The sequence below is a fragment of the Vulpes vulpes genome, chromosome 8 (genome assembly GCF_048418805.1).
Source record: "Vulpes vulpes isolate BD-2025 chromosome 8, VulVul3, whole genome shotgun sequence".
NCBI lineage: Eukaryota > Metazoa > Chordata > Mammalia > Carnivora > Canidae > Vulpes > Vulpes vulpes.
In genome coordinates, this window is record NC_132787.1 from 31,475,488 (window position 1) to 31,763,845 (window position 288,358).

The 288,358-nt window shown below is 37.6% G+C and overlaps 2 protein-coding genes, 1 long non-coding RNA gene and 1 other non-coding gene across 32 annotated transcripts; 3 read left to right on the forward strand and 1 right to left on the reverse strand.

Moving 5' to 3' along the window:
- Positions 1-36,311: 36,311 nt before the first annotated feature.
- Positions 36,312-88,199, forward strand: PLBD1 (phospholipase B domain containing 1). The gene is made up of 11 exons (XM_072765988.1): positions 36,312-36,538; positions 45,538-45,757; positions 56,836-56,919; positions 58,274-58,412; positions 63,933-64,073; positions 64,498-64,642; positions 80,231-80,431; positions 80,538-80,678; positions 84,888-85,073; positions 85,690-85,796; positions 87,912-88,199. The coding sequence occupies exons 1-11, from the start codon at positions 36,433-36,435 to the stop codon at positions 88,092-88,094; spliced, it is 1,653 nt and encodes a 550-aa protein (XP_072622089.1). The 5' UTR covers positions 36,312-36,432; the 3' UTR covers positions 88,095-88,199.
- Positions 88,200-88,911: 712 nt separating this feature from the next.
- On the reverse strand, positions 88,912-199,773 carry ATF7IP (activating transcription factor 7 interacting protein). Of its 26 annotated transcripts, none has more exons than XM_072765972.1 (17): positions 182,060-182,399; positions 181,109-181,168; positions 149,923-150,021; positions 144,077-145,605; positions 135,859-135,942; positions 134,145-134,290; positions 132,376-132,513; positions 123,353-123,418; positions 115,190-115,266; positions 114,581-114,669; positions 112,284-112,919; positions 104,502-104,566; positions 102,719-102,797; positions 100,460-100,615; positions 98,363-98,545; positions 96,472-96,584; positions 88,912-93,513 (listed from the first exon to the last, which is right to left on the reverse strand). In XM_072765972.1, exons 4-17 carry the CDS (start codon positions 145,596-145,598, stop codon positions 93,094-93,096), a joined length of 3,774 nt encoding a protein of 1,257 aa, XP_072622073.1. In that variant the 5' UTR covers positions 145,599-145,605; positions 149,923-150,021; positions 181,109-181,168; positions 182,060-182,399; the 3' UTR covers positions 88,912-93,093. The 26 variants fall into 26 exon arrangements, with proteins under 26 accessions (XP_072622073.1, XP_072622082.1, XP_072622079.1 ...); XM_072765981.1 differs by having other exon boundaries at positions 135,859-135,939; positions 182,060-182,382; XM_072765978.1 differs by lacking the exons at positions 181,109-181,168; positions 182,060-182,399 and adding an exon at positions 199,386-199,572 and having other exon boundaries at positions 135,859-135,939.
- LOC112917638 (small nucleolar RNA SNORA40) lies at positions 166,654-166,775 on the forward strand. The gene has a single exon (XR_003234500.1). It is a non-coding gene; the product is annotated as a small nucleolar RNA SNORA40 (small nucleolar RNA).
- Positions 199,774-263,700: 63,927 nt separating the features above from the next.
- LOC140599907 (uncharacterized) lies at positions 263,701-277,777 on the forward strand. Of its 4 annotated transcripts, none has more exons than XR_012002953.1 (4): positions 263,701-263,948; positions 269,923-270,010; positions 270,913-271,102; positions 272,382-272,562. It is a non-coding gene; the product is annotated as an uncharacterized lncRNA (long non-coding RNA). The 4 variants fall into 4 exon arrangements; XR_012002955.1 differs by lacking the exon at positions 263,701-263,948 and adding an exon at positions 269,296-269,412; XR_012002956.1 differs by lacking the exon at positions 270,913-271,102.
- Positions 277,778-288,358: the final 10,581 nt, after the last annotated feature.

Here is a 288,358-nt window from a genome sequence, read left to right on the forward strand (position 1 = left end):
GAGATAACACTACATACTATTAAAGTGGCTAAAACTAAAAATCTGGCAATATCAAGTGTAGACAAGGATGCAGAACAAATGAAACTCTCGCACATCATTGGCAACAACGTAAAATGGTACAGAAACTTTGGAAAATAGTTTGGCAGGTTTTATAAAGTTAAACATTTACCACAGGTCCACAGGTCCAACAGTCCACTCCTAATTTGTAATTATACAAATGAAATGAAACTACCTTCACACAAATACATGTTTATGAATGTTTATATTAGCTTTATTCATAAGTACCAAAACTGGAAATAACCGAGAATTTTTCAATAGGTGGATTGATAAAGGAACTATGGAAAAGCCACTTGATGAAATACTACGCAGCAATAAAAGATAATGAACTACTGTTTCACATGACAATATGGATGAATCTTACATGCAACTTCCTTAATTGAAAGAAGCCAGACCCAAAAGACTCTGTATTGTATGATTTCATTCATATGACACATTAACATCATCTCTACCCCCTGATAAGATGCACTGAGTGGGTCTCATCACACACATGATATTCTCCCCTAAAACATAACCTCAACCTGATCATGAGAAAACATCAGACATTCAAATCGAGGGACATTCTACAAAATGTATAATCTGTTCTAGAGAGAAAGAGGGAAGGGTGAAGCCCTAAGAAAATTAGCTTATAAGAAATTCTTTCTTAGGTTGAAGGACTCAGAAATGGCATTTATTGGAAGTGATAGTGGTGACCGTGACAGGCACTGATACATTAGTAATAGGAGGAAGCAAGAGAACAAGGCGATGTTGTAGGTGAGCTGACTTTCCATCTGCCTTCCTAGGAAGTCAGATAATAATTGAGTTGCTAAGGAACAAGAGTACAGGTATCCCCATTTTCCGAAAGTTTAATTCCACTTGCTTTTACAAAAGACTTCCTATATTCACACCTGTTTTCACCAACCAAAGGAAATTCAAAAAGGATTTTCACTCTTAAGAAAAAAGCTGTTATTGTACTAAAACATTCCTGTCCGAGAGTACATATCGCTTTAGATTTGTGACTGAAAAAAAGAACAATAACAAAAGTAGTGTGGGAAATTGCTCCTTTTGTGCTGGAGTGCCACGAATTTTTGTTCAGCCAGCAGATAATCCAGATGTTAGAACATGTGTTCTGAAAATAACCCTGTCCCATTATATGATGGTAAGTTAGCCATTCCAGAAAGATAAGAATGTCCAGTCTAGAATTCATGAAAAATGATTTTGTATCTGCAGTCACAGCACACTGTTTTTACGTTTGCTAAAAATGCCATTATCTTTCTTCCCTACTTTTAAAGAATATAAGGCTTTATGCATGTGCTTATTTATATCATCCAATGCAATCCCAGTTAAAATACATTTTATCCTGTACCTTTAAATAGTAGCAATTTAACCTTGTGGAGATCATTCCAATATTAAATTGTTTGGGGACGCCTAGTGTCTCCTTTCAGCTCAGGACGTGATCCCGGGGTCCAGGGATCAAGTCCCAAAACGGGGTCCCTGTAAGGAGCCTGCTTCTCCCTCTACCTATGTCTCTGCCTCTGTCTCTGTGTCTCTCATGAATAAATAAATAAAATCTTTAAAAAAATCAAATTGTTTGATGTATTAACCCAACCCCAGGATAGATAGAGTTCATGGCCGAGAAACCAGTGACATGCTCCTATCTTGCTGTTTGGCAGACACATGGCTCACAATTTACATGTGTTACCAAAAACATGAGTTATCACTTTTAGTTCTATATTTCTTTGAAAATGAATAAATCAGATCTCGTGATTTGTGAGAAAATGGATGTTCTTTGAGAGTAGGAATTGTGCAAAAGCCTTCTGCGGCTTCTAAAGAGACCCTAGACTACCCAGTCACCTGTTCACCTCAGGAATGAAAGCCGTGTAGAGCAGAGTTTCTCATGTAATGGACTCTTTGGTTTTTTCATTTCAAATCGATCTCAGAATGATACTTCTATAGAACAGAAAAATCACACACTTGAATATTGGGGCAATGTCCTGCTGCCATCAAAGTTTCTAAACACTCTCAATCTTGTACTTTATGGGAACTGGTGACAGAGTTTGCAGACCAGAATCAGTGTGCAGAGCCTCTGAGCATTAGTACACAGGATCACACACCCAGAAATGCACATCTCTGTCTCTGCTTTGCTACAAGTGAAGCAAAGAGCCAAGCTTGGGCCAGTTGCTTAACCTCACTGGGTTGCTGTGAGGACCAAAGAAGTTTTTAGAGATAAGACCTTTGTAAACAGAGGAGAACTATATTCAGAGTAGTTATTGTTCTTAACCTCTTCAACCCTCAGTTTCAATCTGACTTAGAGAAAGTTGAATGAGGCGATCATTAGAGGGTTATTGGAAAGAGAACTGGTTCCAGACTCCGGTTCAGCTGCTCATTGCTTGAAAAACAACAGTTGAGAGACAAGTGAGGGTAGGAAAGGAATGATTGCTTCATTCAGGAAGCTGGGAACCTGGGGACGTGGTGGACAAATGTCTCAGAGACCATCTTCCTTCCCTGTCCAGGTGAAGCCAGAGAGTTTTAAAGGAGAAGGTGTGGGGGGAAAAAGAGGTGAGGAGGTGCCCAGGTGATTAATCCCATGACAGCATGACCCTGAACAGACTTGCTAGCATCATTTTCTAGTGTCATCAGGCCTTGATTTCTGGGAAAGTTTGGCCCCTCACTCAAGGCCAGCCTTCTATAAACTTCAAGGATAGTAAGTTCATCTAGAATTAGGTCAGCAAGCAAGGGGCTTGAAGCAAGTTAGCCCCTGAGAGTGCTTGGAGTGCTATTACAGCAGTACTTTAAACTTTAATGATTCTGTATATTGACACACTTGTTCAAATAAAGAAAGAGAGTGGACCATGGGTCCCTACAGCGTAGCACTAATAGGCTTCCGAGGAACTGGGCACAGAGGGGATGGTGCCTGGCCCGGCCTGTCTCATCATCTGTGGCTGCTCTCCCTGAGGCCTGTGGTGACTGACAGGAAGACAGCAGAACAAAGGATACTATTGGACATGTACAGGTCCCAGTTGGAGGAGAAAGTGAGTACCAACCAGCAAGTTGGGCACATGACTCACCCTTTCCATGGGAGCAAGGAGCCTCACATCTCCCCACCCAAGCTTCTGAGTGATGCCTTTCAGCTCCCACCCCAGGAGAAATTTCCTGCCTTGTTGCTTGTAAACCTCTTCCCCACTTAGAAGAGCCTCTTGACCAGTCACGTTCTCAGTTACAGGGAAGAAAATCTACTCAAGCTAGTGAAAAAGAAAGGAGCTTATCAGGAGGCTTCCTCAGTCTCTGGAAAAGCACGAGAAATGGGTTTACAGGCCACAAAACCAGGAGACTACAGGAATGATACACCTGGATTGTCACAACAGACACCTGTTTCAGCAAAACACCACAGTGCCCTGTTGTCCGGCACCTAAGCCACTAAGGACTGTTTGTCCAGTTGCCCTGACAGACCAGATGCCCCTGCCACATGCACATCAAAACGATGTCTCTCCAAACACGGCTGCGTCTTCACTTTTCACAAGTTCTCCAAGATTATCTGCTTCATTTTCCTGTGTATGTGCCAGAGGCCACCACCAACTGGTCTGGGAGCATCCCAGTGAGAAGGGAGCTGTAGCGTTTCTAAGAAAAATGAGCAAAAACAAAAAACTAAACCCAAACAGAAAACCCATTCCGTGGCTGATATATAGGAGGCAACCAATAGCACAGGTCGATGACTTCACTGCTGATAATGATCTTGACTTTGCTTGTGCTGATTCCACTGCACAGGAATCTGTCAGCAAAAATTCCTGAAATGCTAATTTGGTCAGAAGTAAGGGAGGGCTCTATTGCCACACAAGTTTGCCAATGTGGGGAGATGCAACCTTTGGCTACAAACCAAAGAGTAGTACTCTCCAGAGGGGAAGGTTTAGGCTCAGGGTTAAATAGGCAAAACCCACAAATTCTGCGCCCTCTCTCCAGATTGTCGGACTCAGGTGCCAAACTTCAGGGCACAGTGACAGGCAGGATACAGTCTGCTATTTCTGGTCCCAGTTTCAGGATGTGGCAGTCCCTGAGGAGCGTGATAAGACATGCTGCAGGGGTCTTTACGGGGATTTTGCTGAATTTTGTGAAATCTGTCACCATAGGCTGTGCCGACTGGTTTCGTTCCTCACCGTCATTCAGTCTGATTAAAATTCTAGTTTTTCTCTCTTGACATGAGGGAACCCCTCTTGTCTGTTAGCTGTTGCTATCTAATTAGTGGGGTCTTCTGCTCTCACATCTCTCCCACATGCTTCACTTACACTTTGAGATTCACCCTCAGACACTACCTCCTCTCGTAGGACCCCTTGACCTTCCCCTTCGCTTCCATGTTTTGGGGTTCAGGGCAGTCCAGGCCAGAATATGTCACGTGGGCATATTATTTTGAATGAAAATTACTTAAGAAATAGCCAGTGCAAGAAGAAAATTACTTGAGAAATAGCCAGTGCAAGAAGGAAAATTACTTGAGAAATAGCCAGTGCAAGAAGGAAAATTACTTGAGAAATAGCCAGTGCAAGAAGGACTCCCCCTTCTCTGTCCCCCTGAAAATAGGAAATAAATTTCTCCTGAGAAAGGCATCCTCCCTGCCCCAGGAGGTAGAAAGAGAGACATTTTTATCATCAGAGATAGGGAATTCAGGGTGGAGAAGTCTCCCTAAACACTCTGCTTAGTTTCCCTATGGGCACTGGAAGAGGACTTCTGGCCAAGGCCTAGGTAAGAAGCCTGGGAATGAAGGCCCCAGGGCTGGACTGATAGTAGGCAGAGAGCAGGACCTCCCTCCAGAGACTGCGGCACGGGGGCCGGGCACCGAGGCTGGCATGGAGAGGGCAGCTTTCTGTGGGAGCCGGTGCCACGGTCTCCGGTCAGGCCTGAAAAAGGTCACACCTGTGTGTTTCACCAAGACCCGACCTCCTCAATATTAAAAGCCAAAATGCAGAAAGAATGCACTAGAAAGGGCAGCAATGTTACCTGCCTGGTTTTCCGAGGGAGGCACGGAGAGCTGACATCCCTCCAGGGGCAGATTCCTAAGAGTCCAAACCTTGGGATCAGCTAATGTGAAGCAGGAATGCACACTCTTCTAGTAAATCAGTAAACTGTGATCTAGTAGTTATCTATACCCTGAAAACATTGGTGCAGTTCTTTTGTTAAAAGCAATAAAACAAAAATCAACATGGGAGTTTTGTCTTCCCCACATGTGATGTGTATATGATGTCTTTTCTGACACCAACAGCCAATCCTCTGACACCAACTAGGTAACCAACAATTCAATTCAGGGGGCACCTGGGGGGCTTGGTGTTGAGCACCTGCCTTCGGCTCAGGTCATGATCCTGAGGTCCTGGGATCGAGTTCCACATCAAGCTCCCCATATGAAGCCTGCTTCTCCCTCTGCCTGTTCTCTGCCTCTGTGTGTGTGTGTGTGTGTGTGTGTGTGTCTCATGAATAAATAAATAAAATCTTAAAAAAAAAATTTAATTCAGTTTTGACTCCAGCTACCCAAGGTTAGCACTGACCCAATAGGTTAAGGGCTCAGTCTCACGGGACTGTCACCACTCCAGCCACCAGTCACGTGTACCAGAGACCCACCCATATTTCTGACAGACAGGGCTCCCACAACCCCTTTCTTCAGTTTCCATAATTTGCTAGAATAACCCACGGAACTCAGGAAGATGCTTCACTTAATGATTATCAGTTTATTATACAGGATACACCTCAGGAACAGCCCGATGGAAGATGTGGGGGCCAAGGTGGTGGTATGTGTAGAGCTTCCATGATGTGCCATCCTCACAGCATGTTGATGGCTTCACCAACTCAGAAATTCTCAAAAACCACCTTGGTTAGAGATTTTTGTGGAGGTTCTATTATGTAAACATGGTTGATTAAATCATTAGCTATTGGACTAATCTCTCAGCAGTGAGAGGGTGGGTGGCAGGTCAAAAGTTCTAAGCCTCTAATCCCATGGTCAGTTTTTCTGGCATTCAGGCCCTCATCCTGACACTATCTAGGGATCATCTCATTAGCATACAAAAAACACTCTTACCACTCGGGAAATTCTCAGGGTTTCTCAGGAAATTCTCAAGCCAGTAACAGGACCAAAAACAAAATACATTTTTATCATAACACAATCAGGCTTGCTGAAGATGGACAGGTTGGGAATAACATGAGGAGCCAGCTCCTCTCTTTCTCTTGCAGCTTCCAGAGACTGCTATCTTCCATTCATGCTCAATACAGAGCAGCTATTAGTAGTAGTAGTGCATATACTCATTATGCTTGGTGTTGATTGGATACTGCATTGATTCCTGGAGCTGCCTGTAACAGATATCCACAAACTCTGTGGTTTAAAACAATAGAAATCTGTTCTTTCACAGTTCTCGAGTCCAGAAGTGTGAAATCAAGGTGGTGTCAGGTTGTGTGCCTTCTAAATCCTTCCTTATCTCTTCTAGCTTCTGGTGGATTCCAGGGTTCCAATTCCTGCCTCCATATGTACATGGCCCTCTCTTCTCTCCATGACTATCCCTACTGTGTGTCTTATGAAGACACTCGTTATTAGATATAGGGCCCACCCAGAGTATCTAGAATGATCTCATTTGGAGATCTTTAATTTAAGTACATCTGCAAAGATTTCATTTGCCAAATAAGGTCACATTCGCAGACCATGTAGATATCTGGGGCGGGCTGGGGGGCACTATTCAACCTGCTAGAGACACATTTTACTCAACTCATATACTTCCTGAAGGGAGGCACAAAGCTTCCTCTTTTGCTTTCTTCTTTCCCAAGGCAGAGAAATTTAAACCAGGTCTGGATAAAAGCCAATGAGGAACTAGAACTTTCCTGCAGAAGTGAACACAGATTCTTGTTCTTTTCTTCCCCTCTCAATTCTCTCGCTGAGACTTCTGTGACCAGGAAGGCCCAGGGAACAAGGGTGAAACCCACAGAAAAGAACCACAGCTGACTGCTGGAGATGGGAACTGCTTAAGCTTTAGGGAAGAAGGGCAAAAGAAATGATTCCTAAATCCAGCTCAACTGAAAAAGTAAAAAAGAGTGGCAGATTAGGTAGAAATTTGAGCATTTCTTTGGCACACTATTGACATTTTCTCATAAATCCTTACAGTGACACTGCTTTTGTAACAAGAAACTAGCTCAAAGGACTTAAGACAACTTGCCACTACTCATTGGTGGAGACAGGATTTGTAACCATGTCTGCCTGCCTGTAGTCTCTATCCTTTCTGTCAAGCCCAGCAGGAAAATCAAATAGCATTCTCTGAAAAATGGCTATATTCTTCAGAAGTAGCCATCTATGATGGCTTTAGAGAAAACTTCCTAACCACCAGAGCTCTAAAACTGTAGAACAAACATTTCCCCTTTCCCAGAAATCCATAGAACTAGAAAGACCTTTTCCCAACTCATCTATTTCCGTCTGTGATCCCAGCTTTCTTCTATTGTCCAACATTTATTGAACACCCACTGGTGGCTAGGGACATCCTTTAATTTAACCCACAACATCCTCTGAAATAATTATCTGTGCTTTACAGACTCCAGCAATAAAAATGAGCAATTTTCCTATCATTACACAACTACCAAAAGTCAAAGCCAGTACTGGGGCAGAGGTTGGCCAGACCCCAAAGCCAATGATGTAGTTGAAACCCTGGGGTTATTACTTACTTTCTCTTCTCAGTACTACTTATTTGATATTTGTGTTTGTTCTTTAATCATATTGGAAATGTGCCTATACTTAATCACTATTGACTAATACTTAAGTGTCTTATACCTTCTTCACCCTCTGTCACTCAGACATAGAAGGTCATAGAGATAAATATTTTCTACACTTATCTGGGCTGGATATCTTTTTTCTGCTCCCCAGATCCAAACTTCATCCTTTTTGCTCAGTTCTGTGTCCCCAGGAATCAGGCATTCAGCAAATAAGCTTCTTTGAGTTCTGGTTACCAGTTGGATTTAGCCAATGGAAGATTGGAAAGAGGGAAGAGATTAGATGCAACTTCATGGCCATGTGACTTGTGTTATCACACACAGGGTCCCATGTTAGCAGGGCCTCATGCTTGGTTTAATGTTCTGCTGTGGCTGTCTTGAAATCTTTAATAATTTTGAACAAGGAGCCATGTTTTTTCACTTTGTATTGGGTCTTGAAATTATGTAGCCAATCCTAGAGGAGAAAACTTTGGAGTGCAAGACTGCAGCTTCTGTGTCCTTTCCACACAGTTTTTTCCTCTCACTCCTTCAGGTCTGGGATGATCATGGAGTCTTTGCTATTACTAACACTGGGGTACTTTATCTTGCCTTACACCATGCATACATCTTCAATAATCTCTTTGATTTGTGTGTATCTTACTTTCCTTCCAGACCCCTGACAATAAAGAGAGAAAATACATTATTTTATATATTCAAGAAGTATTTGCTGAGTGCTTATTATAAGTCAAGCATTGTTACAGGCTCTGGAGATACAGAAGAAGAAATAAAACACAAAACAAACAAATGAACAAGACCATTTTCCTGCTCTGTAGGAATTTATATTCTGCAGAGAAAGATAAAGGAGACAAAAAATACATACATGCCTACACAAATGATAGATCAGATGGTGGTAAGTACTGTTGAGAAAATAAAGCAGGGAGGGCACCTGAGTGGCTCAGTCAGTGAATTGCCCAGCTCTTGGTTTTGGCTCAGGTCGTGATGGAAGATCCTGAGATGGAACCCCACATCTTGCTCCATGGAGTGGGCTTGAGATTCTCTCTCTCCCTCAGGCCCTCCCCTGTGCTCAAGCACTCTCTCTCTCTCTCTCTCTCTCTCTCTCTCTCAAATAAGCCTTGAAATAAATAAAGAAAGAAACAAAGAAACAAAAAAACATAACAGGGAAAAGGGCTGACATGTCCTGGAGGAGTGTCATTTTGGAGAAGGTGGCCAGGCACAGCCTCCTTGATGAGATCTGAGTAAAGTGAGGTTGCCTGCCTGTAGGACACAGAAAGCAGAAGAAAAATCAATGAAAACGAGTGAAAGAACACAAGGGTGGCATCATAAATACAAAAAAAAAAAAAGGTGGGAAAATGGGAAACTGCCCAACTGAGCCAAATACTACAGAGGACAAAAAGAATCCAGACTTAAGTGAAAAATTCAATGGTATGGCAATTAGGAGTAGACTTAGGAACTCTGAGAATTTTCTAGAGAGTGAGAGATTGAAAGAATCAGATCAGAGGAAATTCCTGCCTGCCCTGAGATCTTATGAATCCTTACAATCACTAAATTCAATTTTAGCAAATAATTCTTCCTGCAAAATGCAAAGCCACCCAGAGAGCTACAAAGTCATGCTGAGATGCTGGGACTGTTGGCCATCAGCTGACCTCACACCACTTGATTTATACTTAGCACCTCAGAGAAGCCCCCAATGGCTATATGTCATGGGTATTTGGAACCTCACTCTGACGATTTAAATTATGGTTACTGAGTCCACACATGGCAGAGATCGTATGTGTATCAAAGGAGACATGTGGATCCTCATAATTAAGATGTAACATGGGTTGGGTAAAGGCTTTCACCACTTGCCCACAAATCTGCCTAAGCCAGCAGTTCTTTAACTTGAATTAGACTTCTAAGCCCCACTGACTCAAAAAGGAATCTCCATTTTAAATGAGGACTCTGGGTAATTCTGATGCAGGGGGTTGTTAGAACTGTTTATCATGTCTCTGTTTTCTTACTCTAGTTTCAATCTTAGTCCAGCGATCACACTTTACTGTGTCCTGTACAGCCATCCTCTTCTATACAGAAGAACTGAATTGTTTTCACTTGGCTCCAAAGTCAAGAAGAGGACTTGGAGGGAGAATAGGGTAGCCCTAAGGCCAACGGAAAATCTTCAGCATGAGCTCAAGGATATCTCAAGCATGCACTCCATCAGTCTAGGGTCTGGGCCTTTCATACAGCTCTACTTGATCACTGGTCACCTACTTCTTCCCCAAGACTAGGATTCCCTGAGCTGAGGCCAAGTATGAGAGCCCAGGGCCCAGGGGGCCAGCACAGGATTTACTTCATTGTCAGGGCAGGGTCTCGCAGCCTTTTCCAACCAAGGTTCCTCATCTGAACCATGGAATGCGGAAAGTTATTTAAGTGACTCCTTCCTTAATTCTCCCCAAATGGTACATAACTAAAATCCATCCCAGATGTATAAGAGAGGTTAACTCATTACATACAAAGAATGTCTTTGGCCTTTAGGGCTCAGATTTCTCAAGAAGTCTAATTAAGAAAGGCTGGAAACTGTCTAGATACAACCCTATTCACTGGTACTTCTCCTTCAAAGTGAGTCCTAAATCAGCACTCCTCCAACCTCAACTCCAAGTGGTAAACTACAACAGTCATACATTGTCGCACAACTTCTAGCTGAACTGGCCCTTCAAAATTCATTTTTGACTTGACAAAGTAATAGCTACTAGATTTTATTTCATAAAGGAACACACATAGGCTAGAAAATAGATAAGATATGGCCTAAGTAAAATGCCTCATGCCCACTGGAAGCCCCAACCCCCCAGCTTCCCTGAGGGAAACATACATATAAACAATCAATGGCTGAATCCCATGAGCCATGAGATGTAGTATTTTCAGTATCATTGAGTTCTGAGTATTTTCAGTTTGCTTATTATTTCTTCTGTCATCCATCAGTTATTTAAATGTGTATTTTAGGATTTTTTAATGTTTGGGGGAGGTTGTCATTACCTTTTTTGTCACTGATTCTCATTTAATTCCATTCTATCGCTATAGAATGGAATTCTCTGGAAGATGTTGGCAGAGGTCATCAAGAAGATGTGACCACAGGTTGACTTATGAGCTGGACCAGGCAATCAGCAATTGGAGTTTCCTCACCTCCAATCCTGTCCCTGAAACATGCATTCCGCTCGCCTTCCCCACTTCCAGAGGCTGCCCAAGGACATGGCCTTGAGATACTGATACGGTGATGAGAACACCTGCATGGTGTACAGGACTGAACCAAGATAAGGCCTTCATATAAACTTTTAAGATTTGGTGGGTAGGTGCTAGGATTCATTTGCCCCTCATGACAAGCCTCATATGTAAGCTCCCTTGCTTATTAAACCTGCATGCCTAAAATAGCTCATTAAAAACCTTTATATAGATTAAAAGAATAATAATAAAAAAAAAATAAACCTGCATGCCACCTACCAGCCTGCCTCTTTCTTCCATCTCTCTCTGCTTTCTGCTAGCAGGGCCAGTTTCAGATTTCACCTGAAAAGCTCCCCAGGGGTTTGTGAACTGGCGATTGCTGGACCAGCCAGGAGACTGAAGAAACTGGCCTCAGAAAAGAGGCATTTGTGGGGGCGGGGGGAGGTTCCCTTCTTTGTGGGAAAGGGGTCCCTTAGGTTAGATAATGGCCTGTAGACTGAATGTGAGTAGGGGAACACCCTGAAAACACTGGCTGCTTTAACACACTTGTTTAAGAAACTGCACATGGCATCCTGGGCAGAGCATCCCTGGGCAGGTAAGCAGAGTGAAGAGGAGGTGTTGTGCCAAGTGACAGTGCAGCCAATGGAGCGCCCCTGCCATCCGACACCAAACACAAAAGAAAGTGCCAGCCCGGCAACTGCAACCCCAGCTAGTGGGGAGCCCCCAGTTCAGGAAATGTTCATGACCAGAGAATATACTCCCACTGAGCTTATTGATAGAACTGCCAAATTCCCGCAAAGGGCCCAGAAAGGGATCCAAGTGTGGTTAGTGCAGCTAGGAGATGCAGGGGCCCCGGCATTTCTCTGACCAGGCAAGAGGCAGAGAAAATGAGCAACATCAACCACAGTCACTGCCCTCAGGCAGCACCTGCTTAGCACTCAGAGGTTTGAGGTCCTCACTCCTTTATACACTGGATTATTCTAGCCTGCAGGGAGGCTCAGCCCCATGAGGAGGACCTCTCTGGGTATCTGGTACCCTGGACATCTTTAGAGGAGATATAAGAAATTCTTGGAGCTTCCTCCTCCTCTTCCAGTCCCTGGTGATTTAGGAGTCAGGGACTTCAGTGCAGACATTACCTGATCCAAGAACCACACTGCCTACAACCAGCCACGAAAATGGCACAGAAATGACATCAAGAAACTGCATCACAAAGATATGAATCTCTTAGGAGGGTGGACCCCAAGTTCCTGAGAAACATGCGCTTTGCCAAGAAGCACAGCAAGAAGGGCCTAAAGGAGATGGAAGCCAACAACACCAAGATCATGAGTGTATGTGCCGAGGCTGTCAAGGCCCTGGTAAAGTCCAAGACCCCAAAGGGCAGCAGTCACAAGCTCAATCAACTTGAGCTTACATCACTTGCCCCACGCTCTAGAAATGTGCTTATGCCCATATTGTCAAGGGTCTCAGGCTCTGTTGGCCAAATTCCAAGGCCAAGGCTCAAACCAAGGCCCAGAACAAGTTGTGGCTCTGGCTCTAGCTGCAGCTGCAGCTCATTCTCTCAAAGGTGGCCCAGGCCCCAAAAAAGAAGGCTCCAATGTAAAGGCTTCTATCTGCCGATGTAGGACAGGAGGACGGCTGTGGCCCCTGGGCTTCTTTCTGCAGAGACTGGCGTCCTCCTGTGCTAACTGTATAAATAAACCTAAGGCAGGATTTGTCAAAAAAGAAAAAAAAGGAAAAGAAAATTCTTAGAGGGTTGGAAATGAGAGGGACCACCTGCATCCCTGTCTTTGAAGGCCCTGATCAGGCCACATTCACTGCAGGAGTGAAGACTAAGATGCTCCAGTCCACCCCAGCATCTCCAGTCCACCCCAGTGTGGGACACTGATATTCCTGCTGAACCTGTTGTGAGACAGACATTTATGATGTTGGCTAATCCATTGCTGATCTGGGGGAGACTGACAAATCCCAGAGACCAGTGTGGGCTGTGGAAAAGATCCAAAATGGAAAGGGAGCGGGAAAAGCCAAAAGGCTATAAAGGGTCCAATGAAAATAAGCCAGAAACAAGTGTGGTTTGACCTTATGGCTGAGGGGATCCCATCTGAACACATGGGCCAACAATCCAAAACCGCGTTGGTTGTCCTGTGGAAAGCCTTAAAGCCAGAACAGTTCAGACCAGCCCCGTTTGCCTCTGCCAGCCCTGAGGGATACAGTCTCCTGCACTGCTCCTGCAGAGGCCTCAGGGATACAGTCTTATTTAGGGATGGGTGCCTCCCATGCTCCAGGTATAGGACGCAAGCCAAGATTACCTCCATGTGAAGGTCATTAGAGGCGACCAGAAGCCTCATGCAGAGCTCACCATTCACTGGTCCTCCAGAAATAAACACAGGGTGACAGCTCTGGTGGACACTGGAGCCAAATGTCCTCTAATACATGGTAATCCTCTGAAGTTTCCAGGCCCCCCTCAGTGTCATCAATGATTATGGAGGGCCAATAGTTAGGGTCAGAAAGCTCCTTTTGACACTTCAAATTCAGTGTTCCCCACCCCTGCCCAAGAACATGATATTTTTATCTCTCCAATACCAGAGAACGTATTGGGCATTGAAATCCTCCAAAATCAGACTCTGCCAACCTGTATCGGTGAATTCCACCTCTAGGCTAGAGTAATCAAGCCAGTGCTGAGAGGAAATGCCAACTGGTAAGTCTGCTGCCCCCATGAGGGGTGGTCACTGTCAAACAATATAAATTCCCTGGGGCATAAGGAGATAGGAGAAACTATGCAGGAACTGCCCTGTGGGCACTGTACTTCCTGCTCAGAGTGCTTCCATAGCCCAGTGTGACCTGTAAATAAGCTTCATGGCAGACGACCGTGGACACCTGAGAAGTGAACACGGTATTCCCCTCCCCATCCATGCAGCTGTGTCCAACATGGCCACCATCTTAGATACCTTGCCCAGGGTCCTAGGAGTGCACCATGCTGTGCTGGACTCAGTAAATGCCTTTTTCAGAAAACCCTTGGCACCCAAGTCACAAGAGCAATTTGCCTTCACAAGGGAGGAGCAACAGTAGGTTTCCCCAAGGTTACCTGCACAGCCCCATCATATGTCATGTGATGACAGCCCAAGATCTGTCCCTGTCCTCCGTCCTCACATTAGTACAATGGGCCCAGTACATCGATGGCCTACTGCTAACGTGAGGATTTGCTTCTGTTGCAGGACACCTCACAGGCTTTGCTGGGACATTTGTGAGGGAGAGGATGGGCAGTGAACCCACAGAAAATTCAAGGCCCTGGCACCACCATAAGGTGTTGGGAGTCATCTAATTAGGTAAGACACAAGTTATATCAGAAGCTATGGTGAATATGTTGCAAGCCTATTCAGCCCCTCTGAGTGTGAAAGAGGTGCAAGTCTTTGCAGGGATTTGGGGGTTTTTGAGGACTTTTGTTCTCCACCTGGCACAGTGTCTCCATCCCTTATACTGCCAAGTAAAGAAAGAGCATGTAAGGGACTGGGAATCAAAGCAGCAAGCACCTTTGAGGAAGCAAAAATACTAGTGAAGCAAATGAAAGCTCTGAGCATCTCCCCAGCAGGGCTAGCATTTGAATTAGATGGGTCAGGCACCATGACAGAGACAACAGAAGGTGAGAGTGCCCCTAGGGTTTTGGTCCTAGCTCTGGAGGTGGGTAGAAACCCAATTTACCCCCATAGAGCCCTAGCAATTTACCCTTCAGGAGATACAGCAGATTGAGCACACAGAGTGGCCACCATTGCATCTGGGTGGGATGGAATATTGCCAAAGATACTAGACTGCCCTTGAAATGCAGCGAGTTGGTTAATGCAGTAACAGCATGTCCCATGTGTTCTAAATAGTGCCCCCAGGCAACTGCCAAAGGAGTCTAGGACCATCCACGGGAGTTCCCAATCGGTGATAGGCAAACTCATTATACTGGCAAATTGATTATATTGGCACTTGCTGCTCTGACCATGCATACCCACATTGTTATTATCCTATGCAAGATGAGTATTTTTGGTTCCAGCTGTGCCAATGGGAGGAGCATTTCAAATTCCTCTACTAAAAATAGTCCCTTCCAGTTTTTAGTCCAGACTGAAAAGAAATCTCTTTCTCTGTAGCACCACTGCCCTTCCTACACTCTTTTGAACCATCTCCCTTTCCACTCTCTTCTAGAGTGTTTCTCATGGTCTTAACTTGTTTGTGTCTAATGTCATCCATGCCACATTATAGTAGTTTCAGTGAGTGTGGAAGACATTCTGTCTTTTTCCTCTTATGCTAATTTTTTCTAACTTTATGATTCTTTATTGCATAAATAGCACATCTTTCTTTTAGAATATTGTGAAATCACAGATAAAAAAAGAAAATGAAGGCCACTCAAGCTTCCATATGTGTTTCTTTATATAGGAAAACCACCCATTATATTTTATGTATACTTCCATACCTTTTTTCCATGCACAGTATCTAATTATTATACACAAATTTTACATAAATGGATAATATGAATAATACTTTGAAATTATGTTAATTTATGTTAATTTATTATGTGTTAATATAAGATAATAATAGATTATGTTAATATAATGTTAATATAATGTATCTAGCTCTCACAGATTCAAAGATACTCCACTCTCATAGCCAATATTGTACTAATTATATGGCAGGTATATGCTCCCATGCAAATTTCTTTCTCCTGAAGTCTTAACATGATTTTAGTTCATGATACCTCCTGAGCATATGCTCATTATGCCTGTTCCAAAATGCATTCTCGTTAGATGCTCATCAGCCTAAGACCTGCCCCTGTCTCCAGATTTCATCTGTTAAATAACACTCAACAATGAGAATTTGTGACTAGGAAATCAAATAGATTAAGTTTTTGAAGAATCAGGACAGGAAATTCAGCCCATGTTGCTCAGACCCTTGTGTGAACCAGGCAGCCCACTCTAGCTAATTCCATTTGTTCTGATTTGAGGATCAAATACTTGAGACAAGTATTTACCATGCCTGTATGGAGCAAATGTACCAGTCATAACAAGCTGAGAATTTCAGTTTGTGCAAATTTCTTTTTTTTTTAATTTTTATTTATTTATGATAGTCACACACAGAGAGAGAGAGAGAGGCAGAGACACAACACAGGCAGAGGGAAAAGCAGGCTCCACGCACCGGGAGCCCGATGTGGGATTCGATCTCGGGTCCCCAGGATCGCGCCCTGGGCCAAAGGCAGGCGGCTAAACCGCTGCACCACCCAGGGATCCCAGTTTGTGCAAATTTCATATTGCTGATTATTTGTGAATGCATTATTGCTTCTAAATTTATCTCTTATTTTTAAATTGAACCAGTCCTCAAGAGGCCAGTCACCTCCTATTAGCTGTCTATCAGCTTCCTGCACCATTAAAGCTGAGACCTCGTTGGCATCACCTAGGCAATTTCATGTGGTAGTAGCTTCTCTGGGCTCCCAGCCACCAGGTTCCTTAAAATATATTGTGTCACTCTGCCTACAGCAATCCTGGTATGTTCCACTCCCAATGCAACAAAGTCTTGACTCATCCTCCTATTATCATGTAATACACCTTGTTCTTTGCATATCATTCAAATAGGCTGATGAGTTTCAAACAATTTTTTAGTAGTACAATTCTTAAAAATTAAACAAAGTATGAGATTCCAGAGTCTTTGAGTTGAACTGCATGAACAGAGGGACTTTAAAATCTTTTCCCTGCCTGCCTCCTCTCTTTCTTCTGCTAACATCTATCAACTCACATTAAGAACCAGTTCCAGGATGTACTTCACCCTAAGCTGGATGCTTCCTTCTTTGAACTCCCAAAATATCCTGGGTTGATCAATTACTGTGCTTACTACACTACATTATAATGACATGCTTATGCCTTGACTGCCCTAAAACTAAGAGATCGTTGAGAGCAGATTTTGTCTTCCTCTTCCTAATCCCAAATGCCTAGCAGAGTTTCTGATATATGTCTCTTGATGAATGAATGAGGAATGAATGAACATCTAAAGCACTAGTCAACATGTAGTTCAAAGGCAACTGTATTACTTTATATTTATTTCGTATTGAATATGTAAGCTTTCATACTTGGTTAGGCAGATCTGCCCATCTGACAACGTAATTACAATTGCAAAAATAAGAATAGGTCAAATTTATTGGGCATGTACCATGCATGATAAGTAGCTTTACACCCATTAGGTCATTTAATCCCCAAAACAATGCTGCAAAGTAAGTGTTGTCATTTAAATTTTTCAGACAAAGAAACTGACTCCAAGCCCACACTTAACAACATATTGCTCATATTATCCAGTTCACCACAGGCAAGCAGATCTCATGTGTCACCTATGGCCCCTGCCCTCGGATTAAATCTAGCCACAAAGCAAGGTATACTGTGGTGGTCTATAGCTGTCTCCATATTTTCTTCAAGCTCCTCCACTTCTCAGTGACTATATACTTCTGCATCCATGAGGAGCATCTCCAGTTAGGCTTACAAAATCATATGACTTAATATATTAGGCTACAAAGGCAGTAGGAGACAATGGCCATTGCTAGAAGGGGAAATGAAGAAATTTGTTTGGCTTGTTTTTAATGATAGGTTTCAGCAGGTTTATATGTTTTGCAAAATGGAAGAATAAAGAGAGAGGATAGAGAAGAGAGAATAAAGAGTTGATAGCATTAGGTTGAATTAGGAATGAAAAGGGGAAAGACAACAGGAGGATCAGACAAGTCAGAGAGATGGATCTTAAATAATGAGAGGAAGTGCTCCTCCATTACCATAGCGACTGGAATGGAGATGGCTGGAAATCCAGATACTTAGGTATTGTTGCTGGAGGGAAGACGAGAGAGTTCCTTAGGATTTTGACTTTCTCTTTGCAGTAGATGGGTCATCTTCTCAGAACAAGGAAAATTATAGGAGAAATTTGAAGAGAGTGAAGAGAGTTTGAAGTAGTCTTTGTGGAAGAGAGAAAGCAAAGTGACCAAAGAAACAATAGCATGCCTAGGCAGAGTTGGAAGGCCGTTCCAGGTTGAGATTTCTGAGTGCCTAATGGCAATTTTCCTGCTGATTAGTTTTATCCATCAGAACTCAGCTAGTGGAGTGGAGGCACAGACAAAACAGACAGTTGGTTTCGTGAAGATATTTAGTCAACTAGGTTGAACTGGTAACTGTGATGCCATTAAGAATGCCTAAGTAGGCCCACCATGATGCAAGATGGTCCTCTTAAAGCTTCAGTAACCCAATGATGCCAGTTCAGTCCTTTTCATTTCAAAGCAAAGAGGTTGGCTTAGAAATGTATGATATAAAGTAGAACCATAGGAAACCCTCACCAGATTAAACATCACAGACCTAAAGACTTAGCTACTTTGACATGTGTAGTTTAACTCTAATGGAGACTCATGTATGCTTTAATTTATGTATTTATGTGAAATCTAAAACTATTTTCCTCACCACATCTCCAATGCCCAGCACAGTACCTGACACATGTCAATGTACAATAAGTGTTTAACGAATGTTAGTTTCAGTATGACTTGCTACAGAGATGGTAAAAAGTATTCTTGGAAACCATAGTCTTGGATAAGGTGACTCACCAAGGATATTAGTTCTCCCAAAACTAACATAAGACTAACACAATTTCAATAAAATATCAACAAAAGTTTTGTGGAATTAGGTAAGTTTTTACTAAAGTTCCTATAAAAAATAAGCATGCAAGAATAGATAGGAAAATACAAAAAGAAAAACAAAGGGGACTAGCTCAACCAAATATTTTTTTAAAGATTGTATTTATTTATTTATGAGAGACACAGAGAGAAGCAGAGACACAGGCAGAGGGAGAAGCAGGCTACATGCAGGGAGCCCAACATGGGACTCGATCCTGGGTCTCCCAGCATCAGGCCCTGGGCTGAAGGCTCCTGGGCTGAAGGCGGTGCTAAACAGCTAAGCGACCAGGGCTGCCCAGCTCAACCAAGTATTAAAATATATTGTAAAGCCTCTATAATTAAAACAATGTGGCAATGGGAACATAAATAGATAGATGAACCAATGAAATAGAATAAACCTTAGGTAGACATGGAAATTAGTGTATGATAAAGACGGCATCTCGATAATTTGGGATGAAGACGGACTTTGGTAATAAATGATGTTGAGACAACTGCTTGGCCATTTGGGAGAAAATATATCCATGACTAACATTGTATGTAAGAGTAAACTTCAAGTGCATCAGGAAAGTAAAAGTGAAAAAGGAAGCTATATGAGGATTAGAATAAAACACAAGTGAACTCTTCTTAAACATTAGTATAAGGAAAAGTATAAGGAAAAGTTTTGAAATTATAAAAATTACTAAATTATCTAAATCCTGAGGAAATAAATCGAATATTTATAAATGTGACTATGCAAAGATACAAAATTTTGTGTGGCAAAAAAAAATGCTATCAGACTGGCACATACTCTGTTGAGAAGATTTTGTGGAAACAGGCATTCTCTTATTTGGTGGTGGAAATACAAACTAGTACACCCTTGTGGAGGAGGACTCAGCAAACAAGTCAGTATAACAAAAGTACATATGTCAATACTTTTTGACCCAGCAATCCCACTTCTAGGAATTTACCATGAAGATACACCTTCCAACAGTATGAAAATATATATGTACATTGCAGGGTTGTTTGTAACTGCAGAATATTGGGAACAATGTAAATGCCCATACATTCATAACTGTTCAATAAACTGGTAATCCAAAAAAATGCTGTAGGAAATAATGGTCTCCATGAACTGCTGTGTTATATTTTTTTAAGTGAAAAGAGCAACGTGTAAAAGAGTATTTAGTATGATACCTTTCAACTAAAAAGGGAAAATAAAATATACATGTATCATTTGTGAAAAAAAAATGAGGAAGGATAAACCAAAACCCTACAAAATTGGTTCTCTATAGGAAGTGTATGGGAATGGGGTATAAAAAATGTGAGAATTGGAGCAAGGTAGAAGGGATGGGAAGGAAGTTGTGATACTTCCCTGGGTGTAACTTTCTGTGTTATGAATTTTAGAACCATGCTAGTGGTTCATCTACTCAGATTATAAATAATCTAAATCAACCAGGATTGAGAAGGAAGGACACACTAAAACTGGAATAACAACAATAATAAAACCGCTTAAATGTATTATAAATGAAAGCCATAAGTACACTGAAGGGATTGGGAAAGAAAAAAAATGAACAAATGAGGGAGGGGTAAATGGCAGGGCAGGGAAGCAAAAATATTCACCATATTCAACTAATATGTTGTATAATGTACAAAAATTAATTCAAAAAGGATCATAGACCGAAATGTATAGCATTTCTAGATGAAAACATTGGAATTCATAAAAATTAAGTTTCTGCTCTTTTTTTTTTAAGATTTTATGTATTTATTCATGAGAGACACAGAGAGAGAGGCAGAGACACAGGCAGAGAGAGAAGCAGGCTCCCTGCAGGGAGCCCGATGCGGAACTCGATCCCAGACCCTGGGATCACCAGCTGAGCCAAAAGCAGATGCTCAACCACTGAGCCACCCAGGTGCCCCCTTTTTTTTCTCTTTTTATTGAGTTTCTGCTCCTTCAAGACACTGTTAAGAGAATGGAAAGATAAACAATGGACTGCAAGATAATATCTGCAGATATCTAGTAAAAGTCTTATATCTATAATATATAAAGAACCCTTAAAACTCATTAAGAAGGATCAATACCTGAGAGACATCAGCAAGATGGCAGAATAGAAAGCTTGGCACCCTCCTTCCTCCCACAGACCCATCAATTCAACAGTAATACACAAACCAATTCCATTTGTGAGAAATCCAGAAACCAGATAAGAGGTTCCCACACTGTGTGCAAGTGCAAAAACATCCATATGAAAGCCAGTAAGAGAACTCAAGGACCCTCTCATCATAATCCCTCCCCTCTGGCACAGCACCACCTAACTGAGAGGAAACCCTCAGTCCCTAGCTTGTTCCTAGGGAGGGAAGAAAAGGACTGAATGATGTACCCAACATTATCACCTTTCTGAGGACTGCCCAAGGGACTGGTTTCTGTCTTGCTTGAGTTCGAGCACTGAGAACAGAGGCCCCGCATTGGGAACCACTGAGAACAGAGGTAGCAGTCAGGACTACATATACACATCTCCCACAGATCCTCTTCCGGGTTCAGTGTACAGTGAAAAAATAGAAACCCTCATAGCCTTGCTTCTCTCCCTGGGGAGGGAAGGAAGTGGACCTTGCATCCCACAATCCAACTATTGGGAAACTGAGGGACTGGCTTGTATCTTAACCTGAACGCTTCTTAGAATGTTGATAAGATACCAAGCATACTCTAGATGCCTGGAGGCTTATGAGAATAAAGGCAAACATTTGGACCAGCATTTACTCACCCACCAGAGTCCCCTACACTTGACTCAGCACAGCCCAATCAGGAAGATTCCCAGCTCCTAGGTAATCCCTGAAGAGGAAGACAAGAGACTGAAACATACATACAACATTCAGATTTTGAGGTGGCTGCCTGAGAAGTGGTTCCAGTCTTGCCTGTCTCAGAGCACAGATGGGACCTGACATACTCTAGACATCTGGTGATCTCTGAGAACAAAAAAGATCAGAGCTGCTGCTCTGGAAGATCTATGATATAGCAGACAGATACCAGAGGGAGGAAGGGATTATAAAATCCTGAAATAAGAAACCAGCAGATCCTTCTGATTGGGAATTTATACAAATAAGACCAGGGAAAACATACAGATAAAGAAAATTTGAGAGCCCCACCCCCCACATTTCTCTGGCAGGGCTGATTGGTAAGAGTCTCCTTCTGTATGAAGCCAGTCCAGGAATATTGGGAGAGGAGGTGTTTTTTCCAATGCACAGATCCCAATACAAAGAGTCAAGAAAAACAAAGAAACAGGGAAACATAGCCCCAGAAAAGGAACAAGCTAAATGTCCAGAAACTGACCCTAATGAAATGTAGGTTTAAGAATTATCACACAGAGAATTCCAAATAACTATCATAAAAATATTCAGTGAGTTCATGGTAACAATGCATAACAAAATGAGAATCTCAACAAAGAGAGGTATAGAAAATAACTAAACTAAAAACTTGGAGCTGAAACTTCAATACAACAGCTGAACTGAAAAACTGACTAGAGGGGTTTAACAGCAGATTAGCAAGCATAAGAAAAAAAATGAGTGAACTCAGAGAAATGTCATTTGAAATTATCCAACTGGAAGAACAAAAAGAAGAATGAAAAGTTTGAGGCACTTAAGGTAGGCCATCAAATAGACCAATAGTATGGGAATCTCAGGAGGGGGGTTGCAGAAGGAGAAGAAAGCTATTTTAAAAACTAATGGTCAAAAACCTTCAAATTTCGGGAAAGAAATGGACATCCAGCTCCAAGAATGCCAACAGTCTCCAAAGAAAGGATGAATCTAAAGAAGTCCACACTGACCACAATATAATAATCAAACTGTCAAAAGCTAAAGACAAGGAGAAAATTTCTTTAAAAAGAAGATTTTAGGGACACCTGAATGGCTTAGTGGTTAAGCATCTGCCTTCGGCTCAGGGCGTGATCTGGAGTCCTGGAATCAAGTCCCACATCAGGCTCCCTGCATGGAGCCTGCTTCTCCCTCTACCTGTGTCTCTGCCTCTTAAAAATTTTTTAAAAAAAGATTTTATTTATTCATTCATGAGAGACACAGAGAGGCAAAGACGTAGGAAGACAGAGAAGCAGGCTCTCTGCAAGAAGCCTGATGCAGCACTGGATCCCGGAACCCCAGGATCACAACCTGAGCCAAAGGCAGATGCTCAACCACTGAGCCACCCAGGTGCCTCAAAGAGAAAATTTCTATAGCAGACTTACAAGAAATGCTAAAGGCAGTTCTTCAACTTGAAACAAAAGGATTCTAAAAAACAATAGAAAAGCATACAAACCATAAAACTTGCTGGTAAAGGTAAATATAGAGAGAAATGCAGAATACTGTAATACTCCAACAGTAATGTGTAAATCACTTTTAGTTCAAGTGTAGAAGTTAAAATACAAAAGTACAAAAAAAAAACTATAACTAAAAACTATAAAAATCTTACATGAAGTGGATACACAATAAAAAAGTTGTAAAATTTGGGCAGCTCAGTGGTTTAGTGCTGCCTTCAGCCCAGGACATGATCCTGGAGACCCGGAATTGAGTCCCACATCGGGCTCCCTACATGGAGTCTGCTTCTCCCTCTGCCTGTGTTTCTGCCTCTCTCTCTCTCTCATGAATAAATAAATAAAATCTTAAAAAAAAAAAAGATGTAAAATTTGGCATCAATAAAGTGTTTGTGGGGGAGACATAAAAGTAAAGAGTCTTTTGACTAAAGAGTTTTTGTCAACTTAAAACAGGGTGTTAAAAATATAAGAAGTTTTATGTAAGACCCATGATAATTACAAAGAAAATACCTATAGAAATGCACAAAAGAAGGGGTGCCTGAGTGACTCAGTCAACTGAGGGTCCAATTCTTGATTTTGGCTTAGGTCATGATCTTGGGGTGGTGGGATTGAGCTCCATGTCAGTCTCCATGCTGGATGTGGAGCCTACTTAAGATTCTTTCTCTCTCTCTCTCTCTCTGCCCTTCCTCCTCCTTGTGCACACTCTAAAAAGAAAGGACACAAGAGAAAGTGAGGAAATGAGAAAACAATCAAAGCATGCTACTCAAAAAGATGATAATTTTTTTTAAAAAAAATCAATAAACCACAAAGGAAGACAGTAAGAGAGAAAAGGGACAAAAGAGCTACAAAAGAGATATCAAACAATTAATAAAATGGCAATAGGAAGACCTTCTCTCTCAATAATTACTTTAAATGTAAATGCATTAAACTCCCCAATCAAAATACATACAGTGGTTGAAAGGACAAAAAATTTTTTTTAAGATCCAACTATATGCTTAAAAAAAATTTAAGAGCCAACTATATTTATGGGCCTACTCTAGATTTAAGGGCACACAGAGACTGAAAGGAAGGGATGGCAAAAATACAGAGCAAAATAGGAGCAAATAAAATTCAACAGCATATTGTAAGGATCTTATACATGACCAAGTGGGAATTTTCGCTAGGATGCAAGGTCAGTTGAATGTAAGTAAATCAATCAGTGTAATATATTACAGTACAGAATAAAGGGGAAAAAATCTGATCGTCTCAAAATATGCAGAAAAGGCCTTTGACAACATTCAATATACTCCCATGATTAAAAACTTGCAACAGAGTAGGGGCACCTAGGTGGCTCAGTAGGTTAAGCATCTACCTTCAGCTCTGGTCATGATCCCAGGGTCCTGGGATTGAGCCCTCATTGGCTACCCTGCTCAGTGGGGAGCCTGTTTCCCCCTCTTCCTGCTGCTCCCCCTGCTTGTACTCTCTCTCAAGTAAATGAATAAATAAAATCTTTAAAAGAAAAAACTTGCAACAAAGTGGAAATAAAAGGAAATTACATCAACATAACAAAGGCTCTATATGAAAAACTCCCAGCTAACTTCATACTCAAAAATGAAAAACTGAAACTCCCTCTAAGGTCAGGAATAAGACAAGGATATTCACTCTTGCCTTTTTTTTTTTTTAAAGATTTTATTTATTTAAGAGAGAGAAAGAGCATGAGCAGGAGGAGGGGGCAGAGGGAGAGGGAGAGAGAAAAACTCAAACAGACTCTGCTCAGCACGGAACCTAATGCAGGGCTTGATCTCATAACCCTGAGATGATGACCTGAGCCAAAACCAGCAGTTGGTTGCTGACCTGACTGAGCCACACAGGCGCCTCTAAGCTGCATTTCAAATGTATAAATTGTATTTTCCCGTGGTGATACTGTAGAGGAGGAAAAACTTTTCTTTGACCTGTGATCCCTGTGTGGATCTGAGAATGAAAGTGACAAAGACACATTAACAGGAGCAAAGCATACAAATTTTATTGAATTATGTACACGGAATTCTTCACAAGAGAATGAAAATGGAAACAAGTGACCAGAACAGGAAGTTTTTATATCTTTTGGGCAAAGAAACAATACATTTGTGAAGAGGTGACAAGACAAAGGGGTTTAGAACTAGGACTAGGAAAGATAAGGAAAGATCCTTATCTTTCTTAAATAAAAGTTCATTTAACAAGGTTTGTTTGCAGATTCTTCTGGTGTTCTCTCTGGGCTGATAAAAGTCTGTCTCCAGTAAATGAATCTATTTCCTGCTTTCATGCAGAAAAAGCCACTTTGCTGTGTTTATTGCTTCTTAATTGCCTTCAGTTCAAACAACTTTTATTTCAAAGAGGCCTATATGAGGGCAGCATTCTGGTTTCCTTCAGTATATTTCAGTTTGTATATTGGAATACCATAGATTTTAAAAAATAAATTAAAACTGAAAAGATGGAACACCTGAGTGTCTGCCTTTGGCTCAGGGCCTGATCCCAGGATCCTGGGATCGAGTCCTGTATCAGACTCCCCACAGGGAGCCTGCTTCTCCCTTTGCCTATGTCTCTGCCTCTCTCTGTGTCTCTCATGAATAAATAAATAAATCTTTTAAAAAATAAAATAAAACTGAAAAGATATTTTTCTACTGAGATTAGCTCCAATCTAAAGGTTAAATAGTTTAAAACTTTTAAAAGTTTAATAGTTTAAAAGTTTTAAATTCTTAAAAGGAACAGTCTGGCAAGATTTTGTGTACATAGATTTTGCAGAAATAGGGAATAGAAAGCTCCTTTTTATTAAAAAAAGGTAATGTTTATTAAGTGCTTAACAAATGTACCAATTAATTTCATAATTATATGATATTAGGAATGATGATATGTTCTTTGGATGATAGACATAGCATGGTGACATTTGGACAAAAGGCAGAACTTTTGTTACTTTCAACTCCAAACTAGAGCCAGTTGCCATGCAAGGCAGTACAGCTTGTGCCCGGGACAGGTCAGGAAGCAGAGCTGAAAGGGCCGGGTGGTGTCAGCTCGGTTATGCACCTTCCTAGGGATTGGGTATTTTGATTGATTCCAAGGACCCAAAGAAGAACAGGCCATCCCTGGACATGAGGTATCTGGGGGCCTCTGATGGTTGGGTACTGGATACCACAACCCAAGGGTGCTAGAGCCTGATGTGGAAAGTAATCGGGACTAGGGTTTAGCAAACCACCTGCAAGGCGAATGGAAAGTTTGTAGCTCTCACTTCAAAACTGAACCAGGAGAGCACATGTGTGTGCTCATACATATTTGTATGTTATGCAAATATTGTCAAATCTCTTTACCCCTTGAACTCATAAAACATCTATGAGGTAGGTAGTAGCATTATTATTCCCATTACACTTATGAGAAAACAAAGGCACAGAGATGAAGTTCAAAGAGAAGTTAGTTAGTGACAAAGTGAAGATTTGAAGCCATATGATTTGGCTCTAGAAGCCACATATGTCAATCACTATGTTTCACTGACCAGAATAAGGGAGATCAGGTGGGAAGTAAACATAAGTGATGTCCTCAGCTACCAATTCCTGAGTCAAAGAGGTGTTTTGTGGAAAGCATAATGGATAGAAAAGCAAACTCATTCTCTTAAGAGCATCAGAGTTTTTGCATGTAAAGCTAGTGAAGCAATTTGGTTGAAAGGAAGACCCAGGGACCAGATTTGGAGATAAAAGAGCGATCTTTCTACTTGTACTCAACTTCCTGTTTATCTGGAAAGGCTTAGTGGAGTCTCTTTTTTAGAGTGAAGGGCATTTAAAGTCACTCTCCTGTTGGAGCCATCAAATTCCCATAATTCATACTGTTAGATAATCCATCTACACTGGAATTCAATTCCATGCAACCCAGTATTTGGGGCTACTCTGAAGGAAAGCAAAATTCATTTAAGATTTGCTTTTGGTTTCAAGGTTATTTAAGGAGAGTAAACATATATAAAATAGAAAATAAGGGCCAAACTGTGTGCTATAAAGAATAATTTCAGGGTTTGCCTGGGTGGTTCAGTCAGTTAAGCATCCACCTTCAGCTCGGGTCATGATCCTGGAGTTCCAGGGTCAAGCCCCATATCAGGCTCACTGCTGAGTGAGGAGTCTCCTTCTTCCTCTGATGGGTTCTCCCATCCTCTCACTCACTGTCTTTCAAATAAATAAATAAAGTCTTAAAAAAACAAAAAGAATAATTTCAAGAAGGAAAAGGTCAACATGGCTCAAAGCAGCTTCAGGATTAGAGCACACTCTTCCCTCTTTGAACTCCTACAAATGCTGTGTACCTGTGTGGCACTTGGTATTGTTCTGACTTGTTCATTGCAGTAATCTGTGTACTTATGCAAATCCCACTACCAGATAGTGAGTTCTTCTTCCAGGGAAGTAGCTACAAGCCTTCTAATAGAGATTCTGGCAGTATCTGGCATAGTGACTTATTTTTTGCTAAGCTCTCCAAAGTGTTTGTTGAACATAGCTGATATGGGCATGGGGCTGAGCCTTAAATGACAGATTGGTTTGGAAAGTAAGGGAGGAAAGGAATAAGCTAAGAGAACAAGCTCATCAAAAATGGAAAGAACGAGCAAGATATTTCAGACTCATGGCAGACCAGAAGAAGGTTCACACAGGAGAGATGAGATGAGACAGAAAGGCATGGAGTCATATTGTAAAGATCAAACAATGAAATTGGAACTTCCTAACATATGCTGGTGGCTTTCAACAACACAGTCTAGGGGGAATTTGAATCTTCTGGGAAGTTTATAAAATACCAGTCCAGAGAAGATCAGATTGATAGGAGGGGTGTTAAGCAACCATGAGCATTTGAAAATGCTTCCTAGATGATTTATACACCCAACTGGTGTTTTTGGCATGGAAGAGGCTTTGAAAAAAAGTGTAACAATAGGTCCGAAAATAACATGAATGGAACTGTTAATCAATATGTTCATTTAAAGTGAGAAAGCTTGATCTAAAATATGCTTTATGTCTTGAAGTATACAATAGCCAATTTAAAACTCTGGATTCTGATTACAAGATTGTCATAAAAATTTTCGAAAGTACCGACATGGAAGAAAAAAGTCACTCCAAATCCTACAATACAGAAACATCCATTATAATACACTCATATAATTCTTTCCTTTGCTTAGCCTGCTTCCCCTTCCCTCATTAAAAAATGCATCCATTTGGACATATAACAACTTCATATGTATATGCATGTAGTGAAACAAATTCAGTTTGGATACAATGGGCAATTGAGGCCCATCCTTCTTCCAGCCACACTGCCCTTTCATTAAACTTGCAAAAGCATGTCCTTTGTATTAAACCATTTCGTTTTTGGGCTCTGCTCATAGCATGATGGTGGGATTTTACCATATGATGCATTTTATCTTAACAGTATCAATGCAACTTGGCCCTCCCTGCAGTGTTTACCTAGGGGAAGCCATGCTGACCAAGAAAGTATTCTCTCCCATTCTCCATGGTTCCTGCTGTCATCTGGACATCAAAACAATGATTGAATGGCCCCAAGTCTCACAAATACCTTCTGAAATTAGCTTCTTCTGCCTCGGTCTAAAGCCCTTTCTCTTCCAAGAGCTCAAATCAAGTTAACGAGGTAGGCAAGTTATGGCAGAGATACCACGCTTTTCTCCCTCTTCCTTCTTCCACCACCTTGCTTTCTCCCAAGTGCCCACACACGAACCTGTAAACCTACTACTCCTCTTGGTTTCCTTCCTCAGTACAAACCAACTCAGGTAGATGGCTACATACAGGCTCGTGCATGCATCAGACACATCCAAACATGAATTCTGGTTTAGCCCAGCCCAAGATCCTACACTACCTAAGCATAGTTAGGAAGATCATTCCCTAACAGATAAACAATAAGAGGATGGGCTCTGGGACTGTTAATAGATTACCCCTGAGTCATTTGTTTTCATAGCCGATTTTTAAAAGTATGACTCGTTATTCAAGAGGAGTTATCAGGATGTAGAAAACCATTGCTCAATGTATTTGGCAATGAATATGCCCATTATGGTTTTTTACACAACTTTACTTCTGTTGTGTAATTCCTGTTGACATAGTGTACCAACCAAGTTGCTGGGTAACAGGTGCTGAACAGAAAAGCACCTACAAGTGCTTTAAATGGTTGTCAACCACAGCAAGGAATCCATCTGCCCTGTATTATGAAGCATGCAGCTTGAAAAATACATTTGTGTCACAGGGCAAGGAGATGAAGCAGGAAGAAAACGATGTGAAATGTTGGGGTTCAGGAGCCAATAATTAAGAATTCTTGAGACATCTTCAGTGCAAAAAAGTGGTTTTATTAAAGCACAGGGGTAGGACCTATGGGCAGAAAGAACTATCCTGGGGTTGTGAGGAATGACTGATTATAGAATTTCAAGTTGGGAGGGGGTTAGGGATAACTTAAATCTCTCAGAAATTTGGAAGCCAGGTTTCCAGGACCTTGAGGGGCTAGCTGTCATCAGGTTAAGGTCACTTACAACTGTCTAGTAAGCCATGAGTCATGAGACCCTTTAGAGGTCTATCAGTGGGCCATATGCTTGCAGGATGATTGCTAACATACATCTTGGCATTGGCGGGGGCAGACAGGTAGAGACAAAGGAAGTTTCCAAAGGGATTTTTATATGTTAAAGAAGATGTACAGGATCCTGGATGTCTTGCTAATGTCAAGCTAAGGTTGCATTTGCTGCACTTAGTGAAGTATTAGCAATCCAGGCAGTTGAGTTCCTGGAGGTAGTTACCTGCCTGTCTTAAGTACTTATCAATGGGCTGCAAAGGAAATTTAATTTTTTTTTCTCTTGCCTTTGTTCTCCACCTCAGAAAATAGAGTCCTGCCAGTGAAAGCACTGAGGCCAAGCCACCCCTGGGTTACACAACCCAACTGAGAACACAGCAATTTGATCCCTGAATTTGGGGTCTTGAGTTACCAAACTGTGTGAAAGATTCTCCTCTCAATTATTACATTATGTCTTCCCCATTCTTCAGGCCTTAGTTTTGACTTGCCTGTCAGTTTAAGTATATCAAAATAATTTTTCAAAAATGATTCCTAAAAGTTCTATTGTCTGAGTCCTTGAAAATTTGTTACCATAATACCTGAACTAAAATTAATACAGTGTAAAACTTCATAGCCATAACCTTTTCTCTTTTCAAAAGCATGTAGATGATTCTTCAGTGGCAAAATTAATCTGATTTTTAATGCTCAGTAAGTAACATTTACCCTCCCCAATCATAGAATGTCCACGGTTTTGTTTTTGCTTTTGCTTATGTGCAAATTCGGAAGCTACTATTTTCCTAGTAGGTGGTGTGTAGTTACACCCAGGGAGAGAACCACCTTTTTTAAGAGAAAGCTTTTATAAGCCTGATATATGGTCCAGCCTCAGGAGCAGTAGACTGATGGATTAAGGCTGGAGAGAATCTGTTTTAAGAGAAGGAATCTGAGGGCTGCTGAGAGAGGGCAGGGAAGGGGTACCCAGAGTTTAGGTATTGGTGGTAACATGGAAAAGGAGATTCTGTACATATAAACCAGCTAGGAAGGGTTTAAAAAAGATAAAGGGAGATAACAACCTCCAAATGGAGTCACTTATGCTAAACCCCACATCGGTGAACCTTAGCTTAATATCTAACATAACTGTGGCTCTTACCTTTCCAGAGATGGTGGTTTTTAACCAGTTAACCTGGAATTACTAGGTCAGTACTAGTGAGGCAATCCCACTTCTCCTTCCCTTAGGAAGGCAACCTTTCCCAAAACAATGCACTCTGTGCAGAATAATTTCCTTTTTCCATTCCCTTTTTGCCTTTAAGAACCTCTCTTTTTCTACAGCTCAGTGGAGCTCTTTTCTGTTTGCTAGATGGGATGCTGTTTGATTCATGAATTGTTGCATAAAGCCAGTTTGATCTTTATATTTACTCAATTGAATTTTTATTATTTAACAGAAGTCAGTGAAGAGCAGACAGTATGTGTTTCTCAACAGAGAGAGTATTCAAATTTCTCTTGGCACCCCTCCCTCAGAACTCCCTTCCCAGCCCACAGTTGTCTGGAAAATTAATATGCACAATTTATAACTCAATTTCCTGCATCCAGGAGATGCTCATCTAATTTACTCAACTGAACTGAAATAGGATCTTTCCATAGTTACATTTTCTGGAGTTTCTGGAGTTTTGACCTGGGTTAATAATGTTAATTCCTAGCCATTTTAACTGCCTAAAATCTTCTTATTATCTTTGTTTAAAAATATCAATAGTAGCCAGATTTATCAAGTATTTTTCATTTATGTATTGTTACATATCCATCAGGTTTAAATTCTTTCTTATAACCTGAAAGAAAAGCAGGGACACTTATCACAGGAATAGTTCATATCTACAGCCAAGGTTAGATGCCACTAAGAAATAGTTCTGTTTGAAATGGTTTTTATTTGGCATTTGTACTTCTGTCTGTAGAATGAAGAGATGATGCTAAAATATCAACAGTAGAGAAAAAAATAAATAGAGGAAGCCTGTGATAGCTACTCCAGGATGTAGCAACTTAATTTAGGAAAGAGAAAAAGAGGTTTAGAAACATTTTGAAAAAAGACCTGTCAGGCACCAAATAGCATCTTTATACAATGCAGAAAATGCTCTGTGTCCTGAAAGTATTTAGAAGTGACTTTCTTAGCCTCTTTGGAGGGAAAGGTAGAGGATAAAATGCCTATCAGCAGAGTAAAAAGTTCATGTTTGTCATCTGTAGAAAAAATAATAATATACCACTGAATCACTATTCAACTTGTACAGAAACTTCTCTTTTAATTTCTCATCTCTGCTGCAGTAAACTATTCCTGATGTACATCTCACCCCTATGCCATGACCCTAAAGCCAAAATATGCCAGTGACCTTACAATTACTGATGTGTGACAGCCCCTCTTCTTTTTGTACCCAATTTACAAGATACCTGCAGTCTGGAAATTACAATGGGTGGCAGTTTATAGAAAGGGCAAGCAAGTAAGTAGAAGAAAGGATGGGCAAACAATACAGAACTGTGTTATAAGCAATCAAAATGAGCTCTACAAGCATCAATACCAAGCCCAGGATTTCTGGGCAATGTCCACCCTGTCTTTGGTTCTGTAGCAATTTAAACTCTGTATTTTGACACCTATAGATCAATGGTAAATTTAACCACCAAAACAACCCACACATAATGATGGAGAGAAAGAATATAAAAGAAAAGAAAAATTAGTTACAGACAATAATATAGAATTGTTGGATTGTGGTCTAAAACATTACCCTACACATTTTTCTTCTGAGAAACTGTTTAATCTAGCAAATCTTCCATCACTCTATTTATTCCAAGAATCTAAGGCAAGGCTCAAGGGAGGAAAAATGAAAAAAAAAACTGAAAGATCAAAGAGTAAAATTTGTGGCTTTTGAGGTCTTGAGTAGACATAGACCACAGTCTTCAAAGTTATAAAGTTGTAAGATCTATGTGTCTGGGAGAGGAAAATAATTTAAAATATTCAAAAACTTGGTTTGGAAAGTTGAAAGACATAGATTGAAATAAATGGTCATACAGCATATTCAAGAACCACGTATTGGACTAAGAATTATAATAATGTTGAATTAGTTCCTATCCAAAGAAGTAAAAAGTTCGAAGAGCTAATAAGAGAAATGCATAGTGGGTTGATGGCCAGGACCTCCCTTCCTCCAGGGGGTGAGTCGCCTATTTGATGGGTGGGGCAGCATGTGGAAATATTTGGTAATAGAAACTCAAGAGAGGTCTAGAATTACCAGAGGAGAGGAAATTATGTTTAAACTTTCCAGAATATAGTTCATGAACTTGCAAACCTTATAATGGAGCTACGTGTCCTACTCGGCATCTGAGTTGTAGAGTAGCAATGACTGGGGGAAAGGTCTGGGGAAGTGACCCTCTGGATAGGCTTGCTGATTGACACACTAGACTATTTTTGAGTCCCTACTACCACACCCCAGGGATCAGAGAGACCCAACAGAATCCAAGTCTGGATGGAAAGGTTGCCAATGGTATCAGAAACAGCTAGCTGCCTACTAAAAATCTTGTTTCTTTACTGAGAGGTAATGTTCCAGCTGCAGGCTGCATTTCTCAGCATTTTTGACATGTAAGTATGGCAATATGTCTAATATTGCCAATGGAATATGAGCAAAAGTGATTAAAAAGCAGGAGTGCATTCCCCATACTCTTTCCTCTTCTTCTAGCTAGAAGAAAAGGATCCAAGGCCCTAGGGTTATGGTTTCTGCACCCAGTTTGCCAACCATAATGAATTCACAAGGCATACCTAGAATATATTAAATATTCACAGGAAATAGTACTATCAGTAGAACACACCATAATGAACTTTGAAGGTGTATATGGGATATCATAGATTTTTAAAGAAAACATAGTACTGTCCCAGGACATTGAGCAAACTACTATTATTAAATTGTTTGGTGCTCACTACTATATAAAAGGACCATTATAAAGTTCTTTTGGTCTGCAGCCCTAAGAATATGTTACTGAGACTCTAAGGACACTGTGAACCAAGAAAGTTTGGGAACTTTCTAAGTCTGCCTTAGGGAATGATGGTACCACAAGAAGAAAGGAGGCTGGGTTTCTAAATTTCTAAATGAGGGAAAGCCACATACATATTAAGAACTCCCACATAAAAAAAAAAAATTCCCACATCAAATGGGGATATGAGCCAGACATTAACTTCTGATGTATTAGCCCACTGAACTTTTAGAGTTTATTTGTCACAGTGGCTAGTATTACCCTAAATAATACACAGAATATTTAAGAATCTAGATACAAGGCCAAGAACTGCAGATAAAGGATCAGAAGAGAGAAACCACATGTCAATGGAGACCAAGCCAAGAGGATGACTCACAGAGTAGATGCCTCTTATTGAGGTCAATACATAAGCCCCCTGAAACTAAGATCAATGACAAGGAAATAAGGAAAAGGTGAAGGATACTAAAGACCTTAGCCCAAGTGAGACCAAGCAACCTGAAATTTGACGAGTGGGTGTTTGAATGTTAAGTATACGTTGAAAAAGAAATAAATTCACATTATGTACATTTCATTCTGGAACTGTAAAATTTTGAATCCATCGTATATATGTCGTACCAAGGAAAGAAATACAGAGGTCACTGTCTCTGTTTCTATAACTGGGTCACCCAGCTACAGACTGGGGCCACCATCTCAGCTGGTTGTGGTTGTGTGTCCATTGGGGTAAAGAGCCTTAGTCCCTGGTGGTGCTGCCTAGGTGAGGTCACAGTACATTCATTAGTCCTTTGGTAGGACATGACAAGTCCAGGAACTCCCCTGAACACCTTCTACCACTCCCTCCTACTATTATGTAGCCATATTTCCACTCCACTGTCAGGCTTAATCACTCTAACCAACACTATAATCCTATTTGTGCCCCTCCTTTTTTTTTTCCAGAGAAGTCCAATGAAGACCAGGCAGCCACTTTGAATTCCACTTCGATATAACTATTACTGTGTCTCTTGGTGGAAACATGCCTCCTTCCTTGCTCACTGAAACTTCTAAATCAGTGGAGTCCAGACCCATGAAAAAGTAGTACCAGGAATAAGATAATGGATAGCAACCCAACCCAAACCACACATGTCTACTAGAAAAGTGATGAAAACACCTCATAGTCAAACATCTTCCGTGGTCGTCCCCCCTCAGCTTTGGTGTGTTTTGCTGCTCATTTCTCTCCTAGATATGTAAACACGGCCAATTTATCATCATCCAATCCAGTGATTCTCAACTGATGACAATTTTGCCCCTTAAGGGAACATTTGGCAGTGTCTGAAGTCATTTGGAATAGTCACAACTCGGAGACAGGATATTGGCATTTAGTGGATACAGGCCAGGGGGTGCACAGGACAACCCCCTCAACAAATAATTATATGATCCAGAATGTCACCATGCTGAGGTTGAGAAATCCTGATGGAATTAATTTATTTGCATAATCTGCTTCCCCCACTAGAATGCAAGCTTTGTGAGAGCAGGGGCTTTGTCCATCGGATTTGTTATTCTATGTGTGGAACAAGGAAGTCAACAAATATTTGATAACTTCCTAAGTGATGAGTGAGTGCCTCATAGGGCACATTAAGTATTTTTATACACATGATCACATCCAAACACTTGGCTCCTTGGATTGGAAAGCTTAGTAAGGTGAAGGAGGGTGGTAGAAGGTAGCATGACTAAACTATCTGGGGTGGCACAACTTCTTTGAATGTCCTAATGTAACTCACTTCCCACGATGGCTAACTAAAATGCTCATAATTTTCCTTCACATTAATTTTGGAATTTGAAGAAATACGGGCAGTTTTTACAACGTCCTCAATTCTTCCATTTGTTGAGTGATATTTTCATCCAGGCACCATCGTAGGTGCTGTCACAGAACCACACGATGACTTAGGACTTGTGTTCAACCAAGTGCACAGAGATGTGATGTAATTGTTCCAGATCTTTCCTATCAATTATAAATGTATTTCCCCCTCTAGGACAAGTGCTTCTTGTCCTCCCTTCTCCCCTCGACAGCTCAGTGAAGTTTGGAAGAAAGGCCACAGGGGAAGGCCAGCTCTGTAGTAGTAGGGAGTCCATCCTGGGGTCCCACAACCATACCCCAACCCTAGGTCTATTGCAGCACTAATGGCCACTTCCGAGCACCTGTTATTTATTCAGTTTGTCCCTCCTCGCCTGTGGCAGGTCATGCTCCTGACGGTCTTTATATCCCTGGCACCTGGCACACAAGATGGGTTCAATAAATACTTCTTGAAAAAAAAAAATAATAAAACGCCTTTCACCTACTTCACAATGTCACCTAGGGCACCCTTTGCCAACTTCACAATGTCACCCAAGGCATGGTGTCGCCTACTTCACAATGTCAAACCTGCCCAGCACAGAAATGGGGACTTCACGGGGGGCTCAGAAATAGATCGCGTTTCAGCCTGGTGGGATCCACATTCTAGCGGTGGCTCCAGCCAATGAAGAGAAAAGCAGAGGACCCAAAGTCTTGGGCTGCGGCAGGTGGATTGGGGCGAAACAGCCGGAGACGGAGGAGCAGGAGCGCTGGGCACTGAGGCCGCGGGCCCGGGACCAGCGCTTGCGGGATGGCCCAGCCCCGGAGCCGCGGGTAGGCAGGGGCATGCAGGTCACCGCTGCGCAGGGCGCCTGGTCCCCGCCGCCGCAGACGCGTGGCCGACCCTGGCGACACAGGTGAACCGCCTCGCCCAAGCCCGGGCCGCAGGGAAAGCGGCAGGTGGCCTCGCCAGGGCCAGGAGAGCGGCGGGGGAACTTTCTCGGCGCGGCCCACAGGGGGCCAGCGGGTCACGAAGGACCGGCCTTGCCCAGTGGGGCGAAGGTCCTTCCCAAGGCCACGTGAGGCTGCCTCGCCCCTAAAAGCCCCAAACCGGCAGGGCCAATGGAAGAGTAAGGACGCCCGGGCTCGGAGACGCCGGCTCAGGAGCCGCTCCCGCTGCACCGCCCCGTGCGCCCCGTGCGCCCCGTGCGCCCCGGGGAGGTCGCGGCCGCCCCGCGATGCCCCGCCGCGCCCGGGACGCGCGCCTGGGGCCCAGCCCGCCGCTGCCGCCGCTGCTGCCGCTGCTGCTCCTGCTGGCCGCCGCCGTGCCGCCGGGCCGGGCAGGTGAGCCGCGCGCCCCAGGACCCCCGGACCCCCAGGACCGCGGGAGGGGCGCGGGGGCGCGGAGGGGGGCCCGGGCGGCTGGGGGGCCTGCCCCGGGGAAGGGCAGGGGCTGTGCGAACTTGGGAAGTGTGGGCCAGGGTCCTTGGCGGGCAGGTCCGCTCGCTCCCTCCCGCGCGGCTCTTGGCTGGCTGAGCCTCCACGGCCCGAAAGCGCAGCCCAAGGACGCCCAAACATGTGTACTCACAGCACAGAGGCAGGACTCCGGCCGCCGGTTTTGGTTTCTTTTCTTAACTGCCAGTGACTTTGGTTTCAAGTTGAGCGCAGCCTGGTACTGTCAGCCTGCTCTGTGCCGGGCGGGCACCGTGCTAAAGGGCTTTTGGCGCAGTGCTTACCGTAAACCCCAAAGGGGACTGTGATCCCCATTCTACAGAACATTTGGAATTGAGGAAAATTCAGTAGCTTCGGTAAAGAGACACAGCAAGTGAAAGCAGAGCTGAAATGCCAAGCGGTATCTACTTAACTACTCCTTTCGTAGTGAAACAGGTTTTATCTCTGCAGGTATTGACAGCAATCTGTACCCTTTGCCAAAAACAAACAAACAAACAAACTGGATTTGTCAGTTTTCTTCCTAATGGATAAGAAGACCAAGATTAACTGTAGAAACTTGAAAGGCTTCAACAAAAGTATTAAGAGAGGATTACATTTGTTTTCTTTCTTAGGCCCTTTTCTGTGCTGACCTAGTGCAAGAATAAGGTGGGGTTCGGGAGAGTGGATTCCTTCCCAAATGAATGTACTGATTCTTATTACACCACCTCCTATCAACAAGTGACCGCAGTTAGCAGATTTCAAGGCCTTTGCTTTCGCAACTTGCTCCCTTACCTCTCATAAATCTTTCCAGTCTTTTAAACTGTAGGGGGCTTTAGGATCAGAAGCCATGCACCCCTAGGCTCCTGACTCTTGACTTACCTGCACATCCTGTGCCTTGCCTGCGCTGCGGACCTGGCATTCATGCCACCCTTTCAGCCCCAGGAAACTGCTCCTTTCAGACATAGCTGGGACAGGCTAGAAAGGGCTCCAGAAATGGAAATGGCTTTTTGTGTCTGGAATGTTGAGGGAAACCCTTCTAACTTTTCTGTTCTTTTGGATCATTTGGATTGTTTGAAATGTTTGTTGGATGGCAGGGACAGCCTGAGGAGTGAGGTGGAGATACTGGTTTTCTACAGATGAGACACAATGATGAAACCTGGCCAGAAACAGCTGCTTAAATTGAGTCCCCCAGATAATCAGCTGACGCTGTGCCAGTTTGGTCGAAGACTGAGGGCATTTCTGGGGCCAGTGATGTTTGACAGCCCTGTGCCTGGCAATCCAGAAAAGACTTCTTATCATGCCCTTGAGGAACAACTGGTGAAGCCTACTCCAACTGTTAGAAACAGATGTGGTCTGTTTCCTTTGTCCAACCCATAGTAACCTGTTTTCCAGTACAGCTTTTGGCGGTTTGTCTCACCTTTCTAGTAAGTCTAGTAGCGACTTGCAGGCAGAGAATGGAGCCTTTGCTACCTCTTGTTTGTCATGTTTTCTCTGAAGTGCCCAGCACAGTACTCTGAATTTAACGGGTACCAACACACACTAAGAGGATTGCATTTTCATCTCCCTGGAATAATTATATCTACCAATGTGCACCTATTAATCTAAAAACAACTTAAGTTGTAAAAGTTACTTTGTAGTTTCATTGTTCCAGAAATACTGGCCAACGATCGCACATTCATCCTAGCCTGCCTTTCAAACTAGCATAGGCTTCAAATAGCATAGCATTCATTGCCTTTATCCTTCCGGACTGAAAAGCCTATTTGTTTTTAGGATGTCTTCTATAATTTTTCTTAGTGATGTGTGTAGTGAAGTCACATCACTAGGGAAAGACATGGGTTGGTTACCAAGAGACTTATAAGGTGGCATGTGCCTTGGTAAAACTGGTTCCAAATCTGGCCCCTGGACTTGCAGGGCTAGACTCTAGAAATGCATTCTTTCCCCTGCTCCAGAGCCAATCAGATACAAAGAAGCTGATTCACCCTGATAGACACAGAAGTCTAGTCACCAAAACACCAATAATTACTTTTTAGCAGACTGGACATTTGTGTAACCTGCCCGGCCACTTTCTTGTAATCAAATTACACAAAATAGAGAATATCAGGGGTTCTCAGTCTGGAGGCCTGATTCATTTGCTTCCCAGGAGTACTGATGCTTCAGGTGGCCTCTGGGTGCTCATTGACTGGACAGTGCTCCCCTGGCACAGCTGGCCATTGACTCCAGGACACCACTTTTACCCAGCTCTCTCTTTCTCTGTGTATGTCTCTCATGAATAAATAGATAAAATCTTTTTAAAAAAATGCACTTGAAGATGTGGCTAGAGAATTTATCAATGTTCTTATTTGTTTCTTCGCATTACTGCAAAACAGGAACTTACTCAATGGGGTAAAAGATGAAACTAAGGTAGTGAAAATATGAGGAAATTTTAATCTAAAACTTGCAACTCTGTGTCTGCACAAACAACAAATATCATGTTATAATCTTCCAGTGGGAAATTGTGAAAGGCCCCTCATCCAGAGCTTGCTCTGAAATGAGTGTTAGCCTTGCAAATGGTACAGTCTCAACACACCAGGTAGTGGGGGAGTTATTCACACGCCAGCATTAGCAAACCCCCAATACCAAAATTCAAATCCACAACTAGAGATCAAGAACAAATACACAGACCCAATACCAATCTGTCTCGTTCCCAGCTGGTGGGGAAGTGTAGGATGGAGACAGCCACACAACCAAGAAAATGGTGTGTTAGGCCCAATGGAATCAGTACAATGAAAGATCAGATTTCTGATTCTCAAAGAGCCTGTAAGCAAATTCTTAAACCCAATACATACAAGTACGTGTAACTAAAGAGTGATCTGGATGAATGGTGAGCTGAGAGTGCCGAGTCAGAAGGGAACAAAGCTGACTTTCTGTTGAGAGGACTTTTAGCAAGAACTCTGATTGAAGCTAGCAGTTCAGACTAGGTACGTTCCAAAGGGATGAAGGAAAAGAATTGTTCCAGATCCAAGCAAATCTTCAGCATTTTTTTGGATTAGTGTTTTGTTTCTTTGACACCTTTTTTTCTTTTTTTAAGTAGTATCCCTTTCTACTTACCTTCTACAGTATGCCTTCCACTTCACATCCTCTCCCTGCCTTTGATCCTTACTTCAGCAGCTGAAATGTGAGGTGCCTCACCCTTGCCACCCTGCACGGATGCCTTGCTCTCTGTGGCTTCTCTGGCACCATAACCATTTAGCACTGGAGCACTTGCAAACCTGAGAAGAGGGATTTAATGCCTCCATAGGGTAACTTTTGATCAGCACAGGATGGGCACAGGTAGTTAAATGCTCATCCTTCCATCCCTGGATGGGGTCTCCAGGGGCTTACCTACACCCTTCTTTGGGCCATCTCAGATTACACCTTTTTTTTTTTTGTAAATTTATTTTTTATTGGTGTTCAATTTGCCAACATATAGAATAACACCCAGTGCTCATCCCATCAAGTGCGCCCCCTCAGTGCCCGTTACCCAGTCACCTGCACCCCCCCCCCGCCCTCCTCCCCTTCCCCCACCCCTAGTCCGTTTTCCAGAGTTAGGAGTCTCTCATGTTCTATCTCCCTTTCAGATTACACCTTTGAATTAGCTTTCCCTCCTTCCCTGTCTCACTCTCCCCATTCCCCAACCCTGTTCCTGGGAGCACTTCCCAGAATAATTCCCCTTTCAGCAAGAGTCCTAGGCTCTGATTTCCATTGGGAGTGAGAGCTGAAACACTTAGAATTTTGCTGCCTGGAGATTGTTTATCATGAATCAGTTATTTTCCTAGTGACTCTGAAGAAGAGTCAAAGCAAATCTAAAAACCAGCTATCAATTTACTGAGCCCTTTCAAAGAAGGGATGTGGAATGCCAAGGTACACTGAGAGATACAAAGAGATTATGTTCCATGGACATAAATGAGAAAAGCCATTCAAGGATCAGAATCAGAACTGTCAGCTAAACTCAATCTAAATAGATTAAATCGCCGTCTTAATTTTTTAAATATTTCCTCTCACATATTCTGCATCTGCTCTCTTATGCTTGTTCCTCTTTTTCTCTACCTAACTTACTGAATAAATTAGGTAAAATTGCATTGCTCCAGCTTAAAAACCACTCACTCTATCATTAACGAAGTGCCTGGAAAAATAGATTCCAAATATGGGAAAGAGTGATGTAGGCCACTTATGACTATTTTACAAATTCTAAGACAGGATTAGGATTTTTTTTTTTCCAAATGGAAACAACTCCTAGAAAAAACTAGAATATGCAAGTAAATATATTTACTTTGGGTGTTTGGATTTTTATGTAGAGAGTAATATAAATATAAGTATAAAAATGAGGCTTCTTCCATCTGTTTTTATAAAGTAACATTCCCATTGATTCAACAGATATTTACCAAGTATGTTGATTTTGAAGATGTTGCTGTTGAAGATCTTAAATCTCATTTCCCCTTGGGGGAAATACCAACACATGGCATTTGCCCTTGGGCGTCTGAAGGGGCGTCATTCCGTAAGCCCCTTCCTTGAGTTTGAGGACATAATGACTTGAGTTTTTTTATATTAACTTCTGTGGATGTTCTGATATATTTTGTTTTCATTAGAACACACACAACTAAATAGACTCATCACAGAAACAGTATTGTGCCGGGTACAGCACTCCAAGGATACCCAGCAGTAAGCAGGACCCGGCTCTGCCTTCAGAGTGTGTATAGAGTCTAGACTGGGATTTGAAGTATGCGATACTGTTCTACCTTTTTTGCTGTTCATCTTTTCATGACATCTGTCTCCGAACATGGAGATGTTGTAAATAAATAAATAAATAAATAAATAAATAAATAAATAAATAAAAATAGAGAAGTGGAGCACCTGGGTGGCTCAGGCAGTTGATGTCTGCCTTTGGCTCAGGTCATGATCCCGGGGCCCTGGGATGGAGCCTCACATAGGCTCCCTGCTCAGCAGGAATCTCTGCCTCTCTGTCTGCCTCTCCCCCAGCTCATGTTCTTTCTCACACTTTCTTTCTCTCTATCTCTCAAATAAATAAATAAAATCTAAAAGAGAGAGAGAGAGAGAGAGAAGTAAAATGGTTTAAACTATTAAAGGATTTAAGAAAATCAGAAAGTAGCATGGTACCATGGTACCAGGAAAACCAAAAGATTCAATGCATAGAGAAAACATTGAGGAAGGGAGGACATGAGTTAGGGATGGGGTAAGAAATCTCTTCAGATTTTGGCTTACTTCACCAAGCACTTACTAAATTGGCCAGTTTGTTAACAGTACATTCTTATCATTGAATTCCCTTAAGGGAAAAGGTGTTTTTAATGCTTGGAGGTGCACTACTGTCAAAAAAGCACTGATTTGCAGAAGTGTATTATTTGTGGTGAGGAAATTAGGTAGTGTCAGCAGCAGTGAAAACACAGTTCTTGATTGCTTGGATGGAGAGCAAGTCAAGGTTTATGGCAAAAGGGGCCATTGGAATGGAAGGTGAAGTTAGGGAAGACCATGGTGTTCAATGAGAAATGCCAAGAATTTGGAGAAGGGAACAGAGCTAAAATCGTGCTATGTGGATAGAACTGAAAGGGAAGAGGCCAAGGCTGGTTCACCTTCCTTCTTCCCTTTACAGTTTCTGTTTATGACTCTGCCCCTGCTGTAGCAGCTGTGGCTGCTACGTTTCTGGTCAGACATGCTTTTTTCATTTCCCTGCGAGACTCCTTGGAGGTGTGGGTGGAAGAGAAAGTGTGCAGAAAGCTAGGGAAAGGTTGAGGCTATGGCACTGTGATCCCAAATCAATTTGGAAAACACACTTATTGTATTTGGAAGAAGGAAAGTTTCTTTGAGTGCCACCCACAATTGTCAAATTGTGGCCAGTTGACTTTATTATCAATTAGACTGTTACTTGTCCCCAGAAGTCTGTTAAAGTTTTGTGAACCTATTTCTGTTTATGAATGTCATTATTTCCACTTAGCCCTTTTTAGAGAAAGTCCACCATTATGGTCATGACTTTACTCAGAAGTAAATTAACTTTGCTACTCAGGATCATTCTTTAAGGGCCATAACGTTAGCATTAGCATGAATGTAATTAGCATTAGTTTTTAAGCTTGACCAAGACCCAGCCAATTACCCAGGCCCCTTGGGACAAGGTGCTATGCTACTCTAGCATTCAATAGACAATGTTGGCACCAAAAAAAAAAAAAAAAAAGTTGAGTCAACTTTTAATGTTGACCATAGATAACCCTACATAAAATTTAGTCTGAACTTTCTGTTATTTTAACTATTGAAAACACCATATGTCCAAAACACATTCATATTCCCTCCCAGACCTATATCCCATCTGCTCCCTCTCTCAATGAGGGAATGAATGATACACTAACATCCATTCACTGAGTCTGAATCTAGAACCTGAGAGTCATTCTGACCTCTTCCCATCTCTTTGATGACCTGAATGTAAATTTAGTCTTTAACCTAAGCAACTGTGCAATAGTTTCTTAGGCCAAGAAACAAATGTATCACATACCATTTTCTTTCACCATTTCTTTTTTCCCGTCTCCCTTCCTTTCACAGATACTTAACAAGTATCTATTATAGACTCAGCACTAGTACAGTGGTATGTTACTAGTATAGTGCTATACTAGTATAGTGCTGAGTCTATGGCTTCCAGGAGTTCATAGGGTAGGAGCAGCTGTGTGAGTTACAGTACAGTGTTATAGGCCCAAAGAAATCCTAAAAGCAAGTTACATTGAGCTCATAGCAAGTCAGCCCCCACAAAGCGGGTCCTGCTTCCCAAGTCTTATTTTTTTTAACATTTTATTTATTTATTCATGAGAGACACACAGAGAGAGGCAGAGAAATAGAGGGAGAAGTAGGCTCCCCATGTGGAGCCCAATGCGGGACTCAATCCCAGGACTCCTTCTGAGTAAAGTCATGACCATAATGGTATGGTGGACTTTCTCTAAAAAGGGCTAAGTGGAAATAATGACATTCATAAACAGAAATAGGTTCACGACATGAGTCAAAGGCAGATGCTCAACCACTGAGCCACCCAGGCATCCCTGCTTCCCTAGTCTTAAGTAGCAATTTTGAGATTGCCATGCAGTTAACAAGAGAGAAACTCTTGGGCAGAGGAAATAGCATACGCAAAGTCAGAGGTGTTGAAAGAGCTCATGGCAGGTGGAAGAGTGGTATATAATGGCTTCCAGATCGCCAGATACATGGGGTAGTGGATAAAAGCTGCATTGGTAGGCAGAACGCAGATAGTAAAGGCCAAGGGTGTAAGCTAAAGAATTTTATTTCTAGGAAATGGAAGTCATTAAAGATTTGGTAGGGAGGTAAACAAATCAGCTTGGCATTTTAGAAAGGTCACCACTCTGGCAGATTATGAAGAGTGAATTACAGGTCAGAGGAACCTTGAAAAAGGACTTTATCATAGTTAAGGCTTGTGATACCTCAAGTAGCTAGAAAGGTGGAGCTACAGAGGTAGAGCCTGGAGGGAGAGATACATAGGAGGCTTTGATTCAATGTGAGTTTGCAGGAGAGAGAGGAGGCCTCGATGGCCTTGGGTCTCAGGTGGAAAGGTCACAGAGATAGAAAGCAGGAGGAGGAGGAAGGGTGGGAGAGAGAATATGAGTTCTCTTTTGGATATTTTGAATTTCTTTTGCTTATGGAATCATCCAGGTGGTATTAACAAGTGTGCTGTTGAGTGGACAAGATAAAGAAGAACCCATGGGTAGAGTGAGGAGAAAAGCAGGCAGGGGAAGAGGAGATTCAGGAGATTCATGTTGTTCCAGATGCACAAGAAGCAAGAGTTTTAAGAATCAGTGGTCATCAGGGTCAAATGCTTTCGGCATAGAAAGCATTCATGTGGCATTAGGATTCAAGGGTGTTATCAGTGACCCAAGCCAGAGCAGTGCCAATAGCATGGATGCTAGCTGCAGCAGGCTGATGGAAGGAACATGAGGAAGTGGTGTGTGTGTGTGTGTGTGTGTGTGTGTGTGTGTGTGTGTGTTCCTCTTTCTAAAAGATGAGGTCTGGAAATGGGCCAGCCACATTCACAACTCTCTCACCAGTACTTCGCATAGCCCCTGACATAGTGTCCCCTGTAATATTCGTAATAATTTCAAGAAAGGCATGAGATGTTCTGGCAATGGCCACATCTGGTCTCAGGATCCAGAGAGAGCTTCCGTGATTGGTTTGCCCTTAGCCATGAGACAATGGAGCATGTCAGGACACTAAAGCAGGAGGAGCCACTGCAGGAAGAAAGCATTAGGGTATAGGAACAAGAAGACACGGGATGAACAAAGTTCCCAAAGAAAGTGAGAGGAGCCGATCCATAGAATGGGTAGAGGGATTGAGGTGAACCAAGAGAGAGAGATGGCTATAGCATTTGTAAGGCTAAATTCACAAAATTATTGCAAACTTGAGAGGCTCGCGGTTGATGGGGTTTTTTCCCTGCAAAACGGAAATCAATGTCACGTGTGAAGAATTAGGCAAGAGAGGATAAGAAGCCTAAGAATATGGATGCTTTGGTCCAACTGCCTTGGGGATCAAAAATGTTGCAAAGTGGGTACCTGAACCCTATCTTTGGCTGAAGTAGGGGCTGAACAAGGGCTCCAGCTCTGGCCTTTCCAGAATTCCATCTCTAAGGATGAAGCATTTAGACCAACCTCTATGATGCTCTAATTACTTCCTCTCTATATTTGACCTAGTTCACTGTGCTCTGAGCTCATCCTCCTTTGATCAGGCTCTGGTTTTTCTCCCACTTCTAACAAGGACAAACTACAGTGGCAGATTTCCCGATTCTAATAGAACGGAATTCTTTAAAAGCAAATGTGTTGGAATTGTTGGTTACATGGGGGAAAAATGCATTGGCAAAGCAGTTGAACAGCATCCGATTATTATTGCTTCTTTTCTTCCAGAAGTCTACTATGCAACCGCATACTGGATACCTGATGAAAAGACAATACAAGTCAAAAACGTACTGGACAGAAATGGGGATGCCTATGGCTTTTACAATGACTCTGTGAAAACCACAGGCTGGGGCATCCTGGAGATCAGAGCGGGATATGGTTCTCAGATCCTGAGCAATGAGATCACCATGTTTGTGGCTGGCTTTTTGGAGGGTTACCTCACTGCCCCGTAAGTACTTCAGTCATGGTGGAGAACTACCTGGCAACTTCTGTTCCTTTCTTTGTCCACCAGTGGATCTTGTCTTCCTGACTGACATTGGACATTAGAAATGTAGCTGAGGTCCTCCTCTTGTGATAGAACCATGATCAGAACCACATTTGCACGTGTCATCAGTACCTGCCTTGGAAGGAACAAAGCCCCCAACTGTGGCATTCTTCCATTCTCATGGCCCATAAAATCTTTCCTTTTTGTGAAACTGTTTTCAAATACCAGCTAAGCCATTTTATCCCATGAGTCATTTATTGTCTGGTAGAAAGACTATGATAGGTGGAGTGATCAGGAAACACAAAACTCAGAGGATTCATTAAGTTTAAAAATGTAAGAGCATTTTTTTCCAATGGTCTTAAAACAATATTTTCAAGAGGGCAAAGATTTTAAATTGAAATTCTGATGTCTAATATAAATATTCCTTCTAGTTCTGTTGTTACTTAATTCGTCAGCCTTTCCCTTGTCTTCTGAAAATAACAAGGATGTAGTTAATAATAATGCAATCAGGATACATCCTTTTCAGGGAGAAGCTCTTTAAGGAAAAGAAGGTTGCAACTCATTTAATCAAGTCTCATCCTTTCTTTAATATAAAAACTGTCTTGATGATTTGGCTCTCTTCTTTTCTTCTCTGTGATCTAGACTATTGAGGGCAGCTTAACCAAACCCTATTTTGTGCTGTTACCACCTTAGTAAGGCACCTTAGTAGGTGCATTGCTGATCTTGTTTCTGTGTACTGGTGATTAAATCAAATGTTGAATAACTAATTATTGCACTCCGATAGCTCTTTTTTAATGAACTAGAAATTCCTGGTTTTCTTTCTATACCAAATTTTTGTTACTCTACCATACAAGTCCCCTTAATGGTATACTACTCAGGGATGTATAAAACTTTATAAATTGATTAAGATTTTTAAAACATGTGTAGGGATGCCTGGGTGGCTCAGTTGATTAAACATCTAATTCTTGATTTTGGCTCAGATCATGATCTCAGGTTTCTGAGATCAAGCGTCACATAGGGCTCCGCTCTGGGCATGGAGCCTGCTTAAGATTCTCTCTTCCTCTCCCTCTACCCCTCCTCACCCTAAAAAAGTAAAATAAAATAAAAACATATTCAAAACTATACACTATAAATCTGTTTGTATATAGATATAACTATACATGATGTATCTGTATATATATATATGTATATATTATATATCTTAACTTTTCATCCTTCTCTCCAAATCTGTATTTACTATGTATCCTCTAGTTCTGATTGCATTATTTAAATTGAGTTGCAAGTTTAGAGAAGTAGTCTGAGCTGAAGTTGTGTGATTGTAAATGCATTAAGTTGTCATGAGTACTATACATAATGGGCCTTTATGGGAAACTGATTTGAGCGAGCAGCTCTAATCTGAGACTGCTGTAAGGATGAGCACACCTTCCTTAGGTACGGGTACTAAAGCAGGAACTTTGGGGAGTTTGCCAGAGGCTTTTGACAAAAGTGGAATTCTTATGTCTCAGGAAAACATAAATTTTAACATCTCACTTCTAGGGGTGACTTTATCATTTTACCCTTATTACTAATATAAAGCATTGACCTATCCTTAAGTACCTCTATCCATTGATGAAGAAGATCCATAGAAATATGGGTTAATATAGATTCTATTAGTAACCTTTTAAATACTTCTGTATTAGAGTAAAAATTTTATTTCTTAAAAGAAAAACATTTAGCTATTACTCAGTAACTGGGGCTTTTTTTTGTTTATTCTGCATTTTTGCCATGTCCTTTCAAGGAAAATTTGACATGTGTGAGTCTTTTAAGATGAAAACAACTTCCTGAGGCACCTGGGTGGCTCAGTCGGTTGAATGTCCAACTCTTGGTTTTGGCTCAGGTCATGATCTCAAGGTTGTGAGATCAAGTCCTCTGTTGGGCTCTGTGCTGGGTGTGGGGCCTGCTTAAGATTCTCTCTCTCACTCTCTCCCCCTCCCTCCACCCCTCCCCCATGGCACACCTGTGCATCTCTCTCTTTTTTTAAAAAAATAATAATAAATTTGAAAAACCTATACTCCTGGGGACTGTTAATTGGGGGTGTTTGCAAGGTATGAGTCCACTTACCAAAACACAGCCTTGGAGCAAGAGCATCTGAGCCTGGACTGAGAAAGTGAATTTATGCCAAAGGCCAAAAGAAAGAGCCACCTTTTCTTGTTTTTATTTTATTTTTTAAGATTTATTTATTTATCTGAGAAAGAGGGAGTGTGTGTGGATATGCACATGAGCAAGCGGGGAGGAGCAGAGGGAAAGAATCTCAAGCAGACTCCGTATTGAGTGCAGAGCCCCACATAGGACTCCATCTCATGACCCTGAGATCATGAGCTGAGCTGAAACCAAGAGTCCCATGCTTCACCAACTGAGCCACTTAGGTGCCCCCCGGGTTTTCCTTCCAGCTTTCAGAGTTGCTCGGGCAGCAGCCAAGAACAATGGGAAGTTTAGGGCCGCTATGTTCTTCCCACATCACCACATTTAAAATGGAGCAACATACCTTATAGTCTCCAGAACCTTGAGGGGAAGAAGTATGTGAGAGGTTGAGCATTGGGGGATGAACAGTGGAACACTGATAAAGAGCTTGATTTAAGTACTCAGGAGGAAATAATTTGCTCTTTCCAACTTGACATACTTGACAGGCCAAATGAAAACCTACAAAGAAATATCCTCAAATCCTCCATCATTTCATTTGATGTGTTCAAAAATTTGTTGCTTCTGTGAACTCTCACAACACTCTCCAGAGAATAGTCCAGCCCTCTGCACTTTATCGCGAAGCTCCAAGCTTATTGTGTTGCTGCCACACAATCATCCCACCACGTACAGTGGTAGCAGCAGATCTAGCAAACATTTCCAGGGGCTTCTCTCACTGTCTTGCCACTCCTCACACTCTCCCACATACCCCCATCTCCTGAGGAGTCACTCCCCGCGGAATATTGCCTTTACCACGCAATATTCACCATTCACCATTCACCATTCATTCATTCACCATGGGATTCCTGAGCTGTCCCATGCTGCCCCATCAGCCTGTCACACATCCCTTTCCAGCAACTCTTAGCACTGTGTTCTCTGAGAACCAGATGGTGCCTCTCCCATCTCCACCAATTGAAATATTGCTTAAGACTCCCAGGACCCATCTCACGTGCTATCTTCTCAAAGTGTTTTCTGATTCCATTCCCACTGGTATGAGTTCCATCTCTCCCCTCCACCATCTGCTCGTGATTTAGGGGCAGGTCCCACAGTGCTTCTGCCCCCAGCAGTTGCTTAACAACATGCTGATTAGGTTTAATTGAATCCTGTATTGTTCCAGTTCTTTAGAGATGAACCAGAAGTGTGAGGTACGTATTTCCATGTAATGCAGTGTCTAGCAGCCAAATGGAGTTTCTTCCTTCATTTTTTAACTTGATGGGGTGGCTCCCTAATCAGAGTGTCGCATGTCTCATTAATGATGTAAAAGCTGATAAATAGTCCTAGATTGGTTTTAATAAAATGAGTCATGAAACCTTTCTGGAAAGAATGATGATGAGGGTGTGGGTATCAGGTCTGCTCCAGTTTATAATAAAGTGGCTGAGACCGTGTGTGTGTGTGTGTGTGTGTGTGTGTGTGTGTGTGTGTGTATGGCTGAGGCAACAGCTGAAGTATCTCCAATGGAATTATCTAGTTGGAGTGAGCCAATTCGCTGCAACAAACATGTTATACTGCCTTGTGCCAGGCTCTGAGAGGGGGAAAAGAGATAGGGGCAAGTTAGCTCCTGAGCACATTCTTCAAAGAGAACTCTATTTAAGTTAATATGTTGACACAAGGTTGCTAAAACTATGATGAAAAGAGGTTTTAGTAAGATTATGGCACAAGTAGGGGCATCTGGGTGGCTTAGTGATTGTCTGCCTTTGGCCCAGGGTGTGATCCTGGAATCCTGGGATCGAGTCCCACATCGGGCTCCTGCATGGAGCCTGCTTCTCTCTCTGCCTGTGTCTCTGCCTCTGTGTGTGTGTGTGTGTGTGTGTGTCTCATGAATAAATAAATAAAATATTTTTAAAAAAAAAGATTATGGCACAAGCAAAGAAAGTAGTCACAAGTGGTCCCTTTTTTGTTTCTGGCCTACTACCAAGAAACACCTCAGAAATCTCCATGTCCCCAATTCGGTTCCTGGATGTTAGCAACTTAATACACTTCCCATCCCAGACTGTAGACAAAGCAAAGATAAGTGAGACACATTCCCACCCTCAGAAATATAGAATGGACCATCAACTAGTAATTATTGGGAACTTAACATGAAGCATAAAGTACTGCTGCTTCTGATGACGGCAGTAAAGATGATGACTAGCCCTTATATAGCATGTAAAATGTGCAGACACTGTTCAAAACATTTTACAAGCTAAATTGCTTAAGCCACAACGCTATGATGGACATATTATTATTCCCATTATTATTGACCTGAAAATTTGAGCACAGAGCAGTTAAGTAACGAGCTGAAAGTCAGAGAGCTAATAAGCAGGGACCAGGTTGTCCAGCTACAGAGTTTGAGCATGCATATGCATGCACACATGCAAATGGATTAATTGCTCTAGGAAATACTAAAGGAGCTTTTTATGGCCTCAGACCCAGAAAATTGAAGCAAATAGAAAAGAGTAGAAGACAGTACCTGATAAGTGCAAAATGATATGGTATTTATGTAATGCAAAGATACTCAGGGTAGGGTGCAAGTGGGGGTACTTATGTCTTTATGATTCTCACATAAGCATGCATGTGAGACATGGAAAGGTAAGCAAAGTCTCGGCTTAGGAGTAAAGTTGCTGACTTTGCACACCACAGAGCTGAAATTAATATAACACATCCATGAGGTAGATACTAGTGTTAGCTCTGCTTGATGAGAATTTAGAAGCCTGGAGAAATTGGGAAGCTTGTTTACAGTCATATAGCTTAGAAGTAGTGAAGTCAGCCTTCAAACTCAGAATTCAAAGTCTCTGCCCTCAACAGCTATACTTTATTATTGCTCTAGCACACAAAAGTGTAGGATCCCAGACCCAGGATCAGAGAAGGACCTCAACACGAGGAAATTGCAAGTGGACTGTATTCCTCTGGGCTCCAGAATCAGTTGGGTTCTCCTCTTCTGATCTCAAGGTGGAGGTTCCTCTTCCCCTGCTCTGAATGTCAGAATTGGAATATCTGGTCCCATCACTCCCAACAAAAAAGGAGGATTGTTCCACAATTCTAGCCCAGTTAACCATCTGTACCTCCATCTGTCCTATCTACTGTTATGTGGACGTCTTCAGCAACCACCCCCAAGTCAATATTCATGTTCCTCTGTTTCAAAGTTTCTTAACCTTGGCACCATTGGCATTTTGGGTTGAATAATTCTTTGTTTGTGGGGGCTGTCCTGTGAACTGTAGTATGTTTAATAGCATTATCTGCTAGATAACAGTAGCACCTTCTCTCCCACCCCCTAAAGTGACAACCAGAAATATCTATAGACATAGTCAAGTGCCCTGTGGAGGGAAAAATCACGCCAGTTAGGAAACCTAGCACTATTTTGAAACAGACTGAAAAATGAGAGAGGATCTAGAACTCAAGAGGGAGAGTAAGTGGGGTGTAGTGATGAAGACTCAGGGTAAAAAGTATGAATTTTTTGCTTCTTTACCTGAGTGAGCCTTGTAGGTCAATGGCCCCCAAATTATTTTTTCCAAAATAGCACTTTATTTTCATATGAATCATTTTAGTTTTAATTTTAAGAACTCATTCCTTCTGATGGCAGAAAATGTTACCATAGCCATTTCTGTACAAACAAAATAACATTTTTTAAACCAAGTCCATTCAGAATGTTTCACTCCTCTTCCAAACACTTTATGTCAGCATGGGTGAGTATTATTGATCCATCTTGGAGTAATTAGTATTACTGATCCATTGGTATTACTGAGGCATCTTGGAGGAAGGGGAGATGTTCAATCAATGGTCGTCCTTTGTCTTTCTCCAGCATCCACCGAATTGGAACAATCTTGTTTAGTCTTTAGCTTGGATGTTTCCCTATGTGACATCTGATGAGGTTTCTATGTTGTCCCTGGTCTCCAGCTGTATAATCAGTGACACCTGAGTTTGCAGTAGTCACCACAAATGTCAGTAGTCTTCTGCTCCCATATGGTCCAATGTCCACTTATTCCATCTCAGGCCATAGAAAAAAAGGTTTGCTCCCCAGAGCTCACTGAGGTATGCAAGGATCATGAGCCCAGACAGCCCAGGCAGCCATCTCCACTTCCTCATGAAGTCCTGGGGTAGCAAACTATGAGGTTGTTTCTTCACCAAGCAACTAGATCAAGCCATCAAACTCAAAGAGAGTTTCTGTATTCCAGTCACCTGGAGTATGAGCCAATGCAGAGGGTCCTTTTCTTGTCACCCACATACCTATCTAGCTTTATCACTGTTTCCTCCCTCAGTTTTAGAGGCAGTGGATAGAGAAAAGTGATGAACTTAATAATATAAATGTGGAACCATAAAAATGGGGAACAAAAGTTAAATGTGATAACTCAGTTTTTTAAAAAAAAATTTAGAAGTAATTTGAAGAAAAAGCGCCCATGAAGTGAACATATTGAATTCAAGGATCACAAAATAAAAGATTTCAAAGTATTTTAATGTTGTTTAGCTAAATGGCAATAGAACAGATCTCATTTTATCAGTTTCGGTTCTGGAAATTACTAAATAAAGGAAATCTAAAGTTTCAAAGCATAACCAGCCAAATTCCTATTTGCAGAATCTGAGTCACCTCCTGTTTACAATGCCAACCTTCCTCGGTCAGTAAAAAGCATTAAATGAAAACCAGGACCTTAGATAAATTTCCAGTCCAGAGAGCACAAGGGAGTCACAAGTTACCCACTTTGCGCCATAGCAAAAGGTAGATAATGTAGAAAGCATTATAGTAATGCAGTAGGCCCCCAAACAAGATAAAACATCTTCTTAGCCAGAAATAGAAAAGAAAACAATGATGAAGCTTGGATCCGCTGGGTACTTAGCATGAAACAAGCAGAGACAGCTGTCCCTGCTGATGGGTGAAGGCCTCTGGGTTTGAGTGGGCTGAGTCGAGGCTGAAACAAAGTAACCTTACTGCTTTTGACTGATAAAATTAAGAGACCACAGACTAATTTATACTGATGTGCATCCTAGTGTACAGGTATAAGAAACCATGAGTTTGGGATTGGGGGGTAAGGGAGCAAGGCAACAGACACCAAATCATCCACAGGCTGGCTCAATTACATATGCATCAGCAATATTCCATAGGAAAGAAGTCCCCACAAAGCCACCGTAAGACCTGGTTTTCACAGAGCCAGATGGAGGCACTTAGGGAAAAGGGAGAGGGAGGTGGTGGAGGTGGGGAGAAAGAGAATATGAGCATATAAGCAAACAACTTGAAATGCTTGCACCCTAAAGTTCCAAAATATACAAAGAAATTGAGTGCTAAGAAAAACAGTCAACAAAATCAACAATAGTATCATGAACACACTTCAGATTAATTTTATAGAATGGTTTAATAGAGGCTTTAAATATGCCTGAGGCACTCTTAGTTATAAACAATGTAAAGCTTGAATAATTTTTGAAACAAAAAAAAAGGAATAAATAAGAGGATGAATGGATATTTTTAATGAAACTTCATTTTTAATGAAATGTATACATTAAAGTTACAAAAATTTTAAAAAATGATAAGTGGGCAAACTCTGAACTGGACACAATCAGAGAAAAAAAATCTGAATCAAATTAGTATTGAGGCGTTTACATAGACCATTTCCCAAAGAGATAAAGGGTAAATATAATGAGAGACCTGCTATTAGAGCGGTTTGATTAAGAAACTCCAACATACATCTGTGAGGAGCCCAAAAAAAAAAGAGACTGGAGGGAATTACAGATAAATAGTTGGCAGGTTAATAGCTGAGGATTTATCAAAATTTTAAAAGATAAAAGAGCCCTCAGTTGGAAGACACATCTATTAAATTGCTATAGCACACTGGGTGAAACTACAGAAAACTGGAAATAAGTAATTTAAAAAATATATTTTTAGGGACACCTGGTGGCTCAGTGGTTGAGCATCTGCCTTCGGCTCAGGTCATGATCCTGGAGTCCTGGGATCAAGTCCCACATCAGGCTCCCTGTAGGGAGCCTGCTTCTCTCTGCCTATGTCTCTGCCTCTCTCTCTCTCTGTCTCTCATGAATAAATAAATAAATAATCTTAAATTTAAAAAAAAAATTTTTAGAGAAGGGGGGCAAGGGCAGAGAGAGACAGAGACAGAGAGATAGAATCTCAAGCAGGCTTCACACCCAGTATGGAGCCCAACACGGGGCTCAATCCCACAACCCTGGGATCATGACCTGGGCTGAAATCAAGAATCAGATACTTAACCAATTGAGCCACCCAGGCACCCCAGGGATAAATAATCTTAAAAGCTATCAGAAAGAAAAGACATTGATTACAAAGGAATCTCAGCTAGATTGATAGCATTTTTCTCATCAGCAACAATAAAACCAGATGATATGAAAACAAGATCTTAAAAGTACTACAGGAAAATAACTAAACTCAAATCTTAAAACCATTTAAGTTCATCCAAGAGCAAGGGCAAAATAAGGATATTTTCAGATACATAAACTGTTTTACCACCCGCAGACTTCTGTTAAACTATAATAAGTTATACACTAACAAGAATAACAGGAGGGAACGTCTGGGATATAAGGATTGTTAATACAAGAAACAAAGAATTTAATAAAATGTGATTGCAAAAGTTAAAAAAATATTTTCATAGAAATTTTTTCATTAAAAAATTAAAACTAAATCTTTGGACAATAACATGATAGGGATGTCCATGGGCAGTTAAAACTTGCTAAAATATGAATCATGTTTGGAGGACAAGAGAAAGACAAAATTCATTGAGAGTACAAGGAAATTCAGTTATGAATGTTTCTAAAAATTTTAATGATCTATTTCTAAAAGAATAGAAATAGATTTTATAGCTTTTAAATTAGGAGAAGTAAAAAGAAGGATAATGAAAATGTTATCTAAACAAGGAACACATAAAAAGGGACGATAGAAAACAACGGTAAATGGAAAACAGAAAAGATTGTACAAATACTTCCAAGTATATTAAATGAAAATAAATATAAATGGATTATTTTCATCAATTAATTGGGGAGATGTTGTTTAAAAGTACAAACTTTTAACTAGTAGATAAATAAGCACTGGAGCTCTATTGCACAACATAGTGATTATAGTCAACAATACTGTATTACAAGGGTCAAAGTTATTAGAAGACTAGATATTATTTTCACCACAAAACAGAAATAATTTTGTGATGTGATTGAAGTGTGAACTAATGCTACCATGGTAATCACATTGCAGTCTGTAAATGTATCAAATCAACACACTGTACACCTTAAATTTACACAATGTTATGTTAATTATATCGATTAAAATGTTTATAGCATATGAGATGCATTTACTTATTTATCTACTTATTTTATTATTTTTTTGAGAGAGAGACAGTGCACGTGAGTCAGGAGAGGGGTAGGAGGAGAGAGAGAGAATCTTAAGCAGGCTCCATGCTCAGCAAAGAGCTTGTTGTGGGGCTTGACCTCATGACAACCCTGAGATCATGATCTGAGCCAAAATCAAGAGTTAGATACCCAACCTAATGAGCCACCCAGGTGCCTGGACATTTAATTTTTTTAAGTACATTTTATTTATTAATTTGTAATTTATTTTTAATTTTCTAAACTAAGTTTTAAAATAAAGAATCCCAAATAGCCAATAATCCTGAGGGGGAGGGAGAATGAAAATTAAAACAATGAGAAACCATGTAAATCCCATCTAAACTGTCAAAAATTAAGAGTTCTGACTACACCAAGTGTTGGTGAAACTGTGGAGCAAGGGAGAAGTCTAATCCATAACTAGTGGGAATGTAAATGGGTGCAATCAGTATGGAGAACAACTTGGCAATACCTAGTAACTATAATTATATAGAGCATTCACCCCAGCAATTGCAATTTTATATATGCTATAAATATTCTAGAAGAACATGCAAATATGTAAGAAGAGACATTTACAACAGTGTTTGAGGTTGCATTAGGACAGTGAAAAGCTGGTTGCATACATGAATTCTTATACAGTGATACTATGGAATACTATCAGCAGATGAAAATAATAAATTTAAACTTCAGATAATACATTTCTTTAAAAATGTCATGTCAAGAGAATTAAATTGTAGCATGATAATGTGATCTTGTTTATATTTTGTCCATAAGCTTAAGTAGTACTGTATAGTATGTATCATTAAATCTATATCCAGTGGTGGCATAGAAACATGCATAAAGGTAATAAATCAGCCATTCAACATTGGAGTTACCACTGTGGAGAAGGGTGTGGAATTAGTGTCAGAGAACTGCACACAGGGGCTTCAGCTCTATCTAATATATTTTTTAAAAGATTTATTTTTAAGTACTGTCTACACTCCGCATGGAACTCGAACTCACAACCCCAAGATCAAGAGTCACAGGCTTGATTGACTGAATCAGCCAGGCACATCTCTGATGTTTTATTTCTATTTAAAACTATATGCTCAGGGTGCATGGGTGGCTCAGTGACTGACTGTCTGCCTTTGACTCAGGTAATGATCCTAGAGTCCTGGGATCAAGTCCTGAACCAGGCTCCCTTCAGGGAGCCTGCTTCTCCCTCTGCCTTGTCTCTGCCTCTCTCTCTGTGTCTCTCATGAATAAATAAAATCTTTTAGAAATATAAATAATAAACTATATGCACGAACATGGCAAAATATGACTTTAATAAAGTTGGGTAGAGATACTTGGGGTGTTTGTTTTATCATATGCTTTTCAATATTTTGGAAATATTTCTCAATTTTAAATTGTGCATTTGATTTTTTTAAAAAGCTGGGGAAGGTTTGCAAAAGGGGAACCTTTTAGTCACTCAAAAAATTGTCATTTGCCTACTCTAAGAAGAAAAATAGAAATGTAACCATTTTCTTCTGTTGTTTCAGACACATGTATGACCACTTTGTTAACCTCTACCCACAACTGATTAAGAAACCTTCCATCGTGGATAAAGTGCAAGATTTTATGGAGTATGTATAATAGCTTTCCTCTGTCCTCTTTTCCTCTTGGAGACTGCAGGGCCTGAATTGGGACTGCAGGGCAATTTTTCCTTCACCAATTTGTTTTTCTATCTGTTCGGCAGGACTCCAGAGCTGGTCTTGTAGTGAGGTATAGCACTTTTTGGTAATGACATGAAAACTGCTTACAGACATGTCCTCTAAGTTGGACTTTTTAAAAAGTCAGGTTGTATGTCATTATTGATTGCTTGTGACACATCTGGAGGAAGACACCATCAATGTACAGAAGGCAAAGTGAAATGCCTGGGCGGCTTCCACCTGAGGGCCCCTCTACTCCAGAGATCCCTCCTCATCCTCTCTCTGAGGTGCCTCTGTGTCACAGGCCTGGTTGCTCACCCTAGCTGGAGTGCTAGCTGTTATCCAGTCCTTATCCTTAGCTTCCTCGGAGAACACTGCCAATGTAATCAAGTTTTCTGAGGACTAATAATTCTCAATATTCAGAAGAGTTGTTTTCTATTTGTTTCATATGTATGATTTGTTTTATATTTGTGGTTGTGATCAATTTGAGGACAAAAGGGTTCCTGGCTTGGCCCTCCAGATCATACACAGAGCAATCTCTCCATCGAATGCTAATGTCCTACAAAGCATCATTAAAAATTATTGGGCTAGATCCCACGAAACAATGACCTTGTATTCTAAGAAATACATCTGGAAATAGCATGAAAAAATCAGAAATAGCTTTCAGTATACAAAGTTTTGTCAAATCATTCCCTACAAAGTGCAGAGAACTAAAAGAGGAGAAGCAGAATGGAAGGACTATAAAAAATAAGAGACTCTTGCTAAGCATGCTAGGACAGAGGTGTTGAGGGAGTTACCAGCAACAACAGAAGTAGAATGAACCATAAGCCATGAAAATGATTGGAGAGAAATATAAATATATATAAACCACCCTGTGCTTAAGGAGGTTTTGTTGTTGTTGATGAAATTTACCACTTCCACATAACCAAAAAAAAGTTAATAACTTATCCTTACTGATTTAATAAGATATTATGGTTTTATATGAAATGCATTCAGATGGCCTATCCTTGACTTTCATAGATTTCAATATCACAAGAGGCTAAATGGTTACACCTAGGTAGAGCATGCAGAAAGCTATCAAGGAAGAACCATAGTCCCAGAAAGAAATTAAAAATCATTTAGGATTTTCCCTGATAGCCTTTCAAGGTGATTGGAACATTACAAGATCCAGAATGTAAATTACACTAGCATAAATATCTGAATATATAATCTCTAAATGCTTGGGTATGATTTAGCTTCGGATGAGCAACCATGGAGATCTCTAGGGAAAATCTGATTTCTGTTGCAGGAAGCAAGATGAGTGGACCCGGAAAAACATGAAAGAATACAAGGATGACCCATTTTGGAGACATGTGGGCTATGTTATGACACAAATGGACGGGCTGTATGTAGGAGCAATGAGGAGGGCTATGTTAGAAAAGACAAAGGTAAGATTTTTAAAAGGCTGCTTGGAATTCATTTGGTATGGCAAGAATATTGGAAATTGTCTTTAAAATAACATTGCAACCTAGAAGCAGATCAAATTAGGACTAGCTTATAAATTTCTTGCATACAAACACTGTCTTGTTATATTGCTAGCACCTGACTCAGCATCTGACACAAAATTCAAGGGTAACGCACAATCTCTTTATCTCTTAATCTCTTTCATAATACTATGCTGTGGAGTAGGTTAAGGAATGTACTGAATGAATGTACCAGCTATTTAACTAACCTAATAAAGCTAGTATTTTAGGTGATATAATTGTTAAGGCAAAATGTATAAATGTACAAGTTCTATACTTCCCACCACCCATAACACGTACACACATACACACACACATGCCCTCATCATAATATTTTCAAAAGCTTTACTAAATCACTGAAGATCCAAAGGTACCATTTAATATACTTCCAAGGATGCCTGGGTGGCTCAGCGGATGGGTGTCTGCTTTGCCTCAGGTCGTGATCCCGGGGTCCTGGGATTGAGTCCCACATTGAGCGCCCTGCACAGAGCCTGCTTCTCCCTCTGCCTATGTCTCTGCCCCTCTCTCTCTGTGTCTCTCATGAATAAAAAATAAAATCTTTAAAATAATAATAATAATATACTTCCAAAAATTATGAAGATTTTGTTGCCTAGGGGTAATTCACACACAAGCGCACACACACACACACACACACACACACACATACTATATGTATATATATGTGTGTATAGAAAAGTGTTGCAAAACATTCTTAAATCATATAAACCAAGCCTTAAGTTTAGAAATACAAAATTAAAACCATACCGAGACATACTTTCTCACTTGTCAATTTGGCAGAAATTCCAAAATATGAAAGGCTAGTCTGCTGGGAAGGCTAAGGGGGGAAAAAGCACTCTCCCAAAATACTGATAGTAATACAAAATGGTATATTTGCTATGGACAGAAAACTTGGCATTCAGTTCCCAAATCACCTACTCATTTATTCTTTGTTCAAGGAATCTCACTTCTAGGATTATCACAAAGTTTCACATGCAAAAATTCAATATGGTTTATGTGCTGGCCTCCTCATTGAGGATAATTTATAATAGCAAAAGACTGAAAAATAGCCAAATACATAAAAGACTCACCGCATAAATGATGTACGACAGGAATGAGGTAGATAGCCAAATATGCCATTACATACCAAATACTGTTATGGAGAGATGTTCAGGATCTGTTATGAAGTATAAAAAACTAAGGTGAAGACCAGTGGGAATTGTTTACTGCCTTTTATATAAGAAATGGAAATAAGATGGATGCATGGATGGATGGATAGACAGATTTGCTTAACTTTCCAAGAATAAACAACAATGAAAGAATAAACTATAAAAAAAACTATTAAAAAAAGATTACATACCAAAAAAGGAATAAAAGAAAAGGGAGAAGACAGGAATGAAAGCTACGTTTCTCTGAATGTGTCTTTATATACATTTGACTTTGGAACTTTGTAAATGCTGTTCATAATTATAAAACAAAATGGAATTATATAGAAGAAAAACAGTTCCTAAAACCTTAAAATGAATTAGTATGAATATATCTAACTATATATCAGGTTCATGGCATAACCACATGGAGAGCAGTTATTTCCAGTGACCTTAACACAGTTACCACTGTACATTCTTCATGGGATAGATCCTAAGGACAAGAAAAACCACAACCACCATAAAAATAAAAACAAAATTACCTTAAACTGTAATTCAGTAATCTCACCTTAGCAATAATATTAGTGTTGTTATTTTAAAATTTAATAGATATGGTGAGGGGATCCTCAGGTGGCTCAGTAGTTTAGTGCCTGCCTTTGGCCCAGGGCATGATCCTGGAGTCCCAGGATCGAATCCCACATCAGGCTCCCTGCGTGGAGCCTGTTTCTCCCTCTGCCTGTGTCTCTGCCTCTCTCTCTCTCTCTGTCTCTCTCTCTGTCTCTCATGAATAAATAAATCTTTAAAAAAAATAGATGTGTTGAGATAAAGCAAATAAATAAATTGAATGTCCAGATTTTCAGCATAAGAAAAATCAGTGAAGTAAAGACAGTGTAGTTTATAAAGTTGTTATCTAGGTAGGAAGTCACTATTTGACTTCCTTTAAAAAAAAGTCATATTTTCTTGCTTTGCCCCTTGAGAAGGCTTAGAAATAATGAGAATAGCATTGATCCAGTAGCACTGAGCATCTCCTAGGAAACTATGATTTAAGGTAAGCATCAATATCTCAAATAAGACCAAAAAAAGTACTAGCCATGAAGAAAAATATAAAATCTGCTAATTTAAATAATTTTTTTTCATCAGAAGACACTATATATACAGAAAGTGAAAAGATATGCTGCAAATCAAGAGAAAATATTTGCAATAATTTAACAAAGGGTTTATATTGGAAATACATAAAAAACAACAAATAAATTTAAAGAAAGAAAATACCCAATGTAAAAAAGGGCAGTAGGCAAAAATATCAATAGGAATTTCACAGAAAAGGAAACAAAAATGACCCGTAAACCTGGAGAAATGCTTAATTTCAAAGACATACAGATTAAAAGGTCAACAAGGGGATGCCTGGGTGGCTCAGTCAGTTAAGCATCTGCCTTCAGCTCAGGTCATGATCTTGGGGTCCTGAGATCTAGCCCTGGGTGGAACTCCTCAATGGGTGGGGAGTCAGCTTCTCCCTATCCTTCTGCTGCTGTCCCGTTCATGCTCTCTCTCGCTTGCTTGCTCGCTTGCTTTCAAATAAATAAACAAATAAATAAATAAATAAAATAGTCTTTTTAAAAAAAATGCCTCAATGAGATTATATTACACACCAGAAGTGGGAAATCTTAACCACTGCTGAATTGAGTAAATTGTTCCAACTGCTTTGGAAAGGGGTTAGATGTTACTTGAAACATTTAAAGATAACACATGTTCTACAACCTAGTAAATATATCAGAGGTTAAAAACATTCTTGGATGTAGAAGGTCCCTATACAAAAAATCAGAGTACCGTTGTTTTGCTGCAAACTGGAAATACTCCAAATGTTCATCATATCATGATACTATATATTCAGGTAATTGAATACTTTATAGCAATGAAAATGAATAAGCTATTTCTACACTATCAAGATTGATAAATGTCAAAAAAATAATTTTAGGAGAATGTACATAATATAATTATATGTGAATAAAGTCAAAAGCAGGCAGATTTAAAAATACATTGTATAGGGATGTATACACAGATGAAAATGTAATAGAAAAGCGGGTAAACAGCCACACAGAATTTAGCAGAGTGCTTACTCTTGGTAAGGAGGAAGATGAGATTGGAGGCTTCCAAAGCACAGCTAATGTTCTATTTCCTAATCTGTGAGGTGGGTTTATAAGTGGTATTTTTTTTTCTATTTCTTCTTAAATTGTGCATATGCATTTTATTCTTTCACATGTATGGTACCATTCTTAATTTTAAAATTAAAGGCAAATTACAAACTGAAAAATAATGTTTTCACTTTATATCAGACAATGAACTAATTTCCTTAATATTTAAAGAACTCTTAAAAGTTGATAAGAGAAAGAATAAGAAAAATAAATAAGGCTTATGAACAGTTTACAAAAAAACAAATCCGAAGGTTTTTAAACATGCTCAGCCTTACTCAGGATAAAATAATTACCAATATAAACTACAATGAGATACTGTTTTTCACCTATCCAAATGGAAATAAACTCAGTGTTTAATATGTTGTTGAGGCTGAAAGAGTGTCTATTAAAATAAACTCAATGAAGACAATTTGGCAATATTTATTAAAATCTAAATCACTTCTATGTATCTATCCTACTGGTAGACTCACCACATACAAAGTAATGTGTCCAAGATTGATTATTGTAACATGTTGTAACAGCAAAAGACTAGAAAGCACCTAAAAGTCTATCAGTACAATACTGGTTAAAATATAATGTATCTAGTAACAGGATGATGGGATTTAAGGAGGGCAACATGAAGTATGAGCACTGGGTGTCATATGCAACTGATGATAACTGAACTCTGCATTTGAAACTAATGATGACTATATGTTGGCTAATTGAATTTAAAGTTATATATATATAGTATATATATAGTGTTTAAGAGAATGAGGGACATTTTTACATCTAATATGGAAAGGTCACCAAAACAAGTGAAAAATATTAAGGGAAAAGGAATCAAGGTGAAGAGTAGTGCTTACAGGGGCACCTGGATGGCTTAGTGGTTGAGCATACGCCTTTGGCTCAGGTCATGATCCCGGGGTCCTGGGATTGAGATCAGGCTCCTCGCAGAGAGCCTGCTTCTCCCTCTACCCATGTCTCTACCTTTCTCTCTGTGTCTCTCATGAATAAATACATAAAATCTTTTTTAAAAAGAAAAAGGAGTCATGTGTATAATCACTACCATTTGTTTTAAAAATGTGTTTATAAGACACATTGAAACGTCTAAAGATAGACACAGAAACCAATAAAAGTGGCAAACTGGAAACAAAGTGGCACCTGAGCAAATGGAGGATAGGAGTAAGGAGAATTTGTACTGTAGATCTTATCATAATTTTTTTTAAGATTTATTTATTGAGGGGGAAGGCTAGAGGGAGAAGGGAGAGAATCTCAAGCAGACTTCCTGCCCCACGCCCACCACACTGAGATCATGACCTAAGCCGAAATCAAGAGTCTGATGCTCAACCGACTGAGCCACCCAGGTGCCCCAACCCCATCATAATTTTTAAAATCTTGAGTAATGACAGTATTACTTATTCAAAAAACAACACAAAGAGAATACTTATATAAAAAATCAGGTTCTGGTTTTTGCTTTTTTGCTTTTTTGCTTTTGTTTTCTAGGTTACAATGCCATTTGTGTTTGTCTTTTCACCAACTCTGCCCAAAGACCAATTTGTAGATCTCAGCCCCAGGCTACTCTGGTGGATTGACTCTTGTCAAGCTGTGCTCTCTAGTTAGCTCAAATTACATATTCAGGTCTGACCATTGCTTTGGGGTAAATGCTGTCAAGCTAGTAACTCCTACATTAAACACACAATAATTTTTTTTAAAAATCTTAGTTGAATATTTTGCTATAAATCAGTGATTCTCAACTATGGGCAATCTTCCTCCAGACAGGGCTGGCAATGCCTTGGAAGACACTGTTGGTAATCAAAACCAGGAGGGTGTTTCTGATACTAATGGGGAGAGGCTGCGGATGCTGCTAAATATTTTATAGTGCACAACCCCCACAAGAAAGAATTATTTGGCCCAAAATAATCACTAGTGTTTTGGGTATCAAAATCTGTTAACACATCTCTTACAAACCATAAGGTAATAATTATTTTATAAGCCACAGTAGAATCTAGTGCATTTGTTCCATTAGGGACCCTGCCAAAGGAATAACTGAATGGATCTCTGACAACAGGAAAACTAGAAAAATGACGTCCAACTGCCACAAATCACCTTTAAGACCATTCTTTGTCTTTTTCCAGCCCATGACCCTGTTCCAGATTCAGTTCCTGAATGCCGTTGGAGATCTGTTGGATCTAATTCCCTCGTTTTCTCCCTCAAAAAATTCCAGCCTGAAGGTTTTTAAGAGATGGGACATGGGACATTGCTCTGCTCTTATTAAGGTGAGACACATAGCAGCCTCTCTCTTTTTTCCTTGCTCTGGTCCACACAGGCTTTTTCTATATGTCTCCCCAAGTGTGTATCCACACTCCACGTCTCTGGCTCGAGCCATCTATCAGCTCCTGGTTCCTCTATCTAGAAGTTAAGAACTGGAAGGAGCTGATAGAGGGAGTTGTAAGTACAGGATGTTACCTATGTTTCTTCCACCATTCTTCCCATGCGTTTTGAATCTCCTGCTCCCACCTCCCACAGTCTTCCATTTTAGATACTTAAAGGACACATTACAGGTTAATGTTTTGTCCCTTGGCCATATTTTCAGATAATATAGCAATGAAAACCCAAATTGACACAATCCCTGGATACTTCCTACACTTGTAGTCAGTGATCTATATACATCTGCGTCATTCACTATGATTCTGGCTATAGGTTCTTCCTGGATTTGAGAACATCTTTTTTGCTCACTCAAGCTGGTATACATACGCAGCCATGCTCAGGATATATAAACACTGGGACTTCAACATCAAAGATAAAGACACCAGCAGTAATCGCCTCTCTTTCAGCAGTTACCCAGGTAAATAAATTTAGAGGGACACCCAAGTACTCTGAGTATTATTTCAGAATGCAACCTTGGTGATTCAAAGTAACTGGAATGGGAGAAGAAATCTTTAAGAGGTCAGTATGCATGAATGAAAATTGATTTTCAGAATGCCTCTTGATGGAATACAGCACTAGTGCTTTTATTTAATGGGATGGTGTGGACAAAGTTAATAGCTGCCAAAAATTCACTTCAACAAATTCCGAGTGAGGTACAAGGCACTTTACTGGGCTCGGCGGTGGAAGCCAGGATCGGCGACAGAGAACCTGCTCTCAGTATCTCCTCAAGGGCCTGTTTCTCTTATTCATCACAGTATCCACAGAACTTAACCTTGTGTGTGGCACCTTGTACTTAATCCATTTTTGCTGGATGAATGGATGAGTGAATATGTAAGCTTATAAATCTCACACTAGCAAGATAAGTACAATACAGATAAAAATAGTATTATTGCCGGGTACTTTGTGTGCTACAGCAGGAACGTAAGGAATGTTATGAGTATTCAAAAGAGGGTCAGCTCACATCGGATTGTCAAGGAAAGGAAAGAGAGATTGACACTTGAGATGAATCATAAATGATGACTAGAATTGGAACAGGTAGAAATGGGTGGGAAGGACAGACTCTGTGGAATAGGAGTTGCAATCCCCTATTCTTAGAGGAGCCAGGCAGATGATGTAAAACGGATCAAGGGGGGCTGGTATAAGAAAATAAAAGTTCAAACAGTTATAGCAAACACATGACCCACTGAAAGGGCTCCAGGTGCTCAGCTCCCACTGTCTGTTGGCACTCAGCAGTATGGAAATCAGTGTTGCTAGATCCTCCAACTGCTGAAGATAGAAATATGGATTTAACAAAACCCACTGGGTGAACCCAACAAAACATATCTGCTAGCTGGAATCACCCCCTCAATTGTAGGTTTGCAACCTCTTCAGGGAACATCATGGGTAAAGAGAAGGAAAAAAATTCTTACTAAATATCTAATAAGAGTCCAACATGGATACAAGGTGGACACTTCTGACCTTTAATTACATATGTGTACCTTACAGGGTGGTTGTAACAACCATCTGTTGTATCTATGGACCTTTGTCAGAGTATTATCCCCCACTCCTGGTATTATTGTTCCTAATAGAATTAATACCATTGCATTAGGAATTCTGACCAGTGGCATAACTTGATATTTTTCTGTGTTTGTGACCTGACCCTTCCTTTCAAAACACTTTGATTTCATCTTTCTTGTTTCTTGCTTAACTGTTTTAGTATTGAGGGGGACTGGGCACTCGTCTCTCAGAGTTAGAGCGTGTTTTGATTCTTTGTATTCCTTTAGAATGAAATTTAAGAACTACAGGAGACTGAGGCGAGTCTAATAGTCATATTCTTCCCCTTATTTGTAATAAAATGCAATGTTCAGATGTTACCTGTACTGCTTTGAAATCTCTGCAGAATGATGTTCTTCCATAGTCTTAACAAACCTGGATCCCAAAGGTAGTGATGGGGAAGGACACGGAGGAAGTTCCTATGAAAGGTATAACACTGTTAACATTTGCACATATGTATATATATTTTCAGAATACATAGACACATAGATAATAGAGATTTTTTGAGCATTTAAACTGAGAGAAAACACTTTTTCTAACCCCAAAGTGTTTTTATAGGAACTTGTATAGCAATGTGATTCATATTTTAATTGGACAGTTTTGTTCTCAGTAGCAAACATGAAAAACATGTAGGATCTTATTTCTATTACAAAGAATTGTTTGATTAAAGGATCAGCCACTTTGGATTCATCCAATACATGTGGGGCTGAACTTTGCCAAGAACTTAATTCCATGTGTGCTGTTCATTCCAGAACAAAGCTGGATGGCTTGTTTGTGTGGTGGTGATGGGGGGGGGGGTGGAGGAGGAGGAGTGCCATCATAGATGGAGTGGATTAGGAGTGTGGTATCAGGACCCAGAGGCTGTTCGTGATATGAGCAAGGGTATTAAGAATTACTGAGTCAGAACAGAAGCTATAACAAGTCATGAAATATTTGCGACTTGGCTGAGGTACGTGTTTAAGTTGACAATAACTGGGCTGATACAGAAACCATTATACTAAAGATAAAAATAACTTTGACTATTTCAAATGCGCCTGTCCATACATTTACATTACATCATGAAACCCCACCCCACCCGATTCTGTGGAAGTGACCATCAAGATGATTGCCATGAAAAACACAAAGGCTTCAAGACACAAAGACATTTTTTTGTTCTGAGGTTGTCAAAAAGGAGAATGGTAGAGCTTGGACAGCTATAAACTGTTCCTCCATGGACAAAATCCAATGATTTTATTTTGGCAAGCCTCAGTTTTCTCATCTTTGGAATGAAACTAATATAAAGGCTTACTTCACAAAGCTGTAAACACTATGCAATTTACTTATTCATCTACAATTTTCTATGAAGTTGTTGTGTTAGGCAAAGTATTTATGATGGGAAATAGGACAGACATATTCACTATTCTAATAAAATTTGTATTCTGGTGAAAGAGACAAAAAAGCAATGATTAAAGCATAATTTGTGTAATAATAGGGAAAGACTACTTTGGGGATGTTGAGATAGTTTCCAAGAGAAAGTAAAATTCAAGTTGAGACACAAAAACAAACATAAATTGGCCCACAAATGGGAACAATGGGATGATAAAATGTTCTACGTGGGCCAAACAATGAGTGTAAAGGCCTGTAGGCAAGAAAAAAAAATGTGGAGAAGGCCCGAAGAGGAAATGGAGGATAATGCAAGACCACGAAAGTGGCAAGTGATAGAAGAGACATTAATAGATTTGCATTTTAGAATTACCTGGCCCATGAAAGGAGGAGGACAAAAGAAGCTGGCAAGAGAAGCCTGAGGCAATAATCCAGGTGCATCAAGCCACGTAAGGTTTTGTAGATGGTCAGTCAGTACGTGGATGGAAGATTGTGATCCATCATCAAGAAGAAAAAAATATCAACAATGACTGCTGAATTACTCTAACAATTCATGAATTTCATACTCCCGCATAAGAGAATAGAAGAAACAGTAGTAATCTAGCACACCCAGACTTATCTAAATCTCATGCTCTGTGTTCACCAGAGCCCTAGGTGACTCCATAATAAAAATGGAGGTGGTTCTGTCAAGGAAACTAATGTAATAACCCCTCTCTTAATCTAGATGAGGTAAGGTGACTTGGTAGCTTAATAGTCTCCATCCTTTCCAGACTGTTTTTTTAAAAACTGGGAAAGAATTTCCTTTATCCTTGGGGAAATTATTTCACCTGAAGATACTAACATGGTATGTCCTGAGAAAGTCAAAAGTAGATTACAAGTAGGCCAGGGGTTGATAAACCTCAGGACTACCCTCAGGCCCAGGTGAGTGATGGTTCTTCTTTGAAGTGCATTCCTCAAAATTTCCTAAGTGCCCCCTCCAGGACCTCAAGACCAGCCAGATTGGCAGTACTAGGGCATCCTGGCACTGGCCTGTGTCCCATGTGTGCCTTATTTAGGGGGTGCCTGGGGAGCTTAGGCAGTTAAGTGTCCAATTCTTGATCTCAGCTCAGGTCTTGATCTCAGGGTTGGAGCCCTCTTTAAAAAAAAAAAAAAAAAAAAAAAAGTTCCCAGCCCATGTGTGTCTTATGTAGGGAAGCACTTTTACAGAAATTTTCAAAATGCCCTCCTAGTGCCCAGGACCAAGAAGGATAGCAGAGCCATCAAGGTGAGGCTAAGCTGAGACAGGAACCCATGTGAGCTCTTCCCCTCCATCCCTACCCAAGCAACAAGATATTGCTCATCAACATAAGGGGCTCTGGGACTCCAGCCTCCAGGATGGCCCTGGTGAGCAGATCCTTTCTGCTGCCATCACAGTGTATTTTCTGCATGATTGTGCTGACAATGTTGGTGACATGATGATTTGAGTGGCCCTCATATCAGACACAACCTGTGTTCAGAGCTCTAGGCTACAGAGATTGCTCTTACCCTTGGGCTTAAGCATGTATGCGGACCTGGTTGTCACTGAAGTACCACGTCCTTTCAGCAGCACTGGAGGGTGGCAGAGGAGGCAATGAGTGAAAGTTACCCTGTGCTCCAGTGCGGGTCTCTCGGGACGGTCACCCCCCCCCCCCCCGCCCCACTGTCTCTGTAGCATGTGTTCAGTGGTCCTCTGGGGAGCGTTAGGCCTGACCCTTTTAAAGGCTCTTGAGAATTTTGCTCCACGACACAAACAGACCTTTGCAGCAGATGTCATGCCCCACAAGGCAATTTCCTATTCTCTCAGGTCAGTCTTCAGCTGGATGGACATTCCTTGTGGGATTGGGACTGCTCTTCTGGCTCCGCCCACAGGCTTCTCACCTATCCTGCCCATTGGTGGGGGTGTGTGGAAGGTAGGGTTTAGTCAGTATGGAAAGAAAGCACACTCTAGGAATGCAATGATTACAGCATAAGAAGTCCAAGAGAAGACAGACACAGACGGAAAATCTGTTATGTACGTTTATGCTATAAAATTCTGAATGGCGCTTTAATGACCAGAAAGGGAGTTCTCATTCACTCTTTTCTGGGCATTCTTGGTAAGATTTGCATCTGTGGTCATCATTAATAAGTACAGTAATGCTTTTTGAGAGAGTCCTTAGAAGCAAGTGTTCACAGGTGGCGTGATAGACTGCAGACTTGCAGAGTCATTAAGTAAATAGTGTTAGGGAACTGCAGAGGCAAAGAAATCTATGTTGTTTCAGTACAGACAGGTTACAAAGAGTCTTGGCTTTATTAATAATAACAATATTGCTACCTTTTTCCATAGTGGGCAATATAAAATTATTCAGGAACAATGCACCTAATAATAAAGAATGTAGAGAGTTAGTACCTGGACACCTTAAAAAATCTTTATGTGTGCTGATCAGACAATAGACAAGTATATTGGTATCTTTCTCTACCCATTATTCCAAATCTTCATTTATAAGTCTCTAATACCTCATATGGGCCTATGAATTTTGCAATCTGCCTTTTCATCAAATTGAGCCCTGCAAAAAATAATTCACCTGGGGCTCTGGAAGCTCTGGAAGGTAGCCCTGGATAACCTTGTTCTAGAAGCATCCCATCCGGTTTTGAATTGCCATGGTCTGTTTTACCTGACAACTGAGGAAGATAAAAGCCCTGTGCTAGCCCCCCTCCAGGATAAACCAACTATTGATTTTGGTTATGCAGTCAAGAGCCAAAGAAGTAAGACATAGAAATCCCATAGGGAATGGCAGCACTAAAAAGGTAGCTGATACTACTGTATGAAGACTTCACTGCCAAAAGGACTACTGATTTTGACATTGAATCTTTGAATAAATTCAAAGTAAATCAACATATCAGTAATACTAAGTCTTTCAATCCACAAATATTGTATCTGCATTTATTTAGGTCTTCTTTAATTTAAACAATACATTATAAAGGGTCTTGCATGCTTTTAGTTATTTTTATATCTAAATAATTTCTGATGCTACTATAATCAAAAATGATATTTTATTCCTTTTCCAGTTGTTCATTGCTTTTATAGTTTATCTATTGCTTCATAACAAGCCTCTTCAAAAATTAGAGGCTCAAAATAACAATAATCCGTATCTCATGGTTTCTATGGACCAGGAATTTAGATTAGGACACAGTGAGGATGGCTTGTCTGTACTTCTCTGTATCTGGGTATTTAGCTGCAGATGCAAAGACTGAGGGGCTGAAATCTACAAGAGCTTAACTGAAGCCAGAGGACATACTCCCGAGGTGACTCACTTACATGGTTGACAAGATGGTGCTGGCGAATCTGTTCCCCTCTATGTGGGCCTCTCCACAGGACAGCTCGAGTAACCTCATGGCAAGGTGTCTGGCTTCACCCAGACCAAGTGATCCAAAAGAACAAGGCAGAAGCAGCAATGCCTATTATGACCTAGTCTCAGAAGTCATACATGGTCACTTCCACCACATTCTATTCATTAGAAGCACATTATTATGACCAGCCCACATACAAGGAAAGGAAATTAGAATCTATTTTTTCAAGGGAAGAATGTCAAAGAATATATGAAAAATTTTAAACCATCACAATATAGAAATATGATTTTTTTGTGTATTTACTGTGTACCTTGAGACTTTTCTAAGTGCACTTGGTTCTAACAACCATTTTGTAGATTTCTTGGAATTTTTCTGTATACATAACCATGCCATCTCTGTGTAAAGACAGTTTTACTTCTTCCTTCCCTAATATGTCTGTTTTCTTGCACAATTGCATTGGTAGGACCTCCAGGACAATGTAGACTAGAAGTGGCATAAAAATCCTTTCCTGATTCCTGATCTTAGGGGAGAAGTATTCAATCTTTCACCATAAAGAATAATGTTAGTTGTAGGTTTATGGAAAATACCCTTTGTGAGTTTAAAGAAGAACACCCCTCCATTTTGTTTAATGTGGTTTTGTGAAATTCTCAGCATCTATTAAAATGACCATATATTTCTCCTTTACTAACATGGTGAGTTCCATTGGTTGACTTTCAGATGTGAAACCAACTGGACATTCCTGGGATTAACCCCATTTAGCCATAGTATTCTTTTTATTTATTCTTTAATCAACTTACTAATATTTTGTTAAGAATTTTTTCACTTGTATTTGTGAGAGATATTGGTCTGTGGTTTCTTGTAATAGTTTTGGTTTCCTGGTAGGCCTGTCCTTATAATCTGAGTTTGGATTTTTTTTTTCTTCTGTGTTTTCTGAAAGAGTTTGTGTAGGACTGCTCATTTTTTTTTTCTTAAATGTTTAATAGAAATCAATTAAGCTATCTAGACATGGGGTTTTTTGTTGGAAAGTTTTTAACTATGAATACAATTTCTTTTATTGATACAGCACTATTCTAATTCTTCTTGTGCCACTGTTAAAAATTCTTCAAGGAATTTGTTCATTTCTTCAAAGTTATCATGTTTGTGAAATGAGTAAAGTAAAATGACCTAAAGCTATTTATAGTATTTTCTATGAGCCCTTTAATGTCTGTATCTGTAATTAGGTCCTTTTAATCATTCATGGTACTATATCTTCTTTTTTGTTATTTAGTCTAGCTTGAGATGTGTCAGTTTTACTGTATTTTCAGTAAATACCCAAATTTTATTTTCATTGATTTCTTTCCTATTGTTTGTTCATTCATCCTCCTTGTTGATTTCCATTCTTATCTTTATCATTTTCTCTCTTGTACTTTGTGCTTAATCAACTTTTTTTCCAACAAGGTAGAATCCTACATAATTATCTTTCTTGCTTTCTACTAGAAGAAAATAAAGCTATAAATTTCCTTCTAAGCACTCCTTTCAGTGCATCTGACAAATTTTGATATGTTCTATTTTCATTTTCATTCCATTTAGAATATTTTATAATTTCTCACATGATTTCTTTGATCTGTGACTCACTTGGAAGTGTACAGTTTAATTTCCAAAAATTTGGAGACTTTCCAGATATCTTTGCCTTTTCCTTCTTATTTAATTTTGTTATAAGTAGGCTGGCTTTCCTTTGAGCTTCCTGATACCCAATGCATAATTTCTTCAGAGCCCATATTCATATTCCATATTCATTTAGTCCACATTTAACCTGCACCCCCAGAGCCAGCACATAGCTTTGCCCTTTGTAATCATTGAATAAATATTTATGGAAGCAAAGAAAGAAGAAAGAAGGAAAAAAGGGGAATGGAAAGAAAAAAGAAAAGAAGGGAGACAGATAATGGATGATGCACTCCAGTGTGAACAAGGGGGATAGAAGGGTAAACAAAGGAAAAGGTGGAGGTGAGGGCTGCCAGAGACATGATCTTTTCTCTACGTACTGCTCTCTCTTACAACTTTCATTTAAAACCAGGAGTCCAAGATGTGCAGGAATTGTTGTCAAGGCATTTCAGATGCAATCCTGTATGTTCAGCCTAGAGGTTGGACCTTGAAGCTACTTCTTGGTAGCTACCTTGGTTACAAATGACTGGAGTAGGACCTAACTAGTTTTATGGGATTTAGGTAGTCCTCAAGTTTTAAGTAAATTGATATAAACTTGTGTGTACTCAACTTGTTATTGAAATAAAAAGAAAAAACAGTATTTGTTTATTTCCTACTTATGTGCCTGCCACTGTGACTGGTGCTATGCTAAATATTTGGTGTGTGTGATGTCATTTAGTTTTCATGAAAACCTAACAAGGAGGATATTGTATCTGCATTTTCAGAAAAAAAAAAAAAACAGGTTCAGAAAAAAATAACATGCTCAAAATCACTAGATTCAGTGGTTGGGGACTGAGTTCAAACACAATATATCTGACTATAAAATATCCATTGTTTGTTGGTGTTGTTCTTTCAGAAACGATTCATTTTGCTTTTAAGTTAAAGGGTTAAAACTAAAAAAGAGCCATGAGCTCAAGACCTCCCAGGCACGCCATGGGGTGGAGCTTTTGCACAGGGAACAAAGCTGGAATATATTCAAAGTGTTTTAATTGAGGATTCCAGTAATAATGATTCCTAAGAGGCTGGGTCTTCAGGCTTAATTATCTGTAAGTGAGGTTCTCTGGAATGCACTTAGTGTGTCTCATCAAGACTGCAAGCATTGCTACTTTGCATAACATCCAGGCATCCCATCACCTCCCTCACACACATACACACACCCCTTGGACTTAAAATTCTCGGGGGAGATCGCTAAAAATGCAAATTCCAAAGAGCCATCCATAGAAATTCTTATTGAGTTGGTCTGGGCTGGAGCATTTGCAACAAACATACCAGGTGATTCTACAACACTGGATCCAAGCCCATCCACTGAGACTCTGGCAATTCTATTGGTCTGTAGCAAAGACTTTGCTCAGTCTTTTCTTGTATTAAGTTCAAATACTTTAAAGTGAGTGCACAGGAAGAAGAAAGAAGAGTCTCAAACCTCCAAGAAAATGTAGCTGCCTCTCTCATAATCCATAATGTTATTACCTGCCTAAATTACAAAATTGCCTTAGTATACAATAGTTACTTTTACTGATTTCATGTTACCTCTTTTATCTCAGATACTTTCATCCTAAAGCTGAAATATATACACTTTGAAAGTTCATACACACCAAGATTTATGTCTTCTGCTTTTTAAAAAGTAGAACCAAGGGAGGAAAAGAAATAAAAGTAGAACAAGGGTACCTCTTTCAAAGAATTGCAGATAGATTTTATAGCACTTCATTTCTGTTTTCTTAAGTGCCATTCTTTCATTCTCTGGCACCACCCAGGGAACTGAGGCCTTCCTTTGCCCAGGCCATACCTATCTCTCCCCACTCTACCCTGTTTAAACATGCAGCTCCCCATGACTCACTCTCTTTTTCATTGTTTCTACTGTATTTCCTCCATTGTGTGTGTTAAGAGCTGTTGCCATCTGCAAGACTACATATTTGTTCCCATCATGTCTGTCAAGTATTCAGTATAGTGGAAAAGGCATGTGTTGACAGTTAAGTCTTTGATTTATTCCTGAAAATGCTGTTTATTAGCTTTAAATGGCTGAGTATTTTAAAAAGTGGCTCATTGAAGTGCCATTTTGGTGACGATCAGATGGTGTTCTTCCTTCTAAAGCAAGGTGTTTGGTGTATGGTAGGTACACAGTCAATGTTAGTCACCACTATCTCCTCTTTCTTCCTTAGATTTAACAGTTATTTATTGAGCACCTACTCTGTGTCAAATCCTCTTTTTGGTGCTGGAGTGAACAAGACAGAAAAAGTCTGATGGAGCTTACATGCTATGGTATAGATGGAAAAGAAAACAGTAAACAAATTAACATAAAGTAAATAAGATAATTCATTATTGAAGAAAAACAGATTTCGTTTTGATGTGAATTATAACAGACTATGGATTAAATATAAAGCTGACTTCTTTATAGTCACTCTAAGTAATTTTTAAGAGACCTACTAATTCCTTTATGTGGACCACTGCAGGATATTCAGACTTTACAGTACAGGCTTTGTGTGCTTGAATGCACAATAGTATGAATCCTTCATTGATCACATTCCTACTGCAAGATTAGGCAGAAATGTGCTTAATAAATACTTCCTTAATTGAAGAATAATCACTGGAAGGAGAAGTGGAGATTGCTACCAGTTAGGAATCTTAGCAGGAAGACAAGCAAATAAATGCCATTCGGGAAGGTGGGAAGACTGAGTCCTTTGTTAAGCAGGCAAAATAAATGGCTGTAGGATTTTATGTCCTGGGATAATAGGGCTTCCCTTCCTAAGAGTGAGGAAGCAGAAGAGCCTCCAGCTGCTGCTGTAAAGCAGAGGTTCTGGTAGAGCTTGGAGGGGAGCCAAGAGAAGCCCGGAGGGTGGTCTGGGCATGAGCCTTCTGGAAAAATCTCCTGAAGGAATTCTGATATAGTCTCTGAATTGGGGATTACTGTGTAGTGCTGGGGACATACTCTGTGTGTCATACATGCTTATTCACTGGTTATCATGCTGGCTTAGAGACTCAGGCAGACAGCCTAGCACAGGTTGATGCTCTCCATAGGGCAGAGAAATGATACTGTCCCTCTTCAGTAGTGGGATGAAGTTAAGTGGAAAGACTGAGAGCATGGTACAAAATTATTTTGTTTTCCCTTAAAAGAGGAAAGAAAAGAGAGTCCCCAAAGGTCAGATGTGTTAAATCAAATGGCAGTAAGACCTTTTAAAACAAAATGTGTTATATAATTGGATTATTAATAAATTGTATCACTGCTTTTCCCACATAAAAAAACAATCTCCAAACCTTTGTGGCTTGAAACAATATGTGACTATTAATGCTTTTGAGTCCACAGGTCAGCTAAGTGGCTCTTTCTAGACACCTCAGCTGCTCGTGTTCATGCATCTGTGGTTGTCTGTGGAGTGGGTGTGCAGCCTTGCTGATTTTGGAAGAACTCCCTTGCATGTTTGGAGGTTGGTGGGCTAGAATTTGACCTTGGCTAAAATGGTTGGTCCTCCTCCACACAGTCTCTCACATAGAGACCAGACTCGACTGGACTTGTCTACAAGACAATAACAAGGTTCCAGGAGAGTAAGCAGCAATGTGCAAGATTTCTTGAGGCCTAGCCTCAGAATTCGCACATTCTATTAGCCGAAGCCAGATCCAAATCCAGCCCAGATTTAGGAGATACAGAAACAGACATCTTTGGATGGGAGATGCTGCAAAGTCACACTGCAGAGAATATGGAGGGTGTGTGTGTGTGTGTGTGTGTGTGTGTGTGTGAAGAAATGCAGCATAGCTATTTTTATAATCACAATCCATACTACTGACACTGAGTTGCATGTTACTTATGTTCTTGGTCAACACTGATTCTACTCTTTAGGGAAAAAATGAGTGTGTTTGGTCTTTGGAGCTTTAGAGAAGCTAATTAATGCAATATGGGAAATTGCACATTTTAAATGCCCCTGATAGGATACCAAAGGTACATTATTGTGCGAAACAATGGGTCTAAATAGCATCAGAGGGTGGTGATCACTTTATTGTTATGATTCAAGTGTTTTAAGTCTTGAAATTTATTAACCGTCAGTGTTCCCTTTTATTTCTTAATAAATTCAGCAATGAACTTAACATGAAATGTTATTTGCAGGCTGGCTTTCATTCTTGACTGTTTCACTTTCTCCTGATCTAAAACAGTCTGCCTTTCAAAACTGCTAATGATAGATAGAAGCAAGATGCTACCAAAGAGTATTTTTTTCTATGTAATGTTTCAGGACTTTGTCCTCCCACTCAGCCTTTTCCTTTTTTCATCTTAAACTCTAAACTATAGAATTAACCTTCTTGACTTGTTTTGCAGGCCAATTCACTGTCATTGTTCCAGAGTTCTGGGTGGCCTACGTTTTTCCATCTTTAGTAAATAATCTTGCTCTTGAAGGAACCACTGTGCCTTCCATGTTAGTATTATTCACACATATCAAAGAACGCCTGCCCTCTGGTGTTCATAGAGGTTGCTACAAGGAGTGAATTAGCAAGTTTATTATGCCAGAAATACGACATTCCACTTTATGGAGATTTTCTATCAGAGAGCTTGCCCAAGGTTGCCAAGTATGGTTGTGCAGTTTGAACACTGCAAAACAACCACAGCCTGAGAGGTGAATGGTCATTGAAATCCAACCCACACTTTGCTTGTGAAGCCATGTATCCAGTGTCCTGGCTGTATCTTCCAAGAGGAGTTGCCTATTAAAATTTCATTCAAGGGAGCCATCCACTCATCAAGCCTTATCCCACGTAGAGTGTGCAACTTTCTGTCATTTATGCAAACTTCTGATGGGCCGGTGACAGCCTTGTGGAGGTTCATTATGAGCTGGTTGGACACTGCCTTCATCATGTAACCTTCCGACTCAGAAATCTCTAGAAATTAAAATTACTCCATTAGCACTGAATGACATCACTTAGTCCCAGGTTATCAGAGGAAGGGAATAAGGAACAGAAGTGAAATATGAAGTGCCAAAGTTATTAGTTGCAATGCAGGGAACTGAAATGCAGGCTTTCTGACTCCCATTGCAGCTCTGAGTGCTTATCTTTAGCTTCAGGTGTTCCTATTATTTGATTGCACCCTACCTATCCCTACCAGGCCTAGAAGAGATGCAGAATGAATAAATGAATGAATGAATGAATGAATGAATTTTCAAATGTATTTTCTTTTTTTTATTTTAATTCCAGTGTAGTTAGCATGAAGTGTTATAGTTTCAGGTATATAATATAGTGATTCAACACTTCCATACATCCTCTTATGCTCATCACAAGCACCCTTCTTAATTTTTTTAAATTTTTTTTAAATTTTTTTTAATTTATTTATTTATTTATGATAGTCACAGAGAGATAGAGAGAGAGGCAGAGACACAGGCAGAGGGAGAAGCAGGCTCCATGCACCGGGAGCCTGACGTGGGATTTGATCCCGAGTCTCCAGGATCGCACCCTGGGCCAAAGGCAGGCGCCAAACCTCTGCGCCACCCAGGGATCCCCCACAAGCACCCTTCTTAATCCTCATCACCTATTTCATCCATCTCCCCACCCAGCTACCTCCCCTCTGGTAACCATCTGTTTGTTTTCTGTCATTAAGAGTCTGGTTTTTTGGTTTATCTATCTTTTCCCTTTGTTCATTTGTTTTGTTTCTTAAATTTCACATGAGTGAAATCATATGGTATTTGTCTTTGACTTATTTCACTTAGCATAATGCTCTCTAGTTCCATGTAGGTCATTGCAAATGGCAATTTCGTTCTTTTTGATGGCTGAGTAATATTCCATTCTATGTATATACCACTTCTTCTTTGCCCATTCTTCTATCAATGGACACTTGGGCTGCTTCCATAATTTGATTATTGTAGATAATGCTGCAGTAAACATAGAGATGCATGTATCCCTTAGCATTAGTGTTTTCATATTCTTTGGGTAAATAGTCTGTGCAATTCCTGGATCATAAGGTAATTCTATTTTTAATTTTTTGAGGAACCATGATGTCTTCCATAGGAACTACACCAGCATGCATTCCCACCTACAGTGCACAAGGAAGGGCTACTTTTTCTCTACATCTTTGCTAACACTTGTTCCTTGAGTTTTATTTTAGCCATTCTGACTGGTGTGAGGTGATATTTCCTTGTAGTTTTGATTTGCATTTCCCTGGTGATGAGTGATGTTGAGCATCTTTTCATGTGTCTGTTGGCCATCTGTATGTATTCTTTGGCCAACTATATTTTCTAATGATTCTTGGCCTCAACCTCCCAAACTTCCAATCTCCTAGGCCATATCTATTCCTGCTGTACATCTTTGTTCATACCTGTGATGGCCACTGCTCTCTACCTAGTTGACTCCCTTTTTTAAAGATTTTATTTATGTATTTATTTATGTATTTATTTATTTTTAAATATTTTATTTACTTTTATTCATGAGAGACACAGAGAGGCAGAGGCACAGGCAGAGGGAGAAGCAGGCTCCCTGCAGGGAGCCTGATGTGGGACTGGATCCCAGGACCCCGGGATCACACCCTGAGCCAAAGGCAGATGCTCAACCACTGAGCCACCTAGGCATCCTATTTATTTATTTTAGAGACAGAGAGCATGAGTTTGGGGAGGAGCAGATGGGGAGGGAGAGAGAGGGAAAGAACCTCCTGCAGAGTCTGCATGAGCACAGAGCTCCATGCAGGCTTGACCTCACAACCATGAGATCATGACCTGAGCCAAATCCAAGAGTCAGATTCTTAAAGGACTGAGGCTCTCGGTGCCCCATAGTCAAGCCCCATAGTCAACTCTTATACAAGCTTCAAGACTCAGTTCCAGATCTACTTCCTCCATGAAGCTTTCCTCCTCTAGCCTTCACTAAGCTAGAAGAAGGAGAGCCATAAAGGCTGAGTGTAGGTGTTCACACTTGTTGGAAAGAGCACTGGACTGGTTCAAGGACCTGCATTCTAAGCCCAGGTCTGTCAGGAGCTGGCTGTCTGGTCCTCGAAGATGCCCTCACCTCTCTGAGCCTCATCTTATTTTTCCCGATTGCAAAAGCATCAGATACATTGGTGTTCCTCCATGTGTGGCCTAAATAGTGCTGGTGAGGTGGTAGTAGGTGGTTCATGGATAAGTAATTTTGCATGTTAGTAGAAACGTATTTATTTTAATGTGTTTTCTGAGGAGAAAAAAAGCAAAAACATTAATTCCACAGTCCCTCAAATATTATTGTATGTGGCAAGTTAAGTATTTTAAGTTTGAAAAGAGAGTTAATTTAAGGAAAAATAGGAAGTAAATAATAGTACAAGTAATCAGATATGGCAGAAATGATAAGCTGTATTAATTAAAATGGTGGCAGTTTGGGAAGCTCCAAAGGAGGTTTTTACCTTGGTCATTTCTAACTCTCTCACTGGGCCCTTCTCTGATGCTTGTTCACCACTGACAATTCATCCATCACAACTCGTTGTTGGTGTCAGTGTATCCTCTCTCATTGGTATAGCTGTATCTGATGTACTTTGCTTTCCACCACAGTCATCACACATAAAGCACAAAATAGGCCTTTAAAAAAGACTTGTGGCTTTACTGATATTCCTGTATTGCTACCAACATGTATAAAAAGCATTGAATGACCCAGAGTGTCAAGATCCTAGTTTTAAAACCATGTTTACTTATGTAAGTATAGATGGTTTTCTTATTTATAAAAACCATGTAGACTCACTATGTAAAATTTGCAAAGTACAGAAAAATAGAGAAGACATCCATAATCTTATATCCAACAATGAACTCTGTTAATACCCCTCCCTAATTATAAGTTCTCCTGCAAAATCCTAGCTAGTGGGGATCTGTTGCTGTTTATCATTTTGAAAAATTAGAATAATCCTGATTTAATATATTTTTATTGTCCAAATTATAAAATCAAAAAATATCAATAGAGAATATAGGGTCAGAAGTCCACTGGCATCTTTATAAGTAGCTTTTAAGTAACCACCACAGAGGTGAGCCCGAACTAGGAGAGGCTACTGCAGATCAAGGATCATAATAACCCATACTCTGCAAAATGCATTGTGTATGCAAAGCTCTATACCAATAATGTCGGTTGAATATACCAGCTAAATGTATGCTGATTTGTATATTTGTCTCTCCCATAGGATTTTTGGAGTCTCTGGATGACTTTTACATTCTTAGCAGTGGTTTGATATTGCTACAGACCACAAACAGCGTGTATAATAAAACCCTACTAAAGCTTGTGGTACCCCAGTCTCTCCTCGCATGGCAAAGAGTCCGTGTGGCCAATATGATGGCAAATGATGGCAGGCAGTGGGCAGAGATCTTTTCAAGCCACAACTCTGGTAAGTGGCCGGCAGAAGTAGCTTTTCGGCGTGTACATATGTTTGGATTACGAGTTAACCAGCAGAGCCATACCCATAACCTGCTTCATGTCCCCCAATGTTTCAGGCACGTATAACAATCAGTACATGGTCCTGGACCTGAAGAAGGTAAAGCCAAAGTACAGCCTTGACACAGGCACTCTGTACATTGTGGAGCAAATTCCTACATATGTAGAATATTCTGACCAAACTGAAGTTCTACGGAAAGGTACTTTCTTCATGCTAGAAGTCTAGAAAGTCTGATGAGTATGTGAGTGTGCATGTGTATATGGTGGGGAATGTGTGGTATGGGACTGTATGATGGGGGTGTGGGTGTGGTGGGGAAGGAAGGATGGGAATGCCATTGCTAGTTACACTGGGAAATAATTAACCAGCGTCAGCACAACATGTAAAATCTGCACCTCAAGCTCTTATATGCCACTGTATAATTTGGGACAAAGCCAGGCATTTATAGTCTTACAACTTCTCATAGCTCTAATATTACCTTCTCTCCTTGGTTCCTGAGTAAAGCTTTTAGTCAAATTTAGCAGATATTTATAGAAGTGCTACCTTGGCCCAGGCTCCTGGAAAAGTATGGCTGCACACACAAAATCCCTGACCTTTAGAAGCTCAGTCTAATGAGGAAGCACGCAAAACAGCCGTTAGAGCACACAAAGGGAAGACCAGTCATAATGTGGGCTGCACCACGCCCAGTGGGAGCCACTGTCAGGGGATCAGAGAAGGCAGGTCTGGAGGGCAAGACCAGAGCCTAGACGTTTTGAAGCATGGGTCTTAGAGTGATACCACCTTGATTTGAATGAATCTCTGCTCCTCAAAATCTCAGGCAAATTATCTACTCTCTCCAAGCCTCACTTTCTCCATCTGTAACAGTGGTACAGGTCCACAATCACTTATCTGTAATTTTGAAAGCTCAAAATTTGTTTTGTTCTATTTTTAACTAGCAAACTTAGTAGCAATATGACCTGAACTGACCTCATTTTGGTACAAAAACTACCTGTTTGGGAGTTTGGTAGACTTGATCTATTTAGACCTTATTTCCTCTCCTCCAGGGAGCCTATACATTAGGCTACAGAAATCTCAATGCCTTTGATTATGAGATGTTGCCCAGGGAAACTGCCATGTCATATATAATATGAACACTCCGTTGCTGTTCTAAAATCTGCAAAGACCCTGAACCCTGAATTATCTGGCCCCCAACAGTATTTGAATGTGGGAGTGTGGACCTTTGTAATCTCACAAAGTTGTCATGAGAATGAATTGAGATAATTCTTGTAAATTCTCGAGCACAATACCAAGCAAGCACTCTTATCTTGCATCAAACATAGAGTTTGGCGCACACAACATGCATGCATAGTTGTTGAAGGAATGAGAGTGAAGATGATGTCTGAGTGACCGTTAAAGGTCAAGAAAGAGTCCACCAATTTAACAAGGGGACAAGGTCAAACAAATGGTGTCATGAAAACTGTGTGATTTGGAGATGGTTAGCTCGAGAGAGCTAGAGGAGGGGCTATGAAGGGGAAGGATGGTGGTGATGGAAAATATCAGTGTGTTTGAAAAGGGAGAATAGCCTGGAAGTCAAAGAGAAGGCAGGAGACCAAGTAAGAAGCTATTGCAATAATAGATCAGCTGATAGATGAGGACTAGAACCCAGGGAAGGTATGGACCCTGGGAGACAGGGCCTGGTCCTCAGACTCCCAGGTCCCCAAGAGATTTTATATAGTGACACCAACCAAATGCTCATAGTCTACATAAAATAGTTAAGGTGGAGACTTCGATTGCAAAGCAGATCAGTTATACCACCAAGTCTACAGAGATGTCATATCATCAGGGGTCACTTGGTTAGGATGGCAATTCAAAACTGAGAAGTCAGTTGTCTGACCTTGAAGCCTCATCCATCCAGCTCATAAGAGCCTGATAAAACCAGCATGCCTCAAGAGGGAGATGTGTGCTTAAGAGAACAGATGATTCAAGGCCTTTTCTTCCTTGGACTGCTGCTGATTTTTAGAAGGGCAGATTCAGGGCAGCTCGGGTGGCTGAGCAGTTCAGTGCCGCCTTAGGCCCAGGGCCTGATCCTGGAGACCTGGGATCGAGTCCCACGTTAGGCTCCCTGCATGGAGCCTGCTTCTCCCTCTGCCTGTGTCTCTCATGAATAAATAAATAAAATCTTTTTTAAAAAAAAAAGGGCAGATTCAGGTTCTTTGCAATCTTGTTCCTAGGTCCCATGGAGAAATCTACCCTGAGACCAAACAAAACAAAACAAAACAAAACAAAACAAAACAAAACAAAACAAAAAATCTAATGTTGATCTGTCTGTAGTCATTTTGCCAGAGGTGGGAAGAAAAGAGTTAAATTCATTGTCTAACTATATGCCAGGCACTCTTTTGGGCCTTTTACTTATGTTCTGTTGGTTGATCTTCATTAGCATTCTTCCAGATAAGTAGCATCATTACCATTTTAGGAAAGAAAGGAAAGAAACGTGATTTGCCAAAATACTTAAGTGATATTATCTAGCAGTCATAATAAAAGACAAAAAGTTCCATAAACCTCCTAGAATTTGGAAGCAACTCTGGTATATTGCTGGAAGGCTGTGGTCAGAAGGGAGGCATTGGACATCTCTGAACCTCCATCTCTTTCTTTATAAAGAGGGATGGTAATGCTTATGCATCATTAGGTTGTTCTGAGAGTATACAAGATACTCTATTTTAAATATCTTTGTAAATCATAAAGCTTGATGAAAAGGTGAAGTGTAAAGCAGCCATTTGGATTATTCATTTGTTCACATAAAGAGAAATATATTAGTTACTATCCATCTAATCTTTACCCAGTATCAGACACTATTATAAGCATTCCATCTGTTTGAACTCATTTCATGCGCATCATAATCCTTATAAGGTAAGTACTTTCATCGTTCACATTTTATAGATGAAGAAACTGAAGCATAGACAAGTTGAATGATTTGTCTAAGGTCACGTACCTAATGATGGCAGAACCAGGCTTCAGATCCAGGTAGTCTGACCCCTAAGCCTATATATAACCTAAATAAACTATAGTAATAAACATTATTTTAGCCTGTCAGTTTAATGTGATCCTTCTCTCAGTTCTTCCTGATGCTGGTATGTGTCTCAGAATCAGCAAGATCGAGTATCTTATGGTTTTATTTTTTTTTAAAGATTTTATTTATTTATTCATGAGAGACAGAGAGAGAGAGAGGCAGAGACACAGGCAGAGGGAGAAGCAGGCTCCATGCAGAGAGCCCGATGTGGGACTCGATCCAGGGTCTCCAGGATCACGCCCTAGGCTGCAGGCGGCGCTAAGCCGCTGCGCCACTGGGGCTGCCCTCTTATGGCTTTAAATCTCTGTATCTTCACCCCTGAGTAGGAGATCCTATAAAACAGTAAAAAAGGAGAGAGGCAGACAAAGGCCAAGACAATATGGAGTTGGGAAATCAACCCCAGAATGGTTGAGGAGCCCCTGTGATGACTAACTGTCCTATAGACAATAGCCCAGGCCACTGTAATCTGGGATGTTCTTGAAATATTGATCATACTAGAGCTGTGTCACACATTTGATGCTTAGTGATGAATGGGCTCTATGACCCTGGCACACAATGAAGCTTGGGATGAAGCTAAGCCTTACGGAATGCTTACAAAGAAGTTAAAGCCTAAAAAAAAAAAAAAAAAAAAAAAGTTAAAGCCTGCTGGAACCTTAAAGATCATCTCCAATCTCTTCAAATTATGGATTCTTCCTTCCCTCTCCTGTCAAAACAAGATAATAAAATGAGGCTAACTGCCTAAGGCTTGATGATTCAGCCCTGAGCCCAGAATTCAGGTTTTCTGAACGTTAGGTATTGTGTTCTTCTGCTATCCCATGATTAGCACCTGGTCCATTCCCTGTTAGGGCCACATTGTGAAACTATCTTTTGGCATTTCAATAACTAAGTTCACTTAAACCAGCTCCACAGACTACTCTGTGTTATGCTTCATTTTGCTGTACAGATAATAAGGTTATTTTCTGCTTAATAGATTGTTTTAAGAATTTTGGGTGAAAACCAAAGAAGTCTGATGCTCTTCTTTCCCCAATGGAATAATCTAGAGATATACTGATTCTGTAAATTTAAAAGGATCAGTTTGCAGGCCAGTGTTTATTTTTTTCTGTTTCTAGAATTTTTTTTTAATAATAAACTTATTTTTTATTGGTGTTCAATTTGCCAACATACAGAATAACACCCAGTGCTCATCCTGTCAAGTGCCCCTCTCAGTCAGGCCAGTGTTCAAAGCTTTATTTCCTTCAATAATATCATTTTGCAATCACATTGTGCCAATTTTCAAAAGAAACTATCATGAATAACATTTCTTTCATTCCGTCTCTCTTTTCCATCTCCCTGTCAATGTCACCCTTCCTTCCCATCCCATATCAGGATATTGGCCCTCCTACAACATTCCTTTCCATGAAAAAATCTACAGCTGGAGTGGCTATCCAATGCTAGTTCAGAAGCTGGGTTTGGAGTATTCCTATGATATGGCTTCACGAGCCAAAATCTTCCGGCGTGACCAAGGGAAAGTGATTGATATGGCATCCATGAAATATATCATGCGATACAACAGTACGTAGCACATTTCTCAAGAATCATTCTTCAAAACTCCTTTTCTTCCCCATGGATAAAGAATCTATGTAAGTTTCCCCAAGTGAAGAATCCATCTCTGTACTAGAAGGAATTATACGAAGTTACTGAATTAAATATTTAGTATTCAATCAATACTAGAAATATTTTATACTCAACAGATAGAATTTTGTCTTCTTTTATAAAATGACAGGGAAGATTCTACAGGTTTAACTGGAAAAAAAAATGTAAAACACAGAAGAAATAATAACCCAGAGTACTTTCTTTTTACCACTCCTCCTCAACCCTAACACAGGATTTCTTCCAAGGACAAAAGCAGCTAATAAAACAAAAATTATTCCTAAATACTTCATAAATTATGAACAGTATCAAATTTGTACTTATCTGTTGAAAAACAGTGATGCACATTTATCCTTTATTATCTTTCTTCATCCAACTCCTCAGTGTGCGAAGTTCTTGAGAGCGGCTGGGTCAGTGAGGCTGCTGGGGTGGACTCTCTGATTATCTAGACTCCAAGAGGTCCAAAAAGCTTACTGTGGGCAGGTATATCTCAGAACAGCCCATACTCACCCTCTTCCCCATTACTGTTTCTTCCTAGATTATAAGAAGGATCCTTACACTAAGGGCGATCCCTGTAATACCATCTGCTGCCGTGAAGACCTGAACTCACTTAACCCAAGTCCTGGAGGTTGCTATGACACGAAGGTAACATGCAAATTGGCTTTTGAATTTAATTTTCACCTGCACGTAGACCCATTCAGAGGCAAAGCTGAGAGCTTTTCGTGGCATAAAGTACAATATTGTCTCTGACCATAAATTCAATTCAGGAACCAGCTTTTGTAGATTCTGGTGGTAGGTCCCACTGCCTAACTTCAACGCCCTGCTCTGCCACTTAATAGTAAATTCCATAATCTTGTGATGTTTGTTTCCTTATCTGTAAGATGGACATAACAGTACTTGCCTTATAGGATTGTTATGAAGAATAAACATTTAATATCGATGTTTAGAGTACTTATTTGTAAATGTACACCATGATGATGATGATGATAATGTTGTCTTAAGTTATCAATTAAGAACCTATTATTGGGAGCGGTTTGATTTCCCATTAAACAGGAATTGAATTTAGCTGAAAGAACAAGTTTATTGGACAAGCACTAAAGGGTTTTCACCATATAAGAATTAAGTGCTGTAATGTATCTCATAATACAGGTAATAAATAGGTATTATTTATTTGCAGTGGTGGGCTGAAGTCAGCTCATAAGGGCTTGTGAGAACCAACTGTTAAAATCAGTTGACATCAATGACAGCCTGAAATCAGCCATGGGGGACTGAGTATTTACACAATGGAAATCAGCAAGCACTTCAAGTCAAGGTCTTTTTCCTCAGAGAGCTGGTCGTTAAAAACTTTCCTGCACACTACTGATTTGGGGTGTCCAAGGTTATAAGCCACGTGGTTGGTGTAAAAGAATCATTCTACCATGTTCTTTTTGCATTCCTGGTTGGGCATGTCTTTCTGTTTGCACTTCCAGTCTAAATTCTAGAAGAAATGTTAGAAGTGGAATTAACTGTTAAGAATGCTGGTCCTCCTACCCATCATTTTTTCTATCAGCCTAATGCCTAAACAGAAGATGCTTTAAAGTAATCTAGTCCCTACTCAAGTTACTTTTTAGCTATAGGAAGAGAACAAAGTGCTAGCTTTACAGACTCCCACCCAATATGCTGTATTAAAAAAAAAAAATAGTGGATGTAGACAGCTTGGTACACATGAAACCCCAATGAGTGCGTGTTTCTTTTTATTTTTTTTTAATTTTTTTTTTATTATTTATTTATGTAGTCATACAGAGAGAGAGAGAGAGAGAGAGAGGCAGAGACATAGGCAGAGGGAGAAGCAGGCTCCGTGCACCGGGAGCCTGACGTGGGATTCGATCCCGGTCTCCAGGATCGCGCCCTGGGCCAAAGGCAGGCGCCAAACCGCTGCGCCACCCAGGGATCCTGCGTGTTTCTTTTTAATAGGATTTGCAAACATTCAGTGAAGTATGCAAGAAGTGTTATAGCCATTCCCAAATACACAGAGAATTACCTCTGCTGTCTTGCCTGAGAGAACCCAAGCAAACCTTCCCCCTGCCATTTTACTTTCTTCTGGAGAGAGGAGTCTGCCAATTTTTCATCAGAAGAGTCTCTGTTGAAGGATATACTTAATTTATTTTCATTTTCCTTGAGCCATTTTGAATATGTGGAAAATCAGAAGTCATGAGACACTTTCTTTGTTCGTCTAAGGCTAAGATCTGCTGCTCTCCAGTATTTAGGTGCTTTGGAGAACCATGGACCTCGTTTTTGGATACTGAGTTCCTTCTACTTTAAAATTCTGTTACTACCTTGATAATAACAACTTTTACTGAAGAATATATTCTAGATGCTGCTCCAAGTATTTGCTCTCATTAATCCTCATGACAACTCTTCTATGAAGTAGGGTTATTAAAGCCCTTTTAGAAATGAGAACATGGAGTCAGAGGGGTTATTTTTTAAACAAGTTTTGAAGCTAGAATTCTGCATGTGAGCATTCTGACTCCAGACCTCACCCTTTTGGCTACATTAATGCACTTCTATTCAATTCACATGTGAATGCTAAATGGCTATGGAAGAGCATGTTGTGGAAGCTTGAAAGATTTTATTTTAAAAGAGGACTAATACTGTGACTTTGGAAAAAGAGCAGGACCAAAAAAAAAAAAAAAAAACCAAAAAACAAACCCAGAAGGAAAAACAGGAATTTAGTTTTTTCCAAATGGCTTTCTAAAACGTCCCTCTCCTCTCTCTTCCCAGGTGGCAGATATCTACCTCGCATTGGAGTACACAGCCTATGCCATTAGTGGTCCCACCACACAAGGTGGACTTCCTGTTTTTCACTGGAACCGTTTCAACAAAACTCTCCACAAGGGCATGCCAGAGATCTACAACTTTGATTTTATGACCATGAAACCAATTTTGAAACGCGACAGAAAATGAAGGAGGGAGTTGAGGGAATAGAAGGTTGCAGAGAAGATTCCAAAGGCGCTATTTTAGCTATGTTTTTCCATTCAGAATTAATCTTAATAAAATATATTAAATTCAGTCTGTCACTTTCATTTTCTGATTTTATAGTTTTTTACAACAAACATTCACTACATAGGGTGACACTCTCTGGAAGATACATTCTAGAAGACAAAAAACAATACCTGGCTTTAGAATACAAGGGTGTGTACAAGAGAGTATGGCAGAAACTGCTCTTCCAGATCCACATTCTCCTTTCATGCCTGGCCATATAGCCCACATCTCCCAGGTTTTCCTAGATGGTTGTGCCATGATAGGGTTCTTGCCAAAGGACTCTGAGATTAGTGTCACTTCCAGGCCTGGCCCCTAAGAACTTGTACTCTTCCAACGCTTTTTCTCCTTCCTTTGGCTGAATATGTGTAATGACAAAGCCCTGGGGAATGCCGGAGCTTCTTTTTCAAAGGAACTTCTAACAGAAATACAGTTAGTGATTCTTCTGGTCATTAACAAGCACCAAATCTTTTTGTGGTGCAGACTCGGCACAATAAAACCTTAGGTTTCCCATTAGTTAAAGGCAGCATATCTAATCTGGGAGCACCTCTACCTAACAGCTTCTCTTCCAAAGCTAGAGAACTGTATGTGGTTTGAGGGCTCGTTAGCCATATTAACTACTTAATATGGTTAAATAAACCATATTATACAGTATGATGGGTGATTCTTAACAAGGTGAGAGACGTTCCAAAAGCAACACAAGAGCTGAGAATAACTAGAATGAATCCAAATACTCAGAATGTTAAAAACCCAGTAGTTTATTTCAAAGTATAAATTTCAGGCTTGCTGGACAAAATCCCACTACAGTTAACACTTATACAGACACCACTCTACTGTACATTTAAAAAAGAAAAAAAAAAAAACACAAAAACCTTCAAAAACCTAATAAAAATTGGGCAACTTGATATAGCCCAGTTTATATTAGACATTAGGAAGGTCTTACATTGTCTTATTATTTACATTTTCAACTGCAATAAAGAAAAATCAGGATGCAAGTTTACTACAAAGGATTTATTTTTATATTTAATTTTGAAATGGCTGAGAAAATAATAAAGCCAGGATCCCCAAAAGGTGTTTGATTGCCCAGTTACCTTATTTACAAACAAAACTAAAAAAAGAAAACAAAAACCCCTAGCATTTAAATATAAATGATGGGTACTTAGCTGATTCTACAAATAAAAATAAACTTATGTAGCATGATAAAACTATTTGAAGAAGAGAAGACAAAACATGTGTTCCTCCCCATTGGATGGTCCAAGGGGAATGCGTTTTAGGAATTAGATCTAAGTCTGTCACACTAACAAAAACACCTCATTCTTTTTGTTTGTCCAAAAATTTTAAGAAGTGGGAGAGGGTCATCACTCAGTAAAGAGTAAGGAATGCAGAATCCTACATTGTTCTTAGATAATTATTTCCAATAGTACAATACTGGGGCATGGCTTTTCTGGAAATTTTATAAAACAGGCCAATGTCTAGTCAATGACGAAATTAAAATAACAAATCATACTACACTGAAATAGCCCAAGGAGGAAAGCTGGGGAGAACACTTGGAAGGTCTTTTCAGTACTCCAATGTGCTAAAATCACAGTGTATCAAAGAGAGAGAAGAGGATACCACAGGTATTATTTTGTTAATCTTGTACAGTACTGGAAAATTCTTGGAACAAGATAAATGCCTATCATGCAATATTAACATTCACCTTGCTGCATAAATAATTTGGAAAATGTAAGCAAAAGAGCAAACGACAAAAACTAAGTTAACACTTGCTCAATACAGTGAGAGAACTGTACAGTGCAGCCTGCGTAAGGAATTTTGCAGACAGATGTACCAAAAATTCTAAGCTCCTTCCTTTAGGTCATGTTTCCCAATTAAATCTTTTATCTAGCAATGGGGGTGGGACGAGTGGGGAACACTCTCTATGAGGCAAATGGCATCCCAATAAATATTCACTTCTCAGGGAAGAAAGCTGTACTCTTCCCTTCTCTCATGAGCATCTATTGTATTAAACAGTACACACAATATTCTGCATATTTCAAAGTGAGTCTAGAGAAATAGGGATGTAATTACCTCATAAAGTTAACAACAGATGTTGTCTTTGTAATTTATAAATTTACTGGCAAGAACATAATTTTAAAAAGAGGCTTACTCACACTTAAAACAGGGTGAAAATTACTGACAAAGTGCAAAACAGAGAGTAACAAACATCACCATTACCTTCAAATGCCATATGAACATCCTATATTTCAGGTCAAAATATGAGAAGTTGTCAGGATTTCCAATAAGGCAATACTTACACAAGTACTGTCAGGCTAAAACTGTGGCAAACTTGCATTCCCAAAATGGGATAATCAAACTTATTTGTAATACTTTGTGAAAAAGTACCATGGAGTGTGAACTGCTACAATATAGTCTGTAATCAGTAGCTATTTCTAGTTGAGTCCTCCATTCTCTCTCCCAAAAGAAACAATACAAACCGAAAGTCAGAGCTTATCAACATTAAAACCTGCCCAAAATAAAAGCCTATAGTTCTAGCCTAGCACTTTTCAGTAAATTCAATACAGCTGTTGCCTATAAATCCCTTGGCATGCTAATTTGAGGAAAGTATCTCATAATATACGCTTTCCTCAAATAATTACAGTCTCTCTTTGTACCTTCCTTCCACCATCTGGAATAAAAAGTTTAATTTTGCTGTAGTAAATGTATTTTTAGGGTTACTATTTGAGAATTTATTATATTTTTCTTTGACAGAAGACATACAATACAGGCTAAAATAATATTTTCATTCTACTGGGCTTTCTTTACCTGATTATATAATGCTATGAAAGCTTTAAAAAAAAAAAGATTAGTGAATATAAATAAAAATATTCACCAAGAGAAGCTTTTCTAGGCTAGGTAAGCAAATTGTCATCACAGGACCATAAAACCGGCCAATAAAGAACAATTTTGAACATGGGTTTTCCATTCTGTAGACAGGAATGATCTTGAACACATAATCAACAATGCAACCACTGCAGGTAAAAACATACACACATGCAGATACAGATAGGTGTTCATACACATCTAGAAGATCATCAATTTTCTCCCTTTTACAATTTTCATTGGCATGACATCTACAACTTCTTTTATCATCATTAGTCCTAGAATGAGTAACATCTACATAGCTGGTTGGCAAATTTGATTCGTGAAAACTTTACTTCTCATTGTCTCATTTTCTGAAAGTGAAAGGAAGGTTTTAGAGCACTTACATTTTGGCAATCTGTAGGCTTTCTTCTGCATCAAACTTCACACCTAATGTGGCAGTACACTGGCCAGTGAAGTCTCTAATGAGAGTTTCTTTACAACTAGAATGCTTCCCATTACAAGCTATCAAAGTTGCAAACAAAGCAGCATTAATAGAAGGGATAGCTCCCTCCTATAATTCTAAGAAAAATTAAAAATGAATTCACTTTGAGAAAGTGGAGATACGGATTCAAATATGGTAAGGGAAGATGACTTGAAAAATTGTTTCACAAACTCCATGAATTTCTTTCAAACTAGTCCCAACCATACTCTTCGTCCCCAAACTCACCCCATGTCTCCTGCCCTAAACTACCTACACTTGAATACCTATCTGATACCAGTAAAGCTGGCACTCATACTCCATGACTGAAATGGAATTTGATCAACTCTGAAGAGGACCAGAGATGCAGAGAAAGTTGTATCTAATGTTACATAAGATAACCCCAAAGGATATACTTTAAATTCTGTCCAAAGCTGACAGAGGGTAAATCAGACAAAACTTGGCACCATCAAAACAAAGTTAAAAGGTTAAAACAGAAAAAATGATATGAGATTAATAAGGAAATAAAGCTGTCCCCCTTGATATTTTAGCTTACTATATTTTCTGAATTTTATTATTTACTACCTATGACAGGATACTATGCTTTGGGTAATAAAAGAACTAGCACTGCTTTCATAATCTCTAACACAATATGCAACGTAAGTCTTAAAATATGTTTGAAGGACAATTTTCTTAGACAATATGGTCTTTCTTCTCTTGGTCCATTTTACACAGTTAATTTAAACAGTGACCACAGACAAAAGCACTTACGTTCTTAGAGAAGAGTATGTCAAATTTTTGGGAGTTCAATGTAGTGATGCCATCGATAAGAATATATCTAAAAGCCTTGGTTTAAAATTGACTTGAGGGGAACATTCTATATTTAGTGGAGAAGAAGGAGGAATGAAGGGCGAAAGGCTGAAAGAGAAGATCAAACAATGGACAAATGGTCACGTTTATTTTTGCAGTTAATCTTTAAGGCACAAAATAAATGTAAGAGCCAGATTAGTAAAGAGGGGCCAATGCAAATCTTTTTCACCTAATTAACAATGAAAAAAAAAAACAAAAAAGATTAATAGATCCTTTCCTGTGTTCAAATTAACCTATTTTCAACTATTTAACGATTTTGCTTTTTATTTCTTTCTTTGGGTTTTGTTTAGACTCAGCTTAAATCATTTAACTATGAACCTACAGATCCCTTAGAAGCAGAATCATGCCAGTTACATACCATACCTCGGATCCCTTGATCTACTTACTTTATACCTTGAAGAGAGGTAAATTTGAGAATGGAAATGGGAGATTCCACTGCAGTAAACATATAAATAGGGAAAAACATACATAAACACCCACACATATTCCCCAGCCTTAAAACTAAAGCAAGGTGCACATTTACATTTCAAAACCTTGAAGTTTCAATTGTCCAGGAAAAGACTCTTGCTTTATGGGCTGTTTATTTTACTTCTGATTATAAACAAATGTAGTGTATATACACATCTGTCGAAGAAATCTTGCACAATGTGGATTTTACAATGAATATCATGCACAAGATTAAAACAAGACCAAAAAGTGGAACTTGGAAAGAGGAAGAGATAAAGGCTCCAAGGTTTAACTGCTCTGGGAAGAAGAGATCACATCTGTTGACTGAGGATCACAGAAAGGTCCAAAACGTCCATAAATATCCTTGGCTCGTACTGCAAAGTAGTATTTGCTGCCAGATACAAACTGGGTGAGAGTGCATGCCATGGGCAAGGGAAGTGCCTTTACTTCTCCAATCTTTTTCCACTGTGAGGGCACAGTGGCACTGGGTTCCTCATGGTAAGCATAGAGATGGTAGCTGTCAACAGTGGCACAGCTTCGATCTACCTCCAGGACACTCCATGATAGTACAATGCCATTTTGACTCTGAACTCGTGCTAACTTCAAGTGTGGCTTCTGAGGCAGAGATGTGCTGGCAGCTTCTGGGGGCAGACGCTGTGGCTGTGGGGCTTCTGGTAAGGGGGCTGGGTGCACAGGGCGTGGGGGCTCCTAACAAAACAAGAGTCATGTTGATTTAATAATGATCACAGAGAAGATTATTTCTGAATGCTAGAACTAAAACATCTAAGAGATCATTTAGAGAGAGATCATTTTACATCAAGAATACCAAGAAATACCAAATACTATACCACATTTGGCTAGTCCTATTTGATTTGTGATCAATCGTGCCATAAATAACAGTGCTGAAGTTATTCCTATAGACTTTGGACTTCCAAAATATTGAGCTTTCCTCAGGAAATAAAAGCCTTTGCTGATGGAACATAATTTTGATAGAAACTAAAATAATCATCTATTTCTAATAATTAATTAATTATTTATGCCACAGATTCTCATTTTAGAATAATGTAACATTTTTAAATATCATGTGTGGCAGTCTCCTATATGTATTTAATTTGAGTATTCAACTCTACTTTCATTTTTAAGCCATTTTTCCCACCTAAGGACAGAAGCATATCATAAATAAGCACACTTAATACTGAATGTATATTATGTTCTTGGTCAGTCTGCACAAAAATTGTGGCATTTAGACTATGAAAGGTGAGATTTAGAAATAGAGAAATAGTGTGTACCTTTCTGTCAATAGGTGAAGCATGAATAAGGGCATGGGTATAAGAAAGTAAGGGGATTTATGGGCAAAATCAAGCATTTACAATTACTTAGACATAGGACATATGAATAAGAAATTTGGAAAGGTAGGTTAAGGCCATATGATGAAAAAGCATGAATAAGTGTATGAATTAAAACTGACTTGTTTCTAACACTGGACTATTATTATATCTAGGTTTTAATAATGATTATAGTGATAATTAAAAAAAAAAATTCACGTGTGAGCCAGGAAAAAGGGATATGACTGACGTTTTTTTTTCCAAGTGAAAGATACCATTTGCTCACTGACTTCAGACTGAAAGTCATTAAATAAATAAGATTTCCTTAACTAAAATTCATTTAACAAAAACTATGTTTTAAATATGCATTTCCTAAAAAGGATAATTTACATACACTAAAAAATGAACTCTGTAAAGGTCTCATGATATCATTTTAATCTCCATGCCTTGTCAAAACTTAGTAGCAGTAATGTGTATAGAAAAAATCATAAATATGTATCTGGAAAAACTTTTGTTTTTTCATTTTTGCCATTGCAATGGAGGCTTTTATTCAGATTTTACAAATAAAATAATAGGGATCTCCTTTAAAATAACCCTATGTAGGGGATCCCTGGGTGGCTCAGCAGTGTAGCGCCTGCCTTCGGCTCAGGGCATGATCCTGGAGTCCCGGGATCGAGTCCCATGTCGGGCTCCCTGCATGGAGCCTGCTTCTCCCTCTGCCTATATCTCTGCCTCTCTCTCTCTCTGTGTGTGTGTGTGTGTGTGTGTGTGTGTCTCATGAATAAATAAATAAAATCTTTAAAAAAATAAAATAAAATAACCTTATGTATACATGGGTTGTCAGAATAAGTGGGTGGCATTAGATATGAAAAAGATTAGCCATATACTGATTAAGTACTGGAAGGTTAGTGATAGGTAAGTGGGAATCATGATTGCATACTTTCTATTTTTTATAGATTTTGAAATTCTTATTAAAAACATGTTTTAAATCAATTAAAATTTTTAAAATGTTCCTCCTGAGATACATAGTTTCTTCTAAGACAATACACATGGGCTCTGGTTTTTAAAATAAAGCTCGATAGGTCATCAAATTTGTAAAACTATGGTATTAGAGATTTTTACTCTATATTTTTTTAAAGAATAGGGAATGAAAGAAATTATCTGTAGCTGCAAACAACAGTAATGGCACATTCACCACATATTCTAACAGGGTCAGTTTTGAAACAATAAAAACACTAAGGATGCTGGGATCAGACCACCTAAGTTAAAATGGCTTTGATATTAGCTTGGGTAATGACAGTGAGTAACCTGAGTAACCACTTAACGTCTCCGTGACACAGTATCTTTTTTCTATCAAAAGGAGAATAATCCTCATAGGGTTGTAAGAATTAAATTAAATAACACATGTACTTGATAGAGTGCCTGGTATACAATTAATGCTCCAGTAACATTAATTTTTTTCATTGTAGTGGAGTAATAAAAATAACAGCTGTTAAGAGGATAGACTAGAAAGGTGGAATGTATGGGTTTTTATGAGATATGATCTTGGGCTGGTTACTCAACCTCTCTGTGCATCAGCTGCTATATCTATAATAAAGAATAAAAAAGGAAAGCAAGAGTCCTAAAGGATTCCTGAGTGAGGACCAAGTATTAACAGCGCCTGGCACACAATAAGTGCTCAAGAAATGCTAGCAATTATCATGCATACTTTAAAAGGGGGACATTTTGCTTGATGAAAAGTGATATGAAATTTCAATTCCTCCCTTCTCAAAAAGCCAGTATTTCCATATACATGGTATAGCATACCAAACACTGTTAAAATCATGTCACAGAATACTGGGACATTGTTTTGGAGCCTAAATCTAAGGGGAAATCTTTGATCTTCTCTGTTATCTCTTAACAAATGAATTCCCAATGCCAGTGAATTATTAAAAAAAAATAAAGTGATGGCAATGCACCAATTAGAACTGCTATATAAGGCTTTGAGGAAAAGAGTAAAGCTAGAACATGAAAAAATACTTCTTAAAATACTCTTTTTAATACTCAAAAAACACATCTTTTTAATGTAACCACAAATTAAAAATGGTCTATTTCACTTTACATGCCCCAGCTGTGGACTCTTCTTGAACACTGTATACCACCCACAAACATGTTCTTAGGGATGATGGTCATCAAGGATGTTTATAACAGTTAAGATATATTCTCCTGAATAAACTTCTGTCAGAAAAACAGAAGACGTGTCTTTTCCTCTTGATACAACCAGCTTGAAGGATAAATGCTAACTATAATAATATTTGACAGCCCTACAGCTGAGAATTTTGGAAATCCAAACAATACTTACAGTATGCACTTGTGGTGGTCGGTGATGCACTGTGAGCTGAGGTCCTGTTGATCCCAGGGCTAGTCCATTATTTACAACATATGTAGTTGTTTGAGGCACTCGAACTGTGACACCTACAAAAGAAAGTTAAGGCATAAAACTAGAATTCTAGGGACACCTGGGTGGTTCAGTCAGTTAAGCATCTGACTCTTGATTTCGGCTCATGTCATGGTCTCAGGGTTGAGAGATCAAGCCCTACATCTCGATGCTTAAGTGTCCCTCTCTTCCTCTGCCCCTCCCCCATCTCTTTCCCCCTCTTAAAAAAACACAAACAAAATCCCCTAGATTTCTATTGTAAATTTGGTAGAACACCGATTAAACACTTGAAGCCAACAAAGTGATGTTTTTAAAATTCGGAAGGAAAACCATTTCTAACCTGGAAGACTACACTCAACCAAATAATTGAGCCTGAGAAAAAAGAAATTTTCCTGTATGCATGCAACCAAAATGCAAGCAATAAAAAAAAAATCTTATTTCCATGAACCCTTTCCAAGAAGCCCTTGGAGGATGTGTGCCACCAACTATGAGACAGAAAATCAATAAAGAGGAAAATATGAGATACAAGAAACAGGAGATCCAGCCCTGGAGAGAAATAAATGGAATCCCTATCAAAAGAACTCTAAGCAAAAATCCTACAACAGAACACAGTGGTATACCATATGTAGAAGGCAAACAGACCAGAACAGAGCAGTATAACTCTAAAGGTAGACAAACTGAAGTCGTCCTCAAAAATATCTCTGCTGTCTCATCCTTTCAACTAGAACAGAAATCTTGACTATAAGTTATCCTTGGTTTGTGTTAATGAGGCTCCTCACTTTCTCTCCATGCCGTGCTGAACAACTAACGATACTCATTTCACTGAACAGAAAACTATTTTGACATATATTAGGGCAACATAAGCAGACAGTTTAAAGTCATCTACTGCCTGGACCATATTCCTGCCATAAATTCAGTTCCTGGCCCATACAATAGTGTGTACCTGACTATGGTGAGACCTTACTGACTGATTTCCCAGAAAACATTCTTATAAACTTGAGAAAAACTAAGTCAGATTGTGAACCAGAAACTCTGCTTAGTTTATTTTCTTCTTGAAATCATCACCTAACAATGGCAGTTTCTTTAAATAGCTAGATTTGCCTTTGCTATTAAATTTGGCAAAACTGAATATTTTTAGTGATATTTACTTAGGTGGCAAAATCAGACAGTAAAGCAGAAAGTAAAGATGGTGGTTACCTCTGATGAAAAGGGAGAGGGAAACAATTAAGGGTGGACATACTATAGTAAGTTTGTAGGATACTGATAAAGCTCTATTTTTTAGAATGGTGAAGATTTCATAGGTGGTTCATTTTGTTAGTTGTCTTTAAACTTTCATATGCTTTTTATACAAACTATATTTTACTACTGAATATAATATATACATAAAATTGTGTGTGTGTGTGTGTGTGCACGTGATGCACGTGTATGTGTGTAGAAACAAAAGATTTCCTTTAATATTTTCCTGTCTTCTATTTCTCAGCTTAACCATTATTGCCATCATTTGGGCTATGCCACAATTGATCATTCGTACTTTAATTAGGCAAGGTATCTCTTAAAGAGTGCAGATCACTATCAAACAGAGCATTGTGAGAATACAGGCCATAAATAAAATTAAATTGAAGACAATACATGGAAAAGAAATCATATATTACACATGTCCAATTTTTCTGGTTAACTCTTTAGGGAAGAAAAAAATTAATAATAGTTTTAAAGATATTATAAGCATTTTTTGCTAAATCTAATGTCAATATAAGCCCACTAAATGTTGAAGAACTACATGTAACTTGAGGCCACACACAAGAAAAGAGTCTCTTACTATTTTGGGGATTGACCTGCCGAACAGCAGGAGCCTGCATAACCGTTCCTCGTAGGGGAGCCTGAGCTGGTGGTGCTGGGAGAGTTGTATAAACTACTTGGTGGTTTGCAGGAGCTCTTGGTACAGGGAGTCTTGTGGTCACCTGAGTTACTGGACGATGTGTTACATTCACGGTGGTTGGAGCTAACAAAAAGCAGAAAAACATATTGAAATGCAGTTTTAAGTAAACAGTTATTAATGGTAAGTAATTTTGCACAAAATCTAACTACAATAAAGAGAGAAATACAGACAACAGTCTCCTTTTGTAATCTTGAAAGAGAAGACTGATATGGCTAACCAAAACTAACAATACTATTATTACAAACCAAACTTCAAAAAAAAAAAAAAAAACACTTCAATCATGTCCAATGCCCTTCCCACTCTTTAGTTTTGACTTAAACCTGTGAAGATAAAGACTTGAGAGTATGATCTTAAGGGAGTGACTTAAAACAGCAAATTTTCACTCCTCACTTCTCAATGTTTAATTATTCTTAATACAGAAGGATTTGGGGTCTTCTAGGCCTTCTACTAATGGCAAATCCAAGAATAACTATATTCCCACAGTTCAACAAACTGGCTAGCTAATGTAACTGGTATTTTCTTTAGGTGACCCAAACCATCTCCTAATTCAAAACAATAAAACATTAATTAAAATACAGAATTCTTCCTTCTCTACTCCAGCATTCTTCCTAATCTATATTCTAGAGAACATTCATGCCTTGAGTGATGTTAACATCATATATATTATGATTATATTAACATATATTTCTCAAAAAAAGTCCTAAATGTTCACTGGCAGCATGGAACTACAATAATTATTTTAGGGGTTAACACATTCTTGTTAATAACTCTCTGAATTATCATCACATTTCACAAGTAACCACATATTAAATAAAAAAATAATAAATCTACTTTCACATGGAAAAACAGATTTCATCATAAAACAAATTTGGAGGTAAATACTGACTATGACATAAATAAAAAGGTTTCTTTACTAATGGCTTACTTACTAACATCTTTACTTAATCTTTACATATCCAAACTTTCAATGTGAGCCTTTAGAAAGGGAAAAAAAGTATACAAGGAGGAATCCTTACACCTCCTTCATCTCTTTATTACCCATTTTCTTATTTATACTGTACATGGTTTGCTTAATGATATTTCCTTCTAAATTATCTAAATTGGTGACTTAAACTTTGATTTCACTAGATACAATTCCATGTGAATTCAACGTTTTCCTTAATGAGAAAAATCCATATATACTTTGCAGATAAATCTCTAATGATGGGCTATTTTATAAAAAAGACAAATGGTCTTGGGGCACCTGGGTGGCTCAGTCAGTTTTGTCTGACTCTCGGTTCTGGGGTTGTGTGAGTGAGCCCCATGTGGGGCTCCACATCCAACACAGAGTCAGATTGAGATTCTATCCCTCTCCCTTCCCCTCTACCATACACCCCACCATCTGTCCCTCTGCTAGTGCATGCGTGCACTTTCCCTCTCAAATAAATACATAAATTCAATCTTAAAAAGAAAAAAAAAAAAGGAAAAGAAAAGACAAATTGTCTAGATTGGCTTCCCAACAGTTTAGGAGATCTATACTACATTTTGAAAATGTAGGTAGGATTTAAGAACTTCTTGAGAGGCAGTGAGTCAAAATATCAGTACATATCTCCAAATGGTAGGGTTAGGCCAGTTAAAACTAGTTCACATTAAGAATCATTTACGATTTATTTCTTCGTCAGTCAATTATTACTTTGTGGTCATAATCAGAGTGAATCATTCCACTCATCCCCTTAAGAGAAACCATATTCATTTCTGCTGCTTATAGTGACACATGACAGAGACCTATATAATTTCTCTTCTTTATAACCACTCTGTATCTGTGCTGCTATTGAAGATGGTCAGCAAATCTAAGCTATATTACATTCAAAAAGTTGTATTGTCCCAAAATAAAAGAATTATCCCTTAATTTTCAATCTAATTTTTCCACTTACTTCCATAGTCCTATTTCATTTTAGGCAAAACTAAAAGCTTCAATTCAATGATTCGGCAAGTTACCTGTAGGTAGTAAATGTATGGTTGTCTGAGATGGTCCACTTGTTGGCACCCCAGATGGCTGAAGAGGTGGAGCTGGCTGGATAGGTTGCAATGGTCGAGACACAGGTTGAGAAGAACCCATGGTTGACACAGGAGTATGGTTTAGCTTTTTAGGTTCTATTAATTAAAAGACAGACATTGTGATTATTGATAGACAAAAATTAGAAATACAGGTTTTCCTTTTATTTGTGAATTTTACATTTGCTTGCCACTCAATCACATTTACCACTATGAGAACAATTTATTTCTATTTTAATCGTGCACATTTGCCAGGTTAAAACATTACATCATGGCCTTAAACAATTCACCATTAGTTCTAATACATATTCTAATTCACATTTATAGATATCTAGTTTTACATTGTTTTTTATGAAAGAATCCTATTTCTGAACTCAATACAATATCATATCAATCAGAATTATTTCATTTCCTATATTCATACATGTATGTATCTATATCAAGGACATCCATCTAAACAAATATCTATAAATTGATGAGTTTTTTACGAGTTATCTTGAACTCTAATTACTCTACAAATGTTTAGGTTCTTTTGTTTGATAATATAGGTGGTTGCTTATTTACACTACCCAGTCTTTAAAATAGAATAGAGTGTCTGATTTCAAAAAAGGTGTTGGACAGCCTATGGAATAAATGTTCACATCTCAGAAGAAGCCCTTAAAAAAAGGTAACCACTATATGGCATAATGTAAAGACTATAACAAAAGCCCTTCTATCCAAAATGATCCCCACTGATTTCTGAATTCTAAGGAATTCTTCACTACACTGTAAAAAAATTAAAGCGTTAGCTGCTTTAACTGGGTGCTGATGGAAAACAATGAACTTTGGAATAGAAAATTTAAGGTATACTCAAAGGTGGGGCCATGGGAAAAGGCCCCACAAAGCAGGGATGCTAGAAAAGGAATGGTAAGGGCACTGATAACTTTGCTTACTTGACTTTTTTTATTCACAATCAGCCCTACCTGTGTCCTCTCAAAAATAACCTGTATTTATTTTTATCTTCTAGGGATTCATTATATTTGGACTTGTCTATAAAAAAAAAAAAAGAAAGAAAAATCAATGCAGATGATTTTAAACTGTTTAATAATAATATACTGGCATGAATTAAATTCGGACAAATGATTGGATAAATCTTCCAATTTTACATCAGATTTATACCAAAAAACTTGAGTTTACTGTCACATAATCAATTGTATAGCTACTTGTTTCCCTAAAACCAATTAACGATCCTATTCTCTAAAATATGTTTTTAAATCTATAGGTTATTTTTAAATTTAATGTTAAGGTAATAATTAACCTAGTAACTTATCTTACTAAATTTTCCACATACATTATGTAATTATCACCACAGTTTCACACATATATCTGTAAATAGTTGTGTAGCCAAGTTTGAGAAATATTTTATGTATCTTGAATCATTCTTAGAGAAATTACATTATTAATTAGCATAGTAAAGGTTCAGAGAAGTCTACTAAAGGGGGGGGGGGAACCCATATAATTTTTATTGAATTCAGCATTTCCCCAGCATATTTAACCATGGGACTTTTTATTCACACTATCTATTAACACTGCAGAAGAATTATTGAGAATATTAGTTAACATCTATCCAATTTAATTTATAAATATTGTAATTAACTCAGAATAATACTGAGCATTTTGGATGTGCAGGCTTTTTAACATCACCTTCATTTTTGTTTATATAATCTTAAATAAAGAAAATTAATTCAAATAACCAAAATTAAATGTATACACACTTCAAAGTACCTACATTAAAGGGCATGGGTGCACACAGACACATGAACACACACAGAAAGAACATTTAATTTAGAGTCAAAAGACCTGGGTTTGATTCCCAGCTCCTTTACTGACTCTGACTTGCACTCTCTGAATCAATTATCAACTCTAAAATGGGCATTACAAGGCTATTACAAAGATCAAGTGAAATAAAAGATTTAAAAAGAGGGATGCTCCATAAGTTAAATAGTCTCCTAACTGCTGTTTTCCTCTATGCTTTGTTCATATTCATTCAAAATTAGATTTCAATTTTTTAATTCTAATATAAAAAATTCTCATTCTAAAATAGATACAAATACATCAAGCATAATACTGTAGGGATCTGTCTTCACCGATTACTCTGCTCGGTTAAACGGGAAAAATGTTATCAAAGCATTCCTTTGTAGTAGTACTATTACTTATGAGTACCTTGTGAAGCTCCATTCTCTTCATCATCCATTGTGAGATCAATGACACCGCCCGAATCACTGCCTGTGGCTTTTCCACTCTGAAAAACAAAACTTCTGCATTTTGCAAAGGAAACTCTGGCAGACATAAAGAAGAATGAAATAATACTTAGGGGCAACAAGGATAATGAGTAGCCTGTATCAATCTGGACCACTAAATGGCTTTACCTGAAAACACAGAATTTGTCTGACAAATGATCCCGAATACTCATGAGCTATACATCTGTCATAGAGAAAGTAATTTTGAATATTTTTTACAATTATAGAAATTTTTTAATTTGTCAATTGCATAGGGTTATTAAGTGATTTAGTCTTTTAACTGATAAGTATATAAACACCATTCATTTTCCCGCACCTAAAACATTGACCAATCCTACACTACATTAATATTAATTCACCAAAAGCAATTTCAAAGCTAGAATTAAGTTGTATAAAATACTTATATAAATAGTTATATAAAATAATCTAAATCTATGTTTTTCCCCCAAAAGAAGGTATGGTATGATAAGATATGATGTGCTATGCTGTTAACTGACATCCAATTTGACCTAAGTCAACTTATTGTCCCAAATCATTAGAAATGTTCATTTTTAAAAATTAGAAATATAATTTTAACTACATACAGCAACAAAGAAGGAAAGTAGTACAATATAGATGTAAGGAACCAGTAATCTGAGTCAAAAAGACTGAGGGCATCTTTTAGTTCCAGCACATATCAGCAATGTGAATTTATATTAAAAGATAATATCCTCGGGATCCCTGGGTGGCGCAGCGGTTTGGCGCCTGCCTTTGGCCCAGGGCGCGATCCTGGAGACCCGGGATCGAATCCCACGTCAGGCTCCCGGTGCATGGAGCCTGCTTCTCCCTCTGCCTGTGTCTCTGCCTCTCTCTCTCTCTCTCTGTATGACTATCATAAATAAATAATAAAATAAAAAATTAAAAAAAAAAAAAAAGATAATATCCTCAATTTCCAAACTCTGCATATAGGATCTGTTATGAGCAATAATCCAAATATGCATACAAAGAGCCTAACACCAGGCATGACATGTGCTGTGTAAAAAATGCTAATCATAATTAATATGTTATACTGAGATCAGCTCCAAATGACTAAAGTTTTTAACTGCAAAATTCAGACTTTACAAATTTAAGAATATAATTCCTTGACATTAAAAAACTCAGGCCAAATCCAAAGATAATGATTTAATTCTAAATCTTACAACTATAAATCTTTCTCTAATAATGACTTCATAGAAAATGATTTGTTAACTAACACACACAATAATCTTAAAATCCAAAACTAGAAGTTCTTAACAAATCCTTAAGGAATGTAACAAAATCCACCTGCTACAACATATTTACAAGGTCCAATTTTCAAAATTTACTAAACTTTACATTTATCAAAAATTACCAGACAAATATGCAAAACCCAATAAAATAGAACCCAACTAAAGACAAAAGACAGTCAAGAGAAAATGACTCCAAGTAGAACTAGAAGTTGAATTCAGCAAAGACTCCAAAGCAGCTTTTAAGAATATATTAAAAAATATAAAGGAAAGTATTATATTAATGAATGTACAGGCAAGAAATCTCAGTAGTAGAAACTGAAAAACAAAAACAGAAACTCTAGGTCTGAAAAGTTTGATTACTAATTTAATTTTCATTGTATTAAGGAATACTGATCGAAATCCATTACCCTGTGCATTGTAATTAGAATTTTACTTTGAAACAGAAGGAAAAACTCTTACCTGTGATGTGCTATCAGCTGCTTTCTTATTAACGGAAGCATCTATTGTTTTGTTTGTCTGGTTTTCTGAGGAGTCAAAAAAGAGAGCCATTTCTAAAAGCACCAACAAAATGTGAAAGGTTTGGTTGTTTTATATACAACAATTGATGTAATTTTCTGTTTTTCTGTCAACATGTCACATATGTAAATGAACTTTCTCATACACCATTGCTATTTTAACTTTCAGATGGGTAAATTCATAAAAGAAAAAATTTTCATTTACCCATTGCTCAGATTAACTATATCCTAAGAAATATCTTCAGGGAAATACAGAATGTGCGTAACTTAAATGTCCTAACATATAATTGCTCCATATTATATGCCTTTGGAGAAAAAGATGTAATGACATGGCAAAGATATAATGAATTCATTAGCAAACTACACAGTGATTCTGAGAAAATATACATGCATAATCTCAGTACTTCAATCACAGATGATTTTTCTTTATTCATTTTTCAATTAACTTGTATTGAGTTTGTGATACACATAGACACACAAAAGTTACTTCCAGAACAGCAAAGAAAATAAATCAAGTAGGTTTTTCTGCCTCAACTTCCATAGAGAAGGTATTAAATTTTATCAAATGTCTTTAACATCTACTGAGGTGATTATGTAACTGTTCCTCTTTGGTAATGTAGTGAATTTCCAATGTCGAAACATCCTATCCCTGTTTTCTGTAGATAAGAACATTCTTGGTCAAAATATGGCATTTCTTTCATTTCAAATCTTCAGAACACATATAGATTAAATTATTTATGCTTAAAAAGAGGTAGAACTATGCATTTCATTATATATAAAATACACACACACACAATTGCCTGCACATCAAGAAAATTTGGATAAATATCCACCTACTAAAACAGGTTTTCGTAAGCTAGCAAAGTAAAAAAGGCGGCCCTTGTAATGTCTCCCTTTTTTAATTATCTTAAGTTTTCTTGCAGGAAGAATATATTAATGTAATCTTTGCTTTTTAAAAAGTATCTTAAAATTACTTTATTTATAATGAATCAACATCTGTTCTGGACTGTGAAGCTTCTGAAATACCACTTAATAAAAAGCACAAACACCATTCATTCTCCAGCATTTAAAATGTTGACCAATTCTACATTAAATTATCAATATTAATTCACCAAAACACCAAAGGCAACTTCAAAGCTAGAATTAAGTTATATAAAATAATCTAAATCTATGTTTCCCCCCAAAAAAGATGGTATAGTAAGATAAGATATAGTGTGCTATACTATTAACTGACATCCAATCTGACCTAAGTCAACTCATTGTCCCAAATCCTTAGAAAGTGTGTCTTTGATTTGCATTTCCCTGATGATGGGTGAAGCTGAACATTATTTCATGTGCATGTTAGCCATCCTCCTCATGTCTTCTTTGGAAAAATATCTATTCATGTCTTCTGCCCATTTCTTAATTGGATTACTTGTTTCTTGAGCACTGAATTTGATGTTATATTTTCGATAATACTGCTTTATCAAATATCATTTGTCAGTATCATATGTCTTATCTTCTCCCATTTCATAGTCTGCCTTTTTGTTTTATTATTTCCTTCACTGTGTAGAAGCTTTTTATCTTCATGAAGTGCCAATAGTTCATTTCTGCTTTTGTTTCCTTTGCCTCCAGCAATGTGTCCAGTAAGAAGTTGCTACAGCTGAGGTGAACAAAGTTACTGCCTGTGTTCTCTGGAATTTTGGTGATTTCCTGTCCCACATTGAGGTCTTTCATCCATTTTTAATTTATTTTTGCGTACAGTGTAAGAAAGTGGTCCAGTTTCATTCTTCTGCAATGTGGCTGTCCAGTTTTCTCAACACCATTTGTGAAGAGAATGTCTTTTGTCCATTGGATATTTTCTTTCCTGCTTTTAGTTGTGGATCCATTTCTAGATTCTCTATTCTGTTCCATTGATCTATGTGTCTGCTTTTGTGCCAGTACCATACTGTCTTGATGATTACAGCTTTGTAATACAGCTTGGTGACTGGAATTGTGATGCCTCCATCTTTCGTTTTGTTTTTCAGGACTGCTTTGGCTACTCAGCATCTTTTGTGGTTTCACACAAATTTCAGGATTGTTTGTTCTAGCTCTGTGAAAAATTCTGGTGGTATTTTGATATGGATGGCATTAAATGTGTAGATGCTTTGGGTAGAATGGACATTTTAACAATGTTTGTGCTTCCAATCCATGAGCATGGAATGTTTTTCCATTTCCTTGTGTCCTCTTCAATTTTTTTCTTCAAGTGTTCTATAGTTTTCAGAGTACAGATCTTTTACCTCTTTGGTAAGGTTTCTTCCTACACATCTTATGGTTTTTGTTGCAACTGTAAATGGGACGGATACCTTTCTTTCTCTGCTGTTTCACTACTGGTGTACAGAAAAACAACAGATTTCTGTAAATTGATTTTATAGCTTGCAACTTTGCTGAACCGATGTGTTAGTTCCAGCAAATTTTTGGTGGAGTCTTTCAGGTTTTCTACATACTGTGGTGTCAGTTGTGATCTTTCCTCTATCATTTGCGATTTTATTCCAGTCCTTTCACTTTTCTTTGTGATACGTCTGGCTAGGGGTAAATCAATTTTATTAATTCTTTCAAAGAACCAACTCTTGGTTCCACTGATCTATTCTACTGGGTTTTTTTTTTGTTTCTATATCATCTATTTCTGCTCTAATCTTTATTATTTTCCTTCTGCTGGCCTAAGGCTTTATTTGCTGTTCTTTTACTAGCTCCTTTACATGATAAGTTGGTTTGTATATTTGAGCCTTTTCTTGCTTCTTGAGGTAGGCCCGCAATACACTTCCCTCTTAGGACTGCCTTTGCTGGATTCCAAAGACTTTGGAATGCTGTATTTTCATTTGCATACATGTATTTTTTTTTATTCTTCTTTAATTTCCTGGCTAAGTCATTCATTCTTTAGAATGTTCTTTAACCTCAGGACGCCTGGGTGGCTCAGCAGTTGAGCATATGCCTTCGGCTCAGGTCCTGATCCGGGATCTGGGGATCAAGTCCCACATCAGGCTTCCTGCAAGGAGCCTGCTTCTCCCTTTGCCTATGTCTCTGCCTCTCTCTGTGTGTCTCTCATGAATAAATAAATGAAATCTTAAAAAAAAAATGTTCTTTAACCTCCATGTATTTGTGGCCTTCCTATTTCTTGTGGTTGAGTTCAAATTTCATAGCACTGTGGTCTGAAAATATTCATGGTTATGATTTTTTTAAAAAGATTTTATTTATTTATTCATGAAAGACCTGGGGAGAGAGAGAGAGAGAGAGAGAGAGAGAGAGAGAGAGAGAGAGGCAGAGACACAGGCAGAGGGAGAAGCAGGCTCCACAAAAGGAGCCTGATGTGGGACTCGATCCCGGGATTCCAGGACCATGCCCTGGACCAAAGGCAGGTGCTAAACCACTGAGACACCCAGGGATCCCTGATTTCAATCTTGATGTACATGTTGAGGGCTGATTTGTGATCCACTATGTGATCTATTCTGTAAAATGTTCCATGAGCACTCAAAAAGAATGTGTATTCTGGGCACCTGAGTGGCTCAACTGGTTAAGCATCTGCCTTCACCTCAGGTCATGATCCCAGAGTCCTGGGATCAAGTCCCTTGTCAGACTCCCTGCTGACCAGGGAATCTGCTTCTCCCTCTGTCCTTCCCCCCACTCATGCTCATTCTTTCTCTTTCTTGCTCTCTCTCACAAATATAAATAAAATCTTAAAAAGAATGTGCATTCTGCTGCTTTAGGATGAAATATTCTGAATATATGTTAAGTCTATCTGATCCAGTGTATCATTCAAAGTCATTGTTTCCTTACTGATTTTATGTTTAAATGATCTGTCCATTGCTGTAAGTGGTAATGGTGTTAGTGCTTTGTTGGATTTAATGGGAGTTTTCTGTTTCTTGGATTTTGAGGTCTGTTTCCTTCCCCAGATTAGGGAAGTTTTCAGCTATAATGTGCTCAAATAAGCCTTCTGTCCCTTTTTCTCACTCTTCTTTTGGGACTTTTATGATACAAATGTTACTATGCTTTAAAGAGTTGATGAGTTCCTTAAGTCTACATTTGGGATCTAGTATCTTTCATTCCCTCTTCTTTTTATATCACTGTTTCTTTGTGATTGTTAGTAAAGCCCTGTTATATTCCTGATCCTGAGAAGAACGTCTATATTAAGAGGAGGTCCCCACCTTCCCCACAAAAAAAGCCAGATCCTATTTCCCCTAGAGCTGAAGCTTTAAAGCACTCTATGAACACCTAGAGGGTGCATAAGGCGGGGCTTGAGGTAAGCAGCTCTGGTCTCCACTGGGTGGTGCTGATTTGCTCACTCTAGTCAGTCAGGACTGAAAGGGGATGGGAATGGCATCACTGTTCTCCTGGACCTGGAGTAGGGATGGGGGGGATGGGGTGGGGAGTTCACCCCTGCCACTCTTCAGGAAACCCTCACAGAGAGCAAACAATCACCCTTCTTGCCTCCCCGGTTCTCTGTCAGATCCTTGCCTTCACCCTGTGTTCGAGCTGTATGCCTGCCAGGCAGCACAGCACTCCTGTATTTCGTCGCAGGCATGCAGCTGGGTTTCAAAACTCCAAGTTTTAGGGACCCAGGCTGATCCTCTGGGGGAGGGTCTCACCACACTTTTGCTGTTTCATCCCAGAAAAGCAGTTGCATGACAGGGCAGCAATTCAGAGTTTATGGTAAAATGAAGCAAAAAGCCAGCACCAAGGTCTGCTTCTTTCAGCCACTGTCTTTTATTCCTTGCCAGGGAACAAGGCAGCACATTAGTGCCACCAGTTCTTTTGTCCCAGAGAGGCCACGCCACCCACTACCAAATGCACTCTAAAAAGAGAACGGTTTCTCCATTCTCCAGGGAATCCTCAGACCACACTGCCCACTCCCAGGTTTCTCTGTCCTCTTTCCCCACAGGAATACGACTAAGCCTGCCAGGCAAAACCATGGTGATGGCAAGGCCTTTTAAAACGTCAGACTTTGCAATCCACCGCTTATAGTAACTTGTAGTAATCAGTCCCTCTCCTTTACCCAGTCGATGGTTTTGGGGAAAAGTTTCTCTTGTGCAATCTGCTGTGCACTGCTTTTCTTCTCTCTTTCTCTCGCCCCCTCCCTCCTTTCTCTGTAATCAGGGGTCCCTCTCCTCCTGCAGTTCTTTTCTCAAACAAATCAACTCTCTGCAGCTTCTAAGTGGTTCCGAGATGTAGCTGTTTCTCTACCCTAGTTGTGTAGCTTGCTCTCAGACCTTAAACTGATTTCTTAGGTGTTTAAAATTATTTGATATTTACCCAGCTGTATGATACTACTAATACACTTGAGAGATGAGGCAAACTTAGGGTCCCTCTACTCCTCTAGTGTCTTAACTCCACCTTATAAATGAATAAAATTAATTATAATTTAAGCCCTAAATCTCCTAGCAGTCTCTAGAAGGATTCTTACTTTTATTATAAAGAGAAAATGCCGACTTACTGTATGAGGACACATGAACTATAAAAAAATACATACAAAACACATGCATTCTAGTTAGTTAGGCTATGTTCTCGTTAAGTCAATAATATCTACATTAAGTATAAGACTTGAAAAGTTTTAATTACACAACTAATTGATATATCATATTATGAATGTATTAACAGTTGGCTTTAACCTTCATTTTCAGCCCAAATTTGCCATATGGCTTCAGCTTAGGTTTTGGGAAGCCTAAATAACTAAATGCCTACTTTAATGTCATTTATGGTTCCTCTAAAATTATGCATGAGTACCGAATACATCATTTCATCAGATCTCATTCTAATTAACATGATGAACAATATACAAAAAAGTTTATCAGTCACATTTATGGTTAGTATCCAATAATTTACTTTCAAATATAGGTAAGCAATCTAAATAGAACTTGAAATATAGATCTCCTTAATTTATACAATAGAGTACATAGAATATATTAAGTAAATATATGGTAAAATACAAAAGTTTAAGTATATATCATCACAAAAGTATAATGATATACAGATGAAGAATGATTGTGAAAACTATTAGTTTTACATACAAAAACAATTAAGAACAGTCAGATAAATAAATACAAAACAGACTGACACTATGACTAATAGAGTACATTAGAGCTAATTAATTTTGGGGGAAAATATACCCTCTGTGTCAACAAATGGTCATAAAAATTTTAAGAAAACAGAATAATTGATATATAACTCTGATATCCATAGAAGTGTTTAGGGTATGAGCATTCACAAAACTTAGCAAAATCTTTTAAGTTATTTATTTCTTTTCAAGCCATGGTCTTTCAGGCCAAGTTTTATGCTTAAGGATATATCTTATCTTGTGACCATGAATTAAAAATTGTTTCAACTTAGACTCAATATTACATAAGGATAAAAAACTCCAAAATCACATGTCTATGAGAAATCAATTTCTACCTGACATTTTAAAAAATACTAAGGATTAGAAGAAAAAGAAATTAGATAAAAATGAAGTAACCCCCCAAAATCTTGCTCATTCATTGACCTCTGTTAAAAGTAACCATCTTCACTGCTGCAAACATGAATAGGAGTGTCTACTATAGAGTAATGTGGTAGCAGATAGGACTAACAAATATTGTTGTTATACCATGAAAGTATTTACATTTTAAATATTAATAATTTCATTTTTATATAAAATTTCAGATTTCCTCTTATATCCCAGATGTAAATTTGTATGAGGTTAATATTTAGCTCCTGTCTGATATTAATTTTGATCATCCACTCATTTACTATCAACAACCTTATGAAACACTATAATCACTGTTTTATATAAGAAAATATACTCAGAGGGCAAGTATACTACTAATGCCTACATGAGAAATTTAAAACACCAAAATACTTGTAAATCTCACTTATCAAATTTTGTACTTTAGAATGTTTCTTATTTGAATGTTTCTTGTATTTCATAGTTACTATGTCAGTAAAAGAGATACTAGCAGCAATTTCACTATTACACATTACACATTTTTGCCGATCTTTCAATTGGGAGTTAAGTGTGAAGCCAGAAATGAAGAATAAAAAAATTCAAGAATGCATACAAAATGTATGCTTCTTAAGAACAAGGAAGACAGAATTTTACAGATTTTAAATACAGGTACAATCAATTTCTCCTTTTTGCAATACTGGAAAATATACAGACATATGCAAACATAAATCATGTAATATGTCACGGGGGAAATATTTTATATTTTTCTTTTATAGAGAAAACAAAAAGCAATCACTTTATAGGAAATTAGAGAGGGAAGAACCTATTTTTAAATTGTTCAAATTTGTAAGATGTGAGTGATGAATGCACAAAGGATTTTAACAAATGGTAGGGAAGATATGTGGTTTGTCATTTGCCCATGTAAGCATATATTATGTAAATTATATACTTTAAAATAAATGTGTTCTATTCAGATAATTCTGCCAAACATATTATAAAAGTAATTCATAATGTTTGCCTGAAAGCCTGAATGAAAAATTTCACCTAGATTACGAAAAATTACTAAAAGCTAAATTAAAATTCTAACTTTTCATTCAAAATAAATTTTCAAATATCATCTTAATATTATTTCTTAGGTAACTAAAAATATACTAAAATTAATTTCTAGGATATTCTACTTACTCTCTTCTTCAAATAAAGATAGCCACTTCCACAAATACACACAAATGTTCAATTATCTAAAATAGGCCATTAACATGCCTGCATTTCTATTCTTAAGCCTACACAGTGACTTACCAATTCTTGGGGTAGTAGTGCTCTGTTCTGCAGGAGATGAAGTACTAAAAGCAGAAATTGGAATTTTCATCTGTATGGGACCTCGATTATTTGATGGACTATAGAGTCCTGATGGGCCTACTGTAGGTAAAGAAGTCCTTGTGGCTTGTACAATAGAGTGTGCTGTTGGAACAGCCTGTACAGCAAGCGTTGTCCCTAATGGTGCAGCACTGGCAGGAGAGTTCCTTTGAATACTGGGACTGGCCACGGAAGGAACATTGTTTGGTTTAGTGGGGTTTGGCAAGGCTGGCAAGGATACCGGATTTTTGGTAAGACCACTCACTGTAGGTGGGCTTTGTACAGAAATGAATTCAACGTTGCCAGATGGTTGATTAGTCACTAAAGTCCCTGGATGGCTCTGTAGGAGTTGAGGCTGGGAGGATACCGCAACAGGTACATGCAAAATCACTGGTAAAGGTTGTAAAGAGATTGTAGGTTGGGGATTTCCACTAGGCACCTGAGTAGTAGCAACTACTGTAGCTGTGTTGGGTGCAGGAAGAACTGATGTTGCTGTCAAAGAACCAGAAGTCACTGGAGTCTGCAATTTAGGTTGACTACTGACAACAGTTGGAGGAGTGACAAGACTGGTTGAAGAAACTACAAAAAGAAAAAAGAAGTATCAGTTTAAATGACTGTCTTCATTTATCAGCAAGCATAATTCAACAAGATAAAATTTAATGACTACATCTACTACAGTAGATATAGCCAAATCTTTCATAATAAAATTTCTTCCAGATTTAAGTTTTGGAAATTCCTGGAATTAAATTGATAGAAGTATTTTTGCACCTATGTTTGGCACATGGCTTATGATTATTATGGAAGACTGCTATCTCAGTGTCAAAACAGTATCTGAAAATTACTATCGTCACTTCAGATTAACTGGAAAAATGACTGAAAACTTGGTAAAACTGTACAAACATTTTTGAAACTACCCTAAAAACACAAATGCCTTAGGACACTGACAAAATATAAACTCAAACAGATAATCTAGCAAGAGTCATCACTATTAATGAATGAAGTAAGCTTTGATGTGGTATTTTATCACTTGAACCATGTGTGAAACCTCTGTGAATCAAGTTTTACTAAATTACCTGACAGGAGCTAGTATGGAGAAGCTGCTTCGACTGACACTCTAGTGACATTATATGATTTGGGTAAAGAGGGGTGATGAATTAAGAAATAAGGGAATTAATACCTAACACCAGAGAAACAAAAATGCTAGCCACTAGAAATTTTTTGTTTTGTTTTTTTGGGTTTTTTTTTTTTAGATTTTTTTTTTTATTTATTTGTGAGAGACACGGGGGGGGGGGGGGGGGGCCGGGGCGGGGTACAGAGAGAGAGAAAGAGAGAGAGAGAGAGAGACAGAGACAGAGACAGAGACACAAGCAGAGGGAGAAGCAGGCTCCATGCAGGGAGCCTGACGTGGGACTCATCCCGGGTCTCCAGGTTCACGCCCTGGGCTGAAGGCATCGCTAAACCACTGAGCCACCCAGGCTGCCCTGGAAGTTTTATAGTAATTTTGGTTCCACTATTTGTTTATTCTCATTTGAACAGGTTTCAAATTGATGAACAAATTTCTTTCTTATTGTTCTGTCCTCTTTCCAAAATCATAGGCACACTAGAACAGCAATCTTCAGGGTTATCCAGGGGGACACCTGGGATTACTGTGACCCTTTCAGGGAGGTGGCAATGTCAAAATTATTTTATAAAAATAATAAGATATTACTTGATTTTTCTCAATGTGTAAATATTTGCACTGATGGTGAGTAAAACTTCTGATGCCTCAGTACAAAACTCAAGGTAGCTCACTACTACTCAAGGTAATACCGCTCACTACCTAAATAACTCTTCTAATTGTTTTAAGCTTGAAAAAGTTATTTTTAATTCAAATAGGTTATTTGTGTTACATGATACAGGTCTGTTATTTTTAAGTAAACATTTAAAAACTTGCTTTAATTTCTACTACAGTAAATATCAACATAAGCCACAAAAACAAAAGCTCTTTGGGATTCTTTATATTATTTTAAGATTACACAGGGATACAGAAATTAGAAAATTTGAGAAACACTAGAGATTTGAATTTCTGTATTTTCATGTATATCTGTATTCCTGGCTTTTTGATAAAATTTTGTAATTATTTAATTTTAGATAAATACGCTCATTTCCTTAGATCATATCAATCTCAAAAAGATGTAAGAAAAGACAACCAAAACCTTCAATTACTAAGAAAATGTCATTTTTGTATTAAAAAATATTACCTGTATTCACAGGGGTTGAAAAGGATGGTGGTGCACTCTCACTTACATTCCTTTTGGACTCCAGCATCTGTCTCACTGTGCCTGCATTTCTACAACATATATACACACAAATAGTCATAAAAATGCCATTCAGGAGCATCTCAATTTATAAATACTGAAAGCAGTGGCTGATAGGGGAAAGGCTGGCAAGACTTGAGTATGGTGGCATGAAAGTGCCAATGAATACAAAGGTAAAGACAGCACATAGACTTCAGCATGCTGGGGTCTATGGAATTAAGGAAGAGTCTGTCTCTTATATTCTAATGTTCTCAACACTTTTACTTTTTATGTAGATCTGCAGACATTAGCTTTTATCACCCTTGATCAAAGCATTTCTCAATTACTATGAAAGAATACTATTTAGTATAAGTGGTTAAAGAAATCTTCAACGACCAAAGAAAGCCTTATAATAAATTAGCAAAGCCAGTAACAACAAATGAACAATATAACAAAAAAGAAGAAAATCTAAATCCAGTATACTCCAAATACATATCTCTACAAAAATAAATAAGAATACATTCTAAAATTTTCCTATAATTATAAATTTGACAGACTGTTTACAATTCTCACCTGTACGGCACATTGTTATTATTGCTGTTGATGTCAACTACAGACTTTCCTGGTGACACCGGTGGGTTTGGTGGATTCTGGGGAAGAAAAATACCCAGGTAAAATAAAACCCAATACACCAGGAATCTTTAAGAATAAGATCTTATCTTGACTTAATGTGATTTCATAACATATATGAATGTTGAATTATTATGTTGTGCACCTGAAACCAATATTAAAAAAAAAAAAACCTTATATGCTTTCTCAATATATTATCTGTTACTTCCAGAAAATATTACTAGATGAGACAAGAATTTGAATCTTGGCATTGCCACTTAAATTACTTAATCCACTGAAACAACTGCTTATTTTATGAAAGATTAATATAATAATTCCTATGCCTCGTTTTTTAAGATAAGCAAATAAAGAATGTGAAAATGCTTCACATGCTGTAAGGGTTCAGTAAATATTAATAATTTGAATCTAAAGAATAACTAGACATAGTCATTCAATATCTAGTGAATGCCTCCTACATACTACGCATTACTGACACCAAATTACCAAAAGAAACTCAACAAAGTACATATTTATTCTTACCCAGAAATAGTTGATTACCAATTAAGTGGTGCCTAGGGTCACAAATCAAATTTCTCAAATTAAAATAATTTTTACAACTATTACTTATAAAAACTACTTGCCACTATGTGTTATAACTTCAAAAAAAGGTATCTCAATACTAAACTTAAGTATCAACTAATTTCAGCCTTTTCCTCCAAAACACAAGGAATATAGAAATGGAATTCTTATACACATTAATTACCATTACTTGGGCCTCCATCAGTAATTACACTATCATCATATATTTCTTAAATTAAGAAATATAAATAACTGCTCAAGACTTGATTAAGTGTAATAACATTAATAAATATTAAAACAAATGTGATAAGTGCTGATCATATCAGCAGATGCCACTAATTATTCTTTTCAATCAACAAATCCTGATGCTTTTTATAGGATAAAAGAATAATTTTAACCAGCAGCTATAGCATTATAGTTATATGTGTAGAGAAAATAAGAGATAAAATTACAATGAATTGCTCTACAGGTGCTTAAAATCTTCCTGTGGACAAAAACATATTAAGCAAATAGAAAAGCAAATTAAAGTTAACAGTGCAGTACCAATGGAAAAAGTTTTAAAAAAAAAGTTTTTGAGGAAAATGCATCTTCAAATAGGTCTTTGAATAATCATTACATCCAAAATAGTTAAAATGAAGATAAAGAACATTTCAGAGAGAAAAATAGAAAAAGGAGTTAAAAAGCATAATAAATAAACTAAATACAACTGACTTAGGATACTGTATGGTCACTGGATGGAAGACCTTAAGTTCTACACTGTAGTGACATCAGCAGATGGCAAAATAGGAAGACCAACACCCTCTTTCCACATGGGATAGACCAAATTTCCTTTGTCAGAATTCAAGAAACTAGTCTAAGAGGTTATAGGACCTCCAAGAAATAGCAAGGCAAAGACAAGGTGCATTGTAGTGTGCAGGAATGTCTGTTTCATTTACCCATCATACCCCAAACCCCCCAGATACAGTGCAGCACGATCAAAATTCCTCACTGTGGCTTCTCCTTTAAAAAGGAGAGAAGAATGAAACTTTCATGCAATATTCTTGCTTTTCAGTAGACTTTCCAAGGCACTGGTTTCTGTTCTACCTGACTTGGAGGAAGAGTCATATGTTGAATGATTGGGGGCTACATGAGAAATAAAGTGAGCCTATTAGTTTGGTACAACATCAGAAAAATCAAACTAGCACAAACAGACAGTAGAGAGATGTCCAAAATTATGCCTTACAAAACCAAAACTGTAATATAGAAGACCGAAGTCAGTGGAGAGCTTCTGAGTAGAAAGAGCCAGGACTCTTCAGATAAGAAATTATACATATATAATATCTTACATAATACAAAAGAGAGCTAAAGTAAGAAATTGTCACAAGAGACAAAAAGGACATTATATAATGGTAAAAGCATCAGTTGACCAAATACAATATTTATACACATTTGTGCACATAACATCAAAACCTCCAAATAATATATACATTGACAGAATTGAAAAGGAAACAGACAGCAACACAATAATAGTAGGAATCTTTAGTATATCATTCTATATAATGGGTAGATGATCCAGAGAAAGATTCAATAAGCAAACAGCAAAACTGAACCAATACCAAAGACCAAATGGACCAGACATTTGCAGAAATTTTCACCCAACAGTTGAAAAACAAATTTTTCTCAAGTGCACACACAACATTCTCTAGTACAGATCATATATTAGGTCATAAAATGACCTTACCAAATTTATAAAGATAAAAATCATATCAAATATCTTTTCTAACCACAATGGAACAAAAGAAAACTATAGCAGAATGAAAAATGGAAAAGTCACAAATATGTAGAAATTAAAATACACTTAAAAATCTAATGAATTAAAGAAGAAATCATAAGAAGTATTAGAAAATATCTTAAGACAAAAATACAACATACCAAATTTATGGAACAATTTATGCAGCAAATGTACTAAGAGGAAAACTGATAGTGGTAAACGTTTCCACCAAAAAGGAAGAAAGATCTCAAATCAACAACCTAACTTAACACTTCAAAAAACTAGAAAAACAAACTAAACTCAGGAGAAGGAAGGAAATGATAAAGCTTATAGCAGAAATAAAACAGAGAACACAAAGTCAATAGGAAAAAAAAATCAACTAAGAGTTGGCATTTTAAAGTATCAATCAACAAATTGGCAAAACTTTACCTACATTACCTCTGAAAAAAAGAAAGAAGACATAAACAAACAAAATCATAAATGAAAGACAAGGCAACAACTGATCCACAGAATAAAAACGGATCACAAAAAACTACGATGAACAATTATACAGCAACAAATTGGGTAACCTAGAAGAAACTGGCAGCTTTCTGGAAATACACAACCAAGACTCAATCAAAAAGAAATTAAAATTTTGAACAAGATCTATATAAGTAGTGAGACTGAATCAGTAATCAAAAACATTCTAATAACAAAAAATACCAAGGACCAGATGACTTCAGTGCAGAATTCTACCAGACACTTAAAGACTTAACAGCAGTCTTCCAAAGAACTGATGAGAAAACTTCCAAACCCATTTTATGAAGCCAGTATAGCCAGATAACCAAAACCAGACACCACAATAAAAAAAAAAAAAAACTATAGCCTAATATCCCTGATGAACATAGATGTAAAAATCCTCAACAAAATACTAGCAAACCAAATTCACCAGCGTATTAACATGACCAGGTTAAGATTTATCACTGGAATGCAAGGAGAAATTGACATGAAAAATCAATCAATGTATAAATCAATCAACTGAACACCACATTAACAAAATGAAGGGGAAAAAACTACATGATCTTCTCAACTGTTGTAGAAAAAGCATTTCATATAATTCAACACCCTTTCATCATAAAATAAAAACATTCAAGAAATTAGGAATGGAAGGAGACTACTCCAATATCAAAAGACTGTATGTCAAAAGTCCATAGCTAACATCATACTCAACAGTGAATCAATTAAAGCTCTCCCTCCTAAGATCAAGAACAAGGGCAGGTTGCCCATGCTCACCAACTTCTATTCAACATGATATTGGAAAGATCTCACCAGAGCAGTTAAACAAGAAAAAAATATAAAAGGCAACCATACTAGAAAGGAAGAAGTAAAGTTTTCTCTGCTTCAGATTACATGATCTTATAGCAGAAAACACTAACGAATCCATTAAATAAAGTTCAAATGAATTCAGTAATGGTGCAGGATAATAATAGGAATAATAATAGTAATAAATATTAAACTATGTGCTATATAATTATTATAATTACATAATAACTACTACTGTTAATTTACATAATTAAGTTATAAACAATTATAGTCGAGCAAAAAATCTATTTCTATATATTAACAATGAAAAATCTGAGAAAGAAATTAAGAAAATAACATATCATGAAAGAGAATAAAGTATTTAGTAGTAAACTTAACCAAGAAAGCAAAAGACCTTTAAAATGAAAACTACAAACACTGTGTAATGAAATAAAAGATACAAATAAATGGAGATATCCCATGTTCATGGACTTGACCACTTAATATTGTTCAAATGTCCATACTATCCAAAGTGATTAAAAGTTTCCATGTAACCTCTATCAAAATTCAACATTTTTTGCAGAAATAGAAAAAAAGCATTCTAAAATCCGTATGGAATCTCCAGGGATTTGAATTGCCAAAACAATCCTGGAACAGAACAAAGTTGGAGGCTTCATACTTCCTGATTTCAAAACATGTTACAAAGCTACAGTAATCAAAACACAGTGGTGCTGGCATAAAGACAGGCACACCAGAACAAAATAAATATCCCAGGAATAAACTCTCACTTACATGGTCAACTGGTCTTCAACAAGGATGTCAAGGTTACACAATGAGGAAAAGACAGTCTTTCAACTAAAGGTATGAAAACTAGACATCCAAACACAAGAGAATGAAGCTGGATCATTATACCATATACAAAAATTAATTCAAAATAAATCAAAAGCCTAAATATACAACCAAAACTAAAAATTCCAAGAAAATATAGGGGAAAAGTTTCATGATGTTGAATTTTGCAATGATTTCTTGGATATGACATCAAAAGCACAGGCTATTAAAGCAAAACAAAGGAAGTTACAACAAACTTAGAACCTTCTACACATCAAAGGAAACAATGAACAGAGTGAAAAGGAAACCAATGAACAGGAGAAATTAATTGCAAATCATGTATCTGGTAAGAGGTTAATATCCATCCAGAATATATAAAGAAGTCCTACAACTTAACAATTAAAAACAAGTAACCTGATTTAAAAATGGGCAAAGGACCAGGGCACCTGGATGGCTCAGCAGCTGAGCATCTGCCTTTGGCTCAGGTTGTGATCCTGGGGTCCTGGTATCCAGTCCCACATCAGGCTTCCTGAGTCCCACATGAGGCTCCCCGTAGGGAGCCTGCTTCTCCCTCTGCCTATGTCTCTGCCTCTGTGTCTCGCATTAATAAATAAATAAAATCTTTTTTAAAAAAGGTGGGGCCAAAGGACCTAAACAGACACTTGACCAAAGATATGCAAAATGCCCAACAAGCATCTGAAAAGATGCTCAACATCACTAATCATTAGAGAAATTCAAATCAAAACTCAAATGAAATGCCACTTCACATCCATTAGCAGGGCCACTATTACAAAACAGAAAATAACTGTCAGCAACAATGTGGAGAAATTGGAACCCTGTGCCTTGTTAGTAAGAATGTAAAATGGTGTGACCTCTTTGGAAAACAGTATGGAAGCTGCTCAAAAAACTAAAACCAGAATTACCACATGATCCAGCAATTTCACTTTTGGGTAGATTTTCAAAAGATTTGAAACTAGGATCTCAAAGAGTTACCTGCACACAAATGTTCACGGTAGCATTATTCACAAAAACCAAGAGATGAGAGCAGCCCAAATATCCATCATTAAATGCATGAATAAAGAAAACGTGGTATCTATTATATACATAAAGTGGAGTATTATTCAGCCTTTAAAAAGGAAATCTTGGGAAAAAAAAAAAAAAAGGAAATCTTGGGGATCCCTGGGTGGCGCAGCGGTTTGGCGCCTGCATTTGGCCCGGGGCGCAATCCTGGAGACCCGGGATCGAATCCCACATCGGGCTCCCGGTGCATGGAGCCTGCTTCTCCCTCTGCCTGTGTCTCTGCCTCTCTCTCTCTCTCTGTGACTATCATAAATAAATAAATAAAAAATTTTTTAAAAAATCAAAATAAAAATAAAAAGGAAATCTTATTACATGCTATTATACAGATGAAACACTCACCAAAAAAACAAACCAAAAAACAAACAAATAAACCCCAAATACTATATGATTTCACTTATGAGACATCTAGAGCAGTCAAATCATGGAAATAAAAAGTATCAAGTGCTGAGGGGAAAGGAAATGGGAGATGTTCTATAGTATGGAGTTTCAATTTTGCAAGATGAAAAATATCTAAAGATCTTTACACAATGTTAATATAGTTAATACTTCTGAACTGTGAAGTTAAAAATGATACATTTTAGGTTATGTGTTTATAGCACAATTAAAACAATTTCTAAAATTCAGTAAAAAATTAAAATATAGAATTTAGATTTAATCTAAAACTTTAATCAATTACATCATTGATTTTTCATAAAAGATGAGAATATCTCTACTTTTTTTTAAAGATTTTTATTTATTTATTTATTATTATTTATTCATTCATTCATTCATTCATTCATGAAAGACACATGAAAGAGGGTGGGGGACAGAGACACGGCAGAGGGAGAAACAGGCTCCACGCAGGGAGCCGAACGCGGAACTTGATCCCAGGACCCCAGGACCATGCCCCGGGCCAAACGCAGGTGCCAAACTGTTGAGCCACCTAGGGATCCCTTTACATTTCTTTTATAGTAAGAACTAGAAAGCATATAAGTTAGAGATATCAGTCATAAGACAGTAACAGATTAGATTATAAATGTGGACTTAATAGCAAACTGCGTTGAGGATTTTCTGCTCTTTTAAAAATTAAAATAGAATATATTTCAATACAAACCTGCATGGTGGGGTTTGTTTTTAACTGGTTAATAAGACAGGACCAAAGAGCAAATCTAAATAGAAGAAAAGCACTTAAAGTACTGTTTCTTTACTTATTTTAATATGGGAGAGAACTAAAGTTTTAAATTTTCATTCTTATCTCTGTTTTTAAAACCTAGCATGACACAGATGTAAAAGTATAATGGATACCATAATTAAAGAGAATTAGGACAGGAAAGAACAAATTCTTGAGATTTCTAGAAATGTCTCTCACAAAAAGAAAATATTAACAAGAATGAGTAGATAGATTTGGGCATGTAAAACTGGCCTTACTCAAAAGCTAATTAAGAAAGGAAAAGAATTTGAAAGACTGAAGACCACCTCAATACTTTTCTTCAAGCATCACACACCCTAATTATTCAAATTAATATTTCTAATCTTTAGGAATTATACAGTACTTGTTGTTTCCATAATACTTAGAGCTCTCCATGACAAACCTTTCAGGGACTGTAATATGGAACAGTTGTAGATCTTGACTGTGGTAAAGATTACATAAACCTATATATATATGATAAAATTGCACAGAATTATGCATGCATGTGTGCGTGCACACACACACACACATCATGAATCCATGTAAAAACTGGTGAGAAATGATAAGGTCCATAGACTACTTAATAGAATTGATATCAATATTTTGGTTTTGATATTATACTGCAGTTATGTAAGATTTCACTACTGGGGGAAGTTAGGTGAAAAGTTCACAGGAGTGTACTGTTGCAACTTTCTGTACATCTATAATTATTTCAAAATAACTTTAAAGTTAAGTAAAGAAGATGTCAAAATGAATGAAGACAGAAAAATCCTACAGTAATAATGATTACTACTGAAATAATTGTTATTGGCAATTAGTAAGTGCCAGGCAATGGAGCTCTTAACATAAAGAAATGTAATTTGCCCAAAGAGAAAAAAAAGTCCAGAGGAAAAGAAAGAAATTAAACTAAAAACTATAATGCAATACATTAGCAATATATTAAAGATACGTATTACAGAATAACTGAGGAAATAACCAAAAGCTAAAGGTAGACTATATATTGGAGTTTATGTTATGCCATGATGTTTGAACCTAACTGTGTGGAGGAAGAAAGAAGAGAAGAGGGCTACTCCAGGTAATGGAACACTAACATACTTCGGAGGAAGTAAGAGACTAGACTAGGACGCTAGCAAGAATGTAAAAAGAAAAAAATATGGTAAGACGGATCCCAAAAAGATAATTTTAAAAATGAAATGAAAATTTAACTTCTAGAATGCCAAAAATAGATTAATATAAGTGTTGATATATGAAAACAGTAACTCAGGATTAGAAAAGAGTTAAAGTGCTAGAGCTATAGCTCCAGAAAGAACATACAGGAAGTGCACAGTATGAAAGCAAATTTCAGACCTATAATAAAGAAAGACTTTCCTAAGACTTTCACCATTTCCTAAGATTACCACTTAGAGCTAATTATTAATTAGGCAAAAATAGAAATTCTTACTTCTTGTCTTTTCTTAAGATCTTCTTTGGCTGCTCCAAAGCGTTTGGTTAACCTGGCTATCTTGGCCTAAAAAGAAAAAGCAAAAATGAAATAGAAATCAAGTAATATCATGGTACTAAAAAGGAACTCATGCATATATTACAAGAAACCCACAAAAAGCCTTATTTCAGCCAACTACGCAAACTAGGGATTTCCTTGCTTTACATACCAAGGAACTTCTTAGGAAATAGTCACCTGAGAAAAAAAGTTAATCATCAAAAAAAAGTTAATCATCAACTCAAAAAAAGCTAACGAATAAATGGACACATATATCCATTACTCAAAACTGTTTCTTGAATTCAGCAGCTACAGATTTACTTATTGCAGGGAGGGGGCAGGGGTTCAAAAAGTTATTTTCAGTTAAAACTATTTAAAATAGCATTTTATAAATCATAACCAATGAAATATTGTATCCCAGGGTATGCTAACAGCTTTCCCACTTCCATTAAAAAAAAAAAAAAAGTCCACCCAAAATTTTGAGTATTCTGAATCTGTACAATAATTTAAGAGGAATCTAGTCTTCCTATCTGGGAACATAGTACATTACTATCAACTCAAATTTTCTTTTTCTGTCTTATGGTGTTGAAATTTTCTTTTTGGTTTATTCTTAACTACTTATTCATTTTAAATATCTACCATATATGAAACCTTTTTCTCAAATGTTCTCATTGTTCTTTGTTGATGTATAGAAAACCTACTGTAACGTTTTTCTTCAATCAGGTAGTTTCTAAATCTTTTTCATCAGTTTGCCAAGATAATTCTATTGCATTCCCATCATTACTCTTAATTTCTTTATCCTGTCATTATTTTATTGTGCAGACTGCCAACAAAACTCTAAATAGCAGCACAGATAACAGGCGTCTTTGCCCTGGTCTCAATTTCAATGTAAATACTTCTACAACTACTAAATATGATTTGAGTTATAATTTGAACAGAGTTCCATATAACTTCGGCTTTCTACTTCCTTACTAAATAAAATGGACTTCATTGGTATAAAGTTATAAATAATAAAGTTCTCTTACTTAAAGAATCTCCTCTGGACCGTTGTCTCCTTTTTGAATCCTTATGTAGTTTATTTGTACTAATTATTTATATTTCAAAAATTAATCTACTTTTAAATCTTCATGAAAAAATAAAGTTTTATCCTCATTGCTCAACATTCAAAAAGGGCTGGGCTTTTTGCTATTTAACTCTTTCTTCCTTGTGGGGGCTTAGCTTATAATTGTATTTTCCTAGTACTGGAGATGAACATATAATATTCTTCTAATTTCCTATTTAGTAGTAATGAATTTAAAATTGTAAATTTCCATTAATTAATTAATTAATTAATTTGTGAATTTCCCTTTGAATATTGCTGTGGCTTTAACTTACAGTTTTGATATGCAGTACTTTAATTACACTTTTTATCTAAAAAGTGGAGAATTTCCATTTTTACTTCCTGTCTCAAATTACCCAGAAATATGTTTTAGGGGAGCTACGGTCTCAGAGGGGTAGAAGAGCTAAATATTTGTTGATAACTTCGATTTTTATTACACATTTGCAACTGACTCCACAGCAAATGACAACTTTCTGCATTTTAAGACTTTCTTAGAAGTTACTATAATTCTCATCTTGACAATGCATCAGAAATATACAATCTAAAAATTATACAACCTTTTACTTAAAAAATAATTAAAATCATGGAAATAACTGTTGAGATTTACTTAACGATTTAACATCTCTGAAAAAGTAAAAATTCACAAAACTTTTTCATGATTCAGGAAGCAACCAATCCAATCCCTACAGTAATATGTAAGATATTCCAATGCTGAAAATTATTTTCAGCTCTTGTAAAATGTTTAGTACACATAAAAGAAGCCAATAATTTAAAATAGGCCTTAATAAAAGGATATGGATAAAAGTCATATCACAATTATTAAAACCTTAAAATTGATTTTCAATAATTCCAAACTAGCCCATTTTGAAAAAGAATAACTATGAAAATCAATAAAAATCTACTTTCCTGTATCTAGAGAAATTTATACTTTAAAAATTTTATCAGGAAAGAGAACTTCTGAACTTTCCTCTAAATTCTACCTAACACAATTCTACTCTCACCAAATTTTTCAAGATATAGTAAATTTTTACAGTATTGCAAAAGGATCATGAGTCTCTTAAAAATGTATTCTTTTAATAAATGCTGTCTTTAAAAAAAAGAACACTAATACTAAAATTAGTAATTATATTATTCCTGACAGCAAAATATCTAAACCCAATTTGTTTATTTTCAAATGTGTTTTAATTCTGAATTTTATAAAACTCATACTAGATTTTGCCAAAGTCAGTCAAATATAATAAATGAATATATATATGCAAATCAGGAAGATGTATTCATCAACTGCTGTGGAATGATACAGAATATATATAAAGTTGGATTTTCAAAACGTTTGTTGTCAAGTGTAACCAAGAAACAGTAAATAATTAAGCAAACTATATAATTACTTGGTGGAGTATGTGATATATAAGCTTTAGACACTGGAGAACTCAGAAGCAATAATAATAAAAATACTGGAACAGAGCGGCATCACCAAAAATGACTGAGTACCTCAGGGTTCAGTCCCTTCCTAAAAGCAACTAACGAGTTGACAAACATTGTTAGAATCAATTTTTGCACAACTCTAGAATCTACTCAAAATCTCAGAACAGTGGAGCACTTGCGTGGCTCAGTTGCTTAATTTCAGCTCAGGTCTTGATCTCAAGGTCGTGAGTTAAAGCCCCATGATGGGCTCTACACTGGGCATGGAAGTGGGATCTACTTCAAAACACTCAGAATAGCCAAGGAAAGACTTGGGGGAAAATAAAGCTGCTACTTTGCAGTAAGAGAACAGTGTTGTCTTTTAGATTGTGGATTCATTATTCCCCACACCCAGAGCAGGAGCAGTTGTGAAGATAACAGAATGCCTGCTTCAGGCTCTAGTGCCACAGGAAGCATATGGACCTTATTTTCACTGGCAACTCCCTTAAGGACCAAGCACAAAGGACAGCCTTTGTTTCACCCAATTGGAATAATTCTAAAGGCTGGAGCAGCATCTCAGACAGCTCTTCCTAAAAAGATTTAAAGGCAAAGGTATTGGCAGAGCAGCCTGGGGCAAAGGACAACAATTTGGATAAGCAATAGATAGAAAAGCCTGAGGAAAAAAGGTTGGTAAAGGTGACACATGGCATAAAACTACTCTAAAAGCTCTTAAATCGGGATCCCTGGGTGGCGCAGTGGTTTCACGCCTGCCTTTGGCCCAGGGTGCAATCCTGGAGACCCGGGATCGAATCCCACCTCGGGCTCCCGGTGCATGGAGCCTGCTTCTCCCTCTGCCTGTGTCTCTGCCTCTCTCTCTATCATAAACAAACAAACAAACAAACAAACAAATAAATAAATAAATAAATAAAAGCTCTTAAATCAAGAAGACTATGCAAATGCCCAGGAAAGAAAAGCCTAAAATGGCCTGAAAAGACCCTAAACTTTCACTTACACAAGCAGGAAGTGAGGATAAGGCAAGTTGAATAGGGTAAATTGTACTGAAGGAGTAAATCTGCAAAGATTGGGAAAGCATTCTTTTTCTTCTTTCTTTTTTCTTTATTCTACTCCAAGCATTTAAGGTAACTGTCAAAACATCACCTGAACACTCAGCTAATGAAATACAAACTTCAGTGTCCACATAAAACAAAAAATCTATACTTACCAAAAATAGTCTAGAAAAGTCATCAAAACAACAAACAACAAACTCTGGCTAATGGGGGAAAAAACCTGATTCCCAGAACTGCCACATCACAATAATTCAAAATATGCAATTTTCAACAACAAAAAATTAGGAGGCATACAAAGAAACAAAAAATAAGAAAGTATTGGCCATTGGCAGAAAAAATAATGAAAAGAAAGACAGTTCAGGTATTAGACTCACTAGACAAAGGCTTTAAATGAATTGAAGATCTGTTCAAAGAGCTAAACTTAAAACACACACACACACACACACACACACACACACACACGAAAACCAGGAAAACAATGTCTCACCAAACAGAGTATCAAAGAGCCAGAAAGAAAACATACAGAATTCTAGAGCAGAAAGTATAATAAGTGAAATAAAAAATTCAGCAGTAGGGTGCCTGGGTGGCTCAGTCAGTTAAAATGTCTGACCTCTTGGGCAGCCCTGGTGGCGCAGCGGTTTAGCACCGCCTGCAGCTGGGTGTGATCCTGGAGACCTGGGATCGAGACCCACATTGGACTTCCTGTATGGAGCCTGCTTCTCCCTCTGCCTGTGTCTCTGCCCTTATCTCCGTCTCTATGAATAAATAAAATCTTAAAAAAAAAAAAAATCCGACTCTTGATTTTGGCTCAGGTCATAATCTGAGGATAGTGAAATCCAGCCCTGCATCAGGCTCCGTGCTGGGTGTGGAGCCTGCTTGAGATTCTCTCTGCTTCTCCCTCTGACCCTCCCCTTGTATACATGGTCTCTCTCTCTCTCTCTCTCTCTCTATATATATATATATATACGCGCGCACACACACACACATATATCTTTTGTTTGTTATATATATATAATATATATATATAATATACATACAGATATATATACATACAGATATATATATATATCAAAAAACAAACAAACAAACAATCCAGCAGTGAGAGTTAACAGCAAATATGAGCAGGACCGAGCTGTAGAGAAAAAAGAGTTTTGTATACTTAGTGAAAATAAGTAGGTATTAATTTAGGAAGTTAAGTGCAGGTCAGCCTGGGTGGCTCAGCGGTTTAGTGCCGCCTTCAGCCCAGGGCCTGATCCTAGAGACCCAGGACTGAGTCCCATGTCGGGCTCCCTGCAAGGAGCCTGCTTCTCCCTCTGCCTGTGTCTCTGCCTCCCTCTCCCTCTCCCTCTCTCTCTCTCTCTCTGTGCCTCTCATGAATAAATAAAAATAAAATCTTTAAAAAAAAAAAAAAAAGGAAGTGCAATCTCCAGAGTAATCACTAAGGAAAAAATTAAGTAAATACACAAAAAGAAAACATGTAAGGAAACAAAATGGTACACTAGAGGAAAAAAATATATATCAATGACAAAAGATGGCAGTAATGAGGAATTAAAAAACAAAAAGAGGGATCCCCTGGGTGGCGCAGCGGTTTAGCGCCTGCCTTTGGCCCAGGGCGCGATCCTGGAGACCCGGGATCGAATCCCACGTCGGGCTCCCAGTGCATGGAGCCTGCTTCTCCCTCTGCCTATGTCTCTGCCTCTCTCTCTCTCTCTCTGTGACTATCATAAATAAATAAAAGTTAAAAAAAAAAAGATTAAAAAAAAAAAGACTAGAAGAAAAAACAGAAGTCTTTCCTTATCAATAGCTACTTTGAATAAAAGTAAATAGATGAAACCTTCCAATCCAAAGCCAGACTTCAGCAGGAATGGATAATAAACCGTGATCCAACTATATGCTGTCTATAGGCTTCATCAAAATTTAAAACTTTTATGCATTAAGGTACATTACGTTATCAATAAAGCGAAAAGAAAACTTATAGAATAGGAGAACATATTTATAAATCATATATCTTAAGTGTTCAATACCTGAAATATGTAAAGAATTCTTATAACTCAACAACAAAGAGGCAAAAAACCCAAATTAAAAATGGGTAAAGGAATGTTTATAGCAGCAATGTTCACAAGAGCCAAACTGTGGAAGGAGGCTCGGTGTCCATCGACAGATGAATGGATAAAGAAGATGTGGTGCATGTATACAATGGAATATACTCAGCCATTAGAAACAACAAATACCCACCATTTACTTCAACGTGGATGAAACTGGAGGGTATTATAAGTCAGTTGGAGAAGGACAAACACTATATGGTCTCATACATTTGGGGAATATAAAAAATAGTGAAAGGAAATAAAAGGGAAAGGAGAGAAAATGAGTGGGAAATATCAGTGAGGGTCACAGAACATGAGAAACACCTAACTCTGGGAAACGAACAAGTGGTAGTGGAAAGGGAGGTGGGCGGGGGGTTGGGGTAACTGGGTGATGGGCACTGAGGGGGGCACTTGATGGAATGAGCACTGGGTGTTATGCTAGATGTTGGCAAATCAAACTCCAATAAAAAATATATATACAAAATAAATAAGAGCATTAGAAAAAAATGGGCAAAGGACAAATAAATATTTCTTTAAAGAAGATACACAAATGTTCTACAGACACGTGAAAAGATGTTCAACATTAATAATCATTAGGAAAATCCAATCCAAAACCACAATGAAATACCACCTTCAGGGATCCCTGGGTGGCGCAGTGGTTTGGCGCTTGCCTTTGGCCCAGGGCGCGATCCTGGAGACCCGGGATCGAATCCCACATCGGGCTCCCGGTGCATGGAGCCTGCTTCTCCCTCTGCCTGTGTCTCTGCCTCTCTCTCTCTCTCTGTGACTATCATAAATAAATAAAAATTAAAAAAAAAAAAAGAAATACCACCTTCACACTCAGTGAAATACTATAATAAAAACAGTAACAAAGAGAAAACAACAAGTGTTAGCAAGGAACCCTGACACATTGCTATTGGAAATGTAAAATGATGTAGCTACTCCAGAAGATAGCTGATTAGTTAGTTCCTGAAAAAGTGAAACAAATTACCACATGACCCACAAAGCCACCCACATCTACGTATATGCCTGAAAGATTTGAAAACTGGTCTTCAAAAATTACTTGTACACAAATGATCATAGCAGGGCTATTCACATTAAAAGTTAGAAACAATTCAAATGCCCATCAATAAAGAATGCATTAAAAATTGGGTATTAGTAGCTGAGTTTTGGAGGAGTCAAAAGTTATACATGGACAGGGCATGTGGGTGGCTCAGCAGGTTAAACATTCAACTCTTGATTTCAGCTCAGGTCATGATCTCAAGGTTGTGAGATGATCTCCTGAGCATGGAGCCTGCTTAAGATTCTCTCTAGCTCCCCGCTACTGCATCTCTCCTACTTCTCTTTTAAAAAACCAAAAAGAGAGAAAGAGTTACAAATAGACTTTCAACTATACCAGGGGAGGGGATCAGCACCACAATCCCTGTATTATTTGAGTCAACTATTTATATAATACATACCCATAATATTACACAGCTATATATATTTTAGTTCTTCCTTAGTGATTACTCTGGAGATTACACTTAACATCTTGAATACCTACTTATTTTCGATAGCACACAAATATTTTCAATAGCATACAGATATAATTAAATATTACTTAACCATAAAAAGAAATGCAGTACTAATACATGCTACATTGTATATGAACCTTGAAAACATTATGCTAAGAGAAAGAGGCCAGACACAAAAAGTCACATATTGTAGGACTCTGTTCATAAGAAATGTGTAGAACAGGTAAATCAGCGGAGACAGAAAGTCAATTAGTGGTTGCCAAGGACTAGGGGAAAGAAAAACAGGGAGTAACATAAGGTTTTCTTTTGGCTTGATGAAAATGTTTTATACTAGATAGAGATGACAATCACACAACAACGTGAATGAACTGAATGCCACTGAATTGTAAACTCAAATGGTTATTTTGTTATCGGAATTTTACTTCCATAAAATACTAAATATTTAGAACAACACAAAAAGAGAGGACTAAATTGAGCTCAGTAAAATATAAGTAAATGGCACAGTAAGGGCAGATCCTTATAGCTAAGTAATGGGAGAAACAATATGAAACTGAAAGCCTAAAATAAAAATACTATGAACATTGATATTCTGTAGAGTAGTGTAGCAACTGGTAGGTATTAGGAAAAGTGGATCCAAAAAAGGAGATCCAAAAAAATTAAAAATACAAAAATAAATAACATTTGAGGAATCTGGACTGTATGGAGAAGAATGAAACAGTGTTTTAAAAGGTGAACACAATGGTTGGGAAGGACCAGCAAGGCCTGGAGAACCAGAGTAATCATGCAAAAGGCTGTTGCTATAATCAAGGAATTGGAAAAAGGAAATATATTTACAGTACTATACTTAATCTTTACAGAAAAAATCCACACGTAAGTGGACCTGGGCCTTGTGAAAAGTGAAAGCAAGCAAAAGATAGACTTTAGTAAGAAATTTAAAAAGTTAATTTGGCATCCCACTGTATATGTAAAATGATCGAGAGAAATCAATTTCCAAGAACTCAAAAATTATCAATGAGAAGAAAAATGGGAAGATATTCCTTGAAGATTGTTCTAAGAATTCAAGAATTACAAGTAAGAGGAACAATGGCATGGGGATTTATTTGTGGAGAAAAGACTGGTTTAGGATTTAAAGGATTCAGATTCTGCCATGGCAGAAAAAGGGTTAATATAAAAATAATCACTTACAATAAATATTTTTGCTACTTATGCTAAAAAATATCAGCCTTTCTTCAGTGACGAAGGCTCTCTTATGGGTTGAATCAGATATCTGAAAAGTTCATATATTGAAGTTTGAATCCCAAGTATCTCAAAATATTACTCAATTTGGAAGAGGGGTCTTTACAAAGATAATTAGTAAAGATGAGGTTATACTGGAGTAGAGTGGGCCCAATACAATATAACTCATATCCTCGTATAAAGGGAAAATTTAGGCACAAACACAAGTACAGTGCCATATGAAGACAACCAGTCATGAGGGTGATGCTTCTATAAGGCAAGGAATGCCCAAAACCATCAGTAAACCATCGGAAGCTAGGAGACACACGGAAGAGATTCTTTCTTACAACCTTCAAATAGAACCAATCCTTCTAACACCTTGATCTTAGACTTTTAGCCTCCAGAACTATGAGACAGTACTTCTCTGTTGTTTAAGCAGCCAATTTATGGTACTGTTTTTATGGCAGTCCCAGCAAACTAGTGGTGACTCCTTTTACTTCTAATATTTAGCAGTTAAATGTAATTTATTATTAACTTTGAAAATGTACCTCCAAAAATAAGTTATAAAAATAATGACACATGGGTATACAATTCAAATCAGTATACAAACCTGTAGTTCAGTAATAACTGTTTTATGCCTCTTGTTACATTCAATCTTTTCAACTCGTGTTTTTAATTCCGCCAAAGTCTTATCAAATACAGCACACTGTAGCGCACACAATTTTTCTTCCAGCAACCACTGTACAACCTAAAGAGAAATATTTTTCTTTTTTACAGCAAGGAAGACATTTTAGCAAGCAGTAAACAGTAAACATTCTTAAGGACTAATAAGACAGTACTAATGTATTGATTAGCTTAATGTGAAAACATGCCAGCATTCAGAACACAATGTTATCTGCTGAAAGCCTCTACTTCTACATATATATCTACTATGATAGAATTACATAAAAACAAAATTTCCAGGGACCTGGGTGGCTCAGTATCAGTTAAGCGTCTGCCTTACGGCAAGATCCTGATCCCAGGGTCCTAGGATCAAGCCCCCATCAGGTTCCCTGATCAGCAGGGAGCCTGCTTCTTCCTTGCCCTCTGCCTGCTGCTCCCCCTGCTTATACTCTCTCACTCTCTGTCAAATAAATAAATAAAATCTTTTTATTTCCAGAGGGTGAGATTATAATTTCCAGAAGGTGAAATTTTATAAATAATTTTAAATTGAAGTTTTAATATTTATTTCTAACACCTTCTACTGTGATTCAAAGGAGGTCAGTTAAAGGACCAGTTTTTAAAATTTCTAATCTGTTGCAGATATTTTGGTGAGACACTAAGAATATCACTGCACTATGAAATTTCTATAAAATATTTTTAAATACCTTACAATTTACATTATCTTATGGATCTATAACAAATAAATAAAATTAAAATCTTTTTAAAAAAGGACTAAATAAGCACTGTTACTTCCACATGACAAACTTTAAAAGCAAACTTTTAAAGAAAAACAGCACCTTTTTATTGCCTCACAAATTAATTGCCTTTTTCTCATGTGAGTATACTGTATGTTAGTGGAAGAAAGACACTGGTCTAAAACCTGTTATTTATAATTTTATCATTAAATCTGTAAGACTGTAAAAAATTAATTTCACTCAACTTTCATATTCCTCTTAAAGAGCATTTGTCATAAACACCTGTTAACACATTCTGGAAAAAAAATATATATGTATATATATTTTTTTAATTTCTATCTAACTCTAGTCTAATAGATATAGGCAGATGTTTTCAAAGTCTGTATTTTAAATTCTTCCTTTCCCTAGTCATTCTAAAGCCCTGTCTCTACTTTTTTTTAACAGTGAGCCTAAAGAACATAACAAAGATTTACAAAGTAGGAGCTTACAACCATGAAATCAGCTTATAATAAAGATTAAGTAAAAAAAGATTATGAAGAAGGTTAAAATATAAGACTCTAATATTTCCACTAAAGTTCAATATAGGGGATCCCTGGGTGGCTCAGCGGTTTAGCACCTGCCTTCGGCCCGGGGCGTGATCCTGGAGACCTGGGATCAAGTCCCATGTCAGGCTCTCTGTATGAAGCCTGCTTCTCCCTCTGCCTGTGTCTCTGCCTGTCTCTGTCTCTGTGTGTCTCTCACGAATAAATAAATAAAATCTTTTTAAAAAATAAAGGCCAATATAAAAGAAAAAAATATGAACTCTTTAAGAATCAGAAAGTTTTTAAAATTAAATTAAGAATAATAAGATCAACCACTTTGTTCAAGTTCTATGAAAAACCTAAATATGTCAGTAAAATACAGAATAATGTCAAAAACCTAAAAGAATAAAAACAGTCATGCTTTTTATTTAATATGGTTTTTAACTTATAACCTGTAATACCTTTTGTAGCTTCTGATTAATATCTCCTTTAGCTGTAATCTTCACTTGAAATTCTGCTTCATACTCTTCTTCCATATATCGACGACGTTTAGACTGTACATTGTCCATGTCCTCTGATTTAGAACGTTTTCTTCTAGAAAATTCACCTCAGAACAAAAAGTATAATGATTAGTCAGGTTTGCATTATAGACCCTAATGCCTCTTTTCTGTTCTCAACAAAATATTATTTCTATCTATCATAATACTATTTCAATCAGTTATTTTATGAATTATTTTTGAAATTAGAAAAGTGGATAGGTAACTTTTAAACTCTGAACTTGAAATGATTTTCAATATGCTACACAAGAACTCCCTCATGACTAAGCAATGTATAACATAAACATAAAACATTCTTTCCTTGGAAGTATATGAAGATGGAGAATCACCTAAAATATCAATATGAGATTAGAAGAAATAATCTCGTATTCATTCCCTTAGCTAAATAGTGAACATGAGTCCTCTGATAAAATGTAATACTCATTCTCATGTCATAGATTTCTAACTGTACAAAGATTTAATTATTTAATTCTTCCTCTTCAATACATTTTTTTCTCAGTAAATTTAGAAAAAAAATTCTTAATTATTAGCCTTAGGAAAATAACATAAGACTAGTTATTCTTTTTTCTTTTTGAAGATTTATTTATTTGAGAGAGAGAAAAAAACTCATATACTTGCAAAGGGGGAGGGGCAGAGGGAGAGAAGAGAATTTCAAGCCGACTCCCTGCTGAGCAGGGAGCCAACACAGGGCTGAATCCCAGGACCCTCAAATTAAGACTCTCAGAATTTGACTAGAGCCAAAATCACAAGTCAAACACTTAACTGAGCCACCCAGGCACTCAAGGCTAGTTATTTTTAACATATCATAATGAATTCCAAGTAAATAAAAATAATAAAATTTCTATCATTATAAAAGTAAATTTGGTAAAGATATTCAAAGATCTTCACTTAGAAAATTTATATTTCAAATACTGATAACATTCAAGAGATCATAAGTAAATTTCATCTGTTTTTTTTCAATATATAAAAAGTAAAAATACTAAAATCTCTACTTATTAAAGGGAAACATCCTTATGTGACCATAAGTATCCCTCTTTGCTTTTCTCTATATCCATGTATCTATATGCTTACTTTTAAATCCAGTTCTACTCTAGAACTTCTCTTACAATCATAACTTATATAGTCAGACATGGAAACCAGAATGACAAGGAGACACAGAACCTAGGTTTACTGACTTCTAGTCCAATGATAATCTTATAAACATAACGACACCCAGTCCCATCAAGTCCTCCTTCCTGTGAAACTTAGGAAACTTAAGGAGACAGACACGGATTGTAATTGACTTCTATCACCCCCGACAAAATTTTTATAGTCTCACACTCTAAACATAAATCTAAAACAATCTACCTCAATACATTAAGGTAGTACCTTATTAAATATTAAACATCTTTCTTATAGAATAATGAAAAGTATAAAAAAATAAAATACTAAAGTATATGAAATAATACTTTTAAAAATCCTTGGGTTAGCAATCAACAAAATTATTTAATTATGTTTACTAAAACCACAAACTTTTTAAATCATCTCATAGAAAGGAAATATATTCCACAGCCTTAAAAAAAGAAACAATGAATTACTATTTTTCTAAACTAGTTCAGGTTTTTTTGTACATGCTTACTTTTCTCAGAAGGTCTTTCATCTTCATTTATTACTTGCTCTTCTTCCTCAGGTTTGCTGTCCTTTTCATTAGTTTCTACTTCTGCTATAACAAAAAATGGAAAAGGAAATCTTACTTCCATTAGAATTCACAGCAGCTCATTCTAATTTATAATTTTAGTGTTATCTATCCAGTCAATAAACTTCTACAAAATCAGTCTCAAAATATGAAATTTTAGGACTAAAAAGGGAGCATGGCATGGATTGGCAGAAATGAATGACCAAGTCCACTTTCAAATGACATTACAGGGACATCTGGGTGGCTCAGGCAGTTAACTATCTGCCTTCAATTCAGGTCATGATCCCAGTGTTCTGGGATCAAGCCCTGTGTTATTGGACTTCCTTCTCAGTGAGGAGCCTGTTTCTCCCTCTCCCTCTGCCATTCTCCCAGCTTGTGCTCTCTGGCTCTCTGTCAAATACGTAAATAAAATCTTTTTTAAAAAATGCTTACAAATTCATAAAAAGCTCTTAAACATGGAAAAACTAACAGTATAAATTTTAAAAGAAAGAATCTTACTTAGTAGTTTACTGTCAATAATAGATAACTAAAATCTATTGTAAAACATTTAGATTCCATTATATTGAACTATTAAAACTGCAATACTACAGTGATAATTTCAAAAAAAATTACAAAGTACTGCCAAATTCAAAACATCTAACATTTCAACCAGGCACATTAAATCACTAAGTTACTTTAATAGTTGTAAGATAGTTTATAAAATAGAAATGGATAAGCTATTATAAAGATAACAAAAGTTCAACTTCCCCACTGCAACTGGCTCGCTCCCCAGGGCTTTCAATAAAGCATGCTGTTTCATCATATTCTGCAACCAAAATTAAATACATCATCACAAGGAATATAACATTATACAAAGATTCTGAAATGGCATTTCTTCTCTAAAAGCCAGGCACCCCTACTAAAACTATTTTTAAACTTTAAAATAAAGTATTAAAAATAAATGGAAATAAATAAAATAAATATTATAAAATTAACTTTCCATTTAACTATACTCATTAGAAATATTTTAGGATCTCATCCCTCCAACTCCAGTTTCAATGAAATGAAAATTTCTTTTGCTTCCTTGTGGAGTCCAAACAAATTATAAAGCAATTTTTTCTATATAGTTTTCCAAATCTTCTTGATTGGAATACTGAGGATGGTGACTCCTGAGCTTCCTAGTCCCCAGAGTATCCAGAGACATAGAATTACTGGGTTGCTTTTTATTTGAAAAATTATTGCTCCACTCAAAAAACATAATTAGTTATGGCTCCAATCAGAGTAACTACAAGCTAGATCAGCCATAACAAAGCAGAGCAACTGGCCTGCCAATTTGGTCTCTTTTATGTGTATGTTAGCTCCCTCTCCTCTTATAAATAGATCAAACTTAGCTTGAACTTCTTCCATTTTCTCAGCAACCTCGTATCACCCAATTCCCATTTTCCAGATATGCTTGGAAGAAATGGCTAGATTTTCAACACTTTAAAACAGTTATTGGAATTTTAAAATAGAATTAAAATTTATACGTGAGTTTTATTTAGTGGAAAGAACTTGGGATAAGAAAAATGGTTCTACAGAAAGGAACAAGGCCTCTATGTTTAATTTTTTGTTCACAAAACCTCTATAAAATCTGAGAGTGGATCTGCTTTAACCCAGAATAATAATCAAAAGCCCATGTACATAGACATCTTTACATAATCTCAAGTACTTCAAGAGATGTCTGAAACTCATCCAAATACGTAGGTTAAGACTGTCTTTTTTTAGAATCTGTCCTCATTCATAGTTTCTGCTATAATTCCTATAGTACTAGGTACAGATTTATTGCAAATTAGACCATTTTCATATATAGTTCTACATGTGGCATTCTTTCCTTTCAGCTAGACTAGACAACAGTAAGCTCACTAAGAGCAGGTACTGTATCTTTTATTTTTGGTAACCCTATAAACTTTGGGAAAGAGCTGAGACAAAGCAGATGTTTAATACCTATATGATAATCATTATCTTAAATAAGACTTCATAAAATAAAGGTGGAAAAAATGTACTTTTTCCATTCTTCCACTGAAAAAATAAATATTTTCAGTCTTGTGAACCGACCATATGGTCTCTGATGCAACTACTTAACTCTGTCCATGTAGCAGGAAGCAGTGATAAACAATATGTAATATGTAAACACATGAGCATGGTTTTATTGCAAAAATAATTTATTGACAGAAACAGAGCCTATAGGCTATGGTTTGTCAATCTGTCTGAAACTGACTCTTTGAGAATATTTAAAACAAAACAAAAAATCCCTATGGATTAATTAAAGATAATATATACTTTAGCAAAATGGACAAAGTACATGAACAGGCAATTTATAGATAAGGAAATAAAAATGGTCAATAAACATATAAAAATTTTCAACCTTACAAGACATATCAGAAAAATGTGGCATTAAAAATTTTTGAGTTGGCACGCCTGGGTGACTCGGTGGTTTAGCACCTGCTTTTGGCCCAGGGCGTGATCCTGGAGTCCTGGGATCAAGTCCCACATCGGGCTCCCTGCATGGAGCCTAGTTCTGCCTCTGTCTCTCTCTCTCTCTGTCTCTCATGAATAAATAAATAAAATCTTTTTATAAAAAATGTTTTTAAGTTTTATTTAACCAATACAAACTTCCAAATAATATCTCCTACAGTGAATTTTTGTGAACCCTTTTAAAGCACAACTTGGGGGGAAAAGTTATATTTTACTAATTCCAATTTTCTTCCCATCCTCTCTGAAACCCAATCTCAATTAGGTTTTCAATTCCACCACCTCGTGTCAAGGTCACAAATGGATCTTCAGGTTATTAAATATTTGTCTTCCATCCTACTGGAACAAACAGTAGCATTTAATACATAAACAGAGTTGGGTTGATTATTCCTTCCTCCTTGCAACTTCCTCTTTATTTGACATCTAAGATATCAGAATTTCTTGTTTTTCTTTCTACCAGAAAAGCTGTTCTTCCTTTTCTTTTTGGTTAACATACTCATTTTTTTTTATTATTATTGAAGTATAGTTGATATAAGAGCTACTCTTTCTTGGTCTCCTTTGCTGGTTCTTCTTCTTCATCTCCCAACCTCTAAACACTGGAATTTCAAAAGCTCAGTTCTTGTACCTATTCTTATCTCCATTTATACTCCCTGAGGTGATCTCATCTAGTCATTCAACTTCAACTAAGGTCTATATGCTATCTACTCCTAAATTTTTCTAGATAGTCCAAGTCTCTGTCCTGAAATACCCATATCTAACTTGGGCAGCAATAGTCATTCGTAACTGATGTTCTTCCTATACTTCCCTTTCCAAAATCTGCTTCTTTGATCTTCCTCAACTCTGAAAAGAAAAACCTGCAATTTCTACACCAATATACAGGAATATGAGGTTCCCACAGAAAAGTTAAATACAATAAGAAACAAATGAATGTAAGTGGATTGAGATAATAAAGAACTTCAGCTGAACACAATGAACATTGGCAATAAATTATCAATAAATTTTAATTAACTAAACCACAGTAATTCTATCACTACTAACCTAAACTAAAAACAGACAAACCCCATGAAATTCTATTCCTGTGCAATTACCCTCATAAGCACTTATATTTATCTTAAAGAGCCAATGAATAGGGAAAAACAAATCAACCAGATACATTTTTCATTTGAAATAAAATTTGGAGGGAAACTGTAATCAAAATTTAGTGTAAAGTATAGCTTAATCTAAAACAGATTTTCAATGTTAAGGAATAGCAATGTTTATGCAATTAAAAAGTAGTTGGGGAAGAGCTCTCTCTCCTATTTCTCTATTAAGAAATAGAATGAGAGGGAAGCCTGGATGGTTCAGTGGTTGAGCATCTGCCTTTGGCTCATGTTGTGATCCCGGGCTTCTGGAATCGAGTACCACATCAGGCTCCCAAGGGGGAGCCTGCTTCTCCCTCTGCCTATGTCTCTACGTCTCTCTGGGCCTCTCATGAATAAATAAAATCTGAAGAAAGAAGAAAAGGAAAGAAAGAAAGAAAAGAAAGAAAAAGAAAAAGAAAAGAAAGAAAAGAAGAAAGAAAAAGAAAGAAAGAAAGAAAGAAAGAAAAAGAGAAAGAAAGAAAGAAAAAAAGAAAGAAAGAAAGAAAGAAAGAAAGAAAGAAAGAAAGAAATAGAATGAGAAAGGCCAAGAAGGATGAAAAAATGGAGAATGCTGTAGCCCAAAAGCTAAAGAAGTGTCTCAAGAGGGAGGGACTATTAAAAGAGACTATCCAAGTGTGAGACAATAGACAAAATTTTGGATTTAAATCCCTGGATTTAACAATATGAACATCAATGTCACTTCACTGAGAATAAGGATGGGGGACTGGCAAGATGAAAATCAAAATTCAATTAAATTGAAGAATAAGTAGGAGGAAAAAAACACTGCTAGCCTATTAACAGACCTTGAAGAATGACTATGAAAGAGAGGAATGAGATGGAACAGAAGCTAGAGAAAGAATACACGGCATGGAAAGTGAATGGAAGATAAACTAAGGCATGTACCTCTTGTACTGCTGTTTAAACTTGTCCAGAGGTATCTTTATTTTCCTGGCCTTCTTAATAAACGTATTATCATCTTAATCCTCTAATGAGTATCAGTTATCATACAGTACTATGTAACAACATGACAGTATCTTTAGGCCTACTTAGTTTATCTGCAATTCTTTCTTAGGTCTTTCTTTTAGTACTATAAAATTAAAATGGCTTTTTTATTTGCTGTTATCTTTATTTCTTATTGCTGCTCGAAGCTATCATAACTGTTATATTTAAAACAAATTGGCTAAAGAAGTACCTGAAATGACAGAGGCTTATGTTTTCCTATTAGTACAGCACATAAATGTTAGTAGCTATAGGGAAGAGGTAGTCCCCAGTACTTCAGTTTATAATTCCGTGCTCTGAAAACATTAAAAATTAGTCCAAGAATACTAGGGGTCCTGGGATAAGGCCCCGCATTGGACTCTGCTCAGCAGGAAGTCTGTTTCTTCTCCCTCTGTCCCTTCAGCCCCTTTGAGCTCTCTCAAATACATAAATAAAACCCCCGCCAAAAAATTATGAAAGTAATAACTCAGAAGGTACGCATGTACTATAGTCCTCCCTTATCTGCAGGGACTATGTTCCAAGAACCCTAGTGGATGCCTGAAACCATGGATAGTACTGAAGCCTCTGTTTTTTCCTATACATATATACTTACGATATAGTTTAATTTATAAATTAGGCACAGATGAATAATTCAATAATTATAAAAAGTATACTGTGATAAGTTATATAAATACGGTCTCTCAAAATTTTACTGTACTACATTCATAGATCTTATGATGATGTGAAGTGTTAAAATGCGCATGTGATGAAATGAAGTAAGATGAATGACATAGGCATTGTGATGCACCATTAGGCTACTACTGACCTAGAAAGTTACTACTACTAAGAAAAAGTCAGAGAAGAATAACCTGCTTTCAAACCAGGGTTGACTGTGGATAACAAACTGCAGAAACTGAAATCACTGATAAAAAGGGACTAGTGTAACACATTCCACTCCCATGTAAAGAGAACAGAGTACACTTTTAAGACCCATGAAGAAACTACACCACAATGCATTATACACAAAACTTCCTTGGGAGGGGGCGGGGTAGGGCAGGAAATAAAAGTTTAGTTACCAGCTAAGAAATTAAATCTATCACTACACTTACTCTGCTACTAGCATACAATCAAGATAAAAGTCTAAAAGTAACCGGGGCACCTGGGTGGCTCAGTTGCTTAAGCATCTGTCTTCAGCTCAGGTCATGATTGTGGAGTCCTGAGATTCAGCCTTGTGCCTGGGGCTCCTTGCTCAGCAGAGTCTGCTGCTCCCTTTCCCACTACCCCTCCACCACACCCCACTTGTAATCTCTTTCTCTCTCACGTTATTCTCTCTCTCTCAAATAATCTTTTAAATTAAAAAAAAAAGTAACCAAAAATAAATGCAAGTTTGAATTTTCAAAGTATGCAACATGGATGGGTGGCTTAATAGTCATCTCTTGGCATTTAACAGCATTGAGTGGGAAGGATGGTCTCTAATATCAAAACCCTGGCATAAAGGTAAAATGTATAAACTCATTAAATAACAATCTGCAATTTGCTATGAGTATTAAAAGGTTTTCTAAGTACTTATCCCAATACCACTCTCTCTATAAATACTTATTAAATGAATGAGTTAAGGTCATCTTACATATGGTTACTTATTATCTTTCCAAAATCTATCTTCATTATGTCATTCTCCTCTGCCTAGAATCATCTAATGGCTCCCAAGTACTATCAGAACGCTTTAGCATTGTAACCAAGGTTCTCCATGATACACTTCTCTCACATTATTGATTATTCACTTACTCCACAAATATTTACTGAGCACTGATTATAAGACAAGCATTATTTTAGCCTTAAGATGGTGGCTCAGAGCAAGTGTGATGATAGTAGATGATAAAATAGACTGAATTCTAAATCTACTCTGAAGGCAGAGCCAATGAGATTTCCTGATAGACTGATGAGATATGAAACACAAGAAAAAAATAATGCTTCCAAGAGTTTTGGCCTAAGCAAGTAGGATGAAGCTACAATTAAGAGGGATTATCTTCACTAAAACTCTGTATTATACATATAGTGAAAAGAAAGTGCTTTCCTAAATGCATCTATGTTTTTATAAAGTTACCCTTTTCTAAACTCCCAGAATACCAATTTACCATTATTACTGTATTCACAGCCTTGTATTTAATGTTCTGCGATTGAATTCTTGTCTGCATTCTAAGGGCAAGTACTAAATTTTATCTTTAAACCCCCAAAACCAAGAACAGCCTGGTTTGTCTCTCTATAAAGCTTTAATAAATGAATAAATGATCTTTGGAAATGAAGACATCTTTTAAGAAGAAAAAATCTTTACTTCCAAAAACTGGTAATGATATATTGGGGGGAAAAACATCCCTGAGTCTCCTAGGCCTGTCTCTTATTTCTTCTGAACAAACTAGAAATCAAATGCTGTGTTTCATGCTACAAGTTCACTCTTCTCACAGAGTTCTAAGGCTAAGAGTCTGGTGATACAATAAAAACATAAAGGTATTAATGCCACTCTCAAAAGAGTTGAGGAAATTTCAAATAGATTTCATGTTTGAGTTTGATCACAAAAGCAAAACACAATTTTTCTCATTCCTTGGAAAGATAGGCTTTTGAACCAACTATGAAGTTTATATACCTTTTATATAAAAGGGTTTGGAATTAAATCAAAGTAATAGGGATCCAACAAAAGAGAAGAACACAATCGAATAAAACAGAACTAAGTTACAGAGAAATCATTCAGAAGATGCGGAGGAAGAGAGTAGATTGGGTAGAATCTGAGTAGAATCAAGAAGACTGAGGAAGCAAATGGATGAAGTCTTTATGAAATAGATTATCAGTCATCAAGGTTTCTGATTCTAGCAATGGTTCTGTCATTCTGTAGACAAGGAATATTAGAGGAATCATATTTCACGAGAAAAATTAATTGTAAAATGTGATGTTACACTTGAAGCAAATAATTTAAACCAGTAGGCTTTTACACTGTAAATTGCTTGGTTGCTAAGTAATAGCAAGAACAACTGTTAGAACTTTGATCAATTATGTACTGACTTGAAATTGTTATCTCATGTGTTATGCTGGTCCATCTTATCTCTATCCTAGACTATAAGCCCCTTAAGGTCAAGGGCCATATTTTCCTATTATTTTACCTCCCTTCTTATCCATTCACATAATATTGCTCACAGAGTGGGTATAAATCTAAATTCTGTTAAGAATCTATGATGTTGGGGATCCCTGGGTAGCTCAGCAGCTTAGTGCCTGCCTTTGGCCCAGGGCCTGATCCTGGAGTCCTGGGATCAAGTCCCATGTCAGGCTCCCTGCATGGAGCCTGCTTCTCCCTCTGCCTGTGTCTCTGCACCCCCCCTCTCTCTATATATATATATGTATATCATGAATAAATAAAATCTAAAAAAAAGAATCTATGAAGTTTAGAGATCAAGAGATCATTCTAGTCACCATCGTTCTCAACTTTCTCTGCAGCTAAAAAAATTTAAAAATTCATAAGAATGCTATATTAAGCAATTTATTAAACCTAATCAAAATATTTAAAACTTAAGTAATATGCTAACCTGGAGAGCATGTTTCATTTTGTGATATAACTTCAGACTCATCTTTTTCACCAGAAAGATCCTCTTCATCAGAGAGGACCAAAAAGGCTTCTTTTGGCAAACTCTCACTGCTTTCTTGTTTAGATGGTGAACCAAAAGAACCTTCCATCTTCTCTTCCAAATCTGGATTTGTCTCATCAATTGGAAGGAGAGAAGTTTTAGAAAAGCAAGTAAGTTCATCTTCAGCAGGTGCAAGCTTTTCCAAAATAGGAATAATTTCATCTGTCTCCATAGAATCTGTATTTTCCAAGATAATTTCATTTTTGTCATCTTTTATAATATTTTCACTAATGGTTTCTACAAGGTCTGCAGAATTTTCTTCTTCATTCTTCTCACTTTGGTCAATTTCCATACTGCTGGAGATAGCCTCCTCTCTAAGAGCAGGTTCTGTGACAGCATCTTCCTTTACCTTCTTTTCATTTTCAGGAGGTAGATCTGAACAAATAACTGTATCATCTGTTTCCAGGGTTTCTTCATCAGCATCAATATTACTATCAGCTTTATTTTTCTCATCCAATGAGAAAATTTGGTCTAACTTTTCATCATCCCCATTTTTTTCAAGAAAATCATCACCTTTATTGCTACTAAGCTCTGTACTGTCAGTTTCAGGAACAGGTTCACAAACTGGTACAGAAGCTGGTTCAAAGGTGGGATCAGAGGTCAGTTCATCTGAAGTGGGTTCATCAGAGGCCAGATCACCAGAGGTTGGATCACCAGAGGCTAGATCACCAGAAGCCAGATCACTAGAGGGTGGATCATCAGAGGCCAATGCTCCAGAGGACAGATCACCAGAGGCTGAATCACCAGAGGCTGGATCACTGGAGATCGGTTCACCAGAGACTGATTCATCAGGGACTGATTCACCAGACACCAATTCACCAGAGAATGGCTCACTGGAAACTGTTTCACCAGAGACTATTTCACCAGAGGTGATATCACCAGAGGTGGGATCGCCAGAGGTGGGATCACCAGAGGCAAGATCACTAGAGGTGGGATCACCAAAGGTTAATACTTCAGAAGCCAGATCTTCAGGGGTTGAATCTCCAGACACTGGATCTCCCATAGCCAGATCAACAGAGGCTGGCTCATCAGAAGCTGGTTCAGCAGTCAGTTTACAAACTAGTTCAGGAGCTATATTATTAGTAGACAAAGGTTCATGCTTTAAATCATCATCCTGCTTGTTTTTTACATTAACATTTAAGGTACAGGACGTTTCTTTCCATTCTGATTTACTTTTTTCAGGGTCAAAACAAAGCTCTTCAATGCCATTCACCTCTTCTTTGTCATTAATATAATCCATATTTTCCAAAGGTGAGGTTGGGTCCAAATCTCCATTTTCATGGTTGCCATTTAACAGCTTAACATCAGCTTTCAACAGTTCTTCTTTGACCTTGTACACTGCTTCCAGTTGCTGACGATCACTCACTCTCATTGTTTTTCGAGCCTTAAAGACTTTTTTCTGAGGTTCTTCTATACTATCCATTTTGAATCTTTAAAAAGAGAAAGAGAGAGAGTTTAATAATTGAAACAGAAGCCACCTAATCATAGATGAACTGCAAACTGATCTTAACAAGCAAGTAGCCCTTAATGTAATTTTGAAATAATGACATATAGAAAGCATAATAATCCTTGCTATGTGTTAATTTTCTTATTAACTGGACTTATGTAATGTAAAATTGATGACAGGTATGAACCATACATAGAAGATCAATCATCATGAAGTACTAAAAAAATAAATAAATAAAAATAACTAGCTTTTTTGGGAGGACAGCAAGAGTCAGTCTTTAGAGCCATTCTTGGAGCCGGAACTATAACGTCCCCTCTTCCTCCACTTCCCATTTTGCAAACAATTAGGGCCATTCATCCCATTAAAAAAGAAAGAAGAAAGAAAAGAAAGAAAAGAAAGAAAGAAAGAAAGAAAGAAAGAAAGAAAGGGAAAAAGTGACTAGTTTCTAGTTTTCTCAGTAAGCTAATGAATTCAGAATCTAGAGGATATAGAAGCATAAAAAAAGTAAACGCAGTAAAAAAGTAGATGGAGAAAGAAAAAAGTATGAGAGACCAAAAGCAGTAGAGGAATGGGAAAGAGATATACATATAAGGAAAAAAAGAAAGGAAAATTAAGGAAAGATGGCATTTGCAATCAGGCATGTCTAAATTAACAGTACTATAAATATATTTACAAAAGATTACCATCCAAAAATTGCTAAGACAATTCTCAACAGGAAACATTCACATATCATATATTTGCAAATAATGCAAAGAGACTTGCATCTAAAAAATATAAAATACTATTACAACTGAATAACAACAAAAATAACCCAACTTCTAAATGGACAAAGTAACTGGGGTGCCTGGGTGGCTCAGTCATTAAGCATCTGACTCTTAATTTCAACTCAGGTCATATCAGGGTTGTGGAATCAAGCAGGGAGTCTACATGAAAAGTCTGCTTGAGGTTCTCTCCCTTTCCCTTTCCTCTGCTTCTCCCCACCCACCTCTGCTCAAGGGAACACAGACCCGTGCACGTGTGTGCATGCTCTCTCAATTTTTTTTAAATAGACAAAGTAATTAAATAGACATTTCTCTAAAAGATATACCAATTGCCAATAAACCAATGCTAATAAAACAGTAAAAAATGAAAAGATGCTCAACATTACTAGTCATCAGAGAAATATAAATCAAACTGCAATGAAATAACACTTCTTATACACCAGAATGGCTATAATCAAATAGAATAATGAGTATTGGTAAAGACACGGACAAACTGGAACCCTCACACAATGCTTGTGGGATTATAAAATGGTATAGCTGCTCTGGAAAAGTCTGGGAGTTCTGCATCATGCTAAACGTTAACGATTAATTTTCTACATTTCCTCTTTTGCAATACACATAAAGCTATAAATTTCCCTTTTAATGTTGCTTTAGCTGCAGTGCATATTTTGATGTGTTACATCTTCATTGTTGCTCTGCTAAAATATTTTCTAATTTCTCTTGTGATTTATTCTTTCACATGTTACTTAAAAGTTCCTTTAAAAAGGCATATATTATGACTATGTGAAGCTCATTAAAAAAAAATACAAGGTTGGTTTCAGTTTTTAAAAAATGAAGCAATGTAGATTATAAGTGAGTCATGAAGCATTATGGCTTTCTTTCAGGCCCAACCAAGGTGTCCATCTGATAAAACATATTATTTTCATATTACAATGTCTCAGAATGTAATCTTATTTAGACAGAGTCTTTGCAAAGGTAAACAAGATAAAGTAATGTCATTAGGGTAGGCCCTAATCCACTATGATTGGTATCCTTATAAAAAGGGGGAAATCTGGATATAGATATGCACACAGAGAGCCATGAAAAAACTGGAGTTTGGCTATCGCCAAGTCACAGCTAAGAGACAGGTCTGAAATAGGTCCTTCCTTAATCCCTGCATGGCCCTGGATTGCCTTCATTTCAAACTTTTAGCATCTAGAACTATGAGACAGTAAATTCCCTACTTAAGTAAAATAAGTAAGTAAGTAAATAAGTAAATAAATAAATAAATAAATAAATTTCAAGCAATGAATTCAAAATTCATTGCATAAACAGAACAGAGGATGAAAATAAACACAAGATCATATCTAAAGATACAGTACATTCATTTGACGAAATTCAACACTGACTCATAATTAAAACTCTCAGGAAACTAATAGAAGAAAACAAATGTAATAAAGTTATCTACAAAAAGAAAACTACAGATATAATACTTAATGGTAAATCAAGATCAGAACCAAGACAAGGATATTCCCTAATACCATTTCTATGTTAATATCTAGCCAGTGCAGTAAGGCAAGCAAAAGATGCAAGGGTTTCATCCTGGAGAAAACAACGTCACTAGTCTATAATGGAATAAAACGGAAGTCTTTTATGCACTCAGATATACAGGAAGCAAGGATATTGCTTTCACACTGGATATTTACCTGTAGGAATGATGGTTGCATACACTTGCTCTGGCTGCGGGGGGTGGGGGGGTGCTCGGAGAAGCAGCCTCTGACATCTGGGAACTTAATCTAAGGCTCACAGCTAGACCTCATTGTTACAAAATTGACTTGAAGCCATGTTGTTCTCCTTTTGAACATAACATCACCTCAATGTTCACATTAGACAAGTTCAATGTGCAACCTATAAAATATCAAACCTCTCTCTCTCTGACTAAATAAGCATGGCTACTTTGTTTTTAGTCAGTACAGCTTTATTTCTGTCCTCCCTTACAGATAAGATTTATTGAGATAACCAAGCATAGAATCGCTCCTACTTTCTGATAGCCCCCAATCCAAAGTAAAGCTCTATTTCTTCAAACTCTCCCCCAAATAACCCGATCTCTACTATATTAAACCCATAGCCTTGTTTCTAATATCCTCTTATTGACTGATGTGCCTCAGTTTCCCCCATGATAAGCATTCTTCCTCACTGCAACAAATAATAAATCCAACACATTCAATTACACATCTGATTCTGGTGTTCCATTGTTCTTTTTGGCTGAAAGGCATAAAACAAAGCCTAGCCTATTTGTTAGAGGCCAATACAGCTTAAGAACCTATCACTTTGTTACAGTACTTCTAGAATGTGGTACAATCTGCATTCATTTGCTCACTTTAAGCTAATTACTTACAATATATTTCTTAGTCTTCCTAGTATTTTAATTATGGAACTCAGTAAAACTATTCAGAAAAATTATCTTTCAATTGAACAGAAACTTCAATGCAAAATTATCATAGGCACTATTTTAAGGGCTATTCATTATAGTATACCATTTAAACTTCAAGTTTTTTCCCACCCACCATCCATTCCAAACTCATACTCACTGAAAATTTTTCTACAAAGAAGATGCAATGCAAATTTTGTAGTCACTTTTTCTTGCTGACTCCAAAGATAGAAATAATTAAATTTATAGCATAAGGAGTATGACTACCTTTTAAATATTTTAAATACTGAACTGCAATTCTTTTGGCCTCTGATCTCATAATAGTCCCATTGCTCAGCTGTTATATGGAAGTTGACAGTTACTGACAGGTACATTAATAGAAAGCATTTCCTCTTTAAAAAAAAAAAGTCTATTTTCATAATTTTTAGCAACTCCTTTAAGAACATAAATTCTGCAGAAAGAAATATGGATTTCAATTCCAGCTCTCCCATGTATTTACTATATGGCACCAGGCAAGTTTCCTAATTTTAGTTCAGCTATCTTAGAGAGGGAATATTGCTAACAGTACCTGCCACAGAAGTTGTAGTCATGATTAAATGAGATTCTATACATTAAGCACTTAGAAACTAGTGAACACTCAATAATATTATCATGATTGTCTATGTATAAGAATATTTTCAGACATAAATTAGAGAATCTGTGACAAATTTCTCTTAAATATTTCTGGTATTTTGTAGATAAGTTAGATAATTTAACATGCAAACATGACTTTAAAAAATTGTCACCACGAAATAACATTTAATAAAAATAAATATCATTCAAGCAAGCTGGTTTTACGAATTAAATCAAATCGCCATTCAATTCAGTAATAACAAAGTACTGTACAAAGAATTACAAAATAACTACCATCTATACCCACAAGGGAGCACACTACAGCCATTTACCACATCTTTTATGGGTTCTAAGTATAATGAAAAACAGACAAAGCATAAGGAAGTAGCATGAACAACCAGTTCAAACTAGTTCAGCCATATCTGTACAAACCAATCAGCAGTAACTTTTTTAAAAATCTATTTTGCATAAAGACAGTATATTTAGGAAAGATACACATTAGAAAAGGGTATGTTACCTGCAAACAAGTCTCCATGGCTGTACTACTGGAACAATACATTTCTAAGGATCATTTTAATACGTCATCTGGAACTGAGATGCCATTCACAAAACTATTCTACAAAAGAAAAACTACTTTTTTAGGTTGCAACACTAAAATGATGAAGCTTTCATATGACTATAATTCATATAATCATATAGTTCATATAGAAAATGTCTGCCATATCTAGAAGTAAATGTGTAAAACATAAGCTTTCTCTAGAAAATATTTTTTCATGAAGAAGATAATCAAAAAACTGTTTTTAGGTCCCTATTCTGTGTATTCAGATTCAAGAACTCTGAGATAATATCATCACTAATAAAATCTTTTTCTACAGCACTATAAAGGGTTTTTCACCTTTACCAAAGGAATTTATATTGAAATACCCAAGAAGGGTATGTTACCTGTAAATAAGTACCTATAGCTTGGAATTTTTTTCAAATTTTGGGTAAATTAGTTTTTAAGGAAAGCCCAATGAGCCTCTTCTTTTTTTAAGTGAAAACATTTTCTTCTCTGCTTCATCCCTCTTCCACCTATAACTTTTATTCTTTTTTTCTAGCAAAGAGATCATAGCTATGAAACAACAAAGGGAAGTATTACCAAAAGCTGTAATGTCTTAGCCTACAATCTGCCTGCTCAAAAAGCTCAAGAATTTAAGTGGCTGTTCAAGAGCTGCTCACAAACTCAGCCAATCAGTAGCCAGCATCCTGATTCCTGCCCAGCAACAGGAGACAGACAATAAGGTCAGAGAAACATAGTTAAAACCTGGATCCGCAATACGTTAGTGAGGTTCTTTGTCTAATATAAGTAATCTAGAACATATAAGCATAAAATCTAAATCCATATGATACACATTTAATATATCACATAAATAAATAAATAAAAATTTACAACTTTTATGCTATTTCAATTTATCTTCCTTTAAATATCCATGAGTGTTTCCAGAAATATGAATCAACTCCCTAACTGGAGAAATAAGTCAAACATGGACAATACATAATAAGAATACACTTCTCACCCCATGGATAAGAATCTGCAAAATTCCAATGTAAATTTCTTTTTCAAAAAATCCACACTGTTTAACATTTATAAAACATTTGTAACTAAAAATTCAGCAATACCTTAAATGCAAATAATAAGATTATTTTCATACCCACCTATCACTGTTGTTACAGGTTTCTGATTCCAAAAATTAATAGTATTCTGGACCCAAAGGTTTACTACATACAGCATCATAAAGTGTTTTGTTGTCTACTGCACCGAACTGACTTCGTTTGATTCATCTAATGAGATTAAAATGTCTGACTCTTGACAATTTATATTAAGTGTTGTAAGTACAGCTACTATATCTTTTTCTCCTTAACTGCCTTGCCTTTCACAGCAGGTTATGAGCTCTCCCCTTTTGAAGCAATAAAGCAAATGTGTGGATTACAACAGTAAATACTCATGTAAATTGAATGGAAATTTTTCCTACACTACATATTCTACAGTCCTTTAAACATAAAATTATAAAATAAAAATAGGAAATCTGTCATCTGAGTATATTTTTTTCTCAAATTCACTACCTATCAGATTTTCTTAGTAAACAAGTTTTAAAAATAAACCTCATTTTTTTCTCCTTCAGTTACAGATGAACCCTGTAATTTTTCAAACATACCCAAGAGGGAGCTTGCTGCAGCCATACTCTTAGTTTATATAATCTCCCCATAGGAAAAATAAATCAGCAGCTGCTTCAGTACTTCGTCCTGTGAGAGAACTGAAATTCACCGTCTGATTGGCTCAAAGCCGTAGTTGTCTAAAGCCAATCAGACATCAGCATCACAAACCTTGCCCAGCAACAAGGGAAGCAGATGAGGGCAAGTACTCTACTGAGAATCCAAACGGTATGAAAATAAAGGTGAACGTTTATATTGAAACTTTTTGATGAAACTGAAACATATTCATAAGATACTCCAAGATTTACAGGTTAAGTAATAAGTCTACAGGAGAGTTTCTTTGATGAATAAACAAGGATCTGTACTACCGCTTTCCAAGAACAGTTAACAAAACAATAGGAAGTACCTGGATTGTTAAATCAAAACACACGCAGTCACACACAAACACTATCCTAATTCAAAGTTATGGATACCTGATGAAGTGTACTTAAAAATAAAACTTAGCACAAACTTGCAAAACGTGAAGCAAAGCCATTTAAGTGGACTTGACATTTTTAGCTTTGACATAAGCACTCCAAGTACACTCTGGCTGTTAAATGGCATTAGTGTAACATTATTCCAAATAATGGGATGCTGGAAATAATTTTCATTCAAATTGAAGTTTTCATTAAATGGCTTAAATAAATATTGGTCAACAGGACTAATAATAGCTTACTCTTAATCACTTTATGCTCACGATTCCTAGCCTCTTTAGAAACATAGCTCTGCTACTTGATTCTTTAAGAACCCATTCTCCATTGAGAAGTGTGTGATTTTATTTCACACACTCGTATTTTACTTGAGAATTCTGTAACAGTCCTGAAAATAAAATCATGAAGAATATGCAGTATGTTGCAAAATAAGTACTTAACTCTGCTTTACTGTTTACTACCCCTTAATGAGACCAGTAAACCTGATAATGCAATGATCCATCCACTTTGATACATATCTGCACAAATTTAGTATAAAGACTTCCTACATTTTTATCTTAAAAACTGGATAACATCTCTGTTAATAATTTTCCTAAAACTTTAAACATAAGCACTACTCTCCCTACTTCCATTTAAAATCCTATAAAGATTTTCATCATGTTTCCACATTCCCTTGCTTTCTATAGGTTTTCTCCCCCAGTCACTCACAAAGCACTGGCAATATTTACTTAAGGACCCAGAATCCTCTGTGGTTCACAATTCTTCAGTTCTATTAATGCTATTGTTCTTCTCTCGATTGCATAAAAACATCTTCATTAGCTATCTTACCATCTTTAAAAAAATATCGATCGGTGAAATCTGTTATCTAACACTTATTCAGTACAGTGTTAAGTGATCATAATATTTGACACCTCAACAAAGAATCCCTTCTGCCTGTCATCAACCCTACAAATATCAGCTGGAGTATCAAAATGTGGAATGAAATATCCCCACACTAAATTTTTAGAAGATGACCAACAACAAAGGAAACAGGGAATTTCTGTACCATCAATTTCTTGGACAAAATAAGATCAAATCATGCTCTTGCAATTTTGGTTACAACAAAACCAGAATGGTCACTGGAGTCTAACTTGTTACATTCACTGCCATGTTTTGAGAAATTCTACGGTAGTCTACATGAAAAAATGCAAGATGCCCTAAAATCACTCCTCCAAGTATATTTCTGGGACCATTCTGTTATATCGGCAAATTAAAACTAATCGACCTGATCTAACAAATCCAATTTTGGAATACATTTATCAAATTACACCCCCTTAGAAAATTAGCCAGTTACCCATCAGGTCCCTATCCACCAGCTTGGCCCACTCCCAAACTCTACCACCTATGCAGGTAACAGTGAAGTTACAGAAGTAACTTCAGTTAAAATTCAGGAATTTAAACAAGTTGTCCAAATGTAATTTTCACAGTTTGCTTGGGTGAATTAAAAAACTCCCAGAATGATTTATGAGAAGTTTAAAGATGTATAATCCTTCAAATGCCAGGAAACAGCTCTAACTTTTCTTATCAACCTAACCTAAGGAGAAAGAATAAAAGCTTACTTTGTTTATTAGCCAGCTTCCAGGAAATAATCTTGGGGCAACAATCCCCGCCCTGAAAATCTTACTGGCTAAGAAGATTCTTCTTTCTAGATAATAGGCTGAAAGAGCAGCACCCTCACACACTAGGTCTTGTGGCAAAGGGAAAAGACCCCAATGATAGACTCATACAATATACCAGGGTTTTAAAGCTATCTCTTAGACACAGTATATGCCACTTTCATTCATAGTCTGTTGGTTAAAACCACAGTAGACATTAAGGGGGTGGAGAAGTAAAAAGCAACCACTGGAAAACACTTCATGTCTCATGGCAAAAGGCATAAATATATAATCCAAGATCTTACAGGAAGAAATAATAATAGTGAAATATCATATAATCTACCACGTTTTAAAAATACGTAATTATACAAAGCTTGGCCTACCAAGGATTTCTAAACTAACAAAACTGGATCTACTCAATGTCTGTTCTAACATTAGCATAACAGTTGAAGTTGAAATAGGATAAATCACCCTAACAGTCTAGATTTCAGGTTGCTCAAGTGCAAAACTGAGATCAGACCAAATGCTTGCTAAATTCCATTCTAGTTCAAAGTTTATATTACTTTACAAATGTCTAGTTATACTGATGCTCTTTTGTAATTAATTTTTCATTGTAAAATACTGTGAACATGCAAAATTCTGATATAACATGTACCCATCACCCAGGTAAGACACAAAACAATTAGGGAAAAAAAAACAAAGCCCTCTATATAACACTACCAGACAGCATGCTCCTCCTTCTCCATCCTTAACTCCTTAACACAAGTTAAACATAATCTTAAATTCGATGCTTATTATATTTAGGCATGACTTACACTTTTTCTATATTATAAATTCCTCTTTTTGTTAACTAAACAATATATCTTAAAGGTAAAAAAGACACTGACATTTATCCAGGGGCAAATACATGTCAGACACTATACCAAGTCATAGTCTTTTCTCATTTATTTGACAACTTACATAAATTCACATCTACATAGGATCTGAATGAATACACCAATAACCATGCTGCTAACACACATTTCTTTTTTTTTTTTTTAATTTTTTTTTTTTTTTTTTTTTTTATGATAGTCACAGAGAGAGAGAGAGAGAGGCAGAGACACAGGCGGAGGAAGAAGCAGGCTCCATGCACTGGGAACCTGATGTGGGATTCGATCCCGGGTCTCCAGGATCGCGCCCTGGGCCAAAGGCAGGCGCCAAACCGCTGCGCCACCCAGGGATCCCCACACATTTCTTTACACAGTAATTTTAACTTGGTAGGGTCAACCAGACACCCAATTCAGTACCAAGTTGTTTTTATTAGCATATATGCCCTTCTTATACATTTTATCCTTTAAATTTTGTTACCACAGAGTGTTCTAGAATGTTAAGCAATAAACAACAGATAATCCTTGATTAATACAGGTGTGAACTGCATGGGTCGATTTATATGCAAATTTTTTACAGTACAGTACTGTAAATTTTTTCCCTTATTTTCTTAATATTTCCTTTTCTCTGGGATCCCTGGGTGGCGCAGTGGTTTGGCGCCTGCCTTTGGCCCAGGGCGCGATCCTGGAGACCCGGGATCGAATCCCACGTCGGGCTTCTGGTGCATGGAGCCTGCTTCTCCCTCTGCCTATGTCTCTGCCTCTTTCTCTCTCTCTGTGACTTTCATAAATAATAAAATAAAAAAAATATATTTCCTTTTCTCTAGCTTTACTATAAAAATAAAGTATATGATACATGCAACATATAAAATATGTCCTAACTGATTGCTAATGTTATCAGAAAAGCTTCCAGTAAATAGGAGACTATTAGCTAAGTTTTAGGGAAGTCAAAAGTTATATGCAAATTTTTTACTGCATTAGGAATTATCACCCTATCAACCATATTGTTCAAGAGTAAACTGTATTATGGTATTTGCCATAACTTCCTTCTCTATCACTTTGAAAATGGAGAAGTCATTCAATATAATCCCAAAAGACTATCCATAGAGTAAATGCAACCTGCAGACTAGTTCATATATTAGCTACGTTAATACTACTACCAGGATCCTATATACTCTATTATCTTTTAAAAGTAACTTAGCCATAAGTCATCTCAGCAAATAACAGAATTCACTAAACAAAATATAAGCCAATTTCCTCAACCCTATAAAGGGAATTTATGAAAAGCCCACAACTCACATACTTAATAGTGAAAGAAAGCTTTTACCCTAAGATCAGGAATTAGACAAAATGCTGGCTCTTACCACTCCTATTCAGCATCGATTAGAGGTTCTAGCCTGGGCAATTAGACAAAAAAAAAAAAAAAGAAAAGAAAAGAAATAAAGGTATCTAACTTGAACAAAGTAAAGCCTTCTCTATGTTCAATGACAAAATCTTATATACAGAAAATTGTAAAAAATCCACCAAGAAAATCATTAAAACTAGTAAATGACCTTAGAAGGTTGCAAGACACAAGATCAATATATAAAATCTACTGTATTTCTATACAGTTACAATGAACAATTCAAAAGTGAAGTTAGGGATGCCTGGGTGGCTCAGTGGTTGAGCATCTGCCTTTGGCTCAGGGTGTGATCCCAGAGGTCCGGGATCGAATCCCACATTAGGCTTCCTGCATGGAGCCTGCTTCTCCCTCTGCTTATGTCTCTACTTCACTCTCTCTCTCTCTGTCTCTCATTAATAAATAAATAAAATCTTCTAAAAAATGAAATTAACAATTCTATTTACAATAGCATCAAAAATAATAATAAAAAGAAGTACAAAGCTTCATCCTCTGAAAAACTATGAAACATTGAGGAAGTTAAAGAAGAGCTAAATAAACACAAAGACAATGCATACTCCTGTATCAAAAAGCTTAATATTAAGATGACAACATTCAAAATTAATCTACTGGTAATCCCTATTAAAATTCTAGTTTTCTTTTTTGCAGAAACTGACAAGCTGATCCTTAAATACATATGGAAATGCAAGGGACCCAAAATAGGAAAAATAATCTTGAAAAAGAAAAACAACATTGAAAAACTCACTCTTCATATTTTCAAAACTTGCTACAAAGCTACAGTAATCCTATCAGTGTGGTGGTACTACTAGCAAAAAGGACGGACATAGGGGATCCCTGGGTGGCTCGGCGGTTTGGCGCCTGCCTTCGACCCAGGGCCCAATCCTGGAGCCCCGGGATTGAGTCCTACGTCAGGCTCCCAGCATGGACCCTGCTTCTCCCTTTGCCTGTGTCTCTGCCTCTCTCTCTCTCTCTAAAAAATAAATAAAAAATAAAATAAAATCTTAAAAAAAAAAAAGGGCGGACATATAAATCAATGGAATAGATCACTCACTCAAGAAATAAATCCTCATATTTATTTACGGTCAACTAATATTTGACAAGGGTGCCAAGACAATTCAATGAAGAAAGAATAGTATTTTCAACAAATAGTGTGGGGACTACATGTGCATAGCCATTTGCAAAAGAATGAATTTGGACTCCTCTTCTCATACCATATATAAAAATTAACTTCAAGTGTCTCAAAGACATAAATTTAAGAGCTAGAAGTTTTAAATCTTAAAGGAAAGCATAAATATACATCTTAGAATAGGCAATAACTTCTTATATATGACCCAAAGAAAACAAGCAATGAAAGGAAAAAAAAAAAAACAGATTAACTGGACTTCCATCAAACTTTAAAAACTTTTATGATGCAAATGACAGATCAAGGAAGTGAAACAACTCACAGTAATAGGAGGAAATATCTGCAAACAATGTACCTTATAAAAGACTTGTATCTACTAGAACATACAAAAACTGTTATAACTCAATAATAAAAAAACAACCCAATTTAACATTGAACAAGGACTTGATATTTCTCCCAACGATGTATCAATAAACAATAAACATGAAAAGATGTTCACTATCATTAGTCATAAGAGAAATGCAAATCAAAGCAATGAAATATCACTATATACACACATCAAGATGGCTAAGATCAAAGGAGAAAATATCAAGTGTTAGCAAGGATGTAGAGAAACTGGAAACCTCATACAATGCTGGTGGAACTGTAAAATGAAGCAGCTGCTTTGGAAAACAGTCTGGTAGTTCCTCAACATGTTAAACATAGAGTTGGCATAAGATCTACCAATTCCACTCCTACCTATATACTCAAAAGAAATAATAACATATGTCCACACAAAAAGCTGTACACAAATGTTCATAGAAACCCTATCCGTGACAGCCAAAAAGTGACTATTCATGATAGCCAAAATAACCCAAAAGTCCAACAACTAACAAAATGTGTTATATCCAAAGGAATATTATTTGGCTATAAAAAGAAATGAAGTACTGATAAATGTTACAATGTGAATAAACCTTGAAAACAGTGCTGAATAAAAGCCTGTCACAAAAGGCTACATGTTGAATGATTCCATTTATGTGATATGTCCAGAATATGCAAATCTATAAAGACAGAGAGCACCCTGGTGGTTGCCTAGGGTTGAGGAATTGGGAAAACACAAAATGGCTGCTAAAGAGTAAGGAGTTTCTTTATAGGACAAAAATGTTCTAAAATTAATTATGCTAATAGTTGTAAATGCTGTGAATATCTTTCTAAGATTTTATTTATCTGAGAAAGAGAGAGAAAGAGAACACTTGGGCAAGTAAGGGGAGGGATAGAGAGAGAAAGAAAATCTCAAGCAGTCTCCACACCAAGTGCAGAGCACTCCACCCCATGATGCTGAGACCATGACCTGAGCCAAAATCAAGAGTCCAATGCCCAACCAACTGAGCCATCCAGGTGCCCCAACTGTGTAAATATTTTTTAAACCACTAGGTTATACACTTTAAACAAGTGAATTGTATGGTATATGAATTATATCTCAAATTGTTCTTAAAAAAAAATAGAATTACAGTGAATTTTTTGTTTTGTTTTGTTTTGTTTTACCTAATCCTCCTTTACTAGGTCATACATTCAACACACATAAAACAACTATACCAAGGGAACTGAATGTTGGGTTATACTTTAAGGAGTTTACATTTCTGGGCCAAGAAGTAGATCTATAATCATACAAGAGATGAGAGGCAATATACATAAAATAATGGCAGCCTTATTCACCTGTACTAAGCTAAATAAACCAGTTATTTTTTTTCCCTGTATTAAATGGAACAATTCCTTAGTATGCTTATCTCACAGAATGATAACTATGGGCATGAGATGCTCATATGTGGTAAAATATAATAATAATAAATAAAAATCTATCATAAAAAAATCAAAGAATACTACTGAGCATAGACAGATAAACACTCCATATATGTATATTAATAAAATCTACACATGCAAAACTAACAAAAGAACTAGAAAATCTTAAATAAAACAGAAACCTTTGCTTCTATTACAAACGGGCACTATAACCAAAAGACCTTATATGTAATTAAGGTTGATAGATTTGTGTTAAAGTGAGGTATATTCAGTGAACGTTCTGGAATTACATAAAGCTTGGTCATATTTTATCAGCACTGTCTTTACACAAAATAATGGTTTTGCCACCTTTTACTGCATTTGCCAATAATTTAAATGCACCTTTTTAGAAATAATTATTAAAATGGACTTTAATGTCTCTATTTATGTATTGTTTAACAAAACACTTTGGCATATCTCATCATGAATCTAGTATAAGATTAAAACATTTTAAGTGACTATAACTTTGTTGTCAGAAAACATTTTAAAATCTGCTGGAATCATAATGTGCTTCAGAGGTAATTTAACAAAAGAATGAAAAATAAGTATTCTGATATATTAAGTATATAGTGTCAGGCACATAGTACACACTTAGTATATATTGGCTGAAAGAATGATGAACTATACAAATATAACTAGTATCTAAAATTACTCTTAAATTAAAAACTAAATTACAGGGTGCCTGGGTGGCTCAGTTGGTTAAGCATCTGCCTTCGGCTCAGGTCAGGAGCCCAGAGTCCTGGGATAGAGCCCCTCGTTGTTGGGCTCCCTGCTCAGCAGGGTGTGTGCTCTCGCCCTCTCCTTGCTAGTGTTTTCTCTCTCATGTTCTCTCTCACTCTCAAATAAGTAAATAAAATTGTTTTAAAAATTAAATTACCCAAAATAAAAAATAAAAAAAAAATTAAATTACCCTTTTACAAAACAAAGATAGTAATCTATAATATTTTTGACAGAACTTTAACATGCTAGCAAATTCACATACAGCACGTGTACATGAGGACAACCTTTCTTTATAGGGACTCAGGATGCTTATTTACTAACAAAAAGTAACAATATACCCACTTACACACAATGCTGCCTCAGAAAAAGTGCAACACATAGCACCATTAAAATTAATCAAACCTGACATGAGAGGAACTTCTTAAGCCTTATAAAATTTACTTAGTTTGATTTCATATTTCAAAAAATAAAATCTCCTTTTGAAAAAAATCTCCTTTTGCTTATTATATTATATAATGATGACAATCTTCTCTACAATAATAAACATACCCAAAGGGAGCCCCCTGCAGCCATCTTATCAGTTCTCTCATAGCAACAGAAACTGAAATACAGTTTGCATAGTCACTGTGGTTGGCTAAAGAAAGCAGGTTCATGTAACCAGTCAGAAAGCTAGAAATTAGACAACCATAAAAGGAGAAATTTTAAATCTGCCTGGTAACAGCCTAAAAATAGAATACACTAGTATAAATCCCAGAATAGATGTGACTATAAGGGCAAAACTACCAGCAAAAACTTTATTTTCTTAGGGGAAAAGATGTGTCTTTCATTTCATCATCTAAAATACTAACTTGGCATCTTTTCTTACTAGATGGCAATTAAAGAAAAAAATGAACACTAAACTAAGGTCCCCTCCGAGTCATGTGTCATTGTTCACATTATTTACTTATATATAGGTATATGTGTGTATATATGTACATACATATTTAAGCATTTTTCTTTTTCAAGAAAATGATGAGGCATCTTAATCACATCTCTAAAACATTCAAGGCTCTATAAAATCTCTCAAAGTCTGAATAGCACTGCACTTTTCCCTATCACTTTGTCTTTGAAATTATTTAGGAATCTGAGTTATGGGTAAAAGACCATTTACCGTATACTAAAAAGACAAAGATTAAATAATTTATGAAAGCAGATCTCTAAATAAAGTAGGGGCCATGCCTTTGTTCATGTCAAGTAAAAGTTAATTAACATATAAAATTATAATCTATAATACTGCTATTTTTGATTTTTCAATTTTGCCAAGTGCAATAATGCTAAAGTTGACAATGCCTAACATTTCTTATTGTTATTCCAGATAACAGAACCTATTTCATCATTGTAATTTTCCAACCTAATTGTGCTTAACGTAAATGGTTCTTGTACATTACAGATTAAGTAGTACATGTTAATTCCTAAAGATCACAATATGCAGTCTAATGTAGTAACTACAAAGACTATCAGCTAGTAAGAAATCACCAAAGTCATAAAAAAGGAGGGAAGAAGAAAAGGAGAAAAAAAATTTTTTTAAACTTCAAGAAATTAAAATTATACTTGCTGAAATAAAAGGCTGGTCAGACACATTAAAACAAATACTATTTATCAAAGTCCGTGTTTTATGCATTTCTTACATCAAATTTTCCATCAATGTATTTTAATAAGATTGCAAGTTGAATTTTTAAATGTTCTCTTTGAGCACTATTTGTTATCCAAAATGCAAAGTGAATTATTAGTATATTTTAACCAGAAAACTTAGTTTATATTATACTAAAAGTTTAATTTTGAAAATTATATGTAAAGAACTTAACTATAATCATAAATAAAGCTTAGAAACAATTGGAACGTGAAACAGTTTTAAGTAACAAGAAAAATTCCAGTGAGGGATGGAGAAACATGAGCAATATATAATGAAAGGAGCAAATTGAATAATATATCCTTTTCATCTAAACATTTAGAGATAGCTAGATTTTAAAATAAAGCTTAACCAAACTTTTAAAAGCATAAATACTGTTATTTTAAACACTGGTCCGAGTAAAAAGAAACTGAGCATACTGTCTTATTTATTTTTCTTACTGTTGTATGTGACTTGGATATCCAAAATCTAACTACAACTGTATTCAAGATACTGTGTTCTCTGTATAATTTAAATCTTCTATGTACATAGATCTTATTTACTTATCTGAATAAACTATAATCCTCATCACAAAGGAAAGCAAAATGAGTTGCAATTAGCATGGGAGAACATAACAAATGGGTCAAATTTTGTATCAAGGTACTACAGGTTTGGGAAAATTACTTTATAATCCTAGATATTATCATTTTAAATGTAAACCTCAGCACTTCATATTCTCTTAAATATTACTTAAAACCGCTATAATACTTTTTTTAAAAAATTCACTTATACTAGCCAGTTTTAAGAAAACAGAAAAAGCATGATGCTTGCAGAAAATTATGTGGAACAGCCATGCATCTTATCACATACCAATCTGAATTTTTGGTATGAATTATCAAAAATTCATACCAAAAATTCATACCATTCACTGAATTATCAATGACACCTCGGTGTTAATTAGTTCAGCAACTAAAATGCCCTGGAGAAGTTTAGACAGTTTGAGAAACTTTACCCTTTCATTTCTCCATTCTCTTCTCCCTCTCTTGGCCCTCTACCTCAAGAACTCACAGGAGTTTAAAATGCCAGCTGAGAGCCAGATGTTCTGGGACCCTAGCCTATGTGTACAAAAGCGTAGTTTTAATAACAAACATAACTAAAGGAAGAACCTTAACCTTCTTTCATATCCTGGGGCAAACTCAAATTCCTCTTTGTACCTATTATTTTTCTTTTCTATAGCAAGGCAATATTGTTGGTATGTTATCCCTCCTTGCAGATCTAATTAGAATTATATTTACGGTAACTCTTCACAAATAAATCTTTCCTTCAGTTAAAACTTAGGAAAAATGCTATGCTTTTGATGGCAAGATCTCTCCTGGGCATACAACTCAGAATGGACCAGCACTCCCACAGGAAGCAAAGAAAAATTACATTCCGAATCTAATATTTTCTCACTAATGATGAATAAAAATACAATCTACTTGTTTCTGGCAAATAATCCTAAAAAGCTTATTTTCACAGGTTGAACTGTCAGAAGCTATTATCAACAGTTCATGATGCAATCTAAGAAAATAGGGAGTCCCTTCATCCCATACCATGAATTATCCCTGTGTTTCATCTTTTAAAACCTAAAAAAAAAAAAAAAAAATCTGCAGAGATTGGACCAAAAACACTATATTTTGGAAATTCTCTTAACCACTCTCCTTCTAACCACTACAGTAAATGAACCAATGTTGTCTACCCATTCAATGCACATATTGACTGATAACCACAAATAAACTGAGATCTCATGTTCTTCTGTTCTCATCTAAATCTGTTCGTATTGGTTGTGCTTGTTACTGAATTCAGTTGTACATTTTTATTATAAGTTACAGAATACAATTAAATTTTGTGCAGACTAATGAAATATGAGTGCAAAAAAAAAAGAGCTGCTAGATATGCATCAGCAAGAGAGACTAACAGAGAAAAAAACCCAGATGTGCAGGGGACTGTTGGCTTAGATAAATCATTAAATAACACCTTTAAGTCTAAAGTTTTCCATTTAGAATAAACAAATTAAATTAGAAGACTGTTTAGGATCCTTTATGTTTTGATTCTTAAATAAAATTTTAATAATATCTACCCCAAAATCCACTGTTCTACTGAAAAATTATAAAAGTAGGCTGGGTTTTTCATGTATTCAATCTTTACCAAATGCCTACATGGTCACTATTATGGGTCAATTTTTAGGATACTCTACAAACACAATGTGATTAAAAGTACAAAAAAAATCCTGTAAGATTGAAGTGTTACTGCATGTAGATTTTAATATAAAAGTGGAAGAGAAATGCAGGCAATAAAATCTTTCTATATGAGTGACCATGAAAATTAGAAGTTCTCTATTTTCCATTAACCATCATCTCTCCAAAACAATTTGTTTTTAATAATCAAAATCATGCTTTTGAATGTGTCATTATAAACAAAACTTCTACAGAACCCTTATAACACCTTCCTGATAGAATTAGTACTAATTTTTATAAGCCAGATCTCTGAAAACTGATTCTGCATAAAGAATCACTCAAATTCAGCTAAAAGGGGGGAAAGAGTATGCCTTTCTTTACAATTTCAACTTCACTTCTGCTCATAACCCTATTTATAATTCAGTTACATCCACAAGACTTCACAAGTAGTTGCTAAGCAACAGGAACATGCAGAGCTCAGAGCCACTGAAATCTGGCTCTCTGCCACATGAAAATATTTAACAGAGCCTAGAGCCTCCAGAATTTACAAAATGAAGAAGAAAAGGAAATAAAAATTACAAAGAGATACAATAATAAATAGAGTAAGTTGCCAAACTCTTATTTTAAAAGATTCCCAAATTCAGATCAAGGACTTCATTTTGGTATTTCCAAATATTTATTATATTTCTCTCCTAAATTTTTTTGTCATCTTTTTAATGTTGAAATTAAGACTCTGAAGTTATTCTCTCGGGAAAGAGAAGAAATATGATTTGTCGTATCACCGTTGAAGGCGTAACAATTGACTTAATAACTATATTGTGCAAGAACAGCCCTTGAAGAAACTAGGAGAACAGTCTGTGGGACAGGCCTGAGACTTTCTATGTTGGGACTGTGAGGACAAGAGACAAGAAACTATACATCTTCTTCAAATTCCTTTGTCCTCTTATGCCTGGTTAACTACTAAAAGAAGAGATAATTTTTTTTTTACCCCAAACTGCACTGTTTCTAATTGTAAGCATCTCTAATAATTAAGCACATCTAAAAATATATTTACAAGTCAAAATGGTTACAAAAATTAACTGTCAACTTTCAACAGATATTGAAAAGGCACTGGCATATGTTTCAACATTCGTTCACTGATAAAAATAAAAATTAAGAACATAAAGAATGCTCCTAACGCTGATACAAGCTACTTCAAACCAATGGGAAACTACATTTAGTAGTAAGACACCACAGGTATTTCCATTCAAGGCAAAAACAGAAAGTGTGATAATATACTCAATATTGTTCTAGAAATCCTACCAAGGCAGTAAGAGCTCAAACACAGAAGATACAAGAAGAAAACATTTATTCCAGAATGGCAAGAAAAGGTATCTACATATATGACATATATGAAAAACTTCACAAAGGTACAGAATAAAAATGTAAAACTTTTTTTTTAAAGATTTTATTTATTTATTCATGAGACCCAGAGAGAGGGGCAAAGACATAGGCACAGAGGGAGACACAGGCTCCTTGTGGGGAGCCCAATGTGGAACTCAATCCTAGGACCCGAGGATCACGATCCCAGGACCCGAGGATCATGACCCCAGGATCACAATGAGCCAAAGGCAGACGCCCAGCCACTAAGCTAGCCAGGTGCCCCCCAAAATATAAAATATTAAACTTATGTTGGACACAAGGCTTAATGTAGAAAAATATAAATTTCTTCCCAGATGAAACCTATTAGAAGTAATTCTAGGTACAATGTTTAGCCAAAAAAAAAGTTATGTTTTATATTATAACAAACTTTGGAAATTAATCTATTAAAAAATGGCAAAATAGGAAGAAAACTGAAAGTCAAAAGAAAAAGAATGATGCTTTCCCTTTCAGATGTGAGGATATGACAAAGAAGTGTAAGTATTAAGAGATGAGGGGATCCCTGGGTGGCTCAGCGGTTTGGCACCTGCCTTTGGCCCAGGGCACAATCCTGGATCCCGGGATCGAGTCCCGCATCGGGCTCCCGGCATGGAGCCTGCTTCTCCCTCTGCCTGTGTCTCTGCCTCTCTCTCTCTCTCTCTCTCTCTCTCTGTGTGTGTCTATCATAAATAAATAAATAAAGCTTTAAAAAAAGGTATTAAGAGATGAGTGCAATAAATTATCCAGAAGACAGACACAAGCAATATAATATCTGATAGAGATAGCATCACAAATTAATAAGAATTAAGTAGATCTTGAAATAAATAGTTGAAAATGAACAAAATAGCAGTTGAGCATACCAGTACAATAGCAAACAGACTAGATATGAAATAACACAAATTTTCAAAGGCACAGAAAGCACTACAAGTTACCATAAATTTTGAGAAATACTTGAAAACTAAAAAGCATAGTGATATGGAATTAGTATCCAGAATAAAAAAGAATACTTATTAGTGAATGAAAAAGATAATCAATTCAAAATAAAAATTAAAAATCATAAACAGGGAATCATAAAACAAACATAAAAGATGTTCAACTTCACTAATAATCACAAAAAGACTAAACAAAAAGAAGATACAGTTTTTCACACCTGACTGGCAACTATCTATAATTAGCAATAAAATAATATATAGCAGTGAGACATCATTGTCATAAACATTTTTAAAGAAAAATAGGCAAAAACTGCACCATTTTGACACACGAAAGACATTATTGGATTTCTTAAGATATTCTAACATACTGGGGGCACTTGGGTGGCTGAATTGGTTAAGCATCCTAACTCTTGATTTTGGCTTGGATCATGATCTCAAGGTTGTTAAGATCAAGCCCCTCATCAGGCTCCACACTGGGCATGGAGCCTGCTTCAGAGAGCCTGCTTCAGATTTATCCCCCTAGGGACTCCTGGGTGGCTCAGTGGTTGAGTGTCTGCCTTTGGCACAGGGCCCGATCCCACGACCCGGGTTCAAGTCCCACATTGGGCTCCTTGTGGGAAGAAGCCTGCTTCTCCTTCTGCCTGTGTCTCTGCCTCTCTCTCTCTCTCTGTCTCTCATGAATAAATAAAATCTTTAAAAAATAATAAGATTATTTCTGTCACTCCCCTCTGCTCTAAAAAAAATAAAAATAAGTTTAAAAGAAAAGATACACTAACATTTTTTTAAAAGGAATGTATCAGAATACCTACTCCTCTACCAAAATAGCAAAAATACATATTGTTTTTGTTTAGTTTGTGGACAAAGTTTTATACAAGTGGGAAAAATAAATCTCCTTTTATTATCCAGAACTCATTGTTCAAATATGAATTATGATACAGATAAGAAAAAATATGATACCTAAAAGAGGCTAAAGTGATAGGGCACTAATAAACATGAAGGTTGGCTCCAAGACTATAAAATTATTAAAAGCATAGGATATAATGGAAATCTCAGCTCTACCGAATTAGTATTCTAATTTTAATGTTGACTTGAAACAAAGATGCCTTCTTTCTCTTTAGGTTTTAATTGAGAACATAACATCTGGACTTAAAACTATTGGCATAATCCAACAATCTATACAATTCTAGGGTGTGATAATTCAGTGGTAAATATGATTTGAACTTACTCATGTTTAGAGAGTGTCTGACATTCAGAACCAGGCAGATCCTAAACATGACCCTAAATAAACTGCTTAAATAAACTGGATCCCAAAAATTACAAGTGAGGAATTCTTGCAGAATGTCCATACACAAGTAGAGATCAAAGAGACCCATCCAAAAAGAACTATTGACTGAATGGCAGTGACAACTGTGAACTGAACAAAAAGTTCTTTTTAAAAGGGCTATTTTGAAGATTATGATTCTGACTATGGAGGAACTAGGGTGACTGACAGTGGAAGGAGTCACATGCAAAACTCCTTAAACAACAATTTATTGACTTTAAATTAAAAAAATACAAACAAATATAATATCCATCGCTAAGAAAACAGCATTTAAAAAATACTGTGGAGGGGTGCCTGGGTGGCTCAGTGGTTGAGCATCTGCCTTTGGCTCACAGCATGATCCCAGGGTCCTGGGATCGAGTCCTGCATCAGGCTCCCTCCAAGAAGCCTGCTTCTTCCTCTGCCTATGTCTTTGCTCCTCTCTCTGTGTCTCTAATTAATAAATTAATAAAATCTTTTTTAAAAAAATACTGTGGAGAATCCTGACTTAACACTGAAAAGTTAAGAATGTTGTAGATTTCTTTCATGGGCATGAATGTAAAGCATACAACAAAGTAATTGCAGAATTCTTAACACTAACGCAAAAGCTGGAGCCAGATATATCTTTTTGAATACTGGCACTATCATTTCCTAGCTAAGTTACCTGTTCAGGATAATATATCCATTCTTTGTCTCAGTATCCTCAACTATGAAACTAAAATTCTAACAATGCCTCTCCTCATAAAAATGTTACACAGGTTAAATGGGATAATAAAATAGAAAGGACTTAAACATATAAGCAGTAGATAAATTGTTTCCAGGTTTTATAAAGTCATTTTTAAAAAGTAATTTATTAAAACACAAAAATAATTTATTTCTTAACATTAATATAGGCATGCAAGTGATATTTTAAAGTCTGGAAGGATAAATGCCTGACTAGTTTATAGAAGTTCACTTGGGGAAAGACAAGGGAATATAAATGCCAAGTTTCATTTAGATGTGCCAGTTTGAATTTTCACAATGAAGACCCATTCATGTAATTTGTATCTTAACAGTTAAACTCATTCCACTTTTCCCAATCTCTTCCATGCTAATGCTAAGCCAGAGGAGCAGTGACATTTAGAAATGTATTAGTTGCCCCACCCAGACACTAAACTACAGAAGAGATAAGGAAGGAAGGCTACCACCCAAAGGATAAATTTCCAGCATTCCTCATGAGCAAGTACAAGTACCACTTCCCAACCCCTTGCAATCATTTCAGTCAGCACTGACCCAAAGTAAAACAGGAAATCTCAAATACAAAAAAAGAGTATAATCACAAAATAGATGCCAAACTCCACAAACAAAAGAACTAGTTACTTAGAAGAATGAACAGAAAACATTTTAAAACAGTACATTAAATATTTTGAAGAGGTACTATAACCACAAGAACAAGTAGCTATGAAAAGAAATCAATCTAAAATCTTAGAAATTTACAAAAAGAGCTGCATGGACACAGCTGAAGTAAGAAACACTTAATCAAGACCAGATGTCCTCTCAAAATATTATACAAAGGAAAAACAGAAAAGCTAAGAACATACCCAGAAGCAACAACTTTCAGTGATGAGGAGTTTTAGAAAAAAGAACTGAGGAGAAAAGAAAATAAGAAAAACAATTCACAGAGTTAAATTTAAAAATATATCTACGTTTTTCATAGAACAGGCCTGCTAATTACCAAAACAGACTAAATTAAAGCAAGCACAAAAACCTAACACCTAGACATATTTGCGTTAAAACTTCAGAAAACCAATGAGGAATATTAATAACTTAGAGTAAAAATGTCACTTAACTATAAAGGAATAAGAATTAAACTGACATCAGACTTGTCATCAGCAATACTGAATGGTAAAATAAATAACAACATCCTCTAAGTTCAGGGGAAAAGTTATTTTTTAGCATATTATTCTATTGCCAGAAAAACTAGTTATCAATAGGATAAAGAAGTAAAGATATTATTTCTGAGCAAAGACTGAGGAAACAGACCTTTGTTAAAACAATTACATAAAAAATAGAGTACAAAGTCAGACAGAAAAAGAACCTAAGAAATGGGGGAGGAACTCAAATTAGGGAACTTAGATAATGCTCGAAAAGAAAACATCAAAGCTCCAAGGAACAAGTAAAACTCATGAGCTGGCTGACATAACAGAATCCATCAACTAAAATAAGTATGCTGGAATTAAAATCTCAGATAATATAAGATGGGAGTTAAAAGATTTAGGGGCTGTGAACTGTGGGGCAAAAATAATGAACTGTCAATCTAAAAATAATATCAGGTTTCAAACTGGATAAAGTAACAAAAATATCAGAAGTGCATTATTATAAACAAGAGACATGCCTTCTACTAAAATAGTATAGGATGGTTAAAAATATAAAGGATAGAAAATGATACAATAAGGAAATGCTAACCAAAAAAAAGGTAAGTATACACATAAAACCTATATATATCATGAAAAAAAGAATTCAAATTGAAAATCAAGTAATTGGACAAAAAGAAAATATATTTCCTATAGATAAAAGGTAAAATCCACCAAATTATTTTGCTTCAAATCACATGAAACAAAAACAGATTTAAAAAATTCAGAAAGAAACTAATAAATCCATAATCAGATCTCTTTATAAAATCTACAGATGAAGAAAATGAAATATAAATAATGCATCTATTTCTTAATAGAAAAATAGAATTATATATCCAACAAACCCGGAATATGCATTTTTCATGAACACATTCAACATACATTAATACTGACTACAAGGACGCCTGGGTAGCTCAGCAGCTGAGCATTTGCCTTTGGCTCAGGGCATGATCCCAGAGCCCTGGGATCGAGTCCCACATCAGGCTTCCTGCATGGAACCTGTTTCTCCCTCTGCCTATGTCTCTGCCTCTCTCTCTCTCTGTCTCTCATGAATAAATAAATAAGTTTTAAAATAATAATAATAATAATAATAATAATATTGATCACATATGTGATAAGGAAATAATAAATTCAAAGACAAAAAAAATCAGTCACATCCTCTGTCCATAGGATAACAAAGTTAGATGAGCAAATATGAAACAAGAGGAAAAGGATCCCCTTGTAAACGAAAAAAAAAATTGGATTAAAGAGGAAATCAGTGGTGAAATAATAACTCAGAGGCCTTAAACTGTACATATTAATAAACTCGATAGCCTTAAACTGTACATATTAATAAAAGAAACACAAACTCAAAAATGCAGTGAAGGAGGAAAAGTACAACCCTAAAGCAGGGAATTGTAATAAAAGCAAAAATTTATGAGAGAAAACCCAATAAAACAGCAAGCAACAATAAAAGCAATAGCCAGTTCTTTGAAAAAACTATTAAAAAGTAGAAAACGTATCAAGGAAAATTGAAAGAAAGCATAATAAACAACATTAGAAATTAAAAAGAAGACATAACTACAAATATAAAGCAATACACTTGCTTCAAATATTCAAGCATATTAAAGGGTATCAATGGTATGTGTGAAAAATATCTAAGGATTTGAACTCATTGCAAAATCAATAAAATGCAACAGAGCTAGAAATGTCAACACAAAGTTGAACTGCAGAACAGAAGCACTCAGTCTAAAGGAAAGGAGACATTTATTAGTATTAGATTTAGTTCTGAGTGGCCCAGATAAAGAAAGACTCAAAAAAAAAAAAAAAAAAAAGACAAATAGAATGACCAGGCTAAAGGATGACCTAGAACAACATATTATACGAAGAATAGTTGGGGAAATGGAGGATATTTAGCCTAGAAAACACAGGGAAATTTTTTTTAAGATTTTTAAAATTTATTTATTCATAAGAGACACAGAGAAAGAGAGAGAGAGAGGCAGAGACACAGGCAGAGGGAGAAGCAGACTCCATGCAGGGAGCCTGACGCGGGACTCCATCCAGGGTCTCCAGGATCATGCCCTGGGCTGCAGGCGGTGCTAAACCACTGGGTCACTGGGGCTTCCCAACACAGGAGAATTTTAATGGCTTTCTTTAAATAGTGTAGATCTATCATATGTGTAAAACAGATACAAACACAGAAAAAAACAGGCAGCCAGACAGATGAGTGCAGAAGTGAAACAATGAAAGGCCAATTTCTCCTCAAAATCAACAACTGTTCATTTGCTCAGATGTCCAAAAAAAAAAAAAAAGCAAATGCCTTATGAAATTAGAGACTCTCTTTTCTGTCATTAGAAATGTTGAAACTTAAACTAGATAATTATATGTCAGGAATAATAAACAGATTTCTGTAAGAAGTGTGATGTTACACCTACTTGACCACCTAAGTCTACTCCACTTACAAGATATTGTTATTCAACATTGCTTGCTAATAAATTTTGTGGCCTGAGGAACACAAAAACTAAAAACTCAAAATTTATACCTCAGATTTTGGGATCATTCACACTCAACTTCAATAGTATCAAAAATTATACAGCTTTATCCTCAAGACATTTATCTTTGTCTTACAGGATTCCCTTTAGGCTTCTTGGTCTAACTTTCCCTCTGTGCAACTTTCCCTCCTCTTTCTTTGCTATGACTCCCAACTGATTATTTACTGAATACTGTTTTGCCTACCTCCTTGCCTCTTTACCTATAAATAAAACCCCAAGTCAGCCTCAGCTATCTTCTGGACCTCAACTATCTTCTCAATCTAACATTCTCCCTAACAATTACGCTCTGGAGAAGTGTGAAAACTTCAGGAACTGCTTTAAACATCTGTGTTCTCCACACTGAGAAGCATGCCTCACGCAATCCAACCTTTAGCAAATTAATCAAAATTGCTCTCTTTCTACTATCACCATTTCTCTAATCCTACTGATGTTGTTAAATCAAATGAAACACACATCCACAAACATAAGTTTTTTACTTTAATAAAATATATATTAGAACAATAATTTTCAAAAGCCATAGCAAAACTGTCAAAAAGACAGGAAACCGTTTGTACCCCTGAAACATGAGTGTGGCTTCTACCACATTCAATCTAGCTGGGCTCTAGTTTTTAAGTATCCAGCCATGTAGTAATAAATGACCAATGCCCTTTCAGAGTCTAGAGAACTGAAAATCCCATCTAAAACTAACACTTTTAGGTTGCAGAAAGATCGTGCTCTTTAGCATCTAGAAAAGGAGGCAAAGAGCCAAGAACTGCCTAATACCATTCCTTTCCTCCTCTATTTCTCTAAACTAGCCTTGCTTTGTTACCTACTCACAGTCATCCTCCAAAATTGTATCCATCAGTAATATATTTTATATATTTATTTATACTGTTATTAGCTAAGACACATATACTTTCATTTCTTTATAAATATAAATCTTCACACCTTTATAGTATGGTTATATATTCTTTATATTGTATACTTTTTATTTCAATGAGATTATGGTTTTCTGCATCCAATTTTTCAAGCATACAAAAAAAATAATATAACAAGTGCCTTTAGCAAATTTCACCTAACTTAAGAAATAAAATATTAAAATAAAATTTCTAATATTCATTTTAGTTTTAGACTTAAGTTCACTTTGTTAAGATGGTGATACATTTAAATATGTAGAAATGGAAAGGGTAACTGAAACTGGAAAACTTGACCATGTTATATGTAATGTATATACATGATATATATACATATATAAATATACATTATCTAATGTATGTCAGTGAACCATTTGTGAAAACAGAAGCAGTCAGATGTTGATGATGAATTCAAAGTGGTACATTTACTCTAAAACTTTATAGTTTAGTAAGGTTACAAAACATCATTTCTCTGCATGTACCAGTTGGTGTCACTACAACTGAAAATACAGTAACAGGACTATAATGAACAGAGGTCTAAAACTAATTTCTATGTAATATGAATATATTATGTGTATGAGTAATGTTCATATATGAAGCCCACTGTTAGTTCATTTAAACAAACCTGAGGAAAATTATAAAAAGTGAAAATCATGTTTTAAAAGACAAAATCCAAATATGGTATTCAAAATCTCCTGAAAATTTACATTAAACAATCTACCAATCCTGGTATGACTAAAATTAAAACCAAACAAAAAAACTTCCCAAAGGTGAGAGCTGATAGAAGGCCTGGGGGCTGGGGGTGGGAGATGGCAGTGGTCACAAAAAAAAAAGGACCTGAATGTCTTACCTGTGGGTAGCTTGATATTGTGAAAAGGACTTCCTCTTCTGTAAACCACTGCAACTTAGTTCATTTGTATAAACAGTAAAAGCTAATGCAGGCTTCTAGAACAGCCTTCTTGAGACTAAATTCCTTTCTTGGTTCATATTCATAAAAAAAACAGAAATACAGTAGATTGGCTACATATTAAAATTCCTTTCAAACAGTGATTCACATCTGTTGTGTAGTTTGTGCAGCAAACATCCCATTAACCACAAAAGCCAAAAAACGTCAGACAGTATGCCAATGAAGCTCACAGAACACACAAAGTACATCCTCCAAAGGACTGTTGCAAGTGAAGATGCCTAGAATCAGAATTCTTTTGTACTGCTTTCTATTCTGCCAACTATTAGGACTGCAGCAACTGTGTGCAGTTAAGTACCTCCCACATATTACCCAATAGTATCAATAGGCATAAAGCTATAAAAACAGAACTAAAAGCTTCAAAGGCTTATAGTTTCTCATTATTCCACATATTGTCAGTTGTGGAGGACTGAGTACTCTTATTCTAAAGCATCAACTCTGTTCTTTCAGTCCAAAAGGCTGAATTCTTATACGTTCCAAACAGAAAATCCATGACACATATTATTTGCTGCCCTAGCACAGCCAGACTGCAGTTACAGCTAGCTGGCACCAGTAAGAACAATTTACATAAAGCAGTCCTCATTTCATGACCAAACTAAAGGAGAATACTGCTGAGTAAACTCTCCCCCATTTGTTCCCCAACAGGCACTGACTGGTTCTAGAATATATCTACTTATCTATTTACCAATGATTCAAACCCAGGTAATAAGAGAAAATCAACTTATAATTCTTATGTAACTGACATTTTAACCCTACTAAACCAAAAATGTGTTTAACACCCAGAGATATTCAACAACTTATTTTTTTTTGTGATACAGACCAATATACCATATAAATCCAGTAACTGTTTTTTTAACAATCATTAAAAATATAAATTACAATTCACATTAGGTAAAAGCTGTCTTCATTCAACTCTACATCCACCTTTCAAATTTTATTAATCACTTAAATAGTAAATGATTATTAAACAGATTTGGTCTTAAAACCACACCACTTTTGACCAAACACTAAGACTTCATGCATATTCAAGTATCACTAGTGTGATAATTAAGTAATTCAAAATATTTACCACTAGTTACTGTCACTAAACTTTTTTTTATGAACTCAGGCATGTTAAGTTACAAATATCTATACAAGAATATATTTTGTCAGTGTCACATTCTTGTTTAACCTAAACCATTCTTGTGCTGTTTTAATTGGCCAGATCTGACGGAGCAAGAGTCAAATCACTGTCCATGTTAACTGTCGGCTAGTTAGAAAAAAAATCAACTTATAATCTTATGTAACTGACATTTTCCCCCCACCACACCAAAAATATGTTTAACACCAGAGATACTCAAAAACCTTTGTTTTTTCTGTAGTATAGACCAATGTATTAAATTCCTGTGTTGTTTTAAATGGCCAGATCTGACTGGCCAGCAAGAGTTGAGTCATTGTCTATGAAGTCCTTTGTTTACATTTTTTTCAATAATTACTTTATCACCTACTAAATAACTCTCTCTTCACTTCTATTTTTCCACTTATTTTAGTGAGCCTAAATATACTAAACTTCATTTTCAAGTAAGTCTAGAAACTAGATTAGTGCCACATCTAAAATAATAATAAAATGAAAAGAAATACTTAATATGCTAACTAGGGGTTATCCAAAATGTGTTCCTTATTTTCTTAAAATAGGCTTCACATCCAGCATGGAGCCCAATGCAGGGCTCAATCTCATGACCCCTAGATCAAGAACTGAGATCAAGAGTTGGACCCTCAAAAAAAAAATAATAATAATAATAAATAAAAAATAAAAATAAAAAAAGAGTTGGACCCTCAACCAACTGGGGAATCAAGATTGGACCCCTAACTAACTGAGCACCCAGGTGCTTCTGTTCCTCATTTTTAATTTTATGTTCAGTTACTTTAAAATATCATTCTCAAACTATCCCTATTATACAATAAAGACAACAGGGCTCTAAATTAGGGGGAAAATAAAGTTATCACACATCAACAGTAATTAGAAGACTTCTAATACATGATAATCCTGTTACCTCAGTTTTCTTTGTTAAGTAATAGCGGATTTCTTCAAACAACTACATATTTTTTTTCGGAATCTGTGCTCCACCAGCAGCAGGAGGAGAAACAGGAATATATATAATATAGTGAAATTTCACACAGTGTATACACTGTTTATGTAACATTTGACTTATTGATCATAAAATCCCAGATTTGGAAATCACCCAAGTATTGTACTCCTTCCAGTTTTAATTTTGTTGGAGATATGTCCTCCCTCTCTCTTCCTACTTTATGCATCCAACTCTTTGAATAAAAGTGCTTGAAAATCAAAGGACCTAAAACTATTTAATCCCGCATAAAATATAATGTATAAAATTGGGCAGCCCAGATGGCTCAGCGGTTTAGTGCTGCCTTCCATCCAGTGCATGATCCCGGAGACCCAGGATCGAGTCCCACATCGGGCTCCCTGCATGGAGCCTGCTTCTCCCTCTGCCTGTGTCTCTGCCTCTCTCTTTCTCTCTGTGTTTCTATGAATAAATAAATAAAATCTTTAAATATATATATATATATATATACATAATGTATAAAATTATAATTTTTTTAAGCTGAGTAAGTTAAACCATCACCTGAAAGTGAGTTAATCATAAGAAGCCTAAATTCTCTTCAACCTGCTTACTGAAGTGCCAACAATATTAGTTAGTAATCTAGCTCAGTGCTTTGTAAACTAATAATGGTAAATAACCAATGTCTTATCTCTAATCCATCAAAGCTCAACACTTTTGTAAATACAACAAAAATGAATTACTTAGAAAGTGAAATAAAAAGAAAGCATATAAAATGTATGCCTCAATTATTTTTATTATTTGACCCAACTGACATAAAGTTACTTTATCAGATTGATGTAAAAATTTCTAAACACTCTTAATTTCAGTTCTTATCTCATGGAAGACCCGGAATAAATAGACAAAACTAATCCAAATTGACCTTGAACTGATCCACAGACCACATTTTGGGAGGGTTCACCTAGCTATTCACTATGCATTATTCTACCCTATCCCGGATTCTCAATCTCCTGGTATTTTAACCTTCTCATATTTAGTATCTATCCTCTCATTCCCCCTACCCCAGTGTAAATTCCTTGAGGGCAGGGATCTCTTTGTCAGATATCAAAACAGTGCCTGGCAAACAATAGGTGCATAATGTTTGCTAAAGTTGTTGAATCAATTGATCAATTCACAATCTATTTTTGTTTTCACTCTATCATGCTGCCTTAGCACCAGTAAGAATTCTTATTGTGTCCCCTTCAAACTCTTTATAAAGTCTTCACATTGAGATTGAAATATCTTGCTTTCTGGGATTTTTTTTCTGCAAATCAGCCAGGTCCCTAACAACCCCTTGCCCTAAAGATCCTTTTCTACAATATCCAAGTAGCCCAGATTTCTCCACAATTCCATAATGATTGAAAAAGAAAAAAAATTGTGCCAGAGGGAAATTTTTCTGCAGAAAAATTTCTGCAGAAAAAGCAACCAATATTTACTAATATTTAATTTGTGCCGCACACTGCACTAAAGCTTCAAATATGCTGTGCTCATTTAAATCCCAATTATCAACTCAGTATGGTAGACTTTATTCCCATTTTAGATAAGAAAACTGGATTCTGAAAATAAGCAACTAGCTTCATCCCATAAAAAAATAATGCATAAGACTTTCAGCATCATATATACATTTCTCATATAAACTTCGAACTAGTCAGTGAAAGAAAATGAGTTCACCTTGACTCAGATTCCAAAGTTCCTGTTCTTTCCTGACTCCTTATCTAATCCAAATCCAACCACGGATCTCTTTTAATAGTTGCAGAATGGCATGAAGAGCTTAAAATTTAAAAAAAAAAAAATTTAATTTATCCAAAACTATACAATTACTTAATAGTAGTACCAGACAAAAACAATCCCTTTCTGACGACTTCTATGCTAATAGTTTCCACAATTCATGCCATGATACTTTCATGTCAGTAAAGGAAAGCAACTGGTCACATGACTATCCTGGATAGTAGCACCTGATTTACTACAAAAAGGGCAGAAATCCTTAGGCAGAACAGAAGCAATTCCTGAGACATGGTGTTAAATTCCATCTTTTCATTAAACTCAAAGGATTCATTGAATAAGCACTGTTTTCACCGTTTCCATATTTACACACATTAATGACTAAGAACTGACTGCTACAAATTACTAATAGCGAATTCTGTGAAAGTTCTAACTTCAGCGGTTTAAAAAAAAAAAAAATCTCCTTTGAATGGATTTTAAACTTTCTTCCAAATCACTATCTCTTTTGGGAGTGTGAGAAGTTCAGAAAGGAGGAGAATCAGTGTTTCCTGTACAAGTTAAATGCCTTTTCAATTTCCACTGAAGTTTCCTCTCTAACTTAAAGCCATCGTCCAAAAATGAGTAACATTTCCCTGGAGTTAACAATGTCATGGTATTACATGAATGCTAAGAAGCTGGCGTTCACTCTGGAAAATGTGAATTCAAAATCAAATCACTTCATGATCATAAACTACCATGTTTTCTGGATCATCAAAGTAGTCTCAACATAGTTGAGACAGTTAATGTTACATAAACAGAAGCAAACTTTTAACAAAAATAAGTTTATAATGGCTAATGGCCTCTAAAGTTATTCTAGTGCAGTTAAGAAAATTTTCTACTAGCAACTTTTTCATTTTTAGTGCTAAGACTTCTCAACCAATTTAGACAAAAATCTTTATAAAAGGTATTTCACTTACTGTTCAGTCAACTATGTTTTGAATATACTTTAGTTTTTTCTTGTTCAATATCACCATTAATAACATCCAAATGATAAACAGTGATGTCTTTAACACTGTGATAATATTTAAAGAAAAAAGGACCTGTTATCACATTAAAAGACCTTACGGTATTCACAATTCTAATTAATATTTCTTTAATCTCTTCACTTTCGTTCTATTGTCAATTTTTGCTGACGTCATTGGATCTCCTTCAATCAACACCATGGCACTCTAATATAGAGTACTCTAATATATCTAATAATATAGCTTAAAATTAGTAAAGGTGCCATATCTTCTAAACAGTAAACGGTCTCTACACATGCAGTCTCTCCTACCAGGCAAAGTAGGCTAGACTTTACTTGTGCTTACTTCCTTCTAGGTTAGAAGCTATATCCTAAACAGAAAAAGGCTCCCAACAATCTCAAGTAAATAGAATAGGGATTTAAAAGGAAGAGTTTACCGGGGCCCAGTAGGTAATGTAATTAGTGTACAGGAACAGTTATAAACTGTATAGGCCCTATCTGAAGGGGACAGCAGCTACTCCACTCAAGATTATTTTTCTGATGCAAAAAATACATTCTTAGCACTGCCTATCTTTTGTTTTTCAGAGATAAGACACCCTGATTTTTGTGTAAAATAGGACTTTAACAGCTAGAGTAATAAGGCAGCGGCTCAAGGATGGTCTGTTGGCTGCCAATTTGTGGCTACTAAATAAAACACTGTTCTTAAGATTCTCATTTGTATTGAAACACAGAAAACTCTAGGCCCCGAATTCAAGTCATCCCTTTAGAGAAATTATTTTCTCACTGAATATTTGGAGGACTCAGCCAAACTAGAATCAAAACATTCTCCCACTTACTCCCCTAATTCTGTAATGCCAACATTCTATATTGACTTTACTTAATAAACACATCTGCCACTATCCACATACAGCACAAGGTGGCTAATCTATGTAACAGAATGAAATCAGTAGTATTAACATAAATATAACATATTACCAACCAGATGTGGATGTCCTAACATTAGTCAGCACTTCTTGCTTCTGAGCATGAGTTATATGAGAAATTTCCCATACTGTTTAAATATACCATATTCCCTAATCCAGTTGCATTAGATAAAAACATAAATAAATAAATACATACATACATACAAATATTACTAGAAAATTAGCATGTGTAGTATTTCATGGTTCTTTTCAGAAACATGATGTAAGCTGATTCTCAGCATATCCTTGCCAAAGAAACGGCAATTTTTTTCCCATTTTAAGGATTAGAAAGCAAAAGTCAGAAAATAGAATGAGTTCACCAATATAAGAAGTAGTAAAAGCAATTCAAATTTAGATTTGAACTCAGTTGGTTTCTCTCCACTAACTTCAACATTTTCTTTAAGGTTCATGCTTAAAGAAATGGCTCAGAAAAAAAGGACAAATAGGGAGTACAAATAGCGACAAAACAAGAACATTAAATCTTAATTATCCAGCTCCCAGATTTATTATGCCTTCAATTATGCAGCCTAATAGCTAATCTGGAATTCAGCATAGACAAATTGAAAACTGTCATCAGTCCCAAAAGTAATAATCCCAGTGAGGTCTAGTTTATGCTTATAGTTGCAAAAATGCAACACAGCCCTGAAAGAATTAGCAATAATAACCTAAGTAACCACTTTGTATTTTCCCATGTATAAGCAATAATCAATGGAGTCATCTTGTGGACGTTGAAGGTAAATTTTATAATCCAGGATAGAAGGCAAAAAGAGCAGATCATTAAAATTTCCCCAAGGTCCTACTTTGAAGATCAACATAAACTGCTTTGATAATTTCAACCTAACCAGTTTTTCTCCAGTAATGAAGAACAAACTGAATATCTGGCTTGAATTGTATAAAATATCTGAATACAGTGAGTGGTTCAAACTATGAGAGGTATGAAAATGACCATGATTAAGGACAAAGCACATTCACTTCCTATGTCATATTCACTCTAGGGCAAAACCTTACTGAAAGGCATGATGGATAAAATCTCTCTCACAACACTAAATTTGTTGTTCTTTTCTTTTGGGGGCAACCTCATATTACTGGATTTATATAATGTAATGTTCATATTATTATAATCTATTATATCACATAAAAGACTCCTAACAATTTCAAAGAGTAGTAAGTTAATGAAGTGAAATATGCTAAATTTGTCGATGAAACTGAATCAGTGACCCCAAATATATTTGAAGCCAAAGAATAAATGACCAATGATTAAGAAAAAAAATTGTCAAAAAAAGAAAAAATATAAATGCAATTTTGTGGCAAGACAGCAATTTCAAACTGTTAACTTGTGTAAATATAGATCTAATATTTTACCATCATGAAATTAAAAAAGAACATACGGAATATATGTTCTAGAATACTTCTCAAAATGAATTCTACAGTCTCTTAGCAACTAAAGTTCTACAAATAAGCAACCTAATAAATAAGCAACCTCCTGACACTAATGAAAGATTATAATTGTGATAGATAATCTGGTTTCAAACTTTTGTTTTCATTGTAAAAGCCTAATTGTTCTTTTATTAAATAAACTTAGAGTAATACTATACTTTTAAATTGGAAAATAAATACAAACCAATAAAATATCATATGTATCATTTTTAAATACATGGGTCAATCACAAGAATTTAATGTGCAAGAAGTTGTTTTCTAAAGTTGCAGTACTTAGAAAATTCAAAACTTACTGTTCTATGTCATATTAGTCAAGGATATATTCATATATCCCTTGACAAAACTAGAGAATTATACTATAACATTTATTTAAAAATTTTAGTAAGTACCACAATTTAAACACTAGAGTTTAAAATTTCTGATATCTGAAATATTATGTAAATAAAAATTTCATTCTTCTTACCCTCTGGGTCACTATTGACTTACCATATCTCAATAAATGTTTCCACTTCAGAAGAATGTTAAAGTCTTTTGGAAACTGTGAAACTAAATTTACAAAATCATTGAATTACATTATTTTTAAATATACCACAGGTTTTAACTAAGACTAAAGTAGATATCAACAATTAATATCTATTAACCTAAAACAACTGAGTATTTATTTAAGCTCTCTTGCATTAGAATACATTAGCTAGAAAGAAAAGGAGTATGCAGACCTACATATGAACTTGTTTCTAATTCAAAATCTGAATGACAGAAAAATAAATTTATTATTTAAAAAAATCTGAATGACAATTTAAGCAAAAAGTAATTAGAATAAAAAGTTAGCACCCTTAAAAATGTGAAAGAATTAAATGGCCAAGAGGAGGCAGCATAATGAGAAAGAATTAGAACCCAGAGTACAAAAAAAATCTGTTAAAAATTTTTTTTCTTTCTGTGCTATGACTTATATTCAGAGAATTAACATTCTTCCCAGAAAGCTACCAAACAATAGCTCCAACACACACACACACACACACACACACACACACACAGAAATCTCACTCTTCATGCAAAACAAGGCTTATTTATGGCTTCTTTCCCAAAAAAAAAAATCTATTCAGCAAATACATTGTTTTCAATTTCTACCAAAAAAAAAAAAAAAATCAAACAAACTAAAATATCCAACACAAAAAGAATATTAAGTTATTTAAGGTCAGAAAACACTATTGTGGTGATCAAATGTTCTGACAATGACAGAACATAAAATGGTGAGAAATTACAGGAATTTAACCTTTGACCTCACCATCCTAAGTACTGTTTCCCTAAAAGAAGCTTAAAGCAAACATTTCAACTTCCTAGCAAGCAAGCTCTAAGTTCACCTTGCCTATGTAAATTCAGAAAATTCAAGTATTTTTTAATTAAAATGGTCAAAGATAAAGAGTAATTGGTCCTTACCTCTGGTCCTGATGCATGTGCCAAGTCTCCTCACTGGCATAGTTGCTGCCTAAGCAGCTACAAAGACCAGGTCAGCAGCCATTTTGAGACAGCTGCACTGTCTCAGTTGCACTAAAGTGTAATTAAGATGGCTGCAATGTGCACTCAAGAACTCACACAGTGAAAACTCAGCTATGTATCAAACAAAGCCCCTCCCACTTTGTCAGTCTGCAGGAAACTGAACACTGACAACAGCTAATGCATATACTGCAACAAACAATGCAGCTGCCTAGGACACAGAAAACAGAGAAGGCAGCAAGCCAGTTTTGTAACACAATGCCTGTGAATCCGGACTTGCAATACAGACTTTGGGCACATCCAGATCCCAGGCAGCCTGAAATCCATGCCACATATTGGCAGTTACAGAGATAGAGCCAAATCACACACAGCAAACATCAGGGAATACGCTTGAAAGAAAGCCTCCATTTCAGTCCAGAAAAAAAAAAAAAAAGTCTGCTCAAGGCCCTTTTTTTTTGTCTTTTATAGTACTTTTATCATGAAAAGAGTGCCAATTTTTATAGTTTCTGGAAAATTAAATTGTTTAAATCCTGATAGTCAATTTCTACTTATAGAAGGCTAATTAAAGATTTTTTTTCCACCACAGAGTCTAAACCCCCAAGTACTTAAATCTAACAGAATGGTTAAAGCTTGCAGTCAAATTTTTGAATCTTGACAATAATTTTAAATAACTGCAGGAAGAGACTAGAGTCATTACAGCTATGCTGGCAACAAAGCTTATTTTGAGGAATCTGCCATAAAGATAAAATAATTTCTTCGCTTTTGTAGTCCAGATGGCCACAAAGATAACTCCAGGTGAGTGTTTGGTCCCAGGGCAAATTAAATTTCATTCCCTGCTCCAGACCTCCCAACCTTTTAATATGAGGGGAAAACAAAGAATGTAGACACCCCGGGGGATAAAAACCAAAAAGGGAGAACAGTAGACTAAAATCCAATATGAAAGTGAGTATACTAACAAGACAAATTTGAGAGAGATCCCAACATATCTGGTCTTGGGAGTAACCTACCCATCAAGAGAAGAGAAAGACAAGATCACAGAAAGGAACTGTTTGCTTGGTAGCTCATATCTAAGAAATCTACCTTCTCCTTTTTTCCTTGGTTTACCCTTCTTAAGATCTAGCTGCCCTATGTGATCTTGTGTCTATCCATCACATGATATAGATATTTACTAAAATTCATTAAGGGTATAGGAAAGTGGTAGGCATACAGCTTAAAGGAGATTGGCACAAATTGATAACTGTTCCAGCTGAGTGATGGGCACATGGAGTTATTTCATTCTATTTCTGTATATATTTAAAATTTAACATAATAAAATTCAAAAATAAGACAAACGTAACTCAACATTTTTTATTTTAAATTCAATTAACTCACTCAGCTTCTTAAAAGATCCTTACATATTCTCCAAGGGGCAAACTGTATAATGTATGGTAAAGACTTAAGTACTACATTAGATTAAAATATATATATATATTATGCTTAACCAAGCCACATTAATTCTTCAAAAAAGAATTGTTTTTGAAGATCACTCTGAGGGTCACTCAAATCTATTTGTTAAAAGCAAGACATTGGTAAACTGCAGAAGATTCAAACAAGATAGACATTACTGTAGCACTGAAATGGGATTAAGATTAGTGGGAAGACAAATAACAAAAATTTTTAAAGCTGCCAAGTGAGCAGCTTCTGATATTTAGAATAGGAGATTCTTTTGGAAGTCTGTTCTACAAAAATTTAAACTATGTAACACACCTTCAAATGTACCCTGTCCAATCCCCCATCCGCACCCCAAGCCTCCCATATCCTCAAATACCTTTCCAATGTAAATCCTGACTACTTTCCTGAGCAAACTAAGCTGCTAGCTACTACTAACTGGCTATAAGAACTACTTTTTTTTTTTTTAATTTTATTTATTTTTTCATGAGAGACACAGAAATAAAGAGAGAGGCAGACACACAGGCACAGGGAGAAGCAGACTCCATGCAGGAAGCCTGATGTGGGACTTGATCCCGGGACTCCAGGATCATGCCCTGGGCCGAAGGCAGGTGCTAAACTGCTGAGCCACCCCAAGAACTACTTTTAACCCAATCTAGATCTCAAAGTAAGCAGAATTTCCCTCGTTGTACCAATTCTCCTCCAGCCACTGGAATCATTTTATTATATAAACTTAGAGTAATTTACCAGGTTTCCTCTATTATGCAAAGGCACATGAGAAAACAGTAACTACACTGATTGTGTACTTTACACATAGCACTTAGAGGACAAAGGAGCACAGAGATACATTAATATATATCAAGCCTTCAGGTAAGTTTTACATGCATTATTTCAATTGATTCTCACACTAATCTACAAGGTAGTTATTATTTCCAACTCATGAGTGAAGAATACAGACTCAAAGATTAAGTAACTTCACAAAAGTGTCAGGAGCTGCAATATATGCTAGACTATACTCAGTCTAAGCCCATGGAGCTTCATTCACCCATCTCTTCCCACACAGGTTCTGTTTCTATGCATTATGAAAATGGTTTAGAAAAGGAAAATGTTAGGCTGTTATTCAGATAACTGGGGTCACTGTCAACAACATGTTTCACTCTCTAGCCCAAAGAAACAATTCTAGTTCACCAGATAAATCATATTCCGGACTCAACCTAAATTCTCTCATGAGTAACAATATTTTCCTTACTCTGTCTTTCCCTTTACTATACTCCCCCAAACCAAGTGTAATTTAGCTTTCAAGATCTTTTGTGCATACCATCAATATATTCACCACATATCTATCATTCACTTGTGTTTTTATATATTAGTCCGTAAAGGACAGAAATCACAACTTAATTCATCTTCCATTCATTTTCATAGTACAAAACACAGCATTTATTTGATCAATAGATGGTGAGTTCTAATTAATTCCCAGTGTTTTGATTTCTACCGCAAAAACCTCAGAAAATTCTATATCTTTAAGAACATTCATTTTAAGATCTCAACTCTTACTTTCTAAGAAGAAATAGCTAAAGACTCAATTAAGTTTTTAGCACTGGCCTAAAACAACCTCTGTACTTTAAAATCCAAGATGGAGGGGTGGCTGAGCGGCTCAGTCAGTTAAGCATTTGCCTTTGGCTCAAGTCAAAATTCCAGGGTCTTGGGATTAAGCCCAATATTTTGCATATATAAAATATTAAAAATTCACAGAACCTAAACAGAAATTCTATCACTCTCACATATAGAAAATTACTTTTATTTAGTTAATACACTTTAGTTGCATATTATTAGCAGCCTTACACATCCAAAGAAAACAAACATTAAAAGAGTGTTAAGATAATGAAATGAAAACACATAATTTCACTCCCTCAATTCTCACCGAATCTACTGTAAAGGTATTTTTTGAAAGCATAAATCCTCAAGAATGAGCAGAAAAGTAAAAGAGAAAATATAGCTAAGATGATTTTGGGAGCTGGAAAATAAGCAGAACCACTGGTAACTAACTTAGGACTTCCCCACACATCATATTCCATGCTTCATTGGGGACAGGAATCAATTTTAAGTTACACGACAGCAACTTCAAAAGACATAGCAAGTAAAAGAACTAGGCCAACGGAGGTGAGCAGAGCAAAAAAGATGGTGTGACTAAAAAAGGGAATACTAGTGAAAGCTATTTTTGAATCAATAAGATAAACTACATATCCTTATCACATTCCACAAAATACCTCCTCTCCACAATCCTAGCAAAAATATAAAGACAACATCCATAGTTAAAAATGATTAGCATACCAAAGAGAAAGGGACTGAGTTCTTACTGCAGAGACCCCTAGTCCTCTTTCTCCATTAATCTTTCAGAATGCTGGCAATCAAATCTTTATTCCTCATGTATAAAAATGGAGAACTATTTTCTGAGGGTATCTGAAAAGCACAAGACACAAGATCTTAAGGTCTAGGGCTCTCAAACGACCGTCAACCCAGAAGCACCTGGGTGGCTCAGTCATGTAAACTTCTGCCTTTGCCTCAGGTCATGATCCCAGAGTCCTGGGATCAAACCCACATTGGGCTCCCTGCTCAGCAGGGAGTCTCTTCCTCCTCCCTCTGCTCCTGCTGCTTGTGCTCTCTCTTGGGTGCTCTCTCTCAAATAAAACCTTAAAAAATAAATAAATAAATAAATAAATAAATAAATAAATAAATAAACAAACAAACAAAGCCAACCCAAATAAGCCGAAGAGACATTAAAAGCTGACAAATGTAAGTATTTCCATCAACTTTAAAAAAAATTTTTGAGAGAGAACATGTGCAAGTAGGGGTGGGAGGTTGCAGAAGGAGAGAGAAAGTATCTTAAGCAGGCTCCACACACAGCACAGAGCCCCATGTGGGGCTTGATCTCATGACCCTGAGATCATGACCTGAGCTGAAATCACAAGTCAGATGCTTAATCAACTGAGCTGCCTAGGCCCCTTCTAATCAACTTTTTAATCTTCCACAACATATAATACAGTCAGGCAAGGCAGAAAAAGACAACTGAAAAGTCTACCATGGAAGACAGAGGCCAAAAACAAACTAAAACAAAAAACATGAAAACTATTTAAGAAAAAAACTTCAAGAAAAATTAATATCCACAGATAAGAAAAAAATGTTGCAATCATATGTCAAGAATAGAATACCAGGGGAACCTGGATGATTCAGTCAGTAGAGCATGAGACTTGATCTCAGGGTCATGAGTTCGAGACCCACATTGGGCATAGAGTTTACTTTAAAAAAAAAAATAGAATACTACAGGAAAGGACCAAAAATAGAAACTATGAACATGATATAAAAAAATGAAAAACTCAACAGAAGAACTAGATGATAAAGTTGAAGAAATCTAACTGAACAAAAAGACAAAGTTGTAAGCAGGAGGGAAAAAAAAATCTAAGAGTGGAGTACCCCTCCAAAAATTCACATTGGAATGATAAAATAGCATAAGGCATCACAATGAAATCATTTAGGACTAAGTTCCAAAATTGAAAAACAAGAGTTGCCAAACTGAAAGGGCCTGATGAATGCCAGCAAACAAAGATAAAGAGATCCACATCAAAGAATTACAGTGGAATTTCAAAACACTAGAGACTATTAACAGATTAACAGCTTTCAGCGAGGGGAAAATCAGAAACATGAATGGCTTCAGATTTCTCAGCAGAAACTGAAGCAAGAAGATAATAAAACAGTGTCTTTAAAATTCTAAAGAAAAGTATTTTCCAACCTAGATTTCTATACCTAGCCAAACTATCAATCAAGTATCTAAAAATATAGTGACAATTTTCACACACTCCTGATTTCAAAGAATATACTTCCTATTTACTCTTTCTCAAAAAGCTACTAAAGAATAGGGTCTCCTTCCCCTAATGACAGAATAAATCAATAAAAAGGCATGACACGTGGAAAACAAAGGTACTACATGGACAAGGGATAAAGGAATTCCCTACGTGGTAAGTAAAATTCTGATCAAAGCAGTGTACCACATGTAAAGGGCAATGAGGCCTCTACAGTAAGACTCAAAAAAAAAAAAGAGTCAAACCCTTGCTGCCAATGTACCTGAGGGAAGATATTAATTTACTTGAAATAAACATCAAAAGATCCTTAGTAAAGGACTATACCAAATCATCCTAACTATTATCAATATTATCAATAGGTAGAAGAGACTCTGGGATATGCCTCCTGGTTTAAGTTGACATTACCTTCATGAATCAACATCAGTCATAACTCTATCAACAGAATGGATTCTTGATTCAGAAAGGATTTCTGTGATTCTGTTAGTCCGGTGAAGACATTTTGTATAAATAGATTACTTAACCCTAGATAGGTAAAACAAAAATTACCTAGGATTAAATAAACTGATTTAACTATGGTTAATATTTTATCTTTAATGGTTACAGAGAGAAAATATTTTCTTCTTAATCGATCTTTAAACTTCAATTTAAAATATACTTTGTGTAAGTAATAATTTAAATAATATCTTGATTCGGTATCCTCAAAATTCCAAGGGAAAAATATTCTATGAAAGATCTTAATACTAGTTATAATTAATAAGCCACCAGAACAATTAAAGAGCAATTCTGTAGGAAAATACTAATTAATTGGGCTTTATCTAAACTGATTTTTTTTAACCTTTTTATAAACCAGATAAGAATCTTTCCCTCTGAGAAGAAATGTGTGGGAAATATCAGAAAGGGAGACAGAATGTAAGGACTCCTAACTCTGGGAAACGAACTAGGGGTGGGGGTAAATGGGTGATGGGCACTGAGGGGGGCACTTGACGGGATGAGCACTGGGTGTTATTCTGTATGTTGGTAAATTGAACACCAATAAAAAAATAAATTTATTTAAAAAAATAAATAAAATAAAGCACCTACTATTGCTAAAAAAATAAAAATAAAAAAAGAATGTTTCCCTCCTATCAGGATAAAATTGGATAAACAAATTGGTAATCATGACTACTACAAGAGAAATGTAACATATAAAAAAAGGTAACTTATAATTACGTATGATAGGGGACAAGGACTGCACCTCAAATGTAGAAATGATGCCTAGTAAGTCCTCCCAGAAACTAATTTAGTATGTCTTCTCTATTTCTGGGTTCCCAGGTTTAATAGGAATAAAGAATATCACTTCCCAATAGACTAGAATATTGAAAAATATGGAAACCTCAGAACCATAAGACCCTAGTTTTAAATACTGCAGTGAAAATTCGCTGAGATAAATTAGACAGCTTTGGTTCCTGATCTCATAATTAAGCAAGTAAATAAATTACTACACTTTACAAAATATCTAGACTCTTAAACCTCATGCTAAATGTATGCAGTTTTGCTAACCAGACAATAGGAAAGTCTGTATTAATCAACTTCTCATTAGACCTGTGAAAATTATCCAAAAAAAAAAACAAAAAAAAAAAAACAAAAAAAAAACAAATCAGAAGATCATTAAACAAATTTATGTGGTCAAATTTGTGTCTTAAGGGGCAGGAATCTGGCCACAGGAATGGTTATGGGAGAAAACTGACACTTTGTTTTGCTACAATTTTGAGCGAGCATATCCACTAGTTTCATACCTGGATGGTAAATAAAACAGGACAGAGCACTTTGCACCCTTAAATTAAAAAAAAAAAAAAAAAAAGATTTAATTTTTAAAAGGGCCTATGTGGATTTCGTCCTCAAAATAAATCATCTCATCTCTAACTCTGGCAATAATGAACTCTGAAGATATATAAATAATGTGAGAAAATGACTGCTTTTTACCACGAAGAAGCTTACTGTAAACTTAGTAATTTTCCAGGGCTTTTATTTGTTAAATACGTTCTAAAATAAAACAGTCCTAAATCTAGATTCCTTCACAAACCTTTGCAAATACACTATTTTTTTAAATGCTTATTTTTCCCTTTTAGTGAGTGGTATCATAAAACTACTTTTCTAAATTATTTTTTAAATGAATTTAAATTCCAGTTCCAGTAATCAAGAATACTGTCATTTTCTGTATAGCTCCTGCATTGAAGGACTCCTTATAGCTGCACCTAGCTGCCTCTTAAATATTCATGCCTAACTGATCCATCAGTTGATTGAAAACAGAAAAGAAAAATATGCCAGGAAAAACCGCTAACCATTTTTTATATCTAATCTCATTTAACTCTCACAACCACCCTACCAGGTAGGTGATACCACCATTTTATGTTAATACAGCTGGGAAATTCTAAATGCCCTGATCCCAATATAAAATTAACTGTTCTTTCCACTTCACTATATTACTGATTTTAGGAAAATCCTCTGTCTTTTTCATTCTTCATTTCTGCCATCTTCCAACTTTCAAATCACTTAAGTTTGGTGAAAAAGGAAGGAATTACACAAGGAATTACACAAACTTCAAATGCAAAATAATTATGTCATCATCTCACCAAAACCTTATTAATTTGCATATATTACCTCCTTAAGAGTTATATCTTAGAAATTACTAAATGGTAAACAATGGTATCTCCTTGTTTTCTTCAATTTTTTTAATGAGATCAAAGAATTTTTTGCTAAAACTTGACTCACAAATTATAATTTTTCATACGCAGAGTGCCTGTCAAATCTTTTGACAATTTATCCAGTGGGTGCTTAAATAAATTATGTGTTCAATTATTAAAAAAAAAAAAAGCCTGACATTAGTGGATAATTATGAGTTATATGAAAAAAAGGAACTAGTATATCTTACTTCCCTTTTTTTGAACCTCCACCTAAAACAAAAGGGTTCTAGTATTTCAATAAGAAAATACTTATTGACTACTAAGGCAATATGGAAAGCAATCTTATACTTTTAATAGTGGCCTTATCACTCCTAATTAAATGGATTTTTCTTTAAAATGTGACATTTGTCAGCCACATCAATAAGATATAATTCCTAACTGCAGATAGCTCATGAAGCACTACACAACTATAAACACAGAAGTCAAAAGGAATAAATGCCTTTAAACAAGATAGGAAGTAAAATAGAGTTAAAAAAAAAAAATTATGGGACGCCTGGGTGGCTCACTGGTTGAGCGTCTGTCTTCTGCTCAGGGCATGATCTGGAGTCCTGGGATCGAGTCTCACATCGAGCTCCCTGCATGGAGCCTGCTTCTGCCTCTGCCTATGTCTCTGCCTCTCTTTCTCTCTCTCTCTCTCTCTCTCTGTGTGTGTGTGTGTGTGTCTCATAAATAAATAATCTTAAAAAACAAAATTAGAGAACTTACAACTGAGAATAACAACATCCTTTATTATTTATAATATGTAGGCACCATGGCAGCAATGACTCTTACTTAACAAAAATCAAAAATCTTATATCATATACCAGGGAGCTATTCAGAGTTCTCCTAACACACTACCTTCTTTCTCATTTCTGATACTCTGAAAACCCTATTTATCCCATTTACTGAAAACAGCTTTCTAATTCATCCCTTAAAACACAACTCCCCTAAGATTTCCTTCATCTCCCCCATTACAGCTTCACTTTCTGGGCCTTACATGAATATCTACTGGGTTTTTTTTTACTTACATAGAAAGCTGTTTTTAATTATTTATTAATTAGGTAAGCTTTATCTATGTGCAAAGAATTTACAACCACGATCTTTTTACTTGTGTAAATTACAAAATCCTCAAAAATCACATTTTCCATCTTCAAGATGTATATTTCACACTTTACTGAAGAAAAATAGGATCTGGAAAAAAATAATAAAAACATAAATTCGGGGCACTTGGCTGGCTCAGTCAGTTTAGCATGAGACTCTTGATGTCAAGGTCATGAGTTTGAACCCCAAATTGGGTGTAGAGATTACTTAAAAATTTTTTTAAAAAAGCTTTTAAAACATAAACTCAACTTTGAGACTAAAACAAGTAGTTCAAACAACTGTCATTCACAATTGTCACTACCCGCAGTCCTCAGTCACAGTTTTTCATCCTTTTCAAATAAACAAGTTATCTGGTAAAGTTTAAAAATATTGGGATCCCTGGGTGGCGCAGCGGTTTAGCGCCTGCCTTTGGCCCAGGGCGCGATCCTGGAGACCCGGGATCGAATCCCACGTCAGGCTCCTGGTGCATGGAGCCTGCTTCTCCCTCTGCCTATGTCTCTGCCTCTCTCTCTCTCTCTCTCTGTGTGACTATCATAAATAAATTTAAAAAAAATTTTTTTTTTAAATATTAACACTGAGGGGTACTTGGGAGGCTCAGTGATTAAATGTCTGCCTTTGGCTCAGACTGTGATCCCAGGTCCTGGGATTGAGTCCCACATCAGGCTCCCTGCAGAGAGCCTGCTTCTCCCTCTGCCTATGTCTCTGCCTTTCTCTCTGTGTCTTTAATGAATAAATAAAATCTTTTTTAAAAATATTACTGAATAAATAACAAAAATATCACACTGAGATTTTAATATTAAATTAAAATTCCAATCTTGCAAAGCTAAACATGATTTAATATGTTTGCAAAGGCAAGCAGAAAGGCTAAGTATTTCACCAAATAAGATAAATAACAGCTAGACTCTCAACCACAAATCATGACTCCAAAGCTCTCAAAATTCCACTTCAAAGGAAGATATAGAGGAGTGCTGGGTAACTCAGTCAGCTAAGCATCTAACTCTTGATTTTAGCTCAGGTCATGATCTCAGGGACATAACATCAAGCGCCACATCAGGCTCCACACTGGGCATGGAGCCTGATTAGAATTCTCACTCTCCCTCACCCTCTGTCCCTCTCCTGATTCTTTCTGTGTGTCTCTTTAAAAAAAAAAAAAAAAAAAAAAAAAAGACAGAAAACCAGTTTTCAATATCGAATTATGAACTACTTTCAGAGACTTTTCCAGCTTCTTTTATAGCAGAAAGGGCTAGTTACTCCCTAACACTCATTTCTTTCTTTTTATAAAATTCCTTAATTTTAGCTGAGCACATGGCTGTCCAGCTAGATATATTAACCAGCCTTCCTTTCCCAACTAAGTATGTTCCAATGACTAAACTCTCACCCATAAAATATGAGTCAAAGCAATACATGCCACTTCCAGATCATGTTTTCAAAAGAATGAGGTATGTACTCACTCTCACTGCCCTTTCTCTCTTGCCCCTGGTTGGTGGAAACTGTGGAGTAGTCATGTTCGACCTGGAAACCATGTTAAGTCAAAGCCACCCCCTAAACAACCTTCTGTTTTATTATAGGAAAGAAATAAACATTAAGCATCCTTAAACATGGTAGTATTTTCACAGAGCAGTTAAGCCTTTATTAGCTCCTGACATTTACCACCTAAAAGGAAATGTCAACAATAGCCTCTTTTCTCTTTGGTATTTTTCACTACAACTTCTTTTTAAGACACTTAACCTAATAAGGGTAACAAGGCAGATACACTCCTATTAAACTTCTAAACCTTAGTTGAGAATGTGCTGAAGTAGTCACATCATTGACTGTTTCACCAAAGGTTCTCCTGGTTCTCAAAATGGCAGATTGTAGTCTCATCTTCTAGGTGTACCTTTCTACAAAATTGAAAGGTACTATCTTTGAGAACTACTGGCTCAAGGAGAATTCCTTTAAAAGCTCTGTCAGTTCTGAGAATCACTACTCTAACATTCAAGTCAAATTTCTCATTAGAATGTAAAAATGCCACAGAGTACTGGACAAATAATTCCTAGGTACCCACAAGACAGTAATTCCCCCAAAGTAGCACAAGGCTATACAAACAATAAAGGGACAATGAACTGTATAGTATGACATTATTACACTACTACCTCACATCAAATAAAGGGGCCCTCTCTCCTAAATTAAAAAGAATATAGTTCGTTATTCCTAGTTATTAGATTAAAAAAATAATAAAACATTTTTATAATATTCTGAGCGATGAAAAACTGCAGACATGAATCATGAATATTTTCCATGATAAAGTTAATAGGTATCTTCATTTCTCAGACTTTCATGTTTACAGAGATCCAATTATAAGGTCTCTCACAAGGTACTGTCAACTGTACCCTTAGGCCTATCACATTTTTTGGAAAGTGGCCAAGAAGATGCCTGAATCATTCTCTTAAAACTCAAAAATGCAAATGATTAAAATTCAAAACTGAAGACATTCACATTGTACAAACAAGCACTAGTACCCTGGTATTCTCATTTTTCAGGCATTAAAAAAAATGAAAATGCTGCCCAGCTCTCATACTGTCTCCAACACAAAATGGGTCTCCACCATGTAACTTGAAGCATATATAAACAAAGCTTAATTTTTTGGAATTTGCTTTTCTATTTTAAATAAGCTAAAAGGACAGGATAAACCACTTATTTGCTCTGGATTTCAGGACAATCTGAGAAAGAACAGTGCAAAATCATTTTTAAAGTCTTGGGCTCTGTAAAGAACAGAATAAAGTCAAATGGGCAAGAATTTCAAAAGAGAAATTCCACTAATGGACAGATAATTTCTAGATGCCCTAGGGAAGCTACAGAGACTATCGCTTTTTTACCCTCTATCATTTACATTATGTTAAAATATCACCTAACTTTTATCCACAATACAGCCCACATGGGACTCCCTTGAGAAAGTACATATGCCCATGTATGAATTTTCCATATACCTCAAAACTTAAAAATTACAACATAAGCCTTTCTAAACTAAATCATACACTTCTTTGCCTTCCTGAACAAGTTAAATATTCTCTATGATCCAGAATCACTAATAAGATCATCAATTACCATGCTGAACATGCTATAAATACTGACTCAGCTCTAGGAATATTAATTCCCAAACTATATGACCTTAAAACGGTTTTTAAATTCTTGTTTCTAAAACTTGAAATCTGACCCCTCTTCACTATCAAGATGCTAGCCATCACTTCCAGCTCCTATCCATTTGTGTTTCTCTAGTAACACTTCTCCTGTCCCAATTTTGCGATTTCTCATCTACTATAGTCTGAAAAACTAAGTATCATAAATTGTCATAACTAGAAAAAGGATTCAAGAGCAAAGGTCACATAAAAAAAATATGCAAATTTTTTATGAATGGTTTTGCTTGAAAAAGACCCAAAGATGGGAATTCTTCATTTCAAAAGTTTCATTTAAAAAAATAAAAAGTTTCATAAAAGCCAATAATACCTTAACAACAGATTTCTACCTATTTCCTAGATTTATTTTCATGAAGTCAATTGGCACAAAGAATAGATTTAATAGACAATGAATATATACTAACAATTAGGAAAATATCCTTATGAGACTAAAAATAAACATGAAACCAGAGACTAAAAATAAAAACTTTTTAAACTTTATTATAGCACTAGGCTCCATCCAGGTCAGAAAAATGACTTAGAGAACTTTTTAACATTCTTCCATTAAAAAAAACAAAACAACAACAAAAAGAAACCTACGTTAAAGAAAAATTTTGGTTTCAAATATTGTAGAACACTTTAACTTGCCAACATATTTTCCCACTTCTAGCTTCATATTTGCACTATTTTCATATCACCATGTCCTAAGGCAGATTAAAAATAGAAATGCAGTCTTATACCCTATAACAACTTATCCCTATTAACATTATATCAGCACTAGGAAACAAGTAAAAATAACACTTTAATGAAAAGTAACAGGTATCGCAAATTCTCCCACTCTTCCTTTAAAAAGGACATTTTATGGAATCTGCAGAAAGCGTATTCTATTCGTGAGTAAAACAAACAAATAAAAAACAGTATAAAGATGTAAACTTATCCCAATTTTGATTTAATGCAATTCTAAACAAAACTTCAAATAACTGACTTTTTAAAAACTTAACCAAATTAATCTAAAGTTTATCTGCAAGAACAAGGGAAGGCTAGTTAACAAATTGTGAAAAGGAATTATGCACCTCGCCTCTCCATATATGTATATAGTCTAGAGCACTACAGCAAATGAAACAATGCACTACTGCTATATGAATAAGGCCCAAATACAGTGCTTATTATCTTGCTTCTAAGTTTTATATTACATATTCTTGTCAAAAGTTGATGAAAACTGTAACTCTCTCCCCAGAAAAATGACATATGCACAATCACATAAAGTTGTATATGTCAAGAAATCCATGGAAGGATCTAACAAAGAAGGCTCTTAAAGCCTATCTATAGAAACTCCTGAGGCCAATGGATCCCAGGTTAAATATCCCTAGTAGAGGAACCAAAATTATAGCTCAAATCTACTAACTGATAATCAAAATTAGCAACTCCAGTAGGAAAAAAGATCCCCAACATAAAATTCTAAGAAAACCAGGTATTTGGAAAAACTGGAAACTAGCAACGCATCTTCATACAATATGGCAAAATAAACCCCATATACAGATTAAAACACATATTTTTAAAGATCATTATAATACGTAGAAAAAATAAAACAGGTGAATATTTAGTTCATCTCAGAAAAAGTCATATTTTCTAAGCAAATAAGTTTTAGAAGAAATCACAAATGAGAAAAAATAATGCATTATGCTACATAAAATGGGAAACTTCTGAATATATAAAACCATAAGCAATTTTAGTAGCAATAAACTTTTAAAAAGCTACCAAAAATATGAAAAGCAAAGGGCTGTATCTATAAACAGCTGTACCAATAAGAAAAATGTTAACATCCACCACAGAAAAATACATCAAAAAGCCTCACACAGCTAATTCACAAAAATGAGCTAATGCACAAAATTGCATATATAGACATTAAAAAGTTCAACTTCACTAGTTATCAAAAAGAAAAAAAAGTTATGAGCTACTATTTTTCAGCCACCAAATTGATAGTGGTATGGGAAATGCTTTTCAAAAAAACTAAATTTTTATTAATTTTGTAAATTATTTTAAAATAATTTCAAAGCCTTTTGAAGCAGTAATTTCAAAGAAATATCTTGAGATGCAGTTCATGACTCATGCGCAAGGATGTTCACCGTAGCATTATTTAGAACAAAAAAATGGGCAACAAACAAATGGTCAATAAAAGAAATGTTTAGTAGGTCAAACTATATTCTTATTAGAAATAACAATATTATGCAGCCATTTAAAAACATTTGAAGAATATTTGATGATTTGGGATATTTTTACAACATAATATTATGTAACCATTAAAGAATATTTTTAAAAGAATATTATACATTTAAAAAGCGTTAGAGTATTTTTATAAGAATAAGGATATAGGAAAATGTCCACAGTGTAATACTAAAGAAACAGGACTGAAATTATGGCCCAAGCGAAAAACTAACTGATCAATATTTATTGAACAATCAATACTTATTGGTCAACAGATCAACCATAGAAAAATTTTTTTAAAATCACCAAAACATTTAGGTTTTTTTTCTAAATGCTGCTAATTCTGAACACTTTTCAAATCTGCTCTAAGTAAAAAAAGGTATTTAAATATATGTATCACATATTCAAATCATAGTTTTTTTAAGATTTCATTTATTTATTCATGAGAGACACAGAGAGAGAGAGAGAGAGAGAGAGAGAGAGGGGCAGAGACACAGGCAGAGGGAGAAGCAGGCTCCATGCAGGGAGACTGACGTGGGACTCGATCCTGGGACTCCAGGATCACGCCCTGGGCCAAAGGCAGACTCTAAACCACTGAGCCACCCGGGCTGCCCCTCAAATCATAGTTTAAAGAAAAAAGGCAATTTTAAAATGGTTTGCGGCTTAATTATCAAAATTTTTTGTCTAAACTACATTTTGTGATGTTTAAAATCTACAAAACTAAAAAGGTTTTAAATTACCCCAGTAACTTAGTATTCATTCCTTAAGTAATCTAGTCTTAATATTATATGTGTTGCATATGTGCCAAAATTTGTGGCATCATAACTACCAAACTAAAATTGCAAAACATGCTTGTTATTGAAAGAATAATAGCAAACGGTGGACAGACAATTCATTAGTCTTAGTTTTAAGTTTATAGTAGTTGCCTTTCTAACATACAGCAAAATTATCTAATATTTACATTATACATTATGTTCCTCAGTGTTTTCAAGTACCTCTTACAATCTTCAGCATTAACCTAAGAGGCAATCATTTGAATATTCAAATAAAAACATAAGCTTAAATATACAAACCAAAATATTTCACTTTTTTTAACCTAAGTATGTATATTAATATACACAGAGACAGAAAATACAACATATTTTCCACTCTCAACATGTGAAATAATGTCCCAGGAGGTGGGGGAGGGGTGTGCTGGGTAATCGCCCCAGAAATATAAAAGGGGAGGAGATTACACAACTGCCCTCTAAATATATTTCTGTGTAGAAGAGTCCAGAGGTCCAGGAATTATATGAACGGCGAATTTCCTGTTGAGGAAAAAAGAATTACCTTTCCTATCACCCCATTCACTCTCACCTGTGACGTCACTTTTTAAAAATCCACCAACCAAAACTATTCCTTTCAATTACATCTACTTAGCACTAAACGGTACTTGCTGTGGGCAAGAAAAACGTCCCTAACCAACCATTATAAAGCACTAGCCACTTCTTCATTTGACAGATGACTGATTTAAAATTAGTTTTATATAATAACCAAGAAACCAATTATTGTACACACAAACCACAGGTGAAGTTCATGAAAAGCAGTTACAAGTTTTTAGTTTGGTAAGAAACAATTTGCACAATGATAGAATTTTATCAAATTGTATAACACCTCTCCTAGGGGTGTTATATAAGATTTAAATATAGTGACACAATCATTGTAAACTAAAATAATCAGCAGCATGCTTACAACTACCTCCTTTGAAAAACGAAAACTAGGAACACAATTTTAAGAAATCAAACACAACTGTAACTCACACACATGTAGATGGGACATTTTTTTTTTTAAAGAATCAACTGATTTTTTTTCATTGATGGTTGCCTCTATTTCCTCATAAAGGCCTCAGTTTAGTTAGTTCTTTGCAGAATTCTTTATAAGAAACACTTACCAATTTTTATTTCACATATCATAACAAATAAAATGCTAAAAAAAAAATGACTTAACCTTAAAAGTCGGAAGAGCAAAAATGATCAAACTGAAACAGTAAAGGACAAGTGATCAGAGACTGAAAAAAAATCTAAAACTCAAATACAAGTATGATCAGAAGCACACAAACTGTTAAAATCAAGACTTGGATTGAGATTTCTTTCTAAACAACAGTATTCAGATCTTTCCATTGCCCCTGTCCCCTCATATTTCCAAAAGTCAAATTGTTTCTATTTTGTAAAATTCCCTGATAACAGAACTGGTAAAAATAGGGTTAAAAATGTTATTTGCAAACATGTAGTTCAATTAAATGTACTTCCCCTGAGACCACCACTAGGTGCTGATCTTCGTCTCCCTAAATAGAAACTTGAACCCAGCAATATCCTAAAAGTGAAATTATAATCGAGAACCACAAGTGACAATCATTTTTACAGAAAGTTAAGGTCACAGCTTCTCAGAGAAACGGAAAAATATAGAAAGAGTTTGGGGTCAGTAGAAGAGACCAACACAAGACAAACGTTTTCCCTGAAAAATGTGAGAATAGGAGGATAAGAAAATGAAACTCCTCAAGAATGAGGAAAATTAAATCTAGAACCCAAATGGCGTCCAACAAGAACATTAGATCTCGAAAATGAATATTGCGCTTGCGCAGCCACCGCCCCGCCAGCTGCACAACTGCAGCTAGAGCCCGACCCCGCAAGATCACGTGCTCCCATGCAGCGCCCGCCCGCAGCTCCGCAACCGCGCAGGCGCACACACAACTCCCGCAGCCGCCATAATGCGGTCTTGACTCTTCATAAATACAATAGTAATTTAAGAAAATGTGGTTATAACAGCCCCGAGGAGTCACATATACCTTCCGGGGCGGGAGATGAGGGAGGGGGAACCAAGTTCCTTCCTACAGAGCCGTTCCGCGCAACCGTCCTCAACGCGGCCGCTTCAGTACCGCGCGCTTCAGTCGCCGCGCCGCCGCTGCCGCCGCCGCCGCCTCCGCAGATTCAAAAACAAACCCGCTTCTCCCTTGCACGCGTCGGGGCCGTTATGCAAATTAATGTAGGCGGGGCTCCGCGGTCGTAATATTGGCCACGCCCACGGTGCTAACAGCCAATAGGCTCAAGGATAAGCCGTTCCCTATGCAAATCTCCTGGTTTTTTATTTGAATGAGGGGAATTGGCCACGCCTCCTGCCTTGGAAAGGAGAAGGAAGTCTGAGGTGGTGGCGCTGCGCCTTTCAGTTGCAGTGTGAGGTGTGTTTTGAGTGGAGCTTCGCTCAACCAGTGAGTAGCACTTTGTGAGCGCCCTCTATGAGCCTTAGGAAAGAAGGAAGGAAATCAAGGAAATAGGTAGGTGAGAGTTAAAGAACTGAGAGAAAGATTTTCCAAAAAGCCTGGGGTGTATTTGTTCATCATTTACATTAAAAATTCACAAAGTATACTTTAAACTGTAAATAATGAGAGAAAGGCGAAAACACATCTTTTCTTTCAGTTTTGTGCCAGAGCTAGCACTTGCAATAATCCTACCCTTCCACCAGAAGTTGCATCCCTTGCTATTCAGTTTTATATTGGGAGCCAGTCCTCAGTAAAGGTCATGGGATGGAGTGGAGAAGGTGCTACTCAGTTTGTGGGGCGATCTGGGCTCACCCAAGTACTCCTGCCTTCTTGCCTGTTTCTTGGAACACTTGTGTTAACACAGTTTTGTCATCTCTAAGATGGTGATCATGCCTGTGATTCAAATCGGTGAAGAGAGCTCAGTGACAGGAAAAAGGTAAAGGTGTTTTCCAGAGCAACGAGAGCGTAAAAAATAGACCGTAAGCTTTGGTTATCTCTCTCTCTTTTATTTTTTTTAAGATTTTATTTATTTATTCACGACAGACACAGAGAGAGAGAGGCAGAGACATAGGCAGAGGGAGAAGCGGGCTCAATGCAGGGAGCCTGACGTGAGACTCAATCCCGGGTCCCCAGGATCATGCCCTGGGCCGAAGGCAGGGACTAAACCGCTAGGCCACCGGGGCTGCCCGGTTATCTTGTTTTTTAATGTGATTTTCCCTTAAATGTATCTATTCATTCGGTTTTTATTTAGCAGTCATTATTCTAGAACTATATTAGGGGCCTGACCTAAAAAAAAAAAAAAAAAAAAAATTCTATACTATAAGATACAGAAAAGTAAACAAGAAATTTTTGTAAGTCATAAGAAATTAGTGGAGGATGGTTAATACTTATTTTTATGATTTGGATCTTTCTACTTAGTTGAAACACTGAGTGGATTTAGGAGAATCACCTAATCCAGACTTGGAGAATCAATAATGCCTTCCTAGAAAAGCTGACCTCTACATGAGAACTGATTTAAAAGATTTTTTTGTGTAAAAGCTGAATTTTATTGTAGAGCAATGAGGGATCACTGAAAAGGTAATAAGTCAGAAAATAACACAATTAGATTTGCATTCCTTTATTGCTAGCCTTTGTAAAGAACTTAACACAGAATATAATATATGATTGTTCAAAAAAAATTATAGAGGTTCAATTATAACAAATTATTTAGTACATAGTTGCTCAATTATAAAATACTCAACATATTGTAAATATTAATATCAATATTAAGAGCTTCACTCTAAAATCATAAGATTGGAATAATAGCCCATCAGGTTTCTCTTTGTATGTTTTTTTTTTTAAGATTTTATTTATATATTCATGAAAGACAGAGAGAGAGACAGAGACACAGGCAGAGGGAGAAGCAGACTCCAGGCAGGGAGCTGGATGTGGGACTCGATTCCAGGACTCCAGGATCACACCCTGGGCCAAAGGCAGGCACTAAACCACTGAGCCACCCAGGGTTCCCTGTATGTTTTCTATGAACAATAAAGAATCATGTTTACAATAGTTCACTCTCAATTGTTTAGATTAATGATAAAGGAAAAAATAATTCAGCATTGACTCATGAATTGATCAATTTTCATAGATATGCTCATATTCTAGATTTGCCTTCCTAAAACTCTAACTAGACAGTTTTATTGTAGTTGAATCTCCCCAGATATACTCAACCACATATTTATAGTTTCTTCAGCTACTCCACTTGCTGGTTGATCTAAACAATAATTGATTATTTCATTCAACAGGTTCAGTATTTATTATGCTCAAACACTGTTCTAGGCACTGAAAATGATCAGAGGAAATGACACTGCCTCTAATAGGGTAAGAGACATATATGCAAATAAACATTATAAAATTATTACTATCATAAGGTTAATGCTAAATAGAATGCTAAGTATAAAAGAAGTACAGAGGGGATCCCTGGGTGGCTCAGTGGTTTGGCACCTGCCTTTGGCCCAGGGTGTGATCCTGAAGTCCCAAGATCGAGTCCCGTGTCAGGCTCCCTGCATGGAGCCTGCCTTTCTCTCTCTCTCTCTCTATTTCTCATGAATAAATAAATAACTAAATCTTAAAAATTAAATTAAATTAAATTAAATTTTAAAAAAAAGAAGTACAGAACAAGAGGACCTAAATCTTCCGCATAGAAAACAGGGAAAATTTCTTCCTGGTTTCTTGTATTAAGTGTGATACTTGACCCGACTCATAATGAAGAGCTTAAAGTGGCTGTCAGAATAATATTCAAGTTAGGCAAAACAGAAATGCAAAATACTTCTCATTTCCTATGGCACTAGACACTGGCCAATCAGAATGGATGTAAACTTGAAGACCTTCTACTTTGTCAGATGTTAATCCTTAAATTGTAGGATTATAAAGAGGTCTAAGAGTTCTTCAGCTGGGGACCTAAGCAGACTGGATGGTAAGAGGAATATTCAGAGGTGGGGCAGCTACTTATAATCAGAACTAAAGGATTTCCATATTTTATCTGTCATTTTGGCCTTATTTATACAAACAGACTGAATATTCTTCTTTTAAAAATGCTGTAGTAAAAATAAAGTTTAAACACACATACAAATGCTGTAGTAAACCTCAATCACAGAACTTCTCACACAAAAAAATCCAAAAGCAGAAAAAACTAAGATAATCAAAAATTTTTTAAAAACACGAAAATTGAGCAATTGAACAAGGAAAATAGAACGTTTGAAAAACAGCATAAACTTGAAAAATGAACAACTAAAGAGGAAAACTGAAGTTTCTAAGTACTACAAAATGAGACCACCTAATGTAGTGATTACAAAAATTAGCTTTGAAAGCTTACTACCTGAATTGGAATGTCTCTACTTCTTTATTGCTGCACATTCTAAACTTCTCTATACAAATGGTTCCTGAAATATGAAATGGGGATGACAAAAAATAGCCTCTGTCAGCTAAGGTTTTTCTGAAGATTAAATTCTGGTAAAACACTTCAAGCAATACTGAATGTATAGTAATATCTCAATAAGTGGTCAGCTAATATTAATTATGGTAGTGGTAATAGTAACAGTAGTAGTAGTAGTACTTTTCAGAATGGTAAAAGTGCAGACATAGCTAAGCTTGAGCAGTTTCTATCTGCACATTCTACACTACCATTAAGAAGAAATATGAATTAACCTGATAATTTTTATTATCGTCCTCCCATTTGCAGAGTTTACTGAAGTGTCAAGTAGAAAACCCTAGTAAAACTCAGAAAGCAACTTTTGGAAATAGAAAATGTGGGAAACAGGATTCTAAGATAATCTCCACCCTTTTTGTTCACAATCCTCTCCCCTTAAGTATGGGCAGAACCCATGACTGACTTCTAACCAATACTAGCGTATGGCAAAGATGCATGAATTTTGCAGATGTAATTAACATCTCAAATAAATTGATTTTGAGTTGGGAATCCCTGGGTGGCTCAGCAGTTTAGCGCCTGCCTTGGGCCCAGGGTGTGATCCTGGAGTCCCAGGATCAAGTCCCATGTCAGGCTCCTTGTGTGGAGCCTGTTTCTCCCTCTGGCCGTGTCTTTGCCTCTCTCTCTCTCTCTCTCTCTCTCTCTCTCTCTTTCTGTGTGTCTTTCATGAATAAATAAAATCTTTAAAAAAATAAATAAATAAATAAATAAATTGATTTTGAGTTAACCAACCAAAAGGGAGATTATCACGGATAGAACTGACTTAATCTGGAAATAGTCTTTTAAAAGGAGGTGGGCCTTCCCTGCAAAGAGTTTCTTTTTGCTGGCTTGATGCAGTAAGCAACTATGTTCAAGAAACCAACACAGAAAGTTAGCCAGAACCTGTGAGTAGCCTGAGAGTGGGCTTCAGCCAACAGAATCAAAAAGCCAGAACCCTCAATCATACAGCCATAAGGAAATAAACTCTATAAATAAACCAAATGAGCTTGAAAACAGGTTCTTTACCAGCTAAGCACTCAGATGAAAATATAGCTCAAATAATACCTTGATTTTGCCTTGCAAGACTATGAGCAGAAGATCCATCAAAGTTATACCCAAAATCCTGACCCATAGAAACCAAGATAATACATATTTCTTTACATTACTAAATCTGTGGTAATTTGTTTTTTGGCAATGGAAAATTAATACAAGAAGTCATCAGAAAAGGAAAGGGGTATCTAAACCATTTTCCAAGGTATATAGGCGATCTAAATGAATGAAATGGGTTCCATTAGAAAATAATTAATTTGCACTTAATAAAACAGATAGAACCAGTACTACAGTTATATCCACTTTTCTGACCCCCATATTTTAGAGGGCCCCTATATATCATAAACATACACACAGATTTATAAGAACATACGGATGCCTTTGTCACTCAGAATCTGATACTCAGCAATATCATACTGATAACTGTGACCTTAAAACATCTGCTTTCCTGGGATGCCTGGGTAGCTCAGTCAGTTAAGCATCTGCCTGTGGCTCAGGTCTTGATCCCAGGGTCTTGGGATCCAGTCATGCATCGGGCTCCCTGCTCAACAGGGAGCCTGCTTCTCCTTCTGCCTACCACTCCTCCAGCTTTACTCTCCCTCTCTCTCTTTCTATTTCTGATAAATAAATAAACAAATAAATCTTTAAATAAATAAATAAATCTTTTTAAAAAAACAAAAAACAAAAGCCATATGCTCTCCTAGTATAACTAAAGTTCTCAGGGGAATGCTTCTCCATATTTTTTGCTCTGTGTCCTCAAAACAAAAGGCAAATATCAGAATACTATGGAGGTCAGTGGATTGAGATACACACACAACTTCAGAGTATGTAAAGATTTGAGCAGCAAGATAATTTTTTTAAATTAATTCTTCAGATCCTTCCTCTGTTAGTAGAGATTCAATCAATTTTTCCTTTTCCTTAACAGTCATTTGCCAGTAGTGTCAAGCCTCCATTTTCTTGTTTTTTTTTTCATGTTACAGTTTTTGATTCTGTAGGTACTCAGAACTTAGGGCAATATTCCCAACATTTATACTTAGCTTCTGAAAAACTTTTTGAAATATCAAGTAATCCATATTAATCTTATATTTGTATACTATCATGTAGATGTTGATGTATATACATGAAACATGATATTCAATTTTTAAATTAGCAGCTAAGTTACAGTGAGTTCTAGAACTATAAATGATTTCATTTTAATAAAAATATTTTGATCCTGAACAACCAATGGATGAAAGATGAAATCAAAAGAGAAAAAAATACCTTTAGACAAACAAAAATACAATATACCAAAACTTATGTGATGCAGCAAAAGCAGTTTTAAGAGGGAAGTGCATAGCATTGAATGTCTACATCAAGAAACAAGAAAAATCTCAAACAACCTAAATTTACATGTCAAGGAACTCAAAAAAGTTGAATAAACAAAGCCCAAAGTTAACAGAAAGAAGGAAATAGCAAAGATCAAAGTGGAAATAAATAAAATAGAGATTGAAAACATAACAGAAACATTAAGGAAACCAAGAGCTGGTTTGGGGAAGATAAAAAGAATTGACAAACCTTTATCTGGACTCACTAAGAAAAAAAGGAAAAGACTCAATATCAGAAAGAGGAGATGTTACAATTAATGCCACAGAAATACAAAGGATCGTAAGACACTACTATGAACGACTAAACACTAAGAAGTTAGGGCAGCCCTAGTGGCTCAGTGGTCTAGCACCACCTTCAGCCCAGGGCCTGTTCGTGGAGACCCAGGATCCAGTCCCACGTCGGGCCCCCTGCATGGAGCCTGCTTCTCCCTCTGCCTGTGTCTCTGGTGCTCTCTCTCGCTCCTCTCTCTGTGTCTCTCATTAATTAATAAATAAAATATTTAAATAAATAAATAAATAAATAAATAAATAAATAAATAAACACTAAGAAGTTGTACAACCTTGAAGAAATGGATAAATTCCTACAAGTATGCTATCAAGAATGAAGCATGAGGAAATAGAAAATCTGAACACGCTGATTACTAGTAAGGAGAATTAGTAATAAAAAGCCATCTGACAACAAAGCCCAGGACCAAACAGCTTTACTGATGAATTCTACCAAACATTAAAAATGAATTAAGGACTGCCTGGCTGGTTTAGTCAGTTAAGCATCTTACTCTTGATTTCAGCTCAGGTCACAATCTCAGGGTCATGTGATCAAGTCCTGCATCAGGCTCCATACTCAGCAGGGAGTCTGCTTGAGATTCTGTCCCTCTCCTTCTCCTTTTGTCCTTCCCCTCACTCCCATGCATTCATTCTCTCTCTCTCTCAAAAATAAATAAATCTTTAGAAAATAAATAAATAAAAATGAATTAATATCAGACAAATCTTCCAAAAAACAAGAGGGAACAATTCCAAACTCATTTTACAAGGCTAACATTATCTTCATAACAAAACCAAAGAAAGACACCACCAAGAAAAAAAATTATCAAGCCAATACCCCTAATGAACAAAAATGGAAAAGTCCTCAACAAAATGTTAGCAAACCAAATTCAATAATACATTAAAAGGATCAAATACCAAGATTGAATGCGATTTATTCCAGGGAGGCAAGGATGATTCAGTATCTGTAAGTCCATCAGTGAAATATAACACATTAAAATGGACAAAAATAATATTACCATCTCAATAGATGCAGAAAAAGCATCCATTTATGATAAAATATCCATTTATGATAAAAACTCTCAATAAAGTAGATATAGAGGAAATTTACCTTAACATAATAATGGCCATCTATAAGTCCACAGTTAACGTCATTCTCAACAGTGAACAGCTGAAAGCTTTTCCTTTAAGATTAAGAACAAGACAAAGATGTCCACTTTTGCCACTTTTATTCAACATAGTATTGGTAGTCCTAGTCAGAACAGTTAGGTAAGAAAAAGAAATAAAGTCATCTAAATCAGGAAGGAAATAAAACTGTCACTATTTGCAAATGACATATTATATATAGAAAACCCTAAAGACTCCTCCAAAAAACTGTTAGAATAAATGAATTCAGTAAAGTTGCAGGATACAAAATCAGTATATAAAATGTTGTTTCTATACCCTAGTAACAAACTATTATAATGAGAAATTTAAAAATAATCTCGTTTAAATTGCATCAAAAAAGATAAGATACCAAGGAGTAAATTCAACCAAGGAGGTGAAAGATTTTACACTAAAACCTAGAAGACATTGATGAAAAAATTAAAGAAGATACAAATAAATGGAAAATATTCCATGTTCATGGATTGGAAGACTTGATATCATTAAGATATCCAGACAACCTGAAATAATCTATAGATTTAACATACTCCCTATCAAAATTTCAATGACATTTTTCACAGAAATAGAACAAAATTCCTAAAATTTTTATGGAACCATCAAAAAACCCAAATAGCCAAAGCAGTCTTGAGAAAGAAGAACAAAACTGAAAGAATCATGCACCCTGATTTCAAACTATATTACTAAGCTATAGTAATCAAAACAGTGTGGTATTGGCTTAAAAACAGACACATAGATCGATGGAACAGAAGAGAGCCCAGAAATACCCACACGTGTGTGAACAATAAATTTATGACATAGGAGCCAAGAATAAACAATGAGAAAAGGACAATATCTTCAATAAAGAGTGTTGGGAAATCTGAACCAGCTATGTGCAAAGAAATGAAATTGGACCACTGTCTTCTACCATACACAAAAATTAACTCAAAATGGATTAAATATTTGAATGTAAGACCTGAAATCATGAAACTACTAGAAGAAAACATAGGCAGTAAGGTTCTTGATGTCCATCTTAGAGATTTTTTTGGGATTTCCCACCAAAAGACATACAGGAGATTGCACACTCTAACAGAATTTTCCTTCTGAAATCATACTAGGCTTTCACAAAGAAGAGTGAGAAGAATCCTGAGAAAGATTCCTTCATCGTGCTAGATGTGAGAGATGAAAAACAGCCCCTACTGAAACACATCTTTTCTATCTCTTCTATTCACAGTGAAAAAGGCACCAAAAACTGTAGGCAAAAAGAATGCTCTATCCTTGGAGGAGAAGTAGGAAGACATGCTAGACCTTACATCTTCAAGAGAGACTGAAATACTTATGAATTCCATTCCCCAAGACCTAAGTTTACAGTGCCTATTTACAGCTATTAATCTGAACATCATAGAATGCTCCCTCCTTTACCCACCACCTTGTGCCAAAATAATTTGATTTTTAAAACAATAATACAATACTGAGAGAGATATAAGAGACAGATTATCCCTGGGGAGCAGTCCAAAGGAAGACCCATATGATCTAAATAAAAACCCAGTAATGGAGATGAAGAATGTTTAGATGAGCTCATCAGTAGACTCAACACAGGGAAGCAAAGAATCAATAAACTTGAAGATAAATCAAAATTACCCAACCTGAAATGCAAAAACAAACAAACAAAAAGCAAAACAAACTATCCAAGAGATGTGAGACAGTATCAAATGGTCTGATATATGCATAATTAGAATCCCAAAGAGAAGAAAGAACAGGGCAGAATATTCAAATAAATAAGAGCCAAAATTTTTCTAGAATTACACAAACAGTAAGTCACAGAGCTCAGAGAACACCAAATAGGATAAATACCAAAACCCCAATTTTTAGGCATGTCATATTCAAATAGTAGCAAACCAAAGACAAACAAAAGTCTTAAAAGCATCCAAAGAAAAAGATGCATTACTTATAGAGAAACAAGGCTAGAATTAAAACACATGTCTCACCAAACACGCAAGCAAGAAGACAATAAAGTGACATCTTTTAAGTGCTGAAAACCCAACTCGTAATCCTATGCTCAGCAAAAGTATCCTTAAAAATGAAGATGATGGGGGTGCCTGAGTGGCTCAGTCAGTTAAGCATCTGACTTCAGCTCAGGTCAGGATCCCAAGATCTTAGGATCGAGCCCTGCATTGGTTCCCTGCTCAGCGAGGAGTCTGCCTCTCCCTCTGTTGCTTCCCCTGCTTGTGCTCAGTCACTCTCTCTCTCTATCAAATAAGTAACTAAAAATCTTAAAATATAAACAAATAAAACAATTTATTAAAAAGAAATGAAGATGACTGCACCTGGCAGTCTCAGTCAATGGAGCATGTAATTCTTGATCTCAAGATTGTGAGTTCGAGCCCCATATTGGGTGTAGAGATTACTTTAAAAATTAAAAATTGGGCAGCCTGGGTGGCTCAGCGGTTTAGTGCCACTTTCAGCTCGGGACGTGATCTTGGAGACCCGGGATCGAGTCCCATGTTGGGCTCCCTGCATGGAGCCTGCTTCTTCCTCTGCCTGTGTCTCTGCCTGTGTGTGTGTGTGTGTGTGTGTGTGTGTGTGTGTGTGTGATGAATAAATAAATAAAATCTTTAAAAAACAAACAAATATAAATAAGCAAACAAATAAATAAATAAATAGTAGGGACACCTGGGTGGCTCAGCAGTTGAGCATTTGCTTTTGGCTCAGGATGTGATCCCAGGGTCCAGGATCAGACTCCTTGCAGGAAGCCTGCTTCTCCACCTGCCTATGTCTCTCTCTCTCTCTCTCTCTCTCTCTCTCTCTCTCTCTCTGTGTGTGTCTTCTGTGAATAAATAAAATCTTTAAAAAATAAAAATAAGAAATACTAATAATCTAAAAAAATGAGGATGAAATCAAAATGTTCTCAGACAAATCAAAACTGAAGGACTCCATTGCCAATAAAACTGCAAGAAAGTTAACATTCTACAGAGAGAAAAAGCATTATATAGGTCAGAAACATAGATCAAAATGAAGAAATGAAGAGTGTCAGAAATAAAGTAAAATAAAATATTTTTTTTAAATAAAATATTTTTAATTGCTCTAAAAGATAACTTAGTGTTTAAAGCAAAAAGCCAGTCTACCATTCCATGAGGACAGTTGTATTAAATAATAGGGACATAGTAAGACTAATGAATCTTATGAGATGAGCTTATCACCACACTTCATTTCCTATAAAATGAATTTTTGGTTGGAAACAATACATTCAAAAGAATTTTGAAATATTATGAGTAAGGCATTCTGTAAATCGATGGGCTGTGGTGGTTTGGGCTGAAGTATCACAGGCAAAAAAGGTAAATATGCTTCCAAAGTAAAGTCTCTTCCAGTGAGAATGAAGTATACACCCTTTGATGGAATTGATCTAGTGTAATCAACCTGCTACCAAGGTTAACTTTTTCCTCCAGGGAATGGTCCTAAATCAAGGGTTCATTTTTGGTCTCTGCTGTTGCAGCTGGAGTTTATTGCAATGGTTTTGGTCAATGAAGATTCAAGTTGCTAAGTCCATGTCACATGACCACTTTGAGCAAAAGCCCATTTGGTAGGGACAGGAACACTTGAGACTTGAGGAATGCTATCTACATGATATCAGTGATGCCTGATATCTACAGAGTGGGTCATCTTTTCTACCTTATTGTGAATATCCTTTTTTGTGAGGTTGCTCTTTGGTAATATTCAAATGGTACACAAATATCTCCACACTCTGCTCATTTGTAAATATCTATCCACTACCTCTACCCCAGACTGCCATGTCACCAATCTTCCACTTTTTTTCTTTGTCCCTGGCCATCCAGCCATATATCAGCAATTGTCAATGAATTAATATAGATCCCATACTTGAGGTGAACTCTGGCCTAGATACAGTGGACACCTAAATGTACCACTTGAAAATCTGCCCAATGAGAGGATGTTCCTTCACCAGTATTCTTCAAGTCCACCCTAAAGTAGTGCTGCAATACTATAGTAATGCAATTCCAGGTGGTGCAACATATACTTCAGAATCAACTTTAAACCAGGCCCAATTTTTTCCTTAGCTATAGGAATTCCCAATGCATCCATAGGTACAAATTGAAAGAAAGGAGGCAGTGTATTAGGAGACAGAGATGGGACTCATACAAGTTAAAAATTCCTGTAGGAGTTTCTCAAGGCCAATCTAGATTGATGATAGAGTGTTGTTGTACATACTTTATTTTATAGTTGATAAGTCATACAACACTCAGTTCATGATGGGCAGCTTGGGTCACATGGTAACTTGGTGGCTTGTGGTCAAGTTAGCAGTCTGTATTAGAGCCAATAATAGGACAAAAATCTTTTCTCAAAAGGACAGTAGTCATCTGCAGTGTAGCTTTGCTACAAAATCCTATAAAGGAATGCCTGGGTGGCTCAGTGCTTGAGAGTCTGCCTTTAGCTCAGGGTGTGATCCCAGGGTCCTGGGATCGAGTCCCGCATCAGGCTCCCTGTGGGAAGCCTGCTTTTTCCTCTGCCTATGTCTCTACCTCTCTGTGTGTGTCTCTTATGAATAAATAAATAAAATCTTTTTTTAAAAAAATCCTGTAGAAATCTGCCAAAGACTCTATACAGTGTCCATATCTACCATAAATAGCACAAGCACAATCATACCTTCTGGGTTATATGGCTCAAATTATAGAGCAGATCGTGCAGCAGCCTACATCTGATGCTGAGTTTCCTCCAGGATCCACATCAAATTAGCAACCTTTTGAGTTACCCAGTAAATGGATCAGAGTAGTATATATAACTATAGTTTATGTTGCCTCTAAAATCCAAAGAGGCCCAATAGGCACTGTGTCTCTTTCTTCCTGGTAAGTGGAATCAGATGGAGCTACTTGTCCTTTATCTTGGAAGAGAAACCTTCCAAGTCCATACACTGGATACTGGACCCTATAAAGTAACCAAATCAGCAAAGGTCATTACTGTTTGTTCAGACAAAGACTAATTTACATAGAACACAAAAGTCTTTCTAATGCAAAAAGATGTTTGGCAAAATTTGGGTCCTTAACATCATTGTAATCTTCCCTATGTTCCCATCCCTATTCTCCCATTTCTTTCCAATCAATACTCTAGCATTACTATAAGACACTGTATGATGTTATAAATTCATTTTGCATTTTACCTTTAGCCATCCACATGATTAGACTTTGGGTTTGGTCAGGGATCTTGTTACTCTGCAACTAAAAGAGATAAAGTTTTGTTTTAGGGCAGTAATAGGAGCCATTTGGTTCCTTATCTGGATCTAGAGCTAGACATTTAACACTCTGAACTCATTTTTTTTCTTGAAGTTCTATAGTGTACCTAGAAACAAGCAGCCAACAATATTATTTTTCCCCTAACGTATTCTGTGGCAGGAGCTTTGTCTATAAGCACTTGATTGCTGGTGGCGACCTTGATTAATAATTTAAGTAATTTTTTTGCCTCTTCATGTGATGGGCTACCATTTTACTACTGCCAACTGCATCATTAATTCTAAATTTAGGCAAATCAGAGAGTCAATTCTAAAGTTCCATCATCATATTTCTGTTCTTCTGGACCAATTTCTAGTACCAATAACAGTATCAACTACAGTTTAGTAAAAGAGGCAGAGACCCTAATGAGTCTTATGGAATAAGAGATTTATTACAGGATTTAAACCTTCTATACCTGTAGTAGGAGCTGGAGAAGTAACAATTCAGGAGAAGTATTTAGAGGAACAGAGGAGTCACCAACTAATTACTGTGAAAAGTCAATCATGTATAGTTGCCTAAGTGGGATTGCAAAAGGAAAGCTATTGCTTCTGTGTCGTTATTGCCACTGTGGAGCCAAATCAAGTGTGTGTTTCTCATCATGAAGTTTAGCATATAGGAAACAGGTGGAAGTGAAATAGAAGAGAGTAGGGGATCCCTGGGTGGCTCAGCAGTTTAGCACCTGCCTTTGGCCCAGGGGTAATCCTGGGGTCCTGGAACTGAGTCCCACATCTGGCTCCCTGCATGCTTCTCTCTCTGCCTGTGTCTCTGCCCCTCTCTCTCCCCCTCTCTCTGTCTCTCATCAATAAATAAAATCTTAAGAAAAAAAAAGAAGAAGAAGAAGAAGAAGAAGAGAGGACAATCTGGAACTCACCAAGCTCATTTTTCATCACCACATCTGACTAGGATGATCCTCAAAGAGCAACGGCCAGTGCTTCACTTCAGCCTTCTGAAATACATTTCAAATAATAAAAAAGAGACCTTTGTTTTGTTTTATTTTTATTTTTATTTCTTTAATTAGGCTCCATGCCCAGCTTGAAGCCCAATGTGGGGCTTGAACTCACAACTCTGGGACCAAGTCCTAAGATGAGATCTCAGATGCTTAACCAACTGAGCCACCCAAGTGCCCCCAAAAGAGACCTATATCTGAAAATATTTTTAGTAGCATGTTTGAGTAATAAGCAACATAAAGAAAAATCATACAAGCTTTAGCTGGGGATTCAGTTAAAAGATATGCCATGGGTAGATATTTGGTGGGTGGGTGAAGGATGGAGGCACAACATGCTGTATTTGAAGAAACAAAAAATCATATTGACATCAGACTTCTCCTCTGTTATATTAAATACAAACTCTTTAATGAAGCAACATCGTTAGAGTTTTGAAGGGGAAAAGATGGGACATTAGAATTTATGTTTAAATTCTCTTTCATGTAGAAAAGTAATTTATTCTTAGATACTCAAAGGTTTGGAATATATAGGACTTATTTATCCTTAAAGAAAAGCCACTGATAGCTTTAGACATACTTACCTAAGAGTTTAACCAAAATTAATACCTTAGAATTAGAAATTTTTAAAAGACTTAATTAAAAGAACTATTGGTAGGCATAGCACACGAGTCCCAATGAGAATTATGAAAATATTAATTCAAGAAGCCACATCAGATTGACATTACCACACTAGTCATCTTGCAAGAATGCAAAAGTATAGATACTTCCTTACCAGTGGAATTTGGACAAAATTTAAAAATAAGCAGTCTCATTATTAGTATTATTTTCCTTTAGGATTTTGCAGAAAATGTTTCTTGAGAATAGCTTCTCAAGAAGTATATATTTAATTAAAGTATATATTTAATTTCAGAATTTCAATTAAATAATGAAGCAAATATCAACCATCTAATCCCAGGACAACTTCTATAATAAAATACATTAAAATTACGATGTTGCTTTATTAAAATGGTAGCATTTTGACTGATCTTTTTCTTTTTTTTATTTGGGATTATTTTTCAACTTGTCTTTCATGAACACATTATAAATTTGTTGATTGCAGCAGTTCTGCTTCTGAGTAGGACATGGTCAGTCTCACAATGCCAAGTCTCAAAGTCCTGCTAGAAGAATAAGTATTTATACACACAGCAGAGAACTCCGAATCTCACCCTCAAGATGTTTGAAACATGAGGTGAACTCAAACAAAATTAATTTGCAATCCAAATCTAACAGAGCATAATGCCTGATCAGATCAGAACAATGTCTCTCATTCTAGCTTCCTGACAATGGAAAAGACATGCACTCTTCAGGACAGCATAATATTTCAGTTCCCATAAGCTTTTGGATATACAATGCTCAACATATAATAAAAAAATACAAGACATCATATATGAAGAAAATGTGACTTGTAATCAAGAGAAAATACAGCCATTAGAAGCAGACCCATAGAGTGAACCAGATATTGGAATTGGCAGACAAGGACTTTTAAATTAGTATTATGAATGTGTTAAGGAAAAGATATATAAAACAGGTGGAAATACATAAAACTTAAACAAACAAAAAAAGAATCTCTAAAAAAGAGCAAATAGGGGTGCCTGGCTGGCTCAGTTGGTAGAGCATTCAACTCTTGATTTCAGAGTCATGAGTTCAAGCCCCATATCGGTCATAGAATTCACCAAAAACAATAATAATAAAACAATTAAAGCAAATAGATATTCTAGAACTGAGAGATACAATAATTGAAATTAAGAATTCATTGCATAAACTTAACAGCAAGATAGCATAAGAAAAAGGATCAGTGAAGAAAAGTCAATATATATATTATCTAAACTGAAACACAGGGAAAAGAACAAGAAAAAAGAGATGGGATGGTAGGAAGAGAGCAATTGAGAGAATTTTAGTAACTTTGCCATTTTTCTCTTCAAATGTTTCTTCTGCCACATACTTTTTCTCCTCTCCTTCTGAAGGAAGGATGCATTAGGATACCTTTAGGATGTATGTAAGATTTTTTCATTGTGCTAACATTTCCTTTACACTTTTTTGTATTTTTCATTTCTCTTATGCTCTTTTCTGTAGTTTCTTTGTTTCCCCAGCAATAACTCTGGGTAAAGTCCAGAACATCAACCTCTTCCTTTTACCAGAAATAGAAAATTCCCTCAGCACAAAAGCATCAAGAGGAATCACTATCTATCATATGATATTCTATCATGTTCTTTAGATATTGCACAATCCCAAGATGAGAAAACTAGAAAGCTATTTAAGCAAAAGAGTGACAAGATCAGTTTTACACTTTAATGTTAATATTACTATTGGAGCACCTCTCGCTGGTTGAGCAGTTTCAAATTGGGTCATGATCTCCTGCTCAACAGGAAGTCTGCTTGAAGATTCTTTCCCTCTTCCCCTCCACACCACTTGTGCAGCTATGCTCTTTCTCTAAAACAAATAAATAATTATTTAAAAATATTAATATTACTATTTATAACCCCTAATGAAATAATAAATTCAGAGAACAATCATCACTGGCTCCTAATTTCATTAGCTCAGTTCTCTTAAGTTTTTGTTCTCAGGAATGCTTCATATTTTGAAATTATTCAGGACTACAAAGAGGTTTTAATTATGGAGATTATATCTCTGAATATCATATTAGAAATTAAAACCAACAAAAATTTAAAACAAAAATGTCACATAATCTCTGAAAAGTTCTGCTGTATACTCATGAGAAAATGAAGAGAAAAGGCAAATAACATCTATTTGAACATCTACTACTTTGAAGTATTTGGGGTCTTGCAGACTCTAGAAGAATTCAGAGACCCCCATGGTCATGGGCTACAGTTTGAAAACTATGGCATTAGCTGAAACATTGTTGGGAAACTTGAGAATGAACATAACAACATACCTTGAACTCAAAGTCAATCTTGTCCACACAAAAATAAAGTCAATTATTTGATTCATAATGTAATACATGAAGTATACAGCATCATTTCTGGAAAAGTTCTTGCCAAAGAAAAATTGAACTTTAATCAAATCTCTAGATTTAACAAGTATAGGAAATACAAGGAATAAAAGAACATGTTTGAAATTAACAAAATTCATAATATGGGAAATTCTACGGACAAACCAACTTTTTAAACAAGTAAATGGCAGGAGGAGAAAAAAGGAGACAAGGATTGCTGTTTTCCTTCTCTTTTAAAAATTATGATCATATAAACCACAGGAAACCTGTGGGTTTTATTTGGATCAATTCTGTTTTAAGCAAACCAACTCTAATTTTTTTTTCTTTAAGTTGGTGGGGCCACACCATCCTCCTCTGGAAGGTGGCTCTTTCCTGAATACTTCCAGGGCCCCTGGGACCAGCATCTAGCAGGTACTGAGGAAGGACTATCCCTACTGGAAGGATGATGGCCAGACTCGCGCATGAGGGAAAAAAGCAGCAACTGGAAAGAGCTGACACGTTCAAAGAGAGCAAGCCAGGCCTCACAGGAAGAGGAAAGCTTGGGCAAGCCAAGCTGTCACAGCAGAGGCAGGGTACTAGCAGCCTTCTTTACCAGGCACTTAAATGCTCATTGAAGAGTCACCACCCCGTGAACAGTGATTAGAGACATGAAAAAATACAAGACACTGAAAGTCCTTCACCACCAAATAAAACATTGCAGAGATCTGATTGTCTTGAAAGTAAATATAGTAACAGCACAGGTCACAGTAATGCAAAAAAATGTGCATATTTGGAATTGGAGAGAGGGATGGTGGGACTTGGTACTCTCTACAAGATAACTCACACACCACATTGCTATCCATAGTTCAAATTCACATCCTTTTTTTTGTTTACGATTTTATTTATTTATTCATTCATTAGAAACATAGAGACAGAGGCATAGACAGAAGGAGAAGCAGGCTCCCTGTGGGGAGCCCGATGCAGGACTGGATCCCAGGACCCCAGGACCATGACCTGAGCCAAAGGCAGATGCTCAACCACTGAGCTACTCAGGTGCCCCAAAATTCACATTCTTCTAATCCAAGCAATAATCCAAACAAAACTTCAGATGCATTTTATAATTAAGAAGATAACTGGTCCGAGATATACTAGCTCTTCTGGGAAAAAAATGTGACTATAATTGTGGAACAGAAGTCTCACAATGGAAAAAGAAAAAAAAAAAGAATGGCTTGGAAAAGAAAAGACAAAAGGAGCAAAGAAGATGGCAATTAATAGATTCCCAAAAGGTGGGAATTACAGAAGGGAGGCAATGCAAGCAAAAATCACTAGTGGGTTTGCCAATGGAATAGAAAAGTATTCCAGTGATGCCAGTAATATGCTCCCACAGAAATGTTTTGTCTCAAACAAGCAGACACAGTTACATAGACTACAGACTGCCAAGAGCAGAGATTTATAGTAGTTCTACACCAGTACAGCACCCCATCAAACTGGTGGTTCATGCAACTGCTATCCCAAGCATTCTTCCTTCTAATCTATTTACACTACAGTCTGAACACCAGCCAAATAAATCTGATGCTAATGGAGCATCTCCTTTATCAGAACTACCTACACCCACATCATCTGTCCCTGAACAAGAAACAGAAAGAAAAGATATGCTATTATTACTGGATGTTGCATGTCGAACTATAGTTTGAGTTTTTCATTATATTACATTATTTTCATTAGCTTAAGTAAGACAATTGTATATATGTGTGTGTATATATATATATATATATATATATATTTAAGTCTTTTCAGACTGTTACTGCATAGATTTAGATCTAGAGTTAGCCATACTTAGCTTTAAAAAATTTTTTTAAGTTATGAAGCTTCAGAACTGTTTTTTGCGTTTGACATTTTGAAGTCAAGTACTTAATTTTTAACAATTACTCATGATTTAAACAACTTATCAAAGGCAGATGACTGTCTTTTATAGTTATATAAAGTAATTTTCAGTTTTTGTGGTAACTGTCATGATAATTTAGTTTAGATATTGTCTCACTTTTCTATTAATTAAAATTTAATATTAATGGGGGGGGGGAGTTGGTACAGCCACTATGAAAAACACTATGGACATTCCTCAAAAAATTAGAAATAGAACTGCCATATGGTCCAGGAATTCCACTTCTAGGTATTTATACAAAGAAAACAAAACACTAACTCAAAAAGATACATGCACTCCCATGTTCATCGCCACATCACTTAAAATAGCCAAGACATGAAAGCAAACTGAGTATCAATCAATGGATGAATGGATAAAGAAAATGTGGTGGGTATATACAGTGGAATATTATTTGGCCATAATAAAGGAATGAAATTGTGTCATTTGTGACAACATAGATAAACCTGAGGGCACTATACTAAGTGAAGTACGTCAGACAGAGAAAGATAAATACTGTATGATTTCATATGTGGTATCTTGAAAAACTAAGCTTACAAATACAGAGAACAAAGAGATGGTTGCTAGAGGTGGAGGTTAGGGGGTGGGCAAAATGGGTTAAGGGGGTCAAGAAGTACAAACCTACAATTATAAAATAAATAAGTCATGGGATGTAATACATAGTATGGTGACTAGTTAATAGTACTGTAAAATCTATTTAAAAGTCTCTAAGTCTCTAAGATCTTTAAAGTTCTCATAAAGAAAAATAATTTTTGTAACTACACAGAGTGACATGTTATCTAGACTTACTGTGATCATTTTGCAAAAATACAAATATTGAATCATGCTGTACACCTGAAATTTGTATAATGCTTATGTCAATTACACTTGAGTTGAAAAAAAAAGACATTCCATCTCAAAAAGGTGACACTGGAAAATTTGAATAGTGATTTAACATTTATTAATACAAAGACATGATACTATGTAATTTAAGGTAGTCTGGTGGAGTAAAAAAAGGGAGGGCAATATATAAGACAAAAATGGCCATATGTTGATGATTTTTTGAAGTTTGGTGATAAAATCCATGGAAGTTCACTAGACTATTTTCCCATTCTCCCTGCTTTGATATATGTTTAAAATTTTCCTTGATAAAATGTAAAAACAATCAAGATTAAGGATTTTGAATAAAGTAATTATAAGATAAATATAGGAAAATAAATCATATCTAAAATGAGCTAAGTCAATTTTGAAAAAGAATAGCAAAGAAAGGAGACAGCCTTCCCAGATATTAAGATGTACCACAAAGTCAGAGTAATAAAAACAGTGCTATACTAACGCAGAAACAGACTTCTATATCTATAGTTCAAAATAAAGAGTCCAGAAACAGATCATTGTATAAAAGAGGAATTGGTATGTAATAAAGACTGGATCATGACTCACTGGTGGAGGGAGAGAGGAGATTTTAATATATTTTTTTATGTAAATGACTCATTATAAAGATTTAAAAAGTTTAATCAACAGCTTTGTCATTACAAATACTGTATGATATCTTTCTTATGTATAATCTATAAAAACCAAATTCATAAAAACAAAGTAGAATGGTGGTTAGAGTAGCCTGAGGGGTGGGTGTTGGTTAAAGGGTACAAACTTTTAGTTAGAAGATGAATAATTTGGAGGGATCTAATGTATACCACTGTGATTATGATTAATAATGAGTGATCTTATATGTTCACTGAGTGAGTAGATCTTAGATGTTCTCATCTCAAAAAAGAAAGTGAGTAGATCTTATATGTTTTCATCATAAAAAAGAAATGGGAAAAAAAAAAAGAAATGGGATTATGTCACGTGAAGTATTAGCTAATACTACCATGGTAATTATTTCACAATATGTAAGAGAATTGAATCAACACACTTAAACAGTGTTATATGTCAATTATATTTTAATAAAGCTAGAAAAATATCTTATTTCATTTAAAAAATAAAATCATGATAGTTAAAATATTTAAAACTATCAGAATAAACCAATGTTGGAGAAAGACTACATGATATTGAGGGTACTGATGGGGAGGAGAGGATTCTTAAGACCCCCAAAAGCATACGTTTTGAAAGGAGGAAATGATGAGTTTTTAAATATCAAAATTATGTGACAAAGGATACTCAAAAGGAAGTTAGGTCCTGGGCAGATGGATAAGGTATTTATCACTGATTACAACTGATAAAGATTAATATTTAGGATACACAAGAAACTTCTAGTAATCAGTGAAAAAATGACAGAAACCCACTGACCAAATGGGTAAAGGATATAAACACAGAAGAAATGTTCTACATCACTAATAATCAGAAAAATACAATTTTTTAAATGGAAAATCTGAAGAGGCCACAATTTAGAGAACTCTAAACCCAGAGGGTACCAGAGATTAATTTTTTTATACACTTAAGGAAATAATACCAATATTACACAAATTCTTTCATAAAGCAAGAGAAAAAGGAACATTTTCTAATTCTTTTTATGAGGTCAGAATAACCTTAATACCAAAGCCTGCTAAAGACATTGCAAAAAATAAAAATTAAAAATTGGACAAATTAAATATAGATAGAAAAATTCCTTAATGAAAATTACCAAATCAAATCTAGCAATATATAAAATGAATAATACTTTATGACCAAGTAGGATAAATAACTATATTTTCCAAAACGAACAACCAACAAACCAACAAATAGAATGAGTGAGAGAAATAGCATTATTTTACATTTTTGAAAATCTCTTGACTATCTGGTTTAACAAATAAGAGCTGGATTCTCATATCTGCTTCCACATTCCATCTGTTGTGATTTAACACATCATGTAATCTCTGGAGAGATTTTCTGTCCATTTGTGAGAGAGTCAGAGTGAAAAAGGCAAATAGAATCTTAATTTTATAGAATAGTTTTGACCTCATGCAACCCCTGAAAGAGTCTTAACATAGGAAAGTCCACCAGTTTCCAGACCGCACTTCAGGAACCGCTGATCTAAGCAATAGCAGATTTAGTGAAAAGGTGGGGGTAGGAGTAGATAGAAATCAAATGCTTAAGAAATTGATGGCAAGCATACAAAACTTTGAGATTTTTAAAATCAATGCTTGTAGTAAACAATTGGCAAAAAGAGAATGGTAATTGTATGGAGGGATGGTCAGAGGAAGATTTTTTGTTTGTTTTTTCAAAAATGGGAGGATGCTAAAGGGAAGGATTTCTGAATAGAGCAAGAATTCAGGAGAGAGGAAAGAGTGGGATCACATTCCTGAGGAGATGGATGATAGAATTGGAAGCCAGAGTAGGAATTAGCTTTGGATAAAAGAAGAGATAACTCTTCCCAGGGCCAGAACTAGAACAAGACAAGCAGGAGCTCTAGGGTACAAAATTTAAGTACACACTCCCTCTCAGGGTGATGCAAATTCAGGACCAGCAAGGAGAATGAGTGCCTCCTTAAGTGTGCACCCTAATCCCAATCCTGCCTCCTCAATTATGTAAAGGAAAAAGACCATTTTAGTAGGTTTGTTGATTTGGTGGCAAGAAATGCAAAGACTTCTATACCTTATTTTCTATTTTGACTGTGTTGATAGATGCTAAATTTGGCATGAGGGGAGAGAATGGTGGTGGAGTATGAGGGTTGAGGAGATGGGAGAAGGTTTGGAATATATTTCTTGAATTCTGATTTTTAAAAAATTAATATTGATGAAATTTGGAGAATTGTTTAGTATGATTATGTTTTCTCTTCTAAATATTTTATTATTGGAAGAAACATCAATGATGATGTCTTAGAGAACTGTGGAAGTTTGGTAACAACTCAGGGTGTGGAAGTTGAATAGAAAAATATTGTAAGATTGCTGAGCTATATTGAAGGCACAAGTGAGGCAAGTAACCATTAATTTGGAGCAAAACAATGTTTCTGACTGCATGCTTTTTCTTCAACAATTGTGCAAGGTGCAAACAGAGAATGGGGTAGAGAGTTCTTGCAGGTTTTTGCCAAGTGACACACAGAGAGGACAAAGGAAGTTCGGGAATACTCACTTTTTGGCTTACACATATTTTACTAAATATGATTTTTAAAAAAGATGATTTTTAAAATAAGATGATGAAGAGCCAACAAGCATATGAAAAGACATGCAACACTATTAATCCTCAGAGAAATGTAAATCAAAACCACTTCATACCCATTAGGATGGCCACTATCAAAACAGTGAAAAATACGTGTTAGCAAGAATTTGAAGAAATTGCAATGGTTGGGCACTGCAATGGTTGGAAATGTAAAATAGTATGGCTGCTCCACAGTATGGGAGATTCCTCAAAAAATAAAAATAGAATGCCTATATGATCCAGCAATCTCTCTTTCTGGGTATATATCCAGAAGAACTGAAAAAAAGGACCTCAAGGACATACTTGCACAAATATGTTCATTGCAGCATTATTCACAGTAGCCAAGAGGTAGAAGCAACCCAAATGTTCATTGACAGATAAATGAATAAAGAAATGTGGTATATATATGGATGGAATGCTATTCAGCCTTTAAAAAGAAGGAGATCTTGTCACATGCTATAGCATGGATGCATCTTGAGAATATGACAGTAAGTAAAAAAAAAAGTTACAAAAAAGACAAATACTATATGATGATCTCACTTATATGAGGCACATAAAGCAAGCAAACTCATAGAAACAGAAAGTAGAGTGGTAATTGTCAGAGACTGGAGAAGAAAATGGGGAATTGTTCAGTGAGTATATAGTTTTAGTTTTGCAGGATGGATGAAAAATTCTAGAGATCTGTTTTACAACAATGTGAATAAACACCACAGAACTGTGCACTTAAAAATTGTTAAGATGCTTTAAAATTGTTAAATTTGTTTTTTACCATACATACATACATAAAATGATGACTGAAATAACACAACCATGTGAAAACTATTGATTTTGGAAACGTTTTGATTTGATATTTCTGACCAAATTCTTTGGTCTCCCACTAAAAGGAGCTTTGTAGAAGCATTCGTTCAACTTCCTAGTTGCTGTGTGTCTGAGTTTAGAGCTTACACATTTCTGGAGTAGTGTGTGTGTGTGTGTGTGTGTGTGTGTGTGCGTGTGTGTGTGTGCGTGCATGTGTGTGAAGTGAAATAAAAACCAGAAAAATTCAATTAATGTCAAAGTGAGGCTCACAGATTAAGAAATAAGCTATTATTTCCACTGGAGTCAAACAGAGATCATATGCCAATTGTAAAAAGAGAAGAGAAAAGATCCGTGACATAAGCCACATATGTCCCCTTAGAAATTTGACAAAAAAAAAATTTCTGCAAATATTTTGATAATGGAAGGAAAGGGAAAATAATATAGACAGTGTTTATAGCTTAAATTTTTAGAGCCTTGACTAACATCAGAATTTATTAGTTTGGGCAGTGCGGTGGCCCAGCTGTTTAGCGCCGCCTTCAGCCCAGGGTGTGATCCTGGAGACCAGGGATCAAATCCCACGTCAGGCATCCTGCACGGAGCCTGCTTCTTCCTCTGCCTGTCTCTCTCTCTCTCTCTCTCTCTCATGAATAAATAAATAAACTTTTTTTAAAAAGAATTTATTGGTTTGGTAAATTTAAAACTATATTTATACTTATTTCCATAATGCCTTTAAATTTGTTTTAATATGATTAAAAAAAGAAAAAGGATGCAAACATTTTTCCAACATAAATTTTTTTTACTTTTTTTTTTTTTGCAATGTTTTTTACTTGTATTCAATTTTTTTTTTCTGGAATCTAACCAAATAGCTGACTAAAGAATGGGTATATTAGCAAAAGAACTCTTTTGCAGTATAGCTTACATCAATTTTCTAGAGGGAAGGAAAGTAAACTGAGGTAAAGAAAAGTTGCTAGCTGGAAAGATATCATCAATACTAAAACCACTTCCAGCATAGAGTTTAAAATAAACGAATTACTTTGAGATTTTATCACATTTCAGCTGTATCAAATATAAAGAAAGCAATGTGTATATGGATATTTATTATGTTTCATGAACCATACCTGTGTAAAATATATCACTGTGTACAAAAAGATGAATAAGCCTATCATTAGAGGGATCCCTGGGTGGCGCAGCGGTTTGGCGCCTGCCTTTGGCCCAGGGCGCGATCCTGGAGATCCGGGATCGAATCCCACGTCGGGCTTCCGGTGCATGGAGCCTGCTTCTCCCTCTGCCTGTGTCTCTGCCTCTCTCTCTCTCTCTCTGTGACTATCATAAATAAATAAAAATTTAAAAAAAAAAAAAAAAAGCCTATCATTAGAGACACTTAGAACTGAGGTGGTAAATTACTTAAGGAAAAGGTTTTGAGAACAAATAGGTGAAGAGAGATCTAAAGCAGTTCATAAATGAGAAATTAGGGTTAAAATGTTAGGTTTCTGGATGCTGGGATGGCTCAGTAGTTGAGCATCTGCCTTTGTTTGGCTCAGAGCATGATCCCAGAGTCCTGGAATTGAGTGCCACATCAGGCTCCCCTCGAGAAGCCTGTTTCTCCCTCTGCCTATATCTATGCCTGTCTCTCTGGGCCTCTCATGAATAGATAAATAATAAATAAAATAAATAAAATAAAATAAAATAATAAAATAAAATAAAATATAAAATAAAATAAAATAAAATAAATTTTAAAAATGTTATGTTTCAAGGTACTGGAATGAAGTTCTGTGGTGATTGAAAAGTGATTTCTCTAAATGTTGGTATAACTTTAAATTGCTTCCAATTTGTATTTCTCTTCAATTACTACTTGTGTATGAAGGGGAGAGAGGCATTTTTTCCAGGCTGGCTCTCATTTTTCATGAGTAGAGTTTGATTCAACCCCAACTTTGGACAATCAGGTAATAGCTGGATGCATAGTACACTAACTTAGTGGAACACAGCAACCCACTGGGGAAGAATAGAGTGCAAGATGTCCATACCGCACAAGTCTGTGTGGCCCAGACTGTCTCACAAGTGCTTGATATGGGGTCTTGATTTGTACAGGGTCTGTACAAATAAACAAACAATAAAAGAAGCCAAAGTCTCTGGCATCACTACGTTTTGTGCAAAGTCTGTAATAGCTTCTCCACCTGAAAGTTCAGATGACAATATAACTCTGCCTGTATCACCATAATTTAAATTCTTATGTGTCCTTCTTTTTAGCTGCTTTTTTCCTGCTCTCTTATGTTTTTCCCCCTTATTCTTCTGTAGTATTTATTTATTTATTCATTAAGAATTTAGCATATCGGGGATCCCTGGGTAGCTCAGTGGTTTGGCGCCTGCCTTTGGCCCGGGAGCGATCCTGGGGTCACCAGATCGAGTCCCGCGTCGGGCTCCCGGCATGGAGCCTGCTTCTCCCTCTGCCTGCGTCTCTGCCTCTCTCGCTCTCTCTGTGTCTATCATGCATAGATAAATAAAATCTGAAGAAGAAGAAGAATTTAGCAGATCAGTTTGTGCTATTATTTTTGTTAGCTTTTTTGCTAATGTTTTCCTTAAAATGTTGCACAAGTTTTGAGCATTTTTAGTGCATAATTTTGTAAAATGAGTTTTTCAAAAATGGATGGATGTAGTTGTAGCAGAAATCCAAGTGTAGGGATCCCTGGGTGGCGCAGGGGTTTGGCGCCTGCCTTTGGCCCAGGGCGCGATCCTGGAGACCCGGGATGGAATCCCACGTCGGGCTCCCGGTGCATGGAGCCTGCTTCTCCCTCTGCCTGTGTCTCTGCCTCTCTCTCTCTCTGTGTGTGACTATCATAAATAAATAAAAATTTAAAAAAAAATTATTAAAAAAAATCCAAGTGTAGTTTTAGGTAGGCAGTAAGAACTAATCCAGAGCCTCCTGATACAAATTAACTCTGCCTGTCTTTGAAGGGTTACTAGATACTAGACTCATATGAATACCCTCTTCCACTACATGAGAATAATCCTGTTAATATCAATTAGGGCTAAAGTGTCATATCACTACCATATAAAACCACGGAATGCCCCATTAGAACTGGGACATGGTTACAAAAGGCCATTTACAGATGGTCAGAAATGCAAATTTCTTTTTCCTTTTTTTTTTTTTTCAGAAATGCAAATTTCTAACCAGAAATAAGGAAGTTCCTTAACAAAAGTTAGTTTTCCCTTATTATGGTACAATCACACCTGATAAATTTTAATAAAATTGCATGTGTTGAACTAGACTGAATCTGAAGAACAAGAATTCAATGTATAACATTTACTAAAAAGAGGTACAAAAAGACTGTAAGAACCTTGCCAAACTTCTTTTTTTTTTTTTAAGATTTTTATTTATTTATTCATGAAAGACACAGAGAGAGGAAGAGGCATAGACACAGGCAGAGGGAGAAGCAGGCTCCATGCAGGGAGCCCGATGTGGGACTCGATCCCTGGTCTCCAGGATCACACCCTGGGCTGAAGGTGGCATTAAACCACTGAGCCACCCGGGCTGCCCCCAAACTTCTTAAACTTCGTGATTTGTCTATGTTTGCAGTTTTCCTCACCAGATCTGTGTATCTTAGAAATGGCAGTAAAACCCTTACTATATTCCACTTACTGAGGGTTTTCAGTGTGCCTAGAACATGTAGTGGGTGTTATAAATATATTGTGTCATGTAATCTTCATAATCCTGATAAGTATACATAGTCTTCATCTTGGAAGAAATTAAAGATGAGACAGATTGACAGTCACAGAGCAACTAAGTGGTAAGGACAAGATTTAAATACTTGATTCAATATGCCATAATCTTTTTCAATGCCACAGAGATCTATGGAGTGCATCCAATTAGTGAAAAGCTGCTTTAAAAAGGAGAGAGAACTTAGGTCTTACCGTAGGATCTATTTAATCTAAATCTCTCTACTAATTCTCAGTCTTCTCCACATTTCAAATTCCGTAGTCCAAATTACAGTGGAAGCTAGGTTTGTCTTAGATCTTTACAATCACTTCTACAGGTAATCTCATAGCCAGCTTCCTTTGAATTATGTACCTACCCTGATCTGATCGGTAATACTAGAATGTAATTCAAATCCACTTCTCTGAGCAGGGCTTCAGTTAAAAGAGGACAAGCAGGTATAGCAGCTAGTATGACTTTATGTCTAATATATTTCACCCAAGAGGTGAAACATCTCCTTATAATTCCAAAGAAGATCTATCACATAAAAAACTATAAATGTAGTCAAACTGTCCTTAGAAGATATGAATACTCTATCCAAAAGTGTATTAAAGTGTTTAGTAGAAGAAAAAATGTCTCCTACCCTGCAAAAGATATATTTACTTTCTAATTCCCAGAACCTGTAAATACTACTTTACATGACCAAAGAGTGAATATTACCTTGTATGGCAAAAGATATGATTAAGTTAAGGATCTTCAGAGGAAGAGTTTAATCCTGTATTATCTGAATGGGCCCTAAATACAATAGTATGTATTCTTATGAGGGAGAGGCAGAGGAAGATTAGAAAAACACACAGAGGAGAAGGCAGTTTGAAGAGAGAGGCAGTTTGGAGTGATGTGGCTACCAGCCAAGGAAGGACAGGCAGCCACCAAAAGCTAAAAGAGACAAAGAATCAGTTCCCTAGAGCTTCTGGAGGGAGTGTGACCCCGCCAACACCTTGATTTTGCACTTCTGGTCCCAGAACTTTTGAGAGACTAAATGTATATTGTTTTAAGCTACTAAAGTCATGGTGATTTGTTACAGCAGCCACACTAAATTAATGTAAGAGGTAATTTTCAAATTTGTTTTTTCCTTTCAGTTCAAAATCTCCAGATATTTCATTTAGCCTTTCGTCCCTTAGGGACCTATCCAGGTCTTACTCCTTACCATTCTTTAGCCTCTGTACTAAATTCTAATTGTGAATACCACAAACATTCCCTTCTGATCAATGGTTTAAAGCATCTGTGGCCGAATACACAAAGAGGCTTTATAACTGGTACACTTTCTTAGGTTCCTCAAAAGAAATTAGGGTAGCATCTAAAAAGCTAAATTTTGACAAGTAGCTCAGATCATTTTCGTGGGCCTTAGTCTACATTTTGAAAACCAATTATATATAATAGAGGAGGAAACATGAAACATTTGTGCACCAAGTAGAGTTAAGTTTAGCTGTGATGGACAGAAAATCACTAATATAGATCCCTTTTAAAAGTTAGAAGTTTATTTCTCTCATAAAACTAATCAGAGGTAGGCAATCCAAGGCTATCACAGCCCTCCATTATGTAAGAATTCAGGCTCCTTCTAAATTGTTTCTCCTATCTTATTGCTGCTCTATCCTTGTGAGTCTAAGATGGCTGCTTGAATGCTAGCCATTAGATTCACATTCTTCTTGGAGGAAATTACCTTGATGCAACAATAACTTGTACGTATACTACTATGTAAGCTATCACAGAGGTCATAGAACAAAAAGACCTGCAGACCAAATAAGACACTTAATTTATATGGTTTAGTAAGTCAGTTTATCCACCCATGATGGAGTGCATGGGTGGCTCAATCTGTTAAGCATCTGTCTTCGGCTCAGGTCATGATCCCAGAGTCCTGGGATCGAGCCCTGCATCTCGATCTGCTTCTCCCTTTCCCTCTGTGTGTGGTCTCTTGCTCACTCTCAAATAAATAAATAAAATATTTACAAAAAAATTAAAACACAGAATGAGAAACAAGGAAAAGAGATGGGATAACATGTTAACACATTTGAAATAGAATGCAAGTGGGATGGAAAGACCACACTACCTACCATCCTCGGTTATGCAGTATTCATATAACCTTTCTTTCTCTCTGCCACATGTCTTCCTCTTTGATGATGTGATTATGCAGAGTGAAACTAGGATTTGAGGAAGGAAGCATAGCAGACAGAACCAACACACTCATTTGCACTATTAGCAAAAGGCAAGGGTGAGTATGCCTGGCTACAAATGTAGCTCCTTAATTAGCCTGCTGAACAACTATAGGTATTGTCTGTTTTCAGGATAGAACCTGTGTGAGGCCAGAATGGGACCATGATGAATATCACCACTGAGTAGTTATGTTAGTTCCCTATTGCTGCATTCCAAATTACCACAAACTTGACAGCATAAACAATACCCATTTACTACTCATAGTTCTGAAGGTTTGAAGTCTGGTATGGCTTGACTCTGCCCAGGGTATCACAAGGTTGACGTCAACATTCAGCAGGGTTGAATTCTTGTTTGAGGCTTCATGGAAAAATCCACTTCTAGCTTCATTCTTCCTGACAGAATTCAGTTCCTTAAGGCTGCAGGATGAGGTGCCCATTTCCTCACTGGTTATCAGCTACAACTGCTCTTGGCTTCTAAAGGTTGCTCATGTTCCTTGCCATGTGGCCTCCTCCATCTTCATGACAGTAATGGAGCATCAACTCCTCATGTTTGAATCTCTGATTTCTAGACCCAGATTTAAAGGGCTCTTGTAGTTTGGTCAGGCTCAGTTGGATAGTCTCCCTATATTAAGGTCAGTTGATTTGGGAGCTTAAGTATGTCTGTAAAATCCCATCACAATAATACCTAAATTAATATTTGATGAACAACTAAAAGAAAATGTGTATATACTAGGGGCCGAAAATCTGGGGGGCCATTTTACATCTCTGCCTACCACATTAGCCAACTTGGGAATGGCATAGCTGTCAGCCTAGAGAAGGATCTGTACCTTGTGACTTGATATTTCCACCCCTTTCTACCTATAAATAACATTCTTGTTTGTCTTGTCATATACTCCATTTATTATATATAACTTTGACATGTCTTAGAAGTTACTAACTTTCTTAAAATCCATACTGCATGAATTGTGCCTGTGCCTCACAAGCTATTTGCTTACACCTAATCTATAGTTAACACATTCTATAAGTTTCATTCATATTTCATAAGCTACTACCTCACCTGGTATCTAGGCTTACTACTTCTTATGAGTTTCAAATATTTCATTCATATGTTTTATCCTGTACAGAAGAATTGAATATTCTCAAATAATTCAGTGAGCATAACATTATTTCAGTTAGCAAGAAAGAGGAAGTGAAAATATTATGTACCCCCGCTTAAGGATGTTCACAGATCCAATGTTTCTTTTTCTCTTCCACTTGTCAGAATTTAGTCACACAAACATATCTCACTTGAAAAGAGGATAAGGAAAAGCAGTCTTTATTTTGAGTAGTAGTGTGTCTAGAAAAAAATAGTATTCTAATACAAAGGAAGAAGGGAGAAAGAGATGATGAAGGACAATCAGTAACTTCTATGACAATTCATAAAGAACCAAAATTGCAATAATAATAAATTTAATGTAGAGACTATGGCTAAAGCCATCATGTCTGCAACTGGTCATGAGGCAGACCAGGCAGAGCTAGTATTTACGATATATGACTTACCTATTCCTTTACCTAGACTGTGTTCCTGGCCTTTGGCAATACTTATGCTTCTACAATTCTACTCCTTCCTTCCCTCCCCTCCCTTGCCTAGTCATCCAACCCTCAGTGGAGCACCCAAACCTTCAATTTTGAGGGCAAAGAATCATTTGTGATCCTTCCTGTACATGTCTCTGGTACTCTGGTACCTCTAGATAATAGTGAAAGGAGTTCTCTAGGACTCTTGATGTAATCTTCATTTCTTTATAATCATGATCCATCACCCAGCTAAAGTAATTAATTACTTCCTTTCCTGCCTCTTTGATGGCAGGAGGCTTTCCACTTCAAACTTAATTTCACTATTACCATATCCCTTCTTCTCCTTGGTTTCAAAGACTTGAGGCTGAAAAGTCTATGGTTTCCAGTTCAGGATACAAAAATTCTGAAAGTGGATTATCAGGCGTGATCATGAGCAGTGCCACTCTCAAGTATACTGCTGGTTTTCCTAGAATCTTATTCTTTACTGCGGGAGAGAAAGTATCATTGTTGGTAACTGGTTTAGAACATATATCATAGTCTGCAAGACAGGACTCTAACTTTGCAAAATGAGGTTCCCAGTCTGATACCCTGTTTGGATTTTCATTAAAATATTCCACTTTTTAAAGGCCAATTTGTGGGCACAGGAAAGTATGATAATGACAAATACTCTAGGCTTCAGCCTCATTTCTTTACCTATGAAGAACAGTCTGAGGTAATGTGGACAGAATGTCATAATAATGTATAATGCATCCAATAAGTTTAAAGATTATGGCACTATAACCATCAAAACGAATATACAACAAGAAGGAGTCTAGGAAAGAATAAAACATTGTCAGGAATAAAACATTGTCATCTACATGTCAGAAAGAGCTCAGTGAAGTTCATCTACAATCAGGTAGATAGCTTTCTCCTTGTAGTATGAATGGGTTCTCTCTCTGTTTTTCTCTTGTCAATAATCATTATGGCTGCCAGTTAGAATTTAGTAATGTTAGTAAATGAGTTAGTCTTGGTGAAGCAAAGTCCAGATGACAAACTCATGATGGCCTCCTTCACTGCCACCATTACTGCTTTGCTCATGGGTCCATTGAGAAAGAAAAAGCCCAAGAATGATTGACAACCATAATATGGGTCATACCATCCAACTAATAATGTTTTAAGCAAAAACTATATGAAGGATGAATTCAGAGTCAGACTGGGCCAAGCATGGATAAATTCATAGCAGAATTCCAACTCTCATATGATATCTCTGAGCACATATTCTTATCAGTGCCATTAGTTGTTTTCTGGATCCTAAGGGCTTATGTCACTGTCAGTATCAAATTGTCCACAAAAAGTTTTGCTATTTGTGATGTCATGTTATCCTTTCTATGGGATTTCTCATCCCTCATTCATTCAGATAATCTACTTCTATGAACTTATTTAAGTCCGAGACATGCCTAAGAGTCTGTTATTCTGTTATGGTGGTTTAAACCATTCCCTGTTAGGTCCACTGCTTTTCTGAAATATATGTTAAGCAACATTTTAGTAAGCTGGTTGTTGAATTTTTCTTATAAATCCCACTGTTCTGAAGCTAAAACCATTGATATCCAGAATGAGGCATCTCTGGGCAGCACACATATTACAATGCCTGATTATCTGCTGCTATTCTTTTAATCTCTGCAACTGCTGTGCATGGATCACCACACCCATTTTATTCTCTTAATAGTTGCCACTTGGACTAGTCCAACCCCATACCCTTTCAATACTATAGTTACCAATAATTCTATTTTGGTTTCTCCCTTTATACCAATTGGTATGGAAAACTAGCTTTCAATCCCTATTCTCAACATGTGTGCTAATGGCCACATGCATAAGAATTCCCTGAGAAGTGTAGGTAAAAAAACAGATTCCTGAGCTAATCTCAGTTCTATAGATTAGTTCAGAGTATCTGAGTACAAATCCAGGAATCTTCATTTTAGTAAGTTTCTTGAGTAAGGCTTATATAAAATAACAACCACTGCCTGGATGGCCTTAAAACCAAGTAAAGAAAGTGAGGCAATAAAGGTTAATGTACAAGATCATAGAGTTAGAAGGAGCTGTGCTACTCTATGCTGAAAGACATTGGGTCTTGGGATAGAAAGGAGAATAAATACCTCAAGACCTGTAACTAAGTTGTAATTGAGTGAAGGAGCCAACAGTAAGTCTTAAATATGATACAGGTATAAGTAGATGTAAAAAATTATTCATATTTATTTGTGGAGAGGCATGAAGTGTGGGATTTGTATTACAAACTGATCTGCTTTAAATTCCATTTTTTCTATTTTTAGAAACTTAGCTAAAAGTGCTTCTATTGAAGAAATATTATCATTTATCTGCTTAAAAAGAAGTTAAAGGTACTAGAATTTTTGTCTTTGCCAATAAATTAAGGGGAAAGAGCACCTGGATGCCTTTTCAGTCAGTTAAGTGTCAGACTCTTGATTTTGGCTCAAGTCATGATCTCAGGTTCATAAGACTGAGCTCTGCATCAGGCTCCATATTCAGCACAGAATCTGCTTGAGATTCTTTCTCCCTCTCCCCCATCCACCCACTCCCCAGCTTGCACACTCTAAATAAATAAATAAATAAATAAATAAATAAATAAATAAATAAAATCTTTTTGAAAAATAAATTAAGGGAAAATTGTCAGTGAAAGTAATTTTAGATGACCTGCCGGCTCCACCTGGCTTGGGATCTCAGCAACCTGCAAAAATGTGGTAGAAGTTACTAAGAATAAACAAAAAATCTACAAAAGAACTAAATTTGAACTAATTTTTGGTCACACTCCACTTTGATTTTGTTTCCTGTTAAGAAAAGTTCCAAATTTGGAACTAAAGCAAAAGGATGATTGCATGTCCTTTCAGTGTTATACTTCATCCTGTTAACAGGATCTCTCTATTTCCAGGATTTTTTAACTACTACAGTTTGACTATTGACTATGCAGGTATATATCACCTTTTAGATTTTTTTGTTCTGGAAGAAATGCAAATAATGTTCCACAGAAAAGATACCATCAAAGATTATAGTATTACTGACCAGTAAGATTTTTTAATGACTTTTGTCTCAAATTTAAATTTATTTCAGTATGTCTTTCCCAATTTTACTATATAGTCCTTAATTTCTCTAATCTCCTCTACATTAACTTTATAGTTCTGCTACTTCCCTCATTGATGACACAAACAAATTTTCAATGGTATCATTCTATGTGTGTTTGAGTCATTTTTAAGGTTTTAGAAATAAAATTATACTTTGTTATGAAAATTGTTCCACCTACATACATGCCAAAGTGGACTCACACACTAGAACCAGTGAAACTACCTTGCTCTTTAAGAAGCATACCTCATGGGTTATTTAAGGCTTTTCCTTTTTTGACCTTTAGAGTGAATTCCAAGCAGCGATATAATTTTACCTTCACTGACTCACCTATATCTCCCTCTGTTTTTTCTTTTTTCTCTTACTCTGTGATTTGTTTTCGTTTCTGGTTCTCAGCCAAGTTTGGTTTCAGTTCTGGTTTGCATACATACAGCTGATAAATTTATTTCCCTTTGGTAGCAACTACCAAAGGGAAATAAATTGGAAATCTGGTTTTATGATCTGACCATTTGGTGATCTCTATTGACTTGATAGGAATCTATTCTCTGTTGAATTGGATGTCGCAGAGAATGTGGTTTATTGATCTTTTTTTCCCTTTACTCATTTATCTAACAATTTGTGAATTCAAATTCAAATGAATTAAGCAAATATACTGTGTCCATTGGAAAGAAAACTTGTCTTTGGAATGGTGAGTTTTTATGTTCTGGGTTTACTTTTTACCCATAAGTAAGGTTATAGAACTAAATCTGCAAGCTCTCAGTGTAACTTTGTATCTATAATTTAAAATAGCCTATACATCCCACTGCCTGAGTATGAAATAATATCCTACCTTCAGGGATCCCTGGGTGGCGCAGCGGTTTGGCGCCTGCCTTTGGCCCAGGGCACGATCCTGGAGACCCGGGATCGAATCCCACGTCGGGCTCCCGGTGCATGGAGCCTGCTTCTCCCTCTGCCTGTGTCTCTGGCTCTGTCTCTCCTTCTATCTCTCAAGAATAAATAAATAAAATCTTAAAAAAAAAAAAAAAAAGAAAAAAAAGAAAATATCCTACCTTCAGAGTATATGAATAAATTGGATTATAAAGTCTCTCAAGGTGAGGGAGTTCCAATTTGGTTGGTTTATAGAGACCAAAAAAAGCTTACAATCCATAAAGAAAGGGGAAAATCCCTGAATTTCTAGCACTCTCAGTGTGCTGACCTTTTAAGAAGAAACAAATCTTCTCATAAAACTCCTGGCTCAGATGCACTTTTATATAAACTATGAGAGACTTTTAACTATAGAATACAAACTGAAGGTTGCCAGAGGGACGGTGAGTGGGGGGATGGGCTAAATGTGTGATGGGCATTAAGAAGGGCACATGATATGATGGGTATTATATGCAGCTGAAGAACTATTGAACTCTACTTCTGAAACTAATGATTTACTTTATGTTGGCTAATTGAATTTAAGTTAAAAAAAAGGAATCCCTGGGTGACACAGTGGTTTGGTGCCTGCCTTTGGCCCAGGGCGCAATCCTGGAGACCTGGGATCGAATCCCACGTCGGGCTCCCGGTGCATGGAGCCTGCTTCTCCCTCTGCCTGTGTCTCTGCCTCTCTGTCTCTCTGTGTGTGTGACTATCATAAATAAATAAAAATTTTTTAAAAAAATTAAAAAAAATCCAAGTCCCCCCCCCAAAAAAAAAAAAAAATCCAAGTCCATGGAACTATAGTGAATCCAAGGGCAAATTGGACCAATTTGACAGTTTTAGTTGAAGTTTTTTTTTAAGATTTATTTATTTTGAAAGATTTTCTTTATTTATTCATGAGAGACACACAGAGAGAGGCAGAGACATAGGCAAAGGGAGAAGCAGGCTCCCTATGGGGAGCCCAATGTGGAACTCTATCTCAGGACCCCAGGATCACAGCCTGAGCTGAAGGAAGACAAAGATGCTCAACTGCTGAGCCACCCAGGTATCCCCCAGATTTATTTATTAATTTAAGAGAGAGAAGCAGAGAGTGAGCAGAAGAAGGGGCAGAAGGAGAAGGAGACAAGCAGACTCCCCACTGAGTAGGGAGCACACCATGGGGCTCAATCCCAGGATCCTGAGATCATGACCTGAGCTGAAATCAGGAGTTGTATGCCCAATTGACTGAACCCCCCAGGCTCCTGACAGTTTCAGGATTTTTTTTTTAAAGATTTTACTTATGTATTCATGAGAGACACACGGAAAGAAGCAGAAACGTAGGCAGAGGGCGAAGCAGGCTCCCTATGGGAAGCCTCATGTGGGACTTGATCCCAGGACCCTGGTCTCACCACCCAAGCCAAAGGCACTCAACCACTGAGCCACCCAGTCACCCTAATAGTTTCAGTTTTAAATGAACTATGCTTTCTTGGTTTAGTCAGTAGAGAGCATAATATAAGCATTTAAAATTATGAAATATGTAAAATTATATATTCAACTAAATTGAATTATAATTCTGACAAACTTTTTCATATCAACAGTAATTTTATTTCATAGCATGTCAACTTAAAATCCCCAAGATCCTCAGTTAACTTACTATTATATTAATCAATGGTTCATCCTTGATTACCTGAATAATTCCTAAATATAATAGAATACTGAAGCATTGGTCATTAAATATAATCTATACTTCTGCTTCTTATGTTTATATGTAATTAAACAGCTGGAAAAGTTCATTTTTGCCACCTTAAGAAAGTGCTAAAATAATGTGTGTATGTAGTTATGAGAGTCATTATAGATATACTTCACTGGTGTGCTAAAATGCTTACATATAACAGGTATTAATATCCTACCTCTCAGTTCTCTCTGAAATAGCAGTTAGTAAATTTGTTTAAAATGCATCTGTAATATGGGTAATTAAGACTACAGATGGCTACAGATGGTCCTTACTTGAAACAATTCTGACATGCATGAATTTTAGTTATTGCATTTGATCATATGTATCATTTTACAGTTCTTCTTACTGTAAGATAACAGAAAATGTATATTGGTCTCTGCCTCCCAGTTCCTAGAATAGGCCTTCTGAAACTGTTGTAACTTCCTGGGTAAGAGGAATGTCCTTTTTCCTAATGAGGTGACTCTGGATGGGCTCCTGAATGGTCCCCGGATAAAGGCTGGTCATTGGAAAGACAAAGCTATGATTAGAAGTTTGGAATCCTCAACCTTGCTCCCTCTCCTCCCATATTCTTGAGAATGGGAAAGGATTGAAAATAGAGTTAGTGATTGATCCTGCCCATGTGGTGAAGCCTCCATAAAAATCACAGTAGTATGATGGAGAGCTTCGGGTTAGCAAACTTATCCATATACTAGAAGGGTAACACACCCCAACTTCCTAGGGATAGAAGCTACTGTGCTCCCTACTCTCTCAGACCTTGCCATATATATCTTTTCATCTGGCTGTTTATCTGTATCTTTTATCATGTCCTTTAATACTGGTAAACATGTAAATCAAAGGGGAAGGAGGTCATGGAAACCTCTGATTGTAGCCAAGTCAGACAGAAGTTGTGGATAACCTACAGACCTACTACTCACTATTAGCATCTGAAAATGGGAGCAGTCTTGTGGGACTCAGCCCTTAACCTGTGGGATATTATGCCATCTCCAGGCAGATAGTGTCAGAAATGAATTAAATTATGGGACAACTAGCTGATGTTGCAAATTTGCTTAGTATGGGAAAAAAAACTCACACATCTGGTGACCAGAAGTGTTCTCTGTGAAAGTAAAGGAGAGAGACACAGGAAAACTATAGATTTTTCCAATAGTTATCATATGTATTGGTGTCCTAGGTCTGCTATAAAAAGAACTATAAGCTAAGTGATTTAAAACAACAGAAATTTACTTTCTCAGAATTCTGGAGGTTAGAAATCTGGTGTTGGCAGGAGTTCCTTGTCTCTTCCTGCTTCTGGTAGCCAGGTGTTCCTTGGCTTATAGCTATATAACTCCAGCCTCTGCTTCCATTTCACATGTTGTTCCTATCACATCTTCATTGTCTTCTTTTTTTTCTTCATTGTCTTCTTATAAGAACACCAGTCATATTGGTGGCTGGGTGGCTCAGTCAGTTAAGTGTCTGGCTTTGGCTCAGGTCATGATCCCAGGATCCTGCGATGGAGCCTGCATCAGGGCTCCCTTTCCCTCTGCCCTTCCCCTGACCCTAATGTGCTTGCATGCTTTCTCTCTCTCCTCAAATAAATAAATAAAATATTAAGAAAAAAAGAAAACAGTCATATTGAATTAATGGCCCACTCTATTCCAGTATGACCTCTTCTTAACTAATTATGTCTATAATAACTCTATTTCCAAACAAGATCACATTCTAAGATATGAGGGGTTGACTTCAAATTGTTTTTCAGGGTCACCATTCAACCCCAAACACCATGGGTTAATTAAATAACACCAGTTTCCCAACAACATGTCTCTAATTTCACTTACTGTGGTATATTAACTGTGAATAATTGCATACACTAAAAACTTTGCTGATAGGTCTTGTTAAAAACAAGACAACAGGTCCAAGATGGAGTCACTTATGCTAAGCCCCAGGTCACCAAACTGAAAATTAATTACAGTTTTCAGCTCTCTCAGAAGTGAAATTTTAAACCAGAAATCAGGAAGGACCTGATTAATACTAGTTCAGTAATCTGCCTGGATTGACTCCTACTATCCCCCAAAGGAAAGTAACTGTATCATAACCAACCCACTTTTTTGCCTAATATAACTTCCTTATTCCTGCTCTCTTCTATCGATAAAAGTCTTTCATTTTTGTACAGCTACTTGGAGCTCCTTTCTATCTGCTAGATTGAATTCCACCTAATATGAATTGATTTTTGCTCAAATAAACTCAAAGTTTAGAAAATGCCTCAGTTTATCTTTTAATAGTTTTCAGTACAGAAATCACTAGGTAGGGCAGCCCCGGTGGCGCAGCAGTTTAGCGTCGCCTGCAGCCCAGGGTGTGATCCTGGAGACCCAGGATCCAGTCCCACGTCGGGCTCCCTGCATGGAGCCTGCTTCTCCCTCTGTCTGTGTCTCTGCCTCTCTCTCTCTCTCTCTCTCTCTCTCTCTGTGTGTGTCTCTATGAATAAATAAATAAAATCTTAAAAAAAATAAATAAAAGAAATCATTAGGTAAATAGCAGATATACATTAATGATCAGTAGTAAGCTGTCATGTCATTTCTTCCAAAGTCTGTTGGCAATTGGTCAGCATGCATATCATGGAAGTAGCAATTGTGGTAAATAGCTAACACCCCTAGTACTAAAGCAACAAAGGGAAGGCGTTGGAATTAATAAAGCCTAGAAATTTAGAGGAGAGATCCTATGGAGCTAAAATTTAGACTTCTGTGGAAGAGTTGCTGAAAGGGTGCCACTCAGTTTGTGCTGATGTCTCTGAGGATATTGGAAGCACATTAAAATTCATTCTGCCACTGTTGGGAAAACTGCACACTAGATTCAGTTGCTGCTTTCAGAAGGAACTGCTGTTGCCAGAATGAAGAAGCATTGCTGGGATGATACAGGAACCACAATTAGACAGGAAGCAGACAGAAGGGGCAAATCCTTTCTTTTTCCTCTAAACTTTCAGTTTCCCTCTAACATCCTCTATTAACTGAGCCTAAAATGAAGCCATCTGGCAAGGCAGAAATGTTGTTTGAAGAATCCTGGCTTTAGTATCACAAAGCAAAATATAGAAAGATTTGGGGCTGGAATAACTTAGTAACTTAGTAACTGCAAACTATTCAAGGAGCAATAGTGGCAAAGAAATATAACCAGATATTCAAGGTAATGGGATATGTTCTATTTATCACTGGAAATTGATAACAGTTTTGTCCTAATGTCTCTGGTTGATCAAGAATGTGAAAGGAGATCTAGCAATAAAACTTATATGATTACAAAAAATGGTAAATTATATGCGGAATAGGAACTTTATTTGGTGTGGTTTCTAAAACTGCAATATCTAAATTGAATAATGTGTTTGAAAAATAGTAATAAATATATTGATAAAGAGGCTCAGAAAAGTTTGCTCAGTTTTGATCAACTTATAAACAAAATTTTAAAAGGAGCTTGTTAATCACTTCTTGCCAAATATTAATGAAAATCGAATTTGGCTTTCTTTCTATTAAAATGACAAAGTTTAGCATTGGAAGATGTTATTTAAATTTTTTTAAAAATTAAGAGTTGATTTGATTTGATTTTCTTACGTAGGCTCCATGCCCAGCACAGAGCCCAACTCACATCTATGAGATCAAGACATGAGCCAAGATCAAGTGTCAGGTCTTGAGCATTTGGGGTGCTTGGGTGGCTCAGTCATTAAGCCTCTGACTCTTGGTTTCTGCTCAGGCCATATCATGGGTCCTGGGATGGAGCCCCACATCAGGTACCACACTCAGTAGAGTCTGCTTAAAGATTTTCTCCCTGTGCCCCTCCCCCTGCTCATGCACTCTATCTCTCTAATTAATTAATTAATTGATTTTTAAAAAATACTCACATGTTCAGCCACCTTAGCTACCGAAGCTCCCCTTAAAGATTTTAAGTATGAGTCGAACTTACAACCCCAAGATCAAGAGTTGCAGGCTCTGCTGACTGAGTCAGCTGTCCCATAAATTAAAATATTTTTTAATTGTGACAAATTATACATAAAATTTAACCATTTATAAATGTATATAATTCAATAGTGTTAAATATATTCATATTCACAATCTCCAAAAGTTTTTCAAAAAGTTTTTCAAAACTGAAAATCAACACATCCATTAAAAAAATCTCCCATTCCTCTCTCTCCCTAGGTCCTGGCAACCAACATTATAATTACTGTTTCCATGAGTTTGATCCCTACAGATACCTCATATAAGTTTTTGTCTTTTTGTGACTGGGTTATTCCACTTAACATAATGTTCTCAAGATTCATCCATGTTGTAGCATATGCCAGAATTCCCTTCCTTTTTCAAACTGAGTAATATTTTATTATATATACATGTGTATTTGTGTATATATATAATAATAAAAATAATAATATATATATTCTATACATACATTCTAAATATATTCTATATACCACATTTTATTAATTCCTCCATTGACACACATTTAGGTTGCTTCCACCTTTTGGCTATTGTGAATAATGCTGCTATGAACAAATGTCTCTTTGAGATCCTACTTTCGATTCTTTTGGATATATAACTAGAATTGGTATTGCTGGTTATATAGCAACTCTATTTTATTTTTTTTAAGGAACCATTATATTGTTTTCCATTGCACCTGCACCACTTTACAGTCCCACCAATAGTACACATGTAAAATGGTGCAGCTTATCTTCAAATCCTTGCCAAGGCTGATTATTTTTTTATTTTTGTTTGTCTTTAACAGCAACCACCCTGATGGTTCTGAAATGATATTTCAGTGGTTTTCATTTTTTATTCACATTTTTCTAATGATTAGTGATGTTGAACATTTCTTCATATACTTGTTGGCCATTTGTATATCTTCTTTGGAAAAAGAAATAATTTGCCCATTTTTTAATTGGGTTATTTGTTTTGTTGCTCTTGAGTTGTAGGTATTCTTTATATATTCTGGATATTTACCCCTTATTACATAATATGATTGGTAAATATTTTCTCCCATTCCATTAGCTGCCGTTTCATTCTATTGACTGTTTCCTTTGATACACAAGAGTGCTAAATTTTGATGTAGTACACTTTATTTTTACTTTTGTTATCTGTACCAAATCCAATGTCATGAAACTTTTCTCCTATATTTTCTTCTAAGAGTTTTATAGTTTTAGCTCTCTGATCTTTGATCCTTTTTGAGTTTTTTCTGTATGTGTAAGGTAAGGGTCCAACTTCATTCTTTTGCATGTGAATAAGCATTTTTTTCAACACATTTGTGGAAAAGATTGTCCTTTCCCTATTGAATAGCTTGGTATCTTTGCTAAAAAATCATTTGAGCATATGTGTAAGGGTTTATTTCTAGGATCTCTATCCATTCCATTGGTCTATGTGACTGTCTTTATGCCAATGCAATACTCTTTTGATTACTATAGATTTTTAATAAGTTTTTAAATCAGGAAGTATGAGTCCTCCAACTTTGTTCTTCTTTTTCAAAATTGTTTTAGGGGGGATCCCTGGGTGGCTCAGTGGTTTAGCACCTGTTGGCCCAGGGCTCAATCCTGGAGTCCCGGGATCGAGTCCCACGTCAGGCTCCCTGCATGGAGCCTGCTTCTCCCTCCTCCTGTGTCTCTGCCTCTCTCTCTCTCTCTGTCTATGTCTATCATGAATAAATAAATAAATCTTTTAAAAGAATTGTTTTAGCCATTTGAAGTCCCTTAAAATTCCATGTGAATTTTCAGATGCATTTTTCTATTTCTACAAAAATAAAATGTTATTTTTTACCTTCTGCCAGATAGAAAAGATTTGTTATTTCTTCGAAATAATGTTCTTTGCTTTATGCTGTATTTAATTATTTTTTAGTGTCTCACTTCTGGAAAAGCTAAGGTTGCATGCAATTGTGTTACCTTCTGCTAATTTATTCTAAATTACCTTACTGATGGTTTAATTAATAGCTATAATCATCCACTGTTTTGTGGCACCTATGATCTTATCTTAATCAAGTGACCACATCTTCTCTAATAGTTTTTTTTTTTCTTCCAAGATTAGAGCTCAGATTCAGGGAAAGAAACTCAATATGTCTTTTACTTTTACATTGTATTAGGGATTTCCCAAAGGGTTCCTTGGCAAGCACAAAGATTTGTTCTTTTACCTTATTAAAAGAGAAAGCTAAAAATGAAGTTTTGTAGCTTTATTTTGTAATTATTTCAACACTTTTAGGAAATGCATAGGAAGAACTTCCCAATGATAAAGTGTAACTTTCTCTTAACTTTATGTTTAATTTTTTAGATAAAAATAATATGCATATTTAAGATGTACAACATGATGTTTGATATGCATATACATAATAAAATAATTAGAACAGTCAATCTAATTAACATATTAATCGCTTCTCACAGTTAACTTTTTTGTGTGTATGTGTGTTAAGAAAACCTGAGATCTACTTTCCTAGCAAACTTCAAGTATACAGTATAGTATTATTAATTATAGTCACCAGTAATACATTACATCTGTTTAGAACTAATTCATCTTACATAACCAAAATTTGTACCTTTTGACCAACATCTCCCCATTTCCTCCCCTGGGGGGAGGAAAATTCTCTTCACTGCTTCTATGATTTTGACTTTAAGATTCTACATTTAAGTGAGATCATGCAGTATTTTTCTCTCTGTGTCTGGCTTCCTTCTGTGTCTTAGCATAATGACCTCCAGGTTCATCCATGTTGTCACAATACTGTGGAAATGGCAGGATTTCCTTCTTTTTAAAAGCTGAATAATAATCATTGTGTATATTTCTTTATCCATTCATCTGTTGATGGACACTTAGGTTGTTTCCATATATTGGCTTTGGTTGATAATGCTGCGATGAACATGGGGGCACAGATAATCTCTTTGAGATATTAATTATATTTCCTTTATATATATATATATATATACACCCAGAAGAAAGATTGCTAGATCATGTGGTAGTTATATTTTAATTTTAATTTTATTTTATTTTATTTTAGGAACCTCCATACTGTTTTTTTAAATGGCTGTCTCAAGTTACATTCCCACCAACAATGTACAAGGGTTGTATTTTCTCCACATCCTTGCCAACACTTGTGAACTTTTTGTTATAATTGCAGTTTTGGTTTGCATTTCCCTGATGAGGAGTGATGTTGAGCACCTTTTCTTTGATTAATTTTGAAGTAAAATATTATTAATATAACTATCTTTCAGACACTATATACACTTTATCTGGAAGAAGATTTGTCAGTGTTCTCACTGCTTGTAATATGTTCTTGCCTTCAGGAAAACATTGATCAATACTTAATGAAATTGTTATGTAATTTGTCTTATAAAGAATTTTATTCTCCATTCTGAAATTATTGACTAATATTATCAACTAATCAGAGCCATTCAGTCTTATCATCAACATGGTGGTTTCTGCTTTCCTCTCATGCTTGCCTAAGGGCTTTGCCATATGCTCCAAGTACAAATTGGGTCTTTAACAAAGACAGCTTCAGAGACTCATAAATATGATTGTCCCAGGTACTCTATTAATACTGCAGTGAATAGACTCACTTCTGAGTTAGCATTGTTTACACCCTGTCAGACTGTACTCGAGGACCAAACCATGATTTTCAGATTATTTTTAGATTGGAAGCCATGACTTTGTGAAAACCTACTAACCCAAGATCCTATGGAACAAGATCTATATAGAACTGAGTGAACTGATGAGAAAAAAACTAATGTAAGACTAACGATCATAGGCAATCAATTCAGAATGTTATGACAGCTAATGGAGAACCCACACATGGGTTGTAGGGACTGCTCAGCCACAAGGCCCTATCTCAGTGCCAGCCTGTGTTCCGTTTTCTTTTTTGCTAAGTAGACTATGTAGCCTTTTTTTCTCACATTCCGATGCTGTCACGTCTCACTTTTTTTGTCAGGCTCTGACGACAAACCTAAGAGGGATTTTCCTCTTCAGGAGTTTTATTGTTAATCACTACCCGGAACTAAATTAGCATAAAAAAACCAAGACAGAAAAAAAGGGAAGCTACAATGTTCCTACAGTAGACTAGTTTCAAACTTAATAAATGACAAGTGGAAAACAATTCAGATTTCTTTCCCTCTACTTCTGTTTCTCCAGTGGGGGTGAGGAGAGCAGGGAGGGTGGAATTCTCCTCTGCCTTCTTACTCCAATTCAGATATAAATGAGACTTGATGATAAAATCCTGGTGCAAGTGGCAATTTACAATTTTTTAGAACCCCTGGAACTTTTCCTTGCCCAGGCAGGATCCATTTGCAAAATGAAAAGAATATAATCTCCCTTTGGAAAGAATGGAAGAAAAAAATCTCAGTTGCTGTAGAAATTTGAAGTACAAATTTTTCCAGGAGCCCACTTAGAGTGCCCAAATGGGTTCTCTACTTGGCAGTAACACTTTTTCACTAAGTTCTCAATTTTTAGTCTTTGAATTTTTTATTTCTTTAAAACCTTTGTGAAATACAAGGCTTTATCTCTTTTCAAAGGAATTTCAGGTATCAAGGGTGAGAGAAGAGTATTTAAGGAGTGGAATTAGTGAGTAGGGTAAACTTTCCATGGCCCCTGAAATGTTATGTTACTTATTTGACCCTATGATTATACCTAGTTGAGAATCGCCAAATCTTCCATTTTACCATTAGCAAAGAATTGGTCGAATTTAAAATGCTGCTCTTTGTGTTATTAAAGCAATATTAATTTTTATTTGCTCTCTAAATAGAAAATTATACCATGGAATATACTTATTCAAACTGAACATTATATCCTCAGAGGTACAATAAATGTATCATTGATCTTTGCTTTACATTCAGTATTTAACATTCATGAAATATGCTAATAATATAAACAAGAATTTATAGAGAATATGTGCTTTCTTCCTTAAAATTCCACTCTGGGACACCTGGCTGGCTCAGCAGTTTAGTGCCTGCCTTCAGCCCAGGGCGTGATCCTGGAGTCCTGGAATCAAGTCCCACATTGGGCTCCCTGCTTGGAGCCTGCTTCTCCCACTGCCTATGTCTTTGCCTCTCTTTCTCTGTGTCTCTCATGAATAAATAAATAAGATCTTTTTTTAAAATTCCACTCTAGTTGTCTTTATAGATATAATTTGTACCCTAAGATTTCTTCAAGTTGTTGTGAAGTAGCTTCATACTCAAAATGTCAGCTGAGTTTTTTGTGCTGATGATGAGAATCGAAGAGTGTATGGTTAGGTTTCACTTCTATATACTAAACATAAAAGATTATTCATTGAAGGTGAGGGAAGCTACGCATGTATGGAGGCAGGAGATACATGGGAACTCTCTGTACTTTCCACTCAATTTTGCTGCAAACCTAAAACAGCTCTAAAAAAAGCTTGTTAAAAAAAGAAGTTATCGGAGTAGGAGTGAAACAAGGTACCTATATACTGTCTTGCATGGGTTACATTTTGACACACATAATAGATAACATTTATCCAGTTCTTAACTTTATTATTGTCACTGTGCTATATGATTCACATGCCATAGCCAAGACTGCTGTTTGTCACCAGATAACTATTCTTGTCTTCCCCTTAGTAATAAAATTCATTTATTTTCTAGCTGCCCTTGCAGGTAGTATGCCAAATAACTACCTTTCTACCCACAGGACATACTGAAATCGGTGAGTACTTTTCCTAGGCAGTATAGCTTGGCAATTCAGTGTATTCCCACTACTAGCTGAAAGGAATGTGTTTAGCTAGGTGTTGCCATAGAACTGAGTTCTAACCAATAAGGAAAAGCAGTATCGTAGATGCTTCTGGAAAATTATCTCCAAAGGGAGAAAGCATGGTCTTCGCATCTTTCTTCTTTCCATGAGCTAGAAGCTTCAGGTTTTGAAAAGTTTTGAGGATTGAAGAGTAACAAGATAAAAGAATGAGTCCTTGAGGGTTTGGCACTATTTTCATGCCCTGCCCCACTTATTTCCACCATAATATACATAAAAGAGAAGAAACTTCCATCTGATTGAGCTATGTTGTGTTCAGTTTTCTATGTTTCATGCTAAATGGATTTCCAAGAGACACAGGATTAATAATTTGGAAGCGGGGTACTGTGCCTAACAAAAACTGAAAATATAGGGATCCTTGGGTGGCTCAGCGGTTTAATGCCCGCCTTTGGCCCAGGGTGTGATCCTGGAGTCCCAGGATCAATTCCCGCATCGGGCTCCCTTCCTTGAGCCTGCTTCTCCTCCCTCTGCCTGTGCCTCTGCCCCTCTCTCTCTGTGTCTCTCATGAATGAATAAATAAAATCTTTAAAAAAAAAAACTGAAAATATAGTATGGTACTGACTTAGAAGTTGGGCAGCAGATGGCATAGACTCAGTATTGCAAGATAATCAACTGGTGGTAAACATCTCCCTGATTTCGCTTGAAAAGGACACCATGTGCTGACTGAGACTGTAGCTTTAGGGGAAATGATAGGAAAGACTCATGATTTTTGTATGTATTGACAGCTTCTTGATCATTTTAGCAAAGCCTTACAGGCTAGAGACAGTATAGAACCATTGACAGAAGGGACTATAAGATTGCTAAAAGAACTGCTATCTGCCCGAGGCCTGCAATCTAAGTTGATAATTTGGGCCTTTGCAGGGATGAAAAGGGCAACTGCTTCTGCACCTTATACTGAACCGATTATCAGCAATGGCTAAAAACCTGCAGCTTTAGTAGGACATAAAACTGGGGCCTCATTGTACAAAAGCATCAACCAGGTGGCAAAGAGTAGATCAAAGGTTCCTTCCTCCCATTCAAGTCTGTTTTATTTATTTTTTAAAGATTTTATTTATTTATTCATGAGAGACATAGAGAGAGGCAGAGACACAGGCAGAGGGAGAAGCAGGCTCCATGCAGGGAGCCCAATGTGGGACTCGATTCCCGGCCTCCAGGATCACTCCCTGGGCTGAAGGCAGCGTTAAACGGCTGAGCCACCCGGGCTGCCCATCAAGTCTGTTTTAAATGAATTTAAGGTTGTTGAATTACATTGAGGGAGAAATGGGTGGGCAGAATTCTATAACCAGTGAGTAAAAGACCAGCCTTCAGGCTTAAGAAACAAAACAAAACAAAACAAAAAAAAACCTAGGTAAGTCTTGGGCTATGATTATAAGGACGTGGAATAACTGAAAGTAAATAAAAAGAAATTCCTATTCCTATTTGAAAGAATTATATTGCCTGCAAAAAGGAACTTCTGAGCTTTGCAAAGCTAGGGACCATAGGGCTGTCATAACAAAATACAACTGACTGGTTGGCTTAGACAACAGAAATTTATGTTCTCCAAGTTCTGGAGGCTGGAAGTCCAGGATCAAGGTGTGTGGCTTGTCCTGAGGCATCACTCCTTAGAACATCCACAGCTCTTTGCGTCCTCACAGCCTTTCCTCTGGACTCTCTCTCTTCTTTTAAGAACACCAGTTGTATAGGATTAGGGACCACCCTAAATTAGTGACTAATTTAGCCTTAATTGCCTCCTTAAAGCTCCTGTCTTCAAATACAGCCATGTTGGGGCATTAATGCATGAATTTTGGGGAGATACAGTTCAGTCCATAGCAAACTCAGTAAGTGAAGGAGTTTATCACAGAGAGCAGAACCAAGGGATGCCTGGTAAGCTAGTGAAGGAACACTATTTCTAGGGTAGGGAGTTTTTGTAATTCCTGCCCAGTAGAATTTAATAACTTCTATAGACCAGTACAAATAGAGTGTTGTGTGAAAGTTTCCCATCTTTCCCTTATCCCTTATTTTAATTAAGGTTATTCCTATACCTGTTTTATCATTATATATTGAGCTTGAGTGAGGGAGCAGAGCAAATAACTTTTAGTTTATGGATTTCTGGACTGTGAGCAACTATGTCCTGATATGATGAAGATGACTGAATGTTACTCAGAATTTCTGGTTTTGAGCTTAATGCAGTGACCAGATGGTACCTTGATGCTATGTCTCAAAGAGCCCAGAGTCTCTGTGTGGAAAGGACCAGGTTGATGAGTGGATTGTGGTAAAAAACAGCTATTTGTCTCCTAATACTTATTTTCTCCCTCTCTCAAGTTTTATCTAGATATTAAGAGTTCTTGAAATGAAGAATATATTTCCCAGCATCCCTTTCAGATGTGTGACTTTTCTGGGAAGTGCTTTAAAAAGAGTATTTTACTTTTTTCTCCTTCCTTCTGACTGGAATAAGGACATGAGCTTCATTACCCCTCTTAGACTGTGGAGTAAAGCTGCCTGCTATGAATAGCAGTGAAAAAAGATCTAAAAGAGCTAGATCCTTGTCATTGTGGAATGACTACCTCTAGGCTTCTTTTACATGAGACAGAAATAAATTATACTTTTAAAGCCAGTGGTATTTGGGGTATGCTGGATTGTTCTGTTGTCAGTTTGGCTAATCTCTGAAGTATGTTACCCAGAATCCCTTCCCCTGTATGATTCCAGATTTGAATTCACCACAAGAATAATTTGCTTATGATTTCAGAGGTAGAAGTGAAATAGAAGCCATGTCTCTCTGAAGGCCTTCCTCATCCCACATGGCAATGAACTAATATCAAGGTGCTCAGTGAGTTCAGCTTGTCCACTCTCCTCTGTTCTACACCAGGCTCTTCTTTCTAACTGCTGGGCCAGCCAATCAGTAACAGCTGCAGGCCCACCACAGACACTTAGCAATAGACACACAGAGGTTGTATCTACAGAGAAATATAGCTTCCCACAAAGTGCTCAGTGAGCACCTCTTTCCCAGTCCCACTTTGTCTGACAGATGTGCTTGGCTTCTCTGATTTCATTGCAAGCTTCAACTTGCCCGGTGACCCCAGGGCTTTGGGAGGATTGCTTGGTGACTATTCCTCCAACTTCTCCTTCCAGATCTTTACTTCTTCAGTTCCTCCCAAAGTGTGTAAGCTCTAATTCCTGTAATAAGTCCTTTGACTAATAACACATAGTGCCTCTATTCCCTCACTGAACCCTCACTGATAGATTAGGTTTTAAGACATACATAGACAACTTCTGGGGGTGTCTGGGTGGCTCAGTGGCTAAGCATCTGGCTCTTCATTTCGGCTCAGGTCATGATCTCGTGGTTGTAGGATTGAGCCCTGTGTCAGGCTCTGTGCTCAGTGCAGAGTTTGCTTCAGATTCTCTCTCCTTCTCCCTCTCATTCACTCACTCTCTCTCAAAGAAGTAAAATCTTAAAAAAAATAAAAAGACATATGTAAACAACTTTTATCCCAAGGGAGTCACATCTAGGAACTCATTAAATCTTCCTAAGAACCATAGGAAGGTAGCACTGTTGTCTCTATTTTACAGATGTGGAAACAGGTTTAGAGAAGTTAAATTTTCATTGTCATGTAGTGACTAACTGATAAAGACAAGTTTGTAACCCAATCTACCAGCTAGAGCCCAAGAGCTTAACCACTACACCTTAATACAGATACACTTATTGCCCAAGAGTTCTACTCTGATTCTTAGCCCTTCTGGCTTTAGGTTTTTATGGTGAGAGTTGTCATGCTACCTGACCAGACATTTAAGAGCAATAATCAATAAAGATTGCCAATACATCATCAGGGTTTAGTAAATGGCTTGGGAAAGAATCATTTTTATTGAAAGTCTATTTGTTTATTTTCACTGCAGTTTCCTAGAAAAACAAAATCCCTGAATAAGTAGAGCTCCATTCCAGGCAAGGGCTAGGATCCATTTTATGGTTTTGTGTACTCTTCAAAAACTGAGGAAAGATTAATACTATATCCACAGCATACTGCCTACTAAAACAGAAACCTTAGGCTAATTTGCCACAATCAATTCTTGTATGGGTGTATGTGTGCATTACATAAAGAGGCATTAATTCTCAAAATGTTTATAAAATCATCCTGAGTTCTAGAGTTTCAAAACAACTCTTTGAAGAAGACACATTTGTAGGGCACCTGGGTGGTACAGTCAATTGGGCATTCAACTTTTGGTTTTGGCTCAGGTTGTAATCTCAGGATCATGAAATTGAGCCCCATGTCAGGCTCCATGCTCAATGTGGAGTCTGCTCAGATTCTCTCTCCCTGTCCCTCTGTCCCTCCCACTCATTCTCTTTCTCTAAAATAAATAAATCTTTAAATAAATAAAAAGAAAGAAAGAAGACACTTTTGAGAATAGACACATTTGCATACATTATGGCCTTTTGTCTCAACATTTTAGTGAGTATTTCCTAGGAACAAGATTATACTCTTATATAACCTCTGTACAGTTACCCAATTCAAAAATGTAATATTGATACTTCATTTTATTAATCATATTCTGATTTTATCTCTCTGATTCCTTTATGGTACTTTTTTTCCTTCAAGAGTAGCATCCAGGATCACATGTTGCATTTAGTTGTCCTATTTCTTTAATCTCTTCTTTAAAAAAAAAAAAAGTATTTGAGAGAGAGAGAGAGAGAGAGAGAACATAAGAGGGGGGAGAGTCAGAGGGAGATCCCGGGACTCTGTCTGGGATCCTGATCTGAGCCAAAGACAGACATTTAGCTGACTGAACCACCCAGGCACCCCTAAAGTTACATATTTTAAAAACCAAGTTTTTTCTTAAATTTATATGCCTTACTTACAAATACCAGGTTTGAATTTAAGTCTACTAAATTTTTGTGATCCACTTTTATATTTTAAATATAGTTGACATACAATATTATATTAGCTTCAGGGGTACAGCACAGCAACTTAGCAATTATGTACATTACACAATGCTCACCACAATAAGTGTAATTACCATCTGTCACCATACAAAGTTATTACAATAATTTGCTTGGTTTTGTTTTTGTTTTTTTCCACGATGGCACATATAAACAACCGAGCCACAGTCAATTCTAAAAGAACAAAATAACAGGTCAGAGCCTAATACTGGGGTGTAAATAAAAATGAGGTCAGACTTATGCCACATTTTAGGGATTTACAGGGAAGGAAGAAGGAATGTTAACCACTATAAAGTACTTTTGCATTATCTTAGATCCTTACTTTGTAGAGAGCAGTCATCATTTTCTTGGCCAATGTGAAGAAACTGTCAGTTCTGTGCTCATATCCCTACAATACTTAGTGTTTCAATACAGTTGTCCTACTGCCAGCATATGACTCTGCCAGAGGGTCTTCTCTCAGCCCAGGTGCAGAGTAGGTTCTAAGTGCTGATGAGTTAATAACCCTGGGAGCCACCCTCAGCTAATGACTGATAAGAATTAGAAGATAATTACCCTAGCTTCCTCTCCTTGGGTGGGACAACTCCCAGAGGCTCCCAGCCTGACTGAGACTCTTGACCCAGGGCAATTGCTGATTAACGTGCCTGGTCTAGGCTTTCTTCTTCCCTCATCTTACTTCCTCACTCCCCTACCAATGCTTCTTAGAATCACTTTTCAGACTACTTGGATTGAAATCTTTCAGTTTAGAGTCTGATGCTAAAGAATGTGCCTTATATTCAGTTACAGGGCTGTCCCAAAACAACTGGCTAAAATCCTCCATTTTATTGAGCTTGTAACTCTACCCCTTAGCGATGCATATGGAGTGTCAGGTATTAACTTGGGAAGTTCAAATATCCCTTGCAGTATTAAAAAGTAGCTACCTTTTTTCATATTTTAGGGGAAATTCATTGGTTATATCGCTTTCCTCACATTAATATTCAACTTGGCCTTATTATTAGCTCAGAAGAATCATTAACCATCATGAAGTATAAATTCCTACAACCTGAAACTGGAGCAGGCTAAATAGAGTTGTCTATGTCCAAAGGAGTACAATCTCAACTCTGCATCTGCAATTTGGGATTGAGAGACTAAATATACAAGTGGACAATGGCCAGATCATATATAAAAATAGAATTCTGACCCATGAAGGGGACCAGAACATGACACCTAAAATATGCCATTTTGGCGTATTGATAAATTTTAATTGAAGGCAATTGAGAAGCGGCAAATGCAGGAAGGACTCTCTGACCTCCTCTATCTGCCTAGAAGCAAGTCACAAATTTCCCAGGAGAAAGGTGTCTTCCTGGTGCCAGGAAGAAAAGAACATTCTTTTCAACAGAGACAGTGAGTTGACTCCAAGATGAGTTTGCTCAAACAAATTTTACTAAAATAGCCCTTATCTTTCATTAGTTTCCCCCATGTATTTTGCAGTCACTTTCCCACAATTTACTGCCCCATAAGAGCCCGAACCCATTTTCTTTGTCGAGTCATTTCACCACAATGTATAGCCATTGGTTAAAATTCAGGTTAGTATTGGAGTCTAACCACTTCTTTGGGGTTTTCACTTCTTCTCTAAGAAGCATCCCACCACCCATCCCCAACGCCATGTTAAAACATAACATTAAGTAAGATTTATATGCTTTCTCTCTCTCTCTCTCTCTCTCTCTCTCTTTTTAAGTTTATTTATTTATGTAATCTCTACCCGCACTGTGGGGCTCAGACTCACAACCCTGAGATAAAGAGTCATATGCTCTCCCAACTGAGCCAGCCAGGTGCCCCTGTTTTCCTTCTCTTAATCAGCCTTTTATCAGCTTAATTCCCACTAAACCTAAGAGAGTAGGGAAAAGTTTTTCCTTCCCTACAACTACAATCTGAAACAACCTATCTGGGAAACCAATCTATTATTTACAATAACCAGCACAACACAGAAAACCAGCATGCTGTAAGTCAGACTTTTAGGAAGTCAGACTGCTATCCTCTAGGAATAGTCCAGGAAACCAAACAGTAACCCCTGTGACAATCACCCCCAAGGGCCAAGACTTGATTAATAACTTTCTACCTCCAACTTAAGATCAAGCAGAGAAAGCAATATTTTCACTCCTGACAAATCACTTAAGATACTCCACTTCCTAAGTTAGCTCACCTATAGTTTCCCTATATAACACCCTTTATTAAAGAAATATTTAAAGACTTCCCTTTTCTCCACTATGATGCTTTCCCAATCCTCTGCATGCCTTTGAGTCTTTGCCAAAATATAAGTGATGGTAGCTGACTTCTTTGCTATAACAAACTCTGAATAAATAGCTTCTGCTTGTCTTCATTTGGATGATCTTTGTTTATTTCCACAGTGTCTGCCCTTGTAACTTCTACTGGGGGCTAGTATTTGAAAGTCTACCTTATTGTGTCTACGCTGTCCTTTTTTTTTTTTTAATATTTTTATTTATTTATGAGAGACAGAGAGAGAGGCAGAGACATAGGCAGAGGGAAAACCAGGCTCCATGCAGGGAGCCCGATGCGGGACCCGATCCCGGGACCCTGGGACCCTGGGACCAGGCCCAGAACAAAAGGCTCAACCACTGAGCCACCCAGGCGTCCCTATCTACGCTGTCCTAATGTGAGTAGCATGCTGTTACAGAATTCCAAATACAATGATGCTTTTCATTTCGGGATAATATTGTACTTTAATCTCAGTGAGACAAATTTTAGGATACCCAGAGAAAAAAGCCATAGGATTTCACTTCTCTTTTTCCCTCTATCAAATTCACTCACAGACACAATATTTAGATATTACCAGTATGGTACTCTTTGCCTGAAGGTGAGAATCTCAAATTATCTGAAGTTTCTTAGTCCCCTAATGTAGTCCTGTACCTTCAGCATCTGAAAGTTTAAGATTCTTGAGTGAGTACTGACCGTTTTACTGTTGAGTACCTGCAGAAAACCTTCCAAGGGGGAGGTAAGGGAGTGTCTCAACTTTGTTAGGGGCCTTGCAATGTAACTGCCTTACAACATCTCAGGCTGGTAATTTGCTTATTTGTTTTCAACTGTCCCTCTATAAGGTGTTTAGATTCCATAATCTACATTTACTAGCTGGTTTTGAGCCAGATTCTGCCAATGGAAATTATAAGACAAGAGAAGGAGATGTGACTCTCTTTTTCCAGTTTCCAGTAGCAGTTAAAACAACAAAGACTGTATAACAATGATGACAGAATGAAGGTGGCAATAGCATTGGTGGCGGAGGCAACAATAGTAGCCTTGTCTGAGCCAGGGAAGCTAACAGTGATTCCCATCGCAGTCCAGGCTTGCATTCTCCCCGGCTGAAGCTCAGGGAGCAGGGCTCCAGTAATAGAAGCCTTCACTGCACACACTCACGCCTTCTGCTTAATGATTTTGCTCCCTCAACCTAGGAATGGTTGTCATTATTCCTCATTGAGTAACCTTCCCTTCTTTGCCAGACTTCCCAACAGGATTAACCAATTCCTTTACTTAAACCTCTTCTAGTTGAAATGACTAGAGTGGCTTTTGTCTTCTAATTGCATACTGAATGATACAGATCCTCAGTGGTGATATCCAATTAGAATTCTATCCATCTTCATCTCAGTGCATCTCCCATGTATTCTGTTTGGAGAATTAAACAGACAAATTTCTGTCTTATCTCTTTAGGAAGATATTTGTCTTAGAGAAAGAACCTCAGGCAGTGGATTTGCATAGATTATTCATTCTCTCTCAGTGCAGATATGCAAATATATTCCAAGAAAGGACTCTGTGACCTTGGGCTACCTTACTTAAGAATAAGTCATATTTTAGTATTCTTTGTTTATAAATTTAAAAAACACAAATAAATAATATAGTGTAAATATTTGTAGAATCATGTAATGGCCAGGCCTAACCTTATGTGGGGATCTTCTAGAATATCTCCCATGATTTAGGTTTTTCCCAAGCAGCAGTGTGAAGTATGTCTTGTGAAGGTAAATTAATATATCTGTCATCTTCAAACACAAGTTTCCCCCTGGATGAAGCCCAATTATGCACTGGTGTGAAAGCACTGGTTGATTTTTGGTTGTCTTTTGTTGGTGGTTTTTTTTTTTTTTTAATTTTTTTACAATTTAAAATTTAATTTTAATTTTTTTTAAAGTAAACTCTGACCAACATGGGGCTTGAACTCATAACCGGGAGAGATCAAGAGTGGCATGCTCTGTTGACTCAGTCAGCCATATGTCCCTGTTGTTATTTGCTTTTTTGTTTGGTTTTGTTTTTTAAGTAAGCACCATGCCCAGCACGGAGCCAAGGCAGGGCTTGAACTCATGACCATGAGATCTAGACCTGAGCTGATATCAAGGCAGGTGCTTAACCACCTGAGCCACCCAGGTGCCCCTATTCGTTTTTTAAATGCTTCCTTGGTAATAAGTAAAGAATCACTGGCCCCAAGCTCATGCGTCTCTCCTTATCCTTGCAGCCCTAGAACCTGGCCCCTTCCCTGGAACCTTCCAGACTTTCCTAAGGTCAAGCAACTAAATGGTCAATGACCTTGCTTCAGAACTGTGACCAGTGTCCTTTCTGATTAGTTTATATCCATACCAGTCACTACTGGGCCTACTTCTAGCACCCATTGTTTAGCCCATTTTCCCTAGAGGGCCCCAGGCTTCATGTGAGTTGGATCAGAAGCCCAGAGGAGAAGACAGGGCCTTTGATGAGGAACCTAAGGAAGCCTTGCTGATGGATGGTCCCACTGAGTGACCCTCACATGACTGCTTATGGGAGCTGCAGTCTCTGTAGAATTTTGGCTTTGAGCAAAACAGGGAGAGAAAAATGCAGGCAGGTCATAGTAAAGGCAAATGCAGTCATGGATAGACAGAGCTCTGTACTCTCTGCTGGCATTGCAGGCACTCCCAAAACAGAAGAGAGGTTCTAGGAAAATGCAAGGCTTTGGGGGGCAGTTTGGGCCACGGGTTACCTGAAGCATAGATACCACTTTAACACCCTTGTTGAATTTCCCCTCCATTTAATGTGATGAATGCATTAAAACTCACTGAGAGTATATATCCGAAGAAAATGAACACACTTTGAAAAGCTATATGCACCCCTATGTTCCATTGGAGCATTATTCACAAAAGTCAAAATATGGAAGCATGGATAAAGAAGATGTGGTGTAGGGATCCCTGGGTGGCGCAGCGGTTTGGCGCCTGTCTTTGGCCCGGGGCGCGATCCTGGAGACCCGGGATCGAATCCCACATCGGGCTCCCGGTGCATGGAGCCTGCTTCTCCCTCTGCCTGTGTCTCTGCCTCTCTCTCTCTCTGTGTGTGACTATCATAAAAAAAAAAAAAAAAAAAAGAAGATGTGGTGTACATATACAACTGAATATTACTCAGCCATCAAAATGAATGACATCTTGCCATTTGTGACAACATGTATGGACCTAGAGGGAATTATGTTTAAGTGCACTAAGTCAGAGAAAGACAGATACAATGTGATTTCCCTTATATGTGGAATCTAAAAGACAAAATAGGGGAGTCTGCTTCTCTGTCTCTGCCTCTCCTCCTGCTAGTGCTTGCTCTCTTAAATAAATACAATCTTTAAAAAAATAATTTTAAAAAGGACAAAACAAATAAACATACACGCACACAAAACAAAACAGAAACTAACTCATAGATACAGAGAGTAATCTGGCACAATGGACAGGATGCCTGGGTGGCTCAGCGGTTGAGTGTCTGCCTTGGGCTAGGGGCATGATCCTGGCATTCAGAATCAAGTCCCACACTGGATTCACTGTGGGGAGCCTGCTTCTCCCTCTGCCTATGTCTCTGCTCTGTGTCTGTGTCTCTCATGAATGAAAAATAAATCTTACAAAAAAAAAAATCTGGCACAATGGACAAAAAGGGGAAGGGGATTAAAAGGTAGAAACCTCCAGTTATAAAACAAGACAGGGGGATACAGCACAGGGAATAGAGTTAATATGTAACAACTTTGTATGGTGACAAACTTTGTATGGTAGCTAGATTTATTGTTGTGATCACTTCATAATGTATATAAATGTTGAATCACTACCTTGTACACCTGAAACTAATATAGTACTGTATGTCAACTACACTTCAAAAGAAAACATTTACTGAGTTCTCATTGATCAAGGATATTGACATTTATTTTAGTAATAAAAATACTAATACTTAGCATTTTCTCTGTGTCAGGTTTTATTTGAAAAATCTATTACTCATTTAAGATATCATCATCAATCATATTTTACAAATGAGAAAAATGAGTTCAGCACAGAAAATTACTTAAAATTTATCCTGCAAGTCAGTATTTGGACCCAGGGAGCCTGGCACATGAGGACATATTAATTTAAGGATGATCTTTGTCTTATTTTTTAAATGATATTTTTTTATTTGATTGTTAAAATATAGAGAGATCAAATAAAAAATCTTTTATTTTAAAAATTTTACTAGAAAAATTTTGAGTGGAATCATTCAGTTCAGCGGGAGCTGAGAAATCAGTACCATGAATAACACTGCTGGTGTTAAGACATATTGAAAACTTATCTAGATCACAAACCACTTAATATGGCCATCAACTCAGGGACACCTGGATGTCTCAGTGGTTGAGACTGCCTTCAGCTCAGGTCATGATCCAGGGTTCCTGGGTGTGGGACCCAGGAAATTTAACTAAAATCCCCTACCCCTGGACAAGCAGAGCAGGACTGACCCTATTTTGCGCTGCACTCGCCTTGTGCTGACCTGCTTATTACTTAGGGCACTGCCCTACCCTAGTCAAGCCCAGGGCACACCCTAACCGGAAATCCGGCTCCGTGATAGGCCAGTTCAAATGGATACTTTAAGGTAAAATGTAATTCAATCGGCCACCTGCGAGTGGACCAGCATGACTGTGCAACTTTCTGCGTGTCCCATTGGCCACTGGCCCTATAAAGTTGCTAAGCCTCTTCGTTTCGGGGTCCAAGTCCCTGCTCCGCTGTTTCGGGTATACTTGGACCCAGGCTGGAGCTTGTAAATAAACCCTCGTGTTTGCATCGGTGTCGGCTCCTTTGGTGGTTGCTCGGATTCGCAATCTTGGGCACAATACTGGGATGAGTCCTGCATCAGGCTCCCTCTGCCTATGTCTCTGCCTCTTTCTGTGTCTTTCATGAATAAATAAATAAAATCTTAAAAAAAAAAACAAAAACAACACAATCAATTCAATTGAAATGTTGTTAGTTTTATGCAGTTCTTTCCAGGAAATCACAGCTCATACTGGAGCATCATTTATCCAGGGACGGCTGCATCAAAAAGTAATGCCAAATATTTCTAAAAATCCTAAATTATTTGAAATTATTAAAATAATTTGAAGAACAATGTGTATCAATTTTTTTATCATATGGTAAGCAGTTCTATACCTATATATACTTGCATATGTACATATATAATTAAATAAACAGCTTTATACATGTATACAACTTTCATAACTCAGAAATTAAGGAGAATATATTTTAAAGTTCTTACATTTATATATTGATATTTAGGTTATTTGTTAATTTGTAACACATATTGATGATCAAATATGTTGAATATCAACCCTGGCTGTAAATATCAATCAACGACATCTTAAACAGACTGAAATGGTAAAAACAAACAACAAAAAAACACCTAAACTAAACTAACTAAATAAAAATATTTTTCTGCACTTAATACTAGTCTAGGGTAGGTTGTTGGCTTGGTATTGTCATCAAGGTCCTTTCCTTATCTTTCCGTTTTCCTCAGTGTGAGGGGACCTTTGGGTTGGGGCCCCTCATAATCTCAATATGGCCACAGTACTTCCTGCTGTCACATCTGTGTGGGTTTAAAATATCCCCACAAATTCTTTAATAGTCCTCCCTGCAAATGTAGAGTCTAATTCCCCTCTTCTTAAATGTGGGGTGTATTAAATGATTCACTTGTAATGGATAAAATGCAGTAGAAATTACAGTGTTGTTCCTGAAATTAGGACACAAAGGCATTGTGGTTTCCCCCTTACACTTTCTCTTTGATCACTCATTCTAGGGAAAGCCAGTTACCATGTCAAGAGGACATTCAATTAATCCTATGGAGAGGTCCACACTGCAAATAACTGAACAAAGCCTTCTCCCAAGAGCCAGCAACGAACTGAGACTTTCTGCCAATTACCATGAGAAGGAGCCATCTTTGAAGCAAATCCTGTAACCCTGGCCAAGCATTCAGATGACTGCAGCTCTAGCAAATGTCTCAACTACAAGCTCATTAGAGACCCTAAGACAGAACCACCCAGCTAAGCTGCTCCTGAATTTCTAACTCACAGAAACTGGAATGATACATATTTGTTGAGATAATAAATGTAAATTGCAACACAGCACTAGCTAACTAGTGTAACATCTATATATAACAACAGCTAGGGAAGGAAGGTAGTAACTCCTCTCCATCTCTCTCTTTCTCTCTCTTTCTAGTTTTCCCCTGAGAAACTTTCTGCAGATTTCCCAGTAAACTTTTTCACATTTTGCTGGGTCACATTCCAATTTCTTAATCAATACTGGTAAGAGAATATTACCATGATTGGCTATCATGGAACAAGATCCATCCCAGAGCCAGAGCTGGAGTCAGCTTCTCGGAAACGGAAGACTGTGTAGGGAATGGTGACTTCTGTTGGACAGGAAGTAGAGTAGAAGAATGGATACTAAAGCAACTTAAGATAGTCCAAATTGTGCTATGTATCCAATATCCACCAATTCTCAATGGTGTAACACACCAAAAATTTATCTCTCTCTCATACTTCCTGTCTATTATGGTTTGGCAAGGAGACCCTGCCTGAAAGGGGTTTCACGCTTGCTTCTATGGTCTCTCCAAAAGTGGTATAGGAAAGTAGCAAATTGTTTACCAGGTCCTAAACCCTTTCCTTGGAAGTGACACATAACACTTTCTCTGCTATCTCATTGACTAAAGTGAGTCTACTTAATTGCAAAGAGTTCAGATAATGGAATCTTACATTGTACTCAGAAACTAGAGACACAGAAATATTTGGTGAACTCACTGCTGAGTTACCAGCAGAAAAGTTTGGTCTGTAATACCTGTTTGCTCAGGGACCAGAAATTGGGGTTGTAGTATGAAAACAGACTTTTCACACTCCAGCCCTTCAATTCCCTAAACCTCCCAAAGAATTCCTCTTCTTGTCCTTGTCTTTAAGAAGGGAAGTGCTTGGGATGCCTGGGTGGATCAGAGGTTGAGCATCTGCCTTCAACCCAGGATGTGATCCTGGCGTCCTGGGATTGAGTCCCACATCCAGCTCCCTGCATGAAGCCTGTTTCTCTCTCTGCCTATGTCTCTGCCTCTGTGTGTCTCTCATGAATAAATAATATCTTAAAAAAAAAAAAAGAGCAAAAGTGCTTAAATATATTAAATGTTAGGCATATGGCATAGGGAGAGACCCTAGCTTAATTGCTAGTGCTAGATCTTAGCCTAGCATGTGTGAACAGGTCTTAGCAGACTGTCTACTTGAAGATTTCAGTGAAAGCAGTTTTGACTCAGCATAAGGTATTCCATCTCAGTCTGAGAAAAGGTCCAATAATGTGTAATTTGCTAACAACCCTAAAGTGACAAATAACATGCTGAAATTTTAAAGTGCTTCGGTGTTAATATCTGTACCAATAGCTCACCTTTGTTAAGGAGTCTTCACACTTGTGGAGTGGGTATAATTCTAAAAGGATTCATGGAAATCTCCAGGCCAAGGAAACATCAATTATTTTGCTAGGCTATTTCTCCAGTTTTGGTCCTGCAAAGCTCCTGACTTACTAGACTTCAGGTTCCCTGCTTTGCCTCAAAAGGTATTGAGTTCTTTCACATTTGCCTAGTAGCTGATCTGATAGATAAATCTGGAACTAAAACTCAGTTTTTTCTGACTCCTGGTTCTGGTGTCATTTAGCTAACTCCATTTCATTTTCCAGCTCTTTCCACGGAGCTCTCTGACTGCTCTACCCATCCTTACTGTTTTTCATTTCTTTCTTTTCTTCTGTCACAGCTCCCCTTCCTGTTCCTCTCTTTGTAATTATCATACCACTTGGCAATAGCTGATTTCCTGAGGAACTTCCTTCCCAACCTGTAAGCTTTTTGAAAGTAAGTTCCATGTTTAATGGGATTTTCAAAACTTACAGGTCTACTGTAGTAAATATTACCATAGTGTCTGATTTCTAGGGAGTGTTCAATGAACGTAAAATGAATATTGAATATTATAAAGTTCAAACTCTGGGAGAGGGATTATATACCCCTGTATTGTAGGAATTCCCCAAACCCTAAGAGAGACTTTAGAAATTCACTATTAGGGGCACCTGGGTGGCTCAGCTGGTTGAGTGTCAGACTCTTGATTTCTGCTCAGGTCATGATCTCAAGGTCCTGAGATTGAGTCGGGTGTCAGGCTCCATGCTCAGTGGGGAGTCTGCTTGAGATTCTCTCCCTCCTTCCACCCTGCTCCTCTCTCTCTCTCTTAAATAATAAATAAATAATTAAAAAAAAAAATTCGGTATAAAGACCCAATGTTTTCACTTCCTAAAACAGAGTAAGCTAACAATATCTACTGAAATATATAGAACTATGAGAAGCACAATAAATTTAGGCCTTAATATAATATTAACACTTCATCCAATTAACTCATAAGGGTGACACTGGCAGTCTCAACTTTGTTTGGGTTTGGGGGATTGACACTTCCTCTCATTAAGTAATCCTATGGCAACAGGTTCTCCGGGGATGAGGTGGAAAATGTAGTTTGAAGAAGCCCTGCAGGCAATGCCTATAAATCCACCCCCAGGAGAATGAGATTTCTCTTCCTCCCTTATCACTGCACAATGGGACTGATGTTGAAGTATAGGCCAAGTTGATTTTGGTCTTGTCGATTCCTGACCAACTGGGCTCCCCCAGGCCGCAGAGACACTGGGAGCAGGGCTTTTATTACTATGAGGTAGCTGAGCTCTTACTCTTTCTGGTTCATCCATCTGTTAAAGAGTTACATTATTTATAGGTGTGGGTATTTATGGAAGATCTGTTATTAAACTTATAGTAACGGCCTTTGTTCTCGGTCTTGTGGGTGGGGACTGCCAACCGCATCCCCGTTCTCCTCTTTAGGGAGGTCATACCCTAGCTCTAGCAGAGATAGAGATAGCCTTCAACGTGCAGGGTGTAGTCTGGCCGTGGATCACTTGAAAGCCTGGAGGCTGCAGCCATTCAGCGCACACTGCCGCCTTTTAGACCTCTGAGCAGGAGTTTCCAAACTCGCTGGAGTGGAGACTTGCAGGGGTGGGGCTGGAATGTCTTCCGCATGCCTCCTCCTCCCCTCCCCCACTCATCCTTCCGCTCCTCAGCTCACTCCCTTCTCCTTCCACCTCCTCTGTTTCCCCGCCTCCCCCCCCACCCCCCATCCCTGCTCCCTTTCTTCTGTCTGCCTCTTCCTCTAGGCTAAGGGGTGCTGGTACGGAGGAGGGGTGAGTGGCAGGAAACAGAGTGGAAGGACCCGAGTCTAGGGCCCTGGTAGCACGCAGGGTTCTCCCCTCCCCAGCACGTGGACATTGCACATTATCTGTAGCAAAAGGCAGGACTAGCTTCACAAAACCTTGTGAAAGGACACCCAGGTGTTTTAATTACAGTTCTAGAGACCGAATGTCCATTCATGCCTACTGATCTCTCATCTGTAAAATGGGGACAAAATAAAACTTAAATGTTTTCCAAAAATAGGAAGCTTGTGTAACAAAGCTGTGTTCATTTCCTGTGAATAGTAAAGAGGAACTAAGTAACTGCGCTTTGTTGATTTTATTCCAGCCCAATACAAAGACAGATCCTATACAACAAATGTTTTCCTTTGTTCTGGGCCTTGTAAAGAGTCATTTCTCTACAAAAAAAGAATCCCCTTTGTGCATTCCCTGGCCGGACTGGCCATGGGGATTATGAGGAGAAAGCTCTCCCGAGCTGTTTTCCTGGTTAGAGACATTGTTCTGGAAAGCAGGCTGGGTTGCCATGGCTACGGCTCCCCAGCGGCCTCGCCCTGCCCCTTTCCACCCCGCCTGCCTGTGCTGCCTGCTCGTACTAGGGCCGTCCTCGCTTCAAATATTCCTCCCCACAGCACGGAAATGGTAGGGAAATTCCAAACCTTTTCCCCCAGATGGCCTCTGAGGCCCAGAGGCAGAAAAAAAATAATCCCCCGTCAGGCAGTCCTGAATTGTCCTTGAAAAAAACAGCTGTTAGATTGAAAGCTCATTGAAGGCAGGAACCATGTTCTCATCGCTGAACCAATTCCCTTCCTTCTTCACTATGACCATCTTCCTCCCCAGGCCAAAGTAGGTCGATGCATAGTAGGATCTAGAAAAAACTTTATAACCGTGAGCCAGTGAGTTTGCAGTTTAACACGGACTCTAAAGCCAGAATGCTGGCCAGCCACTTCAATCGATAAAAGACTACTCTTGGCTGCAAGCTTCATTGTCCTCATCTCTGAAATGGGGATGATGCTATCTAACTCAGAGATATATGGTGAGCGTTGAAGGAGATAATTTAATATATGAAACATTTGGTGCTATGTCCGGCTTATCACGAGCTCTCAGTATTATGATTGTTACTATTCTGTTTTCTGTAGACGTCTTTATGGTCCTGTGGGGGAGAAACACTGTCCCCTACTAAATAAAACAAAACCCCTTAAATAACAGAACAAGCCTTCTAGCAAAATGTGTAGCACCAGGACTAAAAGTTTAATAAATGAACATATAGGAGCAACATACTAGTTATTTGTGTAATAAGCATCAAATAGAAGATGCTAGTAACAAGTTTGATTTCTGGTAGGTTGTTGCACGCAAGTAATGCAAAGTGAGTGTGTTCCAACTGTCTATCTACAAGTGAAAGGATTGTGACATCTTTCAGCTTGACCTTCTCCCTCTCCCCTCCCCCAACCTCTTAGGGGATTTCTGAAACCTACAGACCAGCTTGCAATTGAATGTGTGTATTTGAAATCTTTAAACTCCATAGGGGTCCCCAACAAGCCGCCTATACCAGGGCTGCCTTCCAAGTCACAGAAGCCCTGGGGTCTGGAGGCACTTAAACCTGGTGCTCCAGGGAGATTCTTAACCTCTTTGGACGCTCAAGGGAGAGTGAATTTAGCACCTTCCCCCTTCCCCCCCAAATTTCCTCTGCTCTCCTCTCCCTCCCAAGGCAGGCCCAGACTTTGTCTAGAATTCCTAGGTCAGCTTTTGGAGTCTGGGGGGTTGTCAGGAGATGTAACTGGTCCGGGAAGGCTGAGCCAAACCTGGCCGCAGGATGTGCACACCCTCAAACAGCTGCAGACCACCTCGCAGGCTATTAGCCTCTCAGAAGAGCCACTTCGGGGTGGGGCTGATCATACGTCCCCGTCCCGGAGGTTCTGGCACCTGCGGAGGAGAGACGAGGGCAGGATTATCGTTGCAGTGTTACCTAATACTGCTGCATCTCTTGGTTGAGAAGGTACGTACAGCTTGTTTGTATTTTAGGACACGAATGAAAAGGGCACATGGACAGTACTGAGTGGGTTCGTTGTCATTAACGCGTAGGGCTGGAGAAGCCCGGTCGTTGCACGGGTAAGTGCCAGTTGTATGTGGGATGCTCCCACACCTGTATGCGGTGCATTTTGAGGTTGTGCAATAATGCAGTAAAGGTGCGCGGGGATGGTGTGAACTGCAGGGTGTGAAGTGTTGTTCTCTCTCCTTCAGACCCTCTCACACACCCGCCCCCCACCTAGCACACACTTCAAACTACCCAAGACGCAGAGTCCTCCCCTCCCCCAACACTGCAGCCAGCTTTCTCTGAAAACTGATACCCTGGGGCCCTTTTCCCTCACCAGCCACAATCAGGGGCAGTAAGAGAGAAAACGCGGGCCGGATCATGGCACAGAGGCGGGGCTCCGTAGTTGTCCTCCGGTTACAGACCCCTGTTCCGGCTCCGGGCCGGATATTTTATCCGACTCTGCTACTCCAGGAAACCGCTTTAGGCTCAGGCGAGTCCAGGCCAACTCCACTTCTTTCTAAGAAGTCCGTTTTGTGTTTTCCATCTCACCCTAGTCAAGTCTCAGCCGAGGCTGTTGTTCTCAATCCAGCTCAGAAACTGGCTCAAACCGCCCTGAACTGGATTCGGTGGCTGTTGAGACACAGTTTCTGCCTCTTTGTTAGGGCGGATCCGGCCTCCTTCGCTCTTCGGTTTCCCTCCCTCCCGCTTTCCCAGAGTCACCACCAGCACCTCCCCTCCCCCTCGCCTCTCCAGTTGGGCATTTTCTTTCTTTTTTCTTCTTCTTCTTCTTCTTCTTTTTTTTTTTACCCTTCCCTGGGCCCAGGCCCCACGAGGTCGATTAGATTCTTTAATAAAATAGTGAATTTCGGCTGCACATCCTCAGCTTCTATCCATTAATTGTTCAGTTCTGCTTTTCCCCCCCAAATGTCGTCACCGACCACCTGACCTGGTGCCCTTGGACGCCCTGGCCCGGTGCCAGCCCAGGAAGGTCGAAATGTTCGCGGGGCGCAGCGGAGCCACGTTGGTCCTGCCCCGGCCCGGCCTGGAGGCTGTTGCGCGCGCACCTTGCTACTTCCCGCCGCGCGACTCTATTTCGTCTAAATAATTTATTCATTTCTGGGCCGAGAAATGATGCGACACGTTAGGTATAGAATTCTCAGAACGAAGTCCCCCGCACCGGCTTGCCCTCCTGCAAGCGCGCGAATACCCCGAGAAAAGAGCTGAAGGCCCGAGATGGTGTTTGGGTTTCGAACGTGTGATTTTAACCCCGGATCCCAGTCTGTGACCCGGGTGGAGGAGCTTGTTGGGAGAATGCGCGGGGACACCCTCCTAAGGGGGTGCGGGTGGAGGCGCACCGGAGAGGCACGCGGCCGGGAACGGCTGGGCTTCCCATCACCTGCCAGCATCGCCTAGGTTCAGGGCCACAGAGAGAGGGAGAGAGAGAGGGAGAGAGAGAGAGAATGGTTGCATGGGCTTCCCATCACCTGCAAGCATCTCCTAGGTTCAGGGCCAGAGAGAGAGAGAGAGAGAGGGAGAGAGAGAGAGAATGGTTGCATGGGCTTCCCATCACCTGCCAGCATCGCCTAGGTTCAGGGCCAGAGAGAGAGAGAGGGAGAGACAGAGAGAATGGTTGCATGGGCTTCCCATCACCTGCCAGCATCTCCTAGGTTCAGGGCCACAGAGAGAGGGAGAGAGAGAGAGAATGGTTGCATGGGCTTCCCATCACCTGCAAGCATCTCCTAGGTTCAGGGCCAGAGAGAGAGAGAGAGAGAGGGAGAGAGAGAGAGAATGGTTGCATGGGCTTCCCATCACCTGCCAGCATCTCCTAGGTTCAGGGCCACAGAGAGAGAGAGAGAGAGAGGGAGAGAGAGAGAATGGTTGCATGGGCTTCCCATCACCTGCCAGCATCGCCTAGGTTCAGGGCCAGAGAGAGAGAGAGGGAGAGACAGAGAGAATGGTTGCATGGGCTTCCCATCACCTGCCAGCATCTCCTAGGTTCAGGGCCACAGAGAGAGGGAGAGAGAGAGGGAGAGAGAGAGAGAATGGTTGCATGGGCTTCCCATCACCTGCAAGCATCTCCTAGGTTCAGGGCCACAGAGAGAGGGAGAGAGAGAGGGAGAGACAGAGAGAATGGTTGCATGGGCTTCCCATCACCTGCCAGCATCTCCTAGGTTCAGGGCCACAGAGAGAGGGAGAGAGAGAGGGAGAGAGAGAGAGAATGGTTGCATGGGCTTCCCATCACCTGCAAGCATCTCCTAGGTTCAGGGCCACAGAGAGAGGGAGAGAGAGAGGGAGAGAGAGAGAGAATGGTTGCATGGGCTTCCCATCACCTGCCAGCATCGCCTAGGTTCAGGGCCACAGAGAGAGAGAGGGAGAGAGAGAGAGAGAGAGAATGGTTGCATGGGCTTCCCATCACCTGCCAGCATCGCCTAGGTTCAGGGCCACAGAGAGAGAGAGGGAGAGAGAGAGAGAGAGAGAATGGTTGCATGGGCTTCCCATCACCTGCAAACATCTCCTAGGTTCAGGGCCAGAGAGAGAGAGAGGAAGAGAGAGAGAGAGAGAATGGTTGCATGGGCTTCCCATCACCTGCCAGCATCTCCTAGGTTCAGGGCCACAGAGAGAGGAAGAGAGAGAGAGAATGGTTGCATGGGCTTCCCATCACCTGCCAGCATCTCCTAGGTTCAGGGCCACAGAGAGAGGGAGAGAGAGAGGGAGAGAGAGAGAGAATGGTTGCATGGGCTTCCCATCACCTGCAAGCATCTCCTAGGTTCAGGGCCACAGAGAGAGGGAGAGAGAGAGGGAGAGACAGAGAGAATGGTTGCATGGGCTTCCCATCACCTGCCAGCATCTCCTAGGTTCAGGGCCACAGAGAGAGGGAGAGAGAGAGAGAATGGTTGCATGGGCTTCCCATCACCTGCAAGCATCTCCTAGGTTCAGGGCCACAGAGAGAGGGAGAGAGAGAGGGAGAGACAGAGAGAATGGTTGCATGGGCTTCCCATCACCTGCCAGCATCTCCTAGGTTCAGGGCCACAGAGAGAGGGAGAGAGAGAGGGAGAGAGAGAGAGAATGGTTGCATGGGCTTCCCATCACCTGCAAGCATCTCCTAGGTTCAGGGCCACAGAGAGAGGGAGAGAGAGAGGGAGAGAGAGAGAGAATGGTTGCATGGGCTTCCCATCACCTGCCAGCATCGCCTAGGTTCAGGGCCACAGAGAGAGAGAGGGAGAGAGAGAGAGAGAGAGAATGGTTGCATGGGCTTCCCATCACCTGCCAGCATCGCCTAGGTTCAGGGCCACAGAGAGAGAGAGGGAGAGAGAGAGAGAGAGAGAATGGTTGCATGGGCTTCCCATCACCTGCAAACATCTCCTAGGTTCAGGGCCAGAGAGAGAGAGAGGAAGAGAGAGAGAGAGAGAATGGTTGCATGGGCTTCCCATCACCTGCCAGCATCTCCTAGGTTCAGGGCCACAGAGAGAGGAAGAGAGAGAGAGAATGGTTGCATGGGCTTCCCATCACCTGCCAGCATCTCCTAGGTTCAGGGCCACAGAGAGAGGGAGAGAGAGAGGGAGAGAGAGAGAGAATGGTTGCATGGGCTTCCCATCACCTGCAAGCATCTCCTAGGTTCAGGGCCACAGAGAGAGGGAGAGAGAGAGGGAGAGACAGAGAGAATGGTTGCATGGGCTTCCCATCACCTGCCAGCATCTCCTAGGTTCAGGGCCACAGAGAGAGGGAGAGAGAGAGAGAATGGTTGCATGGGCTTCCCATCACCTGCAAGCATCTCCTAGGTTCAGGGCCACAGAGAGAGGGAGAGAGAGAGGGAGAGAGAGAGAGAATGGTTGCATGGGCTTCCCATCACCTGCCAGCATCGCCTAGGTTCAGGGCCACAGAGAGAGAGAGGGAGAGAGAGAGAGAGAGAGAATGGTTGCATGGGCTTCCCATCACCTGCCAGCATCGCCTAGGTTCAGGGCCACAGAGAGAGAGAGGGAGAGAGAGAGAGAGAGAGAATGGTTGCATGGGCTTCCCATCACCTGCAAACATCTCCTAGGTTCAGGGCCAGAGAGAGAGAGAGGAAGAGAGAGAGAGAGAGAATGGTTGCATGGGCTTCCCATCACCTGCCAGCATCTCCTAGGTTCAGGGCCACAGAGAGAGGAAGAGAGAGAGAGAATGGTTGCATGGGCTTCCCATCACCTGCAAGCATCTCCTAGGTTCAGGGCCACAGAGAGAGAGAGGGAGAGAGAGAGAGAATGGTTGCATGGGCTTCCCATCACCTGCAAGCATCTCCTAGGTTCAGGGCCAGAGAGAGAGAGAGAGAGAGGGAGAGAGAGAGAGAATGGTTGCATGGGCTTCCCATCACCTGCCAGCATCTCCTAGGTTCAGGGCCACAGAGAGAGAGAGAGAGAGAGGGAGAGAGAGAGAATGGTTGCATGGGCTTCCCATCACCTGCCAGCATCTCCTAGGTTCAGGGCCACAGAGAGAGAGAGAGAGAGAGAGAGAGAGAATGGTTGCATGGGCTTCCCATCACCTGCAAGTATCTCCTAGGTTCAGGGCCATGGGGGGAGGCGGAGAATGGTTGCACGGGCTTCCCATCACCCGCAAGCATCTCCTGGTTCAGCACTAGAGACAGGAGAGGATGGTTGCACCGCATTGTTGGTTGTGCTAAATGCCAGCAACTCGTACACTTTTAAAACGGTTAATTTTATGTCCCGTGAATTTTATCTCCTTAAAAAAAAAAGTTAAGTGTCTCCTAAGCATTTTTCATTTTCCTTTTGCTTCTTTCGAAAAGTCAGAGAAGAAACACTTGGATAATAAGTGACCATCATATGGGTGTGGTTTCCTTTCGGGGCTCGACGGCTCCCGGGTCTCCCTCTGGTGGCCAAATTGAGCAACAGGTCAAGATGTCGGGAGGCCTTGGGCCTGTGTCCATGATCTGTCGAAGCGCGGGTACCAGGCTGCTGGGCTCAGAAGCGACCTCTCAGGACCCGGAGCCCTGTGCGTTTTGTCCCAGTCACGTGCACGGTTCAGGGCTGTTTTACGGAACCGGGATCACAGGGGTCTTGCTTCTGTGGGGTCACGGGTATTAATTGTAAATTAGCCATTTCAAATGCCTCCCTGACTCTCAAGGCAGAACCAAACCTATTGTCATTTCTCCTAGACTACAAACCCGAGTTAAGTTGCTCATTTAAGTGTTTAGTTTCAATAGAGCATAAACGTGATGGAAAAAAGCCAATTCTAACAGCCGCCCTGGAAAAGCTATTTTTACATGCGGGAGGGGGAAGGGCTGGCTTTGTCTTGTGACTCACTCTTCTGAGAAAGACTTAGGTTGGGGCCAAGGTAACCTTTGAAATAGATGTTTAAAAAAAAAAAAAAAAAAAGAGAGAGAAAGAAAAAGTGAATCCAGCATCTGGATGTGTTCTTAGGAGATTTAGAAATCGTAAGTAATTATTGTGGGAAGACCTTTATTGGAGGTCAAGGAATCCATGTTGGCCTTCTCATGGTTAGATTAACTCTTACTTGGGATTTTCACACCTTTTGTTTCATGTGCTTCAAATGTTTCTCCCTCCCCTCGCTCTTCCTGAATGAACACTTAGTCAAAAGTAGATTCCTGGGGATCCCTGGGTGGCTCAGCGGTTTGGCACTTGCCTTCGGCTCAGGACATCATCCTGGGGTCCTGGGATCGAGTCCCGCGTCGGGCTCCCGGCATGGAGCCTGCTTCTCCCTCCTCCTGTGTCTCTGCCTCTCTCTCTCTCTCTCTCTCTCATAAATAAATAAATAAATAAATAAATAAATAAATAAATAAATAAATCTTTAGATTCGTTATACCCTGTTATCTTCTCAATATCGTCTTTTTGTTACAGTTGGGTTTTGTTTGTTCTAGCACTGCCATACTTACAGTTATATTTGTTGTCTTGTTCCTCCCTCACTACTTTGTAAAATCCCTCAGGGTCATGGATGTCCAATCAGACGGTGTAACCAGCTTTTGGAATAGTACCTGCCAGAAAAGTAACACGGAGTAACTACTTGTTGAACAGGTAAGTTAAGTTCAAACACCATACCTCTAGCCTTAGTCGGCTACTTTCTGGATTCTTTTATATACTGTGTAGCTCTTTCAAGCCTCAGGTATTCTTTCTCTTTCATGGACTCTCAGTAACTACCGATTTATTTTATGGTTCCTCTTTCCATAATGTGAGAGCTATGGAGTGGAATAGAATCTCTATGGTTTCTTAACTTTAGTCCCTCACCTCCCCCCCAAAAAGAAACTGACTGATCCAAATTGTCAGAGTCCGTGTTTTCTCATCTGTAGTATTTGATTTTACCCTGGGATGGGGCTTCCCCAGGTTTTGATTTCTGAATTGGGAGTTTCTTCCACATGGTGTTCCCCTCCTCTCTCATCGGGAGGAAAGGGCCTACTAATTTTTTCTTCAAAAGAATTTCCTTCTCCTGATGTGGGAGGGAGCTAGATTTTGCCACTGGCAAAGCAAGGAGAGGAAGGGACAGGCTTGTCCATGCAGAGATTTAAATACCCTGGAATTTCAAGTGGACAGTTTTAATCTCTGAGAACTGTCAGACCAAACATGGAGGTCAGAGAAGCTCAAAGCTTTGAAGTTTTGGTTTTCTCATCCATTTTGGTTTTCATATGCAAAAAAGGCCTGCCCACTTTACAGAGTTGTGATGATCATTATAATAGCATTTATAGAGCAATTCTTTTTGCCAGTTACTGTTCTATGTATATAATACTACTCTGCGTGTGTGTGTGTATATATTGTGTGTGTGTGTGTGTGTATATATATATATATATGGCTGGATTTTTTTGTGTATGTGTGTGCATATATATATATGTGTGTGCATGCATATTTATATGTGGCTGGATTTTTTATATCTATATACATATGCCTGGATTTTTTTTAAGATTTTATTTTTTTATTTATGAGAGACACAGAGAGAGAGAGAGAGGCAGAGACATAGGAAGAGGCTCCCTGTGGGGAGCCTGATGTGGGACTCCATCCCAGGACCCTGGAATCACCACCTGAGGCAAAGGCTGGTGCTCAACCACTGAGCCACCCAGGTGCCCGAGGCTGGATTTTATACATGTACACACACATATAATCTCAGCTATCCTTTGGGTAAGTATCATTTTCCTGTTCACTGTCGAGGCCATGAAGGCACAGAGAGGTTAGGTAACTTGCCCTGGGTAACACAGTAGTAGGTGGCAGACCACGTACACAAACCTAGGCTGTTGGGGTCTGTGCTTTTAAAACCATAGTCCCACTAACCTGGCACAAGATGAGTGTTACTAAATACTAGTTTTCTGTCTCCTCCCTTATTTCCATGAAAATGATCATTACTTTCTCAAAGTATTTTAGTACAAAAACGTAGAAATTTAGACCCAAACAGTCCCCTGCTCTTTCAGATAAGGAAATGGAAGCCCAAAGAGCTCAAAATATTTGTTCTGTGTGGCTGGATGGGACTAGATCTTAGCTCTCCTAACTCCTCCGGGAGAGAATGATGGTTCTCCATACTAATGTGTTCTATTTCCTTCCTCTTACCATTTATGAAAAGAAAGGGGGAAAAATTCCTTTTATGAATCTCTCTCTCTCCCACCCCCACCTTGTTTTCTGCAATTAAAGAGCACATGCTGCCCTAGCTTAACAAGATAGAATGTGCTGCCTCTCTGCCAGAGCACACAGAGGGAGTGAGCTAGATATTGCCACTGGCAAAGCCAGGAAAGGGAAAAATTAGTCAGCACTCTTCTGTTCTCTCTCTCTCTCTCTGTCTCTCTCTTTGTCTCTTGCCTCTTGATCCATTTCCTACTTGTTTCTGGCTCCAGCTCTCTGTTCCCTTTCTTGGATTATGAGTATCAGAATCCTGCTGGTGCCCACACTGGTATAAATTCAACCCTGAATACAGATAGGAGTAGTAAGCCAGGTTGTCAGTGGCCGCCTCATCTTTTTTTTTTTTTTCTCCTGGATGAGAACAGTAGAGAAAACGCTGAATTCCTGTCTTCATTGTGCCGCGATCTCAATACCTGCCTTTCCATGATTTAGTTAACCTGCGATGGCCATAATTTTCTCACCTTTCTATGAAAACACTCTCTTTCCTATTGTTTTCTCACAAGGAATTTTGGCTTGGTCCTGAAGAAGTGCTGTGCTAAGGCTCAGGAGACCGCAGTGTTTGGGTTTATTTTGTTCAGCTTAAAATAAAATTTCTAAGTATCACATATATGTCTGTAGTTGCAAAAGTGCAACAAATCTTTACAGTCTTTGAACAGCACTGTTTTAAAAGGTCACAATATGTAGTGTTATGCTGTAAGCACAGAGGATATAAATTTCAAAAGAAATTTATGCCTTTGCTATCACAGAAAAGAAAATTGAGATTATTTTCTTCTTCTTCTTTTCCCCTTAGTAATTTTCTGTGAATTGGACCTTGAAGAAGTAAAGAAAACAATAAAGGGAGCTTCTCGCTGGACTACCTGTTGGATGATGACTAATAGTGAGAAATAAGTTTGAAAAAATAGCTTAGGTTCAGATAGTGGAAGTTCCTGATATAACATACTTAAAAATAAATTTATTGAATTTTTCCATCATGCAAAGGGTTTTGTTTTGTTTTGTGTTTTGGCATATGCTATGAAATATAATCATCACACTCAACCTGAAAGAAGGGGAAACTGAAGCTAGGCAACTTGCCTGAGTCCTTGAAGAGAAGGCACAGTTCCTTTCTAGGAATTCATAGTCTACAAAGAGGGACAGAAAGAGACCTAAAATTGTAACTCTTTGTTCTCAGGTCTATAATAGAGATCGGGTCAAACTGTAGTGTGTTTCAATGCAGGGAATGATTATCTCAGATGAGGAGCTGAGAAGGCAGCACAGGCAATCTTTTTTTTTTTTTTTTTTAAAGATTTTATTTATTTATTCATGACGGGGAGAGAGAGAGAGAGAGAGAGAGAGAGAGAGAGAGAGAGAGAGAGAGAGGCAGAGACACAGGCAGAGGGAGAAGCAGGCTCCATGCAGAGAACCCAACATGGGACTCAATCCTGGGTCTCCAGGATCACACCCCGGGCCAAAGGCGGCACTAAGCCACTGAGCCACCGGGGCTGCCCAGCACAGGCAATCTTGAGGAAGATAACGGCAGTGTTGCTAGAGCTGGGTGTTGAAGAAGTAGGGTGTTTGTACTAGTGACCGGGTGGGTAGGAACATGTTGGTCAGAGGGAATGGAATATTATAGGCACAGAGATCTGAAATGCAGTGTTGTAGGGGCACCGGGGTGGCTCAGTTGGTTAAGTACCTGCGTTTAGCTCAGGTCATGATCTGGGGTTCTGAGATCGAGCTTCTTGTCGGGCTCCCTGTCAGCAGGGCATCTGCTTTTCGCTCTGCCTCTCCCTGCTGCTCCCCTTGCTTGTGCTCTCTCTGTCAAATAAATAAATAAGTAAATAAATAAATAAATAAAATCTAAAAAAAAAAGAAATACAGTACTGGGGAATATAAAAAGTGATGTGAATGAAATATAGAGTAAAAGGGGGAGGGTAGTGGAAAGTGAGGTTGGAGAGGCATGCATGCTAGATTGCTAAGGGTCTTGGATACCATGGGATGGTATTTGAACTCACTCCTTTAGGCCTGGGGTTTTTGGCAGAGCACTCCTTCTAAAAAATGGACATTTTATAGAATTCCAATACATTTATTTACAGAAGCCACTGAAGAATCTTCATAGCACCCTGGAGATTTGATTAACATAGTGCTATAACTATGATAGGCAAAGCGGAACCACTGAAGAATTGTGGGTTTGCCCAGGACTAAGGGAGAGTCCCTGGATGAATTGGTCACTCTAGTTTTATTAATTAATTAATTAATTAATTAATTTATAAAGATTTATTTATTTATTCATGAGAGACACAGACTGAGAGAGAGAGGCAGAGAAATACGCAGAGGGAGAAGCAGGCTCACCGCAGGAAGCCTGATGCGGGATTCGATCCCGGATCCTGGGATCATGACCTGATCTGAAGGCAGGCGCCCAACTGCTGAGCTATCTAGGCATCCGTGGTCACTCTAGTTTTAAGCAGGAATGTAACAGTTAGCATGAAAATGACTAGTAGTGGTTTGGAGGATGGAATGGGGAAGCAAAGGGAAGAAATGCAAGGAATCTAGCAGTTATTGGATAATACTGTGTTCCAGAGGGGTCCTCATGGCCCCCTGGTATTATTGCTAGACATTGTTTATCTTGTCTTTTTAACAGAGACACTGAAACTCAGAAAGTTTAATTTACCCAAGGTCATGTGGCAGTAAGTTGCACCACTGGGATTTAGATCTAGCACTGTTCAAATCCAACGTCCCAAGGCCTATTCATTATATCCAAGGGGATGTCCCTGAAGGCAGGGAGAGACTATTATTTAGAACTATAAAACTGATGAGGCAAATGAAAATGTGGGGAAGTAGAGGGAAATACAGAATAGTGGTGAATATCGATATTTAGGGACAGGAAGAGAAAAAGGAGCCATATCCCATATGATGCAGAGAGAGAGAGAGAGAGAGAGAGAGAGAAGCCAGAAGAGTGTAGTTTGATTAAAGAAAGTGGGAAAGGTGATTTCACAGAGGAAAGGATGGTCCCAAGTGTCAAATATGGTAGAAGCTGAGGACAATGAGAACTGTGGAAAAGTCACTGGAGCTAATTTTAGAAGGTTGTTAATGAACTGTTTCAGGCAGAAGACACTTTGGAGCAAGTGAGTGTGGTAGCTTTGTAATGTTGCCAAATTGGCTGTATTTCTCAGACTTTCATTCCTTGCACGTTTCACTTTACAGGTGGGCCACAAGTGATATTAATGTGGAAGACTTTGATGATGGGAGGGAAAGAGCAGTCATTTTTTTTTTTTTTTTTTTTTTTTAAATTTCAGAAGGCAGTGACTGGTGCTTTTGTAGCTCTCCTAAGTTGTCTCATGGCTGTTGGCTCTCTCCTTGGTGTGGGGCGGCTGCCAGACCTGCACCTGTTCCACCTTCCTCTGAAGCCTCCCTAAGCTTCTTGGACTCCTGGGCCACTGTGTGTTTAATTCTGTAATGAAGAGTGCCATCTGCTCCCGCAGGACACCCGCATCACCAAGACTGGAGGCAATGAGAAATGACAAGGCTTCTAGTTTGTGCTTGCGGGTTCCAGCTTGTCCTTGTTCTCCCCCACTTGGTATCCATCTTCTCTTTCCAACTTGACCTGCGGTTGTCACACACCCACATCAGACAAAAGTCCACAACCTTACAGAGAATGTTCACTTGATCTCACAATTATAGGAGATCCGTGTTGTGTGTGTACATGTGTCATATACATACATACGTAGATATCCCCCCCACATATATAGATTCGTATATATGCAGTATATGCCTTGTGTGGCTTTACTTTTTTGGTTGAACTCTGGCTGATACAGTAAGAGATGTGGAAAAGGAAGCAGCAAGTGTACTCCCTGGAAGAGTATGGTAGTCATATGATAAACGTCTACTGAGCCCCTTATGTGCCTGTGCTTGGTTCAGAGAACATAGTGATGAACAAAACTGATATGGAGAGGAGATTATAGTCTAGGGAGGGAGACAGATGATGAAAAAGTAAGCAATCAAATATATGTTACAAATGGAATGAATGCTCTGAAGGCAGAAACCAAAACAAAACACCTCCCCTTCCCCAATGACAAGATACTAAGATCAACATAGAAGAGATAGATTGTTAGGATTGGGAGATCGGGAAGCATTTTCTCCAATGTGATGTTCAAGTTGAATTCCGAAGGATAAGTACAATTTTCATTTTTGGAATAAGGAATGGCATGTATTGGCCTGGAAATAGGAAAGAGTTGCAGGTATTCAAAGAGCTACAAGATGCCTGAGCAGTGGAGTCAGGTAAGGGAGAGGGACCTGAAGCGAGACTGCAGAAGAAAATTCTGTGGCCAGTCAAGGATTCTGGAATTCATCCCAGGAGTAATGGAAAGCCATTTTTATTAATAGTTAAGATTCTCTGGTTGCAAACCAGAGAAATCCAAATCAAAGCAGCTTAAGAGAAAAACAAATTTTTATTGGTCTCTATAACCGAACTGGAGGAAGTGCAGGCATGGAAGTGGCCTTAAGGTGGGATGGGAGGAAGGATGTTAAGGTTGTCCAAACTGGTTTTTTTCCCTCTTCACATGTCATCACATTGATTTCTCTAATTAGATTTTTAAGAAGACTGGATCCACAAATCATACCTTCAGAGCTTTCCCTCTAGCCTCCACCACTGTCCCGACTGTATCAAATAAACTCTGAGTTATAAACAGATTATTCTGACAGGGGAAATAGACAAGCAAGTGGCAGCAGTTTCTCACATCCTTATAAAATATTGTCTTCACAATGAATTGTACCAGATTTTGAAAAAGCATAACTATGACACCTTCCTCGTGTCTGGACATAGAAAAATGTATTTTTTGTACCAGACTATGGACTCATCCCTCCAATATTACAGTCTCACCCCACTTAGGTTGTGGTACACAATCTTGATAAATGCATTCAAGCAACATTTTATTTTAAATCAGTTCTGAGGGCTTCAATTTTGTTAGCACTTTTTGTCGGGCCCAAGATGCACTAGGCAGTGAGAAGCAAACATGAGATTATGCTAGTTTTGTCTTTTTTTTTTTTCTTAATCCATCTTTTCATCTGAGAAACAAAATCAAACCCATCTCATGTTAGCTGCACTGGCAAGAATGTGATAAAAACAAAGTATTCTCCCTTGGGTGGGAGCTTTACCTAAGTGTATGAATCAGAACCCTTTTTAGTGGTAAGTATCGGAAACGCCTCAAACTGACTTGCAAAGAGAATACTTTGGTAAACATAGTTGAAAAGTCCAGGAATAGGATTGTCTCAAGCACAGCTGGGGTTTTGGGCTGAAATGATTTCAGTGGGACTCAAGTTCTCCTTCCAGTTCTTGACCCTGCTTTCCTTTTTGGGGCTGCATTCTGAAGTAGGTTATTTCCATGTCCTGGCCCCTTGCCGCTCAGCTCTAGACTTAGATATTCTAACGGCTTCAACAAACACAGCAGAAGAAGGACTTCATTTTCCATATGGGTAGAGGATTCTAATCCAGACATATCTCGAATTTGAACCGACTGTGATTAGGAAGGTGGATATATATGCATGGTCAGCCTTAGGGTCCCACGCCTGCTGTGAGCTAGGACTGGAAGTGGAGGCAGCCTCATCTGAAGCGCAGTGGGGCTGGGGGAATACATCCTAGACCGGCGAATAAGAACCTGATGCTCACAACAGTCAATCCCGTGGCTGCTCAGCATCCTGATGACCCTAGTTCGTCCATCTAACATAATGCAGCCGTTCACAGAAATAGAGCCCTCTCCAAAGGCCAATGACTCAGATAGTCAGTTAGTAACCTATTCAGTTCAAAGTTCATGGTATCTAGATGTCACAAATTCCTTCTTGTTTGGACTTAGAGGTCTCTTGTGATTTTGGGATCTAGCAAAATAGTATATTTGACCATTCTGACACATCTGTTGCACAATTATGAAAGGAAAAAAGGAGTCTCATAATTAAAAGCCATCATTTTGTGGGCGCCTGGGCCGCTCAGTTAATTCAGTATCCGACTCTTGTTTTCAGATCATTATCTCAGGGTCCTGGGATGGAGACCCCTGTCGGACTCTTCACTGGGCATGGAGCCTGCTTAAGATTTTCTCTCTCTCGGGCAGCCCAGGTGGCTCAGCTGTTTAGTGCTGCCTTCAGTCCTGGAGACCCAGGATCAAGTCCCACGTCAGGCTCCCTGCATGGAGCCTGCTTCTCCCCTTTGCCTCTCTCTTTCTGTGTCTCTCATGAATAAATAAATAAAATCTTAAAAAAAAAAAAAAAGATTTTCTCTCTCTTCCTCTGCCTCTCCCCACCACTCTCTCTTTCTCTCAAAACCAAAACAAAACAACACCAAAAAACCCCAAAACTTCCATTTTCAGAGAAAAAAGGGAGACAATCTATAATGGCTATTGATCTGTGGCATATATAATACCGTAAAAAAAACAGGATTTGCAGAAATTCTCACCTTAGCAGTGGTGGAATTTCCTTGGTCAGCTAATCTCTTTGTCAAGAGCTCTGTTATCTGAAAAGCCTTTCCTCTTCCAGTTACCTTATGTTGTCACAGTTGAGGTGGTCATTAGGGAAGTTTCTTCCATTTATTTATTTATTTATTTATTTATTTATTTATTTATTTATTTATTTATTTCTTGCCAGTCAGATTCCTTTGGGGAAGGTTCAGGGGACTTGAGTGTTAATTGCCTTAGGAATTAAGTAATCATAGGCTTTTGTTTGCCAGGCCTGGGCTTTCTAAGGTAATATGACTCCTTTATAATTTTTTTTTTTTTCTATTTGTATTCCCTGAGCTTCTGATCAAAACCAGAGTTCTTTTTTCTTCTCTCTTAGAAACAAACATCGGTGCTTGGCCACCTATTAGCTTGTAGCCTGTGGACCTCTGTTAGGGCCCTGAGGGGGGTGGGGGGTGAGACAGAGCTAGTTAACCCTTTCATTTCTGGCAACATTCCAGTGACTGCCTCTTTGGAATTAGAACAATTGTTGCCTTTGTCAAGTAAAGAATGAATAATGGGAAGTGACTGCTATTGGTCTCTGGGTATGAGTATTCTGGCTTCATTAGCATTTGCTTTAGCTTAGAGTATAGAATTTGGGTATTCTAATCCTGGACAGCCAAGACTGTCAGACATCTTGGATTATTAACCATAGGAAAAGCTGTATTTTTAATCTTTTCTGTTTTTAAACAGACTAGCTTCATTTTTTTTTTTTAAATTTTTATTTATTTATGATAGTCACAGAGGGAGAAAGAGACACAGGCAGAGGGAGAAGCAGGCTCCATGCACCGGGAGCCTGACGTGGGATTTGATCCCGGGTCTCCAGGATCGCGCCCTGGGCCAAAGGCAGGCGCCAAACCGCTGCGCCACCCAGGGATCCCTAAACAGACTAGCTTCAAACACAGCTTGGCTCTTCCTTGTTGGACCTTACCAAAAAAGTAAACATTCTAACATAGTGAATTTTCTTTTTCTTTTTTTTTTTTTTTAAAGATTTTATTTATATATTCATGAGAGACACAGAGAGAGAGAGAGGCAGAGACACAGGCAGAGGGAGAAGCAGGCCCCATGCAGGGAGCCTGACATGGGATTCCATCTCTGGTCCCCAGGATCAGGCCCTGGGCTGAAGGTGGCGCTAAACCATTGAGCCACCCCGGCTGCCTGTGAATTTTCTGTGGGGTCCTCTGAACATATTTTCTATCCAGTCTCTAAACATCCAGCTTTGCTTGTTTGATACATGGGGAGTCCAAAGATAAAATAAGCAACTATGTCTCTATTATAAGAATCAAAACTCCACCTTAAATTGTGTTACACCAAGAAGGTGATATATTAACTTTGTAAGTGAAAAGTCCAGGGACCGCATTTGTCTTAGTAAGCTATGGCTGTGGTAACAAAAGATTACAGAATGGGCAGCTTAAAAAACAAATTTATTTCTCACAGTTCTGCAGACTGGGAGCCCAAGATTAAGGTGTCATCAGTTTGGCTTCTCTGTTCTTGGCTTGCAGATGGTCATCTTCTCTCTGTGTCCTTCCTTGGCCTTTTGTCTGTGTGCATGCATTCCTGGTGTCTCTTTCCCTTCTTAAAAGAACAGTTGTATTGGATTCTGGCCCACCCTTATGACCTCATTTAACCTTAATTACCTCTTTAAAGGCTCTATCTCCAAATACAGTCACATTGATGGTTAAGGCTTCAACATACGAATTTTGATGATACACAATTTAGTCTATAACTACTGTTTTCATGTGCATTTGGACTGAGAGCCAAAATGAGATCATCAGGATTCTTTCCTTTCTTCTCTGCTGGTTTTATGTTCAATCAGGCCTTCATGTGCTGGCCCTTTGACAACTCTCTTTTATGCTCTTATGATTTAATAACTCCAGGGGAAAGATACATCTTTTCCTCAATGATTTTAATAAGGAATTCTGCAGTTGCCTCCTACTGGCCTGGAATGGAAACTGCATATCCTTGGAACAATCACTAGGGCCAGGACCATAGGATATGTGATTGTCCAAACTTGAGTCATATGCCCATTCCCAGACCCAAAATGGAGGTGAAGAGCTTCAACTTGAACCGAAGGAACTTGGGGTAGGGAAGAAGGTATTTCTTCAAAGGAAAATTCAGATGTTGCTATCAAGAGAATGGGGAACAGATGATGGCAGGCAAAGTCTAATAAATACTACTCCATGACATTTAAATTTTCTTCTAAAGCCAAGATGCTATCACTTGATCCTGAGTCACTGAGTATTTTGAACCATCTTGATCCATTGTTTTATGACTTTATTTATAAAATTCAGAGTACTTTCCACAAGCCTTAGAAGAGTAAAGGAAACATGAAAGTAATTTTGAAGCACAGAAGTGTTCATGTATCTTCCTCTACTGAAAATGCTAAATTGGACCCTCATAGTAACCAAGCACCAGCTGTCATCTTAAGAAATACAAAGGTGAACTTCACTGCAAAGGAGCCTCATTCTGAGATTTGTTATCTAAGATGGTCCTCTGCTGGTGGCCATAAAAATAGAATTCTATAAACATACAAATGGCCACCTAAAAAGAACACAAATTTTCACATACGGAAGAACAATGAAATTCTTTATATCGATGTTGATATATTCTGTATTTAGAAATAGTCAATTAATAACTATTCCTCTGTCTTTCAAAAAAAAAAATCTCTGTACTAACTTACTCAAATGGTAATCTCTTCTTTTTTAACTCCAGTGTTGTGTTACAAATTCTGTGCATATTTGCCATTCTACTTCTTTGTTTTGCAAAACTATTCCCTATAACGTGGTGCTTTCCTTTTCCTGCTGTTTGTAGCAGTGTCACCAGTGTTTATCAAAAGCCAGGAACCATCCCATGAGGATAGAGTTATTCTTACCGCTTAAGTTGTCCGTATTATGTAGAAGACGACTGTAGGTTATATGGAGGGTCCCATATTGGCAAATGTTTATAAAACAGAGGATACTCCACTTTCTGTCCTTTGGTGTGAACTAGTTAGTTTCATGCAACATCTCCTTTTCCTTAGTTGTGAATTCAGTCTCTAATGTTATCGTTCATTTATATGTGGTTACTGCATTTCTCTTCTCTCTGTTAGACCAGGGATAAGAGGTTTGTCTCTTGAGAAAAAAAAAAAAAAAAAAAAAGAGAAGAGAAAGTATTCCTCCCAGAGATGCACCCCTAATTACATTTTAGGGAATGAATTACAACCTTATTTTGGGGGTTATTTTTTTTCTTTCATTTTTCTTTATCTGTACTACAAGATGATTAACTTCAACTGGACAGAAATGGAATTTGGCATGACACTGTCTAGAATACCCTGTGAACAGAAATGGAGATATATAGTTAATACTGTTTCCTCTAGGGATTAAGACTAGAGGTCAGGGTGGCCTGGAAAGTTGGTGTTCTGTTTTACTTAAAAAAATAAACTTCCGTAAAGCATTATTTATAGTCACAAAAGTACAAACATTTTAAGTATTACAGAACAATGATTTTATGAATTTTCACCATGGGAACACACTTCTTTGACCACCCCAAGCCAGAAAATACGACAGCAACAATGACATTACAAGCTCTTCTTGTTCTCCTCCCAATCATACTCCCTCCTCCCAAAGGCAACAAATACCTTGACTGTTTTTTTCCCCAATCTCTACCACTTATTTTTTTTTATGTGACAGCTTTATTGAGATATAATTCACATACAATACGAGTCACTTGTTTATAAAGTGTATAACTCCATGGTTTTAATATATTTTCAGAGTTGTGCAATCATCACTACAATCAAGTTTAGAACATTTTCTTCATTCCAGAATTAGCCCCATACCCATTGGCAGTCACTCTCTACCTCCCCTGTCTTTCCCCAGCCTTTGGTAACTACTGATCTACTTTTCCTCTCTATGAATTTGCTTAGTTTGGATATTTCATATAAATGGAATTGTACAATATGAGCCCTTTGTGTCTGGCTTCTTTCATGGAACATCATGTCTGCAAGGTTCATTCATGACACAGCATGTGTCAGGGCTTCGTGACTTTTTACTGCTGAATAGCATTTGAACTATTCTGAATGTTAAAAGTATAGATTAATTTGCTATTTGGGAGCTCTATATGAATTTTATTCTTTGTATCTGGTATTTTCCACTCGACATTCTATTTGTAAGAAAAGATGTATTTTATTGCATAGACTTATATATTCATTGCTGTATAGTTTTGTATTGTAACCACAATTTATTTTTTCCGTGTTTCCAGTGTTTCATTTTTATAAGCAATGTTCCTAGAAAATGTTTTTCATCATTTTATCTTTTATAAACTTATGTATATGTATATTCATAATAATAATAATTATTATTTTTTACCATGAGCATGACTTAGTTAACATAAAATAAAACAAAAGAGTGAAGTGCCTGGGTGGCTTAGTCAGCTAAACTTCTGCCTTTAGCTTAGGTCATGATCCTGGGGTCCTGGGATCGAGCTCTGCATTGGGCTTCCTGCTCGATGGAGAGCCTGCTTCTCCCTCTCCCTCTGCTGCATCCCTACTTGTGCTCTCTTTCTCTCTCTCTTTGTCAAATAAATAAAATCTTTAAAAAAAAAAACCAAAACAAAAACCAAAAGAAATAGTACTTAAGATTGCTCTATAACCTTAACAGTCTTTTTTTTTTTTTTAAATAAAGATTTTATTTATTTATTCATGAACGACACAAAGAGAGGCAGAGACATAGGCAGAGGGAGAAGCAGGATACCTACAGGATGCCTGATGCGGAACTCCATCCCAGGACCCCGGGATCACAACCAGAGTCAAAGGCAGACGCTCAATCACTGGGACACCCAGGTGCCCCCATATCCTTAAGAGTCTAAACCTTTTGACTTTCTATTCTTTATTCTTTCCCAATTTCTCTTTTTCTTCCATTTCCCAATGTATTTAAACTTTAAGGTTGAACCTTACTCCTCTGCTTTTCTTTTTCTACATTGGCTCCATTAGAGGTTTGTTTGCTGTGTGGGCTTCTTACGTTACTTCTAGGTAGAAGGTTTAAAGCAGTGTTCCTTCCCCATCCCACCCTAACCCTCATTTATTAGTTAGCGCCTTAAGCCCTATATTTTATTTAAATCATTTTCCTTCCTCTCTTTTACACCATTCGAGCACTAACCCAATGGCTCGATACCAGGCTTAACTATGAAAAGCAAGAATTGTTTTTAATGCAGGAGTCCCTGTCCTTATAAACAATTCTGAGTTACCTAAAATCAGCATGTCCATCCTGCTTGGGCAGTTCAATTTTGTGGGATCTCGCAAAATAATACTGCTCTCAACAGACATCTTTTTGGGACTGAGCTGGCTATGGGCACAGTGATGGAGCCCCCTCTATAATTCTATAAATATGAGTCCTGGAACTCCTTTAGATGTCTGGGCAAGTCAATTTAGGGAAGGGGCAGAGGGGGGAAATAGGTGTTAGACAGTGCTGTGAAGAAATGGCCATGGGGGCCCTGCAGGCTTAGTTGATCCTAGGCACTGAATAAAGAGAGACTTGGAATATTTTGAAAAGATACTCTAAAGTGTGGAGAGTGGGGAGGGTGACTCTGAGGCTTAGGATCCAGGAAAGGAGCTCTACTTGCTGGGGCCAAAGGGTGGTACTGGTCTCCCTGTTATCTACAAGGTAAAGTCCAGCTTTCTTTGTTTAATGTTTTAATTCCTCCACAGTCTGGCATAGTTCTCTAGCAGGTGTGAAGAAAGCACCTTAATTTAGTGGTTCTCACTGGCTGCCAAGAACTAACTGTGTGCGTTTCTTTCTAATTCCATGTTCAGTGATGTCACTTTGATAGCTTGAAATTTGTCATAGTGCCTTATTAGCAAGAGCTACAAATCATGTTTTTAGAATTTTTGGTTTTGGGACGCCTGAGTGGCTCAGGGGTTGAATGTCTGCCTTCAGCTCAGGGTGTGATCCTGGGGTCTGGGATGGAGTCCCACATCAGGCTCTTTGCAGGAAGCCTGCTTCTTCCTCTGCCTATGTCTCTGCCTCTTTCTGTGTCTCTCATGAATAAATAAATAAAATATATAAAAAAAAGAATTTTTGGTTTTGAGGCCCAGTTAAACATATAGTCCCCACACCACTGCTTAGATTACTTTTGAAGGGATATCTTTTTACTAGAATATATTTTAACTAGATTGTATTTTGCAAGAGCTCTAAAAAAGGAATGTTTTTAAAGTGTGTTCTAGGCAGAATATTTTTTGGAGCTGAGGAATTTGAAGGGATACGAAGTAAATTTACAGAAAAGGGAGAATTCTAGGAAGGCAGGTTTATATAATTATACTTAAGGCCTTTGGCATTAGGCAGACATGGAAAAGTTGGTAATCTCTTGAATTGTTCTATAAATCCAGCTGATTTTAATATCAATATCTAATAATGATAATATAAAAAACAAAATTAGGGAATTTATTTCTTATGTATATGGATATAAAAATTGTACAAAATAAATTTTTAATAGAATATAACAGTATATTCTGTCAATAATAAAGAATACTCACAATTTATTGTAGGAATGAAAAGATAGTTCATATCAGGAAAACTGTCAGTACAGTTATGGTTGACCCTTGAACAATGCAGGAGTTAGAGGTACCAAGCCCCTGTGCAGTTGAAAACTTGTGTATAACTTTAGAGTCTCCCACCCTTAACTACTAAGAGCCTACTGTTGACCAGAAGCCTTACTTATAACAGTCAATTAACACATACTTAATGTGTTCTGTGTATTATACATTATGTATTACAACATGGTAAGCTAGAGAAAAAAGTTTTTAAGAAAATCATAAGAAAGAGAAAATACATTTACAGTACAATATTGCATTTATAAAAAAATTCCATAAGTAAGTGGACCCAAGGAGTTCCAACTCATGTTGTTCAAGGGTCAACTGTATATTGATCAATTTTAAGAAATGATATCTATTGATATCAGTAGGTTTAAAAGAGATAATTGATAAATTTCAGTAGCAATTCCTAAAAAAATCCTAAAGTAAAGGAAAGGATTGGTATATCTGACTATATTAACATGGAAAGTTTTCTTCATCAAAAAATACCACATAAAAATGTAATATATAGACTGGGACAAAAAGTCTTAATATGAAAAAGGATTCTTACTCAGAAGATTTAAAGAGCTTCTACAGATCAGTATGTAAAAGACAAAGAACCTGAAAGAAAAAATGGAAAAAGATTTTTTTTTAATTTAAAGATTTTATTTATTTATTCACGAGAGACGTAGAGAGAGACAGAAGCACTGACATAGGCAGAGGGAGAAGCAGGCTCCATTCCGTGCAGTGAGCCTGATGTGGGACTCGATCCTGGGTCCCCAGGACCGCACCCTGGGCCGAAGGCAGCACTAAACCGGTGAGCCACCCGGGCTGCCCTGGAAAAAGATTTGAACAGATAATTCACTGAATGAAAAGATACTCAGTCTCATTGTGAATAAATTAATTGCAGATCAGAACAATATTAAATACCATTGCATCTCCATCAGATTAGATAAATTTCTGAAGCTTGATAATACTAAGCGTTGACAAGGGTTAGAACAACTACAATTCTTACAGACTGCTGGTGGCAGTATAAATTGGTACAGACTCTTTGGAGAACAATTTTGTAATACCAGATACAGCTAAAAATGTGCATTTTATGTTGGGCACAAACCTTGTGCAGTTCCGTAGGTTCTTGTGACCACATCCTTGAAGTATGTGCTTCCCATTCCCAAAAATATTTTCTTATTTCTATTACAAATACACATATCTAGGGAACCCAGGTGGCCCAGCGGTTTAGTGCTGCCTTCAGCCCAGGGTGCGATCCTGGAGACCCGGGTTCGAGTCCCACGTCAGGCTCCCTGTGTGGAGCCTGCTTCTGCCTCTGCCTGTGTCTCTGCCTCTCTCTCTGTCTCTCATGAATAAATACATACAATCTTAAAAACAAAAACAAATGCACATATCTAGACATTTACACAATGTTGTTTTTATATGTTCATAAGCTTTATAAAAATGGTTGTATACAAGTCTCTCTGCCACTGCTTTTTGTGCTCTACTGTATGACTTTGAGAACTAAACACATCACACACAAGATGGCTGGAGTCAGAGTTGAAAGTCCAGACTTTCATAGCTCTCATACTGCTTATGCCAAGCCCTATTCAGAAGGAATTGTCTCAATTTCCAGATGTGGATGCAATACCATACACAGGTGATAGCATTTGGCTTTCTGAGGGTCTGCCAACAAGCCGGATGATGCAACTCTGAAATGCCTGGGTAGGAAAGGCAGGCAGCTCCTTGCAAGGTGAAACTTGACCTATGGGAAGAAGGAGAGAGATGGTCAGAGAAATGCTCTCTCCCTTTTTTGTTTTGTAGATTATGCTATGATGCACTTTCTCTTTCAGATGTTCAGAAAAGGGATTCATATGCTGTGTGAACTCATCTGCCACGTGATCCACTATCTTTTCGTGGCTTCTTGTGATAGCAGGAGTGAGCATGGTAATGAATTACATTATATTGCTTCATATCTTTCCTTGCTTTATTTCCCTTTTTCCTTTTCTCCCTGGTGAAGGTTTGTACTTTCAAAATAAAGTAGCAGTATATTAATCCTTCTGTTTTCTAAAGGACTCAGGCTAAGATATAATACTTATGTCTGGTTCCAAGTCAGAGACTCTTAACATATGTGCATAGGGAGGTATCTATATTAATTACAGCCTGTTTTATAACGGTGAAAATTAATAAACAATTGGCTATTATGATGGTAATTTATACAAAGGGATAACATACTCCACTGAAAATAAAGGAACTGGAGCTGCACGTGTGATGTGTTTAGTTCTCAAAGTCATACAGTAGAGAACAAAAAAGCAGTGGCAGAGAGACTTGTATACAACCATTTTTATAAAGCTTATGAACATATAAAAACAACATTGTTTAAATGTCTAGATATGTGCATTTGTAATAGAAATAAGAAAATATTTTGGGGAATGAGAAGCACATACTTCAAGGTAGTACAGATAATCCTGACTTGTGATGGTTTGAGTTTTTGACTTTGTGATGGTGTGAAAGTGCTTTGCTTTCAGTAGAAACTGTACTTGAAATGTTGAATAATGATCTTTTCTCTGCCTAGCACTATGTGGTATGATACTCCTGTAGTGATTCTGGGCAGTGGCAGTGAGCTGCAGCTTCTGTTCAGCCACAAGACCACAAGGGTAAATGACAAGTACCACTTATAAGCATCCTGCTTTTCACTTCCAGTATAGTATTCAATAAATTACATGAGATATTCAGCACTTTGTTGTAAAATGGGCTTTGTGTTAGATGATTTTGTCCAACTATAGGGTATTGTTTAAGTGTTCTGAGCACATTTAAGGTAGGCTAGGCTAAGCTATGATATTTGGTAGGTCAGGCGTACTAAATGCATTTTCAGCTTACGGTATTTTCAACTATGATGGGTTTATAGGGATGTAACCTCATTGTAAGTCAAGGAAGATCTGTAGCTGCCTTTGGAGAGGGAAGAAGGAAAATGAGAAAGGGAAATGAGATCTGAGTGGAGTCTGTTGGGAGCTTCAAAGGTATCTGTAATGCTTTATTTCTTAAGTGGTGTGGGGAGTACAGGTATAGTGATCTGAAAAAAGATTTTGGTGAATATCTTTATTTTGCCCCTCTAGATCCAAGGTCCCCTTCTTTAACCTTTTATGTACCTCAAGAAACAGAAGCTTACCTATATGAACTGTACCAATGAGCTTCCTTCTCTTTGGCTTCCCATTGGGTCCAGCTAGTGGGGGGTATCCAAAGGAGATCCCAGGGTAGGAGAAGAGTAAGGCTTAGATGTTATCCTTATGTTTCTATTTTGCTTAGTATTTTCTTGTTTAATGTAAATACTCTACATAAGCACAGAGAAGACAGGGCAGATACTGTCTAGGTTGTTGACATGGGCTATGGTGGAGGTGGAGTAGAGTAGAGGTGCTGATATAGGTGAAAGAGAAGGAAAAAAGGTAGGGGAGCCAAACTCAGAAGGAAAAATATATCTGCACTTAAGAAAAAAAAAATCTAAAGCTCAGGTCTGGACATTTTGTTAAAACTCCATAGGGAATTCTATTCTAGACGGAACAGCCCTTGCAAACTCTTTGAGGCTGGAAGCCAGTGGGGCTGGATTTGAGTGACTGAGGGGTAGGATAGTAGAAGCAGAGGTGAAAGGCAAGGGTAGGGTAGGTAAAGTGGGATACTGTAAGAAATCGCAAGGATTTTGGCTCTTATTTTGATCCTGAACTGACAAAATCATTTTACTAATTTCATCCTCAAATTCTCTTATCACTTAGGCGCTAATTTGTCAAACAG

What these genes read in the sequence shown, in the direction of transcription:
- PLBD1 (XM_072765988.1), top strand. Translation starts at nt 36,433, where the DNA reads ATGCCCCGCCGCGCCCGGGACGCGCGCCTGGGGCCCAGCCCGCCGCTG. An exon ending in CGTGCCGCCGGGCCGGGCAG is followed by an intron (nt 36,539 to 45,537) that starts GTGAGCCGCGCG and finishes CTTTTCTTCCAG; the next exon opens with AAGTCTACTATGCAACCGCA. An exon ending in AACTGAAGTTCTACGGAAAG is followed by an intron (nt 80,679 to 84,887) that starts GTACTTTCTTCA and finishes ATCCCATATCAG; the next exon opens with GATATTGGCCCTCCTACAAC.
- ATF7IP (XM_025995184.2), bottom strand. Translation starts at nt 148,145, where the DNA reads ATGTCAGAGGCTGCTTCTCCGAGCACCCCCCCACCCCCCGCAGCCAGA. An exon ending in AATAACAATGTGCCGTACAG is followed by an intron (nt 114,670 to 115,189) that starts GTGAGAATTGTA and finishes TATATGTTGTAG; the next exon opens with AAATGCAGGCACAGTGAGAC. An exon ending in CACTACTACCCCAAGAATTG is followed by an intron (nt 104,567 to 112,283) that starts GTAAGTCACTGT and finishes TTGACTCCTCAG; the next exon opens with AAAACCAGACAAACAAAACA.